This window comes from Thrips palmi, unplaced genomic scaffold (assembly GCF_012932325.1).
Source record: "Thrips palmi isolate BJ-2018 unplaced genomic scaffold, TpBJ-2018v1 HiC_scaffold_6, whole genome shotgun sequence".
NCBI lineage: Eukaryota > Metazoa > Arthropoda > Insecta > Thysanoptera > Thripidae > Thrips > Thrips palmi.
This window is the reverse complement of record NW_023144633.1, coordinates 2,712,340-2,964,548: the sequence shown is the minus strand read 5'-3', so window position 1 is coordinate 2,964,548 and position 252,209 is coordinate 2,712,340. Positions and strand designations below refer to the sequence as shown.

General features: G+C 57.2%; 11 protein-coding genes across 14 annotated transcripts; 4 read left to right on the top strand and 7 right to left on the bottom strand.

Annotated features, from left to right (window-relative positions):
* Positions 1 to 19,220: 19,220 nt before the first annotated feature.
* LOC117651977 (roundabout homolog 2-like) lies at positions 19,221 to 37,413 on the top strand. Its single transcript, XM_034396604.1, has 18 exons — positions 19,221 to 19,238; positions 29,428 to 29,707; positions 31,166 to 31,319; positions 31,399 to 31,529; positions 31,605 to 31,913; positions 32,127 to 32,335; positions 32,425 to 32,710; positions 32,795 to 33,030; positions 33,111 to 33,413; positions 33,504 to 33,726; positions 33,811 to 33,926; positions 34,062 to 34,261; positions 34,351 to 34,589; positions 34,681 to 34,875; positions 34,960 to 35,288; positions 35,388 to 35,478; positions 35,564 to 35,631; positions 35,722 to 37,413. Exons 1-18 carry the CDS (start codon positions 19,221 to 19,223, stop codon positions 35,848 to 35,850), a joined length of 3,516 nt encoding a protein of 1,171 aa, XP_034252495.1. The 3' UTR covers positions 35,851 to 37,413.
* Positions 36,981 to 52,744, bottom strand: LOC117651502 (NADPH--cytochrome P450 reductase). Its single transcript, XM_034395544.1, has 16 exons — positions 52,583 to 52,744; positions 52,202 to 52,362; positions 47,118 to 47,294; positions 46,818 to 47,007; positions 44,713 to 44,862; positions 40,307 to 40,431; positions 40,008 to 40,196; positions 39,800 to 39,927; positions 39,606 to 39,713; positions 39,389 to 39,522; positions 39,114 to 39,311; positions 38,854 to 39,017; positions 38,659 to 38,762; positions 38,477 to 38,583; positions 38,266 to 38,387; positions 36,981 to 38,177 (listed from the first exon to the last, which is right to left on the bottom strand). The coding sequence occupies exons 3-16, from the start codon at positions 47,291 to 47,293 to the stop codon at positions 38,033 to 38,035; spliced, it is 2,040 nt and encodes a 679-aa protein (XP_034251435.1). The 5' UTR covers position 47,294; positions 52,202 to 52,362; positions 52,583 to 52,744; the 3' UTR covers positions 36,981 to 38,032.
* A 3,587-nt stretch (positions 52,745 to 56,331) lies between these two features.
* On the top strand, positions 56,332 to 59,478 carry LOC117651677 (pre-mRNA-processing factor 19). The gene is made up of 9 exons (XM_034395929.1): positions 56,332 to 56,524; positions 56,879 to 57,028; positions 57,110 to 57,390; positions 57,473 to 57,667; positions 57,787 to 57,972; positions 58,056 to 58,256; positions 58,349 to 58,484; positions 58,578 to 58,782; positions 58,869 to 59,478. The coding sequence occupies exons 1-9, from the start codon at positions 56,506 to 56,508 to the stop codon at positions 59,008 to 59,010; spliced, it is 1,515 nt and encodes a 504-aa protein (XP_034251820.1). The 5' UTR covers positions 56,332 to 56,505; the 3' UTR covers positions 59,011 to 59,478.
* Positions 59,479 to 60,038: 560 nt separating this feature from the next.
* LOC117651678 (protein phosphatase PTC7 homolog) lies at positions 60,039 to 62,660 on the bottom strand. 2 transcript variants are annotated; one of them, XM_034395930.1, is made up of 5 exons: positions 62,297 to 62,660; positions 61,729 to 61,908; positions 61,445 to 61,643; positions 61,069 to 61,325; positions 60,039 to 60,940 (listed from the first exon to the last, which is right to left on the bottom strand). In XM_034395930.1, exons 1-5 carry the CDS (start codon positions 62,523 to 62,525, stop codon positions 60,891 to 60,893), a joined length of 915 nt encoding a protein of 304 aa, XP_034251821.1. In that variant the 5' UTR covers positions 62,526 to 62,660; the 3' UTR covers positions 60,039 to 60,890. The 2 variants fall into 2 exon arrangements, with proteins under 2 accessions (XP_034251821.1, XP_034251822.1); XM_034395931.1 differs by lacking the exon at positions 62,297 to 62,660 and adding an exon at positions 62,090 to 62,224.
* Positions 62,661 to 63,351: 691 nt separating this feature from the next.
* Positions 63,352 to 69,891, top strand: LOC117651976. Its single transcript, XM_034396603.1, has 7 exons — positions 63,352 to 63,787; positions 64,293 to 64,415; positions 65,158 to 65,350; positions 66,840 to 67,125; positions 67,360 to 67,569; positions 67,648 to 67,857; positions 68,167 to 69,891. Exons 1-6 carry the CDS (start codon positions 63,721 to 63,723, stop codon positions 67,846 to 67,848), a joined length of 1,080 nt encoding a protein of 359 aa, XP_034252494.1. The 5' UTR covers positions 63,352 to 63,720; the 3' UTR covers positions 67,849 to 67,857; positions 68,167 to 69,891.
* A 1,556-nt stretch (positions 69,892 to 71,447) lies between these two features.
* LOC117651613 (ileal sodium/bile acid cotransporter-like) lies at positions 71,448 to 85,134 on the bottom strand. 2 transcript variants are annotated; one of them, XM_034395776.1, is made up of 8 exons: positions 85,007 to 85,134; positions 73,609 to 73,916; positions 73,177 to 73,321; positions 72,790 to 73,061; positions 72,525 to 72,699; positions 72,182 to 72,444; positions 71,902 to 72,088; positions 71,448 to 71,822 (listed from the first exon to the last, which is right to left on the bottom strand). In XM_034395776.1, exons 2-8 carry the CDS (start codon positions 73,906 to 73,908, stop codon positions 71,614 to 71,616), a joined length of 1,551 nt encoding a protein of 516 aa, XP_034251667.1. In that variant the 5' UTR covers positions 73,909 to 73,916; positions 85,007 to 85,134; the 3' UTR covers positions 71,448 to 71,613. The 2 variants fall into 2 exon arrangements, with proteins under 2 accessions (XP_034251667.1, XP_034251666.1); XM_034395775.1 differs by lacking the exon at positions 85,007 to 85,134 and adding an exon at positions 83,545 to 83,720.
* A 52-nt stretch (positions 85,135 to 85,186) lies between these two features.
* On the top strand, positions 85,187 to 89,047 carry LOC117651612 (pleckstrin homology domain-containing family M member 1). 2 transcript variants are annotated; one of them, XM_034395773.1, is made up of 13 exons: positions 85,187 to 85,413; positions 85,508 to 85,720; positions 85,786 to 85,913; positions 85,993 to 86,305; positions 86,431 to 86,616; positions 86,715 to 86,884; positions 86,977 to 87,142; positions 87,321 to 87,383; positions 87,606 to 87,724; positions 87,807 to 88,032; positions 88,123 to 88,254; positions 88,329 to 88,499; positions 88,593 to 89,047. In XM_034395773.1, exons 1-13 carry the CDS (start codon positions 85,309 to 85,311, stop codon positions 88,716 to 88,718), a joined length of 2,118 nt encoding a protein of 705 aa, XP_034251664.1. In that variant the 5' UTR covers positions 85,187 to 85,308; the 3' UTR covers positions 88,719 to 89,047. The 2 variants fall into 2 exon arrangements, with proteins under 2 accessions (XP_034251664.1, XP_034251665.1); XM_034395774.1 differs by lacking the exon at positions 87,321 to 87,383 and having other exon boundaries at positions 85,188 to 85,413.
* A 3,065-nt stretch (positions 89,048 to 92,112) lies between these two features.
* Positions 92,113 to 94,253, bottom strand: LOC117651975 (Down syndrome cell adhesion molecule-like protein Dscam2). The gene is made up of 10 exons (XM_034396602.1): positions 94,167 to 94,253; positions 93,964 to 94,095; positions 93,793 to 93,843; positions 93,606 to 93,726; positions 93,449 to 93,466; positions 93,280 to 93,375; positions 92,983 to 93,204; positions 92,466 to 92,759; positions 92,356 to 92,384; positions 92,113 to 92,124 (listed from the first exon to the last, which is right to left on the bottom strand). Exons 1-10 carry the CDS (start codon positions 94,251 to 94,253, stop codon positions 92,113 to 92,115), a joined length of 1,062 nt encoding a protein of 353 aa, XP_034252493.1.
* Positions 94,254 to 95,719: 1,466 nt separating this feature from the next.
* Positions 95,720 to 99,995, bottom strand: LOC117651974 (Down syndrome cell adhesion molecule-like protein Dscam2). Its single transcript, XM_034396601.1, has 8 exons — positions 99,902 to 99,995; positions 99,444 to 99,605; positions 98,243 to 98,389; positions 97,782 to 97,946; positions 97,337 to 97,499; positions 96,696 to 96,820; positions 96,215 to 96,392; positions 95,720 to 96,050 (listed from the first exon to the last, which is right to left on the bottom strand). The coding sequence occupies exons 1-8, from the start codon at positions 99,993 to 99,995 to the stop codon at positions 95,720 to 95,722; spliced, it is 1,365 nt and encodes a 454-aa protein (XP_034252492.1).
* A 1,842-nt stretch (positions 99,996 to 101,837) lies between these two features.
* On the bottom strand, positions 101,838 to 117,406 carry LOC117651973 (Down syndrome cell adhesion molecule-like protein Dscam2). Its single transcript, XM_034396600.1, has 6 exons — positions 117,267 to 117,406; positions 117,030 to 117,211; positions 116,521 to 116,684; positions 108,944 to 109,049; positions 102,789 to 102,839; positions 101,838 to 101,854 (listed from the first exon to the last, which is right to left on the bottom strand). The coding sequence occupies exons 1-6, from the start codon at positions 117,404 to 117,406 to the stop codon at positions 101,838 to 101,840; spliced, it is 660 nt and encodes a 219-aa protein (XP_034252491.1).
* Positions 117,407 to 130,655: 13,249 nt separating this feature from the next.
* Positions 130,656 to 188,236, bottom strand: LOC117651972 (Down syndrome cell adhesion molecule-like protein Dscam2). Its single transcript, XM_034396599.1, has 6 exons — positions 188,142 to 188,236; positions 171,937 to 172,079; positions 168,035 to 168,233; positions 142,033 to 142,194; positions 136,183 to 136,318; positions 130,656 to 130,791 (listed from the first exon to the last, which is right to left on the bottom strand). The coding sequence occupies exons 1-6, from the start codon at positions 188,206 to 188,208 to the stop codon at positions 130,656 to 130,658; spliced, it is 843 nt and encodes a 280-aa protein (XP_034252490.1). The 5' UTR covers positions 188,209 to 188,236.
* Between the last annotated feature and the right edge of the window lie 63,973 nt (positions 188,237 to 252,209).

The following is a 252,209-nucleotide window of genomic DNA, read 5'->3' as shown; positions in this document are numbered from 1 at the left end:
GGCCGAGTCAGCCCGGCGGGTAGGCCACCCAGCGGACGGCGTGCACGGCTGCGCGCCGCGCGGCCTGCTCGCCGGGGGCCGAGCCGCGCCGCGCCGCGCGATCTTCTTTCTCTCTCTTCCCTTTCTCTCTCCGCCTCCGCCTTTCCCCGTCTCTGTCCTGCACCTGATGCCCCGTCCTGGTGGAGCTATCGTCGGCAATCTTTCCCGCGAAGCCTTATATACGTCCTCGCTCACGGCGGGCACGGCCTTCTGCGAGCAGGGCGTGCCCTGGCCTCGGCCCGGCTGCCCTGCCCCCGTCGCTCTCCTGGGACCGCTCGCTTGCCCTCCACTGCCAGTGCCTCACGTCGAACGGTGTACCCGACCGCTCAACGCCCCGTCGGAGGCCCCCGCCGAGGCCATGCGGGGCTCCATCTGCACGCTGCTGGAGATGGTCCCCGAGATGGCGGAGATGGCCGCCAGGGGGGCGGTTTCGCCTCGACAGCTATCAGCCCGTATCAGCGCCGAATCCGCCCTGTGCCGTGCCGTGCAGAGCAGCGCCAGCTTGTCGGGCATTGGAATAGCAGACGAGCTGGCGTGCTACTACACTGGGAATGGCTCGACTTGCGCGCGCTCGGCCCCGGCTCGCGTTTTGCCAGCCGAACAGTGCTGCCACCTACGTAAGCGGAGCTTAGGGTTGCCAACCTCAGCCTGCGTGCAAACTGATATCTCGACTTTTTCTCTCGAGAAGTCGCCTGATGTGCTGGCTGCAGTTGGCAACCCTATCGACACGGGAACATCGAGCTTTTTTCGATTTTTTGTGGTGGCAACAACACAGCAGTGGCTGAGAGCTGCCAACTTAAACTCAATAATTTTGAGAGATTGCTGCAGTGAATTTGGCGGGAAAATCTGTGGGAAAGTGAGGAATTGGCTCCGGGCTTCGATTGATAGCAGATGCCCCCCTGCGGCCCCACTCCGCCCCACTGCTTGACTCTGATTGAAAAGCAGCGATACGTCTGGACGGTTCGCGACCGCGGCTGTCGGCAAAGAGGGTTACCTCGCCGGCGAGACGCGCCGAGAGAGACAGTCTTTATGGCCCGCCTCACGACGAAAAGGGCAATTTCATCTTGTGTGAGCAGTCTCTACAGTTCTTTCCCCCCAGGGATCCCTGATTACTTTTATGCCAAACAGTAGATATTGTTGTGACTTTTTGATAGATTTTTTAAAGATTTATTTGCCGTCTCCGTTGCGGCTCGTCTTCGAGGTTTCCTTGACGAATGTTCCTCCGAGACGGTGGCAGCGTTTCGCGGCCTGTGATTGGTCGGAGCTCTCAGCCACTCACCGCGTTCTGCGGCGGCCGGGCCAGACAGGGCCAGACGCTGCGAGCCCCTGAGACTCTGAGATGCGCTTTGGCAACCGAGACGGCGTCCTTGATGAGCTCCGTGGCGACGGGCATCGGCAGGGGCTTCAGAATCGTGGTCTCCTCGGGCATCCCTCCGTCTCTCTCGCACCCCTGCGGGACGCCCCATGAGTGCGACAGAGACGGAGCGACCGTTCCAACAGGTGCGGCGGCCCGGCAACGCTGCCGGCTCGATGGAAGCCGTCTTTGTGGACCGCAGCTCCGTCTCTGTCGCACTCGCGGGGCGCTCCGCACGGGGGCGAGAGAGGCCGAACGACGAGGCCGAAAGCATGCGACGTGGATGGGAGAGGACGCTCCTCGAGTGCGAGCGAGACAGACTGCCAGGACTTCATCAGCGCGGAAAGAAAATCGAAATTAGCGACGGAGGGGTGAAATATGCCCGGCGAATTAGGGGATGAAAGCCCAGGAATGCCCCCCGCATTCCAGGCTTATTATGAAAGGGGACCTAATTGCCAGCGATGAGGGAGCCGACTGCTGCTGCGTTCCGAAAGCCGAAAGCCCATTGTCACGGATTTTCTGTTTTGTCTTCGTTTTTCCAGGCCTTTGGTCATGTGAACCTGCCCGGGGGAGGAATAAAAGGCGGTGAGACGGAAAGCGTGTCTTTCGCCACACCCAAATAAAATGACTTCGTGGATCAAGAAAAATTTAACTTTTCTTGTTTTTTTTTTAGAGAAATTTTCTTGATCCAATTTATAATTTTTTGTTTGAAAAAAAAAGTTTTGAGTCAAGATATTTCTTTCCTCTAGAAAGCAAAAAACAATTAAAAATCAGGAAACTTTTTTTTTTGAGGGGGGGGGGGTTTCAGCAGCGAGCGAGCCAGCACACGCTCGTTCGGTTCTGTGTCATGCAACCCCTGCGTGCCCCGTGAAATAAATTCAAAGAAACAAACTTGGTGGCTGTCAATTGTGGGGCGCTCTGCACACTGGACCCCAGACGGGGTGCAACGCAACCAGTGCAGCGACCTGACTCGCGCCCTTGACGCGACCCGCCCATGAATCAAAACCTCTGCTTCCTTTTTCTGCGTCCGGACAGCGGTTTTTTCGCCCTGCTGACTGTGCTGCAGGCACCGCGTTATTCGCCCTTCGTTCGTTCGCTCGCCCCCATACAGTGTACAGTACCGGTTTTGTTTTCCGCGGAGCTCGTTATATTTCGCTCTCGGTTTGACCCGCCCGCCGCGCCGCTGCTGCTCCTCGTTGTTGTTGTTGTTATTCGCAGTCGACGTCGTGCAAATAATGGATCACGCTCGCGCAGAGATTCGTTTTTCGCGTGCGTGTTTTGTTTTTGTTGGTGGTTTCTGTGTGATTTTGTTGTTGTTTTTAGGAGTGAACGGGAAATGACACCCCGCCTCCTTCGGCTATTGTAGTGAAAGGCGGAAGGACAGACGGACGGACAGACAGACAGACAGACACAGACAGACAGACAGACAGACAGACAGACAGACAGACAGACAGACAGACAGACAGACACACACAGACAGACAGACAGACAGACAGACAGACAGACAGACAGACAGACAGACGGACGGACGGACGCGCGAAACAAAGGCGGCCACGGATCATCGCTTCGGCACAATCGTCGCGACATTTCGCGAGGCATTAATCACGCGGTCATACGGGCGGCAACAACACAACCATCGTTGTTGTTGTTTTTGTTGTTGTTTTCTATTAAGATCAAAGCGGCGCCGTTTGGTGCGTGGATCCCGCGGCTCGGCCATTCTCCTGCCGCTGTGACAAATGTGGTTAGGCTGGCCGCCGGGGCTGCGGGTTCGATTCCCGCCCGGGGTGACAAGCGTTTTCTGCGTTTAGTGTGTTCTGCGGGCGCAGAGAGAGGGAGAGAGAGGGAGAGAGAGACCCGGGGGGACACCACCGAGCCCAATGAATGTCCACGCTGACACGCTGTAAACTGCCTGGCGGCCGCTGGCGGCATACCAGCTTGGCGGCCGGCCTAGGCCACAAATTGTAAACCCCCGGAACGTAGGCCACACGCCGCACTGCAAGCGGGCCCGTGGACGGGCGGACAGACAGACAGACAGACGCGGAAGACAAACGGTGGCGCACTACATTAGCAGTGAGTCGGGCTGCTTCGGCCAACCCCATCCATCCCCCTGCATTCCGCCAGGCAGTCAGACGCCACCGACATACCAGTGCGGCTAACAATCTGACGCGCGTGCGTGTGTGCGTGAACACAACCTGTCCCGCGGTGCCGCTCCCATTCAATGTGCTGTACAGTACAGTACGCACGCAGCGCCTACAGTGCCTCAGCGCGAGCAATGCAAAATATGCGCGCTGCACCGCACTGTGGCGTTGTCTGCTCGGCGGCGGCGTTTTCGCGGTCGGCCCCGGGTTCAAATCCCGGCGCGTGTTTTTGCCGCAGCCCTTTTTCTGCCCCTTCCGCGATAAGCAAGGGCCTGCTCTGCGAGGGCTGGCAGCCGGCGCCGCGGACCCTTCCGCTGGGCGGCCTGCTGGGCCCTCTACCCGGCAGATGAGCCCTTGCGGTGTAGGACCGGAAGTCCCGCGGACTGTGGGACCGGAAGTGGCAGCCGGCCGGCCGCATTATTTGGCGACTAGGCCGGCCTGAACGCAGTTTGATGCCGGAGTCTTTTGTGCTCCGCGCGTTGACGGCGTTCACGGGGCAGAACGTGGAGGCCCTCTCCGCGGTCGCGGTCCCCGCCCGGGCCGCACATGCGACGCGACGCGGACCCTTCGGCCGCGCACCCTTCGGGGCCCTACAGAGCCCCTAATGGGACTGCCCTATCTTGATTATCATTCATAATGAATCCACCCCCAGCAGCCCTCACCGGAACAGATGTCCTGAAGTGGCGGCCCAGCCCCTAACAAGTGCCGATTTGCGCTCAGCGAAGCTCACCCGGAGTGCGGAGAAATTGCTTTTTTGCACTTGGAAATAACAGGCTTGTCCGGTGTGGCACTCACTCACTTCCCCTTGCCGCCGGAATTTATCCATTTTTAATGCGTTTCCGTATTTTTCTTGTTTTGCGGAGTGGCGTTGTTATCAAACCGCGCCCCCGGCCGCTATAAATTCCGTCTGGAAATAATTCAATTCCGTAGATAGTCGGGTGCAGATAAGCCCGTTTCGCGGTGGCATCGTAACTCTGGCCGTACCGTTTTCGATTATTAGCCAACTTTGACCATGCATCAGTGCCGTGCCGCGCCCGGCACATGTATGCGAGCAGAGCGACGAACCCAACAGCCGGGGTAACCAGGGTAACCTTTCGGGGTAACCAGGGGTAACCAGCGGGGCAGCCGATAACCATCGCGAGGCCGCCCTCCCGAAGAGTCGCTCGTTGCGAAGTGTTGTCACAACGTCGTCAATAAATTTATAATTTATTCATCGTAATTTTTCCTCCCCTTTTTCTGTTTTTTTTTTCGAGCCGTTGGGAAACAGTTGTTACTTTCGACATTGCGCGTTGACTGCGGCCGTTGGCGCCGTGTCGCGTGGTGTGTGCACTGCAGGACGCGGCCGCCGGCCCCGGCCGCCCCCAGCCCGCCCCCAGCCGCCCCCAGCCCGCCGCCCCCGGGGTCGTGAATTCGCTTATTAGTCGTCGCGGTGTCGGTACACACGGGGATTATCGTAATAAATTACTCGAGCCGCTGATTACCGCCGTGAATGACGGCCGGCCTGTTAACGCACTTGGCGTGCTCGGCGTGCTGCAGCAGCGGGAGGGTGGTGCACTGGAATTCGCCCGGACGCGTTTTGAGCTCCAGAGTCGCTAAATGGGACTCGAACCGAACGTGTGACCCCACCAATGGATTGCTCTCCGAACGAGGAATCCATCGGTGGGGTCACACGTTCGGTTCGAGTCCTGTAGCGACTCTGGAGCTCGAAACGCGTCTAGAGTTTTGGCCGCCTGCGCCGGGGCCAAGAAGAGCGGCATTGTCCACAGGGGTTGGTATTCCTTTGCTGGAGAGCTAATCGACTCTCCTGGCGGCGCTGCGCTGTGTCCTTGTACACATTTTTGTTTATTTTTTTGACGAAAAATTCCTCCGTCTCCCTTTGGCGGAGTTTATTTCTCCGCTCCGCGTCGCCTCGTCGCGACGTCCTCTCATTTGGACGTCGTTTTATTTAATTTGATGAGCCGGGGGCCGCGAGGCCAGGGCAGGCCTGGGGAACCCCCCCCCCCCCTTCCTCCATCCACGCGGTGTCGTTGCCGTTATTCTAATTTTTTTCGCGTGTCTCTCTCTCTCCCTCTCTCTTTCCCCCTGATTGCAGGTGAGGCGACGGGGCGCCTCGCGTGTCGATGTGGCCCCACTGCGGCCCCACGCGGGGCGCGAGCAGGGATCGGACACGATGCGCCCATGCGGGGCGATGCGGGGGCAATCAGGGGGTAAACTTTTAAATTAAGGCATCAGTCACCAAACGGCAGCGCGGCCGACCGAGGGCGGGGGTATGTCGAGCACGCCGTGGTGTGCGGTGCGGTGCTGCCCCTGCAGACTCATTCGCCGTCCCGCTCTCTCTCTCTCTCTCTCTCTCTCTCTCTCTCTCTCTCTCTCTCTCTCTCTCTCTCTCTCTCTCTCTCTCTCTCTCTCTCTCTCCAGCCCGCTCCCTTGCTAATTGCTTCACCGCTGCTCTGTTTTGCCACCCCCGCCAGCAGGCCGGTGCCGAAGCGGGCGCTCTGTCTGTCTCTCTCGCACCCGCACGGTGCGCCCCACGAGTGCGAAAGAGAGACGGAGAGCGGCACGCGGAACCAGCCCGCAGACCGTGTAATTGACTGTGTATCTGCTGGAGGGGCGGGGGGTATGCGCCGTGGCAACCTAAGTGCGTGTATGTAGGCGTGCGTGTGTTTGTGTGTGTGAGCGAATTTGAATTTCGTTTCTTGGATGTCTTTCTGGAGCGTGTCGTGCGAAAAGCACGTTACAGGCGCTGCAAAGGGACTCTATGGTTATGCGGGGCCCTGGCTCTGCCCTGGCTGCTGCCCGGGCGTGGCGGGGCGTGGCGGGGCGTGGCGTGGCGGGGCGTGGCGTGGCGTGGCGTGGCGCGGCGTGGCTCTGAAAGACGCGGGGGAAGGTGAGAGTCTTACTCCGAGGTTGCTTTGTCAAGTCCCCCCTCGCTGCCTTTGTCGGGGCTTTTTCACTCATTTTTCTATTTTTCCGCGCGCTGCTGCCTCGTCGCCGCCTCTCGCGCGCTGTGCGCCCAGACCCAGCCTCCAGCCGCCTCCAGTGTACCACCTGATGGCACTTTTTGGTCCTCGATACGACCGGGATTACCCGTCCCCGTACTTCCCCGAGGCCGCGCGGGGCAGTTAGTCTGGGCTGAGATACCTCCCCGGGAGCGGACCCCGCGAACTGGGTCAGACGGAGAGGGTTGTTGCTCCAGCCGCGTCTCTCGCGGGGCAGAGAGAGAGAGAGAGAGAGACCCGCAGATCCCGTTAGCAGCAATTCGCCATCACCCCGACCGCCCCGACCCCTGTACTTCCCTAAGTAGTAAGGTAGATCCGGGAAAAGGTTGGCCGGAGTGGCAAAACTACTTTACGCCGGATTCCAACTCTTGAATGGCTCGCCTGGATCGCAAGCTGTCGGCCAGTCTACACGACACTGCGCGGACGGCGCAAGCAGGACACTGTTCTCCCACCGCCTGGGGCAGAAACTGTGCGCATTTTTCCTTGAATTGGGTTTTATTTTGGGACGCGAGATGGAGCAACACAAACCGAACAATCGTGCGGGATCGCTGCGCCGACTGGGCGACTAGATTGGCCACAGCGAATGACCCCCAGTCCTTTGATGTTGGCAACGCAGCGATCCGACTCATCGATACATCGAAGCATCGGCCGATACATCGAACGATACATCGAACGGCGGCGGCCACCCGTTGATGCGGTCACTTTGACTACCCCGCCCCCGCCCACGCTCGCAGCAGCGCGGGTTGCGACAAATTGGCGCTCCAAAAAAAAATGATCGGGGAAGTTCCATTTGTAAATTGGGTGCGCCGCTGCTGGGAGTCGAACCACCGCCGATTGGAACTGCACGTCGGCACACTGTCAAAGCCAAAGTCGGGCTGCTGAGCCACCGAGACGGAGGTCAGCGCCACCAGGCAGAGGGAGGGAGACCGAAAGAGGAAGAGAACCACTCCTAATGACGCCACGGTGGAGGCTCCGCGCGAGAGAGTCGGCACAAGCGTTCAAAAACGATAGCAAAATGTTGGCAAACGTCGCTGAATGTGCGTTTCGGCAGACAGGCAGACAGACGTCGCAGTGCTGTGCCGGCTGGCTGCACTAGGGGTGTCTTCGCCTTGTGCGCGGCACTGCACGGCGCCGCGGCGTTCCTTACAAACGAAAAGTTTCCTCCCTCCAGCAGGCCGAGGCACGCGGAGCTCGGCGACGCGACGGGGCCAAACTGCTGTCAAAATATTCAACTCCTCGGCCGAGCCGTCAGTCTGGAGTCCGCCCCGGGCCGTCGTTAAAATTCATTTAGTTCCCGCGCTTTGCAGATAACCCGAGTTGGTGTGTGTTAATGTCAAACGGCCGTCTCACCTTCTTTTTGGTCGACAAGTTGTCCGAGGAGGGCTGGTTGGTTGGGCCTCAGGGTGACTTCCCCGACCAAGCGGCCCAAATGAATTGAATGCGAGCAGTCTGAGCCTCGGCAGTCCACTGGGTGGCGAAGTCCGACCGCCAGTTGCTCATTTTCGGCACGGCTTTCGGCCGAAGGGTTGGTTGGCAGCTCGGACTGGCCGCCCTCAAAGCGCAAAGCGCAAAGCCCCTTCCTGCAGTGCAGGTCCGCCTGGTTTGCGGCCTGCGCGGCCGGGCTTGGAAACGGGGACCAATCAGGGCGCTGCAAAGCCCTGAAAGGGAAGTCAGACGAGACGAGCAGCCCGGTGCAATACCCCGTGCACTGCGCCGCCTCACAGTGGGCCAGAAGACCGGTGGAGGCGGTCAAAACCCCGGACGCGTTTTGAGCTCCAGAGTCGCTAAATGTGACTCGAACGGAACGTGTGACCCCACCGATGGATTCCTCGTTCGAAGAGCAATCCATTGGTGGGGTCACACGTTCGGTTCGAGTCGCATTTGCGACTCTGGAGCTCAAAACACGTCCGGGGAGGAGGTTATTCTTTCACTCCTTATGAGAAATCGGCCGTGGCAATATTCTTCCGATTCCCACCGGGAGTTCGGCCCCCAAGCCCTGCGGCCTCCAGCGGGAGTGTTCCTGGAGAATTCGATACTGCACTCCCTCGCGGAACTGGAGCCCTGGAGCCCTCGCTCCAGTAATTGATGCAAATAACGACCCCTTTCGGAGGGCATCGGGTTTCCGGGTTCCTGGTACCGACCGGCCGGGGAGCGAGGGACGCGTGGGCACTGTAGCTGAGGTACAGTGTAGGTGGGGTGCAGTGTAGGTGAGGTGCATCGCGGGCCGGTGTGGGGAGAGGGCGGCGCACTTTGAAACAATTGGGCCAACTTTTCGATAAAGGGGGCAGTGAAATGCGTTTCCGAACATATAGCGTGCGCGTCTTTGACGCAACTTTTCCGGCGGGGGGACCGGAGGGGCCGGGGGCGTGTACTAGGGAGACGACTCCGCGCCCCACCCCCCCCCCCCCCCCCCCGGCCAGGCCAGGCAGCGGATGTTAGAGAGCAAGTTTCTCGATGGCAAAAGCGGGGGCCGTACGTTGAATGCGACCGGGCTGCACGGCCATAGAAAGTCATCCGAGTTAGCTTACCCCTCCCCCGGCGTCGCCCGGCCCGGCATTCTCGTGGAGCCTGCGCCGTAACTAGGTCCGTGCGCGACCCGGACTTGCGGACGCTTCGGTTTGGTTTGGCTTGGTCGGTTTAGCCGCGAAGCGGACGGAACACGACCCGGAAAAATCTTCCCCCTCCCCTTTGGACATCGAACAGGATAAGTCTTGACTCGGCTGGCGACGCACAGTCTGCCTCGACCGGGGAGGGGAGGCGGGACCCGGGACACAAACCACGCGTGAAATACATAAAATTGACCCAGACGGCTCGGGTTTCGGGCAGCTCCGGCGGGGCTCACACACACACACACACACACACACACACACACACACACACACCGCTGGAAAGTGATACTGACGTTTCCAGGCCCTGGAAGCGTCGAGCTTGTGGTAGGAAACTCGCCTGCAGGAAAACGGTCGGGAAAATCCGAAAAATAAAAATCCTGACAGGTGACGTTGTTTATGGAAAACTGGACAGATTCCAAGCTTTCCAGATTTACAAAAAGTTAGTTGGAACGAGATTTTTTTTTCGTGCGGGAGACGAGCCCACCCGCCACTTCGTAAACACTTTAAAATTTCGCCATTAAATAGTTATGTGTGAGCCGGCATATTTTAAGGTTGCCACCACCCTCCCTCGCCCCTCTGGCGGCCCGGCGGCAACCCTACCACCTTCCAGCAGGGCGGGCGGGCTGCCCCCGCTCGGCACGGCTGTTTCGACGAACAGTTCGGGTGATAATTGTAGACCAGACTGTTCTCCCCTCACGCCGTCGTCACCGTCTTTGGCGGTCATGTGTGGCGACGCCGACCTAGAGACCCTGCCCGGCCTGCCCGGCCTGCCCTAACGCCGGGTGGCGGGGGCGGGCGGGGGCGGGGCGATATATATTGCTTGGAAAACATTTGAGCGCGTCCCGGAGTGTCCCGGACGGGCCCCGGGCCAGTTGGAGGCGAGGAGACATCTCGGCGGTGACGCGCTGCCGCTACACGCGCAGCGCTGGAAAAAGGCTTCCAGATGAGTTGGGGAAAGTTGAAACGACTTGTAACGACTTGCGTGTTCTCGTCGTGAGAAAGGGAATGACTAATGAGGGCGGGTGGATCCCCCTGGGCCTTGCCGGGCGTGACTGCCACTGTGAAACAAATCCGAATTCATTACGTGTTTGCGGCCGGCGAGGCGGGGGGCGGGGGGCGAAAACGCCACATCGGCACGCTGGCGGCCTGGTTCGGCTGCTGCAGGGTGTTGGGCAGCACGTCGTGCAGCAGGGGGCGCGTGCCGGCGTTAGGCCGGATCGTGGACGCGCTGCTGCAGCGTGCCGTGCAGCCTGCCGCCTCGCCCGGCGAGGCCGAGAAGTGCCTGCTGTCGGTGGTGCGGCGTGACACAGTGGGCCAGAAGACCGGTGGAGGCGGCCAAAACTCCAGACGCGTTTTGAGCTCCAGAGTCGCTAAACAGGCCTCGAACCGAACGTGTGACCCCACCAATGGATTCCTCGTTCGGAGCGCAATCCATTGGTGGGGTCACACGTTCGATTCGAGTCCCATTTAGCGACTCTGGAGCTCAAAACGCGTCCAGAGTTTTGGCCGCCTCCACCGGTCTTCTGGCCCACTGTGCGTGAACCCCTTCGCCTGAGCGGCCGGCTCTGCCGAGGCTCTGGCCGGGCTTAGCCTGGGCTTAGCGCGCCAGACGAGCGCTTTTTTGCGACGGACTGTACTTCCGGTTCCGAACGTGACGTCGCCGTCGACCGCCGCTTCCGGCCGCGACGACGCCCCGGCAGTGCACCGCTGTTCCGGCCGGAGGCGGACAAGGGGGCGGTCGTCGCGGGGGCGGCGGGGGCGGCGGGGGCGGCGCGTTAAATCTGCGGCCTTTATGAAAACCGCGACCGGGGGCCATTACGTGAGAAATGGGGCGTCGACAGGTGGCGCCCCCGGCGGGGCTCAGGCGGGGCTCTGGGCCGGTGTGGGCCCCACACGGGGCTATCCCTCATGAATAACGCATCCCGGGCGCGGCGGCCCCGCCCAGGGCCCCGCGGACCTTGCGGGGCATGGGGCCTCCGGCACTTCCGGTGCGAGCGGCAAAACGGCCAAAACGGGGAGACGGGCGGCAAAATTTAAAACGGACCATTTGCATCATGGGCCCTGTGTGTGTGTGTGTGTGTGTGTGTGTGTGTGTGTGTGTGTGTGGCGGTGAATTTGCCCCTTCGGCTCAATGTGGCGTCTAAGCGCCCCCCGCTCCCCTCTCTCCCCGAGCTTTCCACGCGCTTTCCCCGAGCTTTCGCCTACTCGTGCATAATGAGAGGGAAGGCCTCCCGAATTCGTGGCCCAGGAGCGGCCGTAATAGCGGCGAGGCGCGAAGAAATCGCGGCTGCCAGCCCCGCCGGCCCCGCCGCCGCCGTGGGCACACCAATAGCCCAGGCTGCCAGCCCCGTCTGCCCGGCGCACAAAACGGCGGCGCCCCATATTGAATCGGCCCGGTAGTGTGGCGGTGCCGCGGCCGTCCATCCACGGCGCCGCACTTGTCCGGGAGCTCCAGCGCCGCGCCAGCGCCGCCGGCAGGTGCTTTGAATTACAATCATAATTTCTCCGGCGATCAATTTGATGGGCCATCCAGTCTGGCATCTGCGCATTTTACGAGCCGTAAGGCCCATAGGCCAGCCCATAGGCTCCACGGGCCGGCTGGCTAGGCTCCACTGGACCGACCGGCCGCCGGATAGTATATGTATTTTTTTTTACGTCTGCATGTGGTGCAGCTGTCTGTCACTTTTCTTGTTTAGAGGCTCCGTGCCGGCGGCGTGCCGGTCAGTGCTGGGTTCGGGCCGGCCGGGCGTTATCGGGGTGTGCCCGTCCGTATGGTCGCCCCCCCCCCTCCTCGACACAGTTGCACGGTGTGTTCCACATAAATCTCCACAAGCAGGTCGGGGCTTAGTATAGGCAGCGACGTACGGGGGTGCACTGTAAGGCTCCGCGAGGCATAGCCCTCCTTCGCGGGGAAGGGCGTATGCACCGTGCTGTGTGCTTCAGGCTGTCTCTCTCGCACTCGTGGGGCGTCCCGTGCTGGTGCGAGAGAGACGGCGCGATGAAGGCTTCGCTCGCGCGCGTGGGTCGGTGTCGACAAGACGCAGAGCATAGCGCGGAGCGGTGGAGCAGCAACCAACCCCATCCCATCCTTGCCATGTGTGTTTGGTTGCCCTCGCCGTCGCCGTGCCTTCGGCGGGGCGGGCCTCGGTCTCGGTGCGTGGCAGCTGCCGTCGCTCGTCACCGGAACGTCACCGAGGCGTCGCGGCGTCGCAGCGCGTCGCAGGGCGTCGCCGAGAAGACCGTCAACGTCGCCGCCTCGCGTCGGCGGCCTCGGAGTACGCCTCCAAGTAGCAGGGCCGGCGCCACACAGACAGACACACAGACACACAGACAGACAGACAGTTGTGTGCACACCTGAGATGGCGAAGGGGTTGCCTGCCACTTCTTCCAGGAGCTCACGCCCCACATATGAGTCCTGGCAGATAATTGTTTCCTTGCCGCTGCCCCCTCCACACACACACACACACACACACACACACGCACGGGGCACATCCATAAAGGACCTCCCCTACCGATTTCCTCAGTCATTTCCGACTAATAGAGCTCTCCGCGCGCCACCCCGAGGGAGGCCTAGGGCAGCCCGGCCCGCCGCCAGCAGGCTGATTCCGAACAGTGTGTCGTCGTCGTCTCTCTCTCTCTCTCTCTCTCTCTCTCTCTCTCTCTCTCTCTCTCTCTCTCTCTCTCTCTCTCTCTCTCTCTCTCTCACCCCTGTACGCCCGCCCCGGCAGTGCGAGAGAGACGCAGCGGCGAGGGGGAGGACTGACTAATTGGGCGTTTTAGTTTTGTGAGACAACCGAGTGGCAGCGACATGTGTATAGGCGGGGTGCTCGGCGTCGTGCAGGAAACCACGTAACGCGAGAAATGCCCTTCTCTCTCTCTCTCTCTCTCTCTCTCTCTCTCTCTCTCTCTCTCTCTCTCTCTCTCTCTCTTCTTCGTTTCACTAACTGGCTTGTTTGTTTCTCTCTGTCTGCAGGTACGTCCTCGTGGCCCGGACGGCCGGATCAACAACAACACGTCGATACGGCGATTGGTCGGACCGAATCGGTTCGGAGTGAGTTGCGCCAGACTTTTATTTACTGCACCGACACACTCTCTCACACACACACACACACACGCACAGAGCAGTCAGTTACAAATTACGTGATATGTGCGCTCAGTGATGATTGGCGCCATACGCGGAGCATTTCATGTAAACATGACGTCGACCCGCGTGGCGCGTGATGGCCGATCATCGCGGCCAGCTATAGCCTTCTCTTTTCCACACACACACACACACACACAGCGAAGGGGCGCGTGTGCTCGGCGACCACGCACGCACCTCCACCGCCCCGCCCTGTGGGCGTGCGCCCGCCGTGTGTGTAATTGATATGTTTGCACTGCTCATAGCACCGTGGCGTATGTCTGCTGTGCGTTTGTGTGTGTGTGTGTGCGTGTGCGTGTTGCCATCCGTGTGGGCCCTGTCCAATGGACCTGGCAGCTCGGGACACCCACGCTTTACCCTAATTGCATCCATATTAATTGGTGGCGCTCCGTCTGTATCGGCACACGCGCGTCTGTGTGTGTGCTTCGGTCTGTCTGTCTGTCTGTCTGCTAGTGCCCCCGCCTGTCTGGACGCTCACCCGGCGTGCCCGGCGAATACAGTGCGTCTGTTTGGACCGTTCGGACGGGCCTGCCCTGCCCTGCCTGCCTCTCTCTCTCTCTCTGTGCGGGCCGTGCTTCGAGGCGCGTGCATTTGCCGGTTGCCTGCCCGCCTGCCTTCCATACAACGCCGGGCTGCCTGTATATACCATTGAACTGCGAGCGAGAGGCAGCAGGCAGATCGCTCATGTGTGATCGTGTGTGTGTGTGTGTGTGTGTGTGTGGTGTGTGTTGTGTTGTCGCATGATTCGCGTTTTGTTCTGCTGGTGGCGGCCGATGCGACCGTTTTATTCTTTTTGCACTGGCAGCAGCAGCAACAGCGAGCAACAGCGAACGCCCCTTGGAATTGAAATGATGCTGCCGTGTTTGTGTTTGTCCGTGTGTTATATATATGTGTGTGTGTGTGTTGTGTGTGTGTGTGTGTGTGTGTGTGTGTGCGTGCGCGCGCGCGCCGCCACTGTCGGACCACGGATCTGCATTTCGCTTTCACTTGACCACCGCGCGCAATAATAATTTAGCTGTCGATTTTTCGGAAACAACATGCGACCTCCCACGCGCGCGCGCGATGCATATCTCTATGTGTTGTTGTTTTTGGTCGATTTAATTTGTCACTCTTTTTTTTTACACCGCTATATAGTTTGTTTGGACACTCGATCAAACGCGTGCGTCGCGCCTGGCCGACAGTGGCGCGGCCGTGCCCCCCACGGCGAGTGTGGCCCCCGAGGGGGTAACTACGGGGCGGGCGGGGCGCCGCCTAACTGGTCGGGGCGGCACGGGGCCGCGGGGACAGGTGCGGCAGGCGGGGCTGGCGGGGCTGGCGGGGCTGGCGGGGCTGGCGGGGCTGGCGGGGCAGACGGCCAATTCTGAAGCGACCCCGTGCCAGTGATTTGTCCCGCTCAGCCTATCAGGCGGACTGGCCTCGCGGGACCGTCTCGTTTCCAGCAGCTCACTGATTATCCCTTTCTCTCTCGCACTCGCGGGGGCGTCGCGCCTGCGTCGCGCGGGTGCGAGAGAGACAGAGCCACAGGGTTGCCGCCGGGGCGTGTCGCCGTGTCTTTAGTCCGCTCGCGTGTATCGACTATTTTGGAAAAACACTCGCTGTGGTAAGGGCTGCGGCGCTGTGGCGAGAAGAGCCCTCTGTTGACAGGAATAGCCTCGCGGAGGGGACAGGGGAGGGGAGGGGGAGGGGGCAACGGGTGAGACGAGGCACGGCGGCGTCTGTCTGGGCGCGCTGCTGCGTGAGGTCAAGGGGACCCGACACACAGACGAGCTGACAGACAGACAGACAGACAGACAGACAGACAGACAGACAGACAGACAGACAGACAGACCGGTGTTGGGGGTAAAAGGGCTTACTACTTGCGGCCGGAATATAACCCAGACCGACTACGTGTAGCGCACCGCAGTTAAGCCCTATGGCGTGGCCCCTGTAGGGTTACCCCCTTTTAGGGTTGCCCCTCGCCCCCTTCGGTAGGGTTGCCCCGTTTGGTCGCCGCCCCCGCCTCTGGAGTTGCTCGCGCATCGCGCGCCTCGGGTCCAACGCGGGCAATATCCGTGAGGCGGTTGAGTGCCGAAGCCTTGTCAACACGACGGCGCCGTGCACCACCGCGTCTGTCTGCCTGCCTGTCTGCTTGTCCGTGGATGCACACTATAAGTCATGTAATGCCCGTGCCCTGGTTAGGACGGCCAGCCGTCCGGTACACTGTTGACGGGCCGTCCGGGTAACTATCACACCTGGCCAGCTGCCGCCCCGGCCGCCCCTGCGTGCCCCACGGCGCCCCCCGACGGGGCCCACCTTCTCCCAGTGTGTAATGATACGTAATCGCGCCGTTGCCACAAACGCCTGTCCACCTCAAAAACTTGGAATAACCCGCTCTATAAATCCGTCGGCAGCGGGCCGCTGGCAGCCAAGACGGAGGGGGGGGGGGGGGGGGGGGGGGCAGACCGCTCAGCCCAGCCAGGCCAGTCGTACTGTTTATGCTGTCATTTCGGGGGCTTTCAGCGTGCCGTCATGAGAAGGGGTATATGGACCGCGTGGAGTACTCGAACGTGTGGACCTTTCGAACACACACACACACACACAGCAGCGGGCAGTCGGAGGCAGCGACGCTCCACCACACCATCTGGAACAGATGAAGCTGAACGCGGCCTGGACTGGATTATCTTCTAGTACGCGAGATGCCGCCGCCCCGCTCACTCTGTGTGTGTGTGTGTGTTGTGTGTGTGTGTGGTGTGTGTGTGTGTGTGGTGCGCGTGTGTGGGTGTGTGTGTGGGTGTGGGTGTGTGTGTGTGCGCGCGCGCGCGTGTGTGTTCGTGCGTCGGGGATGCCCTCCCGTGTGGTCGCCACCACATGCGGCACACATACAAAATCTTAAATTTCAACAAGTCCCTTCAAAAAGTTTTTCGTCTCTCTTACGCACGTTGTGCAAATGTGTGTCCTATTTGAATTCATTTCCGCTGGAATATTCCCGCTGCTCCCTTGACCTGTCCACCACCACTCACCCGCACCACTCTCACGCAGTCATGAGCCCGTGCACCTCACACTCGCACACGCACACACACGTGGGCGCGCTATGTTGAGGTAAACAAGGCAAACAAATACAGTGTCGTGGCGGCGGCACGCGCGCCGCGTGCGAGACAAAGACGTAAACACCGCACAGCTGAAACAGCACGGGGGCTAATTGCTGCACACATGCCTTGCCTTCCTATGGTCCATTGGTTCGCCTCCCGCCGCCGCCCCCTTTCCTTTTTTTTCGGTGGAAGCGGACGAATTTACCGGAACGTCGAAACTCTGCCCTTTTCCCAGGCTTGTGTGTGTGTGCATGTGTGATGTGTGTTTCTCACTCATTTTCGATTCGCAGATGCAGTCCAAAAACGACTCAAAGTCGTTTTTCACCCCGAATCGTAGGATGAATTTCCATCTGGGAAGGTGGTTGGGTTCGGGGTGCTGCCCGACCTCCACGTTGAAAAGAAGTCCTCCTCGCCGAACCTCGCCGAACCTGGCGGCCTGGCGGCTGGGGGCTGCGCGGCCACAGGGTTGTGTTTACCTTGCATGCAAGGGGTAGTCAGGCAGCCAGCCACCCAGCCAGCGCGCCTTCTCGAGTTTCTTCCAAAAGTAATAATAGCAACAACAACAACGGCAGCTGCCTGCCAGCCCCGCCAGCCCGGCGCCTCGTTCTCATTGTCGTGTGCACTGATGAATAATCCAGAGTGCGCGCTGCTGCACTGGAAGAAGGGCCAGAGGCAGGCCAAGGCGCGCGGAGGCAGATTTGTATGCGTTTTCGCAGGCAGCGGCGCCACTGTAGGGGGTAGGATTTTTCCCGCTTTTTTCGGCCAGGCCGGCCAGCTGTCCTTCTCCAAGCGGGCTCCAGTTCTCCAGTTCCGCAGTGCGGCCCCCCTCCAGCGTGCCGGACTCTCCAGGTATCGTATAACGTACCTGTCGGCCCTGCGGCCCCCGCGGACGGCTGGAGTGGCTGGAGCGGCTGGAGCGCGCCGCCGCCGCAGAGCTGTCCCTTTCTCTCTCGCTCTCGCGGGGCGTCCCTGCGGTGGGAGAGAGACAGACAGAGCCCGCGGGGGCCGCGCGTCTGGGGTGAAAAATCGTGGGCCGGCGCGGGGTATCGAACTACAGTCTACGTGTTTGCGCCGGGACGCCGAGGATTTCTCATAGCGGGGAAGTATACATAGTCCGTGCCGGGTAACTTTGGCGAGACGGTGCTGCGGGCGTGGGGGCCAAGGTGGGGGCGGCCTGGCCTCGGGCCTGGCTGGGCGGATCGGGACGAGTTTCCCTGGGACAAAGGCCTAATCAGTATCAGTTTCAAGTCGGCCAGCCGTCCCCCCCCCACCCCCCTTCCCCGTCTGAATCATTTGCGTCGCGTCCACGGCACATCCGGGATCATTGTACACGGAGGACGCTTTGGGAGGGATGGATGGAAGTTTCAGGGCGGCAGAGGGAAAGCTGCCGGGAAAAACTTTGATTGCCGTCGCGGTGGATACGGGCTGGCCTGCAGGACTGATTCCGAGAGTCGTCGCTCTGTCTCTCTCGCACTCGTAAGAACGGCACATGAGTGCGAGAGAGACAGAGCGACGACTCGGCCGTCGCGGCCACGCTCACTAGCCTCTCCAGCGCGCTGAGAAAAGGCCACTTACTGTCATGAACCATTACCGCGCCTCCTCCAGGGCCTCCAGGGCCTTTTCCAGGGCTTCTCCAGGGCCTCCTCCAGGGCGGCGGCGTCGGCATCGTTGGCTCCGGGCAGCTAATCGTGTTAAATATGTCGAGGCCGCCGGAAACTACGGCGGTGACCCACTGGAAATTCTATCACCGTTTTCGTTCCCGTGGTTTTCGGCGTTTTTGAGTTATGAGCCCTCCCGATGGATCGAAACCGAGTCGGTTGCCGTCACGAAAAAATTCTTATCAGTGTGATGCGCGTGGACGGGGCTGATTCAGAGAGTCCTTGCTCTGTCTCTCTCGCGCACTCATGGGGCGTTCTTATGAGTGCGAGAGAGACAGAGCGACGAAAACGACTCATGGAATCAGTCCGCTGCTGCTTGTGTCCGTCCCCTGCACCCACGTCACCGTGAAGCAGGGGCCCTTGGAGGACGGCCCCGCCTCGCCCCGCCCAGGTGCGCGTCGTGTGCTGGGAGTCCTTTCAGTGAGGAGCACACAACTCCTCGATCCATTCAGCCGCCGTGTCCGCCGACACTAAACATTGGGGATAATCCAAAGAGAGGTCCTGCCCCGCCCCGCCCCGCCCGGCCGACACGGCCAACGAGCCACACCTTGTACCGTGACGCTTGCTTCTAATTAACCGTCTCGATAAAAATAAACCCAACATAATATGAGAAGCCTCACTTTTTTTCCCCTCCACTTCATTGTCACTGACTTCCTTCTTCTCCTACTGCGGATTTGGCGATCCGGGGACTCGCATTTCGTTGTCTGCTCGGCCGGGCACAATCCCTCAGGCTCGGCTTCTCGAGGTGAGAAATTCGTTTCGGGTCCAACTCCTCGCGGCGACACCCCGACACAACGCACCACGCTGACGCGCGGCGGGCCTCGCCCTGCCCAATCAGCGAGATGGATAGATGGATGCTTGGTCTGAATGGAAGGCTAAGGCACGGCCGGGGGAAAGCAGCGCCTTAAATCAGGACAGGCCTAACAACTTGAAAAATTTAATTTCACTCAGAGTTGTTTTTCGGTGTTTTTATAATATTTTTTTTGCTTGCATGTTGCTTACTTGTTGATTTCGTCAAAGGCTTTTTTTTTTGTATGGCAAACCACCCCAGACTGCGTCATTTTTTTTTCAAATTAAATTTTTTTGAGGGTGCCTGTTGCTGCACCTCCTGGGTGCCGCCGTGCCGTCGCACAGTGTGCCGCCACTGCGTCACGGGGCTCGCCTTTGGCTTGCCTTGCCTCGGCTTGGCTTGCCGGCTCAGCTACTTACCGATAATGGCCTCGAGATTTAAGGTATGTGGAGAGGCGAGCTTTTGTGGCGGGGCAGTCAAGCAGGAAGGCGGGGGGGGGGGGGGGGGGGGGGCGGTCGCGCGAGGTCTTGTTCGAACGGAAGCCCACTTGAAGTGAGACGTTTGGCGGAGGGCGAACACAGCGAGGTTCGAGACGAGGCAAGGTGAGGAGTTGTTCTCTCGGAAAAGCGCGGGGCTAGCTAGCTGCCTCCGTTCTGGCACTGTGCTGCTGGAGTATGGGGGTCTCTCTGTCTCTTTCTCCCTCGCGGGGGCTGCCAGCGTCGTGCTCTATGCGAATTTGACTCCGCACCCAGTCGACGGCGAGACAGAGAGCACTGCCAGTGGCGGCCCCCTGCAGTTCCAGTTTCGTCGCGGACTTCATGACGGTGCACTGGAAGCTGGAGGGCGCGTGGCGCGGCGTGGCTCTCCAGGTAGGGCGGCATTCCTGGAACCGTGGGCGGGGCGGGGCGGGGCGGGGCGGGGCGGGGCGGGGCGGGGCGGGGCGTGGCAGCGGCGGACGAGGGTAGTGGAGCAACACAGCGAGTCGGTGCCGCGTTTGGTGCAATACCGCGTCCTACACTGGAAAGTGTCCCTCCCTCCAGGCGACGCCGCACAGTGGGCCAGAAGACCGGTGCAGTCGGCCAAAATTCCAGACGCGTTTTGAGCTCCAGAGTCTCTAAACAGGACTCGAACCGAACGTGTGACCCCACCAATGGATTGCTCGTTCGGAGAGCGATCCATTGGTGGGGTCACACGGTCGGTTCGAGTCCCATTTAGCGAGTCTGGAGGTCAAAACGCGCCTAGAATTTTGGCCGCCGGTCTTCTGGCCCACTGCGCACCGCGCCGTTCGGTTCTATTTAAAATTTTTGTTTCTGTTTCGACGTGCATTGTGCTCTATTTTCCTTTAATTTCCCCCGATCGGCGAGACGGGTCGGCCCGCCGGCGGCGCGGTGCGAAATCCAGTTAGGGCGACTCGGGGCAGCAATCTCAAAGGGGATCTGCAGCAGCACCGCGCGGCAGCACAAGGAGGCCGTCGGCGCGCCGTCGGCACGTCAACGCGATGCCCATCTCGGCCATCAATCCGGCAACAGGCTGTCTCTCTCTCTCTCGCACTCGCGGGGCGCCCCGGAGGTGCGAGAGGGACGGAGCGACGAGTATGGCCACTCCAGGGACAATGGCGTGTTTACGAGAGCGCGCCGCCGAGCGTGAGGATGCGACAGACACACATCACGGGGGATGAAATTTTCGCCTTCTGGGAAGGAGCGTGCGATTTCGCTCTGGCTGGAGTCTCCGGCCACCTCCACCGGTCCACTGTGCGGTGTGCTGTGAGTTTGCTCTGTGGCGTCTTTTGGTTGTCTTTTGTTTCTGGGAGTCTCCGGCAATGAACATGTGACGTGCACACTGCACCGGTGCGCCCAGCGTCGGCCAGGTGGCTGTGTGCGTTCTTCTGTTTGCGAGGGGGCGGCGAGGCGGCCCCGGGGCGTTCGGAGTTACACCTGCGAGGAAGGCGGTGGAAAGGGGGATGGGTCCTCGGCTATTTGCAGAGGCCGGCACGGTATTTGCCTTTCCGAGATTGTGTAATGAGCGCTGAGGGCCGCGCGTCACTTTGTGGGCGAACGCGCAAACAGCTGTCTGTCTCTGTCTCACCCGCAGGCCGATGCGGAGCGGCGACGTCTGTCTGTCTCGCTCGCACTCACGGCGCGGCCCGGGCCACGGCCAGGAAAGAACTCCACGAAAAAGAACTTTCATGGGATTCGAACCTCTGAGATTTAAAAAAAAAATGTGGAAAACTTGTAGCGTTAGCCAGGGGGTCCCACGGCTGATGTGTACACTGGTACCTTGTTAGCCCGGAGCCAGGGGCGCCGGCAAAGGCCGGGGAGGGAACGCGAGACGGAGCCACTTGTTGCCGGGAAGCAAGTTTTCTCGCCAACTTTTCTTGAAAGGAATGCGCAGCGCGAGCCCGGGGGACAACTCAGCTCGTGCATCTTTCCGGCACTGTAAAAAAGAAAGTGGATTTTTTTCACGGAATTTTTCACTAAGATTTAGTGAAAAGAACTATAAAACCGATAGTTTTGGTCGATTTCCCTGTGTGTGTGCAGCGAAACTCATAGAATTCGGCCGCTAATCCGTGACGCTACATGTGGGAATGGCTTCGCGCCGCCACACCGCTAAACCGCTCGCTTAGAGCCGCCTTTATGTAAACGGGTGGCGTGGCCACCCCGAATCACAACAACGGACCGTTGCGTCAGTCTCTCTCGCACGAACCGAACGTGTGACTCCACCAATGGATTCCTCGTGCGGAGAGCAGGCCATTGGTGGGGTCACACGTTCGGTTCGAGCCCTGGTTAGCGACTCTGGAGCTCAAAACGCGTCTAGAGCTTCGGCCGCCTGCGCCGGTCTTCTGGCCCACTGTGCGGTGACTCTTCGTGGCAGTCGGATTTGGCAGTGGCGGGGTTGACAGTGTAGTGGTGGGCCCCGCGTGTACACAAAGGCATCCCGGTGGGCTTCGCGGCGCTTCGCTGTGACAATGGGCCTATTTGAACCCCGTCCAACCCCTGCCCGCCCTGCCCGCCTGCCTGCAGCCAATGACGCGTCCAGCACGGCCGCAACCACCACACCGCCAAATCCCGGACTTTGCTCTCGCCATCCCGGAAGCCGCTTTTTAATTTTTTGGTACAACACTCTTTTAATTTTTATTTTTTTTGCCAAGGTGGTACAGCGGCACGTAGTGGTCCTTTCACAAAAGGCGCCGACCGGCGAGTGAAAGGCATCGGACAAAACCGGCATTAGCGCCCTGTTTATGCGCGCCAAGTGCGAGCGGGGAAAGCTTTCGCGTGAGAGAGAGAGAGAGAGAGAGAGAGAGAGAGAGAGATACGAAAAAAGAGGCGTGCGGACGGACACAAGCACGGTGCGGTGGGCTCTCTGATGTCCATCCGCCGCTACTTGCTCGTCGCTTCGCGGTTCACGCGCTCATTAGCGCCTTTCGACGGATCAGAGCCAAAGCCAGCAAAAATTTTAAAAAAAAAACTCACAATTTTTTTTTTATTTTTTTTTTTTGCGTGTAGCGTGGGCCGCCGCTGTCTATTGAGCGAGGGAAGTGTCACACAGGTATCAGGAGCGTGTGCAGCTGCTACTCCGCATGGGACGTAAAGGACGACCTTCCTCCTCCGCCCCCTCCCCCCTCCCCCCCCCTTGCCGGATTCTGCCGCCTGGACCCGAGTGCCTATAGTAGCCGGATCGCTAGCACGGTCCATTCATAATGCGAACCCCGTGGAGCACCCTCTGGGACCTCCCTCCCCTCCCCCCTCCCCCCCTTCCCTCCTCGGACCCGCCCACTTGGAGAATAATACTGACCCGTTGCCGTTGTTGGCCCGGAGGGACTTTGCCAAAAAGAAAGATCAGCTTAAAAAACGATTTTGAAAAAAAATTAAAAAGCTGAGGCAAAACTCGTTGAAAAACGGATTGGGAGATAATTTTTATGAGATACAAAGACACTCCGTACTGTCGTAAGCTTATGCTTAAAATACTTTGTAAACGGGGACAGTTTTCCTTCTTAGGTTCGAAACAGTTTTTTAAGGACTTAAGAGTGCGAAGCACGGCTTCCCCATCCGAGGTTGTTTGGCGGCCTTATCAGTGGACCAATGATAATAAAGTCTTCGGATGTGAGCGTAATCTCAAGGTGCGGACGGCGGCCCCGGTGCCTCTACCTGTCTCTGTCTCGCTCACACTCGTCTTTTTTTCGTGCCGGTATCTCTGTGAGGCACGCAGGCATCAGGGGTGTCGATGAGACGGACCCATTCCATTCACCGACTCTGTTTCCCCTCCGAGGTTTATACGTCGCCTCGTGTTATCGATAGAGAAATATAAAACTCGCTCCTTTCTTTCCCTCGTTCCGAAAACTACAATAAAAGCAACTCGATTGCGAGTGGTGGTGTCAGTCTCCGACGGCGAAGTTTTCCGAAACTCCGTCTGAAAAAAGCGGCAACTGTGTCGACCAGGTACGCGAGTGCCGTGTGTCGGACGATGACCTGCCGCCGCTCTCTGTCTCTCTCGCACTCCCACGGCACGCCGCACGCGTGCGAGAGAGACAGGTTGCTTTTCGGCACGAAGTAAACCTCGCGTTACCTTGCCGCTAGCAGCGCGGTGGAGGCGGCCAAAACTCTAGACGCGTTTTGAGCTCCAGAGTCGCTAAACAGGACTCGAACCGAACGTGTGACCCCACCAATGGATTGCTCTCCGAACGAGGAATCCATTGGCGGGGTCACACGGTCGGTACGAGTCCTGTTCAGCGACTCTGGAGCTCAAAACGCGTCTGGAGTTTTGGCCGCCTCCACCGGTCTTCTGGCCCACTGTGCCCAGGTCGCGCTGGCTGCACACGGCAGGCTCGCCTCGCTGGAACTCCAAGTCCGCCTGCTCGAGTTCCCTTCCTCGCGGTTTTCCGTTTTGATAAGGGCGTCCAGACAGATTCCCTCGCGGGGTTGTTGGAAGGTGAGAAGTTTGTGCAAGGCCGCTGCAGCCGCGCCGTGCCGTGCCGTGCCGCGCCGTGCCGTGCCGTGCCGTGCCGTGACCCGCCTCCCGAAAGATCGTTGTCTGCCCGGCCATGGACACACCAGGTGATATAGTGCGCGAGTTGTTTACGCGGTATACAGTGGCGGAAACGCGTACAACAAGATATCATCTTTCTGCTCGCACTTACCCTGCTACTTGCGTTGCCACTGAGACGCCTCGCCCTCCGTGTATGTGTGTGTGTGTGTGTGTGTGTGTATGAGTGAGAGTAGTGTGAGCGAAATCAGACAAAGCACACGTCGAAACTGTCGCAATAACGATGCGGTGTCAACAAAGTGTCGCATTGCACCGCCTTTGCCGCTGCGCTGCTTTCCTCCTTGCACGGGCACCGCCCTCTATGGCGTCCGGGTCCCACGCACCAACTTGGCGGGAAAACAAGACTTTTGGCGCGAAAACTGCTGCACACTTTTTCTCCTCTTCCTCTGTTTTATTTTTGTTATTTTTTTTTTTTGGCGCGGCGGGGTTTCTCTGTGACGGAACCCAGCCTGCTGCGCGGATCGGGATGAAAAATCGGTCGGCCCTTGATGACCCAGTGCGCCCTGCGCTGGGATCGATGGCCCACATCGAGAAGGCGGTGCGTGGCGCGTTTCGCGCGACTGTACACCAGGGTGACAAAAGGGCGCGAAAAAAAAGGGGGCGGCGGCTCCATGGCGCTATGGATGAATAGGGGGCGCAGGACAAAAGGGAATGGAGTTTGGCGGGCGGGCGTCTTTGGCCGGTCTTGGCGCCGGATGCGGATATTCGGATCGGCCGGGTCGTTACCGGAAGGAAAAGGCCTGTGCCTACACTGGAGGGAGCCCCGAGGACCACTGGAGTCGACTGGAGTCTAATGTACTGCAGACTGCCGGAGTCGACTGGACTCTGCGGTGATCCAAGCCGTTTCAAAAGTCAAGTCGTCACTCTGCGACGCGTCAGTCTGCGCAAATCCGCTGCCGTAACTTTTTTTTTCGTGCCCCTGTGCCGCTCCGCTTCGGGAACGGACGACCCTGCCCGCCTTTTGCTGCCCTTGGCACACGCATCGCGTGGAATCGCTCCTCGGTCGTCGTTTCTATTCATTTGATTATTATTTGGGGGAGGGGGGAGGGGAAGGGGGCGCAAGCAGTCAAGGGGCTGAGTGTGTAAGTCTGGCGTTTTTACGGCACGCCCAGCTTTCCGTCCCAGGTGTAAGCGTTGGTTGTGTGTGTGTGTGTGTGTGTGCGCGCGTGCGTGTGTGTGTGTGTGTGTGTGCGCGCGTGAGTGTGCGTGTGTGTGTGTGCGTGTGTGTGCGTGAGTGTGTGCGCGCGCGCGTTGCCACCCATCCCCTCTCTGTTCGTGTTGTTACGCCATTCAAATCCGGGGGAATCAGGCGTTGCTCTCGCCAAAGCTCCCACCCCGGCGAACGACGTTGTTGTCTTTGTCCGGGGGGAGGGGAGGGGAGGGGGAGGGGGTGCCACTGCTTCTTACGGTGGTGTTTCCGGGCAGATATCGGACGCGCATCGTGAGCCTAGCAGTGGTGCGGAGGGGGAGGGGGGAGTTTGATTTTTATCTGCGCGGACGGGTGTGCGGTGGAGCGGACTCATCGGTATGAGTGAGTACGTCACGTCAGGCGGACGGCGATTGTCTTGGCAGGCTTCCGTCTCTCTCGCAGTCTTTGGGCTGCCCCGCTGGGGTGCGAGAGAGACGAAATCGGTGCGCTCGCTCCTCGAGTGGCTCCCGGATCCCTTTGTGCCCCGATCGGGGGATCAGAAAGGGGGCTGCGATTCCTTGTCGCCCCCCCCCTTCCCCCTCCGTCGGAAATTGTCTTGTTTCGGCCGGGCGCTGATTTGGCGCGCGGGGCCGTGGGGCCTACAGGGCCTAAAGGGTCCGAGGCGACGGCCCGCTTTGCAGCTGGCTGATTCCGAGAGCGCTCGTGTATCCGTCTCTGTCGCACTCGCACGGCGCGCCGCTGGGGTGCGAGAGCGAGAGAGAGGGAGACGGAGCGACTAAACTGACAAAGTCAAGCAGAGGGATGCAGATGACACGCCGAGCCACCCCCGGGCCGCGTGTTGGCGCCGTTTTTGCTGGGCGCCGCCTGCCAGGCCGCCGCGCCGCACAGTGGGCTAGAAGACCGGCGGAGGCGGACAAAACTCAAGACGCGTTTTGAGCTCCAGAGTCGCTAAATGGGATTCGAACCGAACGTGTGACCCCACCAATGGATTGCTCTTTGAACGAGGAGTCCATTGGTGGGGTCACACGCTCGGTTCGAGTCCGATTTAGCGACTCTGGAGTTCAAAACGCGTCCGAGGTTTTGGCCGCCTCCACCGGTCTTCTGGGCCACTGTGCGCCATGCTGTCGCCCCGGCCTGGAGCCACCGCCTTGCCGTCTAGCGACGCCCTGCGACATCGTAAACATTTCAGGGACATCGGCCGGGGTTTGGCCACGGCCGCAGCGAGTCCTCGGGGAAGCACCGATGGTGCTCTAGTGCCGCGCGCGCACGTCTGTGTGCGTGTGGCTGTGTGTGTTCTTGGAATCCGTGTAGTAATGACCATTTCGCGCCATTAGTCATTTCGACCGCGGGCCGCCCCGCCGCCGCGCCTTTAAAAATACTGCTCGCCAGACAAGGCGGTGACAGCGGTTTTTTCAGGGGATCGCTTGTGTGAAGTTTTTTTCGAGCAGGCTGCGTGCGTGCCGCGCGCCCAAAACGCGCGCGCGTCGACAGAGTGATGAATGAATGAGCAGCTCGCTCGGATGAGTGAACGAAACTGACGAACGGAAGGCGCGCGTCCGCGGTATGACAGCGCGAGGCGATCCGAACCCAAAACCCCACAGTGCCTGTACAGTCCCCACACTGCGCGCATTGTGTTGGACAAGTGGCTGGCACTCGCGCCGTGCGGCTGAGCGCAGTGGGCCAGAAGACCGGTGGAGGCGGCCAAAACTCTAGACGCGTTTTGAGCTCCAGCGTCGCTAAATGGGCGTCGAACCGAACGTGTGACCCCACCAATGGATTGCTCTCCGAACGAGGAATCCATAGGTCGGGTCACACGTTCGATTCGAGTCCCACTTAGCGACTCTGGAGCTCAAAACGCGTCTAGAGTTTTGACCGCCTCCACCGGTCTTCTGGCCCACTGTGCGGCGGCCCGGTCGGAAGCACTTTTGCCCGTCGGTACCTGGAGTCCCAGAAACATGGAGGTCCTGGAGTCCTGGCCTCTCCAGAGGGGGCGGGTCCGCCAGTGCAGGGCGGGTACCCGAGTACCCCCGTTTAGATTCACAGCCCATTAAAAAGATATAGTGGGCCTGGCAGCGGGGGCGGTTTGCTTTGCCATCCCCTAGCTCCGTCTCTCTCTCCCTCACTCTCAATCCGAGGCGGGCCGTCTTGGCGAGAGCGAGCGAGGCAGCAGCAATCTGACTCTCATTCCCCGGCCGCGAGGGCGAAAGAGCGAGAGAGACAAACTGAGGCCATTCGGGTTCGGAAACGCGGGCAATGCATTTTACAGGCAAGCACAGTGCAAGCGCGAAACAGCGACAACAACGGCCAGGGCGCCAGAGTGCACCAGCTTTTCTTTCTCTCTCGCACGCCCTCGCGGCAGCTTGCGAGTGCGAGGGAGACAGAGCGACGCGTTCGGGGCCGAACTGCATAGCAGGCAGCCTCGGCGTGCCGCGGGTTATTGCATCCCGGTGTATAGGTCCGCGGCCACAACGCCACTGTAAAAGAACCGGGGTCGGATCGACCCTCATCCCATGGACAGTAAAAATCCTGGACGCGGTTTGGGCTCCAGAGTCGCTAAACAGGACTCGGACCGAACGTGTGACCCCACCAATGGATTCCCCGTTCGGAGAGCAGTCCATTGGTGGGGTCACACGCTCGGTTCGAGTCCCATTTAGCGACTCTGGAGCTCAAAACGCGTCCGGGGTTTCGGCCGCCTGCACCGGTCTTCTGGCCCACTGTGCGCCGCGTTTTTTCGCGGCACGCCCCGCGGCGACACTGTCGGGCCAAAGACGGCGCCGGACGGACGCGACGACGAATCGTGCCAGGCCAAGTATCAGAGCCTCTCGGCGGCGGTGCCATACAAGCCGAAGGCCTTCGGACCGGTTGGCGGCTGGCGTTGGCACGGGTCGGCTTGCCTTGCCGCTCGGCTTGCCTGGCGTATTGATAATTGGCCCTCTCGGCTCATTGCAGCCGCGTCGACGTATAACGCGAAAACAATCAGAGGCTCCCTGCTGGTGTGGCGGCGTGCCCTGGCGTGCCCTGCCGTGCCGGTGCCGCGTTTGCTACGCTGCAGACCGATCGCTCTGTCTCTCTCGCACTCACGTGGCTTCACGGGGCGTCCCGTGGGTGCGACAGAGACAGACTCTCGGAATCATCCCGCCGGTGCCGGGTCGCTGACAGACTGGTCCAGTCCCGATTCGGAAGCCGGGCGAAGCCCACGGCGCGGCGCAGCACACTCGCGAAAAAAAAAAAGAAAAAGACTTTGGACGTTTGCAGCGCGAGCACGTCGACGCGGTGCGATCGTCTCGGTCCTCATTTCAAATGGTATTCTGGCTTGGCGGCCGAAAAGTCCTCCTGCCTGACTCCGAAACACTGTCGCGCTGTCTCTCTCGCACTCACGGGGCGTTACCGTCGCGAAGTGCGCTCCGTCCGCGGTTGTGGATGTGAATGCGATGTTCAGGCTCGGACTGGCCAGGGCAGACAGGCAGAAAAATATGCCGGGGCCTTTGGATTTGTGACCAGTAACGTCACGAGGTTGCACTCTTAAAACCTTACGAAGTATTATGAGCATACATATAACAAACTAAAATACTTTGTTATACGAAGAAATAGTTCGTAAATTACGAAGTATTTACTTTGTAAGCTTATGTATGCTCAAAATACTTTGTTATACAAACTACTTCTCTTTGTAAGGCCCAAAATAGTTTGTAAGGTTTTCTCAGTGTGGTCAAAAAGTGATTGAATCTCCGAAAGTAGCCGTTTTCGCTGAATTTGAGCGGCCACTGCTTCGATCTAGTAGCGGCCAACGGCCTCCCTCGACGTCCTAGTATTCTTAAGACCCTACTCTTTCATGCCCTGTACAGGGAAGACGTTGACCACAACGATTTTGCCTTTGACCGCAACGATTTAGGGACCAAAGTTGGTCAAAAAGTAGTCGAATATCGGAAATTTGCTGATTTTGCTGACTTTGGGCGGCCACTGTGTCCAATCTAGTTGCCGTAAAAGGCCTCCCTCAACGTCCTAGTATTCTCAAGACCCTACTCTTTCATGCCCTGTATAGGGAAGACGTTGACCACAACGATTTTGCCTTTGACCGCAACGATTTAGGGACCAAAGTTGGTCAAAAAGTAGTCGAATATCGGAAATTTGCTGATTTTGCTGACTTTGGGTGTCTACTGTGTCCAATCTAGTTGCCGTAAAAGGCCTCCCTCGACGCCCTAGAATTCTTAAGACCCTAGTCTTTCATGTCCTGTACGGGAAGGCTATTGACCGCAACTTGTGTGGGAGCGGCAGCCTCACAAAGTTGGTCATGAAGGTCAATGATGATCGGGGGCCTTTTGCGGTCTTATCTGCCGGGGCCTTTTGGGGGCCAGTCCGAGCCTGATGATGTTCCCCCCAGGCTTTGTGGTGCCTGCATTGGAAGTGACTAACGTGTTTGTTTGTTGGTGCAGGTGCGGCGGAGGGCCGCGCGCCGCGCATCACGGAGCACCCCGTGCCGGCGGCGGTGCCGCGCCACGAGCCGGTGACGCTGAGCTGCAAGGCTGACGGCCGGCCCGCGCCCAACGTGACGTGGACCAAGGACGGCGACCGCCTGTCCGGCCTGGGCGCGCACCGCGTGCTGCTGCCCGGCGGCAACCTCTTCTTCCTGCGCGTCGAGCCCGCCGACGCCGGCGTCTACCGCTGCGTCGCCACCAACGGCGCGGGCACCGCCGTGTCCAAGGACGCCAACCTGGAGGTCGCATGTGAGTACCAACCTGCACTCGTCACGAAGCTCTGTCTCTCTCACACCCAGAGCCCAATGGGTGCGACAGAGACGGAGCGACTCTTCGATATCGCGGGGCAGGCTCCCTAGGGCCGTGGCGGCCGCAGAGCGCAGCGCGCAGCGCGCCGCGGGGAGCGCCTGCGAGGTCCAGGGTAGGCCGCACGGCGAGGCAGACAGTCGTGCGGGAAGCCTACGCCTGCCCCGCAGGGGCGCTCTCTGTCTCTTTCCTCTCTCTCTCTCTCTCTCTCTCTCTCTCTCTCTCTCTCTCTCTCTCTCTCTCTCTCTCTCTCTCTCTCTCTCTCTCTCTCTCTCTCTCTCTCTCTCTCTCTCTCTCTCCCCCTCTCTCTTCGCTCTCTCCTCACTCTCCTCGCTCCTGAAGGGCCGCTGCGCTGCTGAAATTTACTCGAGAAATTTATCCCCCTTCAAATTAGGGGTCCCAGATTGTGCGCGACTTTCACAAAAAAAAAGACGTGGCCGTTTTATTTGGACCCGGGATCGAATACTACCTGCGGCGGCACCCGAGAGAAGAAAAAAAAAGGAATCTGGAAAAAAAGTGGAAAAGGGACTCGGCCATTAGCGCGAAAGCGGGAAAGTGTTCGTTATTTATTTACGGGCAGGGCAGAGCTCTGCTGCAAATGGTGATCGCCGTCAATGGGAAACACAAAAAAAAAATTTAAAAGAGTTGAAAAACGTTTTAGTTTTTTCGTGATGGCTCGCAGGAAAATTTCTGAAATTTTCACCTCTTGGTCTCCGGGAAATTTCTCTCCGGCTCTCCTGCTGAATAAAGAGGTCTCTGTTGCGTCCGTTTCGGGGAAACAACGGGAACGGTGAAACTCTGGCGGCGGCGGCGGCGCGCTTTCCGAGTGAGGGAAAAAGTGAGGGAGGGAGGGAAAAAAATAAATAAAATACGCGTCCAGTTCCGGGGAAGTTGTGTGAAGCTGCTTCGCCGCAGTGGATTTGGCCGGCGAGATAAAAGCCGGGGGCACGTCGTGCCGCGCCGCGTCCACGTGAAGGGTGCCGCTCGATTTATGTCTCGCCATGTCTCTTGATTTATGCAGTGCACCTTCCCTTCCGCCGCGGTCTCGTTTGACATTCCCTTTCGCTTTGCCCCTCTTGTGTTTTTATTCCTCCCGCCCCTCTTTTCCGTGTCTTTGTTTTTATTTTAATACATACATATAAACTGACGGGCGATACCGCGGGTACACTGGTTATCGACGCACCTACTCCGCGGCGGTCGGCGTTGCTTCCCCTTCGCGTTATTCATACCGAGTGCTTCTGGCTCGGAAGGCACCCCCGGGAAAACAGTACGCTTTGTGGTCGGTCCTCCGTCATGCAATATTCTTCAACTGAAACATAATGTCGTTCGGAAAAAAAAACAGAAAAATAGGTTTCCAGTGGTGCGACCAGGGAGTGATGTTTGTTTGTCTGTCTGCCGCAGTCATGCGCCACGACTTCCGAGTGCTGCCCGCCGCCCAGCTCGTGTCTGCGGGGGACACCGCCATGCTGCAGTGCGGGCCGCCGCGGGGCCGGCCGGAGCCCACAGTGTTCTGGAGGAAGGACGGCCGCAAGGTGGACCCGCTGGCCGACAAGAGGTGAGCCCACCACAACCTCCGTCCTGGATTAAAACTAAATCAGACGCGTCTGCTGACACTTGTTGTTGTTGTTTTTCAGGGTGCGCCTGGTGGACGGCGCCAACCTCGCCATCCAGGGCGCGCGGTCCAGCGACTCGGGGCGCTACCAGTGTGTCGCGCAGAACCTGGCGGGGATCAGGGAGGCGCCGGAGGTGCTGGTGCAGGTGGCAGGTGAGTGTCGTCGTGGCGAGGCGGCCGCGGGTTCGAATCTCGGCGGCGGCTGCAACTTTGTTTTTTCGGTTCCAGTGCCGCCCAGCCTGCAGAAGGGCCCCCAGGACACGACGGCGCTCGTCGGCTCGGACGTGGAGTTCCCCTGCTCGGTGACGGGCGACCCTCCCCCGGACGTGCTGTGGCGCCGCAGCAGCGAGGGCCCCCCCGGCGGCGCGGGCCCCACCGCCACCAGTGCTCTAGCCATGCCGCTGGGCCGCGTGCACGTCACCGAGACCCGCGCGCTCAGGATCACCAACGTGCAGCTCGGCGACGCCGGCCAGTACGTGTGCGAGGCCGACAACAAGGCGGGCGCCCTCACCGCCGCCGCCACCCTCACCGTCATCGGTAAGTCCAGCGAATCGAACGTGTGACCCCACCAATGGACTCCTCGTTCGGAGAGCAGTCCATTGGTGGGGTCATACGCTCCGTTCGAGTCCGATTTAGCGACTCTGGAGCTCAAAACGCGTCTAGAATTTTGACCGCCTCCACCGGTCTTCTGGCCCACTGTGCACCGGCACACGGGACGCCGCCAGTTACTCACTGCCCTCTTTGCCGCAGCCATGCCCGTGCTGGGCCCCACGCCGCCCGGGCTGCTCACGGTGGAGGAGGGCAGCGACGCCGTGGTGGACTGCGGGGCGCTCGGCTCGCCGACGCCCTCCGTCTTCTGGGCCCTCAAGGGCAACCGGTCGCTTCTGGAGCCCGGCGCCAGCGCGGGCCGCCTGGCCGTCAACCAATCCGCGCACGGATCGGCTCTGCTCACCGTCAAGGTAGGCACCACCACCGAGGCCACCGAGGGCAACACACTGTCTGGTGCGTTGACGGCGCAGCGCTGACGCGGACTGTTGGTTTGTTGCAGAACGTGAGTCGCGCGGACACCGGCATGGTCTTGGTGTGCTCGGCGGTGAACGCGGCGGGCGCCCTGGTGGCCCGCACGCGCCTCCTGGTGCTGGGCCTGGAGGAGGTGCCGCCCCCCGTCATCGAGCTGGGCCCCACCAACCAGACCGTGGCGCCGCACGCCAGCGTGGTGCTGCCGTGCCAGGCCTCGGGGCAGCCCACCGTCGCCTGGTACAAGGACGAGAAGCCTCTCTCGGGAAAGCCGCCCAGAGTCAGGCAGGACTCGGATGGCTCGTTGCACCTCCAAGGTGAGCTGGCGACGAAAATCCATCCACATTGCACTTGTTTATGTTGCCAATGACTTTTCAACAACCTGTTCTTTTTTCTTTCAGCTGTGGAAATTTCGGACAGTGGAACTTACAAATGCATTGTTTCATCGAAAAGAGGACATTCATCTCTATCTGCTTCGCTGACTGTATCAAACGCAGCGCCTGACAAAAGTGAGCGGAAGGGATCCCCCCCAGGCCCTCCCAGCCGGCCCCACATCGTCAGCAGCACCAACACCAGTGTCACGCTGGCGTGGCGAAGGAACAACAAGGCAGGCTCTTCCCCTCTCGTTGGATACCAGGTAACGTATTCAGTTGGTTCCTACTGTGCCACTTTTAAAGAAACGGGATTTTTAACTCATTTTTCCTCCTGTCCTTCTAGGTGGAGATGTTTGGCCCAGAGAAAGACGGATGGGAAGTAGCAGCTCAGAAAGTCCCCACCTCCACATACATGCAAAAAGATTTGACACCCGGTGTGGCATACTCGTTTGTGATTCGGGCTGAAAATTCGCATGGTTTCTCTTTACCCTCTGACCTATCTGTGCCGATCGTTCTCCCCATCCACGAAACTGAAGTCAGCATCGAATCGGAGCTAGAAGAGGATGCATCAGTGGAAGATGGACCTATTGTCAGGCTTACAAAAGTCCTTCCTGTGTCTGCTAACTCAGTGAAACTGCTGTGGGAGGTATGTCATCTTTGCCGCAACATATTCCCTAAGCTGTAAATGGTGCTATGTAGTTTCACTGTGATTTTTTTGTCCTCTTATTTTCAATAGGTTTTTGATCCAGAACAAGTGACAGGTCTGAGCATTTATTGGAGGTCTGTGAATGAGGAGTCGCTCCATACTTTGACAGTTCTGCAGTCTGGTCCTCCATCACTGGGATTCATTGTCACTGGTCTCAGCTGCTACACAAAATACCAGTTCTTCCTGGTGCCGTTTAATAGTGTGGAGGAAGGAAGACCTTCAAACATGCAAGAAGTCCGAACGTTGGCTGATGGTATGTGAACTTCTCTATTTATTTACCCATATTCTTTATTTATTCTCTCCGGAGCAAACACATTTATTTCTGCTTTTTTTGTAGCCCCAACTGCTCCACCTTCTCAGCTGGAGGCGAAATTCCTGAACATCAGCACCGTTTCCATCACCTGGACTGCTCCCCCTCCTGCTTCCCATAATGGACTTATTGAAAGCTACGAGGTAAACAATACGCTGAAATTATATTAAGTGAATGCACAATCTATTTTAGTTTTAGAGAAAAAATGAAAAGTTTCTATTTTTAACTGCGGCTTTATTCTAATGTAGAAGATTCACCTCTCTGTTTGTTTTTTCTAGGTGGTGGTGAAAGGAGGTGATCCTCCAGAACTTTTGAGCAACGTCACTCTTGCAGCCGATACTACTGGTTCTCAGCAGCTATTGTTGTCAAATCTGTCGCAGCAAATGATTTACCATGTCGTAGTTGCAGCTGTTACTTCAGCTGGTAGGGGACCCTTTGGTGCTCCTATCGTCTTCCAGTCTCCAGCTGGACAGAATCGGTAAGATAATTTGTGACAAGGGTTTGAATATCATACTCTATTTTCTGACTTAAAATGCATTTGAAACTCACTGTCTTAATTATTTTCAGGCATGTCACAAATTCTGAAACAAATCATAACCATTCTTCAAGTAGTCACCCCCCAACACAACAAGACCCTGGAGTATCTGCTGGAAATAACAGCAATGATCTAGTGACTGAAACATGGTTTATGGCTCTCCTTGGAAGTATGGTTGCAGTCATGGTGCTGCTGTTTTCGGCTATTTTGTTCCTTCACCGACGCCAACATCGTGCCAAGAAAGGAGGATATCCACATTTACATATGTATGGTAAGGATCAAACCTCTGAAAGAATTTTTATTTTACTGTTTGTTTCTGTGTCCCTGTTCAAGATTTCACACGACGCTCTTCTCATTTTTAGATTCCCGATCCAATGGAGGTGTCCTCAGCCTTAAGGTAGCGGAAGCAGAAGCGGAAGTGGAAGGGGCTCCCCTATGCATCGCCCCTCGGCCTGGCACTCGAATGCTTTGGGGTGCCAACAACACTTTGAGTGGAACAGGCTCTATCAGTGGACCCGAGTATGCCGAAGCAAGACCTTTAAGAAGTGAATGTGCAGGTAAATTTTTTTCTCTCCTCTTTGGTTGGTTGTTACCTGAGAAATTTCTGCATGCTAACAAAAAATATTTCCTCTGATCTTCAGGGTCTGGTAGCACCTCCGAGTATGCGGAAGTGAGAAGCAAGTACTCGTTGCTAAGTACCTTCCAGGGCCAGTACCCAGGACATGCAGACAGGTGCCGACCCCACAGTGGCAGCGGTGGCGGACGTTGCCGAGTGGATTACATTGAGGGTGGAGGCCCCTGCAGCTGTGATTGTGAATCGCAGTGTTGTAGTGGCAGCAACAGTGCCAGTGGTGTTTCGGATGGGTCTGGTAGCACTGTGGCATACGCAACCACCACCCTGGTGGAAAGTGGACAGTCTATGCCTTCTTCGTTAATCAGCCCCCCTCCTAATCTACCTTTCCCCTCTTTAGTAAGTTTTCAAACTGGAAAAAAAAAAGAGATTCTGTTTTAAAATTTTTTGTTTATCTCATTTGTATGTCTCACGTCTATTTTCAATTTATTTCCACAGAGCTGGAATCGCAGCTGTGAACCAGCACCCTGCACTCCTCACATCAAGAGAGGCCATGCCGGCCACTATTCAGACACCTACCAACAAAACGGTAATGCCTAATAAAAGGTTTACTAAGTTAAGTTTGAGTTTGAAATTTTGTTGCTAACTGGAAACAATGTGCTCTATTGTTGCAGAAGTATCCAAAGGTACAGGTCCTAAACGAGCTACTACCCTAAATTTTAAAGGACAACCATGGCAAAAGGTTCCTATTTTCAATTGAATTCATTCGTGTACATGAAACATAGCTTTTTTTTTAGCAAATTCATAACTTGGTGCTTTCTCTTATCCTCAGAATCGCAGCCACATTCAACCCAACAAGAATTCTCCACCACATTTTGTGCCATCACAGCTTCAGTCTGGCCTTGCATTTTTAAGAACTCCCCAATACAATGACTATGCTTTTTGTCAACCCCACCAATGAACCAGGGCAAAGGAAATACGTACATTGTTCTCTCCATGAGATTTCACCTGAGAAATATCAGATAAGTGATGGTGTTTAGAATTTTGGTTTGATACATTATTATGTTAATATTGTGTGTAAACCTTTCAGCTCTGAAAGCACTTGCGGTGCAGGTGCACTCTATTAGGTTTTTGTGCAGTCCCCAGGCATTATCCTTCATATACTGTATGTAATTTAGGCCAGTTAAAATTTTGTAGAGCAATGGGCTATGATAACTAATATTTATTATTGTTTATGTACGAGTTCTGGGACTAAACAAGTTGTACAGACAACCATCAAATCAGGAATTCAGGAATTTAGAAGTCTAAAATCTAGTCAGATTTTAAAGTTTTTGTTTGCTTGGATTTCATATGTTGTGCTTTGTAATTTGTGTCACATATGGAGTGCAGTGGTCGTATTTTAGAATTCTTAAATAGACTGTACCTAGTGATATGACTCTGAAGTGATTTGTAAACTAGTGAATTGAAAGGAAAATGAAATATCGAAAGTAAACCATGTTGTGCACTTGTAGGAGCTGTAGGACAGGATCTTTGTGGAATATTCGATAATCATTGTCACTAGCTTGGTTTATTCAATGTTTCAGAAAAAAAAAAAAAAAGCTATATAACCAGTTGAAGAACAGGTTATTTTGTGTAGAAACATTGGTAAACCTACCATATTTTTCCTGTATTCTAGTCACAGTAATTTTATTGTTAATTAAAGCTCTCCTGGAGATTCTGGAGCAAGATAAGCATTGTAAATTGATTGTGAAATAATTGTTATAGAATATTTATGTGTCCAAATAGTCTACGCCTATGGCCGATCTGTACATACCTAGGATGTGCTGTTACAGTAATTGTGTACATAGATAAAAATGTGATGATTTAAGTCTGTAAAATTTCAGTTATCAAATACTGATTTGTACAAATAAAAGAGTTACTTGTTTTTAAAAGTTGTCTATTTACACTTGAATGGCCATGTCAACATTTTCCTCAGTTCACTTTTTGAACAAAAACAAAAAAGAGGTGGCTGAGTGCGCAAAGGTAGCGTTGACGCCCCTGATCGAGTCGGTTTCAGAGTAGGATGGGAAAGCATTAAAAAGCTAGTCTTGGCAGATTTACAAGTTCTATTTCATAAATAACATGATGAATCCATTAAAAAATGTAGTCCAATTTTGCTTAAAAAAATAGAGATTGCTCCTCTTCCAAGGTTGAGACAAATCCCAGTAACTATCATTTGCCATTTTTATATATACATTCACCTTTTCATCATTTGTACCTTGTGAAGAAGTACTCTTCCAACTGTAAATAGGCTACCTAGAGCTTCACCCATAAATTCTATTAACAATAGAGTAACGATGTTGGAACACACAGTATAAACAAGGTAATTCTAAAACAACGGATATTGATAAAATTTGATTAAAAAATTTGTTCTAAGAAACTTGATCATAAGTACTGAAGGACAGATTGGCAGCAGTTTGATTTACAAGATGAATACTTTCAAAGCCCCCATGCCCATGAAATGAGACTGAAAATTACAGACATGTGGTCTATGTGGAGGGAATCACATGTACAATTGATTAAATCTGTAATTTTTTTTCAATTTTTTTTTTTTTAGAATATCACAATAAGTCAGGCTGTCCTGACATTTGAAAGTAAGACACATTGCAATGGAAGAATAGCATCCTAAGGCTATAAGTAGCCTACTTCATACTCATAGTCAAGCACACACTCAATTTCACAATACACACATACACAGTATAAGTTAAAAAAATAGCCAACATGGTAAGCATAACAGTTCTCTACCTACATAGAAAATCATCATTCAAGTGGAATGTCAAATAAATTTAAACATGAGCAAATATTCTGGAGGTAATTATCTAATACACATATGTTAAAAGAAACTTCAAATATCTCACTCTCTGTGACTTAGCTATTTCAAAAATAAAATGTCATAGAATTTTAACATTAAAAGATTTGTACACTGATTTTTTTAACAACAGAAAAACAAAAAAATAAACAAAAGATAATATTGAAGAACAAAATCTTAAAGCCATACAAGAGAGATACCTTGACAAATTGATCCCATTCATTGACATCAAATTGGCAGTTCTGGCAAGAATTATTCTGTTCTGTGACCAGCACAGACCCTCACAAAATACCGCTCAACTCCAGACATCAGTTGAGTAACGTTTCTGGGCCTCCATTTTCTTCACATATGCAATTGCTTCCTGCTCACTCATGTTACCCTTCTCCTGAACTACCTTGAGAATAATGTTATGTACATCCTTGGCCATGCTTCGGGCATCACTGAAATAAGGATAAGATCAATGAATTAAATACATTTTGCAGCAATCAGTAGAAAAGCAATGGAAGACAGCTGTAAAACATAACTTACCCGCATACATAAATGTGGCCATTGCTCTCACCAAGAACACGCCAAATTTCATCAGCATTTTCATTAAGCTTATGGGTTACATATACCTTTTGTGCTTGATCTCGTGAGAAAGCAAGGTGAAGCTACAAAGAAAAAGACAATGAAATTTAAAAAGCAAAGTTAAAGAAGCTAAGAAAAAAAAAAAAAAACTTTGCATGAAATAGCTCCAAACCTTCAGAGCGCCCTTCTTGACATAGTCCTCCAGCTCTTCTTCATAAAGATAGTCCTCAGCCTTCTTGCGGCATCCAAAGTACAAAATGGTCTCACCAACAGGTTTGCCTGAAATAAAATCATTATTACTAGTATCGCTAAAAAGACTAATGGACAGAAAGAATCAAATAGAAAAAAATGTACCTTCTTCCTTTGCCAGAGCACGTTCCTGAATGAAGCCACGGAAGGGAGCAAGGCCAGTGCCTGGACCAATCATAATGATAGGAGTTTGTGTCCGGGTGGGAAGCCTACATGGGCAGTAAAAACGAAATGTATGAACAGATTTTCTATCAACACACCAAATTGCACAACGGCTAGTCGGCTGAAACTGCACTGTACCTGAACTGGGATTTACGAATGAAAACGGGAACCAAGAACTTCTTTTCTGGGTCAACAGGCTTCATGTCCCTCAGCCATGTAGTGGCAACACCCTTATTGATGCGTTTGGTAGGAGTCTCATACTCCACAACAACAGCAGTAACATGAACAGTTGTTGGGTACAGCTATAAAATAAGATACATGTTACCAGTACAATGGAACACACTTTAACAGTGAAAGAAGTGCAGGGAATAGAGAATTGGGAAGGCATGTGAACATACCTTAGGTGATGATGAAATGGAATAATAGCGGCACTGCAAACGAGGAAGCAATTCACAAACATGGTCAATTTCGGGCTTGCACGATGGCAAATCTTCAAGAATGTGCAAAATATTCCTATTATTTTGGATAATCCAATCTTGGTAAAGAGCTTTGCCCTCAGGTGATGTGCTGGCCATCAAGCGAAGCATTTCTTGTTCCTAAAACATAAAAAGTAACTAATTAGTCCTCAGATTAGGAGGGGGGGGACTATGGGATGCATAAAAAAACAACTTACTTTGTTGTTCTTGGTATACTCGGCGAGTTCCTTCAACACGTGAGTACGTGGGTTAGATGTAATGTCCAAATAGTGAGTCAAGGCAGTGCGGTAAGTTGTTGGGCAAGGGAATGGACGTTTCTTGCTCGATTCCTCTGCAAAATGATATAAAATTTAGTGTAACTATAAACTCAAATGGATTATCTAGTTTAGATAAAATAAATTCAGAAGAAATTACCATCAGTATTGGTTAAAGTTATGGCAGTATCCAAATCAGCGTCAAGGAGCTTTCCAAGCTTGTTGACAATTTCGCTGTTGTTAACGGGATAGAGTGCAATATGGTCACCTGCAGGAAATAGAGCGTTAGTACATACAGTACATACAAGCTAATAACAAATGACTCGAAAATGTACTTTCACATAAAAAACTTACCAGCATCGTAGCGCATTTTAGACCCTTCAATGTCGAACTCCAGGTGCATACATTGGCGATCGCCTGTCTTGTGTAGTTCGCGGTTCACCTTAATAGTTCCAAGGAAAGGATTCTTAGCGTCGAATGGTCTGAAAACAGAACAAAAAAAGTAAAGGTAAATTTCTGCACAGAGTAATACAAACAAATTAATAGTCTCAATTAAACTTACGGGCGCTGGTTAGCAAAACTGTGAAGACGAGCAACCTCTCCAGTGTAAAGACGGTCAGGATTAATTTCGGAGTGCTCTGTCAGCTTGTACTGGCGGACACTGACGTCCTCTCCCATAGTCTCAAGACCGAAATGCTCACACACTGCAGGCCAGAAGCCTTCCTTCCAAGTGATAAAATCATCTTCAATGCTGAAAGTAAAGAGCAACACCGGTATTACCTCACCATATTACTGTTGACAATAAGTTAGAAGATTAATATCAAGTGTGAATAGAGAAAAAGAAATTTAAAAATAAATTACTTTGCATCATCGTCTCCCAGGCCCAAACAATAAACTCGGGTGCCTCCGAGCTCCTCCAGGCGCTTGTCGACATACACTGCCACTTCATTGTAATGTTCGTAGGTCTTGTTGCCCAAACCAAATACCTGCAATCAGCAAAAGAAAACACACAGTTAGAACCACTGTCGGCGGGCGCCTGGAACCCAGTGTCATTCATGTTTGAATGCACGTGAGGCCACTGGAAATGAGGCCAGCCTGGGACTCTACTGCGACCGAACATCAAGGATTCATTCATGAGCAACATTTGAGACACCTAGGCTCAACTATTCCGGGCTATTGGGATGGGCGGAACTGGGGAAACCCAGCATCTTCGGTCCTGGGCGAGCGGATGGATAGACAGAGAGAGGGAGACAGACAGGGAAGTGCTGCGTCACGGCCATCATCTGCCGCGCGGCAGCCAGCGGGAGGAAGAGGAGAGAGGGAGAACACGCCGCCGGCACGCGCAGGATTCCACCTTCCCGGGCAAACGAGTGCAAAAAGCATGCAAGAATACGAGACAAGGCTGGCGCACCCAATCAATTTGCTCTATCTTATCACGCCTTTTCTTTTCGGATCTATAATTAGTGGCGCTGGCCACTCCGCCACTGCGGCCGTCGTCGCGAGTTCGCGTCCACGCGGTCGCAGAAGGGCCTCCACGCGGTGGCGGTGCGGTGCGCGCTGACTCATGGCGCGAGCAGTGTCCGTCCCTCCGTCTCTCTCGCGCCAGAAGGGACGCCCCAGGAGTGCGAGAGAGACAGAGCGACGACTCTCGGAGCAAGTCAGCTGGCACTAGACGAGCGCCCGCCCAGCGCAGCGACGCTCCCCGCCACCGAGAGGCTAGAGCTTCGAGCCAGCCCAAGTCGAGCCACCAGCACCAGCGCGCTGCGGGCTGCGGGCCCGCTATGGCGCTGCCCAGGCCCAGGCCACTGGGTGCTGGGTTGGGCCCGTCGGCCCGTCGGACCACAGCAGACCGTCGTGACGTTGCATAAGACCGGCCCACAGGCCCCACTCATTCAACAAGGCTCAGAAGACCGGCGGAGGCGGCCAAAACTCCAAACGCGTTTTGAGCTCCAGAGTCGCTAAACAGGGCTCGAACCGAACGTGTGACCCCACCAATGGATTCCTCGTTCGGAGAGCAATCCATTGGTGGGGCCAGACGCTCGGTTCGAGTCCTATTTAGCTACTCTAGAGCCCAAAACGCGTCTAGAGTTTCGGCCGCCTCCACCGGTCCTCTGGCCCACTGTGCTCCGACCCAGTCTGCCAGCCGCGGGGCAACGCGACAGCCAAATTGCACGTTTCCAGAAGCAGACGGCAAAGCGGGCCGCGGAATGTCCTACAAAGTCACGATAAGCGCAACATCAACACTCGCTCCTCAAAAAACAAACAGCAGAAAAACACACCCCACTACAAAATTGACGCATTTTTTTCCCGACCAGGTTCACAAACGTAACCCTAAGCTGACCTCAAAACCAACCACAAATTCCATTCTTAAGGAACAAGACCACGCGCGAGAAAACGCGTCCACCCTTATCCCCCCCCCCCCAAGAATAAATAAATTAAAAACTAAACACAAGTCAGCAACCCACAAATAAACATACATGAATTGGCAATTATGTACTTTTCATTTCTCGTTTCTCGGATCGGATCGGGGTCAGTCCGCGACGCGTCCATTCTATCGCGGTTCATCGCTCCCGATGACGCCCATATCGGCGCGGCGTTTGCTTACCGTTGGCCCGCGTGAAATAATGGCAAGTCACATCGCGCGACCCCCCCCCCCTTATTTTTCAGTCCCCCACCGCGGTGTCTGTCACATAACGTTCGCTTTTCACCGCGGCCGCCAATACAGGGCCGCATCACCCCCTGGGCCGGCGGACAGCGACGGCCGAAAAGAAGCAAGAAGCAAAACCAAAGCGACGACGGAACACACAGCCTGTCCCCCATTCAGTCCAGAGCCATCAGCGCGGTCGCCAGACGATGGGTCGCGAGATTGGGCCGCGGATTGGCGCACTGGCCGCAGCAGACTCGCGCCGTCTCTCTCGCACCTACACGGGGCGCCCCGCGAGTGCGAGAGAGACAGAGCGACTCTCGGAATAGGTCCCGGACGATAAGGCCGTAGGCCGTGCCGAGCAGCGAAGCGGACCGCGGGCTTCAAGACCAAGCGCCTCGTCTTCATCAACGCCGGGCACCTCACCACGCGGGGACGACGCACCCGGCCCGGCCGCGGCGTTACAACTCGCGCACCGGGTCCGGACGTCACCGCGCCGCGCCCGACGGGCAGCAAGCCAGGCGGGCGTCAAACCCGAACAAAAAGACGCAACCGGAATGGAACGCGACGCGCGCGCGCAACTAACATTTATAGACCTCGGCGTCGTGCGTCGTCCCTCCGTGGAAACGGTTTTTAGCGGTTGATACGTTCCCTTTTGCAAGGGAAAAGGGGGAGGGGGCTCCGCCGGGCTCGCGGTCGGCCGTGTGGCGTCTCACAGTGGGCCAGAAGACCGGTGAAGCGGCTAAAACGCTAGACGCGTTTTGAGCTCCAGAGTCGCTAAATGGGACTCGAACCGAACGTGTGACCCCACCAATGGATTGCTCTCCGAACGAGGAATCCATTGGTGGGGTCACACGCTCGGTTCGAGCCCTGTTTAGCGACTTTGCCGCTCAAAACGCGTCCAGAGTTTTGGCCGCCTCCACCGGTCTTCTGGCCCACTGTGCGTCTGAGTGCACGGGCATGCCCGTAACCCCCTCCACGTGCCGCGGCCGCCGTGGCCCTCCTTGCCGCCGACGTTGGATGCAGTAATATCAGTTACGCAATGTCGGCGCGGGCTTTGCCGCGGCGCGCGCTAGACCGACTGGACCGGCCCCGCGGCCCCACGGGGGGCACGCTAGACGCGGGGCTGCGAGGAGCTTCGCACGCTGCAGCCACCGTGTCGCGGCCCACGCCAGCGTCGCACAGTGGGCCAGAGGCGGTCAAAAATCCCGGACGCGTTTTGAGCCCCAGAGTCGCTAAATGGGACTCGAACCGAACGTGTGACCCCACCAATGGATTGCTCTCCGAACGAGGAATCCATTGGTGGGGTCACACGTTCCGTTCGAGTCCTGTTTAGCGACTCTGGAGCTCAAAGCGCGTCTTGAGTTTTGGCCGGAGCGCCTGCAGCCCGCGGCGTAGGCCGGTCCGCAACGCAGCGGCGCGCTGCTTGGCGGCCTACCCGGCACTTCGCAGGCGTCCGTCCAGGACCGCTCCAGTTTCACCGTTTTGCCAGCAGGCCGCCGCACCGGTCCTGGGGCAAGAAGGCCAGTGCTTCGTCATGATCCTGACCACGAACACGACCACGGCGCGGACAGCTGGCCGCCTCTTGGTGACATCGGGCCGGCGGGGAGCGCGCCTCGTCACCGCACTCAGAGCACCACCAGCACGCCGAGCAGGCCGAGCACGCCGAGCGGGCCGCAGCGCTGCACAGTGGGCCAGAAGACCGGTGGAGGCGGCCAAAACTCTAGACGCGTTTTGAGCTCCAGAGTCGCTAAATGAGACTCGAACCGAACGTGTGACCCCACCAATGGATTGCTCTCCGAACGAGGAATCCATTGGTGGGGTCACACAGTCGGTTCGAGTCCTGCTTAGCGACTCTGCAGCTCGAAACGCGTCCGGGGTTTTGGCCGCCTCCACCGGTCTTCTGGCCCACTGTGCGCTGTCGCCGTCGCACTCCCAGAGGATTTTCGTGACACGCGACAAGCGGAAGGCAACTCACGGTGTACTGTACCGGGCCAGTACGTAGTCCGCTGTAGCACTGTAGGCGCTAGCCGCCAGCGGTTCCGGCGAGTCGCGTCTCCCTCGCGTCCCTTCGGGGCCGCCGGGAGTGCGACGGAGACGGCGCGACGGAACGACGCGCGGCTTCGGAACCAAGCGGCTGGTTGTCCCTCATTCCCGAATCAAGGACTTCGAGGCAACGCGGCGACATCGCTCGCCGAGTCACCCATTCTTCGCTCTGTCTGTCTCTCTCACACTCATGGGGCGTCCCGTGTGGGTGCGAGAGAGACAGAGCGACGGTCCCACCGCGCGGGACCACGGCGAAGACAAGCAGGCGAGCGCCCCGCGCGGAACACGCACACGACCGCTTCCTGCGCTAAGCGCCGCACAGTGGGCCAGAAGACCGGTGGGGGCGGCCGAAACTTTAGACGCGTTTTGAGCCCCAGAGTCGCTAAATAGGACTCGAACCGAACGTGTGACCCCACCAATGGATTGCTCTCCGAACGAGGAATCCATTGGTGGGGTCACACGCTCGATTCGCGTCCCATTTAGCGACTCCGGTGCTCAAAACGCGTCCGGGACTGCGACCACCTCCACCGGTCCTCTGGCCCACTGCGCGGCGCAAAGAAAGCGAGTGAGCCCTTACCGCGTAGTTGAGGCCGGTGAGGTTGGCGTCGCCGTTCTGCAGCCACTCGTAGAACTCCATGGCGTTGTCGGTGGGGTCGCCCTCGCCGTACGTGGCCAGGCAGAACACGGCCAGCGAGTTGGGGATGTCCTTCAGGTTCACCAACTCCTCCTGCGAAATGGGAAGTACGCTGTCAGTCACGCACAAGTGCGGATCCAGAAGGGGGATCGGTAAAAGGACAAATAAATAGCCGCATGAACGGTAGGCTACCCCCACCCCCCACCCCTTCCTCCTTCCTCAGGCCAGCGCAGGTCACGCACCGCGCACGCCAACCACCCCGTCGGCGTCCCCATGCCAGGCGTCGTCGTCGACGTCATCGCCACCACGCCCTGCCCCTCCCCCTCCCCTCCCCCGAGTCCGTGACGCCGGCGGCGTGGCGGCGGGCCGGCCGGGCAAGGTGAAGGTGACTCCGGCAGGAGCACCGCCCGCGCGGCCCGCGACCTGCCCGCCTGCGTCACTCGGCCGACGGCGCCGACGGCCGAACACGAAGAGCGGCATCCGGGCCGGTCGGTCGTTGCTGCTAGAAAATTCGACCACTCCGCTCTCGATTGCGGACCGCCTGGCGTTGCGGGACGGCCCCGAGCACGGCGTACAGTGGATTTGCCAGCAGACCGGTGGAGGCGGCCGAAACTCTAGACGCGTCTTGAGCTCCAGAGTCGCTGAATGGGACTCGAACCGAACGAGTGACCCCACCAATGGATTGCTCTCCGGACGAGGAATCCATTGGTGGGGTCACACGCTCGATTCGAGTCCCATTTCGCGACCGAGCTCAAAACGCGTCCGGGATTTCGACCGCCTGCGCCGGTCTTCTGGCAAATCCACTGTGCCGTAGGTATCCGGCCTTGGCCACGCGTGCGCCGGGTGGTGCCGAGCGTCGAGAGCAACGGCAAACACTCTGTCTCTCTCGCACCCCTGCGGCAGGCCCCACGAGAGCGAGCGAGAGAGAGAGAGACAGAGCGGCGCTCTCGCCCGCCGGTCGGCAGATAACGGCAAGGGCCTTCGGCACACTGATAGCGGCTGCAGCCCGGAATTTCAGACAGCATGCACTGGCCGCACTCGCGAGGAACCAAAGGTTCGGGCAATCGGAAACCACTACACTCGACGCGGACGCGACCTTCACTTGAGCAGAGGCAGACACGCCGCCCACGATGATCAACAACTTCGGAGGATTGCGTTGTATTTGCTAAGGATTTAGCAGCATTGCGTAAGGTTTCACTTCGCAGTTTGCAAAAGGATTTTGATTACGCTTCGCAATCACGAAGCAGCCGCCCAACAATCCGTGGCAAAAGTTCAAAAGTTCATTTCCGACTGCGCTTTTATTTTAATTCGGCTGCAATTTTTTTTTTTTTTTTACATGGCCGATGCATCCCGCTTCCCCCCACTGTCTCGGACGGGTGTCGGACCCCGACCTGCCGCCGCCCCGCCGCGTCCCAGTCCCAGGCGCCACCACGGCCACCACACTGGGCACCTGCTTACCCAGATAACTTCCCCGTCGGAAGACGGCATTATGCAAGACGGCGTAACAGAGGTCGGCGGGCAGGTACCGCCACTGTATAGCCTGGTGCCGAACACTCTCACTCCAACACCTTCGGAGAGACCCGCGAGTGCGAGAGAGACAGAGCGACGAGGGCACCAGCCTCGGTGCACTAACCGTAGCCCCCCCCTCTTTTTTCCACTAACACATCCGGACGACGTGGTCCACGAGCTCCTGAGCTCGTCCTGGGCCCTACGGCCCAACCAATGTAGTCCAACAGCAGTCCTACTGCGTACAGAACGGGGCCGCAGGACAGGGTCAGACTGTGACTGCCCCCCCCCCTCCCCCTTCTCGCCGCTGACACGCGTTCCATCAGGACGCCCTGCCCCTTCCCCTCCCCCTCCCCGCGCTGGCCTGGCTGTCCTGGCTGTCCTGGACTGGGCGGCCACAGCGAGGGACCCAGCCCGGCGTCGGATACCCGCGGAAACCATTAAGTTTGTCTTCATTTTGGCTGTGGTTCCCGCCTACCTCGCGCCCCGCCCCGCCCCGCTGCTCCCGTCCGTCACAACACTGCCGCCACGCCGGCGCTCACCATGTCGTACTCCTCGGGGTCGGCCACCATGCCCTTGAGCTGGTATCGGATGCCCTCTTTGGCCAGGCGGCCGGCGAACTCCTCAGCGGTGCCGGTCTGGCTGCCGTAGAACGCCACCAGCGACCGCCCGGAGGTCTTCAGCTTCTTCAGGAACGAGTTGTCGGTGGCGGCGGCTGCCATCGACGTGGGCCTGCGGAGAGAGAGAGAGAGAGGAACAACGTCAATTTGAAAAATGAACAAAAAAGGTGTAAACTGAGGGCAATACTCCACCGCAGGAGTCGACGCCGTGGAGATACTCACTGCAACGAGTACGACTTGTGGGCGTTGGCCTGCTCCTGCTGCTTCTTTTTGTTGCTCATGACCCACCAGATGCCGAAGGCGGCCAGTGCGGCGAGGATCACGACGTCCAGCAGCCCGAACAGCGCCTCGGCCTCGGGCTCCACCGCGGCCTCCACGGGTTCCACCTTGTCCGCCATCCTGGAGCACAAGGAACAAAAGCTACGTCAGTGGGCGGTCAGTGCACCGGGCAGCTCCGCGTTTTAGCCTCTTTCAACGGCATTTCGTCGCCACCAGGGCGTGCCAGGATCAGTGACAACTTTCAAGGGGGGAGGCAAAGTTGAACTTTTCGCAAACTCTGTACGGTTTTTAACGTTTTCCAGGTTCCGACGGGCGAAAACCTCTCCGCCCCTCCCCCTTTGTGTCCGCGCCTGGCCATGGCCGGGCCAGTCGGGCCGCCAAAGAGGCGCCAAAAATCGAAAGGTCGACCACCGGCCGGATACACCGCGAGTACCGCGTTCCGGAGTCACACAGACCCGGTCGTCCCCCAAGCTTCCGAGGCGGCCGGCCGCTCCGTGCGACTCCAGGCGCCGCTTCCAGGACTCTGGTAATCCAGTGGCGGGTCCAGAGAGGGACTTGGGGAGGGGGAGTGCGTTTGCCTACTTTTCAGGCGGAGCAGAGCGCTGCACAGTGGGCCAGAAGACCGGTGGAGGCGGTCAGAATCTCAGACGCGTTTTGAGCTCTAGAGTCGCTAAGCGGGACTCGAACCGAACGTGTGACCCCACCAATGGATTGCTCTCCGAACGAGGAATCCATTGGTGGGGTCACACAGTCGGTTTGAGGCCTGTTTATCGCCTCTGGAGCTCAAAACGCGTCTTGAGTTTTGGCCACCGCGGTCTTCTGGCCCACTGTGCGCTGTCTCTCGCACGTGTAGGGACTGCCCCGCGAGTGCGAGAGAGACAGACACACGAATCGCCGTGCAGATTGCACGCTCGCGCTTCCGACGCCCGGTCCGCCCGGCCGCCCGGCGGCGCACCGCGTCAACAGAACCGGCCTTGGGCGGCGAGGCGGCGGAGAGGCGAATACAGAACACAGCCACGCGACGACGCGGGCCACACCGCGCGCCGCGCACAGCACGCGGTCACTTGACCAGCACGCCGCGCACGCCACCGCCACACCGTCAGTCATCGAGAAGGCGAGCTGGACGAACGAAAAACCGGACCTTCCAGAAACGTCATCGTGCAGCTTTTGTTCGGGTTGTCGTCTTTTTGGTTTGGCCGCGGCGTTTGATAATCGGCGGCCGGCGGTGCGACCGCGTGGACATCGGAATGACGGGGCGCGCCGGGCGACGGGGACGGGGCGGGCCGGGGCCAGGCAGGGCGGGGGCATTAGCAAACCGTAACTCTGGGAAGACTCTGCCACGCCACGCCACGCCACGCCACGCCACGCCCGGCAAGCAGGTCGAAGGGCCACAGGCCCGGACAATACCGACGACCCAGTCTGACCTAGTCCACGGTGGACGTGATGAGCAGGGCGTGCGCACGCCAGCGCGTCGCTCTGTCTCTCTCGCACCCGTAGGGAAGGCCCCGTGAGTGCGAGAGAGACACAGTCTGTTGCACGCCGGGCCCCGCGGCCCGCGGCGGGCAAAGTCTAACAGTCTAGCGACGCGCCAAAGCGCTGCCAGTGTTGCCACACATGTAAACCCAAATCCCCGCCGCGCCACCATAGGGGTTGCCAACCGCAGCCTGCCCGCCAGGCGATGTTTGAGCGCGAGAAGTTGCCCAAAAGGCAACCCAATCGACGCAGGTGCATCGTGGGAATTTTCGCCTGCTTACGCGACAACACTACTGGCCTACCTGTGCCTCGCCGATTAGTACAGTACACTTGGCAGACGGCCCGGAAAGGACAGTTAAAATTCATTAGGGAAAAATTCACACTCCACAGGAGCAAATTCTTTAACGTCAAGGTTTTTTTTCTGGTTTTGTTTTTTCTTGGAAAATCCGTTTGACTCGTCCGAATTTTCCCCGCACTTACAGATTAGACAAAAGAAGCGGCGAGACAAACACAATGGCCAAGTCGGGCTGATTAAACCATCGATTAACTTGTACTATTCATTTTCTGATTCCGCGAGAAACATTTAAATGCGCGGGAACGCTCTCCGGACTCAAGGCAAACGACCTGCCATCCCCACGCGTGCTCGGCTCAGGTTGATGACAGCAATATATTCGTCGCTCTGTCTCTCTCGCACTCCCACCACGGGGCGCCTCATGAGCGACAGAGTGAACCACACCGCGACGCTTCGGCATCGCCAATGAGAGCATGGCCCAAAATCGTCGCGCCCATTCAAGACGCACGTGGAGTACACTATACAGCACCAAACTGAACCTGACTTCGAACGATGCAATTAGCAGAGGCGGAAACGGGTTCGCGCGCTTCGCGTGCCGCGGCGGCGAGGCAGCAAAAAGAAGTAAACCGAGAGAGAGAAAAAACAATGTGGGTATTTGAACCCGCGTGGTGATGCGGTGCCCTTGGCCGGGCGAAGGGAGGCCGCCAGGGCCGCCAGCGACACACTGATAGCACCACTCATTTGAGCCGTTTGAGGTTCAAGGTCCGCGCGCGACGGCCGCGACGGCCGCGACAGCCACGGTCGCCGATCCCGAATTGGACAGATTACCTCCAATCATATTATTAAAACAGTGCGATGCTGCTGACGCCAGCGCTGCTGCTGCGCCACCGGCACAGCCACCGCGGCGGCACAATGCAAGAAAAGGTCCACCCCTTGACCCCCAGAGAGCCGCGGCAAAAGGCAGCACTTTACTACCCACTCGAGGTAGGCAAAAAAGCAACAGTGCCCTAGAGTCCTTAAGCGCTTAAGGACTCTACAGTGTCCCTGCCCAGTAGGCAAAAAAGTGCCTCCCCCGATTCTGGATCCGCCCTTGCAAAGATCCAGCACCTGCGGTAGGTGCCAATCGCCTTCTTTTGACGTCAGCAACACCGCTGTTTTGGACTCTTTTGAGCCGTCGAGGGGCCGAATACAACTCAAACTGAAGTGTTTCACGCTAGCAACCAAAAAAATAAAGGAACCTTAACAGTGAATCTATTTTCTGACTACTACACCGATCGCGAGTGTTGGACTTCCCTGTGCGTGTTCTGAAGCCAGGCTAGCGGGATGGAAATTGCGTCGAGCTTACACTGCTTTTGCTTTCCAATTTTTAATTTAATTTTATTTTATTTTATTTTTTCAAGGAAAAGCGAAACAATTGTGCAACAGTTTCACTGTCACGACCACGCTGCCCATGAATGGAAGGACACAGAGGACCTCCCGCCCGTGGTACTTGAGAACGAGACCGAAAAAAAAACCTCTCATGAGCAGCTCGACGTATCGGCATGTGCAAACATCGGTGCGCGATAGCGCCGCCAAGACTCGACCAAAAGTCACTCCCGAGATTTGTTTCAGAGTGTAGCAGACGGGGCTACAGCGGGGGAAGTCCCCCCCCCTCCCCCCTTTATTCTTGGCGCGCCACGACCATCAGCTGGCGCTGATCAGCTGGACGGACGAGCGGGCCGCCGCAAAGCACCGGAAGGGGGTCGCTCTGTCTCTCTCGCACTCGCGGGGCGTGCCCAAAGGAGTGCAAGAGAGAGAGAGAGCGAAATCGGTCGCTCGGCAGCGGCGGAAGGCAGGCGGGCGGAACGCGCGTAAGTGCGTATCGCGACGCGAGCGCGGAAAATTTGTGCGCCGAGATGCAAGGAGCGAGCGGAGCCGCGGTTCGCCTGAGATACGCAAGCCGCTCGAAGTGCGCGACGCGAGGCGGCCGATAAGAATAGCCACTCTTCGTGTTACCTGGTCGGGTCCGATTCGCCGGCCATGTCACAGGCCATCATCATCACAGCCCGCAGCGCGGCGCGGCGCGGCGCAGCGCGGCACCAGCTGACGCAACGCGACGCAACGCGTTCCTGGATACTACAACACCCTCAGCCTCAGCCTCAGCGAGGAGCGGGGTCTCTGACCTGGACCACCACACCGCCAACGCAGCCCAGCCCAGCCTGGACGTCTAGCCTAGGCCTCGGAGGACCTCAACACCACATGGTGCAGTCCCCAAAAATTGATGGGCTTCAACGCGCAGGCCTTCAAACCCTTTACACCAAAATTCCTCAATTTTGAAAAAAATGTGAATTTGTCTATTTTATTTGAACAAGATTGAAAAGTGTGCTCCCTTGGCAGGTCAGCCCAGGCGGCCCTGCCCGCACGCGCCGCGCCAGGCTGTGCCCAGGCTGCTCCCGACTGCCCTCACGTAAGCCACGGGCTTCCCTTCCCCTCCCTTGCATTATTCATAATGAAGCAATGCATTACCACGCGGTGCATTGCCGACCGTCTGCCGAACGACGTCACCATGACACGGCACCACTCCAATTTCCTGCACCAGCCAGGCATTCCGTCACCCTTCCGCAACCCAGACAGTGGCGACAAAAATTACGCGTCACTGAGACATTCATAATTTGGCTGCACCGCACAGGTCTTCTCCTTACATACCACTCTTGAATGATTCCTTTTAAGTTAAACCAACATGATACGTGGACTTGCCTTCAACTTGGAGCTGGCAAAAAATTAATTAAATAACGTTGAGAGTGCACTGACTGACTGACGTTGTTGATCGTTTGGAACCGTTACATTCCCAATAGATTTCCAGAGAAGTTACTACGAAATACATAATGCAAGGTGCTGAAAAAGTAACACACAAATACGTACTGTACTAATAAATGACAGTCATCCATAGGAATAAGTTCAGAACTGTAGACAAATTTATTCAACATGGAAAAACCTAGTGCGGCAGAGCAATTTACAACTTAAGAATGTCCCCATTTTTTTTTTATTTTTTTTCAAAGTCTGTGGCAACTTGTGTTTTGCAAGTGCAACAGGCGGGGCTTCATTCAGGAGTATTCCACAAAACTCCCCCTCCCCCCCTCCGCGTCCCCCCCCCCCTCTCCCTCTCCAAACTGCTGCTGACTGCTGACGACGCAGCTCGTCTGCCAAGGTCTTGGAGGAGAAGCAGAACCCGTGCAAGTTCGTGGAAGCGGGCAGCGAAACTCACAGCAGCCGAGGCACTCACCTTCACACTTTAAGTTGCTGCTTGAAGCACAATCCGCCGAGAACGATGAGTCGAGCACTGTCGCCCGCGACGCGCCAGAGAAAGTTGACAACTTCCTCAAAGTTTCCACTTGTGCACTTTGGAACGGCCGCCCCAACACACCACGGCGTCGGCGAAACTCACTGCAAAATTTCACTTCACGTCACGGACTGGCGGACACACGGAGGAAACGATGACAGTTTCTCCGATGAAATATTTCACAGGCTGAAAAGTGGAGGTGTCACGGACGGAGCGCCGCGTCCGCGTTGAGGTTAGAATGTCGGGACCTGGCGGGCCGGACAGGGCTGGGCTTCGAAGCCAGGCTCGCCCTCTTTGCGAGCCCTCACGAGAAATTGAAATTACCGCGGTCTTCCTGTTGAAACCCGCACGGGAATCAAGTTGAGAGACAGAAGTCTGTCTCTGCGCGAGCCAACGCTCCTTCCAACACCACTGCCTGAACTTGACTGGGACGTGTTCGCGTTCGCGTTCGCGTCGCCGCGTCTCTCTCTCTCCTCTCGCTCTGCCTCTCTCTCCGTCAGCCCGTCTGCCGCCGGCAGCGCGCTCTGGCGGCCGCGCGCGCAAGCAGCCAGCAGCACGCAACAGGTGGTTGGTCGCTAACGCCCTACGCCCATCTCTCTCATCTCTCTCTTTCTCTCTCTGCAGGATTTGAGCCAGCGTCAGCTTGACCTGGACAAACTAAAAAACCAAAACGAAACCAAGAGGAACACTGAACTCCCCGAAAGTAGAGCCGATTCTTCCAGCGGCCTGGCTGGCGCCATGAGACTAGTCTCATGCTGGCGCTGGCACTTCCCTGCGGCGCCAGGACCGACTCTGTCTCTCTCGCACCCACACGGGACGCCGCGTGAGTGAAAGAGAGAGACGGCGCGACGGATCCGACTCTCGGAATCAGTCAGTGTGTCATCGGGGCAGGTGGGGCGTACCGTGCACAGTGCAGGTGGCGCCGGTGGTGCGCGACGGGTATCCGCTCGGAAGCTGCGCGCCGCGCGAAGCTCTGCGAAGCGCTGCCCGCTCCGCGCAGCACGCGAAGCTTGCCAAGCTTGCCAAGCGACCCGGCTGATGAAACGGAGCAGCTTCAGCCGCTCAGCTCCAGACAAACTTCCAGGAACGCGGTCCGCGCGGCGTGGTGGTGATAACCGGGACACTGGAGAAGGGTGCGGGCAGGGACAGGGGCGGCCCAGAGGCCCAGAGAAAGGGTCCGGCGTCGCCATGGCGACGCGCAGGAGCTTTTCCTCTCCTCCACTGTGAAACAAGATGGTTTGGGTACAAGGGTCAAGGCACGGGCAAGGCTGTGTCGTGTCAAGATGTCGTCGTGTGGTCCTACGTACTCGCTCACACACACACACACACACATACATACATACATACATACACGTTGACACGCGGACGTGGGGCCGCGGGGGCTCCCTCCACGTCACACGTATTACCGCGAGGTCCCTGCATCGGTTACTCCCTCGCGTTGCCCGCGTCACGGAACGCGTTGCCGAACGCGGTGTCGTCGGTGTCCCACACCGTAAGCACGACCGTGGTCAGGCCAGACGCAGGCCCGCCACGACTGACGACCCGACCCCACTGCGGTAAAAATCCTCTCTCGTGTGTGAGTGAGTGTGTGTGGGTGTAATTTCCAGAGCCAATTGCCATTGACGTGTTCCTACCTCCGCGGACCCAGTTATTCCCAACAAACTGCGGTTGCAATTTTCTCTGGGTCACGGGGGCGTCACTCGGAGACTCGGCGACGCCGCGTTTCGGGTGCCTTCGGGTACCTTCGGGGGGTCGCGAGGTCGCAGGCCCAGCCGTCGCACAGTGGGCCAGAAGGCCGGTGGAGGCGGACAAAACTCTGGACGCGTTTTGAGCTCCAGAGTCGCTAAATGGGACTCGAACCGAACGTGTGACCCCATCTATGGATTGCTCTCCGGACGAGGAATCCATTGGTGGGGTCACACGTTCGGTTCGAGTTTTGTTTAGCGACTCTGGAGCTCAAAACGCGTCCAGAGTTTTGTCCGCCTCCACCGGTCTTCTGGCCCAGCCGTCGGCCCGGTGCTGCTCGACTTGAGGCCGTTCCCTTCGGACACAATGAACGCGTAGCGCTGAAATATAATGTCATTCATCTTTCTCGTCGGCGACCGCAGCGAATAGCAGGGAGTGAAGCCTCACTCGTCGTCCGCGGCTGTTTGTCGAGCGAGGCGGCGCGGCGTCGCGAACCGCCGACTTGGGGCGTTTCCGTCCCGAACCGAAAAGTGCCGCCGTTCGGCCTTTCCGAGGTGAGGCTCGCGGACAGAGGTTCGCGCTGTTCGCGGGTCAAGCGGCACCAGGTCAAGCGCCAGCCCGCGCCGCCAGGCCGCCAGCACTAGGTGAAGCGACATTAGCATTTGACGTGGACGCCGCCACGCCGACAAGTGCCCCACGCCGACTACCCATTCCCTATTCTGCTCTCTGTCTCCCTCTCTCTCGGTCGCACCCACTGGGCGCCGCGCAGGAGTGCGAGAGAGAAAGATCCTCCACTGTGTCCACGTGTCCCACCGGGTGTCGCGCACGGCGCGCGCTGTCCACGACGGCCACTCGTGTTGCTCGGTCGTCTGTCTCTCTCGCACCCACGGCACGCCCCGCGGGTGCGAGAGAGACAGCACGTCCATCAGCGCAGCGCGACCTCACCGCACCATCGCGATGTGTCGGGTGAGATTCCATGCCTCGGCTCCAGCTGCGGCGGCCAAACTGAACTCGATGCCGCCGATTAGATTTATCCGAAGGAAATTATGAACCCGGCTAGAAGGCCACCGGGGACAGAGTGAGAGGGACAGAGGGTGCCGAACATGGGGAGACGCACGCGGACGCACAGTGGGCCAGAAGACCGGTGGAGGCGGCCGAAACTCTAGACGCGTTTTGAGCTCCAGAGTCGCTAAATGGGACTCGAACCGAACGTGTGATCCCACCAATGGATTGCTCTCCGAACGAGGGATCCATTGGTGGGGTCACACGTTCAGTTCGAGTCCCATTTAGCGGCTCTGGAGCTCAAAGCGCGTCGAGAGTTTTGTCCGCCTCCACCGGTCTTCTGGCCCACTGTGGGACGTGCGAGGGCAGCGAGGAGTCTGTCTTTCTCTCTCGCGGCCCTTCGGGCCCTTGTTGATCAAACGCTAGCCGGGACCCTTTGCCTCGTCCGGTGGTTTGCGGTTTGCGCGGGACGTCCGGCCGCCCCCAGCCCTCCGGCGGGCGTCGGGCAGCCCCCGGAAGTTAGGCAACCCTTCGCTCGTCGGAGAAACAAAAAGGCAAAAACCCAACGAAAACAGCGAGTGAGCCAGCCGATTGCTATTGAGGTCATTTTGTCGTTTGCTGTTTCGGGCTAGAGTGCTAACGCCATGGCTCGCGCGGCGAAGGCGGCGAAGGCGGCTGAGGCCTCTAAAGGCGGCTGAGGCCTCTAAAGGCGGCGAAGGCCCTGTGCCCTGTGACGTCATCGCGGATCGTAACAAAGAACGAAAATCCGCGACGAGCGCGCGAGTGGCGGTGGCGGACTCGCGGGGGCAGAGTCCACCGGAATCGTTGGCGACACACCCGCGCCAGACCGCGCGCATCGCGCATCGCTCCGCGTTCGGAGGAGGAGGAGGAAGAAAACCCGCGACAGCCTTGGCGAGGAACTGTGTTACTTTAAAGTGGGCCAGGGACAAGGTCTGGAGGTGGAAATCGAAATCGGGCGAAAGGGCCGCTTAGCGAGGCACCGCACACCTTTGTCTTGTGTCATCCGACAAATGCATAGCTTCACACCCACGCAGGACGAAGGACATGAGGACGGCCTGACGGCCATGCAGCAGCAAAGCCCAGGATAGTCCCTTTCCATGATGGCACACTGGCAGCCGAGATATCCTGAAGGATCGTTTCGTCGCTCTGTCTCTCTTTTAGACTCTCGCGGAACGCCCAATGAGAGCAATGAGAGCGACGGAGCTTTGTTCGTTGCTTGCGTCGTGAGCGACAGCGTTTGAATAAGCCCGCGCTTTCCAGGCGGCCGAACTGGCCAATCAAAACCGAGATCGCCACGCGCGGCTGCGTCCGCATCCGCCTATCTCCGTCTCCGTCTCTCCCCGTATCGCGACGCGCAGGAGCGAGAGGGACAGCGATAGGTCATTTCGCACGTGGTGGAGTCCCAGGGTGTTTGGAAAAGCGTGTGTGGTGCGGTGCCGGCGTCGCGCTCGTCAAAGTTTTCTCTTCGTCTGGGTCGTCGGAGAGGGCTTTTTACAACGCCCCGAGCGTGCCGCCAGTTTTGACAGCAAAGCCTCAAAATGTCACTCTGTTGCGCCAGTAAGTAAACGGGGCTCATTGTTTTACCGGAGGCGCCGATATTGGCGCGTCGGTGTCCCGACTTCGTTCAGCTCGCTGAATTTGTTTACACTGTCCTCCTATTTATCCCAGTGTGCTGGAATTAGGTGTTTTCTATGCTCCAATTCTGTTTAAGTGCTGGTTTTGTTCTGTTTTGCCTTGGAATGGGCTATAATGTCAATTGCTTTGAGGTTATGTAGTCTGTCGGTTTGGTTCCATAACCTGTTCATTCTCTTGTATCTTTGTGGTCCCCCTCTCTTCCACTTTACTATTGTTTTATCGAAGAATTTTCGTTGTTTTCATCTTTTAATTAGATTTTATCTCTTTCTCCCGCAGTTTCCAATGAGGTGCCAGAGCATCCAGTGGTTTCTCCTGTCTCGGGATCCATCTTTGAGAAGAGACTTATCGAAAAATACCTTATTGAAAATGGCGTCGATCCCATCAATAATAAGGAGCTATCAGCAGAAATGTTGATTGACATCAAGTGTAAGAACTCATCACTGACCTGTCAGCAAGTCACCCATATGTTCATTTGTTTCCTGGACTAACGCAATAGCTTTGTTACAGCTCCAGCGGTTGTAAAGCCTAAGCCCCCCTCCGCAACTAGCATCCCTGCCATCCTAAAGACCCTTCAGGACGAGTGGGACGCCGTGATGCTGCACAGTTTCACGCAGAGACAGCAACTCCAAACGGCCAGGCAGGAACTGAGTCACGCCCTTTACCAACACGATGCTGCCTGCCGAGTTATTGCTCGTCTGCAGAAGGAAGTCATGGCTGCTCGTGAGGCCCTGGCAACCCTCAAACCTCAAGCTGGTGCCATGGCTGCCCCAGCTGGAGTGCCGCAGCCGGTTAGATGTTTTTCCAAACATAAATATACTTTAATATTGTGGGAAGTGCTCTTGTTTTACCTCTAATTTTTTATTGCACTAGGCTGTTGCTGCCGAGGCTACTGGTGTGGCTATTCAGCCGGCCGAACAAGCTGGTATGACTGCAGAAGTTATCCAGAAACTCCAAGAGAAGGCCACTGTTTTGACTCAAGAGCGTAAGAAGAGGGGTCGCACAGTACCGGAAGACCTTATTGGTGTTGATGCCATTCGAGGATTTCATACTATTTCTTCTCATCCCGTAAGAATTCTTTTGTTACTTTCATATTTACCAATTTACTTCTGTTTTTATGTTTCTGACAAGTTTTTAATCGAATGATTTATTGTGTCTGTACTTATTGTAGTGTTTGCTTTGTGCAGGGTCTACACAGTGCGAGTGTTCCTGGTATCCTCTCTTTGGATGTACATAGCTCTGACACAAGCAAGATCCTCACTGGAGGAAACGATCGTAATGCCACTGTCTTCAACAAAGATACAGAACAAGTGGTTGCTATTTTGAAGGGTCACACCAAGAAAGTCACACGTGTCATATATCATCCGGATGAGGTAGGCAATCATGAAAATAGTTGTCATTGCATTTCACAATCATTTTTTTTTAACACGTTTCATTTTTTGTATTACTATTTCAGGATGTGGTTATCACAGCATCCCCTGACACTACCATCCGAGTATGGAATGTTCCCGTATCTCAAACAACTCAGCTCCTTCGTGTTCATGATGGCCCTGTCACAGGATTGTCCCTTCACCCAACTGGAGACTTTGTGCTGTCTACTTCTACTGACCAGCACTGGGCCTTCTCAGATATTCGCTCAGGAAGGCTTCTCACTAAGGTAATAACTACAAAAAGGGTTTCTTTGAATTTTAAAAATACTCTTTAATGCAAATGCAGACCTTGATTTCACATGTTTTAATATATTTTCAGGTCATTGATCAAGCCTCCACTGGTCTTACAACAGCTCAGTTCCACCCTGATGGTTTAATCTTTGGTACTGGTACTGCAGACTCTCAAGTTAAGATTTGGGACCTGAAGGAGCAATCCAACGTTGCTAACTTTGCTGGTATGTCATTTCAGTACACCTTCAAATTGAAACTGAAATGTTAAAGAGCATCTTCCAACTGTACTAACTAACATTACTTTCTTTTGCCCACAGGTCATTCTGGTCCTATCACTGCCATTTCTTTCTCTGAGAATGGTTATTACCTTGCAACAGCCGCCGATGATGCATGTGTTAAGTTATGGGATCTACGAAAATTGAAGAACTTTAAGACCTTACAACTTGACAATAACTTTGAAATCAAAGATTTGTGCTTTGATCAAAGTGGTACATACCTTGCTCTTGCTGGTACAGATGTTAGGTGAGTTGCTGTTAGGTTGATGTGTCATTATCTGTTGAGTTTCTTCACTCTACTTAGTATTTCATGGTTGCATTGTTTTCTTCTAGGGTCTACTTGTGCAAACAGTGGCAAGAACTTAAAGTATTCAATGATCACACTGCCATGGCTACAGGTGTTCGATTTGGCCGCAATGCTCAATACCTTGCTTCAACAAGTATGGACAGAACACTCAAGATTTATGCTCCTTAATAGCCTTTATCACTTTTTTTTGTATCTTTTAGCGTGTGTAAATATTCTTAAAAATTATTTGTGGAACATAACACTTCAGTGTAATCAAGCATTTACTCAGTCATGAGGAGTTAGGTGTGATTTAGAATTCATGAATTAAATATCTGACGGCATATGTTGATGCGTAGCTGTGCATCTTGTAGCTTATATCGTGTTTCCCCACCACTTTTGTCTAAATATTGACTAGGCCAAGTAAGATTGCCAGTTTAATTTCTGTTTCCATATTTTGTTCATCAAAATAGCTTTTCAATCTTTTAATCAATTGACTTGCATGAAATGAAAGTACAGAGAGATTTTTTTTTCAATGTATTACTTTGTTTGCATCTAAGCCAAAAGAAATCAAGGAAATTTGTCACTTGCAGAGAGAGCCTGTGGCATAATGTAATGATTTTTCTTTCATTGCAAGTAAAATGAAGTTTCAGGAGAGGACCCAAGCATTCTTTATTCTGAAATTTCACTTCCCAAAATCCTCCTTGGTTCACAATTTCTTCCAAGAAATATTTTTAGCACCAATATAATGGATCTTTCTTCACACTCTGCAGAACTGACTAGGTACAAAATAAAATATCAGGAAAAACGAGAGCATGCATTGAGTTTCCAAACTAGACTGAACATTATCAGATTAGACTTAGAGTACTGTCATGACTTTGGGCATTGCAGACCCCCACCTGCGTTACTTATCTTGGCCCTTGAGACACATGAGCATTAATTCCTCAGTCACTCAACTTAACTATTTCACTACTACTGATGCCTGATTATATGCAATGGGTTCATTAGTTCGAGGATGAAGCATTGTTCAATATTGTTCACTGGATAGCATTTTCACTTTCAACACCACTATACAAATTTAAGTGATGTCATGTTCACCGGGATTTGTTTTCCTTTCTGAGAGGCCTCTTTATTTCCTTTTTTCTTCAAAAAGATCCTGCTACCAAAACTAAGAACTGATGTCATTTATCAGAGCACCTGGACTTACAAAGACTAAACTATCACATTAGCTCGTATCCTTATTCAAAATAAAAACTCAAAACAACTCTTGGGCAAACCATTATTTTTCCTCTCGATTCATTCTCCTTAATAACATTCACTTGAGCCTTCAATCACACAATACAAATACCTTCAGACAAAATTAAAACATAAAGAAAATAAACTAAATTACACAAAAGTAACAATTTTGAGTAAATGCAATGAAAAACTTATTTTTCTCTTACAAAAGTTGCCGTTGTTTAACATCTCTGAGGGTGAAAATGGAAAATATTTACAATGGAGGATTCTTCACTGAATGACAAACAATTACAGACAATGGTATTAAAACACTAATAACATGAACAAGGAAGTAAAAATATTTATCTTCCCAATAACAAGGACAGCGACTGAACATTTGCCATGAAAGATGTGCACAAGTCAATAAGCGTACTTATGACGTGGCAACAACGGTGCACTAATGACAATGACAAATGCAAACGCTTGCCATAGGTAAACAATGCAATCTTATCAACTATCAACAGTGCACATCACAATCATAGAGGATAACAAACCAGTCTTCTTAGCAAGTTGGATAAAAATCTCAAAACATTTGTGCAAAAATCACATTTGTATAATGATTAAAAGTACAGTATTCTAAGTAAATATTACTTTTACTGACTGCTTCCTGGCACTGATTTAATCCTCTGGTAACATCGGACTAACAAAGGGTTTTGCATTAATTTCAATATTGCAATGACACAACCCTTTTCAGTCCCAAACACACAACCTCTTGATGAATATGAGCCTACCCCTACTCAAGAGGGAACTACTTATGGTACAAACAAATGACAACAACCTAAGCGAATGGAGCCACCTCATATTGCAACAGTTGCTAATAGTACTGTTATATCATCTGGCTTGCCACCTGAAACAAACAAAATACAATTAATTTTTAACAGGACTCGTCTAGAAGTCAGCTTTAAAACTTGTAACATTTCTTCAATATGTAAATTTGGCTATGGTATTAACATAGAAAGGTCTCTGCAAACTCACCTACTGCTTCAATTCCATTGTGCCGAGCACTTTCGGCAAATGGCGACATGAAAGTACTATCAAACGCTAGGTTGCGAGCCATCCAGGCAATTGAATTTGCCACACCTTGAATCTTACATGGGTCCTTTTCACCTTGCAATTTTGTCATCTCTGTTACAAGTAACTGCTGAGGTACATTGTCAAACACACCATCAGTGGCTAGAAGAATTACATCACCATCTTCTACTGGGAAACTTGATGTGTCAGCAGCATCAGGGCTGGATAGAAATACACAGGAAATTAAATCGAAATAGTTGATTGAATACACCCCAAAATAAGTGGGACATCCTTTTACAGTGAAACTTGTTCTTTACACAAGTAAAACAGAATTTCCTACCTGTCACTCAACACCAAGCCACTGCGCCCAGGGGGAGGTAATGAGAGTTGGAAAGGCGTGTTGAAATAGTGCTGTTGTTCTTCAGATCGATGAACTACCTCACCATGCCGGACAATAACAAAACCACTGTCCCCTATGTTGGCTGTATAGACTTGGCAGGTTTCTCTGTTGAGAACAATGACACAGGCAGTACTGCTTCCTGGAATTTTGTGGAAAATAAATGATAAGATAAAACAATGTTTTACCATTTTAACTTTAATAATCAGAGATGAAAGAATTTTTACCTAATATAGGTTGCTTGCTTTCGAGAAGTTCATAATAACTTCTGGCAAGTAGAGTTGCAGGCAATACATTTTTCAATCTACCACTGCACACTAAGCGCTCACATGTTTTCATGAGAAATGACGAAAATTCACCAGGGTCAATTCCATAATTTCTCCACCCACCAACACCATCCGCAACACCTAAAATATAAAGCAAACAATAATCATAAAGAAATGCTGTTTGATTTGCCTCATTTAGACAACATGATACAGAAAAATAGAAAATGAAATGCTGAGAGCTAACTGGGCAAGTCCAAAGAAATAATAAACAAGAAGAGGTCAAATGTGCAATTCTCTTAGGAACTTAAATAAGAAATATAACCTCTTGACAACGATATTCCCCCAATTTCGGACCTCCTGGCAACCAAATTTGACAAACATTCATTCATTGTGACGCGATTCCACGCTGTATTCCGTGTTGTGAAATACCCGGATGGATGCCCGTGACTTTCATTGTCGTGCGGGGAAGCATCAACGTCCACGATTGCCACTGCCCCAACCAAGACCCACATTGACAATATCCACTTACCAATGACATCGGTGGTTTTGCTAAGCGCATGGAACCAGGCATCGTCACCGAACTGTCCTTTTTTTAGAATGGCTTGAGTAAAGTCTTTTGGGAACCCACAAACTGCATGTACTAAATGTGGTTCCCGTTTTCTGCTCACAGAGGCCTCCGCTGAAGTTGTAGTATAATTTGTTATTCCGTTCCATATCGCTCGAGACAAAAGCCTACCCGTGTATACTATTGAATGCATAATTAGAAGTGCAACAACCAAACTAAATACTTTTCATTTTAAAACGATTCACTTATAGACGAGACTTTGATACACGCACATCACAACACACACAGTTGACCTCGACAGCCATTCGTGTTTTCATTAAATCGATACAGGGGTCCGTTCCAGTTTATACCCTGTACACCCAGTGTTGCCAGTCCCGAAACAATCTGACCAGTTGCGACCACTTCGAAATTTCAAAGTCACTGATTCTGCTTTCACTCTATGATGAAGACGACTCAGAAAACTAAATTGAAGTTTGAATTTTCTTCTGCAGAAACGGCGGCCAACACTTGGTTTTCGACGTGCAGGGACGCAACATTTTCCGCGAGGTTGGTAGCAAGCCGCTGCGGGGCACGCGGTGGGCCGCGCGGGTTTTGAACGTTTTGAAGCGGCCTGCGACGCGACTCCTCCGCGCGAGGCCCAGTGCGCCGAGTGTCGGTTCGCCTCGGTGTCTGGCTCCGTTTTTCCCAGGCGGGTTGCTGCACCTGCACTGTGCAGTGACTGCACGCTCGCTGGGCCGCTGGCCTCTCTCCGAATGCACTCGGGAAAGTGACTCGGTTGGTCGCATGCCGCCACGCCAGGCTGCTCGGCTTGCAACCGGAGCGCCGCGCCTCTTTGTCCTGCGGCCTGCGGGCCGCCCCGTGAGTGCGACAGAGACAGAGCGACTCGCCCTGCTGGAGGGTGGCAGGAGGCGGCAGGGGGTGGCGGGGGCGGCGGCCAGTGGGGCGCAGGGCGCAGGGCAGCTCCGGCGCCGCCACCACCACCACACTGGCTCCGCCGTGGCTCCAACCCATTCCCCGATCGATACCAGCCCTAGCATACCAGCCCTACGCGCAGCACGGCCAGCGCGGCCAGCGCCTCGTAGACCTACATTCGCGCGCAGACGGAAAAACAGCCCCGTCGACGGGCACCGCGTTCCTCCTCCCTCGGCCCTTCCCGAGGCCCCTCGCCGTCCTGGAGTATCCTGGAGTATCCTGGAGTATCCTGGAGTATCCTGGAGCAGCGTGGGACCACAGAAATGGCGTCCGCGTGTCCGTCGACGGCCCTCACAGCGCGGAGCGAACCCTGGCACCAGCAGGCCAATTCTCCAGCTGGGCGCTGCGTCCATGCCGAGAGCTGATTCCCCCCACTTTTGCGCCCCATCAACTTTGATCAAACCCCTCGGTTTTGAATGGCAGAGTGCACCCCCGCCTCGTCGAGCTGGTCCAATGTGAGCAGAGGAAGCCAGCGGTACCGGGGTAGGTGCTGCTTTTCATTTAGCTTTCGCCAAACGCCTTGCCAGTAGACCACCTCGGGGAAGGGGCATGCGCCCTAACCTTGACTCTGACTCTCCAGCGGAGTACAGCTGTGTCGCTACGCAACTCGCGCGCTTGCAGGGGCGCAAAGCTCAAAAATCTACAAAAATCTCGGAAATAATTTTTAAAAAATCGATTGAAATTTTTTTTGTGGTTTTTATTAATTTTTTAATTAAAGGGTTCAGAGCAAACAGTAATTTTTTCTTGAAGTATCTAAGTTCTGATTATTATTACATCTGTTAGCTCTATCCACCCAAATCTGCTTTCCTTTCTCATAGCTTGGCAGTATGCTTGCTCGCCCACGCCACCCACACGTTAGAGAGAGAACGCACCACGCTTCGCACAAGCACTGTACAACCCATCCAAAGTCTGCCGCCATGTGGGCCCACCGCCGCCACACTCATTCTCTCTCTCAGGTTCCTGTCTCTCTGTCTGTCTGTCTCACCAGATTTGGACACAGCCGCCATGCACTTCTGGATCGACAAGCGTGGTGCCACCGGTTCGGTGCCGCACCACGGGGGCCGCTACAGCCAGCGGGTGTCCGCCTCGCTGTCCTCGAGTAGGCTACCTCGTAAGTCTCTCTCACTCACCTCCCCGGGGAAGTCCCAAGTCAGTCCGCAGCGGCAACTCCAGGGGTCTCGACACACACTGGGCGGCGTGCTGTGCATTTTGGAGTGTGATACTTGCACGGGTGTGCGTGTGTGTGTGTGCGTGTGACTTTTCGTGTGCGACCTGAAAATGATTGGTTTTCGTTTTTGCAAGTTTGGGCCCACTCTGCTGTGTGTGTTGTCAGCATGCCTTTCCCAACCGTAGCGGGACGTGCTTTTGGTGTGCTTCGAATACAGTGTCACGGAGCTTCCATGCAAAGTCCGTGCTTAAAGACAGTACTACGCAAATGACTGCCCATCCGAGCGACTCCAGAAAACACGCGTCTCAATTGGCCGGATGGTAGACGTCCTCGGAGAGCGAAATTGCAGAGCAGCGTCAGCCATCCCGCCAGCAGCACGCACGCCTCAAAGTACACACTCCTCGTCGCGAGCGGCACGCGCGGCGGCCAGGAAGGCCTGGCCGCGTCGGTGACGTCATGGCGGCCCGGAGTCGCGCATGGAGACGCCGAGAAGCCGAGACGCTTGGCCATTAGCGCCAGACCAAATTAGGACTGCACCTTGGCCACCTTGGCCGTGCACTGGCTTTGGCGGCGACGCAGCCGCGAGGGATTTCCGCGGAGAAAAATTCATGTGAAAGTTGTTTTCCTTGTTGACCACCGCCGGCGAACCGCCACCCTGTCTGAACCTGGCCGTCATTGCTTGCAGCCGGAGCAGCCCAGCAGCGGCGGCGCCGCCCCGGCCGGTCGTCGCGCTCCAGCTCGCAGAATGCCGCCAAGACCACGGCGCCGGGGGTGCACCGCGGCAACGGGGACGCCTCCTCGTCGGGGACCACGACGGCGCCGTCGGCGTTGACCGCCGCCGGCCTGGTGGCCTCCTCGGGGGCGTCCGGCGGGTCGCGGCGCGTGCCCTCGGTGACGGCGGGGACCCCCGGACTGCCGCCAGCGCCGCTGCTCGCCCGCGCCGCCCGCGCCCACCTCGCACTGCCGCGGCCGCGGCCCCACCTCGCGTACATGTACGTAGAGCAGGCTCCATCAGCCAGGCGGGGAATGAAGGTTGAATTACCCCCTGGGTACTAGCCAGACCGCCTGGAAGGCAGGCAACAGGCAGGACTGGCAAAAATCGCCTCCTCCTTACAAACACCCTGGACCGGCGCCTGTCCTCAGCAAGTCCCGAGCCCACTCCACTGATAGAAAACAATCTGCCTCCGTCGCGCGGTCTCATGGGCGGCGTCCCGTAGAGGTGCGAGAGAGACAGCCGGACGCGTGGGGCTGTTGTTTCCGTTTGAGATTTGAGATGCCCCGGGGATAACCTATCCGCGACCTAGCCGGCAGCTGGCCGTGCCGCTGCCGTGTCGTTTTAATTTTATCGAGACGGACGCCGCGCCGCAGCCCCTCAACCCCGTTCTACGCTGCACTTGCGTTTGTGACAGTGCCGGTGCAAAAGTCCGCGCCCGAGTCGCCGAGACGCGGAGTCACCTTATCGCCGCACCGCGGCACCGCGACCGTATCAGCCACCGTGGGCCTCATGACCTGCGTGACGCGGACGCGACGCCCGCCACACTGTAGGGCGGCCCAGGGCGGCACGGTGGGCCATGGCACTGTAGGGCACACCCTTTCACTCAACGAGTGAGCAACAAAAGTATGGTACTTTCAGCGGCCCTCAGCTGCCTAACGGCTAGACTTGTATTCCGAGGGTAACATTCCTTCGCCCACCCAGCAGGCGTACTCGGACTTGGACTCTAAGCGCAGCCAGCGCAAAGCGCGAAGCACGCCGCGCTCCCTAGACCAAAACAAACAGGGGAACACGGGCAGGCCGGCAGGGCAGCGATTGCATGACTGTATCTGGTGTCGCATCTCATGTCGCATTCCTACCGCGACCCCCGTGTGCGCAGCGCGCAGTTCGCGGCCCCCAAGTGCCGAAGTGGCCTCAAAGTGACTTTGCGCGCGGCTAGCGTCGTGTCTCTCTCGCGCCCTTGCGGGACGCCCCACGAGTGCGAGGGAGTCAGCCTGTTCGGATTGAGCCTGCAGCTCGGTGCGTCTCCGCCTCGCATTGGGAAAGGGGCAGCCAGGCCAGGGCTTCACCGCGTGCCTGCGTAGCCTACCGCCGCGTGCCGCGGACGCCGTACGCGTACCTCGGCCGGCGCGCGGGTTGCGGGTTCAAGCACCTGGCCGAGAGGCCCGGCGACGCTAGCGACACCGGGCGAGGGCGAGAGGACGGCCAAGTTATTCCTTTGGCGTTCGGGGGAAATGGACGCGCGAGGGACGGCCCGTAAACAGCCTGGCAAAGAGGAAAGGCATCTCTCCAACGTAGCGGGCCGTGGGGATAAATGTTACTAATGGAGGCGTTTGAATGTGGCTTGGAGGTGATTTTGGCGTTGCGTGTTGCAGAGGCTCGACGGGGTCGGGCATCCGTCCGCACGGCCACCCCGCGCTGCTGGTGGACATCCCCCTGGACGGGCCGCACGCCCACCACGCGCACCACGCCGCGCTGCACCATGCCTCGGCCGGCGGCATGGCCTCGGACCGCGCCGACATGTTCGGCATCGGCGCGTTGCCGCTGCCCGTGCACGAGAGCCCCCCCGTCCTCATGGACCGCTTCACCTGCGGCCTGTGGGCGTCCTTCGCGCTGGCGTCCGTGTTCGTGGCCGGCACCAAGTTCTACCTCGACTTCCAGGTGCGGACAGTGGGCCAGAAGACCGGAGGAGGCGGCCGAAACTCTAAACGCGTTTTGAGCTCCAGAGTCGCTTAATGGGACTCGCATTGACCGTGTGACCCCGCCAATGGATTGCTCTCCGAACGAGGAATCCATTGGTGGGGTCACAAGCTCGGTTCCAGTCCCATTTAGCGCCTCTGGAGCTCAAAACGCCCCGTCGCCTACACTGCGTCCTGACTCTTTCCCTCTGCGCAGAGCTCCGGCATGGAGGCCATGGTGCTGTCGCTGCTGCTCATGATCTTCCTCATGGTGGGCTGCACCGCGTCCATCTGCCGAGCGCGCGTCAACTCGCAGCTGGCCGCCGCCGCGGCCGCCGCCACCGCCTCGGCGCTCAGGGACCCCGGCCCCGGGGCGCTGCGGCGGGGGCACCTCGGGGACTCCGGCGACCTCGTGGTAATGTCGCAGGCTGCGCGGTGGAACCGGGTGAAACGCAAAAAAGCGAAACTGGCGGTGTTTGAACCCACCGGCGTCTCTGCGCAGGAGGTGGTGATCGACCGGCCGGGCATGGACTCCTCGTGTCCGGGCCTGGGGACGGGCCAGCCCACGCAGCAGCACCAGCTACTGCAGCAGGTGCAGCAGGAGCAGCTGGCCGAGCAGCAGCTGAGCACGGAGCCGCCGCCGCCGTACCACATCGCCATGCTCGACGAGCAGCCGCCGCCCGCCTACGAGAAGGTCGTCACCTAGGCGAGCAGCGTACGTGTCCCCGTCGCACAGTGGGCCAGAAGACTGGCGGAGGCGGCCAAAACTCTAGCCGCGTTTTGAGCTCCAGAGCCGCTAAATGGGACTCGAACCGAACGTGTGACCTCACCAATGGATTGCTCTCCGAACGAGGAATCCATTGGTGGGGTCACACGTTCGGTTCGAGTCCTAGCGACTCTGGAGCTCAAAACGCGTCCGGGATTTTGACCGCCTGCCGCCGGTCTTCTGGCCCACTGCGTGCCGCCAAACTGACGTCACGGCGGGATTCGAACCGGCGATCTTCACAGATTCCTTTTGTTCCAGGCCTGAGCCGCGCCGCACATGGGCCTCTCTTTTCGGCGCGTTCCGGAGGGCCGTGGCCTCGCTTCCGGTTCGGCGCGACGCGACGTCTTGCCCGGAAGTCGCCTGGCGCCCGAACAGTGGCGGGGCACGGCCCATGGCACGGCCCATCCCATGGCGCGGCGCCGCCGCCACACGCAAAGATGCTTCCTTTCTCGAGGCCAGGCGAGCCAGCCTGCCCGTCGACCGGGCGAGGCCATGCCGACAAAGGCCAAGGACGAACCGCGTTTGGGCGACTGTACACGCTCGCGGCTCGCGCGGTCCGACCGAGTGCGTCAGTGACAAGTCCACCTCCAGGGGCCTGGCCCGCGGCCCGTCGGTGGCTATTCCAAACTGTGTCAAGTGACCAGTGCCCCACCCAGCGCCCAGCTCGGCCAGGGCGTGGCAGGGAAGTCCCAGGGCACGCCACTGCCAACTTGCCCGCGGTGAAAGCGGTGCTTTTGTCCGCGGCTCTGCCGTTGAACAGCGGAGAGCGCGGACTCCCTGCCCTGCCGCGCGCTGCGAGCGTCGCGTCGGCCCGTCGGCCCGTCGGCCACAGATAGGCTGTTTGTTGTAAAGCCCGCCATGTGACGCGGGAAACTTTGCCCTCCCTGACTCAGCCTCGGCATGCGATGACTGCGACCGCCGTGTGATCCTGGCCGCGTCCTGCCCGTCGTGCCGTCCTTCGGTCCTGCGGCCCTTCGGCCTCGCGGTGACGTCCCTCCGGCCTTGGCGTTCCAGCCGAGGTGCGCCCCAGCCCCCCGCACCCAACGACGAACACGAACAACCTACACTGCCGCTCGCCGTCCCTCCACGCCCTCCTCGAGGCCCTCAGGGCGCATGCATGCCGCCACCTTAGTGTGTTCTGATCCCTTCGCCTCGGGCCGAGCAGGGGCGACTCCAAGTGTGATAAGACCGAACAGAACGAACAGAGAAGTAAAAGCAAGTTGCATAACGTTGTCGATACCCCGCGCCCCAGTCTACCCCCCAGTCCCGTCGCGCCGTCTCTACCCCCTGCTCGGACTCTCTGTAGCCAAGTGGCGCTGCCGTTGAAAGTTTGTCAATCCAAATTTGTGACTAAAGTGAAACTGCAAGTTATTTTTTACCATTTATGTACAACGACGACGCGGAGTGGGCTGTCTTCCTTCGAAGTCCAGAAATTTTTATAGTCTTTTTCGATGCTTCTTTGCCTCTCGAAGGCCATCTGTCGTGAAGGCAGGGAATTACTTCTAAGGTTCTAGAGACTTGCCATGTTCCATGGTCGGACGGGCCTAGGCCTAGTTCCGGCCAGTGCTGCCATCTGTCTGTATTGGGATGAAGCTGCCACGCCACCTTGGGAGTTAAATCGTGAGTCTTGGGACTTCCCTTTCAATCGCGTTGATTGGCAGTTCTTTGTGAGAAAGACAACGAATGTAGGAGGCTGTCAGATTTTGACTCCTCCAAGCTGGAAATTTTTGAATAGGCTACGCTACTTACCTACGGACTGTCTGTGTCTAATGCAAAAGTACCCGCTGTTGTCTATGCAGCAAAGCGCTAGTGTAAACTGTGATTTAGAATAAGAATTTAGAGAATTATATGGAACTTAGGGATCCACTTACTGCTACTGGATAGGCCAACTGGCGAATTCTGCCCAGAAACCCAAGATGTAATAAAGAAAATGTAATAAATAAAATGTAATAAATGCAATGAAACAAGACTCAATAAAAAAATCTGCTCTAATCAGACATATTTCTTCTGTTGTACCAAACTTAATCCAATTTGTTCCATTTCTCCATATTGAGGTTTCGTTGATATAATAAAAAAATAAATCATTTGGGGAATCATGATATAGGCTGTTGCTTGCTTGGTGTAAGTTGTTGCTGATGTTTGCTGGACAGTCCTATAGTAAGCCATGTAAGAAGTGCAGTGTACAGATGATCATGTGACAGTGGGAATTATGTCCAGAGAAAGATTTAAAACACGTAGATGGTTGATAAAGTTTTTTTTTACTAACCAATAGGTTTTCAATTATTTAAAATAACTCAGAAACACTAAGGAAACAAATACTGTCCCATTTTATGGGAAACCAAACCCAATCAATCCATTGTTTTCAAAGTCAATTTAACAATACTATCAAGCTGCAGCTTCTTTCAACATTGAATGTCACCAGGACATTACAAAAAAATATTTAACAAGTTTCAACTTTTAAATGAGATAAAACGAACAAAGAAATAACAACAGTTTTTCCCTTGGAAACAAATTCTAGGAGACAGCTTAATTTCAGCCATGTTGACATTTCAATTCAATGAGATCAAGTACAGTCCACAATATAGACGGAATTTTTACCCTTCTCTGCCAAAATAAATAAATAACTGAACAAGAATAGGATATATTGCTATGAACATGCCCGCTTAAAAAGTGAGTCACAGACTTGATTTGCGCGGCAAAATTTATGATTCATACAGACTCAGTGGCGGAAGGAGAGGGCGATGTGGTACAAGATGCCCGCTTACCTATTCGTGCCTGCACAGACTCAAGGATTTTGGATGAAACTGTATGATTGAGAAAGAATACTAGAGAGCTGCTACAGGGGACAGCGGCTGGAAGAGCCCACTTTGTTACCTGTATTAAATGTAAATCTAAAACACTTTAGTTCTTTTCTTTTAGATTGGTATCATCTCTGAAGATAGTTTTCCTTTGAATCAATCAATAGATGATCACTTTAAGAAAAGGACTTGTCACATTCGATGATTTGTACAAGATAAAAAAAAGGGTGGTTTGTTCACTCAATTATCAGAAATTAGCCGATTTGATCAAGTTGGACTGTATCTTACTTGTCATACTGGTCAATACAGAATACAACTACGTAATTAAGAACTTACATTAAAAACAAAAGTTCACAACCCTGTTATTTGAAGGATTGAGAGTAACCTCATTGTACATACAAAAGACAGATACTGTACCAAATTGTTACCAGCAAAAAAAATCAAAAAGTATTCTTTTGCCGAGAGTGTTTAACAGAATTAAGTACAACAATTTGTTTTTGTTCACAAAGGAGAAGAGGTACTCACTATACATTTGGTCAGGTCATAAGTCAAACATAAAACAAAATGTGACCTCTTACTTTTAAGTTCCTTTGAGTTAGCAGTTCAATAACACTATCTCAAATACATGCATCAATGCCTTTGGCCAAGACCTTAATGTTCTTCTCATTCGATGAAAATATAAAAATAAGTTTAGATGAAGTGGAAGGGTCTTTAGTAATCTAAAGAACAAGAAACTAAATCTAATGGTACAGTAAACAAGGTTTAATAAAAAAACAACCTGTTTCCTTACTGGCTTAAATGCCCATAACTACTGTATGAATGGTACTGAAGATGTAAGTGCATGAAATGAATAATTTTTAATTTAACATTCCAGCTTTCATGTGCCCGGTCGGAATGTTTTCAATTTCTAATACTTATCATGGTTATTGTTTGATGCTCCTTTAGATGTGGTGATGATTGTGAGAGGTTCCGTCTGGTTTGTAACTGGTGCCCTTTCTTCATCATTCAATTCGTATCGGGCGTTTTTTTTTACAGTCCATCTTGAACGCAACTGCTTTACCACATACCAAAGAGTAAGTGGAATTGGAGTCATGATGGCTACAGCCACAGGAATGACTGGGAAATGTGAAGAAAAATATTATAAGCTGGCAGGTTCCTTACAAAGATCTATGAGGGGTAAAAATTGTGTCATTACCTGTAGTCAAGTCTGCCTCTGGTTGAGGAAGAGCAGATCTCAACATGAAGATAGAGATTCCTGTGTTGTGAACACCTGTTTCAACAGATATTGCCATCATGTCCGGTGTGGGTTGACGGAATACCAAGGCTAGTAACAACCCTGTCAAATATCCACACCAAGGCAGCCCCATGCCAGCTAAAACGATCTGTGACAAAAAATAAGGGGAGTTAAGTAACATTTCAAAAAGAAGATAATATTAGAATGAATAAAAGAGTGTAGAGGAAATATGAATAATTACCTGCCACGAGAACAGTTCAAATATATATGTATTTGTGATGATTGCAAATACGATGATGAAGAGAATGAGAAGTGTAGAGAAGGGTTTCAGAATGCGAACCAAAAATTTGGATATCCTAGGCAAATATCTTTGAATGAGCCATCCTATACCAACAGGTATGACAAGTGCCACCGCAACCTCCATGACTCGTGCATACGGCACAGATAATTTGCCCTCTAGAAATATGTGATGACCCAGAGTGAATATCCACAACGGCATCATGCCTGGAAATAAAAATAAGGAACGTGATTTAACACCGTGGAGAACATGTCTAGCAAGCCCTGTTGCAGAGAATGGCACCCACCGAACGCAGCCAAGGTACTGATGGTGGTCATGGCGATGCTCAGGTTGAGGTTCCCTCCGAGCAGGTAGGTCCAAATGTTGGAGGCGCCTCCACCGGGACTGATTGCTGTGAAGAACATGCCCAGCTGCATGGCCACGTCGTTGGGGAACAACAGTTTCGCCAAACCGAAACTTATCTGCAAACGGGAGCCAATGGAGCATTGAGAAAAACACCAGGCAAGAGACAAAAGCATAAATAAAAGTTGTTGTTGGCGTTTTCCTCGTACCAGGGGCAGTACGACGTACTGTGACGTGAAGCCGATGGCTGGTCCGATGGGCCGCTTGACGGTCTTCTTGACCACGTCCCAGTCCAGGGCGCAGCCGAAGTTGATGAAGATGATGGCGACCAGGGTGGCGACGCTGGCGGTGAACACGGTGTCGATGACGCGCTTGGGCCGCGTCACCACCACGGGCACGCAGTCGCTGAAGCGGTCCGAGGCCACCCCGTTGGCGACGGCGGCGCTCTTGTGGCGGAGGCGGAGACGCACGTCAGTCTTGCCTGCGCGCACACAAAAACAAAATCAACAAGAGGTAAAAGGAGCATAAAAAGAAAAACGTTTTACCACCTCACTCCAGGCGCGGATGCAAAGGTAGGCAACATCGTCCTCACTCACCCAGGGACAGGCCGGTGACGTTGAAGCTGCTGGCCAGCGAGTTGCCGTCCATGCCCATCGTCGCGATCTCGTAGCTCTTGGGGCTGGCGCCGGCGACGTGCTGGTTGACGGCCTCCAGGTAGAGCTCGCCGTCCAGGACGTCGTTCTGCAGGGGCACAGAGGGAAGGCCGTCAGTCGGCTGGTTCCAGCGCACAGTGGACCGGTGCAGTCGGTCAAAACTCTAGGCGCGTTTTGAGCTCCAGAGTCGCTAAGCAGGACTCGAACCGAGCGTGTGGCCCCACCAATGGATTCCTCGTTCGGAGAGCAATCCATTGGTGGGGTCACTCGTTCGGTTCGAGTCCCATTTAGCGACGCTGGAGCTCTAAACGCGTCTAGAGTTTTGGCCGCCTGCGCCGGTCTTCTGGCCCACCATAAAGCGAACTTTGAGCTTACCGGGTCCAAGTCCTCCGTCTTGAAGCGCAGCCTGGCGGTCGCGTCCAGCGCGATGGGCACCTTGCCGTCGCCGTCGTACAGGTCCAGCACCGTGCCGTTGGCCAGCAGCGCGTCGAAGCGCACGTTGAGGTAGCCGGCGCCGGCGGGCGGCTCGCAGTAGAGCGGCGAGCGCGCGCGCAGCCCCGCGCCGTTCTTGGCCACGCCGGCGAGCTGCGCCGCCACGCCGCAGGACAGCATGAGCAGGGGCCACAGCATGATGGCGTACAGCAGCAGGTAGTGGAGCGGCCACAGCGGACACATGGCGAAGGCTGCGGGCGAAGAGGAAGACTGACTTAAGCGACCGCTGTCATGCCAAAGCGTCGAGCGCGAATCCGTAACTCGAGAGGAGCTTGCGAACCGCGCGAATCCAGGCGGTGCGGTCCCGGCGCGTCGAGTGGCGGCTTGGCGGCCTGGCGGGCGTATCGGCGAAGGACCAAGGACGAGCGCACGATCGCAGACACGTCCACGCGGCCAAGGCGGCCAGAGGCTTGTCCGATCCCCGACCTGGCCTTATCGCCTTGATAATGAGGGCTACGGACGCAAAATCACGTAGGAGCGGCTTGATTACAACTCATCCCCCATGATGGACTTGGCGGGCTCGGCTTGCCCTAATCCCAGGCCGTAGGCAGCCGAAGAAATTTGTCGCCAAGGGCCCAGCCCTTTGCTCCTTGACCGTCTGGCATAAGGTGGCCCATCCGAAATTGGGACTCCAATAGGCGACCGAGAATGGAAATGCATTTATCTCCCCGTCTTCGGCGCACACGCGGCGCGGGAGGTGCCCAAGGCCCAGTGCAGCGGTTCTCAACCTTTCTCGGCTCGCGACCCCAAATTTGTAGCCAAAAATTTCCGCGACCCCCAGGAAAAGTTTCACGACCCCACGGGACCCCTCCTTTAGCATGCCACTGCGTCTGATCCGAGGCGGGCATTTTGCTCCCTCAACGGGCAATTGGTCTTTGGACCTTCCTTTAGCATGCCTCTGTTACGGAGTGCGATTATCAGTCTTAGTTTGGGAGCAGTATTGTCTCAAAGTTGGCCAAAACGCTCAGAGTGTCTTAAAAAATCATGTTTTGGGTCGATTTTAAGCAGCCACTGCGTCTGATCCGAGCCGGGCATTTTGCTCCCTCAACGGGCAATTGGTCTTTGGACCTTCCTTTAGCATGCCTCTGTTACGGAGTGCGATTATCAGTCTTAGTTTGGGAGCAGTATTGTCTCAAAGTTGGCCAAAACGCTCAGAAATGTCTTTGAAAAATCATGTTTTGGGTCGATTTTAAGCAGCCACTGCGTCTGATCCGAGCCGGGCATTTTGCTCCCTCAACGGGCAATTGGTCTTTGGACCTTCCTTTAGCATGCCTCTGTTACGGAATGCGATTATCAGTCTTAGTTTGGGAGCAGTATTGTCTCAAAGTTGACCAAAACAGTCACAACGGGTGCTCAAAGACATTTCTGAGCGTTTCGGCCAACTTTGAGACAATACTGCTCCCAAACTAAGACTGATAATCACACTCCGTAACAAAGGCATGCTAAAGGAAGGTCCAAAGACCAATTGCCCGTTGAAGGAGGACGAAATACCGCCTCGGGTCAGACGCAGTGGCTGCTTAAAATCGGCCCAAAACACGATTTTTCAAAGACATTTCTGACCGTTTTGGTAAACTTTGAGACAATACTGCTCCCAAACTAAGACTGATAATCACACTCCGTAACAAAGGCATGCTAAAGGAAGGTTCAAAGACCAATTGCCCGTTGAGGGAGCAAAATGCCCGCCTCGGATCAGACGCAGTGGCTGCTTAAAATCGGCCCAAAACACGACCCCAGCTACCTCGCCGCGACCCCTTAAAATTTTTTCGCGACCCCACTTGGGGTCGCGACCCTAAGGTTGAGAACCACTGGCCCAGTGAGTCACGTGACGGCCCGGCGGGACTGCGACAGAGATCCGCAATTTTCATTATCTCGGAGTGCTCCCGCGAGGCTCGCGACTCAAAGTACACCTCACTGCACTCCAGACTCGGCGCGCCCGTTCGACCTCCACCAGACCGTCCCCGCCACCGGGCGGCTGTTGCAGCCCCGCCAAGACAGCCGTCGAAACTAAGCCGGGTCTACAACCAGGTCGAGGACCCCGTCGACGGGGACGCAAGAGGAGGCGGTTCGAGTGGAGGATTCTCGGCGCCAATCCCGCTAATCCAAAGGGCCGCGCGCAAAGCGTCTAACGACAGCGTGGTCCCGGTGCGCGGGGCCACATGCATTCCTCCGTCGTCGACGGCGTCCTCGCCCTCTGTTTGCTGGACACACACCGCCCCTTTGGCCCCTTTGGGCCCTTTGGCCGCGCAGGAAGGGCGTGTTATGCCGCACGCCGTGCTGTTGACGTGCCGGCCTGCTCCTAGTTCACAGTGACGTCACGCGGCAGGGAGAGGACGCGCATCCCTGCCACTTTCGCACCGCCAAAGTGCACTCCGAAGGACCGTTTCGTCGCTCCGTCTCTCTCGCACCCCTCCGCCACGCCCCACGAGTGCGAGAGAGACGGAATGAGGCACCACACAGTGGGCCAGAAGACCGGCGGAGGCGGCCAAAACTCTAGACACGTTTCGAGCTCCAGAGTCACTAAACAGGACTCGAACCGTACGTGTGACCCCACCAATGGATTGCTCTCCGAACGAGGAATCCATTGGTGGGGTCACACTTTCGGTTCGAGTCCCACTTAGCGACTCTGGAGCTCGAAACGCGGCTAGAGTTTTGGCCGCCTCCACCGGTCCTCTGACCCACTGTGCGCCAGGGCGCTAGCTACGCACTTGTTCACCGAGCAGACCCCTTCAAATGAACCCACCGGCACAACGCGCTCGATGCGCACTTGTTTTCGGCGCTGACGTTCTTCCTGTCGGTTCGGACGCCGCGGAGGGCTTCAATATGCAGGAAGGGGCCGGCGTGCCGCGGTGGCCGTCGTGGCCGCGGAGCGTGTCCCGTCGACGCGGTGCCGCAAGAACATAACAAGGCGAGCAGCGAGTGGGCGGGGAGGGGAGGGGGGGGGGCGTTCCAGGGAATTCCGTCCACCGGGCAGCGCGGCCGCCGCTGACGCACTGCCGGCTTGCCGTCCGTGCCCTCCTCCGAGCCGTGCTCCGAGCATGCACGGCCGCGGGCCGCGGATTCAGACAGAAGGTTCCGGTGTATCGGTTTGCCGATCGCAGACCGCCACCACCGGGACGGACTTGGTGGCCTCCGCGGCGACCGCGACACAGTCCGGGCAGCCCCGCACTCCAAGGCCATGGACGGACGGACGACGGACGGACGCCTACGGCGTGGCCGATTATGATGACGAGTACGCCGTCGGCCACTTGACACCGAGTGCAGCCCGGTGCAAGCCCCGACGACGCCAACGGCGGCAACGACACTTCGACATGCAAATCGCCCCCTCGCCGGTTCATGCATTTTAACAGTGCCTCGCCGTTCGGCCGAGCTGGAGCGCCGAAACCGCCGAAACCGCACCGAATCACAAATTCTTTGCCCGAGAGTGTGAACACAGCTGTGGCGGTGCGGCGTTCCGACACCAGTGGAAAAAACACACGTGCAAGAGTGTAGTTGCCGACTGTCCCACGAGTGTACACGATACTAGAGCGGCTTGCCCGGCCTTGCCCGGCCTTGCCCCTGACCATGGCCGACCCTCCGACCCACTGCAAGTCAATGGGCCCGACCCAGCGGCCCAGGCGGGCAGGGCCGAGGCACCGACACTAATCGTTATCACGCTATCACTGAAAAGAGCGCATCACTCGTAGTAGTGATAGGGGGGGCGTGGCAGCCGATAGTGACTGGCAGAATCAGACAGATTCACCGCATCACACACACACGGCACTATACGCAACATTGGAGTCATGTTGCGAAAAAAAATCAATCACCACTTTCTCCCCGTCCAAAAATTTGAAAAAAAAAAACAAAAAAAAAAACACCAAAATCTAACGAGACTTTGTGCTTTGATGATATATCAATAGAATGCATTTAAAAAAAAAATTGAGATTTTTTTTTCGGCGGATACCAATACCGGTGGCCACAGAGTGTCCTTGACTGCTCTCAGGTTCCAGAGCAGGATGCAGTCAGGATGCATGCCCGCTACCAGCGGTGGCCCCGTAGCAACACAGCGCAACAGTGCGCTACTTTTGACATCGCCCAGTTAAAAAAATATTTGCGGGCTCACTCGCGGAGAACGACTAGATTTCATGCGATACGCCGGCCGAATTTAGCGCTACTCTAAAATAGTGGGCTATGTCGGGCTTTCGTTTCGGCAGAACCTTATCTACTTTAGTTGTATTTTTTTTTCGGTCGCGGGGCGGCGTCCAAGGACTGTATGGATAGAGGAAGACGCTTCCGCCTGTTTGCAGTGCGCCGAAGATCAACGTCTCGCCGACCCGTTGGGCACTCGCTAAATAAAGAGGCGCGCTGCAGGCGACGGGGCACAGTGGGCCAGAAGCCGGTGGAGGCGGCCAAAACTCTAGACGCGTTTTGTGCTCCAGAGTCGCTAAATGGGACTCGAACCGAACGTGTGACCCCACCAATGGATTCCTCGTTCGGAGAGCTATCCATCGGTGGGGTCACACGTTCGGTTCGAGTCCCATTTAGCGACTCTGGAGCTCAAAACGCGTCTAGAGTTTTGGCCGCCTCCACCGGCTTCTGGCCCACTGTGCGACGGGGGGAGGGAGGGAGAGGGAGAAAGAGGGGGCAGTGGGTGAGGTAAGGCAGGATCACGAGACCAAACTATCCTCGCCACACCAACAAAGATCAATTATTATAAAAATCATAAGAGTTTTTTTTTGCACATCAATACAATACACCCAAAACTTTTTTTTTGCTAAATTTTTTTTTTGTAAAATTAAAATAATTTAAGTTAACTTCGTTCCCCGAAACTTCACAGCAAATATGATAACGAGGGGCCGAAATGATTTTTTTTTTGCTCGGTGTGTTGCATGAGTTGGCAGGGCGACCGCGTGACATTCTGCAGTGTGTCGGACGCGTCACGTAACGCAGGTGAATGGGAGCGCGTGCCAAGCCGCCCCCCCTCTCTTCCTCACCCTTCGGCCGGCGCCGTGCCGATAGGGGTCGTTGGGGGAACGCCCTTCGACGACTGGCTTACCGACGGAGTGTATTGCAACGACGAAAAGACCAGTAAAAAGATAAGGGGTCATTCCTGCGTCCACAAATACCGCCCCACTTTGCATAACGCTCGGCGGCGGGGCGGAAGAGTGTCCTGCGGGTGGATTCCGAACATCGCTCTGTCTCTCTCGCACCCCACGGGGCAACCTCTGCGAGTGAGAGAGACAGCGCCACCGTGTCGGCGGAGGCAGCCGGGCGACGGCGTCGCGACGAAACCGTGTGCCGACAAGCCGGCCTTGTTGACATGTCATGTCCTGGCGGGGAAAGCGCTCCCGGCTCACAGTGGGCCAGAAAACCGGTGGAGGCGGCCAAAACTCTGGACGCGCTTTGAGCGGCAAAGTCGCTAAACAGGGCTCGAACCGAACGTGTGACCCCACCAATGGATTCCTCGTTCGGAGAGCAATCCATTGGTGGGGTCACACGTTCGGTTCGAGTCCCATTTAGCGACGCTGGAGCTCAAAACGCGTCTAGAGTTTTGGCCGCCTCCACCGGTTTTCTGGCCCACTGTGCGGCTTGCCGGCTCGGCGACGCACGTCCAGCACGCCAAGAAGGCCGGCAAGGCCCACGAGGGGCGCCGGCCGGGGGAAGCCTCGCAGTGCGCCACGCCATCGCCTTCCCGGTAGCGCCGTCTCCCTCGCACTCGCGGGGCGTGCCGTGGCGGTGCGAGAGAGACGGAGCGTAATCGCTCAGCCGAAGCCGCATGTCATCGCGGAGGGCTACTGGCTGGCACGGCCGTCCCGGTCGCCTTTCAAACTAATGTCAGTCAGTCGGCGCCATTTTAAATGACGGTCGTTTTGGAGGACCTCGAGGAGGCCCTGCACTGGGCCAGGGCCGCCGTGCTGGCCGCGGACGCGGAGGCGGCGCGACACATTCACTTTCAGCCACCAGGCTGGCAGCCCCACGGCCAACCGCCTCGGACACCACATGCATGGTACGGCACCGCGACAGGCGGACGGACAGGTGGACAGACAGACGCATTGACCTCAAAGGTGCCGAGCTCTGCGCGAATTGCATCACACTTAATCCAGCGCCCACTAGGTCAACTCCAGCGCGGCCCAGAATTCCAGGCCAGGCCGCCGCCTGCGGGCGGTGGATACCGTCCCGCGCCACACTGGGGTACGGCGGGCTGGCCTATGCTGCCGTCTGCAGGCGCTGGAGACCGTCCCGCGCCACACTGGAGTACGGCGGGCTGGCCTATGCTGCCGTCTGCAGGCGCTGGAGTAAACTGTGACGCTGGCGCTCCAGAGGTACACGCGCCACACCGACGGGCCTTCCAGTTTCTCCAGGAACCCGCGCGGCCACTCGGGTACCTGTCCACTCGGTGTTTGTTTTGGTTAGGCCCGGCCGACGCCGTGATGCTGCAGGAGTCCAGCAAGGCTCGGCGGTTCACGACGGCGGTCGAAGGTCGCCCAGTCCACGGCAGTCGGCCACGGCTATCCGTCTTATTCGGACCTCTCTCTCGCACTCGCGCGCCGCCACGCGGGGTGCGAGAGAGACAGAGAAACAACGAAGGCGGCTCTGCTCGGAATCGAACGGCAAGGAGCCGCGCCAGGCCCCGGTCGGTACGGCGCGGCCCAGGTTCGGCCGGCGCCTCGACGGGGACCTCCGCTTTCTCCCCGTCACCGCCGTCACACTCGTCAACCTGGTGACTCCCCCGCGCCGTCTGCCATTTCGGCGGGGCCCGCCAGGGCCAGGGCCAGGCCGCTTAGCAGCTAGAAAAGCACAATATTGTCTTTTCCGGCGAGCCGCCGGCCACCGCGTCGAAGAGTAGACTCCTGTCTTTCACGACGTGCGACCGGCCACGGCGTTCAAGTGGCTTATTTGAGTGAGGCTGGATTTGGACCAATCAGCGGGCGCGTCTGCTGCCGCGCTGCCGCTTCCGCGGCGGTCTTCGTGCCCCAGGGTGAGCGCGGCGTGGCGCGGCGCACCGAGCGGTGAAAGTAAGAGTGGTCTGGAGCGAGACGCGAGGGGGAGGGGGAGGGGGGGCGGCAGCAAACAAAGTATGAGGGTCCATCGCCGTTGCGTCACGCCGCGCCCACCTGACTGCGCGCCAGCGTGCCTCCAGCCGCCCCACAGTGGGCCAGAAGACCGGTGGAGGCGGCCGAAACTCTAGACGCGTTTTGAGCGCCAGCGGGACTCGAATCGAACGTGTGACCCCACCAATGAGTTCCTCGTTCGGAGAGCAATCCATTGGTGGGGTCACACGTTCAGTCCGAGTCCCATTTAGCGACGCTGGAGCTCAGAACGCGTCCAGAGTTTTGGACGCCTCCACCGGTCGTCTGGCCCACTGTGCGTCGGGTACCAAAAGGGCCAAAGGGCCGGAAAAGTTCTCCGTTTTAAAAATCGCAGCTGATTTACTCGGAAGTCTCGGGAGCCCACCAAGGTCGCCAAGGCCGTGGGGCACTTCCAGCCCTAATTGTGTCGGATGTAGCAGGGGCGCACGTCGCCCCGCCCCGCCGACGCTTTTTCACTCGCCCCACGTGCCGCTCTCAACACGACCAGCATTATTACCGTGCCAGCGGCACTGCGAAAAAAAAACAACAACCCAAGCGCCTCTTGTCATGGCGAGACATGACAGCTGGATAACCGACATTTGTCGAAGATTTCGACGAGGAAGCTGTCATGAGAATTTCTCAAAGAAGTTTTGAGTGATTTTGCTTGCAAAAAAAAATGCCGACAGCTCCACTCCTTTGGTTTTGTTTTCGCTCTGTGCACGAGCAGAGGTCGCGGAGAGAAATAAAGCAGCCGGCAGAGAAGGTCACCCTTGCTCCCCCTGCTCGCCGCGAACACGGGCCGGCGGGGCGCGGGGCGGCGGGGCGCGGGGCGGCGGGGGCCCAGGCTCCGACACCGCGTCGCGAACCTTCCAGGCGAAGTCGTAGCTGGTGCTGACCTCCGGCCCGGACCCCGCCAGGGCCCCGCCAGACACAACGCATTCAGCAAATTATGGGTCCGCGAGCCCTGCGGGGGCCGTTCGGGTTCGTTCCCGATCGACGTGATCTATCCCAGGGAACGGCCTGCCGCACAGTGACCTGCATAGCCCTGGCCGGCCCTGGCCTACCGGGGCGGCGATGTTGGACCACAACGAGGCCGATTTCTAACTCGCACGCAGACCCCGCGACAAAAAGAGAGGACGAAAATTCGGCCTGGAAAGGGTTGCGACAGGTTGGCTGGGAATGAGATGCGGCAGGACCAGTCTCGCGGTGACACCATGGCACAGTGGGCCAGAAGACCGGTGGAGCGGCCAAAATTCGAGACGCGTTTAGAGCTCCAGAGTCGCTGAAAAGGACTCGAACCGACCGCGTGGCCCCACCAATGGATTCCTCGTTCGGAGAGCAATCCATTGGTGGGGTCAAACGCTCGGTTCGAGTCATTTTCAGCGATTCTGGAGCTCAAAACGCGTCTCGAATTTCGGCCGCTCCACCGGTCTTCTGGCCCACTGTGCATGGTGACACAATCCGCTGGGGCCTTTCTCGGAACAGCAACAACAACAACAACAAGGGACTGGCAACCTGGCGAGGCGCGCCATCAGTCTTATCGGTCGCGACACACCGATTCCTTCCGACTTGCAAATCCCGCGTCGCGTGTCGCGACTCACGTGTCAGCCGCGAAGCCATCCCCCGGCCTCGCACGCCACGGGCCCTTCGGCCAAAGGGAGAGGGAGGGCGAGAGAGACAGAGAACCTACCGCCCGATGGGGAGGGAGAGAGACAGGCCGCACCCTGCAGGTAGCCGCCATTCGCAACGGCGAGTGCGTCACGTACGCACCCACTGCAAAACAGAAATGATAGTCGCGGAGTCCTTGCCCAAGGACTTGTCCTCCTCCAGGCGGTGGCGGCGGGGCGGGCTCGCCGTGCTTTGGAGTCACGTGGCCGCGGAGCGGGGGGGGGGGGGCTTTCGGTGCCGATTCAGGCATTCAGGCGTTCGGGATGCGAAAATAGCCAGAGCGTGCCAGTCATGCCAGTGACGAAACCCCGAGGAAGGAGAGGAGGGCCGTCGTGATGCAAGTCCGCGGAGATCGCCGCACAGTGGGCCAGAAGACCGGTGGAGGCGGCCAAAGCTCTAGACGCGTTTTGAGCTCCAGAGTCACTAAGCAGGACTCGAACCGGACGTGTGACCCCACCACTGGATTGCTCTCCGAACGAGGAATCCATTGGTGGGGTCACACGTTCGCTTCGAGTCCTGTTCAGCGACTCTGGGGCTCAAAACGCGTGAGGGATTTTGACCGCTTCCACCGGTCTTCTGGCCCACTGCAGTCGTGGCCTCGGCCCTCGGCGACAACGCACGCGGGACAAGGACCCAATCACAGCGTTTAGAACACCGGAGAGAAAAAGGGAAGCCGAAGCTGGTGTTCGAACCCGCGACCGCGCCTCCGCCGCGTTCGCGTCTCGGCACGTCGAGGACAACGTGACCGAGGTCAGGCACAGGGCGGCGCGGGCAGGGAACGGACGTGCACTCCAGGAGGTTTCGTCTCTCTCTCTCGCACCAATGCGGGACAATCCATGAGTGCGAGAGGGACCAACAGCACGGGGAAGTCCAGCGCTCCGCCACAGATTCCTGCTTCCTTGAGAGCCTTTCCAGTCACTTTGAGTGCAGCTCGACCAGCAGGAACACATACGCCGCGGATGCCCTGTGGCATCAGATAGGCCGATACAAGTCTTGCCACGCAAATCGCAAGTTTTGCCATCGTTTTTTCGGCCTTAGTGGAACCCTCGCCCACTCACTTCCAGTTGCCACTCTCCGAGTCTTTACCAAGTAACGTCGCCCTTACCTACAGCCTTCGCACTTCGAGGACCGCGGAAGAACAAGTCAGCGGTAAAAAAACTGGTAACACGCGCACACACAGTCACACACACACACGCGCGTGCCGTCGGCAAACGCGAACACAGGGCCGAGTAGCCGAACTACTCGGATGGGACGACCGTCGGCGGCTGACTGTACACTACGACTGAGTGCTGTCTGTGTCTGCGTCGCCCCGCCGGAGTCCCCTGCCCCTCCATGCCCGCCGTGCCACGCCACGCCACGCCACACCGCGCCATGCGGGCCCCTTCCATTGAAGCTGCGAGCATGCCGCTTGCTGCAAGCAAGGCGAACCAGTCGCTCTGGCCCCAACCAGGCCCGACAGGCCCGACACGGCGTCAAGGTTCGAGAGGTTCCAGAGTTCCAGCGCCGCGCCGCCGTGCAGACAGAGAAATATTGAACGCAGGCCTCGACAGGCTCGCCACTTTGTAAAGTACAGGGCCACTTGCAAGCAAAGTGCACTCTTGGGAGAAGTAGAACAAACTTCACAGATCCAAAAACTGGTGCGAAGAAAAATAGTGGTATTATGACCAGGCACACAAATTCAAGTGCTTTGAACAATTTTGAAACAAGTAGCGGTACTTTTTTGACAATCTATCCATTTCAATATGGCAAAATTCTTTTTCTTAGAAAAAAATGTAGATACCAAATATAATGACTGACTTTGGAATGACCCGACTGAGAGAGGGAAGTCCGTTGAGATCGTACTGAGCGTAGTACTGAGGGGTAGCTAGGCTGACTACAGGTCAGACACCTCATGCCAGCCTACAGTCCATTACACAACGTATTGCACAGGGCTAAAAGTATGAGGGGGTGGAAAACCGCCCAAGCAACATCATGTATTAAAATTTTAGATTGAAGGCTAAAACAATTGCTGCATCAACGTTTTGTTAAATTTTGAGACAAGTTTTTAAAACTTTACAGTCAAATATGACACAGTATAGAACAGCACAAAATAAAGAATGTGGACAGATGTTCTGATGCAACACCACTGCACTTCATCAAACATCGCACTGAAGGACAACAATTTTCTGAGTGAAAAGAGTGGAAAATTAGGGAAATGAAACAGCTAAAACTGAGATGTTATGGATCAGAATACACTAAAAAAATTGCAACCATGAGCATCGACAAAATTACCAATTCATCAAGGAAAGTGAATGAAACAAAAATACCCCGATTAAGGTTGTGAGAGAAAAGTAAGATAGCCAATTGAACTCGTTTTAATATTTCCAATCAGGTGTCGAATGTGGGAATATAGGGTCTCGTCAAGGTCAAGGCACGAGAGCAGAGATTTTAGAGAAAGTTATCCACATCTTGGTGAAGGTTATGGTGGAAAGTGAGACATATTCCAGGGAAGTTTTGTCGAAATTGACAATAAGGAGTGGCAAATGACAACCTCAATATCAAGGAAAATCATCCAGAAGAGGACTTACCTTAATAAATTAAAAAAATTCAGTCAGTTCATTCAATGCTTCAACTTTTCTTGTCCTTGTCTTCTTAGGTTGCTTAAGTTTAGTTCCGATTCAGTAATTTTTCATACACAATGCCCCTTGTATAGTTCTAGGCTGGGCTCACAGATGGCGCTGGGCGCCGGTCCCTGTGATTATTCACAGATCTTCCTGCCAATATGCACGCCCCACCTTCCCTCCGTTAAATGCACTAAAATGCCCATTGCTTTGTTTTGGTTAAGGTTGAGAAAGATAAACAATTCATTGTCTTTCACAAGCCTTTCAAAATGAGTCAACTTCTGAGATCCATGCGTTCATCTTTAGGCGGGCGAGATTTGGCGATAAAAAATACGCTTGTGGCCAAGTTGTCAAGTTGTGTCAAAGACCTTCTGGTAAGGAGTCTCAGTGCTGAAGCAGCAACAGCTATCTGTTTATTAATTAATTATCACTTTACTAAGTTTCCTCTTTTCTCTCCTTTGTCATTAGGTGGAGCAAGCGGACCCAGACAGCAATGATGACAACTCTTCTGAAGCAGTCAGCTCATTGTGCACTGCTCTGGAAGCCATATTCATTCATGGCTTGAAAGAAAGTTTTATTCAGAGAGTCTCGCAAGCAGTGATGTCTGATTTAGATGCCCGACCTGACCCTAACTTTTGGGGTCCTTTACTTGAAGTTTCTCATAGGGACGTTATAGATGAGGTAGGTTATTCAAATTCAAATTATGGTAGTTTTTGTGGAAACTCATTTTCTCTTTCTTTCGAAAGGTAATGAAATTAAGTTTGGTTCAAACGGATGTTGGACGATCAAGAGCTTGGTTACGCTTAGCATTGAACGAAGGTGTTTTGTCAAGATACTTAGAAGCTATGAGGAGTGATGGACAACGGGCACTAAGGTACATGGATTTTTCAAAATCTACTTTTCTTCTTTTTCTTGTAAGGTGGAACAAAAACCAATTTGAAATTTTATTGCAGTCACTACTACCGGAAAGGTGCACTTCTGCGCGATGTTGAAAATTTGGAACTTGTACAGCGATTTTTAGAAGGGATTGAATCTTTTCCGTTCAACTTGCCCGTAAATTCTAGTCTGCTTGATGTGTGGACCCTTCAGCCACTACTCCAAGCAGGATTGTGGACGCCGCCAATCAGGCCCTCCGCCTCTAAAGATGCGGTTGCTGTTGCCACAGATGTTGCCCAGATTCTAGAGAGAGAGGAACAAGACTCATTAAATTCTGATGCAGTATCTGTTGCATCATTTGCATCCCACAATAGCTTTGTCCATAGTCCAGTAAGTTACAAATATTCATTTTTATGATTCTCAGTGATGATATTTTTATGATCACCAATATTATGATTTGTTTGAATTGTTTATGTTACGTTTTACACAATTTTTAATATTCTAAGAGTTTACAGATGATGGCATTAAATGAAGAGGAGGCTTTGAAAATAATTCTTGGGACTCCAGTTAATGAAACACCTATTGCAGCTAAACTAAGAGCTGAAGAAAGCAATGCAGAAAAAGGTGATACAAATGACACAAAATTACCTCCGGAAAAAAGCATAGACCCTGCTAGTTGTGAAGAGTCTAAGCCCGAATCGGTAAGTGAATGAGATTTATTGTCTCCGTCCCTTCAATTTTGTTTTAAGCTCAGTTAGTTGACTGACTGGTAGTGCCTTTTCTTTGCCCTCACACACAGACCGAGCCAACCACAGAGGGAGAGCAGAGAAAGGAAAAGGAATCTGAGGATGAGGGCAATGCTTCAATGGGTAACTCCATTATCGGTCGTCTAGGGTGGTCCTCATCCTTCGAAGAAACTATGTCAGATTCAGGTGTGAATCAAGAAGAGGCAAATAAAGAGAAAGTTAGGTAATTGTGGACCCTTTAGAAACTTTGTTATTTGTATGTTATTTGAACAAATTGTTGCAAGGTACTTTTCATACCTGTAATGTGTTTTCTAGCAAAGTCCATTCCAAGAAAAAGCTGGAGAGCTATCATTCACTTATAGAAAGTTACAATACTGCTTCATCTTCTGGGAACAACTTGCCAGATTTAAATGACTTTCTGTCAAAGTTTGAGCCAAACAGCTTTTCCAGTCCATTTGCCTCACTTGCTCAGGAAACCGATGTAAGTTGTGTTTCCAAACAATTACCAATGTTTTGTGTCTCTTTTGGGAAATCATGTCATTTATGGTGACAGTGCATGTTAATTTTGTGATGTTAGGGTCTGTTCATGGTTTGCTTTGAACATTTCTCTGTGATATCTATGCATGTATTCCATTCATAAACTTATCACTTTACTACAGCTATCATACCCTCAAGATCTTGGATTTGAGATTATTGATACTACTCCTGCAACATGTGAGCCTGTGAGTACGAGTAATTCCACCTATTACTGCGATTAATTATTTCTTCTTTTGCATGATTTTTTGTACATGAGAATGGATGTCATTTATCATATGTAGTTCTTGGGAATTAGTTGTGTTTATGTTTGTTACATGTGGTTCATTTTTAAAATATGCTCATGCTATTGTTTTCTACAGTGTTATTGTTGTTTTGTACTGAAGCTGTCTTGTGTCTTTTTTATCCAGCAATTTGGTAATCTCTTAAAACAATTGACAAAACTACCCCATGAACTTGGACTGGATGCTCAACAATACACGTGCTTTGGTTGCGCTCAGCCCATAGGATTCACCTTTGGTGCCCCACGGTACTGTGTCTCACATGTGCAGAAAACTGATAAAATCTTTAGTGAGCTTGTCTTTTAATTGATTGCCATTTATCAATTGCAGGTTGTGTGGATTAACCGGCCATTACTTTTGTGATGACTGCACTGTTCTTTCGGGAGATGAATGGATTGTACCAGCCCGAGTTTTGTTGAACTGGGATTACAAGCGATATACTGTATCCAAAAGGGCAGCCTCTTTTTTGTCAGAAATTCAGCATCATCCTCTTCTAGATTTGAAGAGTCTTAACCCATTTCTCTACCTTACTGTTGATGAGGTATCTGAGCTCCAGGTGTGTGTTTACCATTGTCTCCAAAACAAAATTGAGTTCATTGCGAGAAAACATACATTCTACTAGTGTTGTCAATAATTTTCATTGCAGAAACTGAGAAATCAACTAAATTTGCTCCGGGCTTATCTATTCACATGTCGAGAACCTGTTATTGAAGAGCTTCAGAAAATGGTTTGGCCAAGAGAATACCTTTATGAACATGTGCATCTGTATTCAGTTTCTGTAAGTCTGGTAATGGTCACATTATATCCTAATTTTTGAATGAAATCTGATGGACTTTTACCCTGTACTTTTAGGATCTTCTTCAAATACCCAGTGGTATCTTAGCCCAACATTTGAAACATGTTATTACCTTTGCACGCAATCATGTCTACAATTGTAGATTGTGTTCTCAGAAAGGATTCTTCTGTGAAGTCTGTGACAACCCAAAGATAATTTATCCCTTTGATACAGAAAACACATATAGGGTAAGTGTAAGCCTCTCTGTGTGAGAGAGAGACAGATGTAAGAGAGGCGAGGCTGATAGTGTCATTTGATTCCTTTCTTTTTATTTTTTACAGTGCAAAGGATGTAGTGCAGTTTTTCATGCAACGTGCTTGAAGGAAAATTTACCATGCCCGAAATGTGAGCGCAGGAAAAGAAGAATTGAAGATTCTACAACGGCTGACAAATGTATTGAAGTATGATGCGCTGGTAAAGTGAGTCTAGGGTCTTACAAATTATCTGGGTTCGTTACTTATTTATTATCCTTGTAAGTCGAAACTTGGGGCCAATCACCCTCAAATGTTATTACTAAACCGTAAACCGGAAAAACTTTGGCCCATGGGCTAGAAATTCAATTTAAGTTCGGCTCATAACTTAAATCACATTTTTAGTTGCTGGGCCAAAGGTAACTCGGTTTTCAGAAGTACAGATTCTAATTTATTGATGAATGTTAAACTCATTGTGATGTTCCTTCTGGAAGGATATATTTTTTATGTTTAAAAATATATATTATTTATTAAAGTTTTCAAAACGTTAAAAAACCATGATGTGTTGCCTACATCTTCGGGCATTTTGGGAAAAGTGAAGAGTGCGTCTATTTAAGTAAAGGAGTCATTTGATGTTTTAGGGAACATTCTTTATTTTTTATGATAAAATATATTATTTCAATGCCATTGGTTCTGGGGACTTTCACATCCACAAAGATTTTCTTTTACAATATTCAATTTTTGTAAACTTTATATGATAATCATATCTTACATATTTTAAAAGCTACTTAACAAGTAATACTGGTGAGAAAATCAATTCAATGCAATTTTCTTTCAGAGTGATTTTGAACCAACATTCCAATGACAAACTACTCAGTGTCTGATTTCTGAACTCACCCACCCAGGCTTACTGAAACTTCTATTTCTTATGTTGGAATGTTACACAGAAGTTTAGGTACAATTTGAACCATTTTGAGCCTTCTGATGGTTTATACAGTTGTCATGAATCCAAAATGGAAGACATCAATTACATGAGACAATGCTATACAAGATAAAAGTATTAGTAACCAGTGTGTTTATACTGTGAATATTGCACATAATAGAACTGAAACTGTGTTCCTCAGTCTTTGGAACACTTATCAGGATATCACAAGCTATAACCCTTTTACATAAAACAACAGTCAGGGTAATTAACAATTTGCCTGCATACTTTTCATTTTTTTATGGGACTTTTCGAACAATAAATAAAAAAAATAAACATATCACATATCACTCTATATGAGCTTGGCAGCTAGCAGCTCGTCAAGAATAGGTAGCTGAAGAGAAAGGCCCCCAGCCTATCAAAAAGAATATTTGACAAAATTAGAAATTACTGACAAGGGAACGTTTTCAGGTGTCAGGAGCCGATTGCTCCCATACTTTGGGATCTTAAAGACCATTTCAAGAAAGAATTTTCGGCACCCACAGTTCGTGCTAAAAGTCACTACAACGCCCTAAAATGAAAGTTCAAGGTCAGGGCCGGCCCGTTTTGGCCAAGCCGTCGGACGGCGGCCAGTGGCCAGTCAGTCGGGTCACACGGCGAAAGTGCGTGTGTCACTTCGAGTTGTCACTCCTAGTGTTGCTAGGCCACTAGGCCGTTGGCATTGCCACCGCGGGTCATACCGAAATCCACCCCACCACTGTTTGGTCAAACCTGAACAGTAAGGAAATCAACTTCGCAAACTGCACGATCTTGCGGAATCCCTGTTTTCCTACCCTCTTCTTGTTCCTTTGTTTCTGTTTCTGAGGGTGGCTCACTCATCCCTGGTGCACCTTGCCTGGGTCGGCGCTTGCTCTGGCAAGCCTTTGGGGACTGTGGCGACTCCTCGGGTGTAAAGGTCAGGCGTGCCTGGCTCCAGTTGAGCCTCCAAACTTCTAGTGGGCCTCTAGCCAGCTTCTTGTGCGATTGTCGTACTTGCTCGTCTGCGCCTAGTGAGTTCCCCAATGTCGTTAAGTCTAGCGAGGGCAAGCGAGCGAGTTGCCTCTTCAGAGTCTCTCGCAATGCCAGAAGGCCGCTTCCGAGCACCGTCTCGATGACCCTCCTAGCCAGCCCCACTGAGCTTGTACGCGGGCGCGGGCACTTGCGAGATGTCCTGGGGTATTTGTGCTCCACCCCCAAAAACAAAAACAACGAAACGAGGAAAGGATAGGCTCGGATGGTCAGAGGTCCTGCGGTGTGGCAGGGGTAATGGTGTCCCGCACGGTGCTGTGGGTCCTTGGAAAGCCTCTTCTGATCCAATATATTTCATTTTCAATTTTTAATAGGCTGGGAAAATTCATAAGACCTTTTCAAACTAAAACAATTACCATGGCAAATTGTAATTTCTGCTCTTAATTTTTTTCGTCGGGAACTAAGAATCATCTGCTTTCATGGACGTTCTTTGAAGTTAAATTTTTTGGTCAAGTTTATGAAAATTGGTCTTTTAACTTTCATTTTAGGACGTTGTAGTGACTTTCAGCACGAACTGTGGGTGCCGAAAATTCTTTTTTAAGGTGGTCTTTAAGATCCCGAAGTAGGGGAGCAATCGGCTCCTGACACCTGAAAACGTTCCCTTGTGAGGCAGTAAATTCGTCAGATAGATGTAGGCTGCTTTCTCATTGTGAGACGTCATTGTTAGACGTCCATCACAAAAATAACGACTAATTCACTTGTTAATAAATCATTAATCCAAACACAACAAGAGCACCTCTAGAGTGGCTCATTACTCAACCTTGGAAAAGTAATTTCTCCATGAATGTCTCCTCATGCGATGGTGCACAATCTAATGCTTTCACATGGGGTCTCCGAGACCGTCTCTACACTCGCCAAAAGCAAAACCGAAGACGGAGGATGGTGGCTCTACAGCCAATGCGGCAGGTGTCCGTGCTGGAGGGTTTGGGCCCGGAGGTCCCGGTGGTCCCTGGGAGCTCTGTCTCTGGAGCGGCGGGGCGCCATGGCCATGTCCAAGCCGCGGCCGACCTCAAGGTCCAACGCAAGGTCCAGGTCCTCGTAGCGTTGCAGCTCCAGCTGCAGCTGTTGGTAGTGCTGGTACAGGCTGTACAGAGAACTGCCGCCCCCGCCGCCTTCGAGCTTTAGTCAGTACCGCCGCTCCTGGTACAGGCTGTGCAGCGGGATCCAGTCGGGGGACTCCTCCTTGCCGCGTATCTTGGTGTAGACCGCGTCGCCGCAGCTGCCGTACTGCAACACCGCGAAGCACCGGTAAGTACTAATCTTAAACTTGTCAAAATTTCTGCAAATGTATGCTCACCATGCACACGGTGTGTTGCGGGGACTGCAGGGGGTGCCGGTGCACGGGCGACAGCCCCGGTCCCGGGGTGCCCGGGGTCCCCGACGTGCCGCCCGCGCCGGGCAGCCTGAAGGTGGCGTAGGGGTTGATGTCCTCGCGCCGGCCCAGCGACACGCGCATGGGCGTGGGCAAGAAGGGGGCGGCGTCGGCCGGGTCGCGCACCGAGTCACGCTCCCGGCCGCCGTGGTGGCCGTGCTGGCCGTGCTGGCCGCCGTGGTGGTGGCCCGGCACGCCGCCGCGGAGCCCGCCCAGCGGCGCCGAGCCCTTGCCCAGCGGCGGCTCCGTCAAGTCAGGGCCTGCAATCATCAGCCGACTTGTACCTCGTCCAAAGAACAGCCCGCCGTCGGGGCTCGGGAGGTGCACGCCCCGCCCTTACCGTGGCCCTTGTCCCCGCCGGGGTGGCGCGCGCGGTGCCGGCGCCGCAGCAGCACCACGACGAGCCCGGCCCCCGCCAGCAGGAGCGCCCCGGCGCCGCCCGCCAGGCTGGCCACCCCCGCGACGCCCAACGCGGGGGCGCCGCCGCCCGCGCGGCCGCCCGGCTCCGGCGGCAGTGTCGCTGCGAACAAGACGGAGAAACGGGGGTAACGACCGCGCCCACGTCTACCTCACTCGCAGTGTCTCTCTCTCTCTCTCTCACCGCCCGAGTTGGTGAGCGTGACGAACTCGTAGTTGACGACGGTGGAGCCGGCGCTGTTGTGCGCTGTCATGCGCAGCGTGTACCAGGTGGCGGGGCTCAGGTCCAGCACCGAGTACTCCTGCCGGTCCACCTGCACGTTGTTGGACACGAGCGTCCAGGCGTGCTCGTGCCGCAGCTTGTACTCCAGCACCAGCGAGCTGATGGGGCAGCCGGCGTCCTGCCAGGAGCCCAGCCACAGCGCGATGGACGTCGAGTTGACGCGCAGCAGCTGCCCGGCGTCCGGGGCCACCGGCGCTGCGGGCAGGGACGAGGGTTCGAGTACCGGTGGAGGCGGACAAAAGTCCAGACGCGTTTTGAGCTCCATTGTCGCCAAAATAACTCGAACCGAAAGTTTGACCGTGACCCCACCAATGGATTCCTCGTTCGGAGAGCAATCCATTGGTGGGGTCACACGTTCGGTTCGAGTCCTAGCAAAAAAAAGAGCAGGCCCGGTATTTGAACCCGGGCGTCCACTTACGCGAGCCCTGCGTGCGGGCGTGCAGGATGGCGGTGGGCAGCCCCGTGCCCAGCTGGTTGAAGGCCGACACGTAGATCTGGTACTTGGTGCCACACAGTAGGCCCAGCAGGCTGTGCGTGCACACGGGCGCGCTGTCCGAGCCGTTCTTCGTCGTCACCTGGTCCACGGACAGCTTCGTCTTCTCCCACTCGCCGAACTCGCGTTTGAAGTGCAGGTAGTAGCCTGCGCAGACATCCTCGATAGAAGTACCAACAAGCAGAGGCGCTTTGCTTAGACGTTTTCCAGTGTGCTACCGACCTGTGGGCGAGGCGACGCCGGAGCCGGGCTTCCACTGGATGCTGAGTGACGACACCGTCGCTGAGGCCACCCGCAGCGCCAGCGGCGTCGTGGGCACTGGAACAAAACAAAGCGGCGATGAGCGGGGTCGTCCTAGCAGTGTCGCGGAACGAGGGAACGAACGACCTACCTCCTTTGTTGCGATTCTCTGCAGTCCGAGAGGCAGCAGGGAGAGAAGCACACCGATTACAGAAGGGTCAGTCAAACTAAGAGGCCGAGAAAGTGGTTCAGTAACGGGGAAATAGGGTTTTGGCGGCGAGTGTCTGGGAATCTGAGGTTCCACCTACCGTCCACGCTGACGTAGTACGTGATGGCGTCTTTGCCGCCAGTGTTCTCCACGGCGCACGTGTAGTTGCCCGCGTCCGAGGCCTGCACGGCGACGAGGCGGAGCTCCCCGTCGGCGGTCACCTGCAAGGAGGCCAACGTGCATCAGCCGGTCCACGCTCCGCCCTCGGCGTCCTCGACTCCACGTACCTGCAGACGGTCTCCACCGCGCACGGGGTCCGACTGCAGGGTCCAGGCGCGCTGCGGCGCCGGGTAGCCGACCGTCCGGCAGGGCAGCTTGACGTCGCGCCGCACCTCGGCGACGACGCGGCCGCCAAAGTCCACGACGCGCGCGGGGGCGGCCTGTGCCGGCGCCTGCACCACCCTCCGCGACGACGCCCCCAAGCCCGCCGCCGTCATGGCCGCGGCCCAGAACTCGTAGCGGTGGTGCAGGCGCAGGTGCAGGATGCGGTAGTGGCTCTGCGACGGCGGCACCTCGAACTCGTCCTTGGCCTGCGGGTTAAAACGACGATGGTAACTAGCTCCGGGAACTTTAGCGACTCGACACGGCTATCCGCACGCACCAGCCCCATCCCGTCCAGCGACCGCATGAAGATCTTGTACTTCCTGAGGATGCCGTTGGGGTGCCTGGGCGAGCGCCACGACAGCATGATGGACTCCGAGTCGATGACCAGCGCCTTGATGTCGGCCGGCTCGCCGGGGACTGCAAGCAGGGAAGGCCACCGTCAGCCGCTCGCGTCGCTCCGTCTCTCTCGCACCAATGATTGATTCGACTCACCGTCCTCGTGCGTGCGGCAGAACACCGGGCCGGCCGGCGCGCCGTCGCCCTTGCCAGTGTAGGCGCGGACCTCGACGCTGTAGTTGCGGTAGCTCTCGAGGTGCAGCAGGGCGAGGCGCAGGTCGCGCGTCGTGAGCGCGTTCTCCTCGCCGTCAACCTCGTCGGGCCACAGCAGCTCGTCCTGGAACGCCGAGACGTGAAAGTGGAGGCACTGCACTGTAGCGAGGACCCCGAACTCCCCAACCTCGACGCGTACCTGCAGGGCCTGCTGCGGCAGCGGCCGGAAGACGACGCGGTAGCCGAGTAGGCGGCCGCGCGCCACGTGAGGCGGCAGCGGCGCCCAGGACACGAGCACGCTGCTGGAGGACAGCGCGGTGCACGACACGTCCTGGGGCGCGGCGCCGGGGACGTCCTCGTCCGTCGCCGCCACCACCTCCGCCGACGTCGGCCCCGCCCCCGCGCGGTTCAGGGCGCTCACTCGCACCGCGTACCTGCCGGGGAGAGAAGAGTGAGCATCGGGCGGGACTCGAACCCCGGGCGCAGGCGTCGCCGCTTACCTGGTGAATGCCCTCAGGCCGGACAGGACGATGAAGGGCTCCGGGCCCGGGTCGGCCTGCACGGTCTGCACGGCGTCCATGTCGTTCTCCAGGTAGTCGAGGCTGGAGCCCAGGCTGGAGCCCAGGCTGGAGCCCAGGCCGGGCCCCAGCGCGTGCTGCAGCACGGCGTCGTCCTGGGACTCGGGCAGCGGCGGCAGCTCCCGGAACTGCACCGAGTACCCCACCAGCTCGCCGTGCTGCAGGCTGGCCTCCGGGGGCTGCAAAGACGTAGTGTCACGACATAACGAAACTGTCTCGTGCCACTCGGTGGTCAGGCCGGGCGGCCAGGCACGATGAACTGCGAGTCCACCTCGCAGTGCACTCACCTCCCACACGATGCGCAGCTCGTCGGGGCCCTGGGCCACGGCCCGCAGCGCCCTGGGCGCCCCCCCGGGGGCCTCGTCCGCCGTGCGCAGCGGCACCAGGCTGGCGTTGCCCGCCCCCAGGGCGTTGACGGCCTGGACGCGGACCTGCGGCACGCCGTGGAACACGGTGGAACACGCGGTCAACATCCCTCACTCACACCATCACACACACACGCGCGCCACGAGAGGGTAAACCATGAATTATGCCAGCCAGGATCTTGCTCCCCATGTGTGCCGAGGAAGTGTAGGTTCTCCACTTTAGTGGCGGGTCGCGGGTGAGTGTGAGGGCCAGAAAAACGCAAGTTTTCCTCATTTCCCTGGCGCTTTTTACTGGTCGCCTGCGACCAAAGGGACTGCCAGGCAAAGCCACGGGCCTTTCATTGTTTTTGGCGTACCTGGTAGGCGGTGGCGGGCTGCAGGCCGCTGAGCAGGGCGCCGCGCTGCGACGGCTCCACCTCGGCCTGCCACTGGCCCGAGGCGTTGGAGTAGGACAGGCGGTAGGCGGTGAGGGGCGAGTTGCCGGCGTAGGGCGCCTCCCAGGACAGGTTGGCGGCGCGCGACGCCAGCCCCGTGACGCGCAGCTGCGGGGGGGCCTCGGGGGCCTCCTGCACCGTCAGCACCACCTCCTGCCGCGCGGCGCCGAAGCGGTTGGAGGCCACGCACGCGAACCGCGCCGAGTCCACGCGCTGCACCGCCCGCAGGGTGAGTCTGGCCGGTGTCAGCAACACGCAACATTTCACTCCGCCGCGGTGGCACTTTGCAATGGAATACACGCACAGCACAGCTCCCCCCGAAAAAGAGGAGCGCGTCGACGAAAGCAAAAACAAAAATACCCGCGAAATTTACATGAAACAGATTGCGTAGGGTCTGACCTGGACGTGACGCCGACCTCCGTGGCGTCCTCCTTGGGCTTGAGCTCCTCGAAGCGGCGGCCCTCCCTCGTCCAGTGCAGGCTGAGCGGCGCGTCGCCCTGCGCCTGGCACTCCAGCTCCGCCGTGGAGCCGCGCGCCGCGCGCACCGTCTGCGTGGGCCGGTCGAAATGCGCCGGCACTGCAAGGGGAGCACACTGTGAGGCACGCAGCCACGCCACAGTGGGCCAGAAGACCGGTGGAGGCGGACAAAACTCTAGACGCGTTTTGAGCTCCAGAGTCGCTAAGCAGGACTCGTACCGAACCTGTGACCCCACCAATGGATAGCTCTCCGAACGAGGAATCCATTGGTGGGGTCACTCGTTCAGTTCGAGTCCCATTTAGCGGCTCTGGAGCTCCGAACGCGTCTAGAATTGCGGCCGCCTCCACCGGTCTTCTGGCGCACTGTACACACGCGGGCAGACGGGCAGGCAGACGGACTGACCGTGCACCGTGAGGAAGACGGCGCGGCTCAGCGGCTTGCCCATGCCGTTGCTGGCAGTGCAGTGGTAGAAGCCGCGGTCCTCGCGCGCCGCCGCCTCGATGAGCAGCGTGCCGTTGTCCAGGACACTGCAAAAGGAAAGGCGACGTCAATCATCGTGCGCAAAGCCCGGAGGATTTATCCAACTTTTCCTTTTTTTTAAAGAACGGTAATCCGACCCTGAACCTTTAAACGCGTGTTGGCCGGGCCGGGGCAGCGGCGCGCCTTTTTCGTGTCCAATTAATTCGAGTCGCCCGGCAAACAAGGTGGCCGAGCGGCGCGGCGCAGGGCGGCGCAGCGCGGAGCGGCGGGGACGATTAAGCGTGAGGAACAGCGCCGCCAAACTTTCCAGACTGGAAGTAGCAAGGCGCGGCGGCGCGAAAGCGTGGCGAAAGCGCGGCGAAAGCGCGGCGAAAGCGCGGCGAAAGCGCGGCGAAAGCCCGGCGAAAGCACACTGAAAGCGCGTCCGAAGCGGGGGCTTCAGTGGCGAAGCGAGCGAGGTGACGCGCGGTCCTCGCAGTTACTGTCAACCTCAGAAAAATGACGAAAGATAGTCCGGCCGTTTGGCCGGGGCGGGGGATCGAACCCCGTCCCGGCGCACTTACGGGTGTGTGACGGCCGCCTCCTCCGGCCGGAAGTACTGCGACGCGCTGGGCCCGGCCCACGAGATGGTGGGCTTGGGGAAGCCCCCCGCGGTGCAGTGCAGCAGCGCGGTGTTGCCCTTGAGGACCTCCGTGGGGACCGGCTCCACGGACCAGGTCGGCGCCACTGTAAACAAGGCGTGACGTCATAGCGGCAGTCGAGGCGGCACGGCGCAGGCGGACGGAACTCTAAACGCGTTTTGAGCTCCAGAGTCGCTAAAGAGGACTCGAATCAAACGTGTGACCCGACCAATGGATTTCTCGTTCGGAGAGCAATCCATTGGTGGGGTCACACGTTCGGCTCGAGTCCGATTGAGCGACTCTGGAGCTCAAAACGCGTCCGGGAGTTTGGCCGCCCCCACCGGTCTTCTGGCCCACTGTGCGCTGGCTGCTTGCGGTGGACGCGTACCCGTGACGACGACCTGGGCCGACCGCGACGCGATGGCCGCCGCGTTGCTCAGCTCGCAGGTGTAGTTGCCCGAGTGGGCGGGCTGCAGCGCGGGGAACGTCAGCGCCGTCGAGAAGTCATCCAGTGTGCGCGCCACCACGCCGCCGGGGAGCGCGCCCGCCGCGTCTGGAAGGGCAGCGGGCAGAGCGTTCAGAGGGCGTCAAGCAGACTCAACGTAGCGCCCGCGAAGTGGCGGGTAGGCAGCGCGCCGCGTGCACGCGTTCGCCGGGACTGCCTACCCTCGAGTCCGCAGGCGCTCCCAAGGCAGTGTCGCCGCGATGGAAACAACGCACATCTCATTGCACCAGTGCACCGGTGTCGGAAGAATCTGAGCTCGCAGACATTACCTGAGCGTGCTGAGGTTGGCAACCCTTTCGACGCTGACGGCCTGACGGCACACTGCTAGTTGGCGGTTGGCTTACCTGAGCCGGCCCCCGACAGCGGCACGCCGTCCTTGAGCCAGCGGAAGCGCAGCGGGCCGTCGCCGCGCGTCGCCAGGCACGTCAAGTAGAGCCTGGAGCCTCGCAGGTAGTGCGTCTGCTCCGACAGCGGCGCGATCTCGGGAGCCTCTGCAACACGCCGAGGCGAAGCGCGCCGTCAAGCCGGGCCGTCAGGCCGACATGTCAACACGGCGGCGTTGTTTTGTTTTCGTCGTCGGCGCCCTTTTCATTCTCTGCCGGGGATGATGTGTCGAGGACAGCCCTCCGCGTAGCCGCGCGCCCCCGGAGGCGGAGGGGCTCTTTATGTGGAGTCCGGGACGCGGGACGCCAGACGCCAGGGTCAGCCGATGAGGGTCGACGCCAGGGTCAGTCCCGGGCGGGGGCGAAGAGGAATAAAGGAGTCGAGGAGGACGGCAGAGGCAGAGGCGGAGGCGGCCTTCATCTGCCGCGCGGACGGAAGTTTGGAATAATATCGGCGGCGTCCCGGCCGGAAGCTGGCGCGGCGGCTCGCAGTGCAGTAGCACGCGGCGCGGGGCAGGGGCTCGCAGTGTAGTACCGCGCGGCGTGGCGCGGCGCGGCGCGGCCGCAAGGACCCCCGCGGGAAGCTCCTCCATGTCATATGCAGGCCAACGAGGGAACGGACTCCAATACAAAAAGAGAAAAGGCCAGTGGGGGAGGGGAGGGTGCCCCCGGATCAGTTGGGCGTGTCGAGTGCCGTCGTGCCGCACCCTTTCCTACGACAAGGGCGGGGGGGGGGGGGGGGGGTCCCGACGGGTAGGAAGCCAGCCGGGTCGTGCGAACGAACACCGCGGCGAGGTGCGGGTCCTGCGGGGACACGGAGGGGGGGGGGATAGATGAGTCCTCCTGGCCGTCCATAAGAAAAGCTGCCATCGCCGAGGGGAAATTGAACGGAGCTAGTACATTGTGAGTTGTGATTGCGTCGCCGGGGGAGGAGAGGGGGGGGGAAAGGGTCGGGGAGGGGACAAAAAAGTGGGAGGGGGGGAGGGAGATTAAGGGCGGGGGCTGCCTAGACCTCACGGCCTTCTAGAAATTGATTAAAGAACGAGTGATTGGTCGTTCAAAACCAGAAAGTTCAATTTTTTTGGTGGTGTGCCACTGGCGTTTCTGTATTTCGCAGGGCTGGTGGAATGCCGCCAAGTCGCAGCAGCGTGCTCGTGCTCACCCAGGACCTTGACGGCGACGCTGCGGCGCGCCGACTCGCCGCCCGGCGCCGTGGCGATGCAGGCGTACTCGCCCTCGTCCACGGCCTTCTGCACGTCCACGACGACCAGCGTGCCGTTGGGGAAGACGCGCTGGCGGTGCGGCGACGTGGGAAGCGGCCGTCCTGCGGGTTCAAACAGTTGTGAAATTTCAAGTAAGTGGAAATGGTTACAATGCAGACGCACAGTGGGCCAGCAGCCGGCGCAGGCGGCCAAAGATCTAGGCGCGTTTTGAGCTCCTGAGTCGCTAAATGGGACTCGAACCGAACGTGTGACCCCACCTACGGATGGCTCTCCGAACGAGGAATCCATTGGTGGGGTCACACGTTCAGTCCGAGTCCCATTCAGCGACTCTGAAGCTCAAAACGCGTTTCGAATTTTGGCCGCCCCCACCGGTCTTCTGGCCGAATGTGAGACGTACCGTCCTTCTCCCAGGTGATGGCGCGGATGGGGTGGCCGGCGACGAGGCAGCGCAGGGCCTCGTCGCGGCCGGCGACCAGCGACCTCGGCGGCATGGCCTTGACGTGCGGCGGGCCGCGCAGCAGCAGGTGCGCCGAGTGGCGCGCGCGCCCCGCCGCGTTCGACGCCTCGCAGGTGTACTCGCCGGCGTCGTCCGGCTTCAGGGCGGTCACGTTCAGGTAGCTGCGGAAATTCAGTTTCGGTGTTGTTTGCTCGATTAAAAGACCGGAAGTGGTGGAAAAGGGGGCGGGGGGCGTCGCACAGTGGGTCAGAAGACCGGTGGAGGCGGCCAAAACTCTAGACGCGTCTTGAGCTAAATAGGACTCGAATCGTACGTCTCGACACCTGTAAGGAAAAGGCACGCAGTAGCGGCCGCGCGATCCAAAAGGCGCTCAGTTGCGGCCCTGCGATCTGAAAGGCACGCAGTTTGCCGCGCGCGATCCAAAAGGCACTCAGTTTGCTCCGCGCGATCCAAAAGACACGAGTTTATGGCTGGCGGCCGGCAAACTGCGTGCTTTGGATCGCGCGGGGGAAACTGAGTGCCTTTTGGATCGCGCGCGGCAAACTGCGTGCCTTTCAGATCGCAGGGCCGCAACTGAGCGCCTTTTGGATCGCGCGGCCGCTACTGCGTGCCTTTTCCTTACAGGTGTCGGTCTGACCCCACCAATGGATTGCTCTCGGAACGAGGAATCCATTGGTGGGGTCACACGTTCGGCTCGAGTCCTGCTTAGCGACTCTGGAGCACGAAACGCATCCAGAGTTTTGGCCGCCTCCACCGGTCTTCTGGCCCACTGTGCGTCGGGCAGCAGGCAGCGACGAGCGACGTCAAACTTGAGCCTCGCCGCCAACTTCTTGCTCCGAGATGCGAAAAATAATACCGACGGGGTGGGGCGCTGGCGCTGCCGGGCGCTGCCGGGCCGGAGAGACTCGCAGCCGCCGCAACCGGCCCCAGTCCGCCAGCCGCCAGGTCGTCAGAGAAGTTTGCTCGCGAACGTCACAAGTGTTAAAATGATGTTACTACGAAAACAAGGCTAATTAGGACAAGCCTGGGCCGGGCTGCATTCCCCACTAGCGCGGCCAGTTGCAGCGAGAAGGTGGTGGCTGGCGGGGCTGGCGCCACGGCGCCGCGGCCAAAGTTGGGAAGACGGCTTCGAAATAACGCCGCGAAAACATGGAGTAAAGTACGGAGCCGAGAAATGGGGGCCGGTGAACATTGTCGTGCGATGAACCGGGCTTCGATCGTGGCCGTTGGAGGAACGGCTAGCGGCGGACGCAGCGCGGCGCCGGGAGGAAAGGGGGATGGACCTGGAAGGACCTCTCAGAAGCTGCAGTGCAGTCTGAATCCGAGAGCCCTTTTCATCGCGTCTGTCTCTCTCGCACTCATGGGGCGTCCCGTGCAGGTGCGAGAGAGACACAGCGACGACTCTCGGAATCAGTCTGCTGCACGGGCTGCTGCCCTTTATGAAAACCTTTTGCCGGCCCCGCTAGACCTCCCTTCCCCCACACTGCATGCAGCCGGCGCGGCGCCGTCCACGTCAGCCAGTCCCACATCGCGCACTCTCTTATAATCCTGTCAGCGCTCGCCCTCGCGCGGTGCTCTCTCTCTCACTCTCGTGGCGCGCCGCAGCGGTGCGAGAGAGACTGTTAGGGATCGGACAGCGAGATACACACAATTCCTGCCCGCCAGACTCCGCCGCCGCACTCTGGGAAAAAATCACAGTAAATCCTGTAGTGATAAGTACAGCTGTCACTGTAGTTCAGAGTACAGGATTTACTGTACTTTTTTGACAGGATCTACTGTACTTTGTACGGGATTTACTGTACCACAGGAGTGGAGTACGGAATATCCTGTACCAGGTACAGTAAATACTGTCGCCAGGCACAGTAGATCCTGTGTTCTAAACTACAGTAAATCCTGGCAAAAAAATTAACGGGATTCACTGTGGTTTTTTCGCACAGTGCGCCGAGGTTTTCTATCCGTCCGGCGGCGTGATGCGAGTGTGTACTGTGCCTGGCCTGCCTGCCCGGCCGCACACAAGTTTCTTCATCAAGCCATTCCTACTCGCTATCTGCTTATTTATGGGCGCGCTGCCTCCGCGGTGCATCGCGCGTGGCGCATCGCGCACAAAGCATGAGTTGTTGTTGTCGCGCGGCGCGGTTCGCTCGGCGGTTCGCTCGGCGGTTCGCTCGGCGGTTCGCTCGGCGGTTCGGCGGGGCCGAGGGAAAGGACCAGGTGTGTCCGGGAGGCGTGCTTGCAGCACGGCGGCACGGCGGGGAGCAAAGCCCGTCAAACTCCGACAGGGACCGGGGACTGGGGGAGAGACGCCGAACCCAAATTTCACACACAACTCCCTTCGGGGGCACTTTGAATCCGGCGCTCACTGTCACGAAACAAAAACAATGAGGCCCCGCTTGAAAAACAACAACAAAAACGTCACGCGAGATCGGGATGATGAGTGGAAGGGGCGGGGAAGTCGTCTTTTCTCATCGGTGACGTCATTTCTGGACGGGCAGTGCAGTGCACAGTGGGCCAGAAGACCGGGAAGACTCGAATCGAGCAGGTGACCCTACCAATGGATTCCTCGTTCCAAGAGCAATCCATTGGTGGGGTCACACGTCTGATTCGAGTCCCATTAAGCGACTCAGGAGCTCAAAACGCGTTTAGAATTTAAGCCGCCTCCACCGGTCTTCTGGCCCACTGTGCAGTGTGGTGGCGTACCTGATGACCTTGTCGCCCTCGGCCCGGTTGGAGACGGACGCCCTGGCGGGCAGCGCGCCGCCGTCCAGCGTCCAGGCCACCTGCGGCGTGGGCGCGCCCCACACCTCGCAGCGCGCGCTCCAGGCCGCGCCCGGCGACAGCGTCTCGTTGGGGAACGTCGCCAGCAGCATCGGCGCGGCGTCTGCGGATACAAAATCACGAGTTTAACAAAAAAATTACATAAAAAAGTTACGATTTAAAAACTAAATCCAAACTAAAAAGCAAAACTTTAAAAATAAGAACTAAACAAAAAAGTAAAATTGCCGCGAGGCCGTCGCGCTTCCTCTGCCGCGACACTGTCGCGCTTCCCCTGCCGCGACACTGTCGCGCTTCCCCTGCCGCGACACTGTCGCGCTCCCCCTGCCGCGACACTGTCGCGCTTCCCCTGCCGCGACACCGTCGCGCTTCCCCTGCCGCGACACTGTCGCGCTTCCCCTGCCGCGACACTGTCGCGCTTCCCCTGCCGCGACACTGTCGCGCTTCCCCTGCCGCGAGGCCGTCGCGCTTCCCCTGCCGCGAGGCCGTCGCGCTTCCCCTGCCGCGACACTGTCGCGCTCCCCCTGCCGCGACACCGTCGCGCTTCCCCTGCCGCGACACCGTCGCGCTTCCCCTGCCGCGACACTGTCGCGCTTCCCCTGCCGCGACACTGTCGCGCTTCCCCTGCCGCGACACTGTCGCGCTTCCCCTGCCGCGACACTGTCGCGCTTCCCCTGCCGCGAGGCCGTCGCGCTTCCCCTGCCGCGACACTGTCGTGCTTCCCCTGCCGCGACACTGTCGCGCTTCCCCTGCCGCGACACTGTCGCGCTTCCCCTGCCGCGACACTGTCGCGCTTCCCCTGCCGCGACACTGTCGCGCTTCCCCTGCCGCGAGGCCGTCGCGCTTCCCCTGCCGCGACACTGTCGTGCTTCCCCTGCCGCGACTCTGTCGCGCTTCCCCTGCCGCGACACCGTCGCGCTTCCCCTGCCGCGAGGCCGTCGCGCTTCCCCTGCCGCGCTTCCCCTGCCGCGACACTGTCGCGCTTCCCCTGCCGCGCTTCCCCTGCCGCGACACTGTCGCGCTCCCCCTGCCGCGAGGCCGTCGCGCTTCCCCTGCCGCGACACTGTCGCGCTTCCCCTGCCGCGACACTGTCGCGCTTCCCCTGCCGCGACACTGTCGCGCTTCCCCTGCCGCGCTTCCCCTGCCGCGACACTGTCGCGCTTCCCCTGCCGCGAGGCCGTCGCGCTTCCCCTGCCGCGACACTGTCGTGCTTCCCCTGCCGCGACACTGTCGCGCTTCCCCTGCCGCGACACCGTCGCGCTTCCCCTGCCGCGAGGCCGTCGCGCTTCCCCTGCCGCGCTTCCCCTGCCGCGACACTGTCGCGCTTCCCCTGCCGCGCTTCCCCTGCCGCGACACTGTCGCGCTCCCCCTGCCGCGAGGCCGTCGCGCTTCCCCTGCCGCGACACTGTCGCGCTTCCCCTGCCGCGACACTGTCGCGCTTCCCCTGCCGCGACACTGTCGCGCTTCCCCTGCCGCGCTTCCCCTGCCGCGACACTGTCGCGCTTCCCCTGCCGCGAGGCCGTCGCGCTTCCCCTGCCGCGACACTGTCGTGCTTCCCCTGCCGCGACACTGTCGCGCTTCCCCTGCCGCGACACCGTCGCGCTTCCCCTGCCGCGAGGCCGTCGCGCTTCCCCTGCCGCGACACTGTCGCGCTTCCCCTGCCGCGCTTCCCCTGCCGCGACACTGTCGCGCTCCCCCTGCCGCGAGGCCGTCGCGCTTCCCCTGCCGCGACACTGTCGCGCTTCCCCTGCCGCGACACTGTCGCGCTTCCCCTGCCGCGCTTCCCCTGCCGCGCTTCCCCTGCCGCGACACTGTCGCGCTTCCCCTGCCGCGCTTCCCCTGCCGCGACACTGTCGCGCTTCCCCTGCCGCGAGGCCGTCGCGCTTCCCCTGCCGCGACACTGTCGTGCTTCCCCTGCCGCGACACTAACGCGCTTCCCCTGCCGCGACACCGTCGCGCTTCCCCTGCCGCGAGGCCGTCGCGCTTCCCCTGCCGCGCTTCCCCTGCCGCGACACTGTCGCGCTTCCCCTGCCGCGCTTCCCCTGCCGCGACACTGTCGCGCTCCCCCTGCCGCGAGGCCGTCGCGCTTCCCCTGCCGCGACACTGTCGCGCTTCCCCTGCCGCGACACTGTCGCGCTTCCCCTGCCGCGACACTGTCGCGCTTCCCCTGCCGCGCTTCCCCTGCCGCGCTTCCCCTGCCGCGACACTGTCGCGCTTCCCCTGCCGCGCTTCCCCTGCCGCGACACTGTCGCGCTCCCCCTGCCGCGAGGCCGTCGCGCTTCCCCTGCCGCGACACTGTCGCGTTTCCCCCTGCCGCGACACTGTCGCGCTTCCCCTGCCGCGAGGCCGTCGCGCTTCCCCTGCCGCGACACTGTCGTGCTTCCCCTGCCGCGACACTGTCGCGCTTCCCCTGCCGCGACACTGTCGCGCTTCCCCTGCCGCGACACTGTCGCGCTTCCCCTGCCGCGACACTGTCGCGCTTCCCCTGCCGCGAGGCCGTCGCGCTTCCCCTGCCGCGACACTGTCGTGCTTCCCCTGCCGCGACACTGTCGCGCTTCCCCTGCCGCGACACCGTCGCGCTTCCCCTGCCGCGAGGCCGTCGCGCTTCCCCTGCCGCGCTTCCCCTGCCGCGACACTGTCGCGCTTCCCCTGCCGCGCTTCCCCTGCCGCGACACTGTCGCGCTCCCCCTGCCGCGAGGCCGTCGCGCTTCCCCTGCCGCGACACTGTCGCGCTTCCCCTGCCGCGACACTGTCGCGCTTCCCCTGCCGCGACACTGTCGCGCTTCCCCTGCCGCGAGGCCGTCGCGCTTCCCCTGCCGCGACACTGTCGTGCTTCCCCTGCCGCGACACTGTCGCGCTTCCCCTGCCGCGACACCGTCGCGCTTCCCCTGCCGCGAGGCCGTCGCGCTTCCCCTGCCGCGCTTCCCCTGCCGCGACACTGTCGCGCTTCCCCTGCCGCGCTTCCCCTGCCGCGACACTGTCGCGCTCCCCCTGCCGCGAGGCCGTCGCGCTTCCCCTGCCGCGACACTGTCGCGCTTCCCCTGCCGCGACACTGTCGCGCTTCCCCTGCCGCGACACTGTCGCGCTTCCCCTGCCGCGCTTCCCCTGCCGCGACACTGTCGCGCTTCCCCTGCCGCGAGGCCGTCGCGCTTCCCCTGCCGCGACACTGTCGTGCTTCCCCTGCCGCGACACTGTCGCGCTTCCCCTGCCGCGACACCGTCGCGCTTCCCCTGCCGCGAGGCCGTCGCGCTTCCCCTGCCGCGCTTCCCCTGCCGCGACACTGTCGCGCTTCCCCTGCCGCGCTTCCCCTGCCGCGACACTGTCGCGCTCCCCCTGCCGCGAGGCCGTCGCGCTTCCCCTGCCGCGACACTGTCGCGCTTCCCCTGCCGCGACACTGTCGCGCTTCCCCTGCCGCGCTTCCCCTGCCGCGCTTCCCCTGCCGCGACACTGTCGCGCTTCCCCTGCCGCGCTTCCCCTGCCGCGACACTGTCGCGCTTCCCCTGCCGCGAGGCCGTCGCGCTTCCCCTGCCGCGACACTGTCGTGCTTCCCCTGCCGCGACACTGTCGCGCTTCCCCTGCCGCGACACCGTCGCGCTTCCCCTGCCGCGAGGCCGTCGCGCTTCCCCTGCCGCGCTTCCCCTGCCGCGACACTGTCGCGCTTCCCCTGCCGCGCTTCCCCTGCCGCGACACTGTCGCGCTCCCCCTGCCGCGAGGCCGTCGCGCTTCCCCTGCCGCGACACTGTCGCGCTTCCCCTGCCGCGACACTGTCGCGCTTCCCCTGCCGCGACACTGTCGCGCTTCCCCTGCCGCGCTTCCCCTGCCGCGCTTCCCCTGCCGCGACACTGTCGCGCTTCCCCTGCCGCGCTTCCCCTGCCGCGACACTGTCGCGCTCCCCCTGCCGCGAGGCCGTCGCGCTTCCCCTGCCGCGACACTGTCGCGCTTCCCCTGCCGCGACACTGTCGCGCTTCCCCTGCCGCGACACTGTCGCGCTTCCCCTGCCGCGACACTGTCGCGCTTCCCCTGCCGCGCTTCCCCTGCCGCGACACTGTCGCGCTTCCCCTGCCGCGAGGCCGTCGCGCTTCCCCTGCCGCGACACTGTCGTGCTTCCCCTGCCGCGACACTGTCGCGCTTCCCCTGCCGCGACACCGTCGCGCTTCCCCTGCCGCGAGGCCGTCGCGCTTCCCCTGCCGCGCTTCCCCTGCCGCGACACTGTCGCGCTTCCCCTGCCGCGCTTCCCCTGCCGCGACACTGTCGCGCTTCCCCTGCCGCGACACTGTCGCGCTTCCCCTGCCGCGACACTGTCGCGCTTCCCCTGCCGCGACACTGTCGCGCTTCCCCTGCCGCGACACTGTCGCGCTTCCCCTGCCGCGACACTGTCGCGCTTCCCCTGCCGCGACACTGTCGCGCTTCCCCTGCCGCGACACTGTCGCGCTTCCCCTGCCGCGCTTCCCCTGCCGCGACACTGTCGCGCTTCCCCTGCCGCGAGGCCGTCGCGCTTCCCCTGCCGCGACACTGTCGTGCTTCCCCTGCCGCGACACTGTCGCGCTTCCCCTGCCGCGACACCGTCGCGCTTCCCCTGCCGCGAGGCCGTCGCGCTTCCCCTGCCGCGCTTCCCCTGCCGCGACACTGTCGCGCTTCCCCTGCCGCGCTTCCCCTGCCGCGACACTGTCGCGCTCCCCCTGCCGCGAGGCCGTCGCGCTTCCCCTGCCGCGACACTGTCGCGCTTCCCCTGCCGCGACACTGTCGCGCTTCCCCTGCCGCGCTTCCCCTGCCGCGCTTCCCCTGCCGCGACACTGTCGCGCTTCCCCTGCCGCGCTTCCCCTGCCGCGACACTGTCGCGCTTCCCCTGCCGCGAGGCCGTCGCGCTTCCCCTGCCGCGACACTGTCGTGCTTCCCCTGCCGCGACACTGTCGCGCTTCCCCTGCCGCGACACCGTCGCGCTTCCCCTGCCGCGAGGCCGTCGCGCTTCCCCTGCCGCGCTTCCCCTGCCGCGACACTGTCGCGCTTCCCCTGCCGCGCTTCCCCTGCCGCGACACTGTCGCGCTCCCCCTGCCGCGAGGCCGTCGCGCTTCCCCTGCCGCGACACTGTCGCGCTTCCCCTGCCGCGACACTGTCGCGCTTCCCCTGCCGCGACACTGTCGCGCTTCCCCTGCCGCGCTTCCCCTGCCGCGCTTCCCCTGCCGCGACACTGTCGCGCTTCCCCTGCCGCGCTTCCCCTGCCGCGACACTGTCGCGCTCCCCCTGCCGCGAGGCCGTCGCGCTTCCCCTGCCGCGACACTGTCGCGCTTCCCCTGCCGCGACACTGTCGCGCTTCCCCTGCCGCGACACTGTCGCGCTTCCCCTGCCGCGACACTGTCGCGCTTCCCCTGCCGCGACACCGTCGCGCTTCCCCTGCCGCGACACTGTCGCGCTCCCCCTGCCGCGACACTGTCGCGCTTCCCCTGCCGCGACACTGTCGCGCTTCCCCTGCCGCGACACTGTCGCGCTTCCCCTGCCGCGACACTGTCGCGCTTCCCCTGCCGCGACACTGTCGCGCTTCCCCTGCCGCGCTTCCCCTGCCGCGCTTCCCCTGCCGCGACACTGTCGCGCTCCCCCTGCCGCGAGGCCGTCGCGCTTCCCCTGCCGCGACACTGTCGCGCTTCCCCTGCCGCGACACTGTCGCGCTTCCCCTGCCGCGACACTGTCGCGCTTCCCCTGCCGCGACACTGTCGCGCTTCCCCTGCCGCGACACTGTCGCGCTTCCCCTGCCGCGACACTGTCGCGCTTCCCCTGCCGCGAGGCCGTCGCGCTTCCCCTGCCGCGAGGCCGTCGCGCTTCCCCTGCCGCGACACTGTCGCGCTTCCCCTGCCGCGACACTGTCGCGCTCCCCCTGCCGCGACACTGCCGCGCTTCCCCTGCCGCGACACTGTCGCGCTCCCCCTGCCGCGACACTGTCGCGCTCCCCCTGCCGCGACACTGTCGCGCTTCCCCTGCCGCGAGGCCGTCGCGCTTCCCCTGCCGCGAGGCCGTCGCGCTTCCCCTGCCGCGACACTGTCGCGCTTCCCCTGCCGCGACACTGTCGCGCTTCCCCTGCCGCGCTTCCCCTGCCGCGACACTGTCGCGCTTCCCCTGCCGCGAGGCCGTCGCGCTTCCCCTGGTGGTCAACTTTGCAGACTGTCTTTTGTTATATTTTTGTTGTAAATGCCGGCGAGGCTGTGCGGTGGTCGGTACCTCCGAGTCGCAGGTGCGCCGAGCCCTGCGCCGCCTCCTGGCCGTTGCTGACGAAGCACTGGTACATCCCGCCGTCCGCGCGCTGCACCGACTCCAGCCTCAGCACCTGCAAATCAAAGTTTAAACGAGATTAGACGCCTCTGCCTGCCTGTCTGTCTGTCTGTCTGTCTGTCTGTCTGTCTGTCTTTCTGTCTGCCTGTCTGACTGTCTGTCTGTCTGTCTGTCCGTCTGTCGGTCTGTCCGTCCGCCGGCCGCCCGGTGGAGGCTGCGCGGATTCCGAATGGATTCCGGTTATGCGGCGCGCAGGTGCCGTGCCCCGGCAGAGCCATCCGTTACGAGCGAACAATTCCACTGCAATTAGCGGGCCGGCCGAGGCGAACGACGAGCGCCAAAACTCGTTCCGTCATTCCTCGACAAAGAAACACAAAGTCTTCGTTTCGTTCTCGGCCGTGAGTAGTTTACAGAACTTTTCAGGGGCACGAGGGTTTTGGCTCCCCCTTTGCGTTCGAATGCGGCGCGCTTTTTGAGAGGGGGGATTAGGTTTAAGTGGAGCTGACCGTAGCCTGACGGACGCACAGTGGGCCAGAAGACCGGTGGAGGCGGCCGAAACTCTACACGCGGTTTGAGCTCAGAGTCGCTAAATGGGACTCGAACCGAACGTGTGACCCCACCAATGGATTGCTTTCCAAACGAGGAATCCATTGGTGGGGTCACACGTTCAGTTTGATGCCTGTTTAGCGACTCTGGAGCTCAAAACGCGTCTTGTGTTATGGCCGCCTCCACCGTTCTTCACCCACTGTGGGACGCCTGCAGTTTGAGCTGTGGGTCGCCCGCCTCACGCCGGTGCTGCCGCGGTGCCTACCCTCGGATCCGCAGGCGCTCTCTCTGTCTCTCTCTCTGTCTCTCTCTATCTGTCTCTCTCTCTCTGTCTCTCTCTCTCTCCGTCTGTCCGTCTGGCTGGCTGGCGGGCTGATGCCCCTCGGATTATGCAAAGCTTTCCTTGCGTGCCAAAATGCAAGTCCGCCCCCGGCCGGGCTCGAACCCGGCGCCGCACGGCCGCACGGCTCGCCGCCAAAACACAGCCAGCGCCGCACTCCGACATTCCGAGCAGTCGGACTGGCTATCCTTCCGAAAAAGCCTCTTAGCGAGCTGTTCCGGCTCAATCAGAGGAACGAGCTCTCTCTCTGCTCGTTCGTCGTCGCCCCGTCTCTGTCGCACTCGTGGCGCGCTCCGCGAGGCTGCAGGATTGCCGTCCTGGCCGCCGCGGCACCGTCATACGCCTCGCCCTCAGACCTGCTCTTTCCAGACCCTGCGGTAGTCCTGCGGTCGCGGGGGAGGGGGAGGGAGGAGAGGGGCAGGGAGGGGAGGGGAGGGGGCAGGGAGGTCGCCAATCGGCTCAAATGACCCGCAAACACAAGCCGCCCACACTCCCAGCCAAAAGCGCCATTAATGCGCTTAATGAAGAACAACACCCACGCTAACTGGTGTGGAGTGTGGTGCCGCGCTCGCCTGCCTTTGGGAAAGACTGTCTGTCTGGAGAGACTGTCTGCCTGTCTGTCTGTCTGTCTGTCTGTCTGTCTGCCTGTCTGTCTGTCTGTCTGTCTTTCCGTCAGAAAAGACTGTGACTGGAAGACTGTCTGCCTGGAAAGCCGCCGTTCGAAACCTTCCCACACTGCCACACCTCGGGAGCGCGAGAAAAGCGAGCCAGCCCGTCCCATCCCCACGACGCCGTTTCGGCCGTTTCGGCTTTAACGGAACCGGCAGTGCGGAAACACGGACCGATCGCGCTGCCCGCCGATAGCCGACGGGGCTCGGCCTCCGACCGACCAATCAGACGACGACACGCGAGGCGACGCCGGGCGGCGCCGGCCGGTCGTTGGGGGACGCTCGTTGGCTCGTTACTGCACGCTCCGCGCGCTGAGAGCGACTGGTGACTGGTGGTTGTGTTTGTCGTCGTGTTGCCGTGCGTCGGCCGTGTCACCGGGGAGACACACTGGGGCGGGGAAAAAAAGCCGTGCGTGTGTGTGTGTGTGTGTGAGAGAGAGAGAGTGCGTGTGTGTGTGTATGGGGGGGGGGGGGGCACTGGAAGATCCGCCTTGGGCAGTCGAAGAAACGACGCGTCTGGAAAGCAAGTTAGCCGAGCCGCGAAAACCGCGGAGGCCGCCGCAGAGAAGCACTCGATGAATTTTTCACGACTTTTTAGCGTGGCTTCTGGACTTGTGTTTGGCTTGGCGTCAAAGACACGCCGCTACATATTATTATACTATTATTATACTATTATATTAGCAAGTTTGCTTGGCTGGTTGATACACTGAAAGGCGGCGGGGAAAGTTTGGGAGGGTCCTCTCCAAGGAGACGGGCCTCGCGACCGAGACAATCAGTGCCAGTGCCCTGGCAAAAATCGGGGCGGGGCGGGGGGGTCTGACATTAGGGACGCGAGGGGGCATCCTGTAACTCGCCGCTAAGGGCCTGTAGAGAGCGGTCCTTACGACGATGTGATGATAATGAGTGGATGTAGTTCCTCGGAGCGCCTTGCTGGCGGGGGAGAGACTGGCGCTGCGTGTTTTGTGTTTGTCGTGGGTGGGTGGACGCGCCACTGCAAGCGTGAGCCCCGGACCAGGGCTGGGACAGATACTTTATATTTTTACCTAGGTACAGATACAGATACTGGATCAAAAAAGTACCTAGGTACAGTTACAGGTACTTGATCGAGCTCAGTACCTAGGTACAGTTACAGGTACTTTGGCAAAATACCTAGGTACTTTTCAGGTACTTTCAGATATTTTGATATTTCAACACATCCGCCCAGTAACGCAACCAAAACAAACCTCGCGCGACTTTTTCGTCCCTTTAAACTTTCTTGCGTCAATGACCCTTTTCATGCCAACGTGTGTGCTGTTTACAACCCCGATTCGTCACGCCGCATCGTCGGCGGCTCCAGGGACCATCCTTGACCTCGCTCCTATAATGGGATGGTTCCGGTAACGCATTTTAGGGACAAACCCTATGATCCCTGCTGAGCTGTGTCCATTGTTTCATAGTGCAAGTCCTCTGCGTTCACCTTGGCAGTGCGTGCGGTGACCAGACCTGCCACATGGAGCCCGGAGGAGGCACATAAAAAGGGGAGGGGGCCGAATATCTGTTTCTTCCCCGAAAACAGGCAGTCCTCTGAGTGTCTCTCTTTATCCCCGCACTGTTGTGAGCGCATCTCATTACCCGCCTTTCCCTACATTCGCGCCCAAAAGTACCTGTAAAAGTACCTGCAGTTCTAGATAAAGTTACTGCCCAAAATGTACCTAGGTACAGGTACAGTTACAATTGTGACCTGAGTACCTAGGTACAGTTATAGGTACCAAAAAAGTACCTAGGTACAGTACCTAGGTACTTTTTACCTAGGTATTTCCCAGCCCTGCCCCGGACACATTGAGGAACGGGTTTCGCAGGGAAATTCGCAGTGCAGTGTCCGCCCGGCCCGAACGGTCTCTGTCCCACATTTCCGCTGTGGCATGGCGGTGGTCTCACTGCAGCCGATCCACTGCAAGAAGGGCCCGGCCGGCGAGCGAAATCAGTGTGTTGCGGTGCCAGTGAATGACTCACCGCGAAAAACGAAAAAATGTGGCGGGATTCGAACCAGCGCCCCGGCGGGCGGGAGGTGCTCCGGGTCTCGCTTTTGCCGCTTTTGCCTTGTTATGGTCCCGGCTCAGCGCGATGGCCTCACGATAGCGTTAAGTGCCGCTCAGGGAGGGAAGCCCCGCGCAGGCCCTGCTCGTCCTGCTCGTCCTGCTCGTCTCGGCCGTCTCCATCGCGGGGCCCCGTCGGCGGCCCCGTCGCCAGCCCCGCCGCCCCCGAGACCCCCCTCAAGTGCGTCCGCTGCGCGCTGCGCCCGCCCTGGCCCTGGTCCGCTCCAGCCAGCCCCGCCCCGGCCGAGGCGGTAAACTTGCGCTGAGCTGCCCTCGGATGCATTTAAAACTAAGGGCCTGTGGGCCCCCCGACCCAGCAGCCCCCCTCCCCCCTCCCTCCTCTCCTTCCGGGGCCGCAGTCGCACAGCCTCACAGTCGCAGAGTCGCAGGGACAGCTGTAAACAGCTTCGCTTTGCGGTGTCTTATCTTTAAGACCGCTGCGGCCGGAGAGGACCGGGACACTGCTCTGTGGCGTCCTAGCGTCGCGAGGACGACAACGGACAGGACAACAGAGTCTCTCTCTCTCTGTCTCTCTCTCTCTCACACACACACAAACACACACACACACAAACCGAGCTCGGGCGTGGAATTCCATTAGGGGCATCTGCTCCGCGCGCACACACACGCGCGCACACACACGCGCGGAAACGCGCACCTCCTCGTGGGCGTCCTGGACCACGACGACGACGCCACGTCGAGGCCGAGAGTGCGACTGATGGTGTGCGGAAGTAGGACGGCCCGACGGACAAGAAACCCCGAGACTCGCTTCTTAGAGGTCCCCGGCGGGTTGGTTGATTCCGAACTCGGCGTCCATCTCTCTCGCACTCGAGCGGGCGTTCCGTGGGAGTGCGAGAGAGAGACGGAGCGACGCGAGACGGACCACCACACTGTTCGGAATCAGCAAAGTAGCATGCTCAGATCCCGTCGCGAAACGGGGTTCCTAATCGCTTCGTTGCGCGTGGCGGGGCGTGGCGGGGCGTGGCGTGGCGGGGCGTGGCGGGGCGTGGCGGGGGGTGGCGGGGGGTGGCGGGACGAATCCAGGTGACTCCACAGAGCCGCTCCCCTATCATTATCATGTCGCAATCGGGGCTAAGTTAGTCAAGTTTCAGAGCCGAGGCCCCATTGGGCCACACTGTGGGGCCCCGTCCGCCCCGGCCGCCGCGTCCCGCAGGCTGCAGCACGCCTTGCCGGCCCACTGCAAAGGCGTCGCATTTCGTCGCAGTGAGCACCGCGAGTCACGTGACAACCAGTGGGCTTTCCCGAACACCAGTCGAACTCGAACCGAACATGAGACCCCACCAATGGATTGCTGTCCGAACGAGGAATCCATTGGTGGGGTCACACGTCCGGTTCGAGTCCTGTCTTGCGACTCTGGAGCGCAAAACGCGTCTAGAGTTTTGGCCGCCTCCACCGGTCTTCTGGCCCACTGTGGCCCGGCCGGAGGGGGGGGGGGGCACTCTTGCCTAACCTTCTTATCTGAGCGGCCCACTTGCCCTGCCCGCCTCCCTGCCCCAGTCGGTCCACTCCGCTTAATCTGATTCCATTGCCATCATTGTCAGTCTTATCGCAGCCAAACTTGCGCGCGCAAAGTGTCCCCCATTCAAATCAGTGTTTCAGCTCCGACTCGCACGGGGCCCGGTTCGTCCGCGTCGAAGCAGCAGGCCTGCCAGCCTCAACAACCAAAGCGGGAAACTTGCAAAAAAAAGTGAAAATTTTGGATGGTAGAATTTAGTGCAAAGTTTGCCAGGGATTCAACCATAAAGCCGCGAACCGAAACTACTTAAAACACACCCTTAAATGCGCCTGCCTGCCACATTTCAGGAGTTGTTTCCCTGCCGGGCCGGCCTCCGTCTTGGACTCGCTCCGCCAACCAGCGCCGCCACCTGCTTCGCGCGCCTCGCCGCCCTCCCTCAATCCAACGCGTCCGAAGCGCGCTCTCAGTGCTACCAACCTAACTTTTTAATTCAATAAAAACTTGAAGCGGCAAAAGCAGCTGTGCAGGGATGATTCCTGGAGTTGGTGGTGGGTAGCGCGCGGTAGCGCGACTACAGTGGGGGATAGTTGGCGCGCGTGGGCCCGTCTGGGCCCGCTCTGGCGGGGCCTGGCCCCCTCGGGAGTGTTGGTAATGCGACTGATGTTACGTGTGTTCCTCGGAGAACACGCCGCGGAGCGCGGAGCAGCGCGGAGCAGCGCGGAGCGAGGCGGCACGAACGCCGCCATGCGTCTCCCGTCCCTCTGCTCCGGCCCTGCATTCTGAGACCCCCCCCTCTCCCCCCCTCCCCCCCCCTCTCCCCCCCTCTCCCCCCCCCCCCCCCTCTCTCTCTCTCTCTCTCTCTCTCTCTCTCTCTCTCTCTCTTCCAGGTAGAGCCATGTTCGCAAATCCGGCAAAGGAAATGGCGGCGGCGGGTTTGCACAGTCGGCTCCTGCAAATGCTGCAAGTGCACCCGGCGCCGGAACCGGCGGAACCGACGCACAGTGGGCCAGAAGACCGGCGGTGGCGGCCAAAACTCCAGACGCGTTTTGAGCTCCAGAGTCGCTAAACAGGCCTCGAACCGAACGTGTGACCCCCACCAATGGATTCCTCGTGTGGAGAGCAATCCATTGGTGGGGTCACACGTTCAGTTCGAGTCCCATTTAGCGACTCTGGAGCTCAAAACGCGTCTAGAGTTTCGGCCGCCTGCACCGGTCCTCTGGCCCACTGTGCAGCGTGCTGCAGCGCCAGCAAAGAGGGCAGCGAGGCGGCGGCGCGGCGGAGGGCTACTTCGAGAGGTCGAGGGAGAATCGAGAACATCGAAGGGCGCAGCCGGCCGCCGGGTTGCCTACCCTCGAGTCCGCGGGCGGCGGCCGCCAGAGAGTGCCAACTCTACAAAAATTCTAACTTCGTACGTTTCTTGAGCGGCGAGTGTCACACATGACTTTCCCCTTAAATCCTAAATTTGTCATCCAAGGCAGGGCGTGTGGTTTACGAGACGCGGCGAACTCGAAGGAGTGGAACTTTTGTTTTTGTTGAGTTGGCAGTCCCTGCCAGGAGTGAGGCCCGGAACACGCGCTTCCTACGGCCATTTCCAGCCGGCAACTCTCGCGGTGATTGAAAGCAGTGGGTAAAGCACGACCGAGAGGGAGAGAGAGAGAGAGAGAGCCAGAAAGGGACAGAGGGGGCGAAGATGGCCCGGAATATTCCATTCGCTGCCAGGCCAGGGCGGTCGCGCCACGGCAGACGCATACCGCGCAAACGCACTGCGCAGACCCATCCCCCTGGCCCCCGCGAAACAAAGGCAATTTACCAAACCAAACAGACAATCAGTTGGCTCGTATTTCAGCGCAGAGACACACACACACACACACACACACGAGAGTCATCCCAGGGAGAAGAACAAGACTAGGCTCTCGCTGATGTACGGCTGGGCGATCGTTATGAGCGGGCAGATGGTTGCCTACCCTGGGCCGCGCACGGGGCAAGTCGCACTGTCCATCCAGTCAAACAGCAAAAGAGGAAAAAGGGGAACCCGACGGGGCAAAGCAAAGAGGAGAAAAGTGAGCCAGGGTCAAGGGAGCAATTCTGGCCGGGTAGCGGGGCGAGGCTGCGACACCGTCGCCTTCGTGATAAAACTTTGGCGCCAAAGTCTTCGACAGCCCGTGATAATGATCGCGACTTCCGCAGTAGGGCCTGCCTCGCAGTGGCGTGGCTCGCAGTGTGGGGGCGCTCCCGGAGCACGTCACGGATCCCGTGACACGCCTCGGCCTTCGGGCCGCCCCACCTTCACCTTGGCGGCCTCTGGCCTCGCCGAACAAACAGGTGTCCGCTCCGCCCGGAAAACACCCCGATTCACTCTGTCTCTGTCGCGCTCACGGGGCGCGCCGTCGCGGTGCAAGCGAGAGAGATAGACGCACACTTACGTGTCCGGGGAGGATCTGTACGCCCTTGCCGGCGGAGAGCTGCTTGCCGTTCTTGAGCCACGACACGCTGATCTGCGGGTGTCCCTCGGTGGTGCAGTTGAAGTAGGCCGTCCGGTCCACGTCCACCGTCTGCACCTGGGGGCTGATGTAGGCGGCCAGCGGCGCTGCAGCAGCAAGGTTTTAATTCGTGTCTGCGTCGGACAGTGGGCCAGAAGACCGGCGGAGGCGGCCGAAGCTCTGGACGCGTTTTGAGCTCCAGAGTCGCTAAGCAGGACTCGAACCGAACGTGTGACCCCACCAATGGATTCCTCGTTCGGAGAGCAATCCATTGGTGGGGTCACACGATCGTTTCGAGTCCCGTTTAGCGACTCTGGAGCGCAAAACGCGTCTAGAGTTTTGGCCGCCTCCGCCGGTCTTCTGGCCCACTGTGCGTCGGGCCGTGCGTGGAGCGACAACAAACTTCCACGCCTTAAAAAAAACGTAAATGAGAAACGAGTTGTGGAACTCACCGTTGATGACGACCGAGGTGGACACGCGCTCCGTGCCCACCGAGTTGTTGACGGCGCACATGTAGAGCCCCGCGTCGGCCAGCGTGACGGCCTGCAGCACCAGGCTTCCCTGCACCTGCCGCACCCTGGGCGGCGACGCCACCACCGGCACCGACTGCCCGGCCCGGTCCACGCGGAACCACCTGCAACAGTCAGGTTCACAACACTTTTAAAGGGCTTTTCCAGCAGGGGCAGTACTGAAAAAATGGTGAGAGACAGATACCAAGATCCTGAGATTTTTGTCGAGACTTTTTTTTTGTCTGCTGAAGACTCTGCAGCACTTGTTTTACACTGCCAGGTGCCAAATTTTTTGGAAATGGCGGACTTCCCAGACTCATGACGATCAGTCGACTATGGGTACCGTCCTTTGGCTGGAAAGAAGGGTTCATCTCCGCGAACAGAAAGTCGACTTTCTGAAAGTAATTATTCCCTTCTTCGAAAAAAAAATCTATCAATCCGCACGCCTAATGGTTTCACTGCGGCTGAAAGGCCAGGAGGAGACTGAAGGCCCGGCCGCGTCGATAACTGCATTATTTTCGGGGTGGCTGATAACAAATGAGGGAGAAATTGCTGCCCCCCCCCAAACCTCTCTCTAATTAACGAGCGGGGTATCTCCCCGTCGACAGGCCTCTGGGACCCACCTATTCCTCTCCAGTTCAAAATCCCCTTTTATATCTTTTTAATCGGCCATCCGATTCCCCGCCGGCAGCGCAGGCGCGTCCCGTGCAGCGTGAAGGCAGCTGCACTGCCGTGGATGCGGCCCTGATAAACCTCCACGGTTGATTCTGTTTTTGTTGTTTTTTGTGTGTTTTTGGCTGTCGAGGGAAGCAGCGCCGCGTGCGGTTCAGCCTATCTCCGGCGGCGTGCAAGTCGCGGATGCAGCGCCGTGGCGTCGCCGTGGCGTCGCCGTGGCGTCGCCGTGGCGTCGCACAAAGCATGGCTCATCTATTTTGGAGCGCCGCTCTTCCGTCGCTCTCGCCGCGTTCGCGATAAGGGGAAATTGACTTGCCGAGCGCCTAATGAGTCCCCGGCCTCGTCCCGGCCTCGGACGAGAGCCTCGCCTCGCCTCGCCTTGCCTCACTCACGGCCTGGGCCGCGCTGGGCCAGCCTGCGGGCGCCGGGGCCTGCCGGGCCAGACCCACAGTGATAGCATCGCAACGCCATTACTGCACCTGGCTGCAAGCCTGCCTGCAAGCCTGCAGCGCCGCCTCAAAATTGAATCCACCGCCTTTGTTTGCGTGTCGTCTTCTCGGCAGCAGCAGCCTCCTCGACGACCGAGAGGTGTGCATCTCTCCTTCTCTCTCCCCCCCCTCTCTCCCTCTCTCTCTCTCTCGCTCTCTCTCTCTCTCTCTCTCTCCTCTCTCTCTCTCTCTCTCTCTCTCTCTCTCTCTCTCTCTCTCTCTCTCTCTCTCTCTCTCTCGCACTCCGTTCGGATCGGCGCCTGCCAGGAAGTGCTGCGCTGCGCCACGCGGCGCTCCCCGTGTGTTTAGCCAGCCGCCGCCTTTGAGCGTCCCGCCGCATCCCTGCCTCTGCGGTCCTCCTTACAACCCCCGGCAATCCCTGCACGCCCACTCCGCAAGCCACACGCAGAACCGTGGGACCTCCGACTACAGCAAACAATCAGCGAAACAGGTAAAAAGAACACTTTTTTTTAGACTAACTTTATGTTGCTGAAATAAAATTTGAGGTTAGAATAATTGTTGATTGATCTCGCTACAGCAAGGGAGACTGAAGAATTATGAGCGGGCGGGGAAGCCCTAGCCAAGCCCAACGTTGCTGATTTTTCACCGGACTCCTTCTAGGGCCGTTTTTTCGAGTTTTCCTTTGATTGTTTTGTCACTGCGCTGGCAAAGTCAGATGATTTCCCAGTCGATTTTCCCACAGGCACCTGGAAAAGCGGTGCGGACGCGTGGCAGTGTAAATAAGTGGGCGTCCGGGGAGCCACAATAGAACAATACGGGCGGAAAACCGAAAAGGGAGCAAGGAGGGAAAGGGGTGGGGGTGAAGGGGGAGACCGCACCGAGAGAGCAGCACAGGACTCTGATTTATGGGTGTGCAGTGTACATCTTGAGGGCCACCGAGGACCCCCCCCCCCCCCCCGGTCCGGGGCGTCAACGCGACGCTGCAGATGCCGCCCGGTACTACAACACGGTGTCGGTGGAGCTATCCGTCCCACGAGGAGGCAAACTCCGGGGGGAGTTGGACACCCTGCACGAGCTGGAGAGAGAGAGAGAGAGAGAGAGAGAGGGAGAGAGAGAGAGAGAGAGAGAGAGAGAGAGAGAGAGAGAGAGAGAGAGAGAGAGAGAGAGAGACGCGTTGCGCCGCTCGTGTGTGATTAGCTTTTATTTGGAAGGCCTGGAAAGAAAGGCCCGCAAAGGATTTGACTTAATTTGTTTCCGGCAGTTAGCGGCTCCAGCGGCTCGGGGGAGGGAGGGGGTGGGGGTGGGGGAAGGGGGATGTTTGCCGAGGGACCGCGCCACCCAGACTGGGACAATGTTTGCCTCGGCGCGGTCGGGCGGGGCGGCGCGGGGCGGGGCGGGGGCTGCTTTACTGGCCACAGGTAAGGGGTGGGTCAAAGACTAAGGCTGTGTTCCTTTCTGCTTATTGGGGCATGCCCGGGCACGCCGCCGGGGAGGTAGGCAGCCCGCCGTCCCAGCGGAGACGAAGGAAAGAATCCACCGGGACGCTGTGAACGCATCGCACAGTGGGCCAGAAGACCGGTGGAGGCGGCAAAACTCAAGACACGATTTGAGCTCCAGAGTCGCTAAATAGTACTCGAACCGAACGTGTGACCACACCAATGGATTCCTCGTTCGGAGCAATCCATTGGTGGGGTCACACGTCCGGTTCAAGTCCCTAGCGACTTGAATTGGAATGTCCTTCGTGCATGATGGCGCCAGTGTGGCACGGGTTTAAAGTGCTTTCCCGCAGTGCTGTGGCAAAAGTATCAAGGACGGTGTAAGAGGAGAGGAAGGAGAGTTCCCCGGTCAGGGCCAGCCAACCGTGTAAGCTCGCGCCCCACCCCGCCCCGCCCCGCCCCGCCCCGCCCCGCCCCGCCCCGTCCCGCTCATCACTCAGCGTGTCGAGAGGTGTGACAGATTGGGGTGGCCGCGTTAATATCGGCGTGCCCGTCATTATGAATACCTCGGGCCTGCGTCTCTCTCGCACTCGCAAGGAGAGAGGGCTGTTCGGAGCCTCTGTCTCTCTCGCACTCGCAGGAGAGAGGGCTGTTCGGAGCCTCTGTCTCTCTCGCACTCAGGGGAAAGCGGCGGCCAGAAGCAGCCAGGCAGGCAGGCAGCCAGCCGCACACATTGGCTGGCTGGCTGGGGGGCCGCGGGGCTTAGTGGGGGTTTTCATGGTGCATCGAGGATTACACTGGGAAATGGCGAAATGGCACGGATCGGGACCGAAAGCGGACCAGCGGGGCGACGGGGCAACGACGCCGGGCAACGCAGCGACATGCTTTACAAGGCGTCGCGGCGTCAATGTTTTCAAATTACACCAGCTGCGTGTGCAGTGCACTGCCAAAAAGGTTCAAATCGAACATATTAAAAATAACGGTGGGCAAACACTGCAAACGCCCTCACCGAGCCGGGAAAACGGGGCTGCACAAAAAAAATAACTTCTTGGATCAAAAAAATTTTAACTTTTCTTGGATGTTTTTTTACAAAAAATTCTTCATCCAATTTTTTGTTTTTTAATGAAGAAAATTTTTCTTGTGTCAAGATTATTTTTTTTTTAGCAAACCCAAGAGAGTTTAAAATCAAGAAACCATTTTTCTGGGTGTGGTGACCGACTTCCGAGAGTGTACCCACCACACCTGCTGCGGGTCGCTTCGATCGGACCGATCAGACGCCCATCAACGCAGAGCGCCTTCGTGCCTTCTTACACACCGTAATTGAATTTTTGAGCAGCAAGGCCGTGCGAATGGGTCTCCCGTTGTTATTGTTGTGAGTCGATAAACTTTGTTGTTGTTGTTGTTTGCGTTATTCTTGTCGTGCTGTCGAGTGTCGTCGTTAAATTTTATCATTGCTGTTTTTAGCCTTCTTTTTCCACCCCTGTTCATTGATGTGAGTCGATTATGATCACGTGGTCAATCCGGAGTAACGTCGGCCCAACAACAATAAAAAAAACACAACAAAAAACAAAAACGAACCAGGAAAAAAAAAGGAGGGGAAGCGAAACAATAGCCAAAACAAAAGCGGGAGGCGCTCCTTCAACTCGAAAAGTTGCCGACCAATCTCGTCCAAATAAACTCGGTCCGTGTAAATCCATCAACCACCGGCAGCGAAAAAAGCAGCGAAAAGCAACAGCGCCGCCCCGTCAAGCTGCGCACGGCTCTCAAAGTGGCGAGGAATCCGAGAGGAGGACCCCTCCGGAGTCATCACTTCTTTACGGCGGCTCGGACTGGCTGACCGGAAGCGCCGCGTGCACTCCGTCTCTCTCGCACTCGCAGTGGGGGTGCGTGCCGCGAGGGGCACGGCCGCACGGGAGCGAGAGAGACAGAAAACCACTTGCTGTTCGTTTGGCCTTCGAGGAACGCGACGCTTCTTCTCCGCTTTCCAACTGAACTGCAAGCGCTCCCTGCCCCGGCTAGCTCTCCCGTGAGGAACAAGTCTCGTCGGATTGAATCGCGAGTCCGCAAAGAAAACAGATACACGCGTTTCTTTTCGAGGGGTTTTTTCTTCATTGCAGAGTCTTTTGGAGAGAGACACACACACACACACAACTCGGTCGGATGGCGCGACTGGGGCGACAGTCCCGCAGAGCTTGTTGCTTACTTCAACGGGGGGGGGGGGGGAGAGAGAAAACACCCCTGAGACGTTTTGCCGCGCGCTTCGCCCATCCGCACCTTGACCCAAACACGACGCGATATATATCTGTCATTCTGTCCCTCTCGCACCTACGCGGGACGCCCCGTGAGTGCGAGAGAGACAGAGCGACGAAAACGACTCTCGGGATGAGGTGCGTGTGCGCGTTATTGGCAGTAATCGCAGGGATTGAGTCACTGAGCGGCGCGGCGCGGCGCCGTGTCCAAGTTTGGCCGGCTTAGGCCTCACCGCCTCCGCCGATTCAGCAATCCGCGTCGAATTGAACAGCGCGGCGTCCCTCTCGCACCCCGCCCATGCACAGCGCGAGTGCGAGAGAGACGGCGCCGCGAAAGCCGCCCCCCCCCCCCCCCGCCGCCGCCACTTCGCTGTTGGTTCAAAGTCCCGCCGCCGCGCCGCGGCGCTGCGGCGCTGAGGGGCACCACACCGCAAAGGCAGGGCAGCCAACCTCGGCGCAGCGAGCACCCATTTCAAATACGCGCGCGTTTTTTGCCGCGCCGATCCCACCACACAGTGTGCCAACCTCCGGCAAGCAGTGCACCAGCCAGGCCGTGCGCAAAGTGCATTCGCGGTGACGAAGCCACCGCCTCGTTAAAACCACGTCTCCGCGTTTGCCACGCACACTGGAAGAAAAAGGGACTTACAGTGTGGTGAGTGGGCCGCTCGCGCCGAAAATACCGCGAGGCGCCATTCAGCAGCGACAAATTTAACGAGCTAAACCGAGCGAAACTTTCCGGTCGGGGTAGGGGAAGGGGAGAGAGAGAGAGAGAGAGAGAGAGAGAGAGAGAGAGAGAGAGAGAGAGAGAGTGAGTAAAAGAAACCACGGTTTGTAGCACCTTCTCAATGGAGAACTTGAGAGCGTGTCCGAATCCGCGGAGCGACGCAAGCAATAGGCCCCACCAGTCCCTCACACTTACCAACTTTTTCAGTCACTTTGACCCCGATTTTATCTTTCCAATTTTTCCTATTTTTTTAAAAACATATGGAGAGTGGAAAAGTTGAGGGGAATGATCTTTCCAGAGAGCTTCCTGGCGTTGCCACGCGCTCGTGCCCCCCCCCCCTCTTTTCCCCCTCGGTCTCGGTCCAGCCTACACGCACGGTGACACTCGCACCATTTTGTTCACAGCGTGTCGCCGGGCTGTATGAGGCCCTTGATGGCGTGTCGGGGAGAGAAAAAAGCATGCTCTCTCTCTCTCTCTCTCTCTCTCTCTCTCCTGCCGTCACCGTCCGTCTGCTCGAGGAACGTCTTTGTCTACATCAACGCGAAGACACGTCGGCGCGTACCCCGCCGCCCTTTCATCCCGAATCTTTGTAAACGCCCTTCTCTCTCTCTCTCTCTCTCTCTCTCTCTCTCTCTCTCTCTCTCTCCCTCTCCACGCTGGAAGTTATATCTCTGCCGGGCCGTCAGTCAGACGCCGACAGACAGCCGAAAATGTTATATGATTTACGCGGCACCCTTTCTCTGCCAATGCCCCGCTCTCCCCCCCCCCCCTTCCGCCAAACCTGCTCTCTTTCCCGCTCTCCCCTCCTCTCTCTCTCTCTTTCTCTTCTGCGGGCGCTGAGAGTTTGAAAAGAAAACCCATGATTGCGACACGGTGAAAAGTTTCCCGTACAAGGAAAAGTTTGGCTCCAGGGTGGACTGGGGCCGACGCTCGTCCGCCGCCGAATTGGACAGCGAGCAGAGAGAGAGAGGGAGAGAGAGAGAGAGAGAGAGAGAGAGGAGAGAGAGAGAGAGAGAGAGAGAGAGAGAGAGAGAGAGAGGGGGGGGCAGAGAGAGCAGGCGGATTTTCTCCGGCACTTACAAAGTAGTGCAACGGTGCAAAAGAGGGAGAACGAACGAAGGACACGAACAAGTGTGATCGTAAATGGGACAGAAAAGTTTTTCCTGCCTCCCGCAACCAGCTCGCGACGTGCGTGTGCGTGCGTGTGTGTGTGTGTGTGCGTGCGCACAGCGAGCGCGCTACATGCACGCCTGCCAATCTTCATCCAGTCCGCCCTGTCCATCCACTCTGTCGCGGATCGCTCCAGAGTCTGCTCCAGAGTCCAAAGCGCGTGCTGCTCGGAAGGTTGCTTTTTACTTGGATTCCTCAAGGGGAGGCAACAAACAGCCAACGCAAATTTCCAAAATATCTTTGACAAAATGAAAAAAAAATACAATTACTTCTAAACCCCCAAAAAAATAAAAAAAATTCCAATGCTTACGCATTGCACGGTGTTCCGGTTGTGGAAATCATTTTGAAATCTGTCATTTAAACGTTAATTACGTTAATTTTACCGTTATTTACGTAACTTTGAATCCTACCGATATTTTTACATTTCCAAAAGTGATTCAGTTAACACAATGACCATCTCAGTCCATCTCGCGATCTCGCGATTTACAGTGCTCGCTCATGTTCGTCAACCGAAAGTCATCCGCGTTCCGAAAGCACCCCTCCCGAGTTTAAAAAGTTTGTCAAACCAACCGTCGTGCTGGTTATAGAATTGAGGAAAACATGAGACGAGAACCGCAGCCTTTAAAAGCAAGCCAAGCAATCCAACCTCAGCAACAATGGAGGGGCAGTTTCAATGCGCGACTACTCGTTTTTTCAGCCTCGCGATTTTCGAAAGGGCGCAGACGCCGAGAAAATTGTTGCCAACTGCGGAAAATCTATTTATTCTGTCTTTTCTGCTGTGAAGTTTTTACTAATGACAGATTTGAATTATGTGTAAATGTTTTATCAGTGTACAATGAGTGAACATTGGCATTTGTGAATTTTACGGCGTTTTAATTTCTTTTTATCATGGACTTTAAATTTTGACAGTTGGTATAATGGCAGTGGGACGTTTTCATCGAGAATTTTTCTTCATGTTTTTATCATTTTCTTAGAACAGTGATTAGTTTTTGTCACTTTGATGAGGCAGGAAGTTTAGTTTTTAAGAGTGGCACATTTTTTCTTCGAAACGTTTCTGGAAAATGTGAACGGATAAGGGTGCTTGATTGTTGCAAATTTATGTTTTAGTCGTTTACGGAAAATTTCCACGATAAATTTTTTAGATTTTCTGGACTTTTTATTGTATTATGAAAAGGATTAATATGGCGGGAGCGAAATGTCCATCCTGGGGGGTCCGTAGAAGAAGAATTCTGAGCGGCCCCGGGCAATAGGGGTCCTCCTTCGTCGGAACCCCTAAAAATAATCTGACACTTTCCCAATTGACACTTGACACTTTTTTTTAAACAATTTAAGCAAATCGGAATGGTGTTTGCTGGTTCTCATGCAGTGCCCCCCCTGCGTTCCACGAACCCGTTGCTCGTGGTTTCCCGAGAGTAATACCGTTCCGGCCAAAACACAGCTCCCTGACGCCGCACCGCAGAGGGGGCGCGCGCGCCCCTGTGTGTGTGAGTGCGCGTGTGTGTGTGTGTGCGTGTGTGTGGGTGTGTGGGTGAGTATGTAGGTGTGTGGGCGCGCACACTGTGCGACAGCAAAAGAACGGGGTCGGGGTTCGTGGAACAGCCGAGCCACCATTTCCGTATTTGCGTGTGGAGCTTCGGCGACGTCGCGAACGCGAGGCGACCGACCCACCGTGGGCCAGAAGGCCGGTGGAGGTGGCCAGAATTCTAGACGCGCCCTGAGCTCCAGAGTCGCTAAATAGGACTAGAATCGAACGTGTGACCCCACCAATGGATTCCTCATTCGGAGAGCAATCCATTGGTGGGGTCACACGTTCGATTCGAGTTCATTGAGCCACTCTGGAGCTCAAAACGCGTCGAGAAGTTTAGCCGCCTCCACCGGCCTTCTGGCCCACTGTGGGACCCGCCTCCGCGACTCCGAGGGCGGCGGCGAGGCTGCGGGGCTCCACCAGCGCGCACGCAGCGCGTCGGACAAACCGCCCCCCAGCCGCCACTAGCAGTGTAGCAGCAGTGTCGCACCAGTGTAGCGGCAGCGGCGGCGGCGATATTAGCAGGCATCAGTACGCAGCAATGGGACCACGGGCCGCCACGGCCCCTCCAGCAACGCTTCCTTTAATGTCGCAGCATCTGCCACCGCCAAAGATCCCCCACTCCACTGCGAGCCCCTCCCCCCCTCCTCCCTCCCCGCCAGCAGCCAACGCTTACCGACCCCTAAATTATTCACCCTGGAGTAATAGGTGGACATCTTAGGGGCCCCACATGACCCCGCTACGTCACGTCGCGTGTACTCTACAGCATCTCGCCAACACATTTTTTCCCTTCCTTTTTCCTTTTTCCTCCACCACCTCGGCGTGGCGTGGCGGCACACGGGTCTATTCGCGCGCTTCGGCCGCCATTTATTCATGGTATGAAAATCTTTTGGCCAAAGCTTCCCCCCCCCTCCCCCGGAAAAAAGACGGGCCGCGGGATGGTCTGCTCGTTAGGGTACACGGGGCGGGGCGGGGCGGGGCGGGGCGGGGCGGGGCGGGGCGGGGCGTAAAACGCATGGCGGGAACCTATTAGTCAGTTTCAAGCTGCTGGTTAGCGCCGCGCGAGGGCGCTCGCGTCGCCCCGCCGCCCAGCCGCCCGCTTTGAGGCTAAACTCGATCGCGGCGTGGCGGGCGAGTCGCGGGCGCGCGGCCTGACGAGCGGCCTCGACGCCGAGAAGGCCCTCGTCTTCCTCATCTTCGGCGGAAGGCGAGGAGAGCGTCCCTCGCGATGTAGCGCCGCGCTAAAACCGGTAATCGAGTTTCGAGGCATTTTCCACAAAAAAGTTTCCGGACTTATCGTGCCTGCCTGCTCGGTCTGCCCGGCCGCCGCCCCGTGGGGCGCAGGGCGCGGCGAGCGGGGTGCGCGAACCGAAAATTAGGTGCTAACTGCCGGCAGGCTGCTGCCTCTGCACAGTGGGCCAGAAGACCGGTGGGGCGGCCAAAACTCTAGACGCGTTTTGAGCTCCAGAGTCGCTAAGCAGGACTCGAACCGAACGTGTGACCCCACCAATGGATTGCCCACAGTTAGGCCCTAAAACGAGGCCGGTTAATAAACACACCTGGCCGTGTCGAGCCACGCCGCGCCAGGCCATATTTAGAGTGTATCGCGGGCCGCAGATTGGCCCAATGGGCTTCTGCCTTCCAGTGCCGCTCCAGTGCCTCGCCGACAACAAGCTGGGGGTCGTCGCTGTGCGCGGGTGAAATTTCGAGCTGGAAGTGAACCTTGTGTACGAAATTTCTTTCAGCAACACGTCGACCACGTCCTGGACAGTGCCGCTAACCTACTGACCCCTCAAACGTGTTTTCGTCGCTGTGTCTCTCTCGCACTCACGGGGGCGGCCCACAGGGTGCGAGAGAGACAGAGCCCGCACCGCCCGCCCACCACTAGGAACCTCTTCATCATCTTTATCAACAACTTTAACCGGCTTTTAATGCGCGGGCCCGCGCTGCCGAGGCCGGCCGGCTGCATGGTGGCCCCGGCCCGGGGTCACTCACGAACGAGGCCGAGGAGTACTTGATCGCCGGCGGCCTCAACTCCCCGCCAAACAAGGTTTTTGCGCGCTCCAAACTGCCAGAGGTGCACCCGTTGGAAGGAAAAGAAGGGGGGTGGGGGCACGCAACTTCGGGGTTGCGTCGCTGAGCCCCAGGCGGGGCCGGGGGGGGGGACCCCAAAGGGGGACTCAGGGTGGCCCCGGGGGGTCGGCACCTGCCTATCTGTTTCTGCGGCCCGCTAATTTACACAGACTTTCACCAATAAAGCTTGCTGTGGTTTATGGGGGCGCCAGGACGTCCCCCTGCCCCCTTCCCCCTCCCCCTCCCCACGGGGCACCCTCACGCCTCAGCGGGCCGCCAGAGCTGCTTTATAGAGTGGAGGCCTGGTTCTGCGGGGGCGGCCGGGCGGCCGAAAAGGGGGGGGGGGTGAATTCGCGGTTTGCTCCCCTTATTTCTGCTTTGACGCGACCCATTATCGGCAGAGGAGTACAGTGCGTGTTCCCATTGGCGCAAATTGCCCGCTAATTACACGACCCAAAAAAAGAACAACAACAACCATAAAAACAGCAAAGTTTTTGACAAAGTCGTGGTGCATGCAAACGGAGAACAATTATTAATTACGGCGTGCAACGTTGCACAACAGAGAGCGAGAGAGAGAGAGAATTGGCACTCTTTTATTAATCAGGCGGTAATGGTTGGGCAGCGCATTGTCCATTCATAAACGAAACGAGTTCGCGCGGCGGCCAGTGACAGGTTGGACGCCGACCAACTCAATAGATTCGACGCGGCCGATCCTCGACAATGAACCGCCACACATCCTTGCCTCTGTCTCTCTCGCTCGGCCGGCGCCCGACAAAGGCGAGGGAGAGAGCGGCACCAGAGTGCTGCTGCTGCGTGACAGCGACCCTCCCTCTCTCTCGCACACACTTACTAGTGGACCAGCCTTCCGAAACAATCCGAAACAAAATAATTCAAGCGCCAGTCCGTGGCACTCCCACATAATCCCCTGCCTAATGGAAGAGCTATTAAGTGCCGGCCTGACGGCGACCGGGTCCGACCGGGTCGACCAGTCCGCCCAGTCCGCCCGGCTCGGCTCGCCTTGCCGCCTGATGAGCCGGCCAGCTTATCGCTCCACCATTAAACGGCCGGATGTTTTTTCTTTGTTCAACGCGATAGGGTTATGTGGCGGCCTAATTTCGGCCGCCCAGGTGGGGGTGGCGGCGCACAGTGGGCCAGAAGACCGCTGGAGGCGGCCGAAACCCCGGACGCGTTTCGAGCTCCAGCGTCGCTGAACAGGCCTCGAACCGAGCGTGTGACCCCACCAACGGATTCCTCGTTCGGAGAGCAATCCATTGGTGGGGTCACGCGTTCGGTTCGAGTCCCATTTAGCGACTCTGGAGCTCAAACCGCGTCCGGGGTTTCGGCCGCCTCCAGCGGTCTTCTGGCCCACTGTGCGGTGATTCAGGTCGGCGTCCACAAATAGCCGCGGAGGAGGGGCCTGCCCGGCGACGTGTTGTTCCGCTGCCGGAAGCCCTCGACGCACCGCGTGCCTGGCTTGCCTGGCGAGCCCGGTGAGCCGTGCCGGCGCGTGGCCTCTTCATCTCGAGTGCGAAAGAGAGGGAGAGAGAGAGAGATTGAGATAGAGAGAGAGAGAGAGAGAGAGAGAGAGGGAGAGAGAGAGAGAGAGAGAGAGAGAGAGAAGAGAGAGAGAGGAAGGGAGCGTCTGTCGCAGTCCGTCCCGCAGGCTGCCCACTGACCCGGGCCTCTTACGTTGAGAAACGACGTCCCCTAATTATCAGTGCTGGGCAGCGGCCAAATAAATATAAAACATGTCGACGTCTCTCTCTCTCTCTCTCTCTCTCTCTCTCTCTCTCTCTCTCTCTCTCTCTCTCTCTCTCTCTCTCTCTCTCTCTCTCTCTCTCTCTCTCTCCCTGCGGCGTGCCTCTCCAGCGTCTCCAGCGTCTCCACTCCGTCCGAATCCCCCGGCTGGCTCTCCAATTACGACGAGAGGGCAAGTTTTGTTGCCGCGTCGCCGCGTCGCCGCCCTCGAGGAGTGCATCTTTCAGAAGCGGCTCGCAAGCTCCGTAAGCCGGGATGAGCGGCGGATCAATTAGTCAGCAATTTGGCGCGGGGATTGCTCCGAGTTTTGATTGATCAAGGGGGCCTTTTGGGCCTGGGAGGCGCACAGTGGGCCAGAAGGCCGGTGGCGGCGGCCGAAACTCAAGACGCGTTTTGAACTCCAGCGTCGCTAAACGGGACTCGAACCGAACGTGTGACCCCACCAATGGACTGCTGTCCGAACGAGGAATCCATTGGTGGAGTCACACGTTCGGTTCGAGTCCTGTTCAGCGACTCTCGAGCTCGAAACGCGTCTAGAGTTTCGGCCGCCGCCACCGGTCTTCTGGCCCACTGTGCGGCGTTCTGGACGGCGGAGCGACCCACCTCCCGGGAAGGGCCGCGCGGGCGAGCGGTCCGCCTAACACGTTTCCTTTTTCAATTAACGCTTTAAGCCGCACACACACGCACGCTCTCACTCACACACCCGCACGCTCCGGCCGCCATTACTCTTGGCGTCTCTCTCGCTCCGGCATGTCATCGGGGGCGTGGCGGGGCGTGGCGGGGCGTGGCGGGGCGTGGCGGGGCGTGGCGGGCGTGGCGGGGCGGGGCGCGGCGGGGCGGGGCGCCTCGATTCATCTTCAAGATGAAGGTGGTGTGATATGGGGTGGGCGGCGGCCGGCGAAAATATAGCCCGGCCGATCCCACTCGGCGAGAGAGAGAGAGAGAGAGAGAGAGAGAGAGAGAGAGAGAGAGAGAGACCGAAAGAGAGCGGCTGCACATTTCACACGACTGTCTTATCAACGAGGTGCTGCGATCCGCGCTCCGGAAATGGAACGGGAGTCTGCGCGGCGCGTCAGCGCGCTGAACCCGGACGAGGTGCTCTGTCTCTCTCGCACTCACGGCGCGTCCCGCGTCCCGCGGCGGAGTGAGAGAGACAGAGAGCACTTTTGAAACGGCGTCAAAACGCTCATTTCGACCGCTCTTTCTTGTCTTCCTCATTTCGCGAGGCACGTGGCATCGCACAGTGGGCCCGAAGACCGGTGAATGCGGCCAAAACTCTAAACGCGGTTTGCGCTCCAGAGTCGCTAAATGGGACTCGAACCGGACGTGTCACCCCACCAATGGATTGCTCTCCGAACGAGGAATCCATTGGTGGACTCACACGTTCAGTTTGAGGCCTGTTTAGCGACTCTGGAGCTCAAAACGCGTCTAGAGTTTTGGCCGCCTCCACCGTTCTTCTGGCCCACTGAGCGTCGTCCTGGTTCGTCCTGGCGGCCCGGCGGCACGACACTCACCTGTACTCGGGCGCGGGGGAGCCCTGCGCGGCGCACGGCAGCTCCAGGGAGTCCTTGACACGCCCAGACACCACACTGCGAGAGTCAGTGACCCGCGGCGGCACGGAGCTCTGGGGCGGCGCCACCACCACCCTGTAAAATAAGAAGAGGCGCGCCTTCAGAGGCCTCCAGGCCGCCGCGAAGAAAAGCAGGGACCCGTCGTGTCGACGGCACGGCGTGGAGAACGTGTCAGTTTCATGGACTTGTGGACCACACTCAAAACACGACTTCTTGGATAAAAAAAAACAAAAAAAACTGCCACGCCAGAGTAACAAATGTAACTCCAGCGGACTTTGCAGTAACTTTGTCGGCGGTTTTCAGGACAAACTGATCAAAGGCAAAAAAAAAAAAAAAAGTGAGTTCCACCGCCGAAATCAGTCCGTCGCCTGCAACAGGCTTACACTTGACAAAACGCCCGCCAAGCTACGCGCGTGATCCACCGCTTAAAAGATTACCACTGTACCTGCGGCGATCTCCGTTCCCTTTCCGACACGTTTTCCCCGCACTTCCAGTGTGCCGGCCCCATCCAGGACACTCCGGAGGACTTCTCGGCATTGTTTGATTGATTCCCCCTCCCCTCCTCCCCCCCGGGGGTCTCGCGGACTCACGTTATTCGCGGCAGACCGGCCCGCTGTCTCCATCTCTGTCTAATCCCAAATATTGCAGTGGGGGAGTTTCGCGATCCAATCGAGATGATGCGATCTATCGAGGAGGCTCAACTTCACGGATCTGCCCCGCCCGATCCACCTTGACTTCGGCCCGGCCCGACTCGGCACGGCACGGTCGGGCTCGACGTCGCAGTTCGGAAATACAAAGACAAACAAAAACACATGCAAAATAGACTAGCCTCCTGCGACTCTGCACACGCGCACCCCCTTCCAAGTCTCCCCGCTAAATGCCCGATAGCTCCACCACGACTCCAAAGAGTGCGCGAAAAAAAGAAGTTGATGCAATTATTCCTCGTTTCTTGGTAATAATATTAACCGCGCCCGGCCGGCCTTCCCCGATTGGGTTGGTTGGTTGGCCGGCGAAGAGCAAAACACGGCATATTAAGCGAAGCGGGGCCCCCCCAAAAAAAGGGGTGGTCGGGGAAAGATATGGAGGGGGAAGGTCCAAATTCATCAACCGCGACAGCGATTACGCAGAGCGACCGGAGGGGAGGGGAGGGGGGGGGGGCAAAAAGATGACCGGACTCCACTGGAGAGTCCGGCAGTGCGTCTTCCAAGCCTCCCGCTTCCAGTGCGGCGGCGCATGCATGAAACTGAAACAAAGGGAGGGATAAAAAAGACGGAGGATGCCAGGAAGGGACGACGGGTTTCACGAGCTGCGCCACTGCAGGGCACTCGATTTCGGCCGGCCTGCATAAACTGCACTGTAAAATTATTTTTTTTAGTGGTATTTGTGATTGTGTGCTTTCCTTTTTTGGGGTGGGTAAAACTTTGTTTACGAACAAAAATCAAATAAAAATTGGGACTGTAAATTAAGTTTTACCCACAAAAAATAATAATGCACACAGTCACAACTACTAAAAAAATTCTCAGGAAGGGGGGAGTCCAGGTAAGTTTGACTATGCAAACACTCGGCTAGCGTGCGCTTTGTCCGAATGAAATGTGAAATGCATCGAAGAAGTCACTTCGAGTGCGCGCGGCCGGGTAAACATAGGCACCTGCACTAGAATAGGATTGTCAGGACGGACAGACAGACAGACAGACAGACGGACGGACATACACAAGAAACACCGCCACAGTGTCATCCATTCGCAATGCCAGGGATGACGGTCACGGGATGGCCGCACGGCCACGCGTCCGGTTTGAATATTGGGGTCAGTCGGGAGAGAGAGAGAGAGAGAGAGAGAGAGAGAGGGGGGGGGGGGCGAACAGGTGCGGTGGGGCCTGTCCGGGCTTGGCTTCACCTCCGCTGCAGCGGTTTACAGTGACGTGGTATCGAATGGCGAACGAACACACAGCAGGCAGAACCATACAAGGCGGCGTGGCAGCGGTCCAAACTAGTGGGGCGGCCGTGCAGGCCCTGCAGCCAGGCAGACTGACAGTGTGCCAAGCCCGGCGGGAAGCTCCGACGCGAAGGCACTGCTTTCCGTCCGACGCACCTCGATGACTGGTAGCGTCACAGATGGAACGAAAGGCCTCCAGTTCGCGGCCTTTGCTTCGGTGGCGGTCGGGAAGAAGTCAGCCTGGCCGGCTGGGCCCGCCCGTCGGCCTGGGCTGTGCGGCGTGGTGCCTACCCTCGGGTCCACAGGGGCCCGCAGCCCGCAGCCCTCAGCCCAGAGACCGGCCGTGCTCTCTTTCCCCGCGAGCAGAGACTTTGCATGATTGGCTGCAGCATTACGGGCCGTCCATATTTCAGGGCGGGGCGGGGCGGGGCGGGGCGGGGCGGGGCGGGGCGGGGCGGGGCGGGGCGAGTCCGAGGCCCAATATGTCACCTTCACCGCAGTAAGTCCCGGACGCGGCGGGGCCCCGCGGGGAGGCACGGTGAGGGACGCTCCCCGCTCGTTAGAGGCCCTCTCTCTCTCCCTCCCTCTGAGCGATTCGCCGCTTCAGTCTCGTCGGAATGGCCAGATGGATGGATGGGTGGATGGGTGGGTGTGACTACACCGAACGCACGAAAACTTTAAATCGACTCTGTAACGTTCGATGAGGTATCCGCATCGCCGGCGTCGTAGGTGTCAGGTGGAACCTCTTCGTCGAAGTACCGCGAATCAGGTGCCGGTGGCGGTGGCACTCGCCTCTCCAGAGGCACTCCAGTTCGGCGCAGACTGCCGTGCCCTCCCCGGGCGCCTTTAGACCTCCAAGACTTCCAGACCTCCAGACTTCCAGACCTCCAGACTTCCAGACCTCCAGACTTCCAGACCTCCAGACTCCCAGACCTCCAGACTCCCAGACCTCCAGACTTCCAGACCTCCAGACTCCCAGACCTCCAGACTCCCAGACCTCCAGACTTCCAGACCTCCTGACTTCCAGACCTCCTGACTTCCAGACCTCCAGACTCCCAGACCTCCTGACTTCCAGACCTCCTGACTTCCAGGCCTCCAGACTCCTAGACCTCATGACTTCCAGACCTCCTGACTTCCAGACCTCCAGACTTCCAGATCTCCAGACTTCCAGACCTCCTGACTTCCAGACCTTCAGACTTCCAGACCTCCATACCTCCAGACGCCGAGAGCGGCAATTCAACGACAATGCGCGTGTGGCTTGCGCGAGTCGCAGTGGCGCGTCGCGACGCGGGGGGCATTGTCGAGCAGTCTCTCTCTCTCTCTCTCTCTCTCTCTCTCTCTCTCTCTCTCTCTCTCTCTCTCTAACTCACACACTCACACACACACACGGCGCCCTGGCAGGCGGCGCCACCCGTGTGATTTCCATTACGCTGACGGTTCGAGGCGCGCCGTGGCGGCGGCGGCTGGGTTGAGGCGGCTCAGTTCCACCTCGCACTCGCACACACACACACACACACACACACACACACACACACACACACACACACACACACACACACGCACGCGGCAGTGTACACTACAGCGCGCACCGCCGACGCCCAGCAGGCTTCGAGCCCCTCTCACTCTCCCTCGAATACCATTACACCCCTTGCGCTGTAAGCGAACAACCGTAATCCTAATGAAGCGCCGGCTCAGCCATATCCACCAGCCCCCACCTCCTACCCACACATACACACACAAACACGTCCACACACCCACACACACCCACACAGGGACGGAAGGGCACGTCCCGGCGACTAATATCGAAGGCGTTGTGCGTAGCGAATGGTGTATCGTCGGTAAGTAGTCCTGGCAGGCTGTGTATTATCCCTGTGGCTCTGCGCGCCGGGGGGACGTCGTGTGTGTGTGTGTGTGCGTGTGTGTGTGCGTGTGTGTGTGTGTGCGTGTGTGTATGCACGCGTTTGAGCATGCGTATCAAGGCTGGTCTGATACCCCAAAAAATAACAACTGGCAGGTCTTTGGAAGTGTCTTTATCTCTTCGCATCCCCATTTAATTTTGAAAACGGGAAACCCTCTCCGCGCCACACACACTCACACACACACACACAAGGAGCTCTAGACACGTCTCCCCCTGCCGCTATCACGTGACACGCCTATTTGTCACGCTGCGGGCGCCTGGCGGAGGTGTGCATTTGAGTTAACGGCGTGCAGGCCGTGCCGTGCCGTGCCGCTGGGCCCTGGCCGGGCTTTGCCGCGGCCTGCACTGGGCGGCGCGGCCCTCACACGGCCCTTCCGCCGCCCCTCCGCCGTCGTCGTGGACATGACGGACACGATAACGACCTCGGCGCCGAGGAGGACGCCGACGACGGGGAGGAATTAGGCGGAGGGTGGGCGAGCCGGAAGCTGCGGACACGACGCACAGTGGGCCAGAAGACCGGTGGAGGCGGCCAAAACTCTAGACGCGTTTTGAGCTCCAGAGTCGCTAAGTGGGACTCGAACCGAGCGTGTGACCCCACCAATGGATTCCTCGTTCGGAGAGCAATCCATTGGTGGGGTCACACGTTCGGTTCGAGTCCTGCTTAGCGACTCTGGAGCTCAAAACGCGTCTTGAGTTTTGGCCACCTCCTCCGGCCTTCTGGCCCACTGTACGATGTCACCAGCTGATGCCCGCTGTGTCGCTACGCGCTTGCCCGCTGCACTGCCGATTTGGCAGTGCAGGCGCAGCGTGTGCGGGTTATGGCGCCGGCGGAATGACCAGCGTGACTCCTTCCCGCAGCGATGCCGGGGCAGCACACTGGGAAACGGGGCAACGGGGCGCCGGCCTCGTTATGGGGAAGGGAGCAGCGGGACCCGGGGACTTGCAACATCCGTCAGGGACGCAATTTTAAAAGCGCGTCCTCCTCGGACAGTGCACCGGACACAGCCGGCGGGGCGGCCCGACTCGGGGCGGCCCGACTCGGGGCGGCCCGACTCGGGGCGCGCCGTGAGTGCGAGAGAGACGGAGACAGCGCAGCAGGGACACGTCGCGCGCCTTCGTCTTGCAGACGCCCCGATAATAACTGTCTGGACAACGGGCCGCGCCGGACACCGGACAGTCCCTCGGAAACGAAAGTTTAGACGTCACGTTCGCAGTGGCGTGGCGGCGTCCTTCGGCGGCCAAACCTCTGAGAGCCCCGGCCGGCCGGAGGGGGGAGGGGGGAGGGGGGGAGGCACGTGCGGAACGAAGAGTGAAAGGGGAGGGGAGGGGACGCGCCGAAATGTGATTCCGGCCGGCCAGCCGCGACTAATTAGTTGGAGTGAGGCTCGATCCACCAACAAGGCCCGCACGAGGGGCCCCACAGTGGCCCAGAAGACCAGGCCAGAGACGCGTTTTGAGCTCCGGAGTCGCTAAAAAGGCCTCAAACCGAGCGTGTGACCCCACCAATGGATTGCTCTCCGAACGAGCAATCCATTGGTGGGGTCACACGTTCGGTTCGAGTCCCATTTAGCGACTCTGGAGCTCAAAACGCGTGTGGGTGGTGCGGGGGACTCACCTGCCGGAGACGGAGCTGAGCCGCGTCTCGCCGGTGAGGCGGTGCCGGGTCTCGCAGCGGTACGACGCGGCCCCGTCCTCGGCGCGCGCCTCCCGGATGTGCAGCTCGCCCGTCGGGAACACCGAGTACCTGCCGCCTGCGGACCACCAGCACACCGTCAGCAACAACAACAACACAAAGAACTAGAGACTAAGGCAGTCGAAATTCACTATGCGTTACAAGTAGTGGTAGACCAAGGTCTTGGGAGACGCCGAGAAAAATGGGCCCTTCAATACTAAAATGACACTATGTCTCCAGTATACTTGCTCACGCACCAAGGCATTCCACACACATATACCTGCCCGAGATGACAATAATTCTCTCTCTCTCTCTCTCTCTCTCTCTCTCTCTCTCTCTCTCTCTCTCTCTCTCTCTCTCTCTCTCTCTCTCTCTCACACACACACACGCACACACACACAGTGTGGCGCACCTTGGCGGCGGGCCACGGCGGCGCGTGTGCCCGTGCGCCCACACTGGTAGGCTGTTGAGGTTATCCCGGTCGCCATAAAATCTGAATCGAAAGTGGACGTGCCCGGCGTGCCGATGCCTCCGGCCGGCCGCCGCCGCCGCGACACCCAACAAGTAGTGTAGGAGGACGCCCCGCGTAACTGGCCCGGCGGGGCCCCGCGGTTACGGCACTGTGAAAGGCGCAAAGGCCCCAACGCGGGGGTCAGTCGGGGTCAAAGGTCGGGATTGGACACGCCCATTGTCATGCTTATTCACTAGGAGCGCTAAAAAGAATGAAAAAAATTGTTTGTGTGCGAATAAGTGATTTTTTGGTGGTATCCAAAATCATCAGACACAACTTACAAACAACAATGCTAAACTTTAAAGAAAAAAAATTTAAAGAAAGTGTAAAAAAATCGAAAAAATAATGAAAAAAAAAAACAATGTAAAAAAAAATCAAAAAATAATGTAACAAAATCAAAAAATAAATCAAACAAAAAAAATAGTCGAAAAATTAATAGTGTGTTGCAACAGAGTGAGTGGCGGGCAGGCGAGCGTCAAGGAAGCGTGCTTGGAGTGGTAGCCCACTCCCACTCGGGACAGCTGATCGACAGAGTGTGTATAAACGGTCTGCGGCGGGGGCGGGGGCAGACAGGGGGAGGGCCGGGTAGGGGCGAATGAGCTCAACTCGCATCCCTAAGCGTGCTCAAACACAAATATCCCCCACCGACTGGCCTTATTGCGGCCACGGAAAATGGATCCGACGGACGTGGAGACGTGGACGGCCTGGAGCGGCCTGGAGCCAATCGGGGAGCCTGAAAGCTTTCCGCTGGAGCCGGCCAGACAAAAGAATAAAGGCCAGAAAAGAGAAACAAAGGAAAAATGGCGCGAAAACGTGCAGGCAGAGTGAGTCAGCCGGCACGGGGATGCGGTTGGCAAGCCTCTGCTCGAGGAAATCCTGAAAAGGGGAAAAGTTCCCGCCTCATCGAGCGAATCTCTACGCAGTCGCAATCGGAGCTAAAAAGTGAACCGACACATAGTGGGCCAGAAGACCGGTGGAGGCGGTCGGAATCCCAAATGCGTTTTGAGCTCCAGAGTCGCTACATGGGACTCGAACCGAGCGTGTGACCCCACCAATGGATTGCTCTCCGAACGAGGAATCCGTTGGTGGGGTCACACTTCAGCCACGCAGCGGAGGGCGCACAGAGTACATGAAGGGGGTCTCGCTGGAGAAACACTGGGGCACTGGAAGTGGGGGCTGTTGACACAGGCGGGCGAGGGCTTTGCCCATAGTGCATCGGAATCCTCTAAAAGTCGCGGGGGCGTGTCTCGGGCCAAAGCGACGCGAGAGCTCTGGATCGGGGACAGTGAGAACCTCGCGGGAAACTCGCGGGGGCACGGCAGTGGCGCCGGCTGGCGGCCACCGAGCAAAGCTGCCTCGCTGAAAAAAAAGATCGCTTTCCAGCGGTTCCGCCTACGACACTTTAGATGACACATGTAAAAATTATTCGACCAGGTCTCACGGTCTTGCTACGTGGCGAGCAGTGATTGTTCCCCACGTTCCAGTGCACGTCTCATCGTGGAACCATCCGCTGGAGCTGGAGCGGCAAATTTCCGCCAGGAGCGGCAATCTCGTGGCGGCCCACAGTGGGACAGAAGGCCGGTGGAGGCGGACGAAACTCTACACGCGTTTTGAGCTCCAGAGTCGCTAAATGGCACTCGAACCGAACGTGTGACCCCACCAATGGATTGCTCTCCGAACGAGGAATACATTGGTGGGGTCACGAGCCCGGTTTGAGTCCTGCTTAGCGACTCTAGAGCTCCAAACGCGTCCGGGATTTCAACCGCCTCCACCGGTCTTCTGGCCCACTGTGCGGCCCACACCTCGCTGGGCCTAGTCTGGCCTCTGGCCGGCCGCCGGGAAACTCATTTTCAAAGTAGCCAAAGTCCCTCTCCGGTTCGCATTTCACCTCGCGGACCGTTTGGGCGCGCGAGCCTGGCACACCGGTTCTGTCTCTCTCGCACCCGCGGCCCGCGGGACGGCCCACGAGTGCGCGAGCGAGACGGACACACACGCGGTGACTCCGCGTTGCCCGGCAAGGCCGAAGCGGAACGCAATTTTCACCAGCAAACAATAATCCCCCGTGCCTAGGAAAGTTAACGAAAAAAGTTGGCGGAAGCGCGTCGGACGAACATTTAAGGGGATTTGGAGGCGTTGCGTCCCGTCCGGTGGAGCGAACGCGGCGAAAGCGGCGAGGGCCGAGGGGAACCGGACACAGATTGTTCCCTTTGAAAAGGATCCCGTTTCTCCACCCGCGCTGCCTTTTTCCGCTGTGCTAGATGTCAGTCCGCGTGACGGCGTCCTGACACTGCCTGACAGTGTCGATGGGACGGGTCGGCCGCGATAGCAGTGACTGGCCACTCGGCCGGCATGCACTCGCCGTCAGAAGGCGATGCGATTTAGTACGTCGGTGCACGCAAGCCAACGTTCAGCTCTAATGGATATTTACGGGAGGCAGAAGTCGCGGGACGTGCAGCCAGCCAGCCTTGGTGGTAGCAGTGGCGCCAGGACTTCACCTGCCCCCTCCCTCGCTGTCCTCTTTGCACACCCGCTGCACAGTGCAGTGCACACCCACGGACGCCGCCACGCGGCCCTGCCAACCAGTTCCAGTTGCATCCCTTCACCACTGACCGCGCAAACTGCGGCAGCAGCCCTGCACAACAACCGGACCAAAAGCGAACAAGGGTTTGGGCCTCTCGCAATGTTCTGTCCACGGGCACGTTTTTGGAGGGGACTGTCCGTATCCATAGGAACTGGCCCTTCCATGGGTACCGTACAGGCTCGGACTGGCCCCCAAAAGGCCCCGGCGGATAAGACCGCAAAAGGCCCCCGATCATCATTGTTTTTACCCTTCATGACCAACTTTGTGAGGCTACCACTCCCAAACTAGTTGCGGTCAGTAGCCTTCTCGACAAAGGGCATGAAAGAGTAGGGTCTTAAGAATACTAGGGCGTCGAGGGAGGCCTTTTACGGCACCTAGATTGGACACAGTGGCCGCCCAAAGTCAGCAAAATCAACAAATTTCCGAGATTTGACCACTTTTTGAGCAACTTTGGTCCCAAAATCGTTGCGGTCAAAGGCAAAATCGTTGTGGTCAACGTCTTCCCGATACAGGGCATGAAAGAGTAGGGTCTTAAGAATACTAGAACGTCGAGGAAGGCCTTTTACGGCAACTAGATTGGACACAGTGGTCCCCAAAGTCAGCAAAATCAACAAATTTCCGAGATTTGACCACTTTTTGAGCAACTTTGGTACCAAAATCGTTGCGGTCAAAGGCAAAATCGTTGTGGTCAACGTCTTCCCGATACAGGGCATGAAAGAGTAGGGTCTTAAGAATACTAGAACGTCGAGGAAGGCCTTTTACGGCAACTAGATTGGACACAGTGGTCCCCCAAAGTCAGCAAAATCAACAAATTTCCGAGATTTGACCACTTTTTGAGCAACTTTGGTACCAAAATCGTTGCGGTCAAAGGCAAATTCGTTGTGGTCAACGTCTTCCCGATACAGGGCATGAAAGAGTAGGGTCTTAAGAATACTAGGACGTCGAGGGAGGCCTTTTACGGAAACTAGATTGGACACAGTGGCCGCCCAAAGTCAACAAAATCAGCAAATTTCCGAGATTCGACCACTTTTTGACCAACTTTGTGACGTTACTGGTCCCAAACCCGAAGGCCCCGGCAGATTTTTCTGCCTGTCTGCCCTGGCCAGTCCGAGCCTGGTACTGTACCTATAACAAGGGGCCGCGAAATATCCCTTTAGTTAGGGACGTTAGGGACTTTTTCCCTTGGGGGAGCGATCCGGACCTGGGGCACTTAGAGGTCACCCGCTGGATGCGGGCGGCTTGCTGGTTAGACACGCTCCCCATTGTTCATGTCGCTGATTGCCATCAAGGCCATCCGTCTTCCCGTTCCGTTGCAACTAGCCACGTGCCTAAGCATCTTTTTTTACAACATTTTCTTTTTCGGTAGCGGTGGCTTGCCGTTTCGGCGCCGGCGCCGCGAGACGCACTCACGGCATACTGCTTCAGCAAGCCACAGATCATGGTTATTCGTGACAAATGGAGCCGCCCGATGGGACAGCGGTGCTCGCTAGCGGCGGTGCTCACTCCGACAAGGTGCTCTCCAGCACGCCAAGCAAGACTAAGCAAAAGTTTTTAAAAAAAAGACCTTGAGGCGTGTGCAGTGCGGGTTGACCCCTCGTCGCCCAGGCTCGCCTACACTGCTCGTAAACTGGCGGCGAACCGGTTTACATAATCCCGACATGAGAGCGCGCCACATAACGCCCGCGATTTACGCGACGCCATGCGACGGCCATTGAAATAAAGTCGCCTCCTCGACGGCCAAGTCGCGGGGCACACGCCGTCTAGACGACTCGCTAACGACGACACACTCCGGCCGCATCTGCACCCCCCCCCCCCCACACACACGCACCCACACCCACACCCACCCACACACACACACACACACACACACACACACACAAAGACACACCCCACACACGAGGCCACGCATCCGGCCGAAACTGCCGACAGCAATTTGAAATATTTTCTCTCCACAGAATAACGGCGCTTGTCTCCACTAGAGGGGGCCGCTGAGGGCGGCGGGTGGGAAAATTTTCTTTCCCATTGAGTGCCACCATTTTTCTTCTGCGGCGTAAGTATTGTTTTTTTTTCGGTATTAATATTATTACGTTTTTTTTGTCCTCCCGAGTCCCCCGGCGGCGGCGCGCGCTTCCGAGGCGATCCACAGCGCTTCCAACGGGCCCATTACAGTGGCGGGGCTCGGCATGGCTGCCACACGAGCGGAGTGAATTTCGGGAAGAAAGATGGCGTTTGAGAAAAAAAGAAGTCTTTGAGAGCAAAGAGCACGCGGGAAAGGGGGTACGCATTGCAGGCGTGGTAAAAAGAATCAAATAGCTTCGGTAGCTTGCAAGGAAACTAGGTTTCTATGCTTCCGATACAAAATTTGTTCCAGTACCTGCCGCGAATCTGCATAAAATACGTGGGAACTCGCCAATTAAAAAAGATAGGAAAGGTACGAGAGGGTGCAGCGGATACCTGGGCTCGGGGGGAAAACGCCCGGGACAATGTCCATAATGTTTGCAGACTCGGGAACTTGGCAAAGTTTGACACCCCGTAGGCACATCCCCGGGCTTGGAAAAAGTTGGGGGGCTCCTAAAGTAGACTGACGCCGAAATGTACGGGCGGCGCCGGACTATTGGGGCGGGGCTGCCGTCCTGGAAAGCTCTTGGTCTCTAAAATAACCATTTTTCTTGTTACTTTAAAAAAATGGAAGTCGACTCACCTGTGTCCGCGTCGCCGAGTATCCGCTGGTCGCCACCGCGCACCCACCCCGTCACCGTGACGTACTCGCGGACGAAAGAGGGCACGTGGCAGCGCAGCACCGCCGTGTTGCCCAGGATGACGAACTCGTCGTACACCTGCACCTCGTAGTGCTGCCGCACCACTGCAACAACAACAACAACAACAAAACGTCACAACGGATTCCGTAAGCATCTCAACCTTTATGAGCCCCCTTCGGGGCACCCCGGGGGGCTAGGACCGAAAGGACGGAAAGGAAATGAAGGACCAGCCAAAGGGCGGCCAATTGTTACGACTGCCCTTTCCTGTAGGGAGACCAGACGGTCCCTCCAGGCCGCTCCAGGCCGCTCCAGGCCTCCGGGGCGAGAGATTGTTTTATTTGTCAACGCGGCCCGCAAACTCTCGGCCCATCTACGTGCCCGCCGACAGAGCCTCCGACTAGCACACAGTGGGCCGGCCAAAATCCCGAACCCATTTTGAGCTTCAGAGCGTCGCTAAATAAGGCTCGAATCGAACGTGTGACCCCACCAGTGGATTGCTCTCCGAACGAGGAATCCATTGGTGGGGTCACACGCTCGGTTGGAGGCCTGTTTAGCGACTCTGGAGCTCAAAACGCGTCTTGAGTTAGGGCCCACTGTCACTGTGCTGCGAGAGGCCCGCATGACACGAGTTGGCGAGTACCCCCTCCACGAACGATAGCCGCCTCCCTTCCACACCTTCTCCATATCAGCCTCCCCCGCCGCACCACCCCGCCCCGCCCCACCCCGCCCCGCTGGCAGCCATGTCGACTGATGCACAGCTGTTGAGAGTAACGGATCGGTGGGACAGCTACTCCCCTCCCCCTTCCCCCTCTCCTCCGTGCCGACAGCAGCAGACCGCCAAAGCTTGCACAAAAGTTTGCTGCAGAACCGCAGGGCGCGCCGCCTCCGCCACTGCCGCCTCTTCCCACTAAAAGTCGATACAGCGAGGGGAATGAATTTGTAGAAGTAAGTAATTCACTTGTCCGCGGCCGGGCTCTCCGCTGCTCTCCGCTGCTCTCCGCATTCCGACCAAGTTCGGCCAAGAACAGGACCGTCCGACTTTCGGCGAGGAGATGCCTCGAGATGCCCGCCACAGATTTGACCCGGACTCTCCCGCTCCACCTTCTCCAGCCCTTCTTCCAATCACAGTTTGCGTCCCGAAAAGAAAATATTTAAAAATTCAGCTGAACGTACTCGGAGCCGCGAGCGAATGCAACAAATTCACGTGACGCATGGGTGTCGAGGTGGTGCGGCCCGGCAGGCAAACTTGTTGTCAGTGAAGCCCAGAACTTGGGAGTTATGGGCGTTTGTTGGCGAGGTCAAAGGGGTAGAATGCCGGCCGCCTCCACCGGGTGGGCCTTGCTTGCCTGCATTGCCTCGTCCGCGTTCCCCAGTGTTTTTCGACACCCCGGCCGAGATTCCAGGGCGCACTCCTGGAAATTAGCACACTGCCACGTAACTTTCGTGATGGAGCGGAGCCCCTTGAAGGACCGCTTAGCAAGGGACAGGCAGACAGACAGACGGACAGAGGGGACAGCCAGGGGCGTCGGCGCGGAAGGAGAGAGATCCTCCCGAACAATGTACGGGCAAACATTCACTAGCACTTCCTCACGGCTTCTGAATCGGCTGGGCATACCGGGGGGGCTTAACTTGGCCTGGGGGTGGGGGGAGGGGGTGGCGTTGGGGGTTCGGGGAAAAGGGGGGTGGGGGGCAGGTGGCGCTAAGCAGGGGTGTGGCACGTCGACGCTCGGAGGATAGCCCGCGCCCGCCAAAAAAAAAAAAAAAAATTGGGAATGAAAAAGTTTGAAAAACGCGGACATCAGTGCATGTCGCAGTATCCAACGCCACACACACACACACACACACACACACACACACACACACACACACACACACAGAGAGAGAGAGAGAGAGAGAGAGTCCGGCCGGGGCAGCAAGCCGCTAATGTGAAATGCCAGCTCGGCGACCTTTCCTTTCGCCTGCCGGACACGAGGGGAGGCCGAGCGCCCGAAGGGGCCGAGGGGACCGTCCACAAATCGCAAACAGAACACAATCCGAAACGCCCCCCGAGGGGCCCGCCTTGGGTCGGCCGCCGAAAGGTGAGACGACCGGCCTGACGGGGACGTTGACGTCGCCAGGCACTTGGCGCGCCCTCCCCCCACCTCTCTCTCTCTCTCTCTCTCTCTCTCTCTCTCCTGATCCCATCACGACGGTGGCGCCACCTGGCCGGGCGGCCCGGGCCTCTGCTTAACACATCAAGGGTCACGCACGCCGGCGGCGCGGCGACGCGGCGAGGCGCCGGCCCGAGAAGCGGATTTGTGACGCGTCAAAGGCAGGACGCTGCGACTCCCATTCACACGGCGCCTGAATGGCGGGCGGTGCCGGCCGCGCCGGGCCGCGCCTCGCGTGAGGGGGATCACGACGCTTCCGGACGGGGGGGGGGGGGTCCCCTCCCGCGCTCCAGACGAGCCTGTCTCCCCCCTCCATTCTTGCTTCTAATTCCCCCCCCTTCCCCCCCTCCCATTCTCTCCAGACTCCTGGACTTGCACGGTGCGTTCGCGCGCGTAAGTGGCGGTAGCCCCCATCCCGTTATTTGGACCCACCTCCAAACTCCCCCCCCCCTCCCCCTCTCCCTTCCCCTGGAGAGCACCGCTATTCTGGGGGGGGCCGCCACCCAAGTCGCCTGCCCCAGTTCCCGTCCAACCAAACTTCGCACACTTCAACTTTGCCTCCTGTGAATGGGATTGCAACCCCCACCTAAAGTGTGCGAGTGTGTGTGTGTGTGTGTGGGGGGGGGGGCGTCCACCAGTTAGGACAGAACTCTGTGCGCGCTGAGTATTAGCCCCACCTAAATATGCCCACGTGCCGCTCGTGAAAACTTTAAACAACCGTGCGCCGCGGGCTGGGTTTGAACCCGGGATGCTAGCAGCAGCCGGCAGGCGGCACCGCGCTGCTGCAGTCGCTGCATCTCAAACTAGATCCACCGGACCAGCCTGCGGTACGGAGTGGTACGGAGTCCAAAACAAGTCGTTCTTTCTTCGCAGACCGCTGCAAAAAAATTGTCACCTCCCCCCAGTGCGTCGGATACTTTGGCGAAGTCCCTCCTTGCCGCGATGTTTATCTCCGAAGCTAATCCCAAGTGTGGCCCACAAACACTGCACTGCGCTGCGCGGTGCTGCGCCAGGTGTATTACGTGTACGGCCGCCCCGTAGTATTTCCATAAGTTATTGCGCAGGAAATTATCGTAGCGTAAGCCTCGGCCGATCCGATCCTGGGCCCCGCCCCGGGCCTCGTAGCCCCGCATAGCTCCGGCATGGAGCTCCAGGAGGGAGCGAGATGCAAGACAACACAATGCCGCCCGAACCTTGCTCGCAACTATTTCGCAATCGGACCGCTGTTACCGAACGCAACTGTAGCGGCTCTCTCGCCCCGCCCCTGCGAAGGCACATGCTGCCCGCCGCGTGGGCCAGACGGTGCCCTCGGGGTGTGCGAGAGAGAGAGAGAGAGAGAGAGAGAGAGAGAGAGAGAGAGAGAGAGAGAGAGAGAGAGAGAGAGAGAGAGAGAGAGAGAGAGAGAGAGAGAGAGAGGGCAGGTACTCCAAAGGTCGGCCTCCGGATGCTCGCATGCCAGAGCGGATTCTTGCCCGTCCCTTTCCCGTGCGCCTGCATGCACCAGCACGCCGAGCCTGGCCACCACACTGGCAAGAATTAATTCATTAGGGCTCGTAAAGTGCAGGCGTGTGTCTCAGACTCGAGAACAAGGAGGCCAACAGGCGGGCCGACCATCGAACATACTCCAAACTAATATTGCGCCTCCCCACCCTGGCGGCCTCGCCCGAGAACGCTACCTCTTGCGACCCTTCGCTGCCGCTTCGCACCACTTATTTGGGGTCCTGCGTTAAAGATTCATCGCGGCGAGGGTCACGCCAGTTTTCTCCACTCACCGTAAACACACGGCCGCCACACTGTGCCGCTAGAACTCGGGCGAGAGCTCGAACAAGACATTCAGCAAGAGACCTCGAACGAGAGCTCGAACAAGACATTCAGCAAGAGACCTCGAACGAGACCTCGAACAAGACCTCGAACAAAACCTTGAACAAGGGCACGAACTAGACCTCGAACGAGAGCACCAACTAGACCTCGAACGAGAGCACCAACTAGACCTCGAACGAGAGCTCGAACGAGAGCTCGAACGAGACACAGGCCCGGGGGCGGGTTCCTTGTCCAACCTCGCGCGGCGTGGTGCCAGTATGGGTGTTCCCCAACAGTCATTAATTTGCGCCAACTTTGTGGCTGCCACTTGAATCGGGGTCCAAAGTTGCCCGCGTCCTACAAGTGTTCTGCTGCTCCCCAATTTGTTGGAGTTTTGACACCCCCTGAATGCCTCCCCTCTCCCTCTCCGCACGAGGACAACACCCCGCTCCTCGTACGAGGCTAGAGAGACACAACCGCTGGCCGCGTGGGCCACAGGGCCAGCAGCCCCAGGCCAGCCACGCTGCCACGGTTCTGACAAAGCGTCAACAATCACAATTAGGCCGAGACAAACAGCAGCTCTCCTTCCAGACGGACGTCCCGACGGTCCCGACGCGCACAAAGCAATTTAGCGACGACCCCCCTCGGCCTCGGCCCTGCCACGCCCTGTGCAGACCTTCTTTCCATTCAACGAGGTAGGCAAGGCAGGCAAGGCAGGCAACCCGGCTGGCCGTATATTGGATAGCGACAACAATGGCGACAAATGTTTGACTTCTCGCTTGATCCCACAATGCCGTCCAAAGAGGATGGGGGGGGGGAGCACGAGGGGTGGCGTGAAAATGGCGCGGAGGGTGGCGAAAACGTTCGGGTAAGATCTACGAAACTAAGAAACACGTGGTGGAAAAGTGGAAAACTTAAAGGTGGAAAACACGAGAGTGTGGAAATTCGAGTTGGGAACGCGAGGCATGGTGGATTGGAAAGGGGAAGGGTTGGGGGCCAGGGGGGGGGGGGGGCTGGGCCGAGTATCCCGGACGTGCGGCTGTCCCCGGGTCCCCGCCGGGTGGAAGGCCACGGGGCAAGCGCCCAAGCGGCAAGCGGACGCGAGAAGGGAATAGCCAATATTCTTATCAGGCATCTCCGGGCCCTGGATCGGGGATCCTCTGACTTGGAAGAATCACTTCCAATGCGTCTGGATGGGCAGGGCCGTGTCGCCGCGTGTGGCCGCGCGCGGCTCGGCGGCGTTGCCACCTGCTCTGCTGCAGGTCCTCGCGCCGGCCCCCGGCCCCCGGCCCCCGGCACGGAGGCCAACTTGGTCGCCTCCCCGCACAGTTTGCCTGAGGCGCGGCGCGCGAACCAATCTTTTCAACTCTGATGGGATTCGCGGGCACGAGTGTCTCGGGGCCCACGAAGCACTTGCTGTCCCCCCCCCCCCCCCCCCCCCCCCCCTCGCGGCCCCCTTACCCCTCTCGACACTACAGCACTCCGACTCGCTCGCTCGGAAAATTAGCCGCGAAAAAGGAGCCCCGGGGAGGGCGCCGCGACGCGCGATGCCAGATAGGCCTGGTCGGCCTTCACACCGCTACATGCCCCCTCCCCCACCCCCTTTTCCTTCCGACCAATCGCGAGGCGTCTCGACGAGCAATCTGACCTCTCGGCGGCCAATCGCGTCGCGCAGGCAAATCAACGCGGCATTTCATTTCCTACCCGCAAAGCGATCGACGGGCATGTCGTCGCCGAGATCGTGTTTCGAATCCCCCCCCCCTTCCCCCATCCGGTTGGCACCCCACCGAGGCCGCGTCTTACATCCGACAAAAAAAATAGACACGAAAAAAGCGCAACGTCAATATTAGAAATTCTGCAGAAAAAAGTACATTTATTTCATTGCAACCGGAGACAGATACAAGATTTTTTTTTTCGTATTTTCATTTTTTTTGTCCAGTTTACATATTTTTTTACGGTCCGGTATAGTGCATTTCCGTAACGACACACGACCCATGCAAGCAGGGCCGTATACTAAAATTGCGGAGCGAAACGGGGGCAGGATGGGGTTGGAGCGAAAGGCACTGTGGACCTGTCGTACAACGCGGGGAGGGGGAAGCACCAGGGGAACTTGTTGCACAAAACAAAAGAAGAGGAATCTTGTCGCTTTTTTTTTCTGTGTGGACACCACTTTTGTTTGCTTGCCGCACACCTCCCCGACATGATCCCTGTGCCGCGTATCACCGTGCTGCATTACCACCCCGTTAACTAGCGCTGAGGGCGCGACCAAGGGACCAAGACAAAAACCTTCACCAAACGAATCACCGAAATGTTTTTGCTCTGTACAGTTCTCGGGATATTCGGTTGACCGACACTACAAAACTAGTTAGTTCCAACGGTGGTTGGCACTACCTTTTCGGGAAACCGTGCCACACACATCCGGCAAAAAGGCTTCGAGGAACAACGGCGCGTGACAGCCGTGAGGGTAGACAGGCCCGCTCAGCGCGCGAGCCGAGCGGGTTGCCTATCCCCGGCTTCACAGGCGTTTGCGCGAGGTGGGCGAGCTGGGCGAGGTGGGTGAGCTGGGCGAGGTGGGCGAGCTGGGTTAGGTGGGGCGATTCCGAGGGGAGAGCGCCAATGGAAAGGTATTTTGACGATTCCGGCGATAGGGGGCGATAGCGCGCCGCCATTCCGCAGGGGAATTCCCACGCATTTGCACACATCGCCGGCAGCGCCGCCCGCCCCTCACATTCACATTCATATCGGTATAGCGAGTAAGCGGCATCTGAAAGTGGGCCCGACGAAGATGGGCGTGGGCATCTCCCCCGGCAGCGGACCGCCCCGCCCCGTGAGGGACGGACCGCGAAGAGGATCTGCGAATCGAACCCATCTCCACCGCGGCCATCCTATCAGCGCCGCAATGCACTCAGCGATTTGTAACCTCGTTGTCCCATCATGACACGCCTCCCTCTCGGTATAACAATAATAATAATAATAATAATAATAATAATAATAATAATAATAATAATAATAATAATAATAATAATAATAATAATAATAATAATAATAATAATAATAATAAGAAGAAGAAGAAGAAGAAGAAGAAGAAGAAGAAGAATTTAAGGCTGCTAGGTTGACTTCCCTCAGTTCACGGCTCCTGCTCTCGGCTTCACCCGGCAACGCCTTTAAACGGCTAGAATCGCACATTCAAGGGACTCTCTTTCACTGCTCCCGCCGAGTCCTGAGCCCTGCACGTCAAGGCCCCCGGGGGCCTAAAAGAGCAGCAAATTGAAATTAATCTCTAAAAAGCTCGGCCCCTTGAGGCCGGGGCGCGGGACGCTTTATCAAAGCACTGTCCCACTCGAGACCGGCTCCGACGACACAGCCTGGCAGCGCGGCGCAGCGCGGCGACGGTCTCCATTTTCACAAACAGACAACGAATTAAAGCGTTTCTATCGCGCAGCCAGCCAGCCCGCCCAGCGCCTTGCATGGAGACGATGACGAGGAAGTAAAGCGGATGGAAGGCGCAAAAAAGAGAGAGAGCAAAAAAATGGAGAAAAAGTGGAGAGGAAGAAGGACAGCGACGATGTCGAGGCGTTGGCCGGGACGATGAGGAAACGGCTGTCTTACGCGCATTCCCTAATAAAAACATTTTTTACCGTCCTCGCGGTTTGGAACAGTGCGATAACAGCCTCTTCAAAATCAGCTTTTTTTTGGTTTTCAATGTGTAGCACGGAAAAGAGATCAATGCGGCTGCTTTTGAATTAAGTATTCAAATGTGAAATGCAATTTAAGCTAGTCAATGAGACATAAACCAGGAAGCGTGTGTATTAAACCTTTGCCCCTGAAAGATAATGTTAAAGCAATAAAATTGCTTTTCTTTCGAGACATTGCAGGGGTTGTAAACCGCAAAGCATTTCCCGGGCGCGCAGGTAAACGCGGCCCATAATTCAGGGAGGGGAGCGGGCCGCTGCCCGCCCAGGTGGCCATGATTACGCCGCTGCACAACTCAACACGTAATTGGCGGAGCGTTTATCGAGCGAGCCGCATACGTTTTTGTCGGACGCCACGGCGCGCCGGTCGCCGAGCCGAGGGAGGCACAAAGCCACGATCAATTCACGGTGGGCCGGCCGAGCCGAGCCGCCCGAGTCGCTCCAACAAACTTGGCGTCCCAAACTGGCTGGACCCCGGCAGGGCCCCGGCCGCACAGGACCCCCCCGCAGGGCGGCTGCCTGGAAACAGAGGCTGAAGACCCTGTTGGATCCAGTTTGATGATGAGATACATTTGGGTGTGATACCCGTGGAGGCGGGCGAGGGGCTCTGTTGGAGGACAACTTGGGACGCTGTAGTTGTGTTGTCTCGCGGCTGAGGCGTCAAGTTGTGGCCGTGCGAAACAGAACGCCGCACGCTCCAGGCGGTACTCGCCGAAAAAAAAATGGTTCCTTTCTTGCGCAAAATAAAAGAGAAACACATACAAACATCGCAGTGCTTTATTTGCACAAAGAGGAGAGCAAACGCTTTCGAGTCAGGTTGCTGATGGAGATTTTCCTCAGCAGACGTACTTCCTCAAAGGAGATTCTGTCGTACAGAAACTCGCTCTCCCTCCTCCATACACCTACACATGCGCACACCCACACACACACACACACACAGAGTAAAACATTTTCTCCGAGGCGAGAAGGGATGAGAGCGCTCTGTTCGGGCGAGTACAGGCAGGGATGAAAAAGCGGAGGGCAGCGAATGAGGTCCGCCCAGCTTATCAAGGTGAAGGAGGGCCAGACCACGTGACATTTGTGTGGCCTTCGTACATAACAGCGTATCTACAATGGGATTCCCTATGAAGATACGTTGTTGAGTCAGATGATCACTCATTTCCAGGGTGCGTTTGGTCACGATCTGGTCTCAAATGCCTGGGAGGTGGGGGCGGGGGCCAAGAAGGGGGGTCATAGTACAGGACCAGAGCCTCCATGCAATACGAACAGTCCCCGCTGTGAAACACTTTGAGGCAGTAGCAACGATATCGGCGTGAAAATCCAGGCTTGTTTCTTTTTGGCAAAGTGTAGCGTGAGGCCAAAGGATAGGGGCGAGGGTCAGCCCTCGCCGCTAGGCGATGGTCCGTGTAGTGGCTGGTTGTCGGACAGCCCAACTTATAACTCAATCATCGACACCGTAACACGGACCGCGGTCGGTCGGCCCACTTCCCCAACCCCCTGTCCCACAAAAAGCATGTCCACAGCCACATCCACGTGCTTGTCGCCGGCACATGAGAGGAGCAGTTAATTGACTTCCCCCAGAGTTTCCCGCCGCGAAGCAGGGCAAACAAAAACATCAGTCTACGAGGACGAGGGCGGACCCACCACCCACCGCCCGAGACACTTTTACAATTCAAAAATATCAATCTTCGGAACAGTTAAGTCAACACAAGAGTCCCAGAGTATATTTGTGTTTGATTAACTCGATTTTTCTCGACCATGTCTTCGAGTGTAAAACTTTTCTCGTGGAGAGCCCACCCAGTTGCTGCGCCGCCTGGCCCCTACTCCGGGCCTCTCATTTCGAAAGCAAGCACACTGTACTCTTCCGGCCGAAAGATGATCTGCGACGAGTCAATTTTCTCCCAAGGCCCCGCCGCACCGCATCCAACTTGACCGCCTCCAGACCGCCCCCAGACCGCCCCCAGGCTCCGGACATGCCGCCATCCAATTTCGAAACAATTCCGCGGGACAGCGGGGAAAAATAGAAAGCAAACAACATGCCAATTCGAGGCGGCCGTCACATCCGAAGCGTTACGTACCACAGCCCTGAAAAAAAAAAAACAAGAAAAAAACGGGGGAGCACAGAAGTCACGTGATCGCTTATGTGGTGAAGTTACTTTTCAGTGTCATTTGTATGAATTATCTTTGGTTCGAGCTACACATTCTTTAAACGGTTCGACCCGCGAAAAGGGTATCCAACTAGAGCCGCTGCCCCGAACTACCAAGGAAAAGGTGGAGACGGGGACTAATTTAACGCTCCGAAATAACGCAGCGTGTGTGGAAACGGGGCTGAAAGACGGAATGGGGGCCGCGTCGGCAAAAGATGGGGATGGAAAAAAGAGAGAGAAGGGGGGTGTCCAGTTCATACGCTTGCAGCGAAAGGGATTTTCGCGGAGGGGGAGGCCCTGCTAAATTGCCAGGAAGTAATGAAAATGGCTGGCGATTCTTTACCTTTGTCTCGTGATAGCGGGAGTGTACGGCATCAGCACCGAGCCAGATGTCCTCGCAGTGCCTCTGTGTGTGTGTGTGTGTGTGCGTGGGTGTGTGTGGGCGTGTGTGTGAAGAAAGTGGCCAAGTCGATAGCGGTGGTTAACGACAACGCCGCAAGGAAGATATAGACCCGAGCGAAGTCCTTTCGCCACGCGACGAGGACAGGGAGGATCATTTACTCTGGAAATGAAAAAGGCCACAGAAGAGGAATGCGATTACATCATGCGGTCTCGTCTTGCTGAGAGTGGTGGCGGAGCAGAGTGGAGAAGCAAGCGAGGAGGTTGTTCACGCAGTGCTACAGTCTACTCAAGGCAATAATTGCTGGCTCATCAAAGCAAGTCCCCTGTCACCACCGCGTTCCCACTGATTTCCGTCTACTGTTTTTTTTTTCGGAAGACTTCCCCCTCACCTGGTCTGAGCACGTCCCCCGTCAAATGCCGTTGAAACACAATTTGCGGGACCTGACGGGACTGCCAACAGGATCGCGGCCCCGTTCGGCTTTTAAAAAAAGGGCACACGTGTCACGAATACCTGTGTGACGAGCGGCGACGCGGTTTCCACGGGCTAGGGGGCTAGGAAGACAGTTTCAAGACAAAAAACGATCAAAATCGCAAAATCGATCACGACAGCGAGGTGCTTTCTTAAAGTGTACGGAGGACACTGTCTTACCCGGCCCTTCGACGGTTTATTCTCCTCCATTTTCTTCTGGCGGTGTGTGCCGGCGTGCAAACACTGCGCTGTCGTCGAGAACTACTCCCCCAACTTTTGACTGCAATAATTGAGAGACAGCGCGCGGAGAGCGGAACGGAGAAGCAAATGGGGCTTTCTGGCCGTAACAAGAAAAAGGAAGAGGTTTCAAATCAGCGGGGTGTTTCCTTTTACGGTGGGCCTCCACAAAGGGCCAGTGACGATAAGAAAGGGGAGAGAGAGAAAAAAAAACTGTTTGGCACAAAACGCTCCTCGCACCAACACACACACACACACACACACACACACACACACACACACACACACAGAGGGACGCGCCTGCATCCGCGAGAGCCCCCTAGCTGCACTCGTTGCCGAGTAAACAAGCGAGCAAGGCGGAAGCGGCTTAATTTAGTGAACTTGATACGCCGGTGTGTTTCGAGTTTAGTTGTTCCTCAAACAATCAACGCGCTGGCTGCGGCGACTCATCACGTTCCATCCCCCCCGGTCTCTCTCTCTCTCTCTCCTCTCTCTCTCTCTCTCTCTCTCTCTCTCTCTCTCTCTCTATCTCTGTCTCTCCCCCTTCTTGTCCTCACACTCCGTGAGGGGATGGGCAACCCCCCCTCAGTGCATGGACCAGGTAATGTGCTCGCCTAATTATCTTTTGCGAAAGGAGGAAGCGGGCAAGCAGGTCCCAACTAAAATAGTCGAGTTGTATCCTGGCACCGGCACGCTGAAAACGAACACACCGTCAAAAAGACGTCCGGTCAAATCAATTTCTAAGGTTATGTCGAATGGCACTTAGTGACGCATTGGTAACGATTACCGAAGAGTTGTAGGTCCTTCTGGAGCGACTGCTCCTTTTATTGTGAGCAGCAAAGTCTTGCGCAGGAGGATCGTGTCACACGGATGGTCCAAAAGATTTGGCAATCCTTCCCCCTCCTCTTGTCTGGCTTTCGCGCCAAAATGAGCTCCGCGGCCCTTCCTTCCGCGTCACTGTCTGCCGCGCCTTCGCGCCGCCGGTCTGGCGGGCTGGTTATCACCTCCCCTGCACAATCTCCTCCCGCGCAGCCCTTCCAAAGTGCTTGCTAAACCAGCGGATGAATAATCATGCAAATAAGACGCGGCAGACGATACGGGGACGGCGGGCCGCGGCGGGCCGAGGGGAGCAGTGCGAAAGGTTGGCCGTAACTCAGCCGCCTCAAGTCCGCGTACAGTCAACCAAAGTCTCTGATACTTGCGTATCACATTGCTTTGAGATCTAATAGCGTGAAATCTGCTACGGCGATGTGCAAGACTTCCAGATTGTAGTTTGTAAATTAAATTATTTTCGGGGTGGGGTCGTAAATCTCTCCGCCTACGAGATATTGACTCCGCCGGGCCGACCAGGCCGACCCCACACCGCGATATTGCCAATAAGGTTGCAATTAGCGGGCCGTTTCGCCGGCCTGGAGTTACGGGACGGCGGCGGCAAAAATTGGATCCGTTCAAAACGAGCCTTGTTTTTTTACGGGGACTTTGCTTCCGCTCCCGGCAGCGGGAGTGGGGGTAGCCGCTGGCTAGCGCATGTCTGCACCCGCCATTGGTCAACAGCCTCGATAGGATCGACTGAAGAACTAGTCTGGCCGAATTCAGTCTTGCCACCGGCTCTCCCTCCACCTTGGACCAGAACTCTGAGACGCCGTTCGGTGGGACAGGCGGCCCCCTGGTGGGGCAAGGCCGAGGGGAACCTCCTTCTCGGGGGGGGGGGGGGGGGGGGGGAGGCAGGCAGCACAGCACTGGGCAGCACATCAAAGCGTGCGTTGGCTGCACTGCGGAACAGCGAAACAATGCCACGACTGCCAACCCAAACCGTACACTGCCGTACGCCAGGCTATCTCGAGCCTCGGGCGGGCCGGAATCGCGCGCACACACACACACACTCAGCCCATGGTCCGACGAAAATAGCCCCGCTAGATACACACGCGCATCCCCGTTCCCTTCAGAAGTCGAAGGGGCACTGATGCCGAGAGTGATTCACTTCCTGAAGAAGGGGGCGGAACCAAGGAGTCCATTTTTCCGAAAGAAAAAACGGTTTTCAGTATTCCGCCTTCTCGGCCGCGAGCCTCACGGATTAGAGTGATGATGCGAGGAGTGTAAACACAACAGGGAACCGACTGTGCTTCACATGAAGAAATGCGAGTTCGATCGCTTGCTGATTTTATTTTTGGAGGGTCGGAAAGCAATTTTGGTGAGTTGAGGCATCGTTCTTGGCAGTGCCCGGCTAGGTCCGGCGGGCCATCGCGACGCTCCAAATCGGAAGTCAGTAACTGAGTTGACGAGCCTCCCGCCTGTACAATGACAGACTGGCCGCGCCAACTATCAATTGGCCCGGAAAGAACAAATAAAAGGGAGGAAACAGAAAAGTGAAAGAAGAAAGAAGAGGGGGAAAAAGCAATGCGCCCCTTTTTCTGTTCCAACGCACGCCTCGCTGAGCAAATCTATTTTTTTGTGCTCCACCACGGCGCGCTGCCAAGGGTGGAGTCGTCGCCAGCCAATACTTTTGATGAGCGAGAAAGAGGCACACGCGGTTTAACAGCGATTTTCAGGGCCACGCATCGCCCCTTACAAATCTTTTCGGTCATCACGGTCAGATAGTCGGTTCAGCACCATGTTTTACACGGTTACAGAAAATCAATTTCATTTTTAGTGCTTTTTTTTCTCGCTTAGGATGTTTCGGGACGTTTCTATCTAGAGCACACAAGTGTAACGTACGACTGAACTGCCAAACTCACCTTGCGGAAAGATATACAGATCGATCAAGTTAAGCTCCTTGGCCGGCGACGACTGGGCCCATATTTACCCTCGTGACCTCCCAAACAAAACCTCATTCTGTTCAGGCAACAGGAGATCCGCCCGTAGGGTCGCGAACTTCATGAGCGGTGCCGGCTTGTCTAAAGCGAGTTCCTCGCTTGCGAAGAAAAGCACGAGGAAGAGCGGCGGCGTGCGCACGGAGGGCGGCAAAACAAGCAAAGAGTGCGCGACCTCCGGCTTCCGATGAGGAAAAAGGACCCCCGGTGACGCCGGCGGTGACGTCAAAACGGAATACAGGGCACTGTGTGAGATATCGCCCCGCCTCACTAGCACAACTATCCTTCTTCCCTCCCGCTCTTCTCTCTTCCTTCCTCTCTTCATTTGTCTCCCTTTTTTTCGTACTCTGTCCCATGTGCCTTTTTTCGGCGGCAGTTGTATTCTCCCGGCGCGGCTTTTAGGCCGCAGAGCGATATCCAACGGACAGGACGCACAATCACATGATCAATGGGGAGGGCGGGGGAAAAAAGCGGCGCAAAAACACAGAAAGGGCGCGTGTAGGAATGGAGGCGCGACAAGGAGATAAAACGACACGTGGCTCGTCGCCAGCCAGCCAGCCGGCCAGCCAGCCAACATTCAGGCACGCTAGTGAGCGCCAGCCAAATTCGCCCTAATCAAATGCCGAGATGCGATTGCTTCCGTCACACACACACACACACACACACACACACACACACACACACACACACACAGTTGACTGTCCATTACCTCACCAGCATGCACGCACTGTGAAGGTATTGATTGGCTGAATGCGCGGCAGTTCTAATGGAATATTTTTGTTCTATTTGTCGTTTATAGAGGTAATTTCGCAATTTTTCGCAACATAAAATTTGTCTCTTTTTGAGAACACTGACTTGCACGACAGAGTTTTCGTCCTAAAAGGCACCCGTTTCCAAAGCGGCCCCACCCACCCTAAAGCGTGGCCGGGTTCCGGAAGCGGTCCCGCCAGACAGGCTGACCGAAGTGCCACTTACCCGGACCAACTTTCCCTCGGCAACTTCGGTCCCGGGTTCAAATCCGCCTCTATTTGCATCCGGCCTCCGGGTGACCGCCGCCCTTTCCCCGCCGATTGGCCGGCCCTGCAGCCTGTCTGCCCAGACGGGCCGAGGGAGTCGAAGGAGCCGGCGTAGCCGAGGGGGCTAACAAGCCCCTCCTAATCCAGGACGCGCCGGGACGCACAGTGGGCCGGAAGACCGGTGGAGGCGGACAAAACTCTAGACGCGTTTTGAGCTCCAGAGTCGCTGAACAGTACTCGAGCCGAGCGTGTGACCCCACTAATGGATTGCACTCCTCACGAGGAATCCATTGGTGGGGTCACACGTCCGGTTGGAGTCCTGCTTAACGACTCTGGAGCTCAAAACGCGTCTGGAGTTTTGGCCGCCTCCACCGGTCTCCTGGCCCACTGTGCGATGGTGGACTGCTAGAAAGGGGGGCCGCGGATGCCGCTGGGGCCCCCTTCGGGGTGCCCTCCGGGGCGCCCCCCGGACGCCAGCGTCGCTCCGCCCCCCCGCGGGGCCCCGCGGGGCCGCACAATGTCCTGTCAAAACGTCCGGAGGGGCCCCATTCGAGTGAATAAAGGGAAAAGGGCTGCGATCGGGGGAGGGGGGGGGGAGGGGGGCAATCAGGGCGATGACGACCACGGCCGCACCGAGCGCCATCTATCCGCGGCCGAAACAAAAGGATACCCTGGCGGCAACTTCAGCCGCGCCGCGGACAAAGGCCTCTGGCTTTTTCACCAATTGGGCTTCGGGGGCTACCAACAGGAACACATTATCGTCCTAAAAAAAAGGCAACTGAAAAAAGTCAAAAACGCGCGTGCCAGAAACACGGCAATCTCCAAAGCGGGGCGGCGGCTCGGTGCGCTTTGGGGAAGCGGCGAGAGAGAGAGGACGCCCGACGGACGCAGCAGTGTCTCAAATCAGTTTACGTCCGCTTCATTTAGCGCCAAGCTCTGTGAGTGCGTGGTGGGGATAAGGGCTGGGGCGGCTGCGGGGCGTACAACACCTTCTGTTCGCCCGATGGCCGCCACTCCATTGCCCTTATTAGCACGGCCTTCTTCACCACCTGTTTACCGTTTTCGGCACCGTACCCAGAAAAATGGTGTCTTGATTTTTAATTTTTCTGGTTTTACAAGAAAAGAAAAGTCTTAACACAAGGAAATTTTTTGCATACAAAAAAAAAAATGTTTAGATAAAAAAAATTCTTGAAAAAAAATTTCTTAATTTAACTTAACTTTTTGAACTTAATTTCGTAACCCGCTCTTTAACTCAAGTTCATTTTTTCTTGATCCAAGAAGTCATTTTTGGGGGGTGCGTGCGTTGCAGACGCACTTCCTCCTCACACTTCGTGGTGTCCGTTATGCGACCCTGCAGAGCTCACCGGCGGCGACTGTCACAGCGACTGCCTGGCGGCATCGTCATTAGCTGGGCGCGTCCCAGCCGAAAATCCCGGTTACGGTTCCGGAAAAATTCTCCGCTTACGATCGTAAATCGCCCCAAATTTTCCGGTTGCGATCGGAAACCGGACCTAATTTACGGTTACGGTCGGTCACGTCCCGGTTACGATCGGACTCGTTCCGGTTACGACCGGACTCGTTCCGGTTACGATCGGACTCGTTCCGGTTACGACCGGACCCATTCCGGTTACGATCGGACCAGATCCGGGTCCGAGGCCGGACTCGAAGAAGCATGTCCCATGCGTTTAAGTCTCCAGCGAATTTTCAGAAACACTCCATAACTTGTGAACGGTAACTTAAAATAAATTTCTGAAGTCAAAATTGGGCGTAGCTCGCAAAGTTTACCCTGTGGTCATGCATATATATAGCGGATCCCTGCTTGACGGAGCACCACAGAAGACAAACTTGATGTCTTGTGACACTTTGTACTCCGACCGGAATGGTCAGTTACGGTCGTAAACCCTTCCTGGTTACGATCGTAGTCGTAACCGGAAATGTCCGAAATTACGGTCGTAATCGTATTCCGGCCGGAATCGTATCCCGGTCGGAATCCTATCCCGGTCGTAACCGTACTCGGAACCGTAACCGGGATTTTCGGCTGGGGTGATGCGACACTTGCACGCCGCTGTTCGACACGAGGACCAGCGACCACCGTGCCGGCGCCGCTGCGCTCCCGCGGGCACGGTCCGGGCCCCGCCCCGCTACGGCTCGGCCGACGACCTGTGTCACCGAACTTAGCCGCCGATCCGTTATTTACGCAGCGACCTGTTGCTGCGGACCGCGGCGGGGCGGGGCGGGGTGGGGTGGGGCGGGCGCAAGGCGTGGCGCCTATAAGATGAGACGATGATAGCTTCCGATTTATGCCACGGGGCGCGCAGAGCACATACAGCGAGGAGGGGGAAAAAAAGCCCTTGTGCCTTAAAAGGTCAAAATAAAAATATGCACTACAGAGAGAATGCTAATGTGGAAAGAGAAGGAGAAAAAAAACGCGACTTGCATTATAGCTTCAGCTAAGGCCAACTTTTCCATCGTTCAAGGCAGCGAAATCACGTCGGGCGGCAAAATATGCGGCAGGCAAAAGGGACCCGCCACTTTCCCTCCCTAAATTTTCAAATTCAATATTTGTTGTCTTTTGGGCGTGTCGTCTGCTCTGGGCGTTCCAGTGGCGTTCCGGCGGCGTTCCGGCGCGCCAAGCAGTCCCTCATTCACGACAAAGGCGGGGCGGCGGGGCGCATTCAAACGGGGGGCGTGTGAGTGTGGTCGTCACGCCGTGGGGAAGGTGTCGGCGGGGCGGCCTGACAGACGCACTCACACACACACACACACACACACACACACACACACACACACACACACACACACACACACACGGACACACACACACACACACGGACACACATAGAGACAGGCGCGTCGGCGCGCGGCCGGGTAATTTATATCCCGCCTCCCACCTGGCACCACATAAATTAAAGGCAAGTGAAGTAGAGGCAGACAGCACAAAAGCAACAAAGCAGCCAATAAGGCGCGAGCACGCGCCGCTCTCGGCTTCGGATTGGGCACGCCGAAGGGCCTTCGCCGAGCCTTTTCGGACGAACGCGGGAGGGATTAATCCGCGATGCGTGTTCCGACCGCGAGGCGCGTTCCACGGTTCCATATCGGCCGACAATGGGCGTCCGTCGAGTCCAGATGGCCGCATGGCCGCAGGACGCGCTCCATTTATCCTCGGCTGTCCGGCCGTCTTGCCTTCTTGGCCGCAACAGTGTGCTCCCGCCGCTCCGCCCACTGTGAGCTCGCTGTAAGCACGCTGTAAGCCGCCGGGGCAGAGACGGCACATGTACGCACGTGCAGTGGCCAGCCTGCCTCTGTGTTTTTTTTTCTAAACCGAATGGTACCCGACGGTGACATTTGCACACCAAAATGCATCAAAAATTTGCTATTTACTGAAATTTAGTAAAGTTTGTCGAAGTACTTTCCAAAATTCAGACGTTTTTGCGTAAAATTTATCAAAAATTCAACTGAAATTCATTTGTATGTACATCAAAATTCTAAGTAATTTCCCCCTGTTATCTTTCGTTTATTAGTTTAAAAAAAAATTAAAAATTCTGAAAAATAAAGAAGCTTTCCTGCGGCCTGTTGTGCATACACTAACAGGCTTTCTTTTCGCGGCGCAGGAATTTTCTTCCCCTCTCTCCTGTTTACAGGTGGAAACCCCGTCTTCGTATGAAATGGGAGACGCAGCAACGCCATGTCATGGCGGACAACATCATTTGCCAAGAGCACCTGTTACGTCGCGTGAGTCCGTCCGTTCACACACACACTCGCCAAAACACACACGCACACATGTCCACACACACACGAGCGCGCGTGTATTTTTATCTCGTCAAACTCGCACTCCGTCCGCTGGGTACTCTCCCGCTCTCGCCCCCGCCAACACACACACGAAGCCCTTAATTAGTTTCGTGTCTGGGTTGGCGGGCACCTCTTATTTTAGATAATCTGCTGCCTTCTGCTTTGTCAGCGTTCCCCCGCCGCTTCCCGCCCTGCGAGGTAGGCAACCCAGCGCGAAATGTGACCCTCACTGACCAGCAGTCTGGTCACCGAATGGAGGTGAACCATTCCGCGAACCGCATCGCCTCCCTCCCTCACCGATTCCCTCCACGACCCTCCCCGGCCGAGCCCGCCCAGTTATCTGCACCAAAACTCCCCGTGTCGGCAGTGGATTACACGCATCGCATACAAAGTAATTAGGACCTGCAAATTTTCGCGCTGTGTTCTAATCCCGACGCAACTCTCCCCTTTCACCCGGGCTAACTTTTCACCTGCCCCGCCCCCTCCCCCGGCGCACTGCACCGCCCAAACAGACGGCGCTAAAGGGATCAAGCGCGTGTTATTAAAGCTCGCGGTGGTGGGGGTGGGGGATTGATGCGGGAATTAGAACATGTCAAAAGAAACAGAACCTGGCCTGCGCTGGGCCGTGTTCCCAAATAATACCCCGGCTTAGGCGGGGGCTGTTGCTGCAGAGCGTGGCAAAGCCGCCCCTGGCCGCCCCCTCCTTGGGCCGGGCCTCGGCCAGCCCGACGGTAGGGCCCCTACCCGGCGACCCCGTGCCCCGTGCCTATGCGTCTTTCCCATTAGGGGGCCTCAAAGTTCCGACAGGTGCACGTTAGGGGCCAGCCTTATCGAAGAGAAGATTGACGAGGAGCGGCAAAAAGCGTCTCCAGGAGCCTCGCCCGGCAGGCCAACGAAATCCCGCGAGGAGTGAAAGGAACTGATGGGGAAAATGATCACAGTACAAGACGCTTCAACACCGACCTTCAAACCACTGTTCACTCCAGTCAGCCAGTGCAGTTGCTTCCGCCTCACGCGGACCAGCCACTCCACTGCAGTCAAGTGGCTGGTGCCGTTTCCGAAAAAGAAGCCCCCTTTTCAAACTTTCGCGAGAGACTCTCCTGCCGGCGGGCGACACCTCTCCAGAACGCCCCGGCAACAACAACAGCAGTTTGGTTATAAATGAATTCCAGGCCCGGCAGGCCCGCCAGGCGCAGGCGCCGTCGGAGGGGGCGAGGCAGGGCGGAGGCAGCCGCCGGCAAGTTTTGACAGTCGCGTTGAGGGGTTTTTATTCGCGCGGGAGGAGTTGGCTGGCGTTATCAGGGCGGCGTCATACTCCCCCACCCCTCCTTCCCTTGTTTTCCCGTTTTAAGGCCTACACCGCCCCAAACAGGCCATCTGCTCAAGTTCCCTTGCCTCGCGGAATGGGGGTCTCGAGCGAGGACCCGCACCGCTCCTCGGCCGTCCCCGGCCGCCACACAAGCGCTCATACACGCGAAAATGGTGGAGCTTGTCGGAAGCCACGTGGTTTTGGGAGGAGCGACGCTTTTGAAACACCACCGTAATGAGGTCAGGTTGGTCAGATGACAAGGTGAGCTGGGGAAACAAATCTCAACCTGGAAGATGTTCAAGTTGATGCAAGGGTCCCGATAAACAGATAATTATTTTTTGAAAAGGGAAACAAGAAACTGGCAGTTCCCTTCCAGTTTTCGAGTATTCAGTCAAAACGTTGCTGTTTTCCGGGCGACCCCTTGAAACAGCATTACGACAACAACAAACCTCTCCTCCAGTGCATCGCCGCTGAATGCGTCTTAATTTCGGCATGACACAAGAACGCGGAAAGCGTTTCACCGAGACAGATGTTGGCGCGCGCAACACGCGCGTGTGGCATTCCAGGGGCACCCCCGGCACTGCCGACACGCTGCGAAATATAAAGCAGTGTAATGGCGCGCCGTGGAACGCAGATAGGCTAGGCCTCCCGAATGCAACGACACCCACACTGTCGAAATTCAAGCTGACACCGTTTTCGTCGTCCTGTCATAAAAGACAGTGAATTTTTGGCCGTGCAGGGCCCTGGAGGACAGAGAGGGTGTGCAGAGTCGCCGGAAACGGAAAGAGAGTGACAGGCAAAGGTGGACCAAGGCATTGTTCTATTGACAGTGGAGCAGATATCGGCGCAGCCGGCAAACAGAAATAATGTATTAGCCGGTTGCTGCAGCGGCGCGGACAGTGAGGGATGGGCCGAGTGGTGTGGCCTAGGTCACGAAAGAAAGGCTCTGAAGAAAAAAAACAACGGCTGAAAAAAAAAACTTTCAAAAAACGAGGTTATGTTTACAGATGGTCGGTAACAATTCGCGCTCGTGCACGCACTCAGGAGGTGCTTTTGCCTTTCGGAGCTCGACAGGATCAAGACTCTGGAAGCCACTGCAATTTAGAGAGTATGGCCGTTACGGAAGGCGAGTGGGTCCTTGGTGAGAGCAGTACCAGGCATGAACACAGGCCTGCCCTCCGCGTAGGCCGTGGCCCGTTTCCGGGGCGGGAGGGGAAGGGGAAAGGGGGGGGGGGGGACTTCGTGACCTCTTGCCATAAGGCAGGGCTGAGACTAATTATTACATGAAATATGTATGCGTGTCTCGAGGAATTCTATTTTCCTGCCAGGTCCTTCACACAAACACCGTCCGAGTAGCGGACCGTGCGGGTAGCAAAGATGCAAAACACCGAAAAAAAAGTGTGTGCGGGGGGTCTTTCTGTTTCCTGTGAACGGAGCAAAATGCGCACTGCGCTGCTAATAGTGCCCCGTGGGAGAGGCAAATAAGAGAAACGAGGACGAAAAAGGAGTAAGGGTTACGACCAGGCAGGCAACCCGGCTCTGGTTACATCAAAACACCCCCCCTCCCCCGGCGCCACGGCGCGCCACGGCAGCGCCACAGCCACCGGCGTACCGTACTCCCCCCCCCCCCCTTTCTCCCTCTGCAGCCAGATTTCTGCTGCAGAAAATGATAAGAAAAATGGCGTAGATACACCGCCTTTATTACACACCGAGCGAGACGACCTCGACAACGGCGCGGCAGTCGCGTACTTTACCTGTCGTATGCCCGTGTAAGCGGAACGGGGCCGAGAGCAGTGGGACGCGAGTGTGTGTGTGTGTGTGTGTGTGTGTGTGTGTGTGTGTGTGTGTGTGTGTGTGTGTTGTGTTGTGTGAAAGAGGAGGGTTAGAGCGAGGTGTACCAAAGAACATGTAGGAAAAACTCGCGAGCAGCGAGAATTGAACATTCGTACTGAAAGGTATCTTAATTTAAAGGCAGCTATTTTAACACCCTACTGACCGGATGAAATGGACCGAATGAAGACGTCTGACACAGAACCGCCCTGGTGGGCTACTTTCAACGGCAGCCGTCTGAGACGGGCGTCCTTCTCCCGGCCGGCATGGCCTCCTCGGCCGCCAAGTCATTCTAATGCGGAACTTTTGGCGGCTTTGAGATGCCGAGATGGACGGCATTGTTCTCCGTGAAAGTCCGTCACGTGACGGCCGTGACGGCGGGCGAAGAGCGAATCCCACTTGCACCACTTTGAAGTCCGCACAAAGGGCCGCCATCTTGGAAACTGTTTGGCCTGTCTGGCGTGTGCGCGGGTCAAGCCGACACAAAGGCGACATTACGCTGCGCCGCCGACAGAAATATGCGAATACGAGAAGAGAGGAACCACGATGCCACTCGCCAGCATTGTACTCGCGGAAGAAAGTTTGGAAATGTGAGGGAATCGACCCGAGGAAATGAAACCGTCATTAGGGGGCTATTCAGAAGTTGGAAAGAAACCGTGAAACTCCCAACGAAAGGCGGCACAAACAAGTGAAAAATTACTTTTCATTTTTTTTTCAGCTAGCCGTTATTTTTAAAAAAAACTGCGTATGAGTGTCAGAGCCTAAATATGGTTGGAAACCTCAAAGCAAAGCTCATGTTAAAAGGGAATTTTTGCTTTTTAATTTAACTAGTCCAATTGAATTTCATCATCTTAGAAGCTCGTCATTTAATTATTTATTTTCGCGAGTGTCTTGCCCGAACCGCAATTCTTAATGTCAACGGGGAATTCGTTTAGGGTCGCGTCACAAACATTGTTTGGTTCAGCGAGATTGGAGTCGGGCGATTGATGCGCTGCGATCGCCCTGTCTGTGTACCTTGGGAGAAAAATGTCGCTTTGTTTACTTTTAATTAAAACTGTCTGCTCATCCACTCAAACTCAGTGCTGGTCCTTTCCGTTGTAAAATGTCATGCAAATGGGTCGAGAGTCACGATCCGGGGGCTCGTCACAGGAAACGATTCTATTTGGCTGTATTTCGTTTTCGCAGGTACACAAGCAAGGCCCGGTGTGGATGTTTACTTGTCGAAACGAGAGCACATAGTGTGGCAACGTGGTAACTTCCTCCGGATCGGAATTGTTTGGGATTGCTGGGGCGACAATGAGGAGCAGTGCGAAATCACAGCGCCAATTAACTCAGCTCTGTCAAAACATTTGTCTTTGATGACACTCAAAAATTTTGTCGGACGGTTCGTGTAAGCCATCAGTCAATAATCAGTATGAAAAATCAACTCAAATGTCCCCGTTGGTCTCGGACCTATTTTCCAGAGAGTGCGCAAATCCTTGTTGCGAAAGCTATTTCCGGCGGAGGAGTTTATTCCGGAAAACAAGCGAGGTGGCAGTGACAATGCTGCGCCCTGCTGAGCCCTCCCTTTGGCGAGCAGCGGGCCGGGCCACGGCGGGCCACGCCGGGCCACGGCGGGGTGAGCGGCATAGATGACTTAATAGGATTGCCCGACTGAATTAATGTGGTCTCCCGGCGGCTGCTTGTTATGTACACCTATTTCAAACAATTACTTTCGGATGAATAAAGATGACGTCCGTCCTCCAGCGGAAAGGGGGAAAATTGGAGGCCTTTTCACCTTATGGCTTTGCGAGGAGGCTACTACAGGCCCCGAGTCCCCGAGTCCCAGCACGGCAAAAATTTCGTGCCGGTGAGTTTTCTTGTACAAATTCAGCCAGTTTTTCAAACACATTCCCAGAGCCCAGAGGACATTTTTAAACCCTGTGCTGACTCGCACGAAGCTGTGCTCTTCTTCCGAGGAAGAATAGGATCATCGCATCGACAGACTCACCCCTTTTTTGTTTTCGGGGCTTTACGGTGGACCCAATAAAGCGGAGAGACGCAGCTCGGCTTGCCGAAGCACGGGGCGCGTGTGGCTAGCAAGCTTAGCCGCCAGACCGTCTCAACCCTGGCGCGCATTCACACGACTCAAGGCATGCAAATTGGAGTCGGTTTAGGATTGAGCACCGTGAGAAGCCATCCAGGCTGCCAGCCAGCCCGCCCGGCGTGGCCTGGCGCAGCAAGCAGCGGTTGGCTTCTGGCGCGGCTTAAGCCCGATTGTGTCGATGGGAGGCGGCGAGGTCACGGAGGCCATGGGGGCTGCCGGGTGCTCACTTCGACTTTCCCGTGTCCATGACCCGTGGGGAAGCTCCGGCGGGCCGCCTAAGACCGGTCCAACGACTGCACTCGACAGCGGCAGCGTGTGTGCATATGTCTCGTGTATATACGTTTCAAAAAATGACCAAAAAGTGATTGAATCTCCGAAATAAGTCGGATTTGCTGACTTCGGGCAGCCAGTGTGTCTAATTTAGCTGAGGTCACAGGCCTTCCCCCATTCTTAAGACCCTTCTTTTTCTGGAAAAGGCTTTGACCTCAGGAAGTTTGGGACCAGTGGCTTCGCAAAAGTGGTCAAAACGTGATTAAAATCTGACTGAGAAAAGTTTATTTTGCTGAAATAACAAGTAATCCTTTCGGGCGTCTGTAGATCTCAAGACAGTCGGTCGAGTCGGGGCGGGCCTCGGCGCTTCCCTTCCCATTATCGCCGGAGTGTTTGGCATAAACACGATGTCGCTCGCGCTTGGCCTCGCGGCCCGGCACTCCGCTGATCGCCAAAGTTTGCAAAGAACACTGCAGCGCTGGCTGTCCACTCCTCATCGTGCTTCGCTCCGACAGTTAAACAGCAAACACCCGCCGCCCGATTATTCGGCGCAGGACGAATCTTGGCGCGGACGCTTTCGCATGCGAGAGGCCGAGCGGGGGAGAAAAATGTGAATTATGCATGAGGGGCGAAGGAGTGGATTCGGCGCGCTCATGGTTTTCACGAGAAATGATGTCGTCTGCTTGTCCTTGCGCCGTCCTGAGGACACCCCAGTCGATAAGTGGGACGCAACAAAGGGGCAGGAGTCCACCCCGCCGAAAAGGAAGGCAGAGACCGTCGGCTGCTGTGTCGTGTATCATTGTGTTTTTTAATGGATTTGTTTTAAACACGAATGCCGCTGCTTTTTTTTGCATAAAGACCAGGGGTGCCACGAAGTCTCCCCTAAAATATTCAAAATTCTGCATAAAAAGTGCGTGGTTTTTTTTTCGTCCTGTTCCCGGCCATTTCCTCTGCACGGTTGCAAAACGAACACTAATTGACACGAGTATCTGCTTTCCAGCGACACACACACTCACATCCACACACACACACACACTGGTACCATTCACTTTGCCACCGCCCCCGTCCGACGCCCCAAACAGAGGCGCGACCCACATTCACTCCCCCCCCTTTCCTTCCCCGCTGATAATGAAGAGAAATGTGAGACAGGTCCGTTTCGCGGTGCAGCGACCGACCCTCTCGCCTTATGAATGGCACGCCCCCCTCCCCCCTCCCCCGGGCAGGGCGCGGCCCTCGACAGGACGTTTCGCAGTCCGGGAATCGCCCATAAATATCCACGTTCGCAACGTTCGTTTTACAGCGTGGCACTGGTTTCACACCCCGCTCGCACCGATCAATTTTCGGCATCACTCGCCTGTCGCGCGTCAGTGAGCGCCCGCGGAGTCCAGCATAGGCAACCCGCTCGGCACGCGCGCGCCGAAGGCCGATCTCTCTCAGGCTGAGACCCCTTGCCGGATAAGAACGCCCCCTCCGCCAATAAGGGACTTGCAGCTCCCCGCGTTTTCCCCTGCATTTAAATATTCAGATATTAGGCCGCCTGCGCATATTTGCGTCGAAAAAAGGAAGAAGCGAACGGAGCCCTGCTCGGCGTCTCTCCGTATCGGCCTGCGAAGACACAGCGGGCAAGGAAGAAAGGCCGAGACAGAAAGGAGAAACGGAATCCGTATATCGAGGCCGGTTTACGCCGAGGCTTGTGGCAAGTGGAGAAGACTGCCGCAGGCGGCCAACTCAAAACGCGTTGTGAGCTCCAGAGCCGCCGAACAGGACTCGAACCTAACGTGTGACCCCACCAATGGATTCCTCGTTCGGAGAGCAATCCATTGGTGGGGTCACACGATCAGTTTGAGCCCTATTTAGCGACGCTGGTGCTCAAAACGCGTCTGGGATTTCGACCGCCCCCACCGTTCTCCAGGCAAATCCACTGAGCGATGCCTTACCTGCCCGCAGCCGCACGCGCCGCGACAAGATGGTGCCCGCGCTGGAGGAGGCGCGGCAGCGGTACGAGGTGGCGTGGACGTCGGCGCGGTACTCGTCCGCCGCGAAGGCGGGCAGGTGCAGCGACCCGTTGTGCAGCATGCGACGCAGCCGCGGGACGTCCGCCGCCACCGAGCCGTCGTCCAGCAGCCAGCTCAGCGTCTGCACAACAACAACAACAATTTTACGAATTGGCCCCCGGGGAAGGCAAGGCACTAGGTCGGTCGACTCTGTGAAACAGGTACACTTCACAAAACTCGTCCCTAATAACACACTTAAAAAAAATAATTTCGAATACAACTTGTTCTGATTGTAACTGGATTTTATTTCGAAAGTGTCGGGCCGGACGGTGGACACAGCACAGCGAAGTAACGCTGAGTACCCCGAGTGGCCGCCCGGAGATTCATCGCCACCTCCCTTGGCTGGCCGCCCGCCATGCTGCCACCCCACTGCAGCCTCGCACCTCCACACGGTACTTAGGCCCGGCACAAGTTTGAGCGGCGCATCGGGGGTTGTGCCACGGCAAGGAAGCGCAACCGGAGGGAAACTTTGAGAGTGGTGTGGCGCGGCCAGTCTCCGCCACGTCGAACAACCGGGTGTCTCTCTTTAAAATCGTAAACACATTCCGCTCTCACAAAATGCACGAATCAGAGGTCACTATCTCAAGCATTAAACACGCATATTTCTTCACAACTTGAAGCGTGAATAAAGTTCGTGCGGGGGGTACACCTCAAGTTTCCGGCCAGGCGGATGGTACTAAAAAGACGCGCCCCCCTTTTGCTGCTTTGGGGAAACCCTTGTGTACCCACCTAACTCAGCCAATTTTTGGCCCGATTTCGACGGGACAGGTCTCGTTCAACTCGGACTCGTGCGAAGCGCGGTGCGGGGGTTACATTGTGTACCCCCGTTACCCACCGGTCCCAGCTAACTCGGCCAATTTCGGGCCGATTTCAACGGGACGGTGTCGTTCAACTCGGACGATCGTGCGGTGCGAGTGCGGGGGTACACATTGTGTACCCACCATGTGTACCCACCGTGTACCCCCCATTTCGGGCCGCAGCCCCGGTTGCGACCACTCTTTTGGGAAAGGGTTATCAAGACAAGTTCAATGCGACCATAAAAAAATTTTTTGGACGCCCCCCCTTTTTTCCAATATACGGGTTTTGAAATCGATATTTTGGAAAAAGGGGGGTGCCCCAAGAAAATTTTTTAGGGTCGCATTGAACTTTCTTGATGAGACCTTTCAACGAGGGTCGCAACTGGGTCTGCGGCCCAAAAGGGGGGTACACGGTGGGTAAAACATGGTGGGTACCCCAAGTGTACCCACCGCACTCGCACCGAACTGACCGTCCGAGTTAAACGACACCTGTCCCGTTGAAATCGGAGGGAAATTGGCCGAGTTAGGCGGGTACACGGGGGTTTACCCGGCGGGTACACAAGGGAAACCCCACCGCACGCGCTTCGCACTGACCGTCCGAGTTGAACGAGCCCTGCCCCCGTCGAAATGGGGCCCGAAATTGGTGATTTAAAGGCGGGGGACACAATGTGTACCCATAGCAGCGAAAGGGGCTGCGTCGTTTCGATGTACCCATCCGCCTGGGGGAAAATTGGGGTTCCCCACCGCAATAAACGTGATAATTTGTTTAGCAGTGCCCTTTTCGGACCCTGCGGTGCGATGCAGGACGGCTCGCCACCGTGCCAACATCAAAGGGTCCGCCTTTACATGACAAGCCGCGCAGACGCACAGCTCCGGGCCAGAACGGCATTTACCCAAATGAAAACGCTTTAAATGCCGAAATCTGGGCGTCACACGGTGGCCGATAATGTGAACGTGACCCAGTCACAGTCGCACGACGCATCACTCACACACACACACACCCACACAGAGAGAGAGAGAGGGAATGCCTCTTGTGCCAAGAAGGCCCAGCCAGGTAAGGGACCAGGTTTCATTAAATGTCCGCACTTTATGGCTGACCCCGGCACACGTAAGTCCTGAATCTCTCCCCGCCGAGTGTCCCCCATCCATTGCCTCACCCATCCCTTTTCCCCCTCCCCCCTTTCCAGAGTCCCTGCCCGCTGCCAGTGACCCACCCCACCGGTGTCCTGCCAACGTCCTTTTTTTCATCCACCTCAAAAAAAATTAGACCCACTTACCGAAATTTTGGTTTCCACATATTTAATTTGACATTTAGGATGGATTTATGTGACTACCTTTGGTTGGACCTGGTTTTTGATCGTCTGGAGTTTTGCTGTGTTTTAACTTTAAAAAAAAAAAATCAGTCCCCTTTGCTGAAGCCTTTGCAGCGACCAAGGCTACACTTTCCACGGTACCTGAAACGAAGCACCTGTTTTCTCTACCTTGCCGCTGCCTCTGGTGGGCGGCCCCCCACTCCCGCTCCAGCGCGCTGACCCTTCCCTCTACTTTATTCGGGGCCTTTCCTTTTTTTCCAGTGGGCTCGCTTTGAATCGGCGTCACGGGCGCATCATTTATATTGGCCGGCTGGCAGAGTCATCAAATACGCACGTCAATGGCTGCGCTGTGCGGTGGGCCGGTGGGCCAGCACGGCCGCCAATTTTTCATGCCGCCTCACGTGAGGTCATGAAGACCGCCGTCGTCAGCGCGCGGGGCGGGGCCGAGCCCAGGGCACTGGGTCGTGCTGTACCTGCCAATTATACTGGCCTCCATCGCCATTACGCATCGAACAGCCGCAACCCCACGGCCCGGCCGCCTCTGGCCTGCCTGCCTTTGGCGCGGTCCACGTCCACCACCACACCGCAAAGTCCGATGGCCTCGTTCCTCTGGAGGCCGCACGAAGCGCAATGGTGGCAGCGGGTGACAGTGACATAAAATAGACGTCCCAAAGCCTGCCCATTTTCACAAAAAAAAAAAACACTTTTTCGGGAAAGAAACCAACCCGTGGGTTTCTTGCGGGTAAAAAAGGCCATCCACCTCGAAATTGAGCACGTAAACATACAAGGAAGACGGCCGGGCCGATCCAGCGGCGCGGCCGTCGCCACGTCCTCCCCCGGGGTTGCGTGGATCCATCTTGCGGGACTTCATCTCGAGCAACTGGTCCGCCCCAAACGACGCGCATGCGACCGAAATTTTGACAAGGCGGTTTATGAACGGACGACGCCTGGGCGCGCGCGGCACAACGCGCCAGGGGCACGGCGCCGGGGCCCCTGCGGGAAATCCCTGGCTCAAGCCCCAAAAGTGGAGGGTGGGGGAGGTGAGCCGAGGCAGGCCAAGGCGCGCTCCTCTCAGTTTTTCATAACCTGCCCCGTAATGAAAGGATAAGAGGTGGCAGCGGGCTGATGCGGGTCGTGGTTGCCCGAGGGGGCACACTGTCGCGTGCTCCGCCGTATTTCACGGAGTACACGCGCTGTGTTCCCTCGGCGTTTTCCACGCCTTTGCCGGCAGTGCGCTCCTCGGCCATTCTTCACATCGCCAACCCTTGCCTGATCAAACAGCCGGACCCTCCAGGCGCCCCAGCCGCTCCAGCCACGAGGCCTCTGGCGGGGTCGAGGCCGCGGCCCGGCGTGATAATCTCCAGTGGAAACAAGCCACGTCTCGTCACCTCTGGCGCCGCCCAACGCCGCAACCTCTCCCCGTCCCTGTCCCACCTGTGAGGTAATCCACCGCGGTGATTGTTTTCTCTGTTGTAATGACGCTGGCACACTACTCCGGCCCTGGCGCGAGTCGACGGGAATGCGCGCGAGCATTGAGGAACGACTTTCAACTGATAGGCGGACAAAGGTTGTGGGAACTCACAACCCCTTTTCCTTTCCATGCTTCTGTCTGAGGAACCATGACGAAACTCCACAACAGTAACAACAAAACCTACGTTGAAAAACTAATACTCACCGGCGGCGGGTCCCCGTGGGCGGCGCACAGCACCGTGACCCCCGAGCTGTTGGAGAAGTCCACCTTGTTGGCCGGCTCCTGGATGAACACGGGGCCCGAGCCCTGCTGCGACCCCTGGCCGGCCGACACGCCACCCCCGCGAGCTGGAACAGGAAGGTTTCAATCAGAAAGCATCGCCGCGTTTTAGGAAGAGAGAGAAAAAAGGACGAAAAAAGGTTCTTTGTTTTTATTTGGGGCCGCGTCGGGGCGTTCCGGAAAATCCGAGGAGGAGGCCTTCACTGGGCACGATCAAAATTTAATATCTTCGGGGAACGTCGTCGCGCATGGCGGGGGCGTTCGGGGCGGGGGCTATCATAGCGGCTTTACGGTGGCAGTTTGGACACATTTGCATGCCACCGGCATCACCGCACTTTCTTTCCGCCATCACTCGGTCGCGCGGTGCTTCGACTGGCCCTCGGCCTCAGTGATAGGCACAAAGAGGCTCGTACGTCGGGGAGCGCAGGAACAGAGTTGATTTCGTCCGGAGAGGCGGAGCCGGGGAATCTGTGCCCAGTCTGTTCAGCCGGCTGCCAAGCTGCCGGCGACAAGCAGCAGCAAATACGGACCAGCTGGCACCACTCTAGGACCTCCCCTTTCCGTTCAACCAGCTCCACACACACGCACACACATCAAGGAAGCCACCGGCACGCCTAAACACAGCCGCTGCGGAATTGTGCCCCTTCTTCATTTATCACCCAACTAGCATTCTGCTTGACTAGCCTTAAAGTAAATAGCATTCTGCTTGACTAGCCTTAAAGTAAACTCCTCCTGCGGTTGACATGTGAATCACTTTACAGCCCCCCTCCTCGTGGAACGCCAAGAATAAGACCTTTGTGTCAGATTTCCCCGGAGCGCAGAAAAGGGGTACAGCCCACACAACGCATGATTAGGTCAGGGTATGGCTGCGGAGTGGGGGTCGGGGAGCAAGGCAGGAACAGCTTGCGGTTTTCCTCCGAGCGACACGGACAAACATAAATATCCGCCAGGGCCAGGCTCCCCGTCTACGCCCCTATCAATCAGTGGCGAAACCGCAGGCTGCAGTTCCAAACTGTGTAGTCAATGCAGGCGACCGCGGAAGCGCTGGGCGAGGCGCCGGCATCACACCCTCGTCTAAATGCAAAGATATTTGCTTCCCGCACGGCGGCGCGGGAAGCGCGTTTGAGGTTATCCGAGACGACACAATCCGGGCCGGAAATCAGCGAGGGCTTTCATTTGCCGCTACTTGCTCCGGCGTGCGTGCCTCCTCTCTTCAAAAGCAATATGCGGTTTTACACATTTTTCCATGCATCACAAGGGAATAGGTCGCGAACCACGCGCCGTGGCTCTTACCCTTCTCCGATAATTTTGCGAGCGGTGGAGCGCGGAATTCTACTTGAATCCAGCGCTCGGCGGCATCATTGACGAGTCAGCGCACAATCCCAACACGCTCTCGACGTAGATATTAAAACGGCGGGTCGCATACCTTACACGGCTAGAGTAGACCGCGCTCCGTGCGCAAACACGCTTCCCTCTCTCTTCCCGACTCACACACAGAAATACACACGGAATAACCCCCGTCTCTGCTCGCTCTGTTTAGCAATAATATCGCAATGTCTGTCAAATGTAAAGTGACTTGCCGTCCTTTTGGACTTCCTTTGTACGTCCGCGGTGGACGAGTGGAAGAGACAACTCTGACAGTTATTGTGTTGCACTCAAAAAATACTGGTGTCTTTACTGCGAGCAACTTTCCACGTATTGAAAATTTGCTTTTTTGTGTGTATTTCTTGTGGGAGTGGGAACTAGTTCGAGAAGTGTCTCGTTTCTTCAAAAGTGGCCTTTGTTGACGATCGTCAAAACGTGTGGCACTGCTCAAACGAGAACAACTCGCTAAAACAAACAGCACTAGGCTACAGGCCGCACCTGCCCCGCGCTTGTTTGCCGCCTGCAATCCGGTGCAATCTAACGGCGCTTCAACGTCCATAAAATGTGAAATACGGCGGGCAATCTCTTTCCTTGAAATGCTTTTTGGAGCGCTCGGCTCGGACCGCGCCCCGCCGCCCCGCCCTTTCCATCATGCCCCTCTGCCGATAAGGAGCACCCAATATTGTATGTGAGTGTGCGAGCGGCGGAGAAAAACAACACGGGTGACCTTGGAGACAATGGGGGACATGCGGTGTTGGATTGCGAGGAAGCGGAGGGCTTTGTGGGGGACGGTGAAGTGAGCTGCTGCCACCGGAAGTACAAAGCAGTGTTGCCGTTCCCCATTGTTGCACTTCTCTATGGCAATAAGGCGAAGGTCCTTGCAGACCTGCGTCTCCAAGGCGCTAGTGTTCCCTCTGAGGCACTATCAGATAAACACGTTTCGCAGCGTCGTAGCGGGGCCGGTCTGCCTGATGAAAGTCTGACTGGGTGAGTGAGTGAGCGCGCCAGCTTTGGCGCTGGGGGGCGGGCCGGTGCTGTCGGGCTCCAGGTGAATGCGGAGGACGTTTCGAAAGCGAGAATGTCGGCGAATCCAAGTCACTGCCGGGGGACGGGCTGGGCCGAGCCCCTTGCCTGGCACTGCCTTGCCTCCGAGCCAACTAAATAGTCGTCCGCCAATTAGTTTTGCGCTTTGGATGCAGGGCTTTGCGAGCTGGGCCGGCCGGGCCCGGGCCGGGCCCCATGCCACCATTTCCTGTTTAATTACCATCCACCGACTCCTTCCCCCAGGCCAACCGGAAAAATGAAGTCATGCTGCCAGGGATACAAGTTGTGGATTTGTGTCCGTCTCTTGCTCTGCTCGTAGTCAACGAGGGACTTGCATCCGCTATGACGTTAATGTTGAAAACAGCTGCATTCCCAACCTCAATTCAAGTTTCAAAACCAATTTCTCCGCGATGGCACTGTCCCGCACAGGGAGTTGTTTTCCTTGCCGCGAAAACACGACAATCGGATCCATGATGTGTCTGTCTGTTTACCTGCGAGCGTCCCTGGGGCCAAGGGAAAGGGTGATAATTACTCGCCGGGTCACGGCACTGCGGCCACACGGCCAGGCCCGGCTCGCACCTCCATCACATCACGGTTTGTTTACGAGATGATTTGCGTGATGACCGCCCAGGGAGCGCCACACGTCACGGGCCGGCGTGAGCGAGGGAGGGGTAACGAGGGAGTGGAGTGTATGCCGAGGGCGGCGCCGGGAGGGGCCGGGCGGGGCGGAGCCTCCTCACAAGGCGGCGCGCAAACACGAGCCAACAACCCCCTGCATTTCCTGCAAGGGGCGGGGGAGAGGAAATTGCACAGTCCTTTCCCGACATTGAGACCCCGGGGGTCAGTGGGCTGACCGACCGGACTGGGGCTCCACTCGGAACGACGATGACGGAGGAAAAAACAAATAAGCTGTGATTTTTCCTCATAGGTGAGCCTTTTCCTCCAAAATGGCTTCGCAATCAATAGAGAAGTTCCCCTCCTCCAGACTTCCAGTGCCTTCGCCGCCGGTCCCCTCTGCTCCGTGCATCGTATTTGCCCGCCATCTCCGCAAACGTCTCTTGTTTTCCCTCGACGTCCTGTTGCGTCGCTCTGCCAAAGCCTCCGCACTGTCTGAACGAGGTCACTGTTATAACCTGCAGGCAGTCGGCGCGGCCGATGGAAAGGTAGGAGTACAGGGGCGACCAACTCAGAGTTTACGCGCGGTCCCGACACGGTTTGTTCCACTCTTTGAACATAAGTGTAATCGGGGGACAGCTCGAGAGGACACGTTTCATCTTTTACCGCCGCATAAGGAAACCGCGCTGTCCACGCGCGCGGTTTATGGCCGTCCCCTCTGTCTCGCCGGACCGCCGCGCCCCGGCGTGCCCCGCATGGACTCCCACATAAAAGCCCCGAACGGCCGCCCCCAAAGTTTGCGGCGTTGCGATATCGCCGAATCTTTTACAGCGTGTCCCTCCTTGCGCCGAACAGTGGGGGCGGCCGGATAAGGCTCGTGATGGCAACAGTAACAGCACTAGTGGACGCAGCCTGGAAGTAGCCGCCGATGGACATCGGGCACCGTAAGACGCTTGGAACAAATGAAGGGGTCCCTCGGATGCGTCATGGTGCTCGCTTAGCGTGGCCACACATACCCAGGCACGGAGCTCTAGTGCGCGTGTCACTGGGTGTACACTGCGTTTAAAAACCACACCCTACAAAACACAGATGAATATGGAGAAGCATGTCCTCGCGGCGGTGCACTGCAAAATCATCACGTGCACCCCACCATAAATAAAAGATTGCCCTGAGTGAGCCGAGGGCGGCAGAGGGCCCTCCCCTTCCGGCCCTTGCCCTATTCACCTGCAGCGCCTGCAGACCCTACAGGCCCTACAGGCCCTGCAGCAGCACGCCGGTCAGAAATCATAAATCGCGCGAAGACACGGCGTGACAAATAGCCGGCGACATTTTATTTGCCGTGTTCGCGGAAGAAACTGTCCGCGAAATGAAAATATGTACCTTCCGGGTGCAGGACCATTCCGTGGCGGTAGGGCCGTGCCGTGCTCTCCGAAAAAAAAAGTGGCAAAAAAATAGAGAGAATAAGAAAGGCGAGGACAATAATGCCGAGGGTCGTAGTAAAGAAAGGACGGCGGTGCGATTATATTCAATTTGGGGCACGCGGCGGTACGTCCACCACAATGCGCGAACACACGTCCGCGATGTGCTTCCTGGTGTTGTCGCGTCGCGGTGCGTCCTGCCGCGTCACGGCGTCACGGCCGCCTTAATGCATGCCAAGAGCGTCGAGTTGTCTAGTTCTGGTCACGTCCGGGGGGAGGATTTCCGCCAGGCCCCTTGCTTCGCAACTGCGCGACCCAGCCGCACCCTGCTCGCAAAGTCTCTGGCAAAGCCTGACACACTGCCTTTGCACCTCCTGAATTACAGGTTTTTCGTGTTTCTTCACATTTCGGCTCGTTTCTGTCCGCCGGCATGGACATGCCGTGTTACAAGAGACTCGACGTGTGCCTGTATGTAGAATGCCTGTTTGATTGTCACGCAGCCCCTCTCGATTTCGAATGCACTGTTTGTTCCTGGGACTGGGACGTATCATTGCAGTTGTCAGAAAGCCATCGCGGCCAGAAGTGCACTGCCTGTTTCCCTTCATAGCCGCCCGTTTGGACGCCGTCCAAAAACACGAGTCGGCACAACTTTCATCCGTACCCATTTGGCTCGGGAGGCAGCTCCGTTCAACAAACTGGTTTAAAGCCATTTTTGTCCCGGGCACTCTTTCGAACTGTCGCGGGAAAAGTACAGAGCGGGGACGTGGACGGTATGTGGCAAAACGAGGGCCGGTCGAAACAAAGCGGCAGGAAAACCCAGCGACCAAATCGAATACGGTGGTGTTGTCCGAGTGATCCTGCTTGAGAGTCCCCCAGAGAGGCGACCCTGCCAGCTTATGGCAGATCCTGCACCTCCGCTGCAAATAGGAAACCCGTAAAGAGAAAAATCCGACCGAGGGGGCAGAGTCCACAGCGACCCATGCAGCTTGCAGGTATCCAAACAAGCCTTGTTTTCCCAATTCATCTCCAGGTGGAAGCATAAATCTGCCGCCTTCCTGCGGCCGCCGCGCTCCCTTCAGTGTGCCCGCCCAACCCCCGCGTCCCGGGGTCACCCTTCCAGAAACCTCATTTCTGGCGGCTTTCCTCTCCTGGAGCCGGGGCGCTGGAAACATCTCCAGCGAATATTTCTGTCCCCCTCTCATCCTTGTCCTTTTCCGATGTAACTGCTATCCAATAAAACACAAGCGCGGCCTTCCGCTTCGAGAATGACGCAAACCGACCGTTCAAGCGCGTTCGCTGAATCCGCAGAGCATCCAAGCTGCGTGCATTATTGCCCCGCGATTAGGCTGCCCTTGCGACGCAAGTCGGGAACAATGCAGGGTGAAAACAAAAGAGCAAAACGAGGTTGTGGCCCCGAAACAATGGTTCTTTGATCGCTTCCATACATCACCGTTCGCCCTCCGAACTATGTGTATCATCTACACGTCAAATCCAGTAGTTCCCAGCAGGCCTTTGACCGGACACGGCAGCCGGTTCGCGAAGACCACGATCCCGGAGGCACACGTTTAAATAAACCGCAGGATGGTTTTCGAACATGATGAGCAGGGCGTGGCGGGGCCCCTCGTGGATTTGCCAGAGCGCCAACACACTGCTTTGCCCTCGACAAGGCCTGGGTGCGTCCATAGGCCTGGCCGTTGTGCCCTTGTTCAATCAACGGCCTGCACACAGCGGTGACGCCCTCAAGGACTCTGTACAAGCCAAAGCCTAATTACACACACACACACACACACACGCGCGCGCTGTGTGTGCGCAGTGTGGTGTGGACACTTGCCGGCCGTGCCTCAGAGCCTTCTCATTGCTTCGACCGGCCACAGCAGTGCAATTAGCTGTTGACGAAGAAGATTTGAGAGAAGGACGTCACGTCGGTTCGATAGAGAATTGAGGACAGTGGCGAGTCACTAGAAGAAAGACAGGCGGCACTGGGTGCAGCCTGGTTGATGCTCCCGGACAACGACTCGGGAACCCGAGTCAAACGACAAGTATTAGTGTGGCATTACAAACGCAGGAACGTTTATTTTCTTTTAGAATGAAAGTGTGTTGACTGGAGCTTTAGAGGTATCCGGTGCGCACTGCGACTTGACCAAAGCGCTTCCCAGGGAGCCGCTGGTGTGGGTGGTTCCGGTGTTGGGGGCCCGAAACGGACCTGCACGATCATCAGGCGGCCCCGGCTTGCTCCAGCGAGGCTCCAGCGAGGCTCCAGCAGCGCCAGGCTGCAGCGGCGTGCTAACGGCCCCCGTCTCGCTGCAACGTCAAGCACGCTGTCAGAGGGAACAGCCGGCCGGCCGGAGAGGCGGGACTGACCCGTCGGGGCCGCGCAGGCCGGCCGGGCCGTGAGCACGCTGTGGGCGTGCAGCGCCGAGGCGTGGGCCGTGCCTGAGTTTGACAAGACGAGCAATTCATCACGGCCGTTTGAGAGGGAAGGCCCGGCGCGGCGAGCCGATCCCAGATTATTCCTCGGGTAGCATGTGCTGCTAATGGAGTGGCCGCGCAGGTGTCGGGGTGAAAAAGGCAGAGTCTTTTTCCAGAGTCCCTCCACGCGGTGATGGCGCCCTGACGCGGCGGCCGCCGTCAACCCAGCCACGCGAAAAAAGAGATACCGTGCCTTTAATGAGTTTGACATCGCGGAATCCGGCGGCGCCCGCCCACCGAAAAGGCAAAACGTAATGGAACTGCTTCCGCGAAACAAGCTCCGCCCCCGTGTCCCCGCGCAGAGGGTCTGTTTTGGGTACCGCTGACACTCACCTGCCGCGACGGCATGGAAAATGCGAGCGTTGTTACACCGTGACAGGCGCGGCCGCCGCGGTACCGAACGTCCTGATAAGGTCCCGGAAAGCCCGGCGCCCGAATTAGCATATCCAGCGTAAACAGCCATCCCCCGACCTCAAAACAAAGACAGGTGTGTGTGTGTGTGTGTGTGTGTGTGTGTGTGTGTGCGCGCGCGCGCGTGTTTGTGTGGATGAAGAGCGAGTCACCGAAGCAGCCGGTGTTTTCTGCGCTGAAACGCCGCGGGTAGCGGGACGCTGTTTTTAAACAACATGCTTTGCAAACGCTTTCTCATCGGCAAGCGCGATGACCTCCACAACACAGCACGCAAATCCCCCACCCCCTGCTTTCTTCTTTACGAACCCGTTGAAAGAATCACCGCACTAGAAAAACAGCAACCCCAGTCGAAAATCAACCCCCCGCAGGGTTGCGTGCCCTTTGTTCTGGGCGTTGCGCGCCCCGGGGGTGTGCCCCGCCCACCCCGGCCCCGGGCATGCAGGAATGTTGATTGAATATGGCCTGTCCCGGCCTGGCCGCGCCGAGCCCACACAGGGGCCGGGCCCAGGGCTGGGCCCAGGGCCGGCCGGCCGGCGAGGGCGCGTCACCACATGGGATTGGGTCCGGGCGAAGGCGAGGCGCGCGGTAAAGAAGATCCATTGGGGCGATGACGACCCAAGGGACCGACCCTCCCTTCACTGTGACGGCTCGCCGCGCTCCCTGGAGACGCCGCTGCTGCGCGCTGCTGCCGGGGGCATGCCGGGGGCGTCGGAGGTCAGTAGCGTATCCGATGCGGCGCCGCTAGCCGAGAGCCCCTCCCGCCCTCTCTCTCTCTCTCTCTCTCTCTCTCTCTCTCTCTCTCTCTCTCTCTCTCTCTCGCTCTCCCGGAAGGAAAACTCACTTTCGGCTCGAGAGTTGCCGACGGGGCGCGCCGATCTCTGCCGGCCCGAGCTATTGATACTGGTTGAGTGTGACAGCGGCCCGCTTTCCCGCGCCGGTCACGGCAAGCGTGCATTGGCGGGGCAGAGAAGACCCTCTCATTTTTTTTACAGTGATTGCCTCCGGGTTTTTACAGTGCCAGCACGTGGAAGCTTCAGTGTTATTCAATATTTATTTATTTATTTGTTTTCTTGGAATTAAAAACGCCGCATCAAAACGGAACTAAATCAGTCGCGTTTTAGCATGTTTGGTAATCATCGGCTTGGAGAAGCGATTTGCCCTCGGATTTCCCGCGTAGCGTCAGGAAAACCCCGCTCTGGGCGGCGGGCGGGCGGATCCTTAAAGGTTTTACTCCTCGTTTTATTGTTTGCCTTGAAGGTCGGGGCAGCAGAACCCATTACGGAACGCTCGTCCGACCCGCGATGCGCGTTCCACCCCCTCTCTTTCCATGTAAGGCCGGCCCCCGTCCCCAGCGAGCCTCAAAATCTGTCCCCCTAACGTTGGGCTACTTTACAGCGGCCCGCACCAGCTGGCTGCGTGTCCACCTGGGCCCGGTCTTCCCCCTCCAGGCCCTCCAGGCGCTCCAGGCGCTCCAGGGGCTCCAGGGGCGGCGGACTCGTCAGCTGTTCCCGCTGGGCGTAAACTTTACGGTGGTGACGCTGCACTGCCGTGTAATGAAAGGGTACTGAGTGCAAGACTGAAACTTTGCTGACAAAACTGCAGGAGCACACTGCAAAAAGGCAGCGATTGCACACCAAAGAGCAGAGAGGCCAATCGAGCGAGTGACGTTTCCTTTTCAGGGACTGATTAACGAAGCGGCCCCAGACAAATTCGATCGGGCCGCTCTCCTAAAACGCGGTGAATTTTTCAGCCGGGCAGTAGGGTCGGAGAGCCGGCGAGACCCGGGGGCCGGCGTCGTCCCAAGGGCGCAACACGAAAGGGCCGGGTCGCTGGAAGGGCGCCCTGCCTGGCCCCGCCACACCAGGGCCCACTGGGGGGTCGTCTTAAGTTCCCTCCCTCGGGGTTGGCCATTCTTGCATGGTTTCAATTTGGGTGGATGAAGACCCGGGCTGTGCATGGTGGTTGTGTTGTCTTTTCTGCGGCGCCCAGTGCCAACGCAAAACTCTTGTAATTGGAGGGCGATTTCGAATCGTTCAGAAGAAAACCTTCGCGGTGACCTCCGCAGCAGGGAGGCTGTCAATTTCCCGCGAAACAACACTCGGTTTCGAACAGAGTGGCCGCTGCGGCGCTCCGATTCCTTCTCTTTATGCGTACCATATTTCTCGTCTTGTTTCAGGCTTTACTGCCCACTGTACCAGTGCCACTGGTCCCGGGATTTATGCCCCGATGTAACGACTCCGGGAGGGAACCAAAGGCCACTCCGTCCTCCGCAATCGGCCGCAAATTTGGGCCTTTAGGGTGGACGGCGTTTATCTGGCCGTCTTTATATAAGGAAGTCGAGGGATGGGCTGCCGGACGATAAATATAAGGAAGCGCTCCATTAGACTGGGACAAAGCGATGCCGGAGCTAGAGAGAGACGCTGCTTGCATGTCAACGCACAATGCGCTTGGTGTGGCAGGGGAGGAGCAGGGTGGCCCCGCTACACCAGGCTTCGGCCCCACCGGGTCCGCCTGTACCACTCATCAAGTGCCCCCGGTGGTGCCCCCGGTGGTGGCCCCGTGGCCCCCGCGGCCCGCAGGTCGGGGGCCGCTGGCCGGCTGACGTACTCTGACAGTCGGGCTGGCCATTGTTCGGCTGAGCGGCGGCATTAGAGAGTCCCCCACAAAGCGATTGGTCGATCTATGCGCTGTCATACCGAGTGCACCCATCGCATGCCAATCGAAAAACGAAAGAGTATTCAGGGAGAAACGGCAATGTGCACGAAAAATACGAGACCGGGTGTGCTGGACGCTCTTTTGGCTTTCGGTGGTCTCAATACTTTGGCCCTTTGGCTGAGATTTCGGTCGGAGTGTTTCCTGGAAAAGCGAGCATCCCGACGACGACAGGCCGCCATCGAAGAGAACGAAGACCTTCCACAACTCCATCCAGATCGGAACGAGCTTGACGGCAAAGAAACGCAGGGACGAAACTGCATCAATATTCAATGTGCATACAGATTGGGAACGGCAATGCGTTTAAGTAATCCCATGTCTGGCCGTACTGAGGCCTCGCGCCGAGCCCCAGGGGACGCGACATATTGCAAAAGTGCAATAAAACGGCCGCCTGCTTTGCCGCTAGATATTAAATGGCGTGTTTGCCAAACTCCACATGACGACTGCCATCGGAGGGAATGACCTCGATGACGACTGCAGCCGACGACGACAGTCTCTGTTTGCCTAATGGATTTGGCGCGCATTTTCGGACGCTCTGTTATTCAGTTCTCGGCGGCACTGCGCTCCGCGACGACGGTATGATGTGCTCAGGGAACTCATTCCACGGGTTCGTCTGTCTCTATCGGACTTGTGGGGCGTCTCGTTCGGGTGCGACGGAGACAGGGCCATGAGAGGAGTCTTCGGAGCTGCTCGGCAGTCCCAGTGCATCCACGTATCTGCGAGCGGCCGTGCGACAACTGCCGCCGTTTTCAGACTTGTGCCGAGCAGAGACTGTGGAGCAGTGCAGACGCCCGGCCTGCCCCGCCTCGAGGCTTTGAGGGAAGTCGCTACGATATGCATGCAAACAGTGCAACTTGGCAACACGGCGGCGCGCGCTCCCAAAACTTTGCGAATTTCAACACACTGCAACGGAAGCGCCCGCTTTTCGACCGTGTCGGCGTTTTTCACTTTACACTCCCCCCTTTGTGTGGGGCATTACTACGGAATGATGCTCTCCTGGTGTCTACTTCACTTCACAAAACGGTTTCGGACAGCGGACCACCCGTTCCCGTCAAAACATTAAACAGGAAACAAACTTGCCGGGCCTAATTGGAGAAAGTTGGCGCAAAATAGACTAGAAAAAGCAGACCATAAATCTATGCGGTCCTTCGCCGGCCGAATAAATCTAGCAGCGAGCTTCGTGCGACGAGATTACGCTGCCTTTATACAACTCTATGCAGTACCGCAGCGGAGTTCTACTCTCCACGTGCCCTAGTGGGGAGGCAGCTGCTCCGCCATTCAAAAATGGAAAAAGAAAACATGCCAGGCGCTAAAAAATGGAAAGATAAAAAAGCGGCTGTCACTCGCAAGGAGCCAATGAGAGTAACCGCACCGATATTGCACACAGTCGTCGCGGGGCGTGTGGCGTATTGCGTCGCCACGCACAAAGACCCGGCTCGCTTACGCGTCCCGTCTCTGTCGCACTCATGGGGGGTCACTAGGGTGTGTGGGAGACGGGGCGACGTGCCCCAGACTCGCTCGCCAGCTGCTCCCCCTTCGCCGAGGAATTCTTCTGTCTCGAACCGCAAGACACTGCGACGACCGCCGCGCGCAAAGGGGGACCCCTTTGTCGCAGCGCGGCTCCGCGAATTCGGGCGAATCGCGTCGTGTCGCAATACGGATAAAAGCATCTCGTTATGTCCGACGTGCTTACATGATCCTGTTGGTCGCCTCCTCCCATTCGTCTTGCCATTGCTCAAGGCTTTGTGTCCCGGGGGGCTGGGCCGGGGGATCCCTTTGTCTGTCAGGCTGTCCGTAGGTGAGCAGGTGGCGGGCAGGGCGTGGCGCAGGGCGTGGCAAGGCAGGGCGTGTGGCACAGGGTGCCGGAGTAAACAGATGGCCACGTCGCTTCATTTGGCCGTCACCCCACCTGGCAGACGTCTCGGCCGCCCGTCCTGGATCAGCCACACACCGCCAATTTCTCATCTTGGACAGTGCGGTGCGCCAATGTCTGTGTTCGTGTGTGTGATGCTACTTGCCTAGCACAGCGAGTTTAATAAAGACAACATCAAATATCTTACCTCTTAAAAACAGGATTAAAAAAAAAACTGCCAGTTGAAGTCAGCCTATCGACTGGATTAATGGGATGGCCTCAGTGAACAAAGCTCTAATACAAGTGACAAGTTTACCAGTAAACAAATCGTCTCATAGTTTGCCTTTTTGTTGTCGTTTTTTGTGGTGCCGGGGCAGCGGAGATCTGCAAGGAGTGTGGCGAGGCAGCAGATGCGAAGCAGATACGCTCACGTCCTCTCGTCAGTATGTATGTGTCGCAAGTGAGGCCGAGTGGGGTGGGTGGGAGAAGTCGGATCAAGCCAAATGGGGAGGTAGGCCGAGGGTTGGCCGGCCGAGCTGGCCACAGTCGCCGCCCTGGCGTCCCGCCTGTGTAATCCCACGCTCTGCCCCCCACCACCACCGGTGGGTGACCCGGGGTCACCACAGGCCAATCAAGCAACCGAAGAGCCGGGTTACCTCGCTGCGTCCGTAGAAGCTTTTCCACCACTAGCGCCAAATTGAAGAATTACCATGTTTTCGCTTGTAGATCCTCCTCGCTGGAGAAAACGGAACCCACGGCGGGTATTTGCATCGCAGTGCCGATCCGAAACAGAACTATCCCCGATTTAAAATGGAATCCTCCCTCGTGAAGGACCCCTGCACAATCAACGGGCCATTCAGCGCCCGGGTTCCGGTCCCTGGAATCCTGGAGTGTGATCTTTCCAATCGCGGAGGCACAATCAGGCCGACGACTCGCCGCCATGTAAGGAGCCACTGGAATTAATTGAACCTGGAACGAAAGTGGGGAGGGGAGGGCCCTGTTAATACACCGCAAGGTTCAGTCGGCGATCCGAGCGCCACGGGCGCCTGTGAAGTCGAGGGTAGGCCACGCGGTGGGCACGTGTGTGCAGCGGGCTGGCCTACCCTCGGATTCACAGGCGCTGAGGCCGAGTGTGAGTAGTGCCTTCACCGTCTAAAAAGCATGACACTATTCATAGTTGTTTTTTTTTTTTTCAGAAAAGGGGGAGAAACAAGTCTTAGCGGCCAAAAAAAGCACACTAAACCCAGCATACGTAACAAAAACCGAAGGCGTGTTGCCGTGATCGTTTGTAATGTGGTTCGGTGAGTCTTCGGAAAGCAGTGCCGAAGTGGCCTGTTGTGTTTCCAGGTGGAGCCCCTCCTCGTACCCTTCCGGTGATTTAGTCATCGTTTCGCGCTTGCCCGAACCTAGATCGTATAGTCATCCGGGTCCGTTCCCGGAAGGCAGCGGCCCCCCTCAGAGTCCGGCCCAGGTGGCAGGAAGGGGTGGGGGAGGTCAGGTGAGAGCCGAGCGCGCCTGCCGGGGGAGGGGGGGGTTACAATAAAGAGGGGATAGGGGGAATAAGGAGGGGCGGAAAGAAACGAGCGGATGGTAAAAGAGGGGGCAAGGTTTACAGGGAGGGCCCCCTTTAAGCCCCCGGGGGATGCGCTGTCCGAAGACAAATGACGAGCGGCCCTTGGCGGGGCCCTCGGTGGAGCCCTCGGTGGGGCCCTCGGTGGGACCCTTTGCGTGCGGCCACCAGCCCTTTGACGCCGCAACCTGTGGTGGTGGCCAGGCTGTGCCGCGTCCGCACACGACTGGGGCTGCGCTCTTTACACGCGCTTTGACGTAACCGTCGACACCGTGCGAGGAGTGAATGCTGTGCATGTATGGGGACTTGTGAAAAAGAAATTCTTCAGGCCAGGTTTTTACTTAGGCTCACGGTCGGTTTACAATGAGTGACGCGAGAGATGTGACGTCATCGCAGAACATGTTCCAAAAAGGAGGTGGAATCCGGTTACCTCCACATGATACTGTTTGACGTGGGGGAAGCCGTTTTTAAAGCCAATTTGAATTTCCCGCAAAAACGAGGCGGCGGCGCTGGCCGTGTGGTCGTGGCTGCGACGGGCTGCGAGCAGGTGCTAACGGCGCGGGGCTCTCGGGGAGGTCTTCAAACCCGAGGAGAGGGACGCGTCGGCCGGCCGTAAAGGGGCCGCCCTTAAAGCACGCGGCAGATTAGCCGCGGAGGGGTCAAACAGAAGCGGCTTTATGGACGGCCCCGTCGGCCCCGTCGGCCCCGCCGGGTGCCGCAAGAGGGGCCTCGGGGATCCCCGCCCAAAAGGCCGGCCGATGGCGCGCCGTGGCCACGCCGTGGCGGTCGGCGTAAAAGCGCAAAGTACTCCTGCCGGCCGTTACTCGGGCCGCAGAGAGGGGCGCGAGACGGACCAGTGAAAGCTTGCGAAAAGAGAGACAGAGAGAAAGGGGATCACATCACGGGTCGACGAAAAAAGGAAAACAAAGAAGGAATCAGCAGGAATCATGCGCAGCTGGACACGAGTGGGAAGCCAGGCTGAAAAATTGGCGGCACTGCAGCAGCGTGGCTCTGCATGCGGCGTTGCCATAGCGTTGCCATGGCGACGGACGTCAATGTTGGCCGTGAGGGATGGCGTCCATAGTTACCTGTCCGGCGAATCGGATCCAGGGCAGTGTAAAACGGGAGGGGGAAGAGGGCTGTTTGAAGGGTAGGGTTGCAAATAAGGGTAGGAAAGGGAGGGGGCCTCAAATAAAGGGTGGTTAGGGGTATCAGGATTCGCCGGGAGGGGAGGTGGGGGTTAGGAAGGGCTTTGAGAGCGGCGGGGATGCATGGTGTGGGGAGCGGATGTCACAGGGACAATGGGGGGCATAGGGTGGCGGCGGACAGGATACAGCCCGTATTGGTATGAAGGCGTTGGAGTGAGGGTGTTTAGGTGGCGGGCTGGAGGGGGCAGTGCGGTCCCATAGCCAGCGGACAGGCCGGGGGTGCGGTGGCTGCCCACCACCTGGCATGCCTATCTCAACATGTATGGGTGGCTCGATAAATCACGCGCCGGTGAAAACGCGCGGAGACAGCTCCCCAGAGAACAGTCACCCCCTCCCTCCCTCTCCCCAGCGCCCTCGACCTACCAGGCCGCCACCGCGCAACCCGAGCCGGCGAGCCCCACCACCTGTCCAAGCCGTCAATGTCCGCCCCATCGCCTGGGATCAAATTACCTTTTTGTTGGTCAACCCGGCGACGGCCAATCACGTCCTTCCTCCAGCACTGAGCCCCACCGCCACCACCGCCACCGCCCAGGGCCCCGCAGGCCGGCAGGCCATCCCTCAGAATTGATACGACTGGGACTACCCCAGACAGCCCAGCCTGGCCTAACCTAACCCAGCCTGGCCTAACCTAACCCAGCCTCCCAGACAGCGCCGCGGTGTACAGTATCGACTCGCAAACTTCTCGACAGCGCCGCTTCTTCGTCGGCCCGAAAAAAAAAACAACAAAAACAAAAACAAACAGCCGGCGGCCACATCAGCGGCGCCCCGAGTGCATACCCACTCCCGGAAGTAGTTCCTGAATTTTCCAAAGTTCCCCCGTCGCTGTGGGTTGGCGACGCTGCCGTGGGGAGTTGAACCTGTGGAGCCCAGCGCAAGTCAGATCACTGTCGCTTCCACGAGACGACTGCCTATAAAGTTTAGTTCCTGTCCCGAGACGAGTCAAAACAGTTTTTTTTTCTCTCCTCTCTCTGCTCGTTTGTCAGAGCCACTCGGCTAATCACGTTCGATTGATTCGCGTTCCCGGCGGCTCGAATCCCCCGGCACTGCCGCCACTGGGGAACGACCAGGGAACGAGCTGCACTCGGTCACGGCCCGCTGTTTAATCACTGCCCCGGGTAGTTACAGACCTAGTTACAAGGCCCGTGCACAGGCCCACCCCATCAGCACGACACTGTGAGTCAAAGGGACAGAACGACACGCCGAGGGACATCGCTGTGAAACGCTCGAGGAAAACTGTGCGACAACTGTGTGACACGCCGAATGAGCCCTACACTAGACAGCTTCATTCCAGCCCACTCCGATCGCCACCTTTTGTGACGTGTGTCTGCATAATTGATTCCGTTTGTGCCTCCACTCGACCTGATCGACGCTGCCTGCTGTTGTTTGCCGTTCCGAATCACGGGCCGCTTCATACCGGCGATGGAGTCCCACAGGCCCGCCGTTTTGGACTGCGTTTAGCTACTCACCTGGTCGGAGGGCGGGTGCCTGCAGAGAGAGGGGCAGCAGCAGTAGCAGCACTCGGCCGCACCTCATCTTAGCGGTCTGGCGACATCGCTACGCCGCCCCTGCAACACCAAACAGAGATTCGGTTGTAGAGAGTCCTTTTGGCAAACCATTATTTTGTGCTTTTGGAAAAGTTACTGTTAATAAAACATAGAGCCCAGATTGGTGGTTACAAGGGGAGAACTAAAACGCAGGCACAGCCACGTTGAATTGCATGACTTCATCGACCTCTTTGTTGCATGATTGATTTTTGTGTTGTTTTTGTTGGTGATTTTTTTTTCTGAGAGCGAAGAGACGAGGAAGAAGGCCGGTCGCAAAGGCAGCCGCACGGACATCAAGCATTCGAGTCCCCCCACCCCTCCTCCACTTCCCGGGTGGCTGTTTGCACACGAGATTGGCGAGGGCTGGATTTGCAACACACTGCTCATCCACTGCCGACTCGGCCGGTGAGTCCAATGTGCCCTCGGGGGGCGGGGTTGCGTGCGAGGCGAGCGCGACATTGTCTTCGCCGTCCTCCTGCCGTCAGCAGCGTGCGCATCCTTGGGCCGATTCGGACGCGGCCCCTTCGATGGATGCGACAATGCCGCCCATTCACAACACCGGGTGTGCAGCGCGCAGCGTGCAGCACAGCGTGCAGCACAGCGTGCAGCACAGCGTGCGCCGGGACGGATCCGAACCGGAAACCGTGTTCCTCTTCGCCGCTGCGCGCCACTCCGCCGCTGTGAGCTGCTTTGCACACCCCACCCCCCTTTTCCGGATCCGCCGCGCCCCGGACGGTTCCTCCGGGTTCCATTCACCCGTTCACCGCCATCCCCTTTCTTCGCGCAGCGTAATTCCGAGTTTAGTTTAACGGCGGCACCGCGCTCATGTCGGACGGAGCACCTGCAGATGTTGGGCAGTCCGGTGCAGAGTTGCCCCGAACGGCCCTGACCCACTTACAGTGGCCAATTACGAGGAAGGGAACGGTAAAAGTGAGACCTCGAAAACAAACGAGGCACCTGCCCATATATACAAGGGAAAAATAAGATATTTTAATAACTTGTGTTTATATTTTTTGGAGGGTTTTAGAAAATAAACCACAAATCAGACATTTCTTTTCACAGTGTAGGGAAGAAGAAGTGTCCGCGGATCTCTTCCTGGTTTGGCTCGGCCTGCCTGGCGTCGATCCAGAAACTTCCCCATCCGAAGCACAACAAGGGAGAGAGGGAGAGAGAGAGAGAGAGAGAGAGAGAGAGAGAGAGAGAGAGAGAGAGAGAGAGAGAGAGAGAGAGCTGTTTCCGGCGGAAGCGCGCCTTTCCGGATTGGCCAGTTCATCAGTGCTGGCTGCATGTGGGGGATGCGGCAGGACAAGGAATTCCAGCTCACGCGGGACAGATTGCAAAGTGTTTCCTCGAATGCCAGGGCCGCGGGCGCAGGCAGGGCTGCCTCCCCGGGCATTAATCGAGGTCAAATGCTGGTCGCTCGTAGGCCGCAGAGTTTCATCGAGCCGATATCGAATGTACATCGATCATCCAAATCTCCGCCGCCTATCTCACTAGGAAGCGTGCGAGCGCCTCCCCGGCGGGCAATACACGCCACACGCTGTCCCTCTTGCACTCGTGAGGCGCCCCGTGGGGAGGCGAGAGAGACAGAGCCACTCCCCCTCCACACACGGCAACCTGGCGCTATCAGTCGTCTCCCCGGAGCAACAGCTGCGCCGAATCCCTGCGAGGTTACTGGCGGAGGAGCCGGCACACTGTGGGGAACGCGGTCAAAGGGAGCGAGAGAGACAGCCACGGCATGCAGCGCAGAGAGAGTGAGATAAGAGTCGGTAGAAAAACACGGCTCAGGGGCAAGGACACGCCACCCCGGAAACTTAGAGAGTAAAATTTTTCACTTTCGATTTTCGGAGTGTTTCACTGACGTGCGTGTACGCGATCCCGCTTTCTCTCCACTGTTCATGACGTGCTATCGGTGCACGTCCTGAGGGCGCGGCTCCGGGAAGACAAACGAGGCTGCGAGGTGTTGGTGGCGCCTCGCGGCTTGCGGCCGGAAACGGGCGAGGCGAGACATGGCAGCCAACAGACGGACCGACCGAATGGGCATATCAATGGCACGATCAATCTGCCGGCTGTCGATCGGCAGGAACACGTTGTTCGAGACGTCACTGGTCGTTTTTCCAAGCAGTGCGGCCTTCCACTAATCTTGTTGTCTTTTTCCAGTGGCCTCGCCAGTCGCTCTCGGAATAATTTGGCGGCCGACAAAGGGCCAAAGATTTGCACTTTGCCGCAGTCACACCATAAAAAGGCCGCCCGACGTAAGGCGAACCGCAGGGCGCTTTTCGTTTCATTCCATCCGCCCGGTTTTGTTATTTTCATTTCAATTCCCTTGGCCTTTTTTTTGTTTCGCGTTCCTCTGGGCCATTTATCCTGGATTTTTGCGAGAATCACTCCAGCGAGGCCAAAACGGTTCCATTGTTGGCGGGGACACCTTTGTCTCGCGGTGCTGTGCCGTCCAGGCTGCGGCCGGACCTTCCGGATGAGACCCCCCCCCCCCTCCTTTCTCCCATCTCACAACACTTTCCCTCTTCTTTCCCCTCATAAGCAAATTACTTATTCCCCCTTCCGCCCCACTGTGACCCCCCCCCCTCCCTCCCACATGCAACGCGGCCGGCCATTGTACAGCCGATCCCCCCTCCTCTTCATTGTTCATGTAATCACGCTCCACCCGTATAAAATATGTTTACAAAACGGCCTAGTACAACACGGCGGTGCCGCGAAAAAGGGACAAAGACGCCGTGGGCGGGAATTCCACGCCAGGGCTGTGCCGCTGGCGCGCGTCGCGTATTGGTTCGTGTGGAGGTATAAGAGTGCACCGAGTGCAGCAAGGTTCCCAGCAGATTTCGGGTGTATAAAGTCTTCACTGCTTTAAAAATCTAAAAGATTTCCTAGTGCTTGTCGGAAAAAGAAATTCTGCGGTCCTCCGTATATAACTCCGATTTAAATTTTTTGATTGCGAGTAACTGCAGCAGAACAGAGATGGCAGCCACTTATGCACTTCCCTCCAGCCAGACCACACAAGGCATTCCGCAAACTCTGCAAGCACCGCCGCCTTGTCCCTTGCGACGCGAGGCCCAGTGTTTGTCGGAAGAACGGGTGCTTTAAGAGTGGAAACAGTGGCGAACCCTGCGGCGGGGACGGTAGTGGAGGTCGGAGAGTCCTCTTCGGTCGCTGGCCGCTTTGACGCACAGCAGCCGCTAAGCTGCTACGCGGTGGCTGGGCAGCGCTAGGGCAGCGCTAGGGCAGCGCTCGGACCGCGCCAACCTCACAACTACTCTCTTGTCGGCCACTCTCGTATGTATGCATGCAAATGCAGTCAGTTCTTCGCTCGTTGACCTTCCGTGTTTGCAGTGCGGACGGCGCGGCCGCCACAGAGTTTGACGTCCGCCACACGTGTGGGCCTCATTCAAAACAGCGACGCTCAACGCAACCTCGCCGTTTACAGCCGTTTTTGGCACCCCGAAACGGCCAGTAAAAATATTTCAGGTCGAAGAAACAACCAGTAGGCGCTCATGACAATTTTGGGAGTAAAAAAAGGAATTTTAACATGTAATAATTTTAACTTTGTTACACTTTTTACTGTCCATTGTTGTCTGATTTTACATTTTTTACCATAGAATTGCAGCCTGAAATGAAGCCTCAAGCAACTTGGTCCGTTTTTCTACTGCTCTGGGTAAACACGGATGCAGTGCGCGCGGTGGATGTCATGTCCAACAGAGGAGCGTTCTTCGTCGTCCGAGGGCTCGCTCTGCTCGCAGGCCGATTCTGCCACCCTGTCTCCCCTGCTTTGCCGCGCCACTTACAAATTCCGTTAATAATTTATTCGCGGCCGCACACGCCAACAACTCTCAAGAAATCCCTCACGTACATAGAGCCGCGTAGGGGCAACACCTGAGTACACTGCGGGACGTGAGCAGACAGGGAACAAGTTCTCGAGGCTTAGGCAGCGGCGTGCGGTCGGAACGCACTGCCTACCACGCATCACCGGACAGCCCGCACAACATGCTCCCGTGCAACTACTTTACTTTGCTAAAGAAAGTTGGAAAAGTCTTTGGTTCGAAGTCTACAGCACATTTGATTCCCCACGTGCAGCAGCTTTAACTAAACAGAATTAAAAACGCTGTCTTTAAAATTTAAGAAGTGAATTAACGGAGCTCTGTGAAAGCAAGCCGCGCCAGCAGAAGTAAACCAGCAGTTGGGTGAATCTGTGTACACTGTGGTGAGCTTCCGAGGCTTTTTCTTTCACCTCGGCGCACCGCGTGGCGGCTGCGGCCGTAAGAGCGCCGCGTCTGGAGCGCTGGCCTGAATCCGCTTATGGGGCACCGCCCGGCCCGCCGGCCCCGCCGCCAGCCTCCAGGGCTGATGACGGCGGATCTCTTCCAGGCCATATAAGATGGACTCCGCAGCGTAATCTGGAGTGTCAAAGGCAGCGGAGGCAAGCACATCGCCACGGCGTCTGGCGAACACCGTCAAAGAGCAGCAGGGGGGACGTACGAAAAAAACCGACACATATCGATTTGCTTTTTGTTTGTTTTTGTTTCACGTACAAAAGTAGTCGTCGTTTAGTGAAAGAGTTGGGGACGCTGTACAACTTTTCAGGCGTGCTGGTATCGACGTAATGGTGGGCTTGATTGTGATGATACCCAAACAATGGCGAAAATACCAGCGAGCAGGCAGGCAGACATGCACCTCCCCCTCCCAAACGACCGTGCTTCCATACCGCACACATCAACCCTTCCACCCTGCCGAAAAACCCAAACACCGCGTCCAAAGTTGTTTTGGTGAGTCGTGGCACGCGTGGTGACGATACGGAGGCACAGTACCGACATCCAGCTCTGCCTCCCGGCAGCCCAGCCCGCCACGTTTCCTAATGGTGTCTTCCATGGCCGCCATTACGGGCCCCCCAACGGGGCCAGGTTTCTCACGAAAGGCATTCGCAGTATAGTGCGGCGTCCTGATACATAAAGATAGGTGGTGCAGCCCCCAGCGCGTGCCGAGGAGACGTCTAGGACGCACCCGACACGCACAGGGCCACCCACTGCAACGCGGCCTAGTGCTTCATTATTCCTTGAGCCGATGTAAATAGGGAGAGTTATGAGTTTAAACAGCGTTTTGTCACAGGAAAAAAAACTTGAAAATAAATTTATGTTTGGATGCCTTGAGTAGTTTGAGTCACATTAACCCTTTTGGAAAAAGTCATCGCCATGCGGCAAGAGAAAAAGAGGCCCTCTTTCGGTCGGTGTAGCTTACAAACGGTACTGGCTCCCAGAGCGCCACTCCCGAAATCACGGTTTTCATTGACAAAGACAACGGACAAGACCCCGTCTGGACACGGGCCGGTAGGCTTCTGTGTGTGCACAGCGCTGCCCCGGGCTGGTGGGCAACCAGCAGAGCAAACAAGCCGGGGCACGGTCCGAAGGAGATAAGGACATGGCCGTGGTGCGATTGTGTCCAGCGCCGTCCAGGGCTGGGTGGTCCGTGCTGTCCATGCGCGGCCCTGCGGCCCTGCCATACTGTGGTCGAAACGCACCGCGCATTACACTGGCGTCGTGGCAAAAATAGCGGCAAATCGCAATTTTGTTTCGCAATGTAGCATTCTGGTCCTGGCGTTGGAATTGCTGGTTTCCTTGCGCCTCGGTCGATTCGGCGCCGCATTGAGTGCCTCGTTTACGTTCCTAATGCTGATATTATGTTCTCGGCGAACGTTGCGCCGGCGCGCAGCTTGTCCTCGATTACAGTCCAACTGCTGAAAACTTTCCTTTCCCTAATTAGTGGCTCAAACCTCGGCATCACGCCCCTTCCCAAGGACGACGAGGTATTTACAGCGAGAATGCATCCTTCCTCGAGGCACCGACGCGATATCAGAGCTAAATTTGGGCTTCCGAGATCTGGGCATGAACACATGGCAGTGGACGCGACGCAGGGCCTGCCTTCAAAGTGTATACGACGCAATGAACAAGTCCGGGCGCCTCTAATCCGACAGATTACGAGTACGGAGTGCTATCAGCAGCGCCATCAGAGGACCGCCGAGCCCGCGACCCAGCCTGGGGGCCCGCCCAATACTATTTCAAAGGATTTTGCAGCAGAGTATCGCGCCACTGCCAAGTCTAGTGGCGGGAAAAACACCGCTGAAATGAGGCCCAGTTCTTCGTCGCAACTTTAAAAAAAATTGTCATCTAATTTTTATAATCCAGCAAAATTTGACCGGCTGTAATACTATGGGCGTCTGAGCAGTCTATAATGCTAACAAGTGTGCGCAAACTCCAACGCACAGCATCCCGGAGCTCAAACAAGCGGACCTGAAAAATTAAAGGTGCCATCGATCTCAATTAAAAGAGTAAGAAGACAAAGGGAGGGCCAGGCCTCGGCCTAGGCCGGGTCTGAGGCCCAGGGTCCGAGGGAAAACGCGGGGTCCAGCCACCCAGAATAAATAACGAATTAAATTGCGTGTAAACCCGCCAAGAGCTGGAGTCACCGACCTCAGGGCTCAGTCGGGCCTCCCCGCACCTGGCCTATGCTCAACAGGGTGTCCTTGTCCGGGTGATAGTCCAGCGGATATTGCAGCTAATTTTTAGGTCGGTAGTGATGGTGCGGGGCGATTTCTCCGAACCACCCAGCAGGGCGGGGACGTGACGACGAAAATTCACTGGAAACGCCGTTCCTGGAAAAGCGCACGCAGCATCGCCAATGTTTTCCGGACTCTGTTTACATCCGTTCTTATTTGCATGTCTGTCTCACGCACAAAATACACAGGTAACGACGCAAGTTCGTTCCGTCCCGACGGCAGCGCAAACTTGCCCGTCGTTCTCCCCCCAGGCCGCGCCGTTGCCACGCCTGACTTGCGATTTGAGTGTTTCTCCCGCGGAACACTGCAAAAAGTAGGAAAAATAAAACCAGTCTTGCTTTTTCTCATGAGATTGGGTTAGAATAAATATCCAATAAAACACAAATAGTTTTGAGGGATTCGAGAGGTTCGCGTCCGAATATATCCGCATATCCGAGCATTGGCGTAGAAGGCTCTTGTCGTGCAACCAAGCTCACAACGTCTTCAGTGACTTCGGCTGCGAAAGAACTCAGCAGTGGCGCCGAGGACAGGGCATTATTAACAGAATCCCCATCCTTGAAACTTTCTCCCATTCTTGTTGAATTTCGTTTCATGGAACTTGCACGGCGCGCACGGGGCTCTTTTCCTTTCTGCCACCAGAAGAGTACAACTCAGTCTAGCCGACAAGAATAAGCCACAGCGACGGACAAAGAAAACTGGAAGCAAGCTGTGCTGAAAGAACATCGGTGTCATCCTTCCACTTCAGACCAGTGGATTATCGACCAATACCCGCTTTGGCCGACTACGGCATCTCATGCAAGCCCTCCAGCTGGATTGGCAGTTGCTCGAACAAGATCTAGTGATATAGGTAGTAATATAACTTGTCCAGGGAGCGAGCGGCCCGCAACGCGCAAGTTGGTAATAATGGAATAATATTACTCCCACTTTCGCGTGCGCTCCTATACAGATCGGCTAGGCCAGATAGATGTACGTGGAATCGGGTCAACGCACAGCCCGAGGCCATGCGGAGGGACGCAAAGACCGAGGCAGCGCCACCCCACGCCAGACATGAATGTCGTTTCATATTCGTGGATGCTTCTTTTCTGTTTGCCTTCGTCACACGTTGCAGGGTTAGACACCGTTTCAACAAAGAACTTTAGAGAATGGAACGGAGCCCCATTTTCTGGCCGTGTACCAATAGAGGTACTGCTCTCTCGGCCGCGGGCACCATTTTTCCAAACAACCCCGCTCCCGCAGTAAGTTTGCATCGACCCCGCGGGATGTCTTCGAACAAAAGGCGGAAAGTAATCTGCGGTAACATGAGTTGCAAGCGCTGCGCTCATAACTCTCGCGATGATGTTTCGTTACTCCACGAGATTGATTGTTCGGGGTGAAAATAGAAAACGGCGCTTCGGCCCAGGTATCGTGCAGACCGCCAGCCACCGCGCGAAAGCTGCCATTAATAATGGACCGCGGCATGAACTGCGCGTCCCGCTGAAAAATACATGCAATCTCCACCCCTTCGTTAAGAATGTTGCTTTTGTTCGCAAAGGGAAGGAAGGCGAGGCCGGCAGTGCAGTCCGCTCAGACGAAAAAAAAGGCTCTCCGCGTTCCGCTCGGTTGCCTCGGCTAGCCACGCCGGCCTCATCACCTTTGCACTCCCCACGAGTTTCGACTTGATCGGCAAACGGGCAATCGGAACATTTTCGTTTAGTGGCGTCCGAGCCTTTGGCACACACACGCCCCTCAATCACACTGCCGGTTTTTACACATCAGAGGATCCCGCGGCCGTTGCGGATCTCTTTTTTCGAATTCAAAGCCGACGCTCACATTTCATTCCAGTCTTTTTCCTCATACTTGGTCGGCTAATTAAACGGCGGCAGACATTTTTCAACGACCTGAAAAACGGTCCAATTCTCTGCACAGAGGGACCCGTTAGCCGCGATCACCACCAAACATGACAAGGTAAATGCCCGAACACTCAATGGAGGTCGGCAGGAGCCCGCAGAGCCTCAGCCCGCGTCTTAAGAAGGGGCCTGGCGGCCTTGGAGTGCCCCCTCTCCCCATCTTGTGCCGCTCACCTGGGCCCGAGCCATCGCGGCAACGCGTCTTTTTAATTAAGCAACTTCCTTCATTATTCATTTCACTCGCACCAGTGGCCAGCACAGAGTGCCCACTTCGTTACGTACTTAGTGCACACAAGTGCAGCGCGGTTCGCCGTGCCAAAAAAGGAAGCAATGCGCGAATTTCGATTAAAAGAACAATGAGGTTTTCCCCCGCGGTGACTAACAGCGTTACAGCAGCAATTACAGCTGCCGACTTTTTTTTCTGCGGGTGATCAGCTAGCTGTGACTAATTCCTCTTTAAACGACAACCCCTGTTTGCCCATGGTTTTCCCGGCCCCCAACGCCCGTGATCCACCATCCGTCAGCGTTAAACGAGACAGGTGCATGCGACTTCGGTGTCGCGGGGGCGGGCAAGCTCCCTCCGACACGAACGGAGCCGGAAAGCCGCGCGATACAGGGGTCACCGAGTCGCGGCGAGTCACGGCAAGCCACGCCCCCGGGGACGCGGGTGTGGAGACAAGCCGGGAACCGGAAGTGGAACGGATGGCTCAATTGGGTATAGGAACAGCCGCTACTTCCGACGGGGATGGAAAGTCGCGAGGGACGTGAGCGCAGACCGCGGGCAAGAAACAACGAACAAACGGACGCTCGGCAGCCCTCACCGGCGAACAATGCGGGCAGTCCACACCTCAGCACAATGGCCCGTTGGAAATTTCATAAATTATGCGGACTCGGTGGTGATTGCACTGATGCGTCGCAACTTCCCGCGGCCCGAAGCTCTGCCCGTGACAGATATTGTTTTGGCGGCACTGACGGCCCCGCCAGGCCAGCGAGTGCGGCGCCAGCGCGCCAGCGGCCGAACTGGAGCGGTCCAGCTTTCCAATGCCTGTCACGATGAAGAGTGTGCTCAGGAGAATGCGGTGGGCCGCGGCGGGGTAGTGGAGGGGGGTCTTTGGGTCGAGAGCACGCACCAGGTAGAGTTGACGACCGGGCCGTCTCTATGTACTGTCCGCATTACATAAGGCTGACGTGGCCTCGGCAACGTGGCACGTGCGCAAGCGGTTGTCGTCATTCGTTGCAAATGTCAAAATGTCGTGTTGCAGTGTGAAACCTTACAGGCTGATTAAATTCTGCTGGCTGCAATGCAGGGCGATCGAGGTGGGATCGTTTTCCCTGGTGCCCATCAATCCATTCAAGTGTTATGAAAGCAGTAGGCAACATGAACTTGGAACGCGAAGAACAAACAAGGGTCTAGCACTTACCGTTTTTCCCGGCGTCAGAGGCTCGCCCCACAAAACGCAGATTCACCCTGTCCGTCCAGGGAGCATCTCGCAGCCCCCTCGCCGGGCTCAATTACTAAAATAATCCCCGCAGAAAAGAAGAAAAGAACGGAGGAAGCCGTCTAACTTCTTTCTGTCGTTACAAGCGGCCCGCCGGCCCATTCTAATAATCAGAATGGCCCCGGGTTCTCGGCGAAATCATTTCGCAGGCGACATGAAGTGAGTGAGGGAGAAAGGGGGAGAAGGCCAGAGGCTCGGACGGAGATGCCGGACGATGCGAGGGGAGGTTCTGGCCATTAATTCATTTCGACGTTTATTGTTCTCGAGAAACGAGGGCCTTGCGCAGCGAGCAGCTGGCCACGACAGTCACCTCGGAAAGAGGAGGGGCCGGAGGCCGAAGGGACCGGAGGCGCGAGCAAATGAGCCCAAAAGGCCGAGACGCACGCACGCCGGGCCTTCCCAGCTCACATCAATTAGAAAGTCTGATCAGACCCAAGTGATTTACCGCCCTAGTTTGCACCCCTTCTGCAGCGCTCTGCAGCGACTGCCCTGACCACTCAAGTTAGTTCGATGGGGCGCTGACAGGGCGACCCGGTGATAGTTCGCGCTCCGCCGCTCCGCCCGTCGGCCTGCTGACGGTGATGAAGGGGCCAATTTGGAAGAAAGCCGGCCCTAATCCGCGGCAACCGATGTCCGCGGCCGGGCGGCTCAAAAGACCGGGCGGCTTTGCAACAGATGGGGACGGATTCAAACCCGGCCATGTAAAGCAGCCAGCGGGGAAAAAGTTGGCGGGACAAGTTATGGCGCGGCCTGGCCTACAGTCCGTCCTTCGTGATCCGCGGACTTTCTCCGGACTTTTCAGGTGAGGTCATGGCAAAGATTCATGCATTACGCGTGTGGGCGGGTACGAGTACGCGCGTGCGTGGAAACAAGAAAGGCCACGAGGCTTAGCGGACAATCCCCTTAGGCACGCCGAGCCGGCTCGCCGTGACGTCGCAGACGCGAGTGGCGCGAGGGTCGGGGAGTCGGGCGTTCCTGGGCAAACTCAGGCCTCCAGCCCAGGCCCGGCCCTGGCCCTGTCTGCACGTCGATATTACATTCCGGCAGGATAACCAAAACTCGCAGCATCATCTATGGAGGTCCCCTCATCCCAGCCTTTGTGCTACGTCAGCCGGGAGCACTTAGGCCTGTCAGGGCGGAAGTAAAAAATGGGAGGGCGGTATTTGAACGCGCGCCCTTTGACTGCCAACGCACCTGTGAGGCACGTCCACGGTCGAATCGCGCTGCAAGGGAACTGTTTCTGGCGCCGCCGCTCGCACTTAACCGACCAGAGAGAGCTCGATGGGGCGGGTCGAGCGCGAGAGAAACCCTGCGCTAGCCTCAGGCAAGGCTGGCGGCATTGAGGTGCCAGACAAGGACAGGTGCAGTGGCGCTTCGATTCCTTTGTATGCACTCCGTGGGAAGCGCGACGGGGCCTCCCTAAGCCCCGCTCTCTCCTTTTTGTGCGGAATTAATCCCACCCCGCCCTGCCCTGCCCTGCCCTGCCGGCCCGGAGGCCCGGCCCACCCCGCCTGCCTGGCCATTGTCACGACCCACCTTTCTCTTACCTTTCGAGCCGCTTAGCCCCGCCAGCCAGCCCCGCCATGCAACGGCCGCTCATTGAATTTCAGAGTGAGCCACGCTACACTATCACAGCCTCATCAGGGATGCACACGCTTTTTCCGCTTTTCCCGGCTTGTTTTCCCGCTGCTCAGCCGTAGTTTTCCGCCAGGGTCACAGCGACCCGGCTGCACGGTCTGAGAACATGGCCCCTAATTGCACTCCTCTCTGTCTACTGAACGTCCGCCCGGTCGTCCGTCTCCGTCCGTCCGGCCGTCACCCTGCATGTATTCGGGCACCCTTCCGCCACTTAGGCGTCGCTCTCTCTCCCTCCCCTTGTCTGCGCCACTAACACACACTGATGCGCAGTCAGACTGTGGCCAACAAGCAAGCGCAGCGGGGCCAAGCCCCCCCCCCCCCCCGCCCCACCGACGTCGTCCCCATGGAGGTCAAGCACCAAGAGGCCCCAGGAGGGGACACTCGCCGCGGACAGAACGCGCCGCTGTTCCACACGCCACGGCGCGCCGGCCGAGCAGGCAAACGCATCTCATTAGCCTTCGCACTACACACAGTGGGCCAGAAGACCGGTGGCGGCGGCCAAAATTCGAGACGCGTTTGGAGCTCCAGATTCGCTACAAAGAACTCGAACCCAACGTGTGACCCCACCAATGGATTGCTCTTCGGGCGAGGAATCCATTGGTGGGGTCACACGTTCGGTTCGACCTCTGTTTAGTGACTTTAGAGCTCAAAACGCATCAACAGTTCCAGCAACCTCCACTGTTCCCGGGTTCGAGTCCCGAAAAGAAAATGGCTTTGTCAGCGTTCAGACAAATTTCTTTCAGTTGACGCGCATCTACCAGCGGAATTTCGAGCCCTTTGGCCAAAAAGCAGCGTGCCGTGGAGGATAAGCAAGGTGCCAAGAACCCCGACAGCGCGTCGCGGGCAACGCGGCTAACTAGGCGACGAGACACGCGTAATAGGCACTGCTAAGGGGGATTCCTGTTGCCAGCGCGGCCGCGGGCGGAGCGCGGAGCGCGGGGCACAAAAACCCGGAGAAAATGGGAGCAGGATGCCGCTGCCGCCAACGTAAATAAGAAGTAGGAGATCGACGGGCAGATGCGCGGCAGATGCAGAGCCGGAGGGGAAACGCCAACAATGATAAGAGCAAGATGTACGAGCGGCGGGGAGGGGGGGGGGGCAAAAATGAGCCGCTCTCTGAATGTCGGAACGGAAATGGACGCCAACAATCAGAGGGAGGAAAAAATACACGACGACTTCCGAAGGGGAAGGTAACCGAAGGGGCCGTCTCTAGACCCAAAGTCTCACAAGGGCAACCGGAAAAAAGGACTCACCTTGCCGATTTGAGACGCCCGGTAGACACATACTTCGAGCCGACTGTTTCCCACTGGCCAGCGACGTACTGACGCACATCGAGGTCTTCATTACCGGCCCCACTCGAAAGTCGACACTAAACAAGTTACGGAAACTTTCAGTCTTCGGGGAAGTTTCGTCGTCCCCTCACTTTAATTCTTGATGCCGCGCACCGAGACGTCCACGACTCCTCTTGTCCCTGCGAGGCTTGCCGCCTCGACTCGCTAATCTCACCACACGTCTGTCTGGAGAGTATCGCCGCAGAGGAAAATCGCTCGGAGGAAGGCCGTCTCAGCGGCGCACAGTGGGCCAGAAGACCGGTGGAGGCGGCCAAAACTCTAGACGCGTTTTGAGCTCCAGCGTCGCTAAATGGGACTCGAACCGAACGTGTGACCCCACCAATGGATTGCTCTCCGGACGAGGAATCTATCGGTGGGGTCACACGTTTGGTTCGAGTCCTGCTTAGCGACTCTGGAGCTCAAAACGCGTCTAGAGTTTTGGCCGCCTCCGCCGGTCTTCTGGCCCACTGTGCGCCACGCTGATGGCCAGAGAGGAGGGGAAAAGGGACCTTTGTGCTGAAGGAAGACGCGGCCGCGGACGGCCTGCCTGGCCCTGCCTGGCCCTGCCTGGCCCTGCCTGCCGACAATCAATTCGAATCACTTAGCATTCTCCCTCGACTTCCCTTTTGATTGCACAGCCCCGAATTAACGCTCGGCCCATTGCTCCCATTGCATGCAGCGCCTGCAGTGGGGTGGGCAGGCAACGCCACTGCCAAGCGGCCAAGCCACGGCCCACCTGCCCGGCCTGCCTGCACCCGATAATTTGACCCACATCTCGCAAAGGGGACCGCCGAGCACAAGCCACTCTGTGATTTCTCAAAGTGCAGTGCGATGCCGACCCGAGCTGTCAATGAGCTCTGCCGCGCCACTCGGCAGCCTGACGCACAGAGGCGGCGGTAATCCTGTCAGTGGAGTGGTGAAGGCAGTTCGACGAGGAAGTGTCACGTTTGTTACGACGGCCGCCGCTATCCCCCCGCGTCACCGAGGCGCTGGCGGAGCGGATCGATCACGGTTTACTCTCGAGTCATTGGAGGACAAATCGTAGCTGCTATACGACGCCAGTAAAAACAGCGGAGACGAGCAGAGAGCGGGTCAGTCCGATCAAGTGGCCCGGGGACGCACAGTGGGCCAGCAGAGCGGCGGAAGCGGCCAAAATTCCAGACGCGTTTTGAGCTCCAGAGTCGCTAAATGGGACTCGAACCGCACGTGTGACCCCACCAATGGATTCCTCGTTCGGAGAGCAATCCATTGGTGGGGTCACACGTGCGGTTCGAGTCCCATTTAGCGACTCTGGAGCTCAAATCGCGTCTAGAGTTTTGTCCGCCTCCACCGGTCTTCTGGCCCACCGTGGGACGGTGCGATGGCCGAGAGCTGGCGGAGGGCAACCCGCCCGACTCGGACAAATGCACCGGGATGCCTCCGGGCAAGTAGGTTACCCTCACGGAGTCGCCCTGCCCGGAGTTCCCCGGAGTTTCGGGCCGCCGGAGTGATGCAAAGAGGAGCGATGAGCTTCGTGTCTCTGCGCCTTTTTATGGTGTGTCCGTTTGTTCGTTCGGCCCGTCTCGAGGCACCGCGCGGCCGCGCGCGGCACGTTCTGTCAGCCGCCTTTTGTCTTGGAAAAAAAAATGCAAAAAACACAATCAAAAATTATCATACTCGGCTGGACGTCAAAAACTCGAAAAACATCAAAGAATTGCCAACTTTTGAGCGGTGAAAAAATTCACATCTGCACAGATACATCTTTCTGCTCGTACACTCGAGGAGAGTATACAAAGCCATATCACACAATGTGTGATTGAGGTGACATGTCACTTGAGAACAAGAAGAGGCGGCGGTGGAAAACCCGTCTCCACAGCACGGTGCGCTTTCCCTCGAAGAAAATAATAAAAAGGGATTTTCCGAGGCACCGGGATTAACGCATTCCAGCGCCCTCCATCAACGTCCCGCCTCCTTTATCTCCGGATGAGCGGTCTGCGCGCTTCGGGACATCAACAAGCCACCGAAACGTCGCCGACGCATGGCGGGGCAGGGCCAGGGCCTGGTGGCTCGGCCTCGTCTGGCGGTCGGGGGCGAACGGCCACAGTTTATCAACCGCTGTTTGCTTTGGGATTGATGGGTGATTTCAAGTGATAGCCCACTCTGCCGACCCGGCCAGCCCAGCCTCCCCTAGACGCGCCCCGCAGAATGCCCCAGTACAGTCCGTGCCAAAAGCAGCCCGAAGGCCTGGGAAGTCCGCGAGTCGTAATCGCCACGCGATAAACGTGTCCAGAAAAAAAACAACAACATGAAACCGGAGAAAGGTCCCTTCGGCCCTTGTGTGTGTGTGTGTGTGTGTGTGTGTGTGTGTGTGTGTGTGTGTGTGTTTCTTGTACTATAAATACAATGGAGCTAGAGTAAGAAGAAGAAGGCTTTTGTGGTGAAAAGGGTAGGTCCACGCCTTCGGCGCTTGTTTTTGTCGCGGCGAGGTACCCGCCGTGTTTTGCTGTCCAGGCTGCCCGATAACACGACACGGGCGGGCCCCTTTCCCGGCCGGCCAGCCGGGCAGCCTGGCTGGCCCACCGCAGGGCGCATTGCGCCTCTTTCAATTCGCCGTGTCCCAGCCCGGCCTTTGGCCATGCCGGGACCGCAGGCCCTGGGGGGCCCGCCTCTTTAAAACACCGGGCCGCAATGTCCCACACACACCGGCACGCGGCAGGGCCCCCCCCCGGCCTGGCCCAAAACCGCAGAAAACTCGGGGTTTTGGCCGCCTGTGGAAACACCCGCAAAACGTTGGGGGCCCCTTCAGAAACACACACACACGCGCCGAAACGTCGTCAGCGCAGTAACAACACCGCTCAAAAAACCGGCCCCCGGGTGCATGTTGAAAAAACTCGGAAAATCCTGTAAACAGCTTTGGTCCCGGGGCCTTACCCAAACTCCGATTTTAAGGGAATGGTGGGTGGCCCGGGCCGGGCCGTTCCCCAGGACACACAGTCTCACCTACAAACACTGTGCGCAACGGTCGTGGGCCCCCGGAGTATTTAAGACCTACGGCGTTTAAGGGGACACGGAAAATCCGGCCGCCGCCTTTTGCGGGGCGGCGTTGAATCTCAGTGCGAGTGTTTCAAATTTTCCCGCGTTTCCCTTTATCTCCTCACGCACACACGGTCACGCACACACACACACTCGCACGCGTTCGCGGCACCGCCTTGTTTCAAAGTTTGGTCGGCACGGCCCACGCCGAGCGTGAGCGGCACGCGCCAGTTTGTCTCCCGAGTGAATCGGCTGGAGCCCGGAGGCCTGCCTGGAGCCCGCGGCAACAAACTGTCCGGAAAAGAAACAAAGTCGTGGGCAGGCCCTTGCCCCCCCCTCCCCCCCCCTCCCCGAACCGCAGCGCTTGCAAAGTCAATTTCTTTCCGAATCGTGCCTAACCAAACGTTCCGGCGGAGAAGCGGGCGCCGAGAAAATGGGTTCCGGTCCGAAACTTGTCCGCACTCAGTACATAGCCCCGGGGGGCGCCGGGGCAAATCTGCATCGTCCTCGGATTTTCGGAGGGGATTCCATCTCCGAGAACCTAACTAACACCCGCGGATTCGGCCGTCACCGGAGCCTTCAGAAGCAGAACTGCTGCTGCACACCTCGGAGGAGGTAGGATTGTTTAGTAAATTACTAAAAAATTTCAGTTCGCTCTAAATACTTTGAAAAATCTTTTTTTTTTTTCTTCAAGCCCTGAAATACAAGCAGAAAAATGGCTTCCTGACTTTTAATTTTCTTGGTTTTTATAGGAGAAAAAATGGCTGAGGAACACAGCAAAAAAATTTTGCATAAAAGAAAAAAAATTGGGGTAATTTTTTTTTTTTGAAAACAAAACAAGAATTTTTTTAAATTCAAGAATTTCTTTTTTTGGATGAATTTCTGATGGTTTTGTCCTGGTACGTAGGAGTAAATGCGCAAACGTTGCCCAGTAATCAAGGTTGTTGACTGCATCGCCTCCACGTAGCCCTTTCCTCTTTGGCCTGCAGCCCGATGCACTGGTGGCGCTGCCGGCGCTGCACACACACTGCCCGCCCATCTGGCCGAGACAATGACAAGTGGGGCGCCATGATGAAACCGCGCTGTATCGGGCCATCCCTCTTCTTTGACCCTTTTTCTTTCGTCCGAAATGATTCAATTTTGATAAGGGCTTGTCGCCGCCCTCCGCCCCCACGGCCCAGCGGCACGGCTCGGCACGGCTCGGCACGGCGCGGCACGTCCCGCGATGCCAGCTAATGATTTATACGGAAAATGAACATTATCTTCGGTTCCGCAGCAGCGCGCTTTGGCAATCCCGCGTCGCCTGCTGCAAAACGCTGCAAAAATACTTGAAGGGGCCAGGTTTTTTTTTACACATTTTACTGACAAGTTTTTCGTTTTGCACTTTTCCGAATGCTGCCCACTGCGACTGTTATTCTGATGCTGGCTAGTCGGGAGTGGTCCGGTCCGGCGGTGCCGACTCATCAGGATCTTTGTCGAGGCGGGGGGGGGGAGCACGGTCAAATAGAGGCACTGCCCCCTCCCCTTCGCCGCTTGGCAGAGACGAGCCTACCACTCCCGTGCACTCGCCAGCCCATTCATCCCACCCCATTCTATTCCTCCCCAGAGCCACGGCAGGATTCACGACAGGACCCCCACCCAAGTCACCCCCTGGGTGACACCCCGACCGATCCCCGGCCCGGCTGGCGGCCTAGGCTAGGCCATTGGAGGTCCACTGTAAATGAGCTGCAGCAGGGGCGCCGGACCGCCGCCTCACCGCCAGCCCCCCGCCAGCCCACTGCCGCACCTCGATGGGGCTCACAGTGGGCGCCGGGACGGCCTCACCGCCAAGCCCCTGCAGCCCGCGGGGCAGCTCCACCTTGCCCACAACCTCGGGGATGGGGCCTGCCGACCCACCGCAGCCCCTGCAGCGTGCAGCGTCATTGCCCACAATCAAGGAAGAATGCGATTCAACCCGGGGAACTTTCAAGGAACGAACCGGCCGGACAGGCCGAGAGTCGGACAACAATTCCAACTCGGTAACACGCCGCAGCAAGAATCGCTGTCGAGATCGAGCTCGCGTCGATCCGACGTCAAATTTCCGGCGGTCTGCAGCAGCGCTCGCCGGCCAACCCCGACCTGGAAAACAAGGACAGGCTGTGCACGTCGGCCGCCGCGCGGCCGCGCTCGCTTCGAACCCCGATTAATCATTTATCGGCGACCCCCCGGGCCGCCTCGACCCAGACACCGCCAAGCGAAGCCAGCGAAGCCAGCGAAGCCAAGGTGAAGCGTGGGCGGAAGGCCTGGACGGGAAGCGGACCCGGAACGGCCAGCAGGCTGATTCCGGGAGTCGCTCTGTCTCTCTCGCACTCGTGGGGCGTCCCGTACAGGTGCGAGAGAGACACAGCGACGAAAGCGACTCTCGGAATCAGTCTGCAGAACGGGGGCGGCGGCTATGCAGGCCGGCCGGCCCGTGTTCTTCCATACCCAGGGCTTGCCCACGGCCGGAAGAGAGATCGGCACCATTCAAAAGGGTTCCTGTGCCCACCGATTCCGGCCTGCCGCCTCTCTCTCCTCTCTCTCTCTCTCTCTCTTTCTCCCCTCTCTCTCTCTCTCTCTCTCTCTCTCTCTCTCTCTCTCTCTCTCTCTCTCTCTCTCTCTCTCTCTCTCTCTCTGTTTCTCTCTTTGTCTCGCTTTTTCACACACACTCACACCTGACACACAGAAAGGGAGAGAGAGAGAGAGAGAGAGAGAGAGAGAGAGAGAGAGAGAGAGAGAGAGAGAGAGAAAGAGAGAGAGAGCGGGTGATGCGCAGGATGCCATTGCCAGCAGCAGCTGGATGCCAGTGATCCTAAAACGCCACGAGCGAGCGCGTCCCAGGGGCGTCATGGTGGTAATTCGTAAAACTTTAAGCGTTTTATTTCGCCCCCGGGCGAGGCTGCGGGGCTGCGGGGCTCAGCCCACGAGGCGGGATTAGGGATGGTTGGTGGACGGAGAGCGGACCGGATGCAGGAGAAAGGCGTCTGGAGGAGATAGTGGCGCGTTCGTTTCGCTGACGTTCGGACGGATCAATCGAAGTCGGTTGTCCGGCCGGGCTGGCAGAGCGAGGCGGCTGCTCCGGCCACCACCGCGCAGTCCAGCTGCTGGACTATCCGGAGGACTGCGCGGACCAAAAGGCACCAGAACGCTCAAATTAAATCCTAAGCGTTTCCGACAAACGCTATTTTCCTGAGGGGTTTGCTGTCAAGAGGAAGTAGTGGCTTCGCTTCGTCAGCAGTTGAAGAACCTACTTTGGCCTGATCACGGTTGAGCTCCTCACCTACATGCGGTACCTCAATCCCCAGCTTACACAAACCCGAAGGGTCGGCTCCCCGTCAGAGTCCTCTCCGCGACGCGTCACTACGGCCGGGGGCCCGTTAGAAAGTCCGAGGACTTAATTAACGTCCGTCTGAGCCGCTAAAGATAACCCCAGCGCGACGGGGACGAGGGAAGCAAAATGCGCAGAGCGACGCGAAAGCGACGCAAAGCTATGAATGGCAAGGTACGCTGATCCGATCAGGAGAGAGGATTCTCCCAATGAATAACGGGTGAGAAAGGGGGAGCGAGGAAAAAAGCCGATTCTCGTCTAGACGCGTGAAAATATTGATGAATGCACACACAGCGCCTCCCCGACTTATGAATAAATGCCCATCGCGACTGCCCCCCCCCCTAAAAAAAACCACGTTCTTTTTCCACTTGTGTCTGAGCCGCACTTCACTCACACGCGCTCTGCCATTGGTCGAGTCCCACTCGGACTGGCTGGACCACACCCGAAAACCATTTTCACTGGTTCAACACTTATGAATGTGAGAGGTCAGTAGGGGGGAAAAAGAGGGGAAAAATCCACGAAACGCCGTGAGGAAAAAGCAGTGCATCGACATCTTTTTCCAGTTGATTCGCCACTTCAGCCGGCCGGTGTGCCGACGGTGTGCCCCCGGAGCCAGCAACACCGGGCCCGGCCAGACCGACGCAGTGACAGCGCGGCGCGCGCGCCGGCGACACACATTTGCAAGTTAATTTACAAACATTTCCATTTTCTCCCGCCCGCGGCTTTGGTGGTCGCTGGCGTTGTGTTACTGCTCCTGACGTGGTTGGCGTTCATCAGACTGATGGCCTGGCCGGCTGGCCCGCCTGGCCACTGAAACTGACTGGAAAGTTGAGGCACCTTCCCACCTCAAAGTGGCGTAGACAGTACACCGCGGCGGTTCCATTTAAATTACAGATGCCTTTTCCGTTATTATGCCGAGGAACTCACTTTACCAACAAATGTGAGTGGCCGGTGCAACCGAATCTAGGGCCGCGGTGGAGAGCAGTGACAACGCCGGTGCCCGTTTTAATGTTGATGCACGACAACAGAGACGGTAATGATACAGTGCCGGAATATGGTTTCTTGCACCGGCAATATTTATAATTTGGCGGTGCGAACTCACGAGTGGACCACGCGTGTTGAAACAGGGTGGGAAAAAAAAGTCCCCCGTCCCGTTGGTTACCCTCCGACGTGCCGCCTGCACCGACACCTCACCCACACTTCCTGCGGCGGTTCAAATACCAACCCCTTAATAGTTTCTTTCCCTCTTTCTTTTCCTTTTTCATTTTCCCCGGTGTCGTTAGGCCGGCCGGCAGTAAACCCGGCCGCTGGAAAGGCCCGAGAGGGAAACGGGCAAAGAGCGAGACGAGGCGAGGGGTCCAAGTGCACGAGGTGTAGGGCTGTAAGGCTGCAGGGCCCGGCCAGCCCAGCCCGAGGCGAGGGAGTGCAGCCTGTATACAGAGCGGCCCGAAGCACAGTGGGCCAGAGGGCCGGTGGAGGCGGCCGAAACACCAGACGCGTTTTGAGCTCCAGAGTCGCTGAATGAGACTTGAACCGAACGTGTGACCCCACCAATGGATTGCTCTCCGAACGAGAAATCTATTGGTGGGGTCACACGTTCGGTTCGAGTCCCATTTAGCGACTCTGGAGCTCAAAACGCGTCTAGAGGTTTGGCCGCCTCCACCGGTCTTCTGGCCCACTGTGCGAGCCGACGCGCCCAGTTCGGCCACACTGTAGGCCGGGCAGGCCGGGCGGCATTTAAATGGACGGACTGGCCCGGCCCAATTGGGCCTTTAATTTTAATGCAGCCGCGCTGCAGCCCGCCCTGCGCCCTGTCCTTTACCCGCCCCCTTTTTGCACACACACTATGCCTCTCGATGCGAACGAAAAAAAATAGAAACAACGGACGGAGAGCCAGGACACGGCCCAAATAAAATACTAGTGGAGGGGAACTTTTTTTCGTGCATTTACACTAGCAGTGGCGTCCAGAAGTTTGGCGGTGCACCACGACGCGTCCCTGATCTTGCGCCGAGGATCGACCACGCAGCTTCCCGTTTCGACACCATGAACTGAAAGTGCAACCAACGCCCCGAGCCCCCCCCCCCCCCCCTCGCCACTGTGCAAACCGCAAAGCCGCAGGTCTCACATCGTTCCGCACTCAGGCCTACCGCAGCGCGCCGCGCCGCCACCGCGGTCGCCCACGGTCGGAGCAACTGCCCGAATAAAAGCAGTTTTCGTCACGATGCCTTCGGCCGGCACTAGCAGTGCACGCGTCCTAGCAGTGCACGCGCAAAGTCAAAGCGAGTTCGGAGGGCAGCGGGGAGCATCCCGGTGGATTTCCGGCTGTCTCTGGCACTGCCTTGCCGAGCGATTCTGCAGCCGGCACTCTCTCGCACCCTTCCGGCACACTGCCCGAGTGCGAGAGAGACAGATCTGTGGGACCGCGCGATGCACGCAAGCCGCGGGGTTGCGTCCGGCCAGGCCGAGTAAGTCAGGCTGTCGACGCGGCCAGTGGCAGTGCTTGGAGGCGGGACCGCGCGATCCATCTCCGCGTACAATGACGTCATTAGAAGGCCTCTAATTACCAGCTAACGACCTACAGCCGAAGGGCGGCCTAGCACAGTGGGCCAGAAGACCGGCGGAGGCGGCCAAAACCCTAGACGCTTTTGAGCTCGAGCGTCGCTAAGCGGGCCTCGAAACAAACGTGTGACCACACCAATGGATTGCTCGTTCGGAGAGCAGTCCATTAGTGGGGTCACGCGGTCGGTTCGAGTCCCATTCAGCGACTGAGGAGCTCAAAACGCATCCGGTATTTTGGCCGCCTCCACCGGTCTTCTGGCCCACTGTGCGGCCCCGGCTCGGGGCTCGAGCCCCAGCTCGGACAGCCCGTGCAATCCGGCCGTCAAATGCAGATAGGGAAGTCCGGGGGCTCCGGGCCAAGCCGAAATAGAGCCATTAAGGCCGGTCCTTCTGTCTCTACGAATGCAGACTATCGACCTACGCGGGGCCCGCACTGCAAGTCGGTCAAGACAGTGTGGCGGCACGCACAGCACCGTGTAGAGCAGCCATTCGCCCCACATCGAACGCCGCCGCTAACAACACCTTGTTTTGATGCCGAAAGTCAGCAATTTTGCCTTTTTGACATTCAGTAATCAGTGTACATGAACATTTTGAGAAGACTAGGGCGAAAGGAATGCTGTGGCCGCAGCTGACGACCTATAACTGCTTGAAAACAACCCCGCCACAAAAAGACCCCCAAAAAAACAAAATGCTCAGTCGACTTGCCAAAATGTGTGGGGGCGGACATCGTGGGGGTTAATCCGCGCTGACGTTAGCATTGAAAATTGTCATTGCGTCCCGCGTGGCGAAAGAGTTCTCGCCACAGTTGGGATAACAGATAAAGCGGGAGCGGGGGTGTGGGGGGAGAGGAAAATGGCAGAAGGGGGAGGGGGGGCGAAGTGCATCTCTGGGCTAAACCCGCAGAGCGCTTCGCCTTATCTCTGTCCGGGATGTGTCCGGCAGGACGAGGAGTGCCCTCGTAAAATGGCCTTAATTAAATTTAATAAATGTTATATTAAAACTTTATTAAGTTTTCATTAATATTTAACAAATACCAGTTTTATAAAATTTAATTAACTTTAATGAAGTTTCTTATTAACTTTTGTTAAGGGCCCGTTAATAAGGCCAGATTGGTGAAGCAGCTACCAATAATGCATCCAGGTAGCACGTCATAGGCTCTTTCCGTTAACAAAAACTAGTTAAATATTGTTAAAATTAACAAGTTTTAATTCAATTTTTCGGTTTTAATTAAAATCTTTTAATAAAATCCCTTGTTAAAGTTAAAGTAATTTAATTAAAGAAGTTTTGATTAAAATCGGGCAACGTTTGAACTGGTTCGATAATTTCGGATGGATGTTCGACAGAGACCCTCAGGCCGGGTCAGATCCCCCTAGACACCTGCCTAGAGGAACCAAGTCAAAAATTAGGAGATCGGACTCCCCTGAGCGCGACTGGTTCAGAAGGATCCGCCTGCGCACCTTATGCTAGCGGCTATGCTAGTGATCTCCGCGAGCTAAGGGATTGAAGTAGACGGCAGCGCCATCTAGCGGCATACAAGTTTTTATTAAATTTAATTAAATCTTGCATTCATAGGACTGACTTAACATAATCGTGTTAATTGCCTTGAAAAGCGCGTGCTTGATGTTGATGCTCAACTAATGGAAGCTAGTCCCTTTCCTCGCTTTTGTCCCGTTGAATTCACGCTGTTCACGAAGACAAGCCTCTAAACTTATTGACATGATTAAATTAGATCGTAACATAATCCGTTAACTTAATCCAGGGCAAGTGTTCACTTTAATCAAAGAAGTCTTTAATTTAGGAACATCCGTAACAAACTCAAATTAAACACCGAACTAAACTTAACAAGACCGTCCAATGTTGTTAAAGTTAATTACAAACGAGTTTAATAAAGAAATATTTTTAACAAACATTAATGTGAGGTTCAAATTAAATTTTGTTAGATCATTTTTTTAATAAATCCAACTAATAAATTTTTGTTAAACACAGCAATTTAACAAAAGAAGTTTAATTAAAGTAGACGATTTAATTAAAAGTTGATTACTCTTAACAAAACTTTAACAAAAATTTTATAAAATTTAATTTAACGTTTTTACGAGGGTGCGACGAGGAGGGCGTCTCGAAGAGACGGAGACAGTGAGGCCCTGGGCTGCCTACAGTGGGCCAGAGGACCGGTGGAGGCGGTCAAAACTCTAGACGCGTTTTGAGCTCCAAAGTCGCTAAACAGGCCTCGAACCGAACGTGTGACCCCACCAATGGATTCCTCGTTCGGAGAGCAATCCATTGGTGGGGTCACACGTTCGGTTCGAGTCCCATTTAGCGACTCTGGAGCTCAAAACGCGTCCGGAGTTTCGGCCGCCTCCACCGGTCTGCTGGCCCACTGTGCTGCCTTGCGCTGCTGCACTGCAAGACCGTCGCCGTGGCATGCTTCCAGCGCTTCCAGCGGTGCATTGTACTCCGGATCGCCCCGTCTATTCTCTCCGGACTCCCTCCCGTGAGCACACTCGAAAACATCCAAAAAATGAACTCATGTTGACTTGAAGTTTGCAAACAGTTTCGGCACAACTAAACTTTCCCTTAGTTCACCATGCGTTAAATATAACGCAAGACGCGTCGCCTTCATCGCGTCACCTCAGTACCAGGGCATACCCAATGAAGAGGGGGGGGAGCCAGGTGGACGAGCAGCGCGGCCTGAGATTACCGCCAACTGCCCCACTCCGCTCTCGTTAATTAAGGAAAGCAATTACATCGGGATGGCTTTTGGCTGTGACTGTACGCCGGGGCCGCCGGGGCGGGGCTCACTGACCACGACGGGTCCCCGCGGCCCGAAGATGATGCCAGCAATGAAGGGGCTCCAGGGACGCGGCGTGACTGACACCGGCCAGACTCGGCAGCGCCCCGCCCCGCCCCGCCCCGCCCCGCCCCGCCCCGCCCCGCCCCGCCCCGCCCCGCCCCTGGTGCCGTGCCAGCCGCAGACCCAGACCCAGGGGGATCCGGGGTAACGCTCCGCGGCGGCAGCTGCTCGCGACGCGCCTCGCAGCGCACCTGCAAACCGACTTTACACTGCCGGACAAATGTCTCGCTTGCCAAAATTTTCGCGAAACCGCCCTCACCATGCGCGTTAGCGACACGACTACGGCAGCGGTTCAAGACTCTGATTCGAGCCGACCAGAGTCCCCTGAGGGGTCCTATGATGCTGTACCACTGACAACCACACGCTCAGAGGGACTCGAACCGAACGTGTGACCCCACCAATGGATTGCTCTCCGAACGAGGAATCCATTGGTGGGGTCACACGTGCGGTTCGAGTCCTGTCTAGCGACTCTGGAGCTCAAAACGCGTCTAGGGTTTCGGCCGCCTTCAGCGGTCTTCTGGCCCACTGTGCGCCCCCACTCTTTTCGTTCCCGCAGGAGAAAAAACAAGTTTACCCAGCGACCTACTGCCGCTGCACCGAACGCGAAAGCGCCCCCCCCCCCTCTCCCTCTTCATTAGATGAGCGTCACCCCCAATCCGCGGCCGCCTGATCCTTGGCGCGGCAAAGCCGTGGGGACAAGTGCGCACGCAGCCCGCCTGGCAGCCAAGACTCCGGGAGTCTCGCTCTGTCTCTCTCGCACCCACGCGGGGCGCCCCGTGAGTGCGAGAGAGACAGAGCGACGAGTCGGTCCGCAGGCAGGCAGGCCGCCAGCCAATCCCGGCCAATTATTCGGCCTGGCGCGCTTCCTCAGTCTACGGCGGCACAGTGGCCATTACCAGGGACACCGGAAAAGCGCTCAGTACACTGTGAAAAGGACAGCCGTGAAGAAGAAAATTGCAGATAGAGAAGCTTGTGAAATGAGCTGACTTTGGGCGGCCACTGCGTCCAAAGGCGGTACCCAGTCCAACGCAAAGAACCGCTTTCCTTCAAAATTTGTCGAAATTTTGACAAACGTCGCAACACAGTAGTAAGGGCTGAAGTCCTGTTCCCGTCCCCCGGACCCAGCGTCCTGCCCCCTCCCCTCCCCGTGTCCAGCATGTACATGTGTGTTTGGTAATATTCATAAGTACGTCATAAAAGGGACGGCGAGAAATGACGAAACTTCTTGTTTATTTCATTCCGTCAACAGCCGCGGGGTGTCCGGGCGTCGAGTCCACGCGCGCTGCGTTCGGGCTAATGGGACGTCCGTACGTCCGTCCACAGAAGGCGCGACGGGGCCCTGGGCGTGGACCCGTGGGCATACAGTGGCGCAGCCGTGGACCCGCGGACGCAGGTGTACAGAGGCGGCGTCGCACAGTGGGCCAGAAGACCGGTGGGGGCGGCCAAACCCCCGGTCGCGTTTTGAGCTCCAGAGTCGCTAAACAGGACTCGAACCGAAGGTGTGACCCCACCAATGGATTCCTCGTTCGGGGAGCAATCCATTGGTGGGGTCACACGTTCGGTTCGAGTCCTGTTTAGCGACTCTGGAGCTCAAAAACGTCTACAGTTTTGGCCGCCTTCACCGGTCGTCTGGCCCACTGCGCGTCGCGGTAAAAATCACCCTTTTTCGGGAAATCCTTTCACACGCGCGCGAGGCTGGCAGGGACTTTTCGGGGGAGGAAAGACACAAAGAAATAAACAAGCGACTCCCCGATTCAAAGTCCTTGAGGCCGACGCAGCCGACGTGGCGACAGGAGGTGCTGGAGCTTGTCAGGCAGACTCTCCTCTCTCCCCCTCCCCCCCCCACCCCCTGCCCCTAATCGTGCCATCCCCCTCGCACCCCCGGGCCCGCGCATAAAGAATCTTTCGCCGCACCGCACAGCGCTCTCTCATGTGTATGAAGGGCCCGCAGCTCCGTAACATTGATTTCCCCCGAGGTCGGATTTCAGCACAACTTTTTTTTATGTGCCCCGCCCCCGTTTCCCTCGCACCGCGCCGCACCGCGCCAGACGCCAGACCGGCGCAGCGGCGCGAGCGGAACAGAGGGCGGTTGACGGAAGAGCACCGTCTGGGCGGAAAATTGGGCGAAGGTCACGGACCAAATGATTTCGCTCGGGTGCATCTCACTCCATCAGGTCGGCGGAGTCAACATTTTCGGGGGGGGGGGGGCTACAGTGTAAACACCGGCACGGCCGGCACGCTGTTGCTCGGAGGACGAAACGAAACGGGACAGCGGATGGACCCGGCCACGCCCATGGGGGCAGGACTGAGCGCAGCAACATCACACACAAAACCCAAAGATGGTAAAATTTCCACAATCGAGGGCGGTATTCGTTTTACTGCCTTTCCAAGTGAGGCATTCGTTTTACCGCCCATTGAAGGCGGTAAATTACCACCTTCCACAGTTTTATCGCCTTGAATGTTCCGTTTGGAGGGAAAATTAAGGCGGTACAGCGGTGAAAGGTGGTAATTTTACCGCCTTCAATGGGCGGTAATTTTTGTACCACACTTGGAAGGCGGTGAAACGAATACCGCCTTCGTAACACCATGTGTACCGCCTTTCGATTTTGGGTGCAGACACTACTGTTTTAAAAAAAAATCTGTATCGGTAGCGACTTAAAAATTTAAATCATACATATAGACTGAAATTTAGTTGATTTTTTCTTCGCTGGACGGTTTTACGAAGAGAGTACTTAATTTTTCGTAGGAATTGGGCTACGTGGCATTTCGAACCCGTGTACCGTCGCCCCCACCAAAACCGAGTTCGAGTGACGGCATAGAGAGAGTGGAAGAGGAACCGAGGCTGCTCTCCTCCTGTTGACAGGAATGGCAATGTATTCTGCAATGGAGTCGCAGCGCCACTGCCTCCGCTTCAGCCAATCGCCACGCGACACTTTGACAAGGTGACGAGGGACGCTCGCCTTGACTCGCAGCCAGCAGGCGCGGCCGGCAGTGGACGGGGCTGCCGCCGCGCGATGCCACCGCCGCCGGTTTTCAATTTCAGCCTCGTCCGCATGCATACATTTTAGCAAGTGGACGCCAGAGAGCGCGGTTCGAACCCGACTCCCCTCTCACGCTGTCGTCCCGTCCCGCACGCGCGGCGAAAAGAGATGGGGAAAAAAAATCCCCCCCTATTTTTTTACAGCGCACACGCACACGCGCCAAGTATTCACTTACATCGCGTGCGCCGCGAATTTACAATTCGAATCGGCTGTTGTATATCTATTCTGCGGCGGCGAATTTGGAGCGCTGACGACCAGCCATCCGTGAGGAGTGGGGGGGGGGGGCGTCGACACACTGGAAGAGAACGAGGCAGATGCCGCGACTACATACCCGGCCCGAACCACTTTCGGACTGCCTCTTTTAATTTTACGTAGAGATCAATAGTTTGTGTGCGCGTGTAGCACAGCACAAGTGTGTTAGTGTCTGTGCGGCGCGTGACGAAAAACAAGCACAAAGGTCACACACACACACGAATGAATCCACATCGGTTCAACTCCTCAACTCCAAAGGCCAACACACCAAAAGAAGTGAATAAAAACAAAAAATTTTAATAAAGGGCGTTGGAGCTCCAGCTGGCTGGCAAAAGCAAAACGCCCCGATTCCAGACTGTGCGGCAGGGCGCCATATGGAGTATGCAGTGTGTCGATCAACAGTACCTTCTGGGGCAGCAACACGAGTATTTTTTCCATCACAGAGAAAAACTTTTTCAGCCACACTCACCTGAAACAAAAAAAAAAGAAAACCGTCGATAAAATTTAAATTGGGACAAGGCTGAGAAACGATGGAACAGCGTGGATGTGGTGAAGAGTGGCGCAGGGCAACCAAATGTCCGTTTTGTTGTTGTTGTTGTTGTTGTTGTTATTGTTGCCGGGCAGTGTACCGGGACGCCCTGTGCGATAATTGCCCACCACGAAGCCCTATTCGCAGCCCATCGATTCGCTGCCTTCGATTTCGTGCCGCGGCTCTGCGGCGTACGGCTCGGCCCCCGGCCAGCCGCGCCGTTTTCGGGGCCTCTTGCCCCCGGACCTCGGCCCCCGGACCCGGACCACCTCGGACTCGGCCGGATTAGTGTCCGGCCGGCCAGTTCCGGGGCCCAGCGGGACGGCCCGGCCAGGCCCGGCCAGGCCCGGCCAGCGCGGGCCTCGATTTGGGCCGAGACAGAAATTGGAGACCTCTGCAGCTGGTCTGCGTCTGCCTGGCTGGCTGGCCTACAGCAGGGCGCCTTGCCTCGCCCTGCCTTGCCCTGCCTGGACGAACGCGGCGGCACGGCACCTGCTGTCAGAATCCCAAGATAAGCTGGACCAAACCCCCTCAGTCTTTGCCCCTTTTTTTCGCGTCTGAGTTTCTTCAAGCGCGAAAACGCATTATTTTTTCCACAGTTTCTTTTTTTTTTTTCAGAGAGAGTAGAAGTTAAATATGAGGGTTTACAACCCTTGCAAAATAATTCCGCTTTCGAAAAAAAGAATAAAACAACATCCTGAGCAAGTTTTCTGCTTCTCTGTTTGTTTTCGCACTGCAGTGTGTCTGAATCACTTGGCGACGCAACACCGTTTCGCGACTGCCGCTTTCACACTGCGAAGGGAACTCAGCAGCCAAACCATTAGGACCGGCAGCATTGAGCCTGCAGGGATGGCGGCGGGGCGGGGCGGGGCGGGGCGGGGCGGGGCGGGGCGCGGCGAGGACCATGGCGAAGGTGCGGCGGGGACGGGCGGGGCGCGCCTCGAGCACATCGAGGTCGCATTCCCCAGACATTCTTCCCTCCTCGATGGGATGTGGTTCCTTCCGCACCCCTCCCTCACACACACACACACACACACACACACACACACACACACACACACACACACACACACACACACACACACACAGCTCGCACGGCCGCGGCCGCATACGTGCTCGCGGCTGCACACGCTTCCTCCATTAAGAGCGGATCAAGGCCTCGGCGCCCCGCCTGGCTCGGCCCGGGCACACCTCACACCTTTCGATAAATACGACGCCTCTCGGAGTCAACTTTCGGGGCCGCCACGCCACTGGAGGGGATATTTATTCGTCAACGCACCGAAGGCCTTCCCCGCGCGGCTTGTTTATTTTGGCCCGGCGGAGAGGTGGATGAAACCTATCGTAAAAATTGATAAAGTTGTAATTCATCCAAGTTGTGCCTGGGGCGAGCCGCGTCCGGGGCGGGCCGGGGGTTCGAACCCCGGACCGCCCCGACGGGGTTCCGCATCGGTGTCTTCTTGTTGCCCGGGAGGGCGTGGCGCGGCGTGGCGCGGCGTGGCGCGGCGCCGTCCTCAAAACTTGCAGACCTTGCGGGACCTTGTCGAGACAAGGGAAATTTTGGGCAAACTTGGGCGGCGAAATGTATCGGCGTGAACACGCGGCGCGGCGCCGCCCAGGCCTTGGCCCAGGCCGGCACACTGGCAGCGACGCGAGGGTTCCCCTCAGGTGCGCCATCTGTCACTACCTGCCGTTAAAAAAGAAAAAAAAGAAAAAAGAAAAAAGAAAAAAAAAACGTTCTGATACCTATCAAGTTTCCTCGCCTGCGGGTTGGTGCTGCGCAGCAGAACACAAAACAAGCCCAGTACTGCTTAAAAAAAAAGAACAGTCTCCAAGCGTTTCACAAAACTTCTTCCTGAGAACAAAAATAAGTGCGCTGATGCGTCAGAAATCGCACATTCGTACGAAATTGCACACACGGAAATTGCTGGCGAAAAAGTTGCGAAATTGTCCTGTTTGGCGATGCGCGTGCTGCGTGCTCACTGCAAAATAAAGTTCCGCCAACTCGATCCAAGTTGGCGTGGCGGTCCCACACCGCGACGTCGCGACGCGGCAGCGCCGGAAACGGCCTGACGCCCACACTGTCAACAAATTAGCGCCGGGGCGATAAACCAGCGCGACGACTTACAGGCGGCCAGGCAGCCGGGGTGCGAGCAAGCCATCAACTGCATTAATTCCTCCGGTTGCAATTACGACGCCGTCGTCATAACGGAACGAACTAAGCCAGCCTTGCGTCGCTCTGTCTCTCGCGCACCTCTGCGGAACGTCCCGTGAGTGCGAGAGAGACAGCACCGTTCGGTCCGCAGAGCGAGACATTCGACGTGGACGGGCTTCGCCAATGAGACAGCGTGAAGAGGGCGCTGATGTGACGGCCGGTCGAGCGGACCCTTCTCCTTCTCTCTCTCTCTCTCTCTCTCTCTCTCTCTCTCTCTCTCTCTCTCTCTCTCTCTCTCTCTCTCTCTCTCTCTCTCTCTCTCTCTCTCTCTCTCTCTCGACCCAACAGGCTATACCTTCACCCTCCCCGTCGACGTGTACCCTTTCGGGCTTCCGGACACACAACAGCTGCTGATGGCCCTCGAAGGAGGGGGGGGCGGAGAGGAGGAGAGGGGGAGGGGAGGGGGAAGGGAGGGGCATTCGGAGAGACGCTCTCCACGAGACGCGCGGCTGAGTAGTGGGGACGACTTGACGTCCTGATACGGCGGTATCGAATGTCGTTTGGACCTCTTGACTGGAAATGGCGCCCGGCGCGGCGCGGAGGCGCACAGTGGGCCAGAAGACCGGTGGAGGCGGCCGAAATCCCGGACGCGTTTTGAGCTCCAGAGTCGCTAAATGGGACTCGATCCGAACGTGTGACCCCATCAATGGATTGCTCTCCGAACGAGGAATCTATTGGTGGGGTCACACGTTCGGTTCGAGTCCTGTTTAGCGACTCTAGAGCTCAAAACGCGTCACTTCAATTTTGACCGCCTCCACCGGTCTTCTGGCCCACTGTGCGGCGTCAAGACCGAAACCAACTCGACGCGTCAGCAGAGCGTCCTCGAACGCCCATCTCATATTTTCGCTCTTTTTTTTTCTGCCACCTTTTTCCCTCTTTTTTCGCCGGAGGATTATTACTCCCCTTCGAAAAGAACGGGCGCGGGGCTTCGGGGAAGTGTGTTCCCGACACAAGCAAATGTCGGGCCGTCCGGGAGGGGCAGGGGCCGCGCCACGCCACGCTAAGCACGTGAGCGCCATGAGAATTAGTGCACAGCTTTGGCGCCATCGGCACACAGTGGGCCAGAAGACCGGTGGAGGCGGCCAAAACTCTAGACGCGTTTTGAGCTCCAGATTCACTAAGCGGGGCTCGAAACGATCGTGTGACCCCACCAATGGATTGCTCTCCAAACGAGGAATTCATTGGTGGGGTCACACGTTCGGTTTGAGTCCTGTTCAGCGACTCTGGAGCTCAAAACGCGTCCAGAGTATTTGCCGCCTCGACCGGTCTTCTGGCCCACTGTGCGCCACGGCCATCGCCACTGTCGGCACTGCCGGCGCCCCTGAGTGGCGTGCCGCACACAAACAGACAGCGACATTCGCAAATCCCGTTTGCCTTTTTCGCTGTTTTTCGATGTGACCTCCTTAGTAAAAGTAGAATTTAGGGAAAAATATCAATTAAAAAACGCAAGTGTTTTTTTTTCTCTACTGCTTCCTCTTTTTGCGTGTATGGTTTTTTTTCGGCCTGCTTTCCTTTCTTCTTATCTTTTTTTCCACATGTGATTGCCAATGAGTCTGTCTCCCTGCGGAGAAAATTCTTGTCTTCCTTCCGCAACTAACTGACTACTGGTGGCGCGCGGCTCCCCCTCTCTATGTGCGGATTTGTGGTGATGCACAACCAGACACGAGCGCCCCCGCCCCCTTCTCTCCCCATAGCGATTCAGCTCATCTTTATACCGAGGAAGACGGAGCAGACTCTCCCGCGCTTGTTTCTCCTTTGAAGAATGGCGAAATTATTATGAATTCTTTCAAGTTCCCGCTGCCGTCTCCGCGATTTAAATGCAGAGCAGTTTGCGGGGGAGCTGCAGAGAGTTGCCGCTCGTACGCATTGGGCATAATTTAATTTCCGGAGGGAGGGAGGCAATGAAATTCAAAGATGCCGCCTCGAACAGCTCGAAATAATAACTAGATCCAGTCCAGTGTCGTTTCGTATTCAAATGCCGCTCCTGAAGTGGGGTTTAATTGTTCCTGGTGGCGACGCCGCGACGCGGCTACACGTTGTCAGTTAGTTTGGAGGCTCCGAGATTCTCGGCACCCTTGACGACTCACTCACAGTGGGCCAGATGACCGGCGCAGGCGGCCAACACTCAAGACGAGTTTCGAGCTCCAGAGTCACTAATCAGGACTCGAACCGAACGTGAGACCCCCACCAATGGATTCCTCGTTCGGAGAGAAATCCATTGGTGGGGTCACACGTTCGATTCGAGTCCCATTCAGCGACTCTGAAGTTCAAAACGCGTCCGGGACCTTGACCGCTTCCACCGGTCTTCTGGCCCTCTGTGCTGAGTGCAGCTAGAGCGCTCTGCTATCTTGTCGCTTCTGTTCCGGTCCAAGTCCGCTCGCCCGGACAGCGCGTCGACAAAAATCAAACAACGCAGTCCACCAGTCCCCTCCCCCTTCCCCCGCTTCCGCTTCACGAAGTACCCTCTCCACACACCTGCGCTGCCGGCCAGCCTGTCTCTAAAAGGGTTTGCAGGTGTTGTGCGCCGCGTGTAGCAGCAGACGCACAGTGGGCCAGAAGACCGGCGGAGGCGGCGAAAACTCTAAACGCGTTTTGAGCTCCAGAGTCGCCAAACAGGACTCGAACCGAACGGGTGACCCCACCAATGGATTCCTCGTTCAGAGAGCAATTCATTGGTGGGATCACACGTTCGGTTCGAGTCCCATTTAGCGACTCTACGGCTCAAAACGCGTCCAGGATTTTGGCCGCCTCCACCGGTCTTCTGGCCCACTGTGCGACGGTGTGGCAGAGCGTGGCGCTGCAGCCAGGCACACGAGTAAAAGTCGCCGGCAGCGATCGGGGCAGTAAAGCCAACATGTCCCCGGCAGGGCGGCAGGGCGGCGGGGCCGCGGGGGCCGCAGGTCGAAGGGTAGAGAGCGCGCTGCACCACTGCGCTACACAGCGGGACTCGAGTACGGACAAGAAACAACGGCAAATGACATGCAAAGTGCGAGGCGAGAACACGCATCGGTGTGCCGCCATCGGCGAGGCCATCGCCGTGCGCGCGCCGACAACAAGGTCGCCCCGCGCTCGCTCGAACGCCAGGGAGCGCAGCGGAGCGCGGACGAGGACGCCGATGATGGCCCCGCCCGGGTGACACCACCACGGGAGAGAGGAAGAAAGGGACAGAAATTTGAAAATGAAAAGAAAAATTGAAATCCTTCTGCTTTACTTCGGTCACTTCGGTGATGGGGGTGGTCGTTGACTTGGTGGTCAGCTGAGAGGCAGGTTAATTGATCAACCCCGGTCAGTGACTAAACTTCAGAAAAAGGTGTTTCTTTTTTTCGCACTTGCAATGTGCATTTGGAACCCCAACACCGCGTCGCTGCTCGACCCAAAACAAGACCACAGCCAGCGCGTTTTGCCGCCTCTACCGCGACCCCGTTGCTCTTCCGATCCCCCTCCCCTTTCGCAGCGCCGTTATGAGAAATTCAGCCCCGGCGAGACGGCCGTGGCGCGGCCGTGGCGCGGCCCTGCCGGCACTGCGGCGCGGTAACAGCCACATTAGCCAAGCTTCGCGACGCTGTAAAGTAAAATTGTTTGCTTCGCCTCGGCGAGGCAAAGCCGAGGCCGCGGTCGAGGCCGTGTCGACGTCGAGCAAGCTGCGCGAATTAAAAAGCAACGGCCTCCCTCGGAGAGGCGCGCCGAAGCGGCCGAAGCCACTGTCTTTTCATCGTCACTCTATAATAACGGCCTTGCCATTGTCGTGCTGTCTCGCGGCGGCCGGCTCGGCTTGCCAGATTAAAATTACAAGCGGTGCCTGCCGCGGCCTGCCAGCGCTTCACCGCCTCACAGTGGGCCAGAAGACCGGTGGAGGCGGCCAAAACTCTAGACGCGTTTTGAGCTCCAAATTCGCTAAGCGGGGCTCGAAACGATCGTGTGACCCCACCAATGGATTGCTCTCCAAACGAGGAATTCATTGGTGGGGTCACACGTTCGGTTCGAGTCCTGTTCAGCGACTCTGGAGCTCAAAACGCGTCCAGAGTTTTGGCCGCCTCCACCGGTCTTCTGGCCCACTGTGCGCCTCCACCACCGCCTGGCTACGCCACTGCAGGTTCAAGGTTCCACCCCGGCGCCGCGAGGTGGCGCTATGCGAACCGGGTTCGCCATTGCCTTGCTTCGGAAGTTGTTCCACGCACCGCCGTAAACGAGGGGGCGGGGCGGGGCGGGGCGGCGCCGAGGTGCCCTAGGCGGCAGCGTGATTACCTCGCCCATATGTGAGCCGGGCGGGGCGCGGGGCGGCGAGCGCCAAAGCGACTCGAAAAGAGCGCCGGACCAGGCGGGGGGCCACGCGGTGCGGCACGGCACGGCACGGCGCGGCGAGGCGCGGCAGCAGGCAGAGATTTGGTCCTCTTTTCATTACTCCCTCGGAGCCCCTTATCGCCATTTGCGCTTTCAAAGTTGCAGAGCATCGCAGCTGCAGCCCCTTCAATGGGCGCCAGGCGGTGTGGCGGCGCGGGGCGGGGCGGGGCGGGGGAACCTGGGTGTGCTCCACGTCCGCCCCCTTCCACCGTATCGCACCCCGCCCGCCATCACCTACGCTACAAGGCTGAACGACTCCGCACGGCCAGGCGGGGCAGACCCGGGCCAGGCCGGCACTTCAGCTCCGGGACATCGGCGTTGCGGCCCCGCCCCGCACCGCACCGCACCGCCCCGCACCCCGACGCCGTCCTCGCACACCTCGCCGCCATTGTCCTCGAGCACCGCGCGACCCCGGACCGCCGCGACCCGCCGGCCTGGCGGACAGCGCGCCTGTCAACGGCGGCGTAGGCAACGTGCTCCACTCCAGCGCATCGCGTTGCCTACCTGCCGGGCGTTTTCGTCAGAGTGGTGCCAATCCCCGACGCGTTTTGAGCTCCAGAGTCGCTAAATGGGACTCGAACCGAACGTGTGACCCCACCAATAGATTGCTCTCCGAACGAGGAATCCATTGGTGGGGTCACACGTTCGGTTCGAGTCCCATTTAGCGACTCTGGAGCTCATAACGGGTCTGGAGTTTTGGCCGGCTCCACCGGTCTTCTGGCCCACTGGGCGTAGGCGACCGCTCCTTGGCGTCGTTGCCTACCGCCGGGGAGGATTAGTCGCAGACAAAGCCCGCGCAGGGACACTGGAGAAGCGATATCCAGGTCGGCGGGCGTTTAGAACTTTGCCGCCCCTAACAAAGAAACACACTGCCGCACGCCGAGGGGCCGCCGTCGTGGGGGGAGTCTTGCTTGTCTCCGGAAAGGGGTGGGGGCCGGGCAGGGGGCTGTTAGGGGTTACGACAGACGGAAAGGCGGTGGCGATTGGGCGGGTGCAAATACTGGCTGTCATTGGATAATATGGCCGGCGTCTGTGCCACATTCCTGTCTAATTGGATTACTTCCGCCGGGGCTCCCCCCTCCACTCCCCCACCGCGTCTTCCCGTCGCCTAGAGGGCGCTGGCCGCGCCGCCCGTTTCACACTTGACTGGCACAGTCTCCTCCTCCTCCTCCTCCTCCTCCTCCTCCTCCTCCTCCTCCTCCTCCTCCCCTCCTCCTCCTCCCCTCCTCCTCCTCCTCCTCCTCCTCCTCCCTCCTCCTCTCTCCTTCTCCTCTCCTCCTCCTCCTCCTCCTCCTCCTCCCCCTCCCCCTCCTCCTCCTCCTCCTCTCCCTCCTCCTCCTCCTCCCTCCTCCTCCTCCTCCTCCTCCTCCTCCCCCTCACCCTCTTCCTCCTCCTCCTCCTTCTCCGCCTCCTCCCCCTCACCCTCCTCCTCCTCCTTTTCCTCCCTCTCCTCCTCCTCCCTCTCCTCCTCCTTCGTCCCGGACGACGACAGAATGACGCAATTAACAATTAAAAACGACGGGAGACGGGAGACGTGGCTGATTCGTTTCCCCCGGAATCGAATATCATGGGGCCATCGGAAAGCGGAATGTAAGAGCAGCGAAAAGAAAAATTAGTGTCAAATGATTTCCGGCGCACCCTTTCTCTTGATGGAATGCGACACGAACAAAAAGCGTCTCGAGAATTCGAGACTCTCCTCGAGACTTTCGCATTTTCCCCCTCATGGACAGTCATTTCGTCTTATTTACGGGCCTCCGCCGCAAATTTTGTTCCTGTTTCGGTTCGCAGTGTGTTGTCGTGTTTTGCCACGCCGGGCGAGTCAATAGACCACCCGAGCGCTATGCGTAGGAGGCGCCCTAGTTCTGCCAAACCGCGGCGGCGGCAAGGAGGCTGGCTGGGGCGAAAAGAAGAGTTCGGGAAGGGGAAGGGAGAGGATGCAACAAAACATATTACCAAACTTTCCACTCCTGGGTGGTTTGTGTGTTGTGTAAGTGGCCCGATTTAGATTTAGATGTCGTCCCGAACGTCCCCCGCGGCGCCAACCAACTTCACAAACACGAGGGGGTGCGCCCCGCCCCACCCTCTCAAAGAATTAACTCCCTTGTACAAGCCAACTCCGCAATATTCTGTTTACGAAAATAACAAGCTAGGGCCGCCCTTCCGTCGAACCGAGTTGCCAGCTCCGCTTCGCTGCGCCGGCAACTCGGTTCGACAGGGGGCCGGCCCAGCTTGGCCTGCCGGCGGCCTTTTCTCGGGCCTTCGGCCCTCGCATCAGACCCAACTTGGCCAGTCGAAGGCCCGGGCCTTCGGCCCGCTCGCATCACACACACCGTGAGCGGGTAAAGCAAAGTTATCGATGTACCATCGTGACTTAGGCCCGCCCTTCTATTCACAATATGCAATAGTCCTTACACTTTTTACTCCAACTGTCCCTAGAATATGCCCATTTCATTTGTCTCTTCGCCCTCATTCCGAAAATACCCATATTTGCCATGCTACTGCAACTCCTTGCAATAGAGGCACAGCAGGAGCGCAAAACGAGTCCGTCGCACTTTTTCCCATAACTCATGAAGGCGGGCTCCTGGACCCCCCTTCCGACCCCTCGTTGAAGAGGTCTTGCCAAGACCTATCGGAAACTTAAGTAAATATTTTCAGTCGGTCGACCCCCTTTTTTGAAGATCCTGATGTGACTAATAGACGAAGTCGGGCTCCTGGACCCCCTTTCCAACCCCTCGTTGAAAAGGTCTTGCTGAGACCAATCGAAATCTGCAATAAATTTTTTTAGTCGGTCGACCCCCTTTTTTGAAGATCCTGATCTGGCCAACTTGTAAAAGCGGCCGATGGGGTCGGGACCAGGTCCATTCATCTTGTCTCGTCGCCCCGATTCCAAAAATACCCCTATGTGCCCTGCTAGCACCAATAATGGCGGAAATCCCCCTCCCGGTCATGTAAACCATGATGCACCTGCAGCAGCCCTTGTGCGACCCGGACGGGATTTGCACCACCGGATTATTTGTTTGGACGGTACTCCTGAAGTACCCTCCAAATCTGGTTACTCTAGCTCAACTCCTTCCTTGTACACAGACGCCAACAACAACAACAACAACAACAACAACAACAACAACAACACACAGACACAAAGGCAAATGCATAGGCCCTCCCCCTATTTTTTGAATAGAAGGGCGGGCCAAAAACTTTTGAGAAGACAAGTTGCGTTTTAATGTGTGTGTGTGTGTGTGTGTGTGTGTGTGTGTGTCTGTGTGTGTTTGTGTGTCTGTGCGTGTGTGTGCGTGTGTCTGTGTGTGTGTCTGTGTGCCTGTGCGCGTGGAGATGGAACGATTCTGCATGCGCCGCTGTGGCTGCGTCCATGTGAAAAAGACGTGTGTGTGTGTGTGTCGGTGCCTGTCTGCGTGTGCCTGTGTGAGTGTCTGCTCACAGAGCGCTCCCTGAGCGGCGCGTTAAAGCCTCTCAACGGCGATTGGCCTCGTGCTGTTCGCGGCGCCGCCGGCGTGAGGTGGACTGCTCATCCATCGTGGTGCATGCCGCCGGGGCGGGGCGCCACACACACACACACACACACACAGTATATAGTATACTTTCCTTCACGGCTGTTGGAGTGCAACGCAATGCAAGGGGGTGTAATCAGCCTAATGGACCATCCGTGGCGTGGGCGTGGCGTGGCACCGCCGGGCGCGGTGGGGATAATCCGGTTTGGCAAGCTCAAAGGGAATGTGAACCTGAATAATAACCTGCCACATGCGCCCAACTGAAACGCCTCTGGCGGCGCGCAGCCGCCTTTTTTTTCTTTCAATTTTTTCAGCCGTTTTTCGCCGCAAACTTTGAGTGATAAAAAAGAATTAGAAAATGTAAAAAAAAAACGCAATCGTCTTTTTTTTGTTACGTGGTGAAACCGCGGGCGCAACCCCGCAACCTCGTCAGGCGCGTTGCACGGCGCCCCTCGGCTCGCGTTTGAACGGGTCGCGAACCGGTAATGGCCGATCAGGTATTGATGAAGCCGATGGCATTAGACCCGCTGAACGCCAGCTAAACGGCACTCGGTATGACTCCGGGGCAGCGGCACAGCACAGCGGCACAATTGCTTTGCACTCCGAGGGGCTCAAAGCGCTGCCGAATAAAGAGAGTTTCGGCAACAAATCGACTGGCGTTTCGGTCCCGTTTCGGCCAGTCGGACGCAAGCGACAGGGTGACAGCGCCGACCCTCGGCGCCGTGGCCTCGGGGCCTCCAGCCTCCAGGCCGCGGCAGCCGCACCCCGCAGCGCAGCGCGTTGACGCGTCAATGGAGCTGCCGGTGCACAGTGGGCCAGAAGACCGGTGGAGGCGGTCAAAACTCTAGACGCGTTTTGAGCTCCAGAGTCGCTAAATGGGGCTCGAATCGAACCTGTGACCCCACCAATGGATTTCTCGTTCGGAGAGGAGTCCGTTGTTGGGGTCACACGTTCGGTTCGAGTCCTGTTTAGCGACTCTGGAGCTCAAAACGCGTCTGGAGTTTTGGCCGCCGCCACCGAGTCTCCTGGCTCACTGTGTCCAGCGTTGACACTTCGTGGCTCCGCGGGGCTGCTGTCATGGACCCCTCGGACTGACGGAGGCCGCGGCGTGTGGTCCAGCTCGGCGAGGCTGTCGGCGTGCCCGGCTGGGGCGACGCGGGGCGACTCGGAGCAGTGGCCGCGTCTCGCCGCGCCTCGCCGCGCCACCACTCGCTATCTCGCTCTCGCCCCTTCCAGTAAAATAATAAGCGTCCATCTCGCCCCCCACCCACCGTAATGCCCCTCGGGCCATTTAATGCTAGCCTCTGTGAAAATATCTCTCGCTGGCGGCGGGGGCCCCGCGCAGCCCCCCGGGGGTGCGACCGCCCCGGCCCGCCCCCGACCCGCCCCCGGCCCGCCCCCGGCCCAAGGCAGCGCACTTAAATATGCCCCCTGTCCGTAAACAAGTAGCCTGGACGTGACCAGCGCTCCAGGCCGCCGCCCCCTCCATGCGCGAAACCCCCAACAACACTACTTACCCAGCCATGCAGAATCCACGGCCGGTGTCGCGCCGCACTATATCCTGGCTCTGTCAACACCTGGTGCCCCTTCCACCAACTCACCTACGGTGTAGCGGCCACCGTCCCCAGCTTGCCCCCCCCCCACCTCCCCCTTTCCCCCAGCGCCCTCCGGACGGCGACTACTTCATTTTTGCCCGACCCGTTATTCATCGGAATGTAATCGCGTTGCCAATTTTTTCCACGTATTATTTTTTGCCTTCATTTTCTTGCGCCCTTTTTAATCAGCCCCGCTGGGGGTCCCTCCGTCCCCCCGCCCTCCCCGATGGCCACCAGCGGGCGTGTGCTTTCGGCCAGCGCTATACGCGCCGAAAAAAAAAATTGCGTCGGTATCGGGTGGAAACGGAGTCCTTTACCTGTGTAAAACAAGAAGATATTGGCGCGAGGTATTTTTCATCGCAACAGGTGTACAGCCTTGTTCTCAGAAAAAAACGGCTGTTTTTGTTGGTTTTTTTAATTTGTGTTTTATACGTAATTTGTGACACTGTGACGTCGATCTAACCTAGCCGTGAGTCCACGTCTATCTTGCGTCTATCTTTTAAGAGGAAAAATAGCATCGCGACGGACATGATTAAGCATGTCACGCACTGCCCACAGCATCTCACGGCCCTCGGCCACCGCGGGTTGGAAAAGGGGGGGGGCAATAATGAAATCGGACAGCACACAGCAACAACAAAACACGAGAGGAACAGGGGAAAAACAACACTCCAATGACATCCGCTCCGAACTTTTGTGATATGCATATTATACTTCCCAGCCAGCCATACGCTGACGCGAGGGAGAGAGAGGAAGCGAAAAAAAAAGGAACAGGCAGCATCCCCAACACTGCCGGGGGGAAAAGACCCATTTTTGTATCTGAAAAAGAACGCGGTATCGAATTATTTAAATAATAAAGGTGTCCAGACACGCATTCGGTACCTGGAAAGCTGGAGCGACAATTTCGAGAATTCGCGCGTCGAGATAGAATCACCTGAACCATCCGAAGCGCCTCGCCCAGCAACGCAGCAGTGCGATCAAAGTCGGTCTGTCTGTCTGCCTGTCCGCCCGTTCGTCCGTCCGCTTGTCCATTGGCCCGTCCGCCCCCCGCGTCCGCTCCGGCGCGCTCCCCGAGGCCATGTCCTTACCTGATTATTTTCAATCCACACGCTTCATTGACTCCCCGTAGTGCGTCCTGCCCAGTTCGCCCCGCCCCGCCCCGCCCCGCCCGGCCGACTCCGTGTCGAAGTCGCGCTGTCGCGCCGTCCAGGATTCCATTTCCTGTCAACACACACCTTGCGCGGCCGAGGGGGTGGGGGACTTCCATTTCCCACTTCCAGCAGTTTTCCAGTGACGTCATTCGCCAGCTGGCGGCTCCGAACGGGCCGGGGAAGGCCGCCAACGCAAAACGCGTAAAACTTCATGTAAGTTTTCAATTTTTGTTAAACTTTCAACGCAAAGCGTGTAGAAGACGCCGCAGCGCACCGCCGTCTGGCGGACTTCCGCCAACGTGCTGAAGAATGTGGCCAAGGGCCGCAAGAAACGGGGGGTTTGTACTCCTCCTCCGAAACAGATGATTATGGAAATGACTAGGGGACTCGGCCCAGCTGTCGCTCGCAGCCTGTCTCTCCCCCGCCCCCTTTTTTCCGTCCTTTCGGCCACTCAAAAATGTGACACATCAGCTGCTGATCCACAAGGCGCCGATTTCCGGCCCCTCCTTGCCGTGCCGTGCCGTGCCGTGCCGTGCCGCGTCGTGCTGCCCGCCGCCGCCGAGGCCTGAAAATGGTTGTTTGGCGTCTCGCCTAACTCGCCTCGTTTCCGACAGTCTCCAGGAGAGGGGAGGGGGAGGGGGGCCACCAGGGACGCCACAGCGGCCGTAGGCAGGCCTGGAGGAAGGGGGGCGTAGGTGGCGTGGGCGGCGACGGGCAGGGCTCGTCGATAAAGACACGCGTTTTAAGATCTTTCCTTCCGATTTTCAGCTCGCTTACAAAATGACGGACGAGTTTGCGTTGCCCGCTCGGGTGCCTTGTCACCTGGTCCTTTCGGAAACAGGGCGCCACACTGGTAATCCAAGTGCACTACACTGGAAGCCGAGCGCAGCGCCACTACGCTTGAAGAGCGCGTGAAAGTGCGCTTCCGTTCTACCAGTGCACGTGCGGGTTAATTGGCCACACGTTTGGGGCCTCGGATCAGACGCAGTAAAGTCGGCCCAAAAAACGATTTTTCAAAGACATTTGTGACTGTTTTGATCAACTTTGCGGCAATACTGCTCCCAAACTAAGGCAGATAATCGCACTCCGTAACAAATGGATGCTAAAGGAAGGTCCAAAGATTAATTGCCCGTTGAGGGAGGACGAAGTACCACCTCGGATCAGACGCAGTGGCTGCTTAAAGTCGGCCCAAAACACGATTTTTCAAAGACATTTGTGACCGTTTTAATTAACTTTGCGGCAATACTGCTCCCAAACTAAGGTGAATTATCGCCCTTTGTATGAAAGACATGCTAAAGGAGGGGTCGCGTGAAGTCGCGAAATTTTTCCTGGGGGTCGCGGAAATTTTTGGCTACAAATTTGGGATCGCGAACCGGAAAAGGTTGGGAACCGCTGCACTAGGCCCGAGTCCACCGCGCCTGTCATGGCCTCCACGGGGACGTCGTCGTCGGCCGGGCGGCCGCTCCCTGGGGGGCTCAGCGCTGCTATGCTGCTGCTGCTGGCGGTGCTTGCGTGCGGTGTCGCGGAGGTGGAAACCGCCTCTCGAGACGCCGCGCCACGCCACGCCTTGCCGCCCTCGGCGCGTGTGGCCTGAATGGCGTGTGGCGTGCAGGCAGGCAGGCCGTCTAGGCAAACCAAGCGCCCCGCCAGGCGGGCCGCACGCAGAGAAATGCTTAGCGATGGCTGCTAATTCTTAACTGCCCTTGCTAATAATCTTAGCTGTATATGGACAGCTAATACCTTTGCACCAGTTGCTAATATTCTTAGCTGGCACATATTAGCTAGGTAGCTAAGGCCTTAGCAATCAAAACTAAGTCAGAAAATTTTCGGTATTCGAACCTGAGACTTTTACTTGCCGACTTGTTACCTTTCCCCTTCGGCTACTGCCGTTCCTTCTCCGGAGAGAAGTTAGGGAGGACTCATATCCTACGCTGGGGTCGAATGATCAGTTAACAGGAGCTTAGCGCCAGCAGCTAATTTATTAGCACCACCGCTAAACCTCTTTGCTAAGATTTTTGTCAAGTCTTGCTAAGTTGTGTTAGCTTCCGCTGCTAAGTCTGCACAATGTAGCTAAGGATATTAGCTTCTTGTGCTAAGTCTCTCTTGCTAAGGTACATTAGCAGGTCAGCTAAGTTATTTTTCTGCGTGCGGCCACGCCACTGGCTGCCACTGGGGGCCGCGCTTTCAGCCCCCCACCCCCCCTCTCGACATCCAGGCCGCAGGACACGCGAGGAGGCGCGTCGCGTCTTTCACAAAACACACGAGGCGGATTTTAGGTCAGTCTTTGAGCACCCCCTCCACTTTTTCTCTCGCCACACACACACACCCACACAGAGAGGTGGTATGTAACTGGCCACGGAGTGACACACCTTTCCCCCAGAGCAGCCGCGTAACGCGATACATTATTTTTGTGGACCGCGAGAGACGACAGCATCAGTCGCAACTTTCTGCTCACCCAGTTAATTAAAAGTTTGTGCCCGGGCCGCGAAGGAGGCGGGCGTCCGAAGCTGCCACACTGCGAGAGAGTCGATCCATGTCACTGCGTGTCAGGGCCAAGGTGAGGCCCCGGCCAGAGCGGCGCAGGTACGAAACCGAACGGGACCTAAAGGGACCTAAAAGGACCTAAAGGGACCGAAAGGAACCCGACGGACGAAACCGGCGGCGGTTTGAGGACCGGGTCACAAAAGCCAAGCCAAACTTACCAATGAGTCGCACGGCTAGCTGGGCTGGGATAGCCGCACCCTGGTTCGCCTCGCCGCCCGCGGTATCCTGGCTGGCAGAGCCATCGATTTCGTTTCCATCTTTCAAACCGGGAGCCATTGTCGTGCCTACAACGACGCAGCTATACGCAGTACGCACCGTGTCCACGCGCATGCACATGTACACACACACACACACACACGGGGCCAAATGATAAATCTTATGGAGGCAGCGGCAGGGTCAGTAGCGCGAATGGCTTTTATTGACTCGCGCAAACATGCACACACACACACACACACACACACACACACACACACACAAGAGAGAGGCGCGCGCACACACAGTAGCGCAGTAGTCACTTCCCTGCCCCGACACGGGCAGACAGTGTACACACAAACACACACGCGACTTTCTTGGCCGGTCGCGCAGCACCGATGTCGCTATGACGGACCCGACCGACCGATCTGACCGACTCTCATTCCGAAGGCTGACTTTCATTATTGTCTCTGCTCTGTGCTGTGTTGTGTTGTGTCCCTGTTTGGAACCGCCGCGATCGCTGCCGTGTTATCGGCATGCGAGGAAGGGCAGGGAGGGCGACCGGGTGGCGGCGGAGGAGGGCAGCAGGCAGCCCGCGTCCTCCTCGTCGCCGTCACTGTGAAAGGCAGAGGAAGAACTGCCTGCCGCCCTTCGAACGTGGTGGAGCACACGCCAGGAGAAACACCGCACACACACGCACGCACACCACACACACACACACACACACACACACACACACACCACACACACACACACACACACACCATACACGGCAAGGTGGCCGCGAGTATATGTGTGTTCGGCGCCTCTCGCCCAGGGCCTCTCGCCTCTTTGGCGCACACAATGCCGCTGATTTTATCATTTGCGGCGAACAGGACGGTAATGGAGGAGGCAGGGATGACGCCGCCGTCAAGAGAGTGAGTGCCCTGCCTGCCTGAAGCGCCCTCGGGCCTCGGCGGTGACCCTGTTGTTGTTGTTGTTGTTTGCCTTCGCCGAGCGGCCAGCTTCATTTTCAAAGATTGCTTCATCACACTTCAATGGTTCTTTTTGCACAATCTTTGTTGTTGTTTTTTTTTGTTTTTGACGTTTGTTGCATTTTTTACATTCTTTGTTGTTTTTTTTTGTTTTTGACGTTTTTTACATTTTTCCACATATTTTACATGTTTATATTTTTGACGTTTTTTACATTTTTTTCTTTTTTTAACATTTTTGAACATTTTTACATTTTTTCCATGTTTGCATCATTAACACTTTTGCGTTTTTTTACGTTTTTTAAACTTTTCACTTTTAACTATTAATGTTGCTGCTGCCGAAAGGACGTTGATTCCAGGTAATGTCCGCCGATCGCCGACGCATTCTCCACACAGAGCCGCGCGTGGGCACACTGGGCATATGGGATGAGCTGAGGGGGGGTCATGGAAGAAGTCGGTTACAAATTCATCCCCCCATGAAATCGTTATGTTTGAAGAAACGAGGTTAAACTTTGGCTCGAGGATACGTTTCAATTTTTAAACCGGGTGGAGAGAGAGAGAGAGAGCGCATTGCTTATCCGTGATGACTTCGACCCGGTCCGACCGACTCCGTGTTCTCGACAAGAAATGTAAAAAAGCACAGATCGCAAAAGCGGCAGCGGTCCGCCGCCCACTCCGAATACACGGCGAGGAGACGACGCGTTTCCGGGACGCACGTTGGAAGTTGGCAGGTTATCTCCCACACCGGAAGTGGCAAAGTCCGGGGGACCGGAAGCACCGCGCGGGAGAATGCAGCCAAACGGGGACGTGTGGCACTAGTGGGAGGAGGGTGATCAAGAAGAAGAAGAAGAAGAAGAAGAAGAAGAAGAAGAAGAAGAAGAAGAAGAAGAAGAAGAAGAAGAAGAAGAAGAAGAAGAAGAAGAAGAAGAAGAAGAAGAAGAAGAAGAAGGGGGAGGGTGGGGGGCGGGCCACCGCCGCCGCAGCGAGGGCAAATTGATATAAGAAGAACGCCGCGCGCTTGCCAATTCTAGGAATAAGCTGGAGCGCATTGTCTCTTCGCATCCAATCTCCCGGAGACGCGGACAAACACACACACACACACACACACACACACACACACACACACAAACGCACCACACACACAAACGCACACACACACACGCTCAGCAGCAGGTACCAGGTGGCGGGACAACCCCCGCACCGGCCCACCTTTCATTGCGGGGGCGAAGGGGTTGGTGGAGGGGGGGAAGGAGGTTGTTTGGCCGTCGCCGAAAGCGAGCCGAAAGCCAAAAGCCCCGGCGGAGGGCGGGTCGTTTAGAGGGTGGCGATGGCGGGGCTGGCGGCGTGGTGCCGGAAACGGCCGCAAGATTGTCGCAATTTACGTAACCTGGCGGCGCGCGCCCACGCAGCCTTCGCGGTGCTCGCAGCGCGCTCACACACTGCGAGGCGAGCGGGCCGTGTTTTCTTGTACACTGTCGAGGCCGAACGGACCTACAGTCATAAAAGCGGCGCCCGGGGCGAGGCTAGGCGCGTCCCGCGTCGCCGCGACACGCACATGCCTGCGGATGAGGACCACGAAAAAAAATGGCACACCACCGTAGTCTATGATTCTTCCATCATGCCTTTGCCAGAATGCTACTTTCTGACTTCCATTGAGTATCCCTAAAGGATTGGTGGGTGCGAATACTCAAAAATATTCCGAATATGCGTAATATTAAGTATGTCTTAGGATATCTCAAAATATTAATAGAACATCGCAGAGAACTTAAAAATGCTCCGCCCCTCGTAGTATAGACTTAAAAAAAGACATCCCAGCGAAATTGAAGAATCCCAATATAAATAAATGAGGTCGGTTTAAGGGGAGCTACCCGCGCAATAACGCGAGGAAGGTGAGGTGGGCATTCCGACAGCGGCCTCGCGCGTGGCTGACACCACACTGCAAGGCACGGCACGCCACGCCACGGGGACCCGCCCGATAAAGGCGTTTCTTGGAACTCCCCCGCCCCGCCCCGCCCACGGCGTGTAGGCCTCCTGCTCGCGGTGTTGTTGCGCCTTGGGGCTGCGCTACCCCGCCAGGCAAAAAAGAAGAAAAAGGAAAGTAAAAAAAACGGCCGCAGCCGCGTAGCCGCGTGTACCGTGCAATAAAAGTGGAAACCAAACAAATATGTCGCCCCCGTGACGCGGTTCGCGCGAACGACGGCATAACTCCGGCCGTTACGACCGCCCCTCCCTCGTCTCTCTCTCTCTCTCTCTCTCTCTCTCTCTCTCTCTCTCTCTCTCTCTCTCTCTCGGAACGGGTGCCACCTGCATGCCGCACGTGTAGCCGTACTTCAATCCGTCCTCTCCTTCCAGACGCAGGTACACTGTGTGCGGTGTTTAACGGCAAGCAAACGACGTCCCGCTGCGTCTTACGGCACTGCGTCTCGCGGCGTCTCGCGGGGCGCCGCCGGGATTCGAACCCAGGCCACTCGCGCGCCAGCCGAGTCCCCAGACCGCGTCGGGTGGGTTGCGGGATTCCCCCGTGCAGCTAGAGAGGGACAGAGAGGGGGAGAGAGGAGAGAGAGAGAGAGAGAGAGAGGAGAGAGAGAGAGAGAGAGAGAGAGGCGTCGCCCCTGTCGGCGGGGAGTCGCAAAGAAACACCCCTGGTCCTCGCTCCCGGTGTCTCTCTCGCTCGCACACGCAGCCAAGCCAAGAACACACACACGTTAGAATAACGATTCTCAGTCGACGTCCCACAAGCCCTGGGGTCCCTCAAATCCTCGTGCAGGCAGGCCAGGCCAGGCAGGCAGCCAGGCAGGCACGCGGCGGGAATGGAGATTGCAGGCCGGGAGATAGGCCGGGACCCAACGCCAGATTCCTCACCCCTTGCATTCCTTTTTTTTCGCTAAACTAAAGCACGACTGCCGCGACAAGGGAGGCCCCGTGCTCTCTGCGGCCATGCGTCGCGACGCGCTGCGTAAACCAATGAGGCAGAGGCTGCCATGGGCTAGGATCAGGGTCTACCTGCCCAGCGGGCCCGGCAGGGACGCTGAGACTTGAACCTCGCAAACTGTCGTCCGCGTCAGCCATTTCGGCCAGACCGCAGCCAGGCGCCTGACAACCAGCGGGTAGGCAACCCGCGGCACGGCGCCGTCGCGCAGCCCGGGCAATGCCTACCTCGCGGGCGCTCCGTCTAGCTTCCCCGCTCTGCGCGTGGACCCACCTGGAACAGAAAAACACACTCACTCAGGACATCGGCCAAAACAGTGTGCGGCATCTATAATGGAGCGACGCGTGGGCCTGCCCGGGCTGGGCCCGCGCCAGCCGCGGAGACCGAATATATCGGGCATTCCGCGCGCCGAGCAGCCGAGCAGGGAAAGCCACTCCGTGTGCGTGTCCATTCCGAACCGCCTTCACTCCATTTAGTCCACGTGCGCCGTGCCACGAAATTTCACCAAATTTTTATTAATTTCACCAAAATTTCACAAAAATTTTGAAAATTTCACCAAAATTTCAAAAAAAATTAAATATATCATTAAAATTTTGGAAAATTTCACCAAAATTTAAAAAAAAATTTCAAGTTGTAAATGAAACTGTCCACTTTCTGCTGCTGTTGCTTTTGGATCTGCACAACTGCTCGGTTGGTTCGCCCTTTCCGTGCCGTTCCGTGTTCTATCACCCCGTCACCCTGGCGGCGCCTCGTGGCGCCTCGCGGTGGCGCCGCCGTGCGTCGTCGGGGTTCACAAAGTTGGAAAACGCCGCACCGCGCTTTTTCCAGCGGACACTTTTTTTGGTGACGGGAGATGACGGGGCCGGGAAACACCCCACCGGCCAGTCAGCCAGCCACCCAGCCAGCCAGCCAGTGCGAGAGAGACGTCATCAACAACTCGACCCTGCACCGCCAAAGCGCTGACATCGCCGCCGCTCCTTTGCGACGCCCGCCCCGCCCCGCCCCGCCCCCAGTGCCATAACTCCCGTAACGGCGCCAATTTTCATCAAACGGACAGCAGGAAATGCACGGCAAGCAGGAAATCAGTTCCAGGAGCGGACAGACGGACGGACAGACCGACGGACCTACATCGACAGACAGCCCTACTGAGAGAAACCTGACCGTCTGACAGGCGGGCAGGCAGGCAGCGGGTCTCGCTAGTTCTCATTAAAACTCGCGAAAACAGGCAAACAGGCGTCTGAGACTCTGATTGAGCAGGTGCCACCGCTCCATCCGCTCCACTGCGAGCTGCGAGCGCGATCGGCCGCGGAGCCCAGAGCCGCCGCCTCCCAATAGCAAACTTCCAAACGCCAATTAGCCACTTCCAGGGGAAGCAAGAGAGAGGGAGAGAGCGAGAGAGAGAGAGAGAGAGAGAGAGAGAGAGAGAGGAGAGAGAGAGAGAGAGAGAGCTCTGGTGAGAGATTCGCGGAACACAGCCTGCCTGCCACCTGCAGTCCCAGATCGCCGAACCCACTCAACAAACGCCTCCGCCCCCCCCCCTTTTTGGCCCCCACGCGTCCCGGACGCCCCGCGGCCCCCGCGGCCCCGGCGGTCCCGGCTGACGGGGGGAGCGTGACTCCCACGGCGAGACGGCGGCGGCGCCAAGAGGACGGAGCGCATCAAGAACTGTCGGAAATTTCATTTCTCTGTCATGCATGAACTACACATCGCCCCCACGGAAAAGGTGGAGGGGGAGCCACTCCGTCAGCGAGGCCCGGCCGGCCCGGCCCGGCCCTGCCTCGCGGGGGGGCGGGGGCGCGGGGGCGGCGGGGGCGGCGGGGGCGGCGGGGCGGCGGGGGCGGCGGGGGCGGCGGGGCGGCGGGGGCGTCTTCCGTCTGCGAGTCTTCTAAACGCCGAGCGTGCGGCTAGATGCGGGGCCCCGGAACACCCCGGCAACTCGTTGTCGGGGCGAGGCTGGGCGGGCGAGGGCGGGGCCGTCCGAAGAAACAGACGCACACGACGTCATCGCGAGCGGAGAACGTCAACGGGCGGCTCATGTTGACACAACAACAACAACAACAACAACAACAACAAGACAGCCGGCCGGCGGTGGCGGCGGTGGCGGCGATGCAGCGCCTGGATAATGAATGCCGTTTAGCGAGGCCGTTTAGCGCGCAGAGCCGCCGGTCGGTCGATTAAGTGCTGTGTGCGCAGCTTGCGCGAAATGTCGGTAACCGCCGAGTGCGTGCGTCCGTGCGTGTGTGTGTGTGTGTGTGTGTGTGTGTGTGTGTGAGCGTTAGAGTGCGTGTGTGCGTGTAACGCCGCGTGAAGCGGCGTCGCGTGGCGTTCTCTGTGGTGTCGAAGCGTGTTGGAATGGCCAGGGGATGCGGGGGCCAGGGCCGGGGGGATGAAGTAGTGGGAGGGGGAGGGGAGGGGAGGGGAGGGGAGAAGGGGAGGGGAGGAGAGGGGAGGGGGTGGAATTGCGTCCCGTCCCAGCGGAGCCCCTGTGGTAACAAGGGCGAAATGAAGCCTAGTCCTATGCGCCATGCCGTAGCGTGGCCGCCCCGTGGCTGCCCCGTGGCTGCCCTGTGGCTACTCCTACTCCAGTGCGGCCGGCTGCAGCAACGCTCTGCAACGCCCCGGGGGCAGCGGCAGTGCTAGGCCGATTCCGAAAGTCGTTTTCGTCGCTCTGTCTCTGTCGCACTCATGGGAGCGTCCCGTACAGGTGCGGACGGAGACAGCGCGACGAAAACGACTCTCGGAATCAGTCTGCAGCAGACCATCCCCGAAACAAGGCCTGCTGCTGCAACCTCTTGCAGAGCGATCCCCGCCGGTTCCTGCCACCATCGTCACAGCGTGGAAGGAACGCTTCGGACGGAAGGAAGCCAATCGCAAAGCCGCGGTGCACCATTGTTGTTGTTCTTTTTCGTTTCCGGCCGGCGTTTCCAACAGTGTGGCCGCGGCCGGGGGAGGCAAGGCGAGGCGAGGCACGGACCAGAAATGAGACAGCGCTCGGCAGCGCTCTGACAGGCAAGGTCAGACTACGGTGTCACGCCGGCGCGTGCCCACGCGGTGCCTACACTGCAAAACCCTTTTCTAGGCCACAATTTGCCGCAGCTAATTCCTCCCTGCGACGTACCCGCCTGACTTATGGGCCTGCCGGCTGGCTGGCTGGCTGGCTGGCTGGCTGGCTGGCTGGCTGGCTGGCTGGCTGGCTGGCTGGCTGGCTGGCTGGCTGGCTGGCTGGCTGGCTGGCTGGCTGGCTGGCAGGCGGCTGGCCTGCGGCCGCTACATTTATTGAATGGTTCTGCTCCGGCGTCCCCGCAGGGCCCTGCAGATGATTTGTGGTGTGACGCGCCGCTGCAGACGAACTTGGGGATTACGGGGCGCTGCGCAGTGTTACAGTGCCGCAGCACGAGAAGGAGGCCGTCCTCCCCGACCGCCGCCTGGACGACGCCGTGGAGTCCGCAGCGTCGCCGACTAGTCCCTGACTACGCAACGCCGCGCCTACACTAGAGCAACCCGATCCGACGCGCCCCCAGGCCCCGGTTGTCTCTCTCGCACTCGTGGGGTCGTCCGCAGGGGCGAGAGAGAGAGAGAGAGAGAGAGAGAGAGAGAGAGAGAGAGAGAGAGAGAGAGAGCGTGGTTCGGCCTGCAGGCCGCAGGACACCTCAGACACCTCGCCCTCGGCGTGCACGGCCTCGAGTGGGAGCAGCGACTCCTAGAAACGTGACGCCGGCCGAGCAGAGCAGCGCGAGCAGGGCGGGGTCAGCTGGCGGCGACGACCCCTGCCGCCCTTAAAGCCCCTTCCCCTCCAGGTCGCCTTCCCCTGCCGCCCGGGCCGGGCGCCGGGCGTCTCAGACCCCATGCAGCCCTTCAAGTGCAAGACGGCGTGCTGGCTCGGCTCGCGCGGCGGGGCACAGCGCGCGGCGTCCAGCCTTTGCCTCGCACTGCACTGGAAAACGGCGAGGCTGCGCCGACCAGGCTCCAGGTCCACCTGGTACAGTCACGCAAAGAGCGAAAAAACCGTTCCCGGAAGCTAAACGTGTCTGATTGCGGAATGTTGACGCGACGCCCCGCACGCCAGGGCCACTCACTCCCCCATTTAGCAGCTCAGCAGCTTCGCCGCTACAGGCGGGCGACCCCCCCCCCTCCCCACCAGGCCTAATCATCGTCGTTGTACAGCTTCAGGCAGGTCACGCACGAGGCCTTTTTATTAGAAGTAAACGAGCCCAGCAGGGGGCGGGGGTTGAAGGTTGAAGCAGGGCCGCCCTGTATCGCTCTTTTCGGTTCCGGGATCAGCGGGGCTACTCTCTCTCTCTCTCTCTCTCTCTCTCTCTCTCTCTCTCTCTCTCTCTCTCTCTCTCTCTCTCTCTCTCTCTCTCTCTCTCTCTCTCTCTCTCTCTCTCTCTCTCTCTCTCTCTCTCTCTCTCTCTCTCTCTCTCTCTCGGCCGCGTTCGCACGGCGTGTTGTTACGTAATTCGCGGACGGGGACGCGGCGGCGCGGTGACAGCGCGACAACTCGCCGCTTTACTGCTCAAAATAGTACACGTCATGAAAATGATGGCCAATAAAATGTTGGACAGTGTTGTGGCGAGGCGTGGCTAGGGCCACCATCATGACACCCCTTTGCTACAGCTCGCACTCACGGCCGAAAAATAAAAGAAAGTAGGCACTCGCCAAAAAAACAGGCGTAGCCATTTTTCGACCGTTCGTCCAAATTCAGCCAGAGACACAATCTTCAGGCACTCGACCAGCTTCGCAGCGACAGCCCTCCCAAACGTTTATTTTCGACTTCAAAATGAAAGTCAGCCCTGCTGTGCGGGGTAGAGGCTGCAAAACATCGTGTATTGCATCCCCTCCAGTCTTTCCCCAAGTTCCCTCTCCGCGATGCAAACAGGTGTGCCGGCTGTTCGGCGATGCTACACTGCGACATTATCATGCCATCATTACACGGCCTACAGTGCAGTGCCGACGCCCCCGACGCACCTGCGCGCCCCCCGAAAACTTTCCGCGCTAAAAGTTTGCTCGCCGAAACCAGTCCACTGCCGTCAGTTTGCGACTTGCATTCCACAGTTCGGCACCTCTGAAAGCACGAGCCCGTGCTATCCGCCGAGAACAGACCATTCTTTCTTATTGGAGGAGGTGCGGCGCCTGCAGGCTGATTCCGAGAGTCGTTTTCGTCCCTCTGTCTCTCTCGCACTCATGAGCGCCCCGTATAGGTGCGAGAGGGACAGAGCAGGGGGTACCCAACTCAAGATAATCATTGCACGTCTGGTTGGTAATCAGTGAAATAATCAACATCATCCAATGAAATGACAATCATATTTTCGGGGATTCAATCACTTTTGACCATTTTTGCGAGACCACTGCTCCCAAACTATCTGCGGTCAAAGCCTTCCCGAGGCGGGGCATAAAAGAGTAGGGTCTTTAGAATAGTAAGGCGTCGGGGAAGGTCTTTGACCGCAACTAAATTGGATGCAGTGACCGCTCAAAGTCAGCAAAAAACGGTGATTTTCTGAAATTCATTCACTTTTTGACCATTTTTGCGAGACCACTGCTCCCAAACTATCTGCGGTCAAAGCCTTCCCGAGGCGGGGCATAAAAGAGTAGGGTCTTTAGAATAGTAAGGCGTCGGGGAAGGTCTTTGACCGCAACTAAATTGGATGTAGTGACCGCTCAAAGTCAGCAAAAACGGTGATTTTCTGAAATTCATTCACTTTTTGACCATTTTTGCGAGACCACTGCTCCCAAACTATCTGCGGTCAAAGCCTTCCCGAGGCGGGGCATAAAAGAGAAGGGTCTTTAGAATAGTAAGGCGTCGGGGAAGGTCTTTGACCGCAACTAAATTGGATGCAGTGACCGCTCAAAGTCAGCAAAAACGGTGATTTTCTGAAATTCATTCACTTTTTGACCATTTTTGCGAGACCACTGCTCCCAAACTATCTGCGGTCAAAGCCTTCCCGAGGCGGGGCATAAAAGAGAAGGGTCTTTAGAATAGTAAGGCGTCGGGGAAGGTCTTTGACCGCAACTAAATTGGATGCAGTGACCGCTCAAAGTCAGCAAAAACGGTGATTTTCTGAAATTCATTCACTTTTTGACCATTTTTGCGAGACCACTGCTCCCAAACTATCAGCGGTCAAAGCCTTCCCGAGGCAGGGCATGGAAGAGTAGGGTCTTCAGAATAGTAAGGCGTCGAGGAAGGCCTATGACCGCAACTAAATTTGGCGCAGTGGCTGCCCAAAGTCACCAATATTGAATTTCCGACACTTTAACAGCTTTCCGAGGTCGGCGCTCAAATAATTTCCAATATTTCCCAATAATCAACATAATAACCTCCTATGATCAGTGATAAATAATAAAATGATCAAAAGAATACTCTAATCATACTCTAAATATTATCAGTGTACATGAAAATCTTGAGTTGGTTACCTCTTGGGACAGAGCGACGAAAACGACTCTCGGAGTCAGTCTGCTGGGCATGCCGACTGCGGGGTGTGTCGCGAGGCAGGTCCCCTTCCGGTGGCGTGGCCCGGCCCGGCGTCCCCTTGGAGACGCGGCCCGAAAGAGTCCCGGCTCCTCAAATTCCGTCCGCCGCCATTACCATAAATCAACCCGCGCCGCGATTATCAAGATGGGGAGAGAGCGGTCGTTTAAGTGATAAAAATTTCCCCGGCGAGCACCTTTTAAATGTAACCCCGCCTAATAGCGAACAGGCCCGCCAGTTCTTTGGGGGCTCCAAAAGTCGTCGCGACAAGTCAGTTCCGACCGGACTCACTACGCCTACTCGCCGGAAAGAAATCACATCACTGTTTAAAAAAAATTCTGAAATTTCAGATAAAATTGGGCAGAAGTGGTTCTGAAATTTCAGACCGTGTTGGTGGAATGAAACGTAAGGAACTTGAGAAACTGAGCAATTACAAAAATTAAAAAGGGGCTTTCTCCTCGAGTTGACAAATTATTGCTGGAATGGAAAATACTTGAACCAGGACGTCGCTTCTCCCAGTGTGCATTCCATGGTCTCAAGTTTCTGGACAGCCCGCGCGGTTAGGCGGGTGCCGCCTTCTTGGCTAGACTTCGGAGAGGAAGGGGAGGGGGGGAGAAGAGACAGAGGCGGCCATACTGCCCTCCTCCGTCCGCCTTATACTATATAAGCGGCATCAAACTCGAAAGAAATTGATGGGAAAATTGAAAAGCCCGCCCTACTGGCGGCACCGCCCCGGGCAGTGCAGTGCCTGCCACCCGATAGCGCTAGCAGTGTGCCTGCTCCGTGGACCACCGCCGCACCCTCGTCCTCGCCCTAAGAAGCAAACTGTCACACCCCGGTCGCCGGAATTTTTCATTTTTTTCGCAACACGTTCAGTGATTCTTTTTAACAGTGTCGAAGGTTGTATCAACAGCGCGGCCCGGTTACTTTCCCTTCCCTCACCTGCTTCGCGAGGCACGGCGCACAGTGGGCCAGAAGACCGCTGGAGGCGGCCGAAACTCCAGACGCGTTTTGAGCTCCAGCGTCGCTAAATGGGACTCGAACCGAACGTGTGACCCCACCAATGGATTGCTCTCCGAACGAGGAATCCATTGGTGGGGTCACACGTTCGGTTCCAGTCCCATTTAGCGACTCTGGAGCTCCAAACGCCCCTGGAGTTTAAGCCGCCTCCGCCGGTCTTCTGGCCCACTGTGAGGCGGGCGCGGCATTGTGACAGCCTCCTTCCAGTGTGTCCGACGCGGTCCAACGGCACCGTGACGACATCCGGCACCCCTCTCCATTTCCCTGAGGCATCCAGAGCAGGAAATTGCCCCCGAGACGGAGGCGGCGCAGCGAAGAAGGTGCTTCGCGGTGAAGCCCGCCAACCTCCGCGTTGCAATACTCCTGCCTCGATTGGCCGAACTGCCCTCTCCGAACAAGCCAAGTCCAGCCGAACCACTGAATCTAGTGGTTTTGCGGTCCCTGTGCCTCCGAACCCGCTCGGTGTAGTACCCTTACGTACAGTGAAACTTAAGAAATCCACGAACTTTAGTTTTTCAATCAAGCTTACTCCGGGCTTCAGAAAAAAAGGTCATGGACGCACAGGGAGCCAGAAGACCGGTGGAGGAGGCCAAAACTCTTCTGGGCGCATTTTGAGCTCCAGAGTCACTAAATGGCACTGGAACCGAACGTGTGACCCCACCAATGGATTGCTCGCCGAACGAGAAATCCATTGGTGGGGTCACACGTTTGATTCGAATCCTTTTCAGCGACTCTGGAGCTCAAAATGCGTCTAGACTTTTAGCCGCCTCCGCCGGTCTTCTGGCCCACTGCGCACCGCGTTGAAGTGCTCAGCCACTTCGAGCGTTTATCCAGGCAGGTCACTGCGGTGTCACTGCGCTGCCACCACAGTGTGGCGGTCGTTCTGTCGGAAACTTGGCCGCGGCCGGCTGGCGCCCAAAAACGGCGCTGGAGCCGCTGGAAGCACTGCCGCCCACTCCTGGCCCACACTCAAGGGAATGAGCGAGCTGCGAAGCGGGCCTCGAGTCTTATTGGGGCATTACGCCGCGCTGCCGCGAGTTGGCAACCCTCTCGCTCGCTCTAGAGTGGCCGCCCGGCGCCGCGCCGAGGTAACCGAGCCGAGCCGACGAGACAGATACACGGCCGATCCGGGCCGAGCGGGCGGACCCAAGCCCGTCGTGCGGCTCGACGAGAATCCCGCGCCAAAATGTCAACCCTTTTCTGCGTGCCCCCCACCCCTCCCCGCCCATTGGCCCCGCCGCCCCTTTGGACTTAGGCCCAGGATGTCGGCCATGATTTGTGAGGCCGGGCGATAGCGGCCGAGCTTTGGCTTCGCACACCCGTGGCCGTGGCGCCGTGGCCGGAGTCCCCCCCCCCATCGGTATAGAGTCCTCCAGCTTAAGGTCAGGCCGAGTCGGGCCGAGTCCGCAGAACTCGCGTTTTGGCGGCCGGCGCGGCCAGACCGGCCGCATGGGCACTGCGGCAACGCCCCACAGTGGGCCAGAGGACCGGTGGAGGCGGCCAAAACTCTAGACGCGTTTTGAGCTAAGTCGCTTAACAGGACTCGAACCGAACGTGTGACCCCACCAATGGATTCCTCGTTCGGAGAGCAATCCATTGGTGGGGTCACACGTTCGGTTCGAGTCCCATTTAGCGACGCTGGAGCTCAAAAGGCATCCGGGGTTTCGGCCGCCTCCACCGGTCTTCTGGCCCACTGTGCGCCCCGCCACGCGGCCGACACAGCGCGAACGACCGCCACGCCAAGATTAGAAGGACAAACGCCTCCGCCTTCCCGCGCCGCCGGTCCGAGAATTCGAGAGAATCGATCAAACTCTCGATACGGCGTTTCCGCCGCCGCGGGCGAAGTTCTGGTGTGGCCGCGCCCGCCGCGCCCGCCGCCGGTGTTTGTTGCTGGATTTGTTAAGTTGGCGCGCTTCTTGGGAGGAAAGTCGCGGCGACGCGGCGACGCGCACCCACCCCGCCGCCAATCGCACACGCCCCTCGTTAAAAATTAAAGAGAGAGAGAGAGAGAGAGAGAGAGAGAGAGAGAGAGACCGAAAAGGGCAAGCGTAGCGCCGTAACGCCCCCGAGTCAGTCAGCTGTCTGTCTCGAATGAGGCAGTGCCAACTGATGAAAAATTAAAGGGGCCGGGAGCGAGCGAGAGCGAGGCGGCCGGGTCGGGATGCTGGATGCGGGGCGGAGCGGGGGCGGGGCGGGGCGGGGCGGGGCGGGGCGGGGCGGGGCGGGGGGGGCGGGGCGGGGCGGGGCGGAGCTCCTGGCGGGGTAGGCACGCCCGCCACGCACGCCCTCGTTCGGGTTGCCTACGCGCGACTTCGCAGGCGGGCTGGGGCAGTGGGAGGAAAGCACTGACAGAACTCATAAAGAAAGATCCAGACACCTTGATTTCTTCACAAGTGTTATTTTTCCTCTTAACTATTTTATTTTTATTTTTTTATTTTTAGTAGAGTAAACCGAGCTTGGGCGGGGACTAATTCTCTGCAGCAGATAAACAGCGCGCCTAGTCACACGGAATACGCTTGCCTTACATGTACAGCCCGGATTAAACTCCCACCCGGCCAAGACGCCAACTTTCTTGTGACAGTGCACTGTGGGGGTCGGCGTGGGCGGAGGAGACCACACTGCGAAATAGTTGTACCGTGGAGTCGCAGTCGTGATTTTTTTTTTTTGGTGGGCGGCACGTGGTGTCACGTGATTCGCGCGCGCCGCCCTGGCGGGGCTGGCAGCAAGGTCGCGCGACTCAAATAGTCTGTTTACGGACGGGCAAACAAGTAGTAGTGAAGGGAATCCTCAGTCACTGCATAAGTCATGCCGGCAGGCAGGCGGGCAGACCAGCTGGCAGGCAAGCAGGCAGCCAGGCAGGCAGGCAGGCAGGCAGGCGGGCAGCTAGGAAAGCAGGACAGGCCGACGTGCGACTGGCCACATTTCCGCCTCTCACCTTTCCAACTGATCGGCAAAGCCACTCGCATGAGAGGAACCCCCTGCCAGGCAACATGTGCCGATGCTCCGTAGACTCCCCACACAGCCTACTGCCCTGCAATGAGCATCACTTCAGTTGAAATAAACCTCCATCGCTCAAAGCACCCCAAAAAAAATTATCGTCAAAAAAAGCGGGTGAGAATCTGAAGCGAGGCAGAGCGAGACCTTATTTTGCACGCGCGCTTCATCCCGAGAGAGGAGCGGGGGGGGGGGGGGGGTCTGCAGAGCGGGTGACTGGAGCGCGGCGCGCAGCTTCACAGCGCATTGCCTCCCAAAGCCGTGCAGGACTATACTTTCTGTTATGTAGCCTCGGCCCGGGCCGGCCACACACACACACACACACACTGCGGAAAGGGCTCGCTGTTTCCGGCCGTGGCACAGCAACCGGAAGTCGTTACGTTTCACCGTGTATGAAGGCGGAGCACGTAAAGTGCATTACGCGCCACGGGGATGACGCCGATGTCAGCAGCACTGTAAAAACTAAAACACGCCGCCGCAGCCGCCTGCGGGGAAGCTGTCTGTCACCGCGAAGGGGTGGGAGGGAGGGAGAAGAGAGACGGCGAGTGCATTTGCCAGCCCTGAGTGGGGCGTGGTGGGGCGTGGTGGGGCGTGGTGGGGCGTGGTGGGGCGTGGTGGGGCGCCGAGAGGCATCAGTCACCTGGGCGACCAATAGACGCACCTACACCAGCAAACACTCACACACGCGCCCGGCGTGCGTGCTGGCGCGCAGGAGGAGCAGGTCACTGACTTGAGGGTCCTCGCCGGAGGGTCCTCAAGGAGGCCGGTGGGAAGAGGCCACCACGACCGGGACGACGACTTGGCAACGCCGCGGAGGCCGTGGGGAGCCTTCATCATTAATGCCGTGTCCTGGACGGTCGTGGCCGGCCTCGGAGGGTCCTGGACGTCGAGAGAGCAACAGCGTGCGACCTCCGCGGCGCCGGACAGCGCAAGAACACCACACTGCCGCCGCCCCGATGCAAGGGACAAAACCTCCACTTTCCTCTCATATTTACCAGCAAGGCTGGGAACTACTTTTGGCGCGCACCTCGAGCGAGTTTTAAGAGGCTGCGCAAGGCGCGAGCCCTTTTTCCTTCCCCCTGTGGGAAAAGGAGGGGGAGGGGGGAAGCTAGGTCCAGCCTGGCACAACAGCTGTTGGGGCGTTTTAAACGGCGACATCGGAAACTGGGCCCGCTGTCCGGCCGTCCGGCCGACACACTGGCAACCTGCCCCGCGCCGCCCCGCATCGCTCTGCATCCTCATGCACTGTTAACGAGTCCGCGGAAGGACGCCCGGCAGCGCCGCCTAAATTATTTCGCAGCCACTTTGTCTCGACACACTGTTAAGGGCCTTTTGATCGGCCGTGAATCGCAACGTCACACACCAACGATTGCAGAGTGAAATTTTAAAACAAACGATGAGTGTGTGGATAGGAACGCAGCCCACTGCCGTTTCAAATTGGCACGAATTGACACAAGTTAACGCTGACTCGTAATTTCCCCCTGAATGTTCGAGTGCTGCCTCCATTCCGTGATTGCCAGAGTGCCAGCAAACGGTGCACTTCGTCCATACTTCGCGGCGCGCACGCCCATGCCGTTTCTAGTTGGCCCAGTTCGCAGTGGAGCGACACGCCTGTCCAAGTTTTGACGGGGGCAGGGCCACATAAAAGCCTGAAGGCCCAGGTGGACGATGGCTGCTTTGGCTGTCCTGGGGGGTCCTCAAGGAGGCGCCGTAACATTAGGGGCCGAGACAGCCAACCCGCACCTGGGCGTTCCAAGGCGTTCCAGGGCGTGCCATGGCGATCCAGGGCGTTCCAGGGGGCGTTCCGGGGCGTGCCAGGGCGTTCTAGGGAGTTCCAGGGGGCGTTCCAGGGCGTTCTAGGGCGTTCTAGGGGGCGTTTCAGGGCGTGCCAGGGCGTGCCAGGGCGTTCCAGTGGGCGTGCCAGGGCGTGCCAGGGCGTACTAGGGGGCGTTTAAGGGGCGTGCCAGGGCGTTCCAGGGGGCGTTCCAGGGTGTGCCAGGGCGGTTTAGGAGGCGTTCCAGGTCGTGCGAAGGCGTTCCAGCGGGCGTTCCAGGTCGTTCCAGGGGGCGTGCCAGGGCGTTCCAGGGGGCGTGCCAGGGCGTGCCTCGGCTTGTTGGCACACAGCAGGTGTTGTAGGGCGCTATGACGGCGCTCGGACTGCTTATTTGCGCCCATTGGGGACCCATTGCGGGCAGGGCGGGCAGGGCCGGCCGGGCGGCCATCGGGGCGCGCTCCGCGGCGCTACGGCGCGAGGACACGCAGCCCTGGCGGCCGGGGCCGAGGCCGGGGCGGCCAGGGACTTGAGGGCCTCGGGCAGCGCGCCGCGCCGAGCAGCAGCGCCGAGTTAAAACCCTGACGACTTCCCCCCGGCGGCCGGGCGGCGCGCGGCCGGACGAAAAAAAAACAAACAAAAAGAAAAAAGCAGCGCTCCTCGCGACAACCCCGCGCGCATAAATCCGAATTCTCCCGATTCACATTCACATCCCCCCTCCCCTTCCCACTCAGAGGGGTAGGGAAAAAACGCGGCTCATTCTGGCCCTCGTCGTCCCCACTCTCTCCACTCTTTCCAGGTGAATTGAATATTCGACGCGTGTTGCCTTAGCGGCGCCGGAAGGAGCCGAGGGGGGCGGCGGTGCGTGCCGACGGCAGTGGCGTAGCAGCAGCGTGCCCCAAACTACCCCCTGCCCCCTAATTTCCCCCACCCCGTTTCACCCCCACCCCTTTTTGCTGCGTACCAGTGCCATGCCTGACCCCCTCAAGCTAATGGCCACGCTGCCCTGCAGGCCGTCGCTCTGTCTCTCTCGCACCCAGATGGGCCGCCCCACGGGTGCGAGAGAGAGGGAGAGAGTCCTTGCAGCCATCGCGCACCGCCGCACATTCCATTACCACACAAACAATGCGCCGACAGTCGTGTTTTCGGCGGCCGGGGCTTCGCATGGTTGCCTGCTTCGCAGCTTCGCAGCTTCACGCAGCGGTCTCTCTGCAACTACCTGCGGGGGGTAAAGCGGAAAAGCGGCTTGGAAAATCGGCGCGGATACCCAACAGGTGGGGGGCGCGGTTCGACTCCCGGCCGCTTCCATTCATCATGCCCCCGTTTGAGCCGTCACGCGGAGTGTCTGGACGAGGCGGGAAATGGTCTTCCCCAGTGACTGACGCGGACCGACGCGGCGTGAGGCACCGCGTCGCATGGCCCCACCCGCATGCCCACTGCACCCGCAGCCCGCAGCCCCGAAAAAGATGATGATTTGTGTTATCTTCGAGTCCAGCCTCTGGCCACTGTTAAAGAACAATACCAGTGGAGTGGCTCAAATCGGAAATTTGGCCCGTGCCGGAACCGCCCTGGCACCGCCATGGCCTGGCACACCGCGAGCGCGACCTGAATGATGGTGCCGACTTGCCGACTCCGTGACGGATTGCCTTTTAACAACCCGCGCTGTGCACGGCTCTGTGTGTGTGTGTGTGTGTGTGTGTCTTTGGGGCTAATGCCATTCAGCGCGCCTTCGGCTGCCTTCGGCCTGCCTGCCCTCGGCGTGCCGTGTGGCTGAGGCGGTTAGCACGCCAAGCTGCTCGACACACTGTTCGCTCCCCCGCCGCGCCCCCCAGCCGTCGTGGGTTCGACTCCCGGCGGAAGCGCTGCATATTTTTTCCCTCATTTTTCTTTGACGGTTGGCAGCCCTGTCGCGCGGTATGAACTATTTTCGCGCCCGCATACGGCACGGCAGCCTAGGCCCGCAGCTTTTTCTCATTCGTGATTAAACTCGCGGTGTGCTGGTCTCCGTGGAGGGGGAGGGGGAGAGGGAGGAGGAGAGAGGGGGGAGGGTTGGTGCTAGGGGACGACGCGGCCGAGGACGGCTAAAACAGCCCCCCTGACCAGACACACAAGATAGAGTTGTTGTGAGGACAAGTTTTAATTGGTGGAACGCTCATAACACATCGCGGGGCGGCGGGGGCGGCGAGGCGGCGCCCCTAAGTTGGCCGGCCTGCAGCCGCTGCGTGCCGCTCCAGGCCGCGCCAGGCCCTACAACAACTGAAGCATTGTTGCCAACCGCGTGAATCACAAACCTCGCGCAACAGTTCGCAAACTCACTTGGCAATTATTACGCGTTGAACCGCTCCGGGAGGGGGGGGGCAAGGTATGCCGGAGACGGGGATGCCGCGCGAGTGGCACTACGCTGCTAGGCAGTGATGCAGGGGGAGGGGGGAATCATTTCAGCAGACCAGCTTCTTTCATCCTGCCAGACACTGTAAAAAGTCAGGGGTAGAGGTAAATTCATCCCCATGGATTTTATCCGTACCTACCCACCCACCCTCATCCTCGAAAAGATAAATTTGACCCCTTAGGCGATATAATTCAACAAGGAAAACGTGCAGCCCCGAACTTTTTTTTGCAGTGAGACGGACCGCGGCGGCGGCGAGGAAGCGCCCTATTCAAACAAGGGAACTCCGCGATCGACAACAACGGAGAAATTCGGGAAAATGGCGGGAAAAAGGGGACCTCTGGGGCAAGCAGCGCTTTTCCGGCTCCAGAGCCTCGCTAATTCAGAAATACATCGGCATTTTTCTTTGTTCCCGGGGCAAGGCGCGGCACGACACGGCGCGGCACGGCACGCGCGCTGCGGTGTCAGGCACCCGTGCGTACATAACGCAAATCTTTTCATCTCGGCTCGGGGCGACTCCAGGGCCGACCTGGAAGCACGCTGGAAGCACGCTGGAAGCAAGGCAAGCCTGGAAGGAGGTTACATGTTGGGGCTGGCAGCACGGCACAGCGCAGCGGCAGAAAGAACGGGAGTAAATTTCAATTCAGCAGCCAGGGCCAGGCCCGGCCAGGCCCGCGCCCCAGCAGTCCCGCTATTCAAAATCCCTGCCTGTGCACCATTTACGTAACACCCGGCAGCGGCAAAGGCACGCGACCTGACCTTGCGCGCCAAATGGAGATTCAAAGAGCATCGGTGCGGCCGCCGCAAGTTATGAAAAATGAGCTTTTCTTTTTAAAACAAAAATCTTGAAGCCGAGAGTTGTACCAAAATGCGTCAGTCACAGACAGCCGCGCTGGAGATAAATAATTATGGTGTGGTTTGCTCACCACGGCAAATTCGAAAGGCCGCCCGCTTTCATCAACCTCATTAAAAAATCACGTGCTAAAAACAAAACACGGCGAAATAAAACGTACACGCGCCGCGGCCTCTGGTGATGATGACAACTCCGACTTCCGACAACATTAGTTTCAGGAGGGAAAAGTGCGCCTTTGATGCATTATTTCGCGTCGCGCCGACAGGTCCGCCACCGAACGCGTGAAAACCAATTTTCATTCGAGTCGCAGCTGTTATGTTTCATCAGCCGACTGGCCGGATATAAACCGTCGATCCCCGCCAGAGTGAATATTGCACATTTATCGGTTTGAGGCACTTTTTTTGCTGTTTTAATCCGTCATATGCATTTATTGAAGCCGGCCAGTCGACTGGCGACTGGCACTAGGCCGCGTCCTGAACGGACGGAGGAAGAGTGGAATTCTCTCCGACTGTCCACTGATTGTCACTGTTATAATTAGCCGTGCCAGGACTATGTG

Coding starts and splice junctions, on each gene's coding strand:
- LOC117651612 (XM_034395773.1), top strand. CDS start 85,309: ATGAGTCAACTTCTGAGATCCATGCGTTCATCTTTAGGCGGGCGAGAT. Junction 86,617..86,714: donor AAGAGTCTAAGCCCGAATCG/GTAAGTGAATGA, acceptor CCTCACACACAG/ACCGAGCCAACCACAGAGGG. Junction 88,500..88,592: donor ATACAGAAAACACATATAGG/GTAAGTGTAAGC, acceptor TATTTTTTACAG/TGCAAAGGATGTAGTGCAGT.
- LOC117651972 (XM_034396599.1), bottom strand. CDS start 188,208: ATGAGGTGCGGCCGAGTGCTGCTACTGCTGCTGCCCCTCTCTCTGCAG. Junction 168,234..171,936: donor CCCACGGGGACCCGCCGCCG/GTGAGTATTAGT, acceptor GTTGTTGTGCAG/ACGCTGAGCTGGCTGCTGGA. Junction 142,195..168,034: donor GCGCGTGCGGCTGCGGGCAG/GTAAGGCATCGC, acceptor TTGTTGTTGCAG/TGGTGCGGCAGCACTACGAG.
- LOC117651677 (XM_034395929.1), top strand. Junction 57,391..57,472: donor CAGCTGGAGTGCCGCAGCCG/GTTAGATGTTTT, acceptor TTATTGCACTAG/GCTGTTGCTGCCGAGGCTAC. Junction 58,783..58,868: donor CTTGCTGGTACAGATGTTAG/GTGAGTTGCTGT, acceptor GTTTTCTTCTAG/GGTCTACTTGTGCAAACAGT.
- LOC117651974 (XM_034396601.1), bottom strand. CDS start 99,995: ATGCCGCCGAGGTCGCTGGTCGCCGGCCGCGACGAGGCCCTGCGCTGC. Junction 96,393..96,695: donor CGTCTTCCTCACGGTGCACG/GTCAGTCCGTCT, acceptor CTCCCCTTGCAG/TGCCGGCGCATTTCGACCGG. Junction 96,051..96,214: donor GAGGTCGGCGTCACGTCCAG/GTCAGACCCTAC, acceptor GACACCGGCCAG/ACTCACCCTGCGGGCGGTGC.
- LOC117651976 (XM_034396603.1), top strand. CDS start 63,721: ATGGCAGAGTGCACCCCCGCCTCGTCGAGCTGGTCCAATGTGAGCAGA. Junction 64,416..65,157: donor GTCCTCGAGTAGGCTACCTC/GTAAGTCTCTCT, acceptor CATTGCTTGCAG/CCGGAGCAGCCCAGCAGCGG. Junction 65,351..66,839: donor GGGGCGTCCGGCGGGTCGCG/GCGCGTGCCCTC, acceptor TGCGTGTTGCAG/AGGCTCGACGGGGTCGGGCA.
- LOC117651977 (XM_034396604.1), top strand. Junction 31,530..31,604: donor GGTGCTGGTGCAGGTGGCAG/GTGAGTGTCGTC, acceptor TTTCGGTTCCAG/TGCCGCCCAGCCTGCAGAAG. Junction 35,632..35,721: donor AAGGACAACCATGGCAAAAG/GTTCCTATTTTC, acceptor TCTTATCCTCAG/AATCGCAGCCACATTCAACC.
- LOC117651973 (XM_034396600.1), bottom strand. CDS start 117,406: ATGAGTCTGGGAAGTCCGCCATTTCCAAAAAATTTGGCACCTGGCAGT. Junction 117,212..117,266: donor TGTCTCTCACCATTTTTTCA/GTACTGCCCCTG, acceptor TGACTGTTGCAG/GTGGTTCCGCGTGGACCGGG. Junction 116,685..117,029: donor CACCTCGGTCGTCATCAACG/GTGAGTTCCACA, acceptor TTGCTGCTGCAG/CGCCGCTGGCCGCCTACATC.
- LOC117651975 (XM_034396602.1), bottom strand. CDS start 94,253: ATGCTGTCGTGGCGCTCGCCCAGGCACCCCAACGGCATCCTCAGGAAG. Junction 93,844..93,963: donor GGGCGTCGTCGCGGAGGGTG/GTGCAGGCGCCG, acceptor CCGGCGCCGCAG/CGCGCCTGGACCCTGCAGTC. Junction 93,205..93,279: donor CGGCGTCGCCTCGCCCACAG/GTCGGTAGCACA, acceptor ATGTCTGCGCAG/GCTACTACCTGCACTTCAAA.
- LOC117651613 (XM_034395776.1), bottom strand. CDS start 73,908: ATGTGTCCGCTGTGGCCGCTCCACTACCTGCTGCTGTACGCCATCATG. Junction 73,322..73,608: donor AGACGGAGGACTTGGACCCG/GTAAGCTCAAAG, acceptor GTGCCCCTGCAG/AACGACGTCCTGGACGGCGA. Junction 72,089..72,181: donor TTGAACTGTTCTCGTGGCAG/GTAATTATTCAT, acceptor TTTTTGTCACAG/ATCGTTTTAGCTGGCATGGG.
- LOC117651678 (XM_034395930.1), bottom strand. CDS start 62,525: ATGCATTCAATAGTATACACGGGTAGGCTTTTGTCTCGAGCGATATGG. Junction 61,909..62,296: donor CAAAACCACCGATGTCATTG/GTAAGTGGATAT, acceptor TTTATATTTTAG/GTGTTGCGGATGGTGTTGGT. Junction 61,326..61,444: donor GGCTTGGTGTTGAGTGACAG/GTAGGAAATTCT, acceptor ATTTCTATCCAG/CCCTGATGCTGCTGACACAT.
- LOC117651502 (XM_034395544.1), bottom strand. CDS start 47,293: ATGGCGGACAAGGTGGAACCCGTGGAGGCCGCGGTGGAGCCCGAGGCC. Junction 44,863..46,817: donor ACCCCGAGGAGTACGACATG/GTGAGCGCCGGC, acceptor CCCATTTCGCAG/GAGGAGTTGGTGAACCTGAA. Junction 39,312..39,388: donor AGTATACCAAGAACAACAAA/GTAAGTTGTTTT, acceptor TTTATGTTTTAG/GAACAAGAAATGCTTCGCTT.